The sequence below is a fragment of the Ambystoma mexicanum genome, chromosome 9 (genome assembly GCF_040938575.1).
Source record: "Ambystoma mexicanum isolate Mex_15411 chromosome 9, UKY_AmexF1_1, whole genome shotgun sequence".
NCBI classification, from domain to species: Eukaryota; Metazoa; Chordata; class Amphibia; order Caudata; family Ambystomatidae; genus Ambystoma; species Ambystoma mexicanum.
In genome coordinates, this window is record NC_090931.1 from 753,599,813 (window position 1) to 753,888,170 (window position 288,358).

The following is a 288,358-nucleotide window of genomic DNA, read 5'->3' on the forward strand; positions in this document are numbered from 1 at the left end:
TGGATGAAGCTACTGACGGAAGTCCGAGACATCATGGGAACCAGAGAGCTGATGGGACACCTGTCAGACAAGGGAGCAAGCTGATGCAAGAACAGAACAATACCGGCTCTCTGTCCTATCCAAGAAGAGAGCTCATATCCAAGCCCGCGTCTTTGCGGCATCAAACAACTCGGCTGAAATCTTTAAAATCTGCAAGGAACTGGCCAATCCTTCCGCAGTCTCTACCTTTCATCTCCCATCCAAGGCCCTCTGCACGGCACTGGCTTCTCACTTCATCTCTAAAACTCAAGACATCCTGTCCTCTCTCTCCTCTTATCCCCTCCCTCCCTCTACTCTCTGCTCTTTCTCTGGCTCTTCTGCAGCCACCTCTCTTCCCTCCTTCTCGGCCTTTCCCCTGTTCTCCGCAGACAATGTTTTTAGACAAGTCCGATCTATGAAAGTTTTGTCAAAACAGGTCCACCCTTGTTCCTCCAAAACCATCAATGACCACATCGACTCCCTATCTCCTGCCTTGGCTGATTTCTGCAATTACTCCTTTGCCACTGGAGTCTTCCCATCCAACCTGAAGCACTCCCTTGTGCACCCTCTTCTTAAGAAACCCTCCGGCAGCCCCTCCTGCCCAGCTAACTATCGCCCAATCTCCATCACTCCCCTCTTGGGCAAGCCTCTGGAGAAACTGGTCATCTCTGAGCTTAATCTCCACACTGAATCTGTTGGTTGTCTTCATGACCATTAATCTGGCTTCACAGCGGCCAGAAGCACAGAAACTGCTCTCTTGAACATCTGTGAAGACCTGTTCTCCAACCTTGACGCTAACACCCCTTATGTCCTCATCCTACTTGATCCCTCTTCCACCTTTGACACTGTCAACCATGCCATTCTGCTCAACCGCCTCTGTGATAACCTGGGTATCACTGGTCAGGCTCTGGCGTACCTGACATCTTTCCATTCTGACTGACCCTACCAGGTCCAACTTGGGTCCTTCCTCTCTGCTATCTTTTTCTCTACCTGTGGTGTGCCCCATGGGTCTAACCTCTCCCGCTCGCTGTTCAACCAATACCTGGCACTCCTTGCCCACAGCATTGTCACTCTCTGCCCCAACTTTCAGTGCTATGCGGACGACACCCAGCTCATTTTCAGGCTACCCTCAGCCTCCTCCTCTCCTTCCCTCATTTCTGACTGTTTGTCTGCTATCCAGGAGGAGTGGTGTGCCGCCAATGATCTCTGCCTTAATGCCAGTAAGACTGAGATTCTCCTCATCAGCACACACAGGTTCCTGCCTTTCCTGTAGCTCTCTGGATGGCCTCACTTGGCCCTCTTCCTACTCCCACCTGCAAGGATAAAAACCTCGGGGTCATCTTCGACTCCACACTCTCCTTTTCTCCTCACATCTCTGACGTCTCTAAGAAGTCACAGTACCAGCTGCACCTCCTCAGAGGTATTCTTCCTTTCCTCTCCTTCCCTCAGTAGCTTACTGATGCCAGAGCGCTGGTTCTCTCTAGGCTGGACTACTGCAACAGCCTCTTTCTAAATCTGCCTGCTCCTACTCTCCGCCCTCTGCAACTTATCCAGAACAGGACTGCAAGACTTGTCCTTGGCCTCAAGCCCAGGGATCGTATCCCTCCAGGACTTAAATCTCTGCTCTGGCTCCCAGTGGTTGCGAGGATCAAGTTCAAAACCCTCTGCATCGTCCATAAGGCCTTCTGGGGCCTTGGCCGCGATACCTTCAACTCTCTCTCCCTAAATATCTTCCTGCTCGAGCTCTCTGCTCATCTGCCTCCATCTCCCTCAGGGTAAGTCACTTCTCCAAGCAACAAGTTGGTGGTAGATCTCTTTCTTTGGCTGGTGCCTCCGTCTGGAACAGCCTCCCTCCCTCCCTTAAACTTGAGGAGAACCATCTCCACTTCCGGAAGCAGCTCAAAACCTTCCTCTTTGCTTCTGCCTTTTCTCCTCCTCTCCTCTGCTGACTCCCTGGCTGTAACTTGAACCTCCACTGGCTACCTGGATACGCTCGGATCTCGGGTCCAGGTCCCTCCCCCGCTAGCGTCGCACACCTGCACTGCCCACCTGGCAACCCTCGCACTTGGGACTTTTCTGTATCCCTACAGTACCCATACTAGCCTGACACCTGATATCTGGACTTACCCATGCACTGCTACTTGCTAGCCATTACTTATTGTTATATTCCCACGTACTGCACTGTCCCTGCCCCATTCCCACGCACTTGCGCGATCTGAATGACACCTGGCCTAGTAGGATCGCTGTCTGTCCTCCCTTTGTTCCCCTCCCTTGCCTCGTCGCACCTTGAAACACTTCTGTATAGGCGCGTTATAAATGCCATATCATATCATATATCATATCATATCATATCATAACTCCAGAAAGGATGCCAAAGCTGCTGAGTGAGCCCATAGAGGGAAGTTGGGGCACCGGGGCACTTTGTGGCGTGTATCGCGTACCTTCGAATTGTAGGAACCTGGTGAGCGCGAACAGTGGAGCTGGTTAAGACATTTATTAAGGTAAACGAGGGCACATGAGAACAGGTTGTGGACCCAATATATAAAAGAAGCAAATAGCATTTTCTCCCTATAATTCCTCCCATCTAGGGGATAGCAGTAATATTAGAGAAAAAGTCCAGGAAAGCCTAAACAAGGCCGGGATGAAAGACCCCAAAAGAAAAGAAAGAGACAAACAGAAATATCAAGTTCCCAAAGAAAGGGGAGAGATCAAAATCTAAGGACGGAGCACCAACCTTTCCATGGTGGTTTGTTTTTCCTGTGGTCAACGGGGACATGTAGCATGGCAATGACAATCCAACAGGAAAGAGAAACCCATGGAAATTGGGTGTATGACACGAGAAGAATGGAGGGAATTAAATTTGGCAGAGAATTATTTATGTATTTATTTATTTGGACATACACTTGTGTATGGCGCCTATACACAAGTGTTTCAAGGCGCCACAAGACAAAAAAAGGGGGGGCAGGGATGAAGCAACAATAAATGATCCTACTAGGCCTTGTGACATTCGAACCATGCAAGTGCAATGATAATAAGTGCAGGGGGAGGGGGAAGGACAGGGCTGAAGGGTTGGGATTAGGGGAAGGGGGCAGGAAAGAAGTGCAGGAGGGAAGGGCCCCCAGGTGCTGGACAAGTGCTAAGGGGAGCCCAGGAAGGCAAGTGCCAGGGGAACCAGGGTTGAGGGTCAGCTAGTTGGAGGACTTGGGACTAGATACAGGCTAGTCAGGGAAGGGAGCCTGAGGGCATGTGCTAGTTAGGGGTGCTGGGGAAGATTGGACAAGGAGGGCCTGACTCCTGTAAGGCACATAAGGGACCAGGTGCCAGTTGCAGTAGCAGGGGCACATTAGCAAGGGAAGGGGAGAGGGAAGGAGGAGGAGAAAGGAACATCTAGAGATGTTTCTGGACCTTAAGGAGATCTGGTTCAAGTCTGAGGGGGACAGAAAGGCCATTCCATAGGGAGGCTCCTGTCGAAGAAAGAGATCTACCCCCCACTCTCTGCTTGGAGAAATGTCTAATCTGCAGAGAGTTGGAGCTAGAGGAACAAAGGACTCTAGCTAGGAGGTATTTAGGGAGAGAAACATGGATGTAGCGGGGTCCCAGGCCCCAGAAAGCCTTGTGGATGATGCAGAGGGTCTTAAAGTTGATGCTTGCAGGCGCCGGGAGCCAGTGGAGAGATTTTATGGCTGGAGAGATGCAGTCCCTGTTCCTGAGGCGGGGGAGCATGGAGCAGGCATCCCAGTGAGAAGGATCTCGGTCTTACTGGCATTAAGGCAGAGATCATTAGCAGAACACCATGCCTGGATAACAGTCAAGCAGTCAAGTATGAGAAAGGGAGAAGAGGAGGGAAGCTTAAAGGAGAGCTGTGTGTCATCGGCATAACACTCAAAGTGAAAAGAGAAGGTGGAGATCAAGGCTGGCCAGAGGGGCAGCGATAGGATAGAACCCTGAAGGACGCTGCAGGTAGAGAGTGAGGTGGCAGAGAGGAAATGGCCCGATTGCATTCGGGAAGGTCGGTTAGAAAGGAAGGAGGTCAGCCAGGCCAGTGCCCGGTCCGTGATGCCTAAGGTGTCACAGAGACAATTTATGAGGGTGGCATGATTGACCAAGACACAGGAAAGATTGATAAGGAACAGAACGGAAGGAGAGTTGGAATCAAGATTTGAGAGCAGGTCTTCACAGGTGTTCGGAAGAGCAATTTCAATGCCTCTGAAGGCTTTGAAACCAAACTGGTGGTCGTGAAGATAGCCAGAAAATTTGGCGTGGTGGGTCAGTTGGTGGAAGATCAACTTATCCGGGAGTTTGCCCAAGAAAGGGGTGATGGAGATAGGGCGATAGTTAGCCGGGCAGGAAGGGTCAGCGGACTGCTTTTTTAAGAGAGTGTGCACACGGCAGTCCTTGAGGGGTTGTGGGAAAGAACCACTGACAAAGGAATTGTGACAAAAGTCAGCCAAGGCAAGGATGATAGAGGAGAGGTTGTCCTTCATAGTTCTGGAAGAGCAGGGGAGCACCTTTTTGGAGGAGACTTTCATAGAGCGGACTAACTAGAGACATCGTCCCGTACAATGGGAGAGAAGGAGGAGAGAATGGGGGGGGGTAAAACAGGGGGACCAAGGGTGGCAAGAGCAGAGAGGAGCAGAGAGGAGTAGAGAGGAGTGAGGACAGGATGTCCTTAGTTTTGGTGGAGAAGTGGGATGCCAGTGCAGTGCAGAGGGCCTCGGCGGGAAGGGGAGAAGAGGAGACTGCAGTAGGATTGGCAAGTTCCTTACAGATTTGGAAAAGTTCAGCCATGTAAATGGTAGTACCCAAAATGCAGACTTGGACATGAGCCCTCTTCTTGGAGTGGATGGAGAATCGATATAGCATTTGGAGCAAGTGGCAGGCCAGTTTGTTAGAGGATGCGCTTGAGACCTGCTACTTCCGCTCGGTAACTCTGCATTTGCGTTTTAGATTGTCAAGTCGGAGTCGTACCAAGTTGCACTTGGAGGCAGGCTTCATTCAGATCCTCATGACTGGGGCAAGGATGTCCAGGGTGTTGGAGATGGAGATATGGAGATTAGCAGGAGCTGAGTCAGAATGAAATGCACTGCACAATATGTATAGACCCACACGTATATATACCAACTCTCATGGCATTACGTAATTATTTGTGTACTAACAATCTCCTTACATAAAAACCCAAACTTAACTTTGTTATCACAAAACATTCTTTATTTTATATCATACATAGACAACCGATGAATAACAGTGTATACAAAATTACCTTCATTCGTTAAAAAGTACATGTCTACTGACAAATGATTACACTATTGAACAAAAACACACATCACAACCAACTATGACCCATTCTACACCTTATACAACCCACATCATTCTTTCACATTCACGATCCACTCATACTGTGCAAGAAATGTAAAATAAACAATTTGTACAAAAACTAAAGGGTCTTACAACTCGACCCCAAACGGCTAAGTGCTATTTTCACATTCAATTCACTAGCTCAGTACAATATAGGTAAATTGTCTAGGTTTGATATGAATATTCTCCTTAGCAGTCATGGTGACTGCCCAACTTTTATAGTCTGGTGGAACTTTAGGCAAAAAAGTGTCAACTCGAGTTTTGGTCTGGTACTGTTTGTGGTTTCTGTATCCAAGCCATCTTCAGGGCATGCAAAAACCCCATTTAGGTTCACATTGGTGTGTGTTGCCAGTTGCCAATTTTGGATGTCTGCCGTGTCTGAATCCTGAGATGCTGTGAACTTAGTGTTTTGGTTTCTTCCAATTTGATGTCCAAGGATCCCATCCAACATGGGCAGTATAAACTGTGTACTGTCATAGCTCAGTTGCATCATTCCGGGACCCATCACTGCATCTCAACTGCTAAATAGTGTCAGGACGTTTAAACGGCTGGAGTTAGCTGTTGTCATCTGAAAATAGCTTAAAAACGGGCACGTGGACCTCGAATAGCCGTTTCCGATTCGTGGACAAATCTAAGTCTCGCCACGCATCCACTAGCATCCAAAGACGTTGGAATGAGAGTCAATAGCAGGGGTGGAGGAGGAATGAAGGTGGTGGCAAATGCAGTGACTGACACACGCTTCATTCGTCAAATGACAGAGAAGGAGACGGAGAAGGAGACTGGCAGTGCAGACAGAGACATAACCGGGGGGCCAGGGAGCTGCAGATGGGTGGAGAGGAGAGGGTGGTCGGACCAGGAGAGAGGTGTAGTTAGAGGATTCGAGAGAGTGATGTCAGCTGAAATGAGCACCTCCAAGGTGTGAGCAGCAGAGTGGGTTGAGCTGGAGGGAAGAATTGTGGGGGAAAGAGAGTCACAGAGGTTGCAGAAAGGAACAGTGGCTGAACTAGGAGAGTCTAGATGAATAATAAAGTCCCCAAGGAAGAGAAGTTGGTGGGAGGAAGTCAGTAGAGAGGAGGAGAAGTTATCCCTTTCAGAGAGGAAAAGGGAGATAGATCCAGGGCACCTATGGACAGTGGGGAGATTGAGAGAGAGGGTAGCAGAGGCTAGGAGAGACACCCAGACTACAGATGAGGCATTCAAAGGAAGAGTAAGATTGAGTGCGAATGATAGCAGCATATATCCATTCAGGGAAGGCAAGGGCAACTCCACCTCCAGGTCAGTTAGTCCTGGGTTTGGAGAGGATCGTGTAGCCTTCAGGAAGTAGAGTGTCAAAAGCAGTGACAGAGCTGGCATTGAACCACATCTCGGCAAGAGCGAGAATGTCGAGGTCAAAGTCTTCAAGTGACAGATGTTAGAGGAGTGTTTAACACCAGAGTGAGAATTGCGGGTAGCTAATTGAAGCTGATTGCCACCTTTAGAGGTCTTCCGAGGTGGGGTAGAGGGACGTAGGGCACCAATTGCTGGGGGCAGAGAGACGAGAAGGGTGGCAGTCAGAGGAGTGGCAGGAGAGGGCAGGAAGGTAATGAGAAATGGAAGACCCTTATCCAGAAGGACGAGGTTGGGCTGAGAGCCCTGGGCCATGATAGTGCCATTTTGGTAGACATTAATGATGCAAATAGATGATGGGACATATGCCATGAGAACTTCACATCTGGTTCCACGCTTAATGGGCAAGGAGGAAAAATTAGATAGGATAGAGACCATATGGGGAGTCCATGTGTCAGGAGAAGGGACAGTGAAGAGGATGTCAGTGATAGTTTGTCTGGAGGAAGCATTGACGTAGGTAACGGCAATGCGGAGGCAGTGGTTGGAGGCCAGGAGTGTTTTCTTAAACTTGTCCTTCCAGACTTTGTGATAGAGCTAAAATAGGTGATAGAGTAACAGTTAGAGTAGATAATGGAGACAGAGAGCACCATGTGTCCAGGGGGGTGGGGGTAGGTGGGTGGGTACAGGCAGAGGGACTGGACAGTGCAGGAGGAATTCACCAGGTGGCCTAGTAGCCAATACAGAAGTACAGTAAGTCAGGAGTACAATGAATAAGGCTAATGTTACAGCAAGCAGTAGTATCACAACATGAATGAGATAGGGGGAATCCGGTGAAAGGGCCTAGATTAGAACACGGTCACAGGAATTCCAGAAAGCCCAAAATCAAGATTTTAAAGATGCAGCTGAGGGGCTTGGTATGAGTAGAGCAATAGGTATAACAAAGTGACCAAATTCAAATGTAGTTAAAAAGATAGAATTGCATCTAGATTTGATTTTCCAACAGCACACTAGAAATTTAACAGAATGCATTTAAAAGGTAGAAATAATTAGATCCAGATTAGATTTGTCAATAGCACACTAGAAATGCATTAGAAGGATGCCCAGGAAAGGGGGACAAAACCAAAGGTATTCACCAGGCGGCCTAGCAGCCAAGCAGGAGCAGATGAGGTAGAATCAGGCAAAGCAATGCAATGTAACTATAAAACACATCACAATTTGTGATTCAGGCAAAACACTCCAGGGCAGGATTAAAAAACACATCTAAATTCGAGAATCAGGCAGAGCACTAACATGCAGCTTTAAAAAAAAACACATCTAGATTCGAGATGATGCCTTCATCTCGAATCTTGATCTTTTTTTTTTACCTGCACTAAAAAGCAGCGAAAAACACAGTGCAGGTTTACAAGCACATGCAATGCAGAGTTTCAACTGGCAAAGTAAATGAAGCAGTTTATAGAGCTTCAAGAAAGCAACACGGTATCCAGAGTACAGGACATGGAGTTTTGGTATTCAGAACTATAGGAGGGAGAAATAGTTCATCGTGAGAATAGTAGGGGAAGGCGACACGCAAGTGGAAATAAATTTGAAGCAGGCACTTGAGTCCAAGGCCAATGGAAGGTGTAGCAATTTAGTAGTGATAGTCAGTTAATACGAGAAAGTTGGCGGTGCAGTGCACAGAGGACCATAAGCATGGAGAATGCCTCAAGGTAGTGCAAGATACAAGACAAGATAAGGCCCATATTGCAAAGAGTGGTGTGGGGGGCTGTAATGTGTGCCAGGAGGCAGGGAGTCTTGTGAGAGGAAAGGCCCTGGGATCAAGTCAATAGGGCGCGTGCCGAGAGGGCAACAGAGAGTTAGCAAATGGTGCCTCTTTCTTACTGTCATCTGCAGAGGATTGGGAGCGTTCCAGGAGACGAGCGACAACAGACCACTGTGGCCCCAGCAGCCTCAGCCGGACAGGCCAGACAGGGGCCTTTCAGTGAGCTTTGATATGGGGTCTGGCTATGCCTTCAGGCTGCCCCATTAGGCCAAATGAAGATGGTGGCTGCCAATCCGGTTGCAGTTAACCTCAGGGGGTCAGGGTGCAGCGAAAATGGCGAAAAGTCAGCGGCCATCTTTTTGTGAAAAATAAGAATTAAAAAGTAATGGGGGCCAAGTGGCCTTGCCTGCTGGTGTAGACTCTGGTGGGCTGGGGCCCCAATGATGTTGTATGCTGGATAATTTCCTAGAAACCAGGGGCCATTATTTTTGTGAAGTTACACCCTTTAATACTCATGAACCTGCCACTGTGAACAGGATACCAGTCAAGACATTAGTCAATTCAGGCAGCAAACAAATGGCTGAGACAGAAGAGTTAAAATCCAGGATACCTGTAAAAATCATATGTGTCCACAGTGACCAGAAGGTATACCATCGAACCACTGTAACTATATAAATCCAAGGTAAAAAAGCTCACATAGATTGCTCCGGTATTCCTGGGTTACAAGAAGAAACCATTATTGCCACTGATAATCCAAACTTTAGGAAAGTCATAGAGGATATTAACTACTCTCCCATCATTTATTTCCCTGTAGACTGGTGGGATTAAGGGATGTGTGCACCCAATGAACCTGTCTGGACTTGGAGTCACCATACTGAAAACCCAACTTTTTTCCCTGATGGGAGGACCACCTTTCTAAAGGGGAATGGTATGTGATGAATCTGGCGATGTCATCACTCCTTTAGAGGGAACGTCTCTTCCTATGTGGCCCGGGAAAGGCAGAAGCTACCTGATCCTGAACCTGGGGGTGGCTATCTGAGGGAGGACCACAGGAGGGGAGACGGCCCTCATGGGAGTGAAATGGACTTGCTAGGTGGAACATGGTATCGCTCTTTCCCATTGCAGCCTGACAACACCCCCATAATTCCATAATACTCCATGGCATAGTGTAATGTTAGACAAGAACATCCAGTCATGATTAATAGCAAAACTCTTAAATATCCTTATTTGAAAATGTCTGACAATACTGAGATGAGGAGGAGGACTAGGGTGTTGAAGATTGCTGAGGCTGAGTAACAAGAGACATGCTCCAGTTGTTGTGAGATTTCGAGAGGTGCCGGGACATTCAAACGCACCAAGCATGGGAAAATATTGAATCTCAATATTCCCGATGCAAGTCGGGAAATCCGATGGAAGCAAGCTGCAGCATGAAACAAGGAAACTCCTGCAGGCACTGTCAGAGGAACCTCTAAAGTGGGGAGTAGGCCGTGTGAATGCCGTGACCAGATAAAGCTACAGAGGAAAGTCCGAGGCATCACAGGAACTGGAGAGCCAATGAGACACCTCTCAGACAAGGGAGCAAGCCACTGGGAGAACCGAAGATAACAAAGGATGCTGACGCTGCTGAGTGAAAACGATGAGTCCATAGATGGAAGTTGGGATGCTGGGGCGCTTCGTGGCGTGCATTGCATATCCTTAGAACAGATTTGTAGGAACTTGGTGAGCACGAACAGGGGAGCTGAGATGCTGATACATTTGTTAAGAGAAACCAAGGCACATGAGAACGGGTCGAGGGCCCAATGTATAAAAGAAGCAAATAGCAAATCTTGGAACTGTTTAAACATTGAGAAAGAAGGAAAGTTCATTCATGTCAAGAAAGCCCTGGAATGGGAGTATACCAGGCTTAAGGATTGCGAGCCTGGGACCAGCATCAAAACACATATAAGCAAGGCTAGAAAGCCCTGGCAGGAGAGTATGCCAAGCAAAAGGATTGTGAGTCTGTGACCCACACCCAAATACATATAAGCAAGATTAAAAAACCCTGGCAGGAGAATATACCAGGCAGAAGGACTGCGAGTCTGGGACATGCACCCAATTCTGTTGATCCAAATCATTGAAAGCTTAATAGGAAAGTTGACCTGGCTGACAGAGGAATGACTGGGACTCACTCTGATGCCTGTTGAAGTTTGTGGAGTGTGTCAATCCAGAGGAAGGGAGTCAATCCCCCTGGAACTGGAATTGTGACATATTGTGACATGGGAATCATTTGCTGTGGTGCTGTGGTGAAGAGGCTAAGAACAGTGTAGCTGCTTCTTGATATATGATATGATATGATATGGCATTTATAACGCGCCTATACACAAGTGTTTCAAGGCGTGACAAGGCAAGGGAGGGGAACAGAGGGAAGACAGAGACAACGATCTTACTAGGCCAGGTGATATTGAGATTGCACAAGTGCAGGGGAGGACGGGAAGGGGAAAAGTGTGAGGGTGGAGCGGGAGGGGTAAGTGCTGTACATGGGGTAAACAGTAAATAAATAGAAACAATAAAAAGGAACAATAAATAAGAAGTGTGGCCACCTGGTGGCAGGTGCAAGGGTAAGTGCAGACATCAGGTGTGAAGTGCTGGTAGGGGGGCAGTAGGGATACAGAAACAGACCCAGACTGCAAGGGTTGCCAGGGGGGCAGTGCAGGTGTACAACTGGTGGGGAGGGGACCTGGGCCTGAGAACAGAGGGTAGCCTGATGACCAGTGCAGTTTCAGACAGGAGTTACGCAGGGGAGAGGAGGAGAGAAAGCAGAAGCAAACAGAAAGGTCTTGAGGTGCTTCCAGAACCGGGAATGGTACTCCTCAATTTTCAGAGCGAGGCCCCAGCTGAAGAAAGAGATCTACCACCAACTCGTTGCTTGGAGAAGCGACTGACCCTGAGGGAGTTGGAGGTGGATGCGCGAAGAGCTCGAGAAGGAAGACATTTAGGAAGAGAGAGTTGAAGGTATTAAGGCCCCAGGCCCCAGAAGGCCTTGTGGACAATGCAGCAGGCATTTAACTTAATCCTTGCAGCCACTGGGAGCTAGTGCAGAGATTTCAGTCCTGGAGAGATGCGATCCCTGGGCTTGAGGCCAAGGACAAGTCTTGCAGTACCATTCTGGATGAGTTGCAGAGGGCGGAGAGTAGAGTCTGGCAGATTTAGGAAGAGACTGTTGCAGTAGTCCAGCTTAGAGAGAACCAGAGCTCTGGAGACAGTGAGCTTCTAGGGGAAGGAGAGGAAAGGAACAATACCTCTGAGGACCTTGTGTAAATCTGGGACAGCTCAAGGGAAGAGGCATACCCCTTGAGGTTGTGAACTGTGAGAACACGAGAAAGCTCATGGAAAGACTCCTATCCCCTGAGAGTGTAAACTTTTACGAAATCTGAAGAAACTCAAGGGAAGGGAAGACCCCCCTTTGGGACTTGTGGAACTTCATTTGTTTTCAGCACCTTTCTTTGAAACTTCATGTTGGAACTTTGGAAAAGAGCTGAGAGACACTCTCCTTTGCACTTTAGATTGAATTTAGCGTGTAAGGGACAGGTTAGGATTTGGACATATAATGGAGAGCTTTACTTTGGATTTTCTGACATGCACACCATTTCGTTTTTGTTGAGGCAGGGATACCTGTCTTAGAATTTTTAAATGTTTCTTTATTCATACAAATTTTCTAGCGGCACACAAAGCCCGCAGGCATCTAGGCGCTATTTACAGAACAAGTACCAAAAATTCAGTGGAGGGGGTTGGAGGTTTAGGGTGAGATAGGATTTTCTCCAAACTCCCCTTTTATTTTGTGTAATAAAAGTGTATGCCCATTATCATGACAACCATGGGTCTGCATCTTACTCCTGATTCGTTACACCACCCACACTGCCTCCCTTGCACAATTCCCCCACATACATGGATTGCACTCACGCTGCCACCCACAAACACTTACTGGCCCACACTGCCCCCAGATACATGGCCAACAGACATGCACATTGGAAACTTGACACATACTTCCCCTCACACATGCATGCACACTACCACCACAGATACACCCCTGCACACACTACGGCAACACACACTGCACATATACACATAAAACACATGCACTAACACTGTCCCACATACATTGCCCTCACACACTACTGCTCATGCTGCCCCTCACACACATACAAACACTGCTTACACAGTGTCTGCCCACACACACTACTTTCCCTCACACACAATTCCACTTCCCCCACACACACTACCAATCTCCTACATACACTGTCCCTCCCTCGCACACTGACACTCGCTCACACACTGAAAATCCACTGCACACACACTTCCCCCACACATGCACTGCTATGCCACATACTACCCTCCACACACACACACCCTCCAACACACATAGACACACACACTGATCTCTATGCACTACCACCCACACACACATTCCACATACACCCCTTGCCCACACAAGCATCCAAGCCTGCCCAAACACACATCAAACTCTCTTGTCATACACACAAGCACATACACACTGTCCCCCAACTGCACATTTTCTCCTCTCCCCACACTTTCCATGCACACCCACTGCTGACACATCTCCCCACCATACTACCCCATCCCAACACACAACCCACCACACACAACCCCCACACTGTCCCACCACACACACATTTCCCCACAGACTTCCACTCACACACATTGGGGGTCATTCCGAGTAGGGCGCAAAGGGATACTGGGCACCGTTAAGGACATCGGTGCCGGTAAACCCTTTGCGCCCTACTACGAGATCCCTTTGCGGCCCCATCCTTAACGCCTGCTTTTACCAGGCGTTATGGACGGTATCGGCAAAGAGACTTCAGAGCTAATAACGGTACTGTAATTTACGGTACCGTTATTAGCACCCTCCCCATTCCCATTTGAGCCCTATGGGGGTTCAAATCGGAATGGGGATTGACATTTTCAATGGGGATTTACCAGTCCCGCAAAGGTCGGACTAGACCGGTAAGTTCCCATTGAACGAGTGCCGACATGGTACCGGTAATGGTGCTAGTCATGGCGCTAATAGCACCATGACTAGCACCAACCTCGGAATGAGGACCATTGACCGCAATCACACACAGATATACACACATGTATTGCTCTCACACACTTCAACTGACCCCCACACACTTACACTAACCACCCACACATACTCTGCCTAATGTACTGCCCCCTACACACACTGTCCTGGCAAATTAACACTTCCCACCACACACTGCTCATACTCACCCGCATACACTGTCCTATGCACACACTGCCCCCAATATGCACACTGCCCCCACAATCACACTGACCCCCACACACACGAACCCCACAGACACGCAGAGCCCCCAAACCCAGGCACACTGTATACACACACACTCTTCCCACAGACACCATTCCTTCACACACAATCACCCCATACACTTCCAGCATCCACTGCCTATACAAATCACTGACAACACACACTTACATTGCCACAAACAAACTACAACCACACACTGCCCATTTACACACACTGATTTCTGCACATACACACAATGCCGCCTCACTAACAAACTGTTCACTCCCCACCCACACGCATGCACACACACACACGCACACACACACCATGTGTTCTCACAGGCACCTCCCCATACAAAGACACTGCCCCCATACACACACACTGCACCTCCCAAACATATGAACACTGCCACACGCTGTCCTCCCACACACTGTCCCCTGCACACACAGACTGACCCACCCTGCACACACTGCCCACAGACAGTGCACACATACACACACAGCCAATACACACACACTGCCCCCACACCCACACTGTTCATACCAACAACCACTAACACTGTACACACCAACACAGTGTGCAAACACACCCATACCCAAAACCATTTTGTGTGTGCATGAGCACTTCAGGAAAATGAATGCACTGGTCAGTGTACCTGGACATTTGAAGTCAATGCCTGGTGATGATGCAAGTGCTTGGAAATATGTGGCCAACAGCTGTCAAAAGGTGAGAGTATTGTATTAAAACCTGACAAAGACTTATACAGGGCCCATTCAAAAGGCAAACATATTGGCTTTGCTTTTGCTTGTTCAAACTGGATGATTATTTTGCACTCTAATGGTGCTTATGAAATGCCTATTTTCCTGTTCCTCTGTCAGGTAAGTTATTCTGCCCTCCTTTCATCTTTCAGATAATGAATGATGTCTGACCCTGCTGGTGTGTATGAATAAACTATTGCTCTGTGCTCCCCTGTCTTAGAAACGTGTGGACAGAGGAATAGTTACAGACACCTAAAAAAGACTGAGCTGACATTGATGCACGATGTTCAACCGAATGTGACCTGTTGGGCTCACGGTAATGATGACTCAAATTGGCAGAGGACCTTGTCACAAATCAGGTATCTGTGATTTTTGGCTGGCATCACATCAGAAAATCAAGCATCAGCTCTTTGACTATTTTACTTTTAAGTCTCACTGATTCACAACATAGACAATAAAGGCAAACGCTATCCTTGCAAAACTGCATGCAGAATACAATTACAATTTAGATTCCACGATCTATGTGTGACAATGTAGTTTTAAATCCCAGGGCCCGATTCATGGAATTTTTTGCACGGTTCAAAGTGATTTTGCACTGCTGAAAAGTCACTTTGCACTGGCGACACAAATCCTGATTCATGAAACTGTGCAAAGTGTATTTTTGCAGTGCAAAGTCAGTGCAAAGTCTTTGTGGGGTTTAATACTCTGCAGGAGGTTAGACATTATTTCAGAAGTTCTTATGATAATGTATTCGGGCATTTGAGGTTGCACTCACCCTTTGATGACACCAACTCCAAGGTTATATTTTACATATGGTTACTTAGCAGGTATGCAATGGCATTATTCGGGCTGCATTGAGCATATGATAGCTGAACCTGCACATGTAATGGCAAACATTACATACGCTGATAGAACCAAGCATAAGATGCTGGCGTTGCCTTTCATATGTTTATGACCAAAGCTACTTGCTTTGCAAATTTGTGTTTATTTAAGGTATTCATATAGTACCCTTCTAGTAACAAACCAACTGACCGCTTGCAACAAACTCATGTAATGACAACTGACACACTAATACCGTTGCTAACAGGGAAAGAACCTACAGTTTTATAAATGCAGTTTGCCTACCCATGCCCAATGCCATGAAGAGGTCATGTTGAAGTAGGGGTTTGCCACCACTTCCAACTCTAATGCGTAATGTTTACTCCCAAACTTAATAAACCAGAAGCCGGGCAAAGCCTCGTTTGACCATTCCCTATTTGCCAGTTACATTGGCATGACGCCCGAGCCTGGTTTAGGCAAGAAACAGCAGATAGGCCGCTGTCCTGGTGAACATGTGTATGTGGTGGCAACCCCTGGCAGTCTTTCGCTTGTTCCCAGAAACTATTTATTTGACTTTTAACAAATGATATTACAGAGAAAGAAAACTTGGGAAGATGAACACTGTATAAGCAAGGATGCAGGCAGGAGAAATCTACACGGTTGCGCTGCTGTGCCTGTGCACATGTATCTAGGGCCAGAACACATAAGGTGCACCCCCTGCGTAAATTGCTCATTGCTGCATGTTACCTAGGAATGAGGGGGAGGGGATGCTGGCATTACACAAGGATCTTAATTACTGTAAATACAGAAAGTGCACCTGCTATTCCTTTATAGCTTTATAATGAGGGGTTTGCCTCATTTACATGGGGAAAGCCCATGCAATTCGGGGGCGGTTTCTATGTGCAAGCTTTGGATTAAGAAAACAAACTCAAGTGCAATCAGGAAACTGAGGTGCGCTCTGCAACTGGGCCACCTGGGAAGTGGCGCCGATCCCGATTGCAACAGAAGATGAATTATAGAACGGGAAAAGTAGGATCCACGGCATTCTCAGGAGTCCCACCACCAGCGGCATGCAGTTCCATACTGCACCCCCAACCCCACTGAGGGGCACTGATCACCTTCCAAGGGAGTGCTGGTGCATCCTGCGTGCAGCTTGGCGGGAGATGTGCTGTCAGTATTAGTCCAGGTGAAATACCTACAGTATACGGCATATAGCGCAAAAGTGTGGTTGTAAAATCTTCTTAGTGGGCCCCACCCCTTAGAACAGACCATTCGGCCTTGTTAATTTGCATATCAATTGAACAAGGCCGTTTACTGCATTGAACCAATGTTACGTTTAATCTCTATGCAACCGAAACTTCTGTAACAGTGACATGATGCCTTAGAGCCGCTGAGTGCTTAATAAATTCAAATAAATAAATAAATAAAAAATCAACTGTATTGGTAAGAGTAGTGCAAGACTCACCACACAGAAAGCCCAGAACATGCAGAAACAGATCACCACTGTCAAACAGGAAAGGTATAAAGGTGGGCCATGCAAATCCCCTAGAAAATAAACACTTGGTGTGGCTACGTAGACTTCAGAGAAGATGACTGCATTTCCAGAGATTTCTCGCGGTCATATAACTTGGGGAGAGAAACCTGCTGCCCAGTAATGTGGCAAGTTAACACGCTGTCTGTCCGTTCTCTTTTACCAGGATTCAGCCTCGATACTCGTGATTTGTTCCCCCATTCCAGCCATTTGCTGTGTGGCCACTCTGATGTGCGCAGAGGGTTGGAAAGCTGTCAGTTTGAGGAGGGAGTGAACCTGACAGATGCTACATGCCACTGAGAGCTGGATTCTTGTGTGTTGGGTCCTCCCCGGCCTATAGCATCCCATTTATCTGATACCTCTAAGCCTAGCTCCAATACATGTTGCACTTAGTGCTTAACCGCCTGCATGGATGCCCCTACAGTGACTCAATTGGAAGTTCCCTTGACTTGCTGCTGATTCCTCACAGGTGCAGTTTAGAGTGGGAAACAGTTTTTATTTTCAGCAGCTGCCAGGCAGTTTGCTTCTCTTATTTTCTCGCCCATCAGTGATACAACACACATTGGCAGACCTGTGAGCGACGTTTGAGGTTGAGGGTTTACAGGAAACTCCATAAATCATCAGAAATCAAAGCTCCCTCCATGGTGACTCCATGGTACTCAAACAATGTCGTCATCACAGTCTCTGACAAAACCACCTGAGCACGGGAATTCCCCGTCCACCAAGTGACATTCTAGTGCTCACCGAGGAAATACAGGTCTGTAGGTCAACACTCTCTCCAAAAGACATTGGACATGAAGATACATTCTCCCCTCTGTGGGAAAAATGGGACAATGTAGAAACACATTTGAACTAAATGATTGACACTGAGGTCCAAAACAATATCATAATCAAAAGACTAGAAAAGAAGGAACATGATCTTCAATACAAGATGGAGGACCTTGAAAACAGGGAATTCTCGTCCAATATCAGAAAATTGGGGTTCCAAAAGGCAGGCAAGAGAAACCTGCAGATGTTGTAATGAAGTTGTAAGAAATCCTCAACGCTATGTTCAAGCCAGAACGGGTTGCCAAAGTCCTCTTTAAAAGGGTGCACCAGTGAGTCACCAGAAACCAATCAACCAAATAATAATTGTGAAGCTCCACGACTAGGCTGATCACCAAAAGATCCTTAATAGCGTAAACAGTACAGAATCCTTCAACTTTCCGGGTCACGGAATGCATATGGTTTTGGATATTTTTTCTTCTACCTTGCCAGGTAGAAGTGACTGTACAACTCTCAGTGGGTGGCTTTAGGACAGAAAGGTTCAGTATTAATAGGAATTTCCCTTGAGTTCAAAGGAACAATGCCGACCAAGTTAAACTCGACAAGATTGAATTGACAACTGAATTTCTACTGAGCACTATAAGAGAAGTGCAAGTACCTTTGCCCACTCATCAAGGGGACCCCACACTCTGAAAACAATGGGATTATTGGTATAACACTTTCAGGCACAGGTTATATTCAGAACCCTCCATTCCTCTGCAACATCAAACCCTGACGCTGTGATGGACTCTCCGTTTAGTTCCAGGTTTCTTCTCCTTTCTTTGATATTTCTCCAACTCTCCAAAATCCAATTCTTATTGAATGTGTTTGCTCCCAGATTCAATGGAAGATATGTATCTCACTGGGGCCGGGTGGCACATTTATTGCAATATGTTTCCTGTTTTGTTATGAGAGCAGTTCAGTAGAGAAGGGATTGATCGTCTTGCTTCATGTCCCATATGTTGTTCGTGTATTGGCCTAACCAGAGGTGAGCTGATGAGGTGTGAGGTGCCAGGCAGGCCTCATCTATCTCTCCTCTGATCTACTGGGGTTATGACATTTTTGTTCTGGTTGAGGGCACACATCCACACTTTTGGGGCGTCTGGCATATACGCGCTCACCATCTGCAATTGTATCCCCATGGAACAATGCCCTTTTCTAGACACAATGGGGATGCTTACATATTCTAGCCCACTTTCCAACATGTCGTTTATATTGTGCTTTACAATGGTTTTGGAAGCTGGCGGGTGGAGGTGAGAATGGAGAAGGCAACCTTGCTTGGCTGCTTTGGTGAGATTTTGCCATTGAAAATTGTTTACCTTCTTTACACACAGAATGATTGCTTATTTTACTTGTTCTATTTTATCATGCATATGTATATGTAGTCCACTGATATTGCTTAATTGGAATTCACAGTTATCTGTTTTATTACTTCCTGCAATCTTTAAAAATGATGATGATAATGCAGTTGAGGTTGCCTTTAAATGATAAAAATAACAGGAAGACTGTGGGCTTCATAAAGAGTATTGCAGTGTGGTAAAAATGTTCAATAACACGGTGGTAATTCGCCAGTGCCCATTTTTCGCACTGTCGTACAACACGTTTGTCGGTGAGGTGGAGGATTTTCCTCCAGCCAAAAGCTGGAGCGAAATCTGCTACCTTATCACCAAAAATCAGTAAAATCGGTGGAATTACCTCTGGCGGAATTACCACTGGCAGTAAATCTCTAATGAGGCATGTCTTTTTATATAAAGGACAAACACTCTACATGCAAGTAAGCACTCATAGATAGACAGTTTTGTAGACAAACACACATTTATATTTCAACAAGAAACACACAATGTTAAATATATAGCATTTCCTGCAAAAGACAGAACTATTGTGAACCTGCTGATTTCACACTGGCTCTGCTCATTATGGGTGGCATCTGTAGCCAAGTTCTTAATCCAAGCCTTATCTTTCACCCAATTCTGCTGCTAGCTTTAGCCACCTTCAAGCTCCAGTCAAGCTGGTTAGAGAATTCAACTCAGATTAGGGTAATAGAAATTCCTTCAGAGAACCTTATTTCCAAGACTAGATGCAATTGAAAGGCAAGGACCTTTGCAGCACCAGCTCTTCAGACCACTCTGTGGTTTATGCTGACCATTCTAACTCTGGCTGAATAGAAGTTGACCAATGGTGGATTTGCAATGGCTTTTTATTACACGGTGTCCTGGTGGCCTAAAGCATCAGCGATGCCATGCAGGAACACTTTGATCTGAATGATTCCACTTCTGCGGGTTTGACCAGAGAATCCTACATCCCTCCCTAGCCCCAGGAGATTCTCCTCCCCATGTTAGGACTTGCAAGTATCTGAACCTGCTGCGATCATTGGTGACCTGGATATCCCAGTGGCAGTGGTTCCATGTCATTTCATCGTGGGATGTTTTTTCACGGGGTTTTTTCCCACAGATTTTTTTCATGAAAAAACTCATTGAATATTTAATTTTTTTATTTTTGGGGGGGGGTTACCCCACAAATCCCCAATCCCCTTAAATTATTTTTATATTCCTCTACACCCACCCCCAATTTATATATTTTTCTAACCCCCCAAAACAATTCTATGGCATTTTTCGGCAAAAAATGTGTGGTAAAAAAAACTTCAAAAAATCATCCAGCGATGAAAGGACATCGTACTGTGGTGGTATGCTTAGGACCTGCCATGGCGGCTATGCGGGTCTAGGCAGATCCCTGAGCTGGTCCTTTCCTTCCTGTTCTATCCAGCTTGTGCTGCTCGTGAGATAGGATGCCCTCCACCCCCTGCCAAATCGAGGTGAGTACATGGTTCTTTGAGTGAGTGGGTTTGATAGCCATGCACCTTCATTCTTTCTTGTGTATCGCAGGGGTGGTTTTATAGAGCCAGCTTGCAATCTGCCCACACACTACAGTATGCCAAAATTGTGAATCGTTTCTATCACACACATGGAGGGCAAAGATTCCAAATACGATCTATTGCATTAGATCAATTTCCCTATTGAACATTAACATTTTTGCCAGGGGGGCAGCCGATAGACTACATACAATTTTATATTATCTTGTACACTGAGGCAAAGCAAGACATATTTTACTTCAAACAATCCCCCCCAGAGAAGGGCACTCACAGCAAGCTTACTTATGTAAGTAAACAGAGGCAGGTGGCCCTGGGCTAAGTGGCGAGCCATAGAGTTTTGCAATATTCATGGCATAGAAGCAAACGGCACAAGTGAATTCTATGTGCTCCTCTTTTCCAGAGCGTTGTGGCTGCACTCCTGGGGCCAGATTAAAGAAACTTTGCACCGGTGCAAGTGCAAAGGTGCACGGTATTAGCACTAGGGCAAAGTTTGCCCTATTTTTTTTAAAACACTGGGACATATCAGAAAACGATTGCACCATGACAAGTGCAATTTGGCATGGTGTAGACATCAGGGCAAAAATGGCTCTTGGGCCAAAAAAATAGATTTTCACTGCATTATTGCAACAAGGCAAAGTTTGCCCGAGTGCTAATACGGAATGGTATTAGCACTAGGGCAAACTTTTCCCTCGTGAAAAAACGCATCCAAAATGTATCTTTTCTTGCACTAGGGCAATTTTTTCCCAGGTGCTTATACAATGCCAAGGTGCACTTGTCATGGTGCACAAGTTTTCTAATATGTCCTAGTGTTTTTAAAAATAGGGCAAACTTTGCCGAGTGCTAATACCGTGCAACTTTGCCCTTGCACCGGTGCAAAGTTTCTGTAATCCGGCCCCAGGAATGTTCACGTATTTCTTAATGCGGCTCATGGCACCACTGCACTTGGTTCACCCCAGGTCCACCTTTAATGAGATGTCTACCTGCAATGATTTGGCAGAAGGCAGAGGTATTGCTGGAGGGGGATAAGGGGGTTTATAGCACCGGGTCTTTTGGTTGTAGCCCCAGATAGGAGCTCAGAGGCTAAAAACAAAAATGGCAAGCTAGCCCCGAGTCCCGACAGTCGCTACATTAGTTTATCCCCCAGATCCTTTCCAGACCTAGCAACACTCCTGGCAGAAGGTCGAATTAAATGTGCAATCTGAGCCCATGTGTTCTCTGAAAGATGTATATGTGAGAAAAATATTTTCCCCAAAACCTGAAGACATGTTCTACAGAAACAGATTCTCAAACTCCAGGGTTTGCCGTCGCTGCGGTGGATCCGGTTGTTCGAGCGAATTGCCGCATAAAATGAGAACTCTGCACTGAAAGAAAGATTAAGGAGCCAGCCTCATATAAAAGCATCCCCATTTCCAATTTGCCTTTCTATATCTCTGGTATCTTAATAAGGCTATAAGCTGCTATGCAAATTTAAACGCATTATTTTAGCAGGGTAATGCAAACTAAAAGCACTCTGAGTTTAAAATGAAGGCTTCGCCTGTACGTTCTGTTAAACACAAATGCAAAATACAATATCACTTTATGTTGCAGAAAAATTAATTGCTCTGGAAATCCACTTAAGACACAACTATAAAAACAATTAAGGCACAGTGGCTTTCTCCACGATATCGCGGCATTTGAAGTCATAGCCGCGTAAAGCAGTAATACACCCTGTGAATTTAGATTTTACAGCATATGAAATGAAGTTCTGGAACATTCCTGCTAACAGAGTGTGGTCTAATATGATTGAATCCTATGCCTTTCCCTTCTTATGGCTCTAGGTACCGGTGATGATGGATTCTATAGTGGCTGCATAAAGATGATCGAGTGTTCAGAGGTAAAATCGAAAATACAAACCTTGCTAAAAGCATTTTCATAATGTTTGGAAGTTTCAGTACTTCGACTTCCCAAGCATAATAGCTGGTGATTGTTTAAAGAGGTGCTTATCCCTGAATAGCGCAGAGTGAGTGATCTTAAACCATTTAGGCTGGGATGGAAGCGGTGTTCAGTGAGGTTGTCCAAATGGCAAAGCTTTAAAATAGTGGGTTGAAATGGTTTGTTTACCAGTGTATATTTTGGACTAATTGGGTAAACAAAGCCATGTAATTTATAATAGTTTTTTTAGGGGAACACATGAAAAATCCCAATAGATGCCAGTTCACCGCAGTACACCAGAGCGTTTTAAAACAGGCTTTCATGGTGGCTCTTTACAAAGACAAAATATGAGTCCTATCTCAACAACGTTTGCCACCATTGCTCTGTGAGACAGACACAATGGGCCTCATTACAAATCTGGCGTTCCGGAAATAACGGTGGCGGTAAACTCGCCGCCACCGTTGTTTCCGGACCGCCTGATCCTGACTCCTGCAGGCGGGAGGTGATGTTCCCGCCAGGTCTGACCTGGTGGGTTTAACACCGCCCGCCTGCAGGCGGATGAGGAAACACCGGCAGCATTACGAGATGCTGCCGGTGTTTCCATGATCCCCATTCCCATTCAGTCCCATAGGACTCAATGGGAATGGGGATTAACACCATTCCGCCTCCGTGATTCCCGGGAAACCGGGGTTGCAATGCCCAAGTAATTCCGGGAATCACGGAGGCAGAATGGTAATACGAGTCCGGCGGTAACCAAGCGGTTTTACCGCCTCGGTTAACGCCGGGCTCATAATGAGGCCCATTATCATCCTAGCAGCGCACGACAATATAAGTAAGCATTGTGCTGTTAATCATATTTTTATGAATATTGTGGCCATTATTTGCTAGCATTGACCCAGTAAAACGTGTTCATGCTGGATGTGCCCGGTATGTGGCAACATGGTCTGCAACTTCAGTCAGGAATGAAGACATGACTGTTATGTTACTATGCGTTTGTAGAGCACCAAATCACCACCGTATTAGTTTCAAGATGCCAAATCCATGTCAGAGGCATATCTGTCTGCTGTCTGGAGAAATGAGACCTTCTTTTCTGGGGAAAATAGCATGAGCAAGGCTGAAGCAAGAGGGAGGGAAAGCAAGAAAGGTGTTTCAGACATAGGGTGGGACTTAGGCATGGCTAAATGCTTCTATTCGTGTGGAAATAAGCTGAAGCTTGAAGGTAGACCAAGGAAGGCCATTTTCACTTGGTGTCAAAGGCTAAGGCAGCCAAAACTGGTCATCAGTCCTTGAAGAACAGTGAATGTGAGACGTGGAGGCATCCCTTGTCAAGTTGCAAAGAGAGAACACCATGAGTGCCAAGTCTCTTTGTTCAAGACAATGAAATGCTATAAAATGGACCAATTCATGGTCTCCTGTCACGTGAGTCCAGGATGGAAATAGAAGTGGGCATGCAGAACGGAACCTTGATAAGAACCTGCTCACACTCCCTTATATTCCCAGAGAAGAAAAGCTACTACAAGGCCAAGTTCAAAGACAATCTGAATGGCAGAAGGCATGAGTGAGAAGATGGGCTAATTGGGTGGGGAGGTACTGTCAAGTCCACCCACCAGCACCTGGGGTACCAGCTTTCGCGCTTCTAGTGAATCAAATGTTCCTGAAGGGTACAAGCATGCCAAACAAGTGTAGGAGGCCATATAATGAAGGGCCTTATAGTTTGAGTGCCAATGATGTACCGTGTATCTAGTAACTAATGAAGATGACTTGCACTAGGGGAGGGTATAAGTTGTCCACCTGACTGTAGAGACCCAATCACAATCCGATCCCTTATAGAAAGTATACTTAGATATTACCCTTGAACCAACCACAACCCCACATTGGTTTTCTTAGTTTGCCACATAGTATGACGTCACGTATGACAAATTTATGTCATATAAGAATGTTTTTTTATGAAATGCATGGAGACTATGCTGTGCCACGGCCGTTGATGTCCTTTGTAACTCCCCATTTTAGATAACTGAGAATAAAACAGAGACATTTTGCCAACTTCCTGAGTCAGTCTTATTATTTGGTGTAAGAGTTATTCTGCATCCCATCCATCGTACGATGTGTTACCTCAATTGAAAGAACCATAACGGTTCAGATTTATTCAGCAATGACTTAATTATGTATTGAAGACATCATGTAGTATGAATCATTTGATGTTTTGGACCAGTATTGTGTTTAAGGAAAGTAGGAAGTCTTCTGGCCCGAATATAGGGGAACTCTTTATGCTGATGTCATTACACCTTATGTCAACCATAGAGAAGGTGACTGCATGGACACACAAAGGCAAAACCTAAGCATTATGGGGGCACCGGGTTTGGCAGGCAGGGGATGGCCAGGGGTAAGGGAGCCGGCAGATGCCTTTTTAGGCCGGCCCAACAGTGGGGTGGGAGGGCGGCAGGGCAGTTTCCACGGGCTCAGGCGGCAGAGGTGGGTGTGGTGGCACCAGTCCTGGGGCTTAAATAGAGCCCTGCAGAAGGAGGAGAGCATGTTGCTTCTGCCTGGTCCTGCTGACTGTCACCACCATGCCTGCACCCCGCCTGGAGACCTCAAAGCCACCTTGGAGTCTTTTCCTGTTGCCCGGACCCAGCTGCTCTCTTTGCCTAAGGTGCGCTGCCCCCAGACGAGAATGAAGCTGCCATGGGGAAGTATCCCCTATCTTCATGCCGGGGACAGCGTTTGGTGGCAGAGGTAAGGCGGATCAGGTGGGAGGGCAGCTGAAGGGAACCTAAAGGAGGTGGTTGTGTGTTGGGAGTAGGGCTGGGCAGCTCAGAGCCGGGACAGGAGAATTGTTAGGGCAGTGTGTGGGTGGGATTGCCTAGAGCGAGCTTGACTGGGGGACTGCATAGGGATTGTATATTACGTGAAATTGTGTGCACTATATTAGTAAAAGAACATTTCTTAACAGTTCAGCAGTTTTTGTGAAATTGGCAGCATGCCCATACAGTAGCAAGGGGTTCACTCAGGGACATCCGGCGCAGTCCTTTCAGACCAGTGGAGGAAACAGGGGAAGCGAGGAAAAAAAAGGTGCATGTTGGTCCTACAACAAATATTTCTACGCTATGCCAGTCTGAAAATGTAAGCTCGTCTTTGGGATGTCAGGGCACAGGGAGGTCAAATGCATCAAGCGTGGAAAAGAGCAGAGTAGGATAACGATGTGCAGCTTGCCACTGGCGGGTCTGCCCTCTCCAGTGCGCGTGGAGATTGTGAGGGCTTGGGCTAATGGGTATCCGCGAGTTCATGATGCAGGTTTGTTGGCTGAGGGGTTTTCACAGGGTTTCTGGATACCGGTAGAGGGATTGCACACCGCCTGGTGCCCGAGAACCAGAGATCGGCTGGAGCGCAAACAGCAATACTGAAGGAAAAAGTGGAAAAAGAAATCCAATTTGGCAGGGTTGGAGGGCCATTCCCGGTTCCACTGCTGGGGGGTTATTTTGCTCTCCCATGAGGAATGTTCCTAAAAAAAGAGCCTGGAGAAGTATAGGTTCGTTCATAACTTATAATTTCCAAAAGGGGCGTCCGTGAACGACGCCATCGATAGCAACATATGCAAGGTAAAATATGCATCTTTTGATTCTACAGTGGCAAAGCTGCAAAAGATGGGAAGAGGGGCATTGCTAGCTAAGGCTGACATTAAGGCCTCCTGTAGGTTGCTGCCAGTGCACCCTGAGGATTACCACCTGTTGAGGTTCCAAGTTAAGGGCAATTTATATTATGACAGGTGTTTCCCAAAGGGTTGCTCGTTTTCCTGTGCCTATTTTGAAACATTTAGCACATTCCTCGAGTGGGTGCTCAAGAAGGGGAACATCATGGCTTAGGTTTTGCATTACCTAGATGATTTTCTATTCATGGGAGTTTGCAAGGGCGCTGGGACTCTTTCAAGAGCCAGTAGTAAAAATGTGGTTCCTATTGACGGCAGAATAAATGGAAGGACCCACCACCTCGCTTTGTTTACTGGCCATCGAAATTGATTGTGAGACAGGGGAATGTCAGCTACCTCATGACAAAGTGTGAGATTTCAGGGGGGCGGTATCTGCATGTCTGGGGGCCAAAAAGGTGATGCTAGGGCAGCTGCATAGCTTGGTGGGGTAGTTGAATGTTGCCCTCGGACTCATTACCATGGGGAGGCCCTTCTCCCGTTCTGTTGCAGGGGCCATGTCGGGGCTTACAAAACCACACCACCAAACTAGGTTGTCCAAAGAGCAAAAACAGTACTTAATGATTTGGGACAGTGATTTCAATGGGGTTCAAATATGGCCAGAGAGTGTGGTCAGCAACGACCAAATCGGCCTGTTCACTGACGCCGCTGGAAGCATGGAGTTCAGGGCGATCTGGGGCAACAGATGGTGTGGGCAACAGTGGCCAGACAGTTGGCAGATGGATGGTTTGTGCAAGAATATTACATTTTTTGAACTTTTTCCCATTGTAGTGGCACTCGCTATTTGGGGAAGGAGCTGGAGGGCAAGGATGTTGTTTTCTGGTCAGACAGCATGTCTGTGGTCTGTTCAATCAACAGCCAGAGAGTGTACTATGGTATTGAGATGACTGAAGAAGTTGGTGTTGCTTTGTTTGAATGTCAATATTCGCTTCAGGGTGAAGCATGTTCGACGTGTTCTCAATAATGCGGCTGATGCTTTGTCCCGTTTAAAAATGCTGGAGTTCCAGCAATGGTTGCCAGGGGTGGACCGGGTGATGTCGACTTTCCCGGAGACACTTTGACCACTTGGTGGCTGGAGCTGTCATCCTTGATCCTTGATCAATGTATTGCTATCAGGGAAGACTGAGAGGGCATATGAAAGTGCCTTTGGTGACTTCAGGGAATTTTGCATGGGTCAGGGCTTGCTAGACATCTTCCATAAAAATGCTGCTAGAAGTTTCCTGTCTCACCTGCACTCAGGGGGAGTGTCCCAACGACAAAGATGGCAGCCATCGGTTTCTTTGCAGGGTTACATGGAAGGTCCCTGCCATCCTCCAATTTTGCTAAAGGGAAGGTATTGGCAGGTTAGAGGAGGGTGGTGGAGACAGAAAAGCTGGTACGACTTATGCAGGTTGTGAGGGGTTTTCGCAGGGTTCACTGGGAAAAAGGGTTGTTCAGGGCAGTCTTTGTGACAGCATTTTTTGGGGCCTTCAGGATTGGAGAAATGGTGGGAGCTTCCACAGTGGATTGGTCTCTGGGTCTGTCCAGGGATGATTTTTCTTTTGAGGGGAATGACCAGGAACAAATCTGGCTGAGAAAGTCAAAAACTGATCAAGAGGGAAGGGGTCCAGGATAACTCTAACTACACATGCCCAAACTGAGATGTGCCCTATTATGGTACTACGGGCATACCTGTTCTTCAGGGGGGTCAGTCAGGCCCCCTTTTTCTACACAAAGATGGGTTGCGTCTATTCGGGTATCAGTTTAGGAAAATCTTCAAGGGAGCCTTGAAAGAGGCTGGACTAGGGGGTTTGGGTTTTGTCCCGCATTCGTTCAGAATAGGGGTGGACACTACAGCTGCTGGATATGGGGCTGGTGTGGGGCAAATTAAGGCATTAGGGAGGTGGCGATTTCATGCATACAAAATATTCATCAGACCGCACCTCTTGTGCTGAATGAAGGGTAGGGAAATGATTAGTTATTAAGGGACTGTTTAAAAAAAATGTTGTTAATTAGAATGCTAATATACTCTTTTTGTCTGGTTACCAGTCATAGGGTCGAAAACAAAAGGATCGAATGCCTTTTGATCGACAGTCAAAGGACCGAAAAAAAGGGTTGATTTTTTAAAATTTTTTATTTTTTTATTTTTTAAATAAATAACCCCTAACCTCCTGTTTTCGTTATTAAAACATTTTTTTACCAACCCAAACTAAAAAAAAAATTATATAAATAAATAAAAAAAATTCGACCCTTTTTTTGCCGATCCTTTTGCATTCGAGCAAAAGGTCATTCGATCCTTTATATTCGATCCTTTGACTGGACACCTTTTTGTATTGATAATAAAGGAGATGGTTAAGTCTGGGTCATGGGGCACTCGTTCGTCCGGACGATGGAGTTGTGAATGCGAGAAAGACCGGGTCTGATAGATGAGGTGGCAGTGGCAGACATTCACTGGATTTATCTGGGTGGCCTGCTAGTGGGCCAAGTGACTTTATTGGGGAGGGGCAGTTGAGAAGGGGGTTGTCAAGCCCTGCGCGAGTGATTTTGAGGATGTCCTGGCAAGGTTGGGTAGAAAGGAACTCCCCGTATAATTGACATTGTTGTTCACTTGGTTTATTAGAATTTGCACTGGGGTCTTGATCGTTTGGTCTCAGATTATTTCCAGGCTTTTTTTGGAGCTGCCCTGTTGGTGGCACGCCGGTTTAACATATTGGCAAGCAAATTGAATAATGTCACATTTTTGTGAGTGCATTTATTGTTTGCTGTGAGGTAAAAAAATGTGGCCGGTTTGGCATCCAAAAAGATATACATGTCTCGTGTGTTCTCCTTTCACCTAGGTATGCCCCCTTTCTCAGCCCATGGATGAAACCCATCCTGAGATGTTGAAACATGCGTAGCCATTAAAGGAACTGAAATGGAGCTGGATAGATTGTCAACATCCTTTCTGTGTTTTGTTAAATTATATCGTGCATTTGAAAACAGTATTCTGTAAAGTTTTAAAGGTTTTCACTATGTTTGGTACATGAAGACAGACGTTTTTCTTAAATGAATATCTTACTGATATACATAACTGTTCTGTAAAGTTTTAAAGGTTTTCACTATGTTTGGTACATGAAGACAAACATTTTTCTTAAATGAATATCCTACTGATATGCATAGCTGCTCAATGTATTTACTTGATTTCTAGATCAATGTTCACCAGACTAAACACATGAGAAGTGTTTTATTGACCTTATACATTTTCAAAGTAAATAACAAACCAAAAATAAATATATGTTTAGATAGGGATATTCTGTTGATAGTAGACATCTGTAAAAACGTCATTCAGGTCCTATCTGATCTAGTAGGTAGACATAGGACAGTGCTGGAAAATATATGGCAGTATTTCCAATGTAAGAAAGCATTTTAACCTCTAAGCCACTCCTCTGAAATATTCAAATTAGGAAGGGGCCAGCTTATTATTTTATCTTCATTTGACCCTGATGATTCATTCCACTCCAAGGCCCAGCCCCTCTCTGTAGATAGGCCCATCAGAGTTATAAAGTTGAATTGATGGAAGGATTAACCCACCCACGTCTTCATGTACACTTTTAATTTTTTCACCTAAAAGTCAATAAATGGTAAATTCCTTATTTTTACACCTAAACCAAATAACATATTACACAGCCATGGTAGTGGCCGTGTAGTTATGGTTAAGTTGCTGTTTCCATAGGAAGAGCACTTTTTGGGCAGCTTATAACCTTGCTCCCCCTGGACGAATCCTCACCAAACTTTGCAAAAAAATTATATGGGCCACTCTGAATTTATTTGCAAAGATTGGTGATGTTTGGTGCAGGGTGGGAAAAGTTAAAGGGGGTTCCCAAAACGTCTTTTTTTCCCATAGACTGAATGGGGGAAAAACTTTGGCACGCCAACAGCCCAATACCGCTGGACGGATTTTCACCAAATCTACGGCAGGAGCTCGGTCCTGAAAGCATGCTTTTGTAAATTTGGTGCCAATCCGTCCAGTAGTTTTCTTTAAAACGACCACAAAGTATGTCTCAAAAAATGTGTGATATTTATGTCCGCTCCGCGGTCACACTTCCCTGTTCGCTCCGAGGACAAGATAACGATTGGCTAATGGGCTCGCGTCATGACCGCGGACACGCGAGGTGTCTGCCAATTGGCTGGAGTGAGGCGTGATGTGCTTCAGATTGTTCGGATGCGCCCGACATCTTGGATCCGCCGACAGCGCGGTGGTGAACAGAGGCGAAATGCAGTTTTGGGGAGTGTTTTGGTGTGTCAGAGTGCTTGGGGAGGTTTAGAGAGTAAGAGATGGGTGAAATACTGTATTTGTTTAAGCGGCAGGTGCTAATGATGTACTCACCATGGCCGCGCTGTCCGGGATGTTTGTAATTACTGAAAATGAGGGGTCTCATAAGGAAAGTATTTCCTTCCGTGCTATGCTCAGGCAAGTTGAAACTGTTCTAAGGACACGCGTGGTGTCAGCGGTCATTAAAATTGAGTACATGCCGCAGTTAAAATTTTTGATTCTATGGGTGTGGTACTGAGTTAGAAGCCGCCATGTGTGTGATATGCTGCGGTGGTTGTGGCCAGGGCCTAGAGTCTTGGGTGCAAATCACACCCATAGATCACATCCATAGATTTGAATATCTAGGGCCATACACCCAAGACTGTAGGCCCTGGCCACAACCACCACAGCATATCACAGCAATAGATACACTCGTAGTATCGAATATCTATTAGGTGGTTGTGGGGAGCGCCTGGAGTCTTGGTTGCATGGCCAAAGGCCATGCACCCAAGACCAAATTTATAAGTAGTGAAGTTATAAGCCACAATGGAAGTTATAAGCCTCAATGGGTGTGAAATGCTGCGGTGGTTGCACCCAAAACCAAAGTTATAAGTACTGAAGTTATAAGACACTATGGGTGTGATATGCTGCAGTGGTTGTGGCCAGGACCTAGAGTCTTGGGTGCATGCACCCAAGAACAAAGTTATAAGCACTGAAGTTATAAGCCACCATGGGTTTGATATGCTGCGGTGGTTGTGGCCAGGACCTACAGTCTTGGGTGCACGGCCGAAGGCCATGCACCCAAAACCAAAGTTATACGTACTGAAGTTACAAGCCACTATGGGTGTGATATGCTATAAGGAGTAAAATTATAATCCACCATGGGTTTCTTATACTGCGGTGGTTGTGGCCAGGACGTAGAGTTTTGGGTGCATGGCTGAAGGCCGTAGGCTATATACCCAAGACTCTAGGCCCTGGCCACAACCACCGCACCATATTGCAGCCATATATCACATGTATAGATTCGAATATGTATGAAATGTTTGAAAATATACTTACTGTTTCATTTGTTCAGATTTGATATTTTTTTTACATGACTTTAGTACTTGGAGGAAATATTCTTTTTCAATTTCTGTGATAAAAGAAAAGAGCATGTTAGTGTATGTATTTTATAAAGACTTATTACTTTGCATAATAGAAATGTTAGCTTTTTTTCGAACTTCATATTTAGTTTACAAACCAGTGTACTGTGCATTTTACTCAGTTTCTGTATTTGTTTTTCAAATCATTGGGTCTGGGGAAAAAAAAATCTTTGTCGGATTGAAAAAAAAACTTTTTTTGTTATGCTACATACTATTTGTTTGTTTCCTTTGAGTGTTCACTTGTTGTTTCTGGTTAATGTTCAATCTGTTGGCTTGTTGCACATTTTTGAAGCAGTTAGATACCTGTTGGCGTATTCTAACTGTCTATTTTTTGTTACAATTCCGTGCCATTCATTTATCTGTGTGGTTGTTATACAATCTTGGGCCAGTTAGATACCTGTTGGCATATTCTAACTGTTTATAGTGTTTTAATTGCATTTTTGTTAATATTGAAGTACAGATTGGTTATTAAATTTTGGCTTTAAGAAGATTAAATAAGCGTTTGTAAGATTTGCTGGTAATCTCTGCTTTAGAGTGATGCTACTATCATTACAACCGAACCATCCCCATTTCTTTTTAATATATGCAGTGTAGTGACCTGCATTGGTTGTGGCTCCTGCGTGGTAGATTATACCTATGGTTGTGAAGGTTTTCTTACCAAGTGACAGTTGACCGTGTGTGAATCCAGTCAGCTTGCAGGTGTTTTTGGTACCATCTGCATTGTAGCATAGAAGCATTAGTATTACGTAGTTACTATGTGTTTGTATCAGTAAGGTGGAGTGATTATCTGAATTGCAGATAGTACCTAATCTGCCATGGTTTGCATTTTGTACAAGTTGCTGAAATGGAATGGTTTCACAATTAGGTATGGATACATACACAAATCGCTCATTAGTGATTTGTTCCTGTGTCACATTGTTGCAGAGAGTGCATGTATGTTTCCACATGTATGAAATCTCGAAGATTACATTTATAGGTATGTTTTTGATTTCCAGTACTTGTAGTAAATACATTAGAAATTCTTGTGGATCTTCTTGTGAGTTTATAGTGAACCTCACCATTCCAGCACAGTAGTCCAATTCTTGTCTTATTCCTTGAACACTCTACATGTTGTCAGGATTGTTTGTTGTGTTTCTATGAAGGACTAACATTTGCAAACACAATTGGTCTGTACTGTGTAAGTAAATGTTGTTAACAATTGGTGGCAATTGAAATAGAATATTCATTGCTACATTTGCATAGCAACCTACACCAGTTATATTTGAAAATTTGAATGGACCAGATAGTTCTGTGTCCGAGTGATTTTTTCGGAGTTTGTGTTTCTTCTTTGAAGAAGTACCTGATTTACTTTCACTAATAGGTTCTTCTTTGGTTGTGGTAATTGATGAAGTATTAGCTTCTTTTACTCTCTTTGAAGGATTTGCAGTCAGATCCTGTTGTATTTCTGTATGAATTAGTTTTCTTTTACAACGTTTTCCTTTTTGTGGAACAGGATATGATTTTAGATGGGGGTGTACAGTGAACGTAGTCTATTGTATTCTAAAATGCAAGGAATATCAGCGTTCATTTTACTTGCATCAAAGTTGATTAGAAATAGACCGTCAAGTGTACGTAAGCATGATAGTGCTATGTAGCTCATGCCTTCTTTAAAGACTGTGTTCCCAATATTTATCAATGCTTTGTCTAGGGTAAGACCTTGGGATATATGAATGGTGACTGCATATGCAAGCAGTGGTCGAAGTGAGCAGGAGCGGTCGGGAGCGGTGCTCCTCTACTTTTTAAAATTACGTTTTACAGCTCCTATACTTTTATTTTAAAAAGAAACCGTTCCAGAATGGTTTAGTTTTAAATTAAAAGTGTAGGAAGAAGTTGAAACTTGCACTTTCAGTGCACTGCAATTGATGTTTCCTTAAACAGCAGGTGCATGTGTTTGGGGGTTTGTATTGTGTGTGGGAGGGGGCGTGGCGATGGGGTTTGTGGGGGGTGGGTGCAGGCCAGCAGGGAACATAGTTCCACTACTTCTTTTCATACAGCTCGACCACTGTATGCAAGAGTTAGAGAAAATTGTTCTCTACGTACATACATGTCTTTGAAGAGAAGGAATCGAGCTGTTGAGCGCCCTATCCTTTTTACTTCTGAAAGTTTGTCAAAGAGAATATTGACACACTGAATGTTGTTCTCACGTGGCTATGTTTGAAAGCCAACAACTGCACCCAGTGCCCCATTAACTAGTCCTTGCTCCACGTCAAGGTTATGTTTAAGCATTACTCTATAATTTAAGGATAATTTTAATATTCTTTCTAACCCAGCTGTGTTGGAGATTGAATTTTCTAAGCTATTTAGTCTTGTTGTGGCTTGCTGACACATGGGTAGTGTCATACCATGTACGTCCAGTTTGTCTGTGGAGCAAATTTCAATTATTGGTTGCATTTCTTTTTTTAACATTGTTTCATTGAATTTGGAACAGCTTGCAAGAGTTGGCATTAAGGCCATACAATTGACCTTTTTGTGCGCTAATTGTTCCATAACATCAGTAGCACATGCGTTATCGCCATAAAGTGCATGGATGTGCCGGGTTTTAAAAATTGCTTGTGCTTCTTGAGATAGTACACCAACTCTAATACTTTTAAAATGTTGGCGTAAGTGAGGTCTGCAGATTGACACATGTTTTCTGTTAATTCTCTGTATTGGAAATGTTGCCAAAGGTTGACATTTCATATGCTGCCAACAGTTTTACGGCAGAGTTTGTGTCCTAAGGTTTTAAAAATAGGTTCACCTTTCACTGGTGTCAATTGCAGAAGATCTCCAAAAACAATAATGTATTTTCCTGCAAAGAGTTCTTCGTAGTTTGTTTTAAGTACTTCTTGCAATCTGAGGTGAATCAAAGCCAACATTAGGTTGGAGACCATGCTCACTTCATCTATTAGTAGCATTTTAATTTGTTTCAATATTCTACGTAATTCCATTGCAGCTTCTGCAGAAAGTTTGTAGTAGTCTAATTTATTTTGATGCTCTACTGGAAGCAGTAGTAATCGGTGTAAAGTAACACCGCCTATGTAGTAGGCAGCTAAACCTGTGGGGGCAGTTACAACAGCTGACAGTTTGTTGTTTGTCAATTGTTAAAGGAACTTGCTGATGATTTTGATTAAGAATGTTTTGCCTGAACCAGCTTCACCACTGACGTATAGCAGTATAGGTTTGTAATTTTGGCAGGTACATTCTTTATTTTCGTGTTGTACACCATGTGCAATTTCTTTTGTTACTTCTTCAAAAATGATGCGCTGGTCTTTGTTAAGTTTTGATTGTAGTACAGTTAAGTCTTCTGTATCTTCTTCAGAGTGACACATGGTGTTTTCTACCTCAGTCATAGCTAATTCTGACTCATTTGCTATTAGTGGCTGTCCCAGTGGTTCTTGGCTTCCTGCTACAGAAGGTTGACTGCTGTCAGGAGTGTGCTTATCTAGTTGGGCCTGGAGTTCTTCTTCGTGTTGCTGTTCATTGTGTAACATTGTTTTGTGCTGCGTAATGTTCACATCAGTGATAGTGCTTTAATTTGCTTTGAAAGCATCTTCATAGCACTCATAGTTATCTAGTATCTCTTCTTCTTTTCTCCATGGTTTAAAAAGTTGTAGCAGGGACATGTAATATAGTTCTTTCTGTTGAGGAGTTTTTAATGACAATTTGACATGATTAATTAAGCTTTGTTTGGTAAGTTTCACTAAGCTGCCTTCACAATCTGTCACTCTCTATCTACCTTTCTTTTCATCAGGTTTTATATTATTTTTGTATGCAAAGTTTTAGGCTATGTGGTATAGACACATGGTTTCCAAAGTGGTACTCCTGTTTGGGTAGTATGTGTGTAGTAAATTGTTTTTCAAAATGTCTTGGCTGTTGGGATCATTTTTGGCTATTGTTTCTATGTCCTCATATGATTTGAGAACTCTTTTTCTAGATTTAGCAGGACCAAGACTTAGCCATACTATATTTTCAGATTTTCCATACAAAGCAGTACCGGTTAAACAATCTGCAGCTTCGTAGGTGCCACATTCTCTGTGAGAGAGCATTTTTATGCCTAGCCTGTACAATTTCTGAGATAGTGTTTTGGCTGATGATAGATAATTCCAGAGCAGAGGTCTTGAAGCTCTTTTTTTTCTGCTTTTGTTAAGTAGGTTGTAACATATCGTGCAACTGCAGTGGAATTGTCTGCAATGTACTGCACATCAATGTACTGCACATCTATGTTTGCATTCGATAAGAGGGCAATGATTGCATTGTAATCATTGATATATGTTGATTCTTCTGTTCTTTTTATGTAATATGTGTTCTTAGGTGATTTACCTTTAACACTATGTTGAACTGAAGACATGAAGTTGTTCACGTCACCTGTTTCTGTACCTGGTCTAGGGAAAACAAAGCGGCATTTGGTGAGTATTTTCCTTTGTTTTTGTATTTGCAACGACAATATTTGTCCATGAAGGTCACTATGTGTCGTTTGTGAAGGGATTTCACAAGTGACATATTTTTGGATGAACTGCAAAACAGTGGCTTCACTGTCCTGACCAAATTTAGGTGCACCTTTAATCCATAAAAGCATGTGGATATGTGGTGCTCCTCTGGCTTGGTATTCTTTTCTCCAAAAGAAGTGTTGCACTTCTCCGAGGGGAGGAACAGTTTTATTACAAATAAAGTGTAGCATAGCAATGAAACGATGGTGTAAATATCTTGCAACATTAACAGGATCTAGAGAGTTCTCCAGGTGTTAGGCAAAATGATTGTAAATGTGGGATCAGTCCCTGTTGGTGCGCTAGTGACCACTCTCGATTGGTTCCAAAACCAGCCTATAAAATGAATTCTGATTATCCTGGCAGCAAAACAAATACTACCCCCTCAAAGTTCCCACAAAGTTTGTATATAACATTGAAAATTAAGAATTAAGCTTCGGGGGAGTGTCTTGCGCTCTAGGTCAGTCCTTTCAATGCAAAACATATTTCAAACAGACGTGGCATATGTCCAAATCATGTGAGATTTTGAATGATCTTTATTTTCCAAAAGAACAACAGCCGACACGTGTTTCGATCCCTGGTCGTTGTCAAGGCCTGAAGTCAGATCCAATGTCATTAACGATTAGTAGTTGTAATTCTCCCATAAGACCACTTGGACATCAAACGTATTTCCAGAAGAAATGGTTATTGGTACTTCTTATTATGGAATGGCGGATTTACAAGCAAACTGAGTTTCAATGGGCCATTTCTGCCATGAGTATCTTTATGTGGCCTTCTATTTGTGGGGATACATCCCTGGTTCCAGTCTGTGGAGCAGTCCCTTTCCGTTCCTTCAGATCTCCAGGTGTTAGTATATCTATGTAGGTTTTGTTGTTGTCTGATATGCATAGGAAATCATGTAAATCTTCCCATGCATATTCTGCACAACTTAATGTAACAAATCAAGTGGGTGGTCCAAGGTTTCTGATCATACAACGTACATCTCAGTGACGTTGGAATCAGTATTCTTTCGTACCATGCATGTTTGCAAACAGATTAGTTATGCTTGATTGTAATACGTCATCTTTTTCTTGCACTTTTTGTATTAATTGCATAGCTGACATATTTTGAAAGTGGGTTCCAGATTTCAATATGTGTGCAACTCCGTAACATAGGGTTGCTAGTTCACTTTCAAAGAGTAGGTGGAATATGTATTCCACATTTTGTCTAAATCTGGGATCTTCAGAATACATTCGTAATGAGCGGTATTCTGATGCAGTTATCTGAGTGGGTCTATCATCGTATCTTCCTCCTTTGCCAATAGGAAATAGTAGTGGAAAAGCACGTGCTTCTATACTGTTTGCCCATATGCTCATTGGTGAACCTTTGGTTTGTCGCATTCGGTAAGTTTCTAGTGCATCATCTATGCTCTCATTAGAGTGCAATGGATGAGTTGTATAATGGTCCAAAAGAGTGGATACTGCAGTAGGATCCAGAAGTTCAAATTGCCCAGTTTCTGATGACTCTTGAATTTTTTCAGTTGTTTCCCTTAAACTTTCTTCAATATTTATTTTTTTGTAGTATTCATTATTGTCTTTCAGATATTGCAAGGCTTGTCTAACTTGATGTAAATCCATGAGTTGTTGCCAAATTTATTTGTCTTTTGTTGGTACACCATTTACTAAGACAATTAAAGAATGCTTTATTGGACGTTGCACTCCTAGAGTGTGCACATTTTCTGTCAGATCTAATGGCAAATAAACTACTTTGCCACAAATGCCTTTCACCAATTCAGAGGGAGGTAATTTTGCTGTTTTTGGTTGAAGGCGTATTATTGCTTGAAATGGGGGTTCTGTTTGAATTATGATGCTCTCATACAAATTGAGTAGTTGCAGGGGTTTTGGTAGTGGAAATAATTCCAAGTTATTTGTGATAGCACGTGAAGGAGTTTGGTTGTTGTCAAGTTTTGTAGTGCAGTAACTGCAACATATTAAGGGTTCACTTATTTCGTATTTGTTTTCTGCTAAAAGGTAGAGAGCTAATTCAAACCCTTTCGAATATTCATTGTCTTCTATTTTGTATGTTACGTCTATAGTTTTTGTGTTACTTTTGTAAAAAGTTCTGCAGCAACACACACACACATGGTTTGGTACTTCAGCGGATGTACTTTTATATTTTCGTATTTCTTTTTTGTATGTGTGTAATAGAAGGTTGCCATGTGCACAATTGTTGCTAGTCTGTTCTAAAGCTATTGCATTTTGTAAGTGGCTTTCACTTCCAAAATATTTTCACTGGATACGGTCGATTTCATCTTGTAGGTATTTTGTACCATGTAGAAGATTGTTATTTAAATTGGCTAGTTCCAAAGCAGGACTTTTAGCATAGTACAGTTTATACACTAGATTTCTTACATTTGAATGATGTGTTGATATCATTTTGATATCATGGAAGATGATTTTGCAAATAGGTACTGAAATGCAGGCTAATGAATGTCCTTGTAGTCCTGTGTATTTGCGCACTGGACAGGTATCCATATTTTGCAGCACTTTCATTTTGATTTTGTCTTTACCTTTCACATACTGATGAGGAACTGGCGTAAAGATTTGAAAGATTTGTTGGGAATGTTACACATTGACGTGCACGGCGATTTGTATACTGGACGTTCACGTTCAGTCGAATGCAGAGGTAATTCTGAGTTTTCTGGGCATACTTTTGTAAGCGGTTTTTCTTGTTCCATGATGGTATTATTGATTTTTTCATATCCTCGACCACTGCTATAGATGGCAATTGTGTTTGTTTGGTTTTGTTTGTATGCTTCTTCATTATAATATGGTTCTGTGGTTGTGGTGTGACTCCATTCACCTACACAGATATTTAAGAAGTTATTTTTGTTGACATTCCGTTTATTGATAAGTTTCTTTTGTAGTTTAGTACTTACTTTTGGTACTGGTTTCAAACTAAAATAAATAACTTCCTTTTGAGAAGGATTGCACTGTCTACGAGAGCTTCTAGGATTAATTTAGTATGGTTTCTAGCTACTATATGAGGATTTATAGGAGCAGTGTTAGCAGTAGTGGTAGCCGAATTCTTGTTAAGCGTGTTCTGTTTCGTTTCACATTTTGATTGAGGAGGCAAAGTTTCTGTAGTTGAAGCTTCTTTTGTTTGTTGTTTGAACATTTTGTACAAACTCTGGTAGAGATGGATGCTTATTTTGGACACTTTTATTTTCATTTGTCTATATCTGCGTTGCTTTCTACAGACTTGCTTTTTGGTAGGCATTCTTTGTTAAAGCAAAGAAGGTATGGGTTGTCTGTTTTACAATGTGTGTGTGCTGTGTGCCTGCGTGTATGAGTTTGATGGGGAAGTTGTTTGTGGTGGTGGTGAATGTGCATTGGGCAGTTACAATGAGTTGGGAAGGCTATTTTTCTGTTTGTATGTTACTACACTCTGGTTCAGATGAGAGTAGAAAGTGAGCTAGTGGTGAGGCGAAGCATTAATAGTAAACGTAATGGTATAACATGAAAACAATTATTTGTTTTGTAGTACTAACATTCTAAGGCTTGAGTATGTTATTTGTGTTCCAAAATATGGGGATTTGTGTGCCATTCTGCCTGTTAATCTCTGTTTAGTAAATGGGGATTTGTGGGCAGAATGGTTCAGAAATCGATGTTTTTTTTTGGTGCGCAAATTACATGAATGAACCACACAGTTTCTTTGAGGAACAGTAAGAATATGAAGGTAGTATTCTACTTACTTTTTTTGTGGAATGAGCAGGTTGCTTCGGATATGTTGTTTGTAGTTTAGATGCTGTTGATTTTCAGGAGAGTGGTCCTCACTGCAATTGTAAAAGGAAGAAGTTAGTAATTTTGTGTGTTTATAGCACTGATGTTAATGTACACAGTAACTTTTATGTTTTTGTGGTAGTATTCTCGTTTGATATCTGAACATAGTGTATGCACGCATTTTATTTGACTATGTGCAGCCTTTATATGTTATTTGCAGTATGTTAGTTCAACCAGCTTCGCAAATGAGTACAATTTTAAGGTCTTGAAATTCCCTTGTTGTTTAGCAGCTGTGCTGTAGATAGCAGAGAGGTTTGGAAGTGATAGTTCATTATAGTAAATGGGAAAAATTTGAATAATTTCATATTATAGCTAGACATCCGAACGATCGGGAGCACCTGAGAGGGAGATTTCACCATAGCAATCGGGAACGTTTATGTTTCTCATACGATCGCATTGGGATTAGTATTAATTTAGGCGGGAGACACTAAAAAATTGTGACATTTTTTAATGAAAAATCGAGTTTTGCACGTAAATCAGGAGGGTTGGCCTGTATGTATAGGTTATGGGGGAGATAGTAAAAAGTAGTGCGATTTTTCAATGAAAAATCGGGAGTCTCGCGCTTAAAGCGGGAGCGTTGGTATGTATGTATTGGCTATGCCGATTTAGTGGCATTACTTTGTTTATATGGATTTATAACTGTTGTGCATGTACTCTGAATAAAATATGCATACCTGTACTTTGTAATCATGCATGTGCATATGCATGGAGCTGTAAGTAGAAATCTTGGAGACTTGCACAGTAGTTTTTGTAGTAGGTGCTTTCCAATGATATGAGACTTGTATTCAGAGTGAGCAACAGTATATTTGAAGTGTGGAACTCTGATGATGGAGTTAGATGTAGAGGTCTTGGATGTGATTGGTGGATGTTTGTGTGACTGCTTAGCTGTGTCCAATGAGGGAATGGATTCGCGAGTGATGTGGAAAGGGTAGAAGGGCTGGCTAAGGGTTACGTGCCGCACAGACACCGCGCCTGTCCGCGGGTAGGGCGTGCCACATACACGGTTTTACAGCAAATTCAGCATGGAAAGGGGACTGTAGGGATCAGCCAATCAGATGTTGACATTGTTAATTTGTGTAGAAAGAGAGTGTGTGTAGTGAAGATGGCAGAGGTGGAGACAGTCAGGGTGTTGGTGTTCGGAGATATGTTTGTCCATGGTTTACAGCACTATTCTCAATACAGGCATGTGGCAAACAATTTCTATGTCAGAGGAGTGGAGGTGGTGTGGAGCGCTGCGACTGACTGCAATGTAGAGGCAATTCTCCAAGTTTGCAGAGATATGCGTAGGATGAACAGTCCGCAAGTGGTAGTTTTGCACTATGGTGTTTTCCATTTGGGCTACGTGAGTTCCCCTACTTTGTTGGGAGATTTGGAACAGTTGGTCCAAGCAGTAATCAACATCTTTCCAACTGCGAAAGTCATTTTTTCTGGATTACTTCCTAGAGAAAAATTGGAGAACAGTTCAGTTTTTTGTCCTGATCAAAGCATTGCTAGGTGTGCAATTAATCGAGGCATGCGTGCTTTCATGCTAAGAGCTGGTATGTTTTTCTGTAGCCACTAGAACATTGTTTCGAGTAATGCAGATTATTTCGAAGCAGATGGTGTTTCTTTATCTTTTTTAGGAAATGCCATGTTTTTTTTAGGAATGGAAGGATTGCTTTGGAACAGGTTATGTGAAGATTTTAGGAGTAAACTAAGAAGAAAAAACCCCCCAGAAAATACAAAATAACAGGTGTCTGTCAAGCATCTGCAAAAAAAACAAAAAAAACAGCTCTTTTCAGAGCCCACCTTAAAGGGGAAATGGGGAATACTATTTAAATGTACAGTCGCCACACTCAGATCTTCTATATGTCTGCGGACATGGCGGTAGTCTGCGGACAGCATGTATTACATACAGGGATTCTGGAGTGGAGAGGCATGCAAATGAGAATGAGCGGACCTAGGGATTGATCAGTAAAGTTTAGTGGGTGTGTTGTGTACGGAGAGATTTAGTGAGGACGTCTTTTTCCTGAGAGGAGAAAAGACAGCTATGGCTGTGTGTGTGTAACGCTTACCTGAACTCTGCGGGAACACCACTGAAAACTCTTCCCCAAAGAATTCTTCTTAGCTAGCGAAGTATCAGTTTCCTCAGAACTCTTTCGACAGCTGTGATGTTCCTATAGGTGCACAGAATTTCTAGGTAAGATGATTCAATCCCTTGTTTGGAGTTATTACCAGATTACCTAGTTGATTTGAATTCTATTGAACTCTTTCACTCTCTTTACCTCTAGTTCTGTTATGGTGGGCTCTCCATCCTGCCTCTGCGCAGGGGCGCTTGTCCTGAAGAATCTTGAATGGATGGAATTTAGCATTGGTGAGTACTGAAGATTATCTAGAACCTGTCCTATTGAAGTCTTAGGTAACTACACTTGAACCAAACCCATGAGAGGAGTTAGGTGCTAAGGAAAGGAGAGCCTAACTGGACACGGCACACTCTATAAGGTGAAGAAATAGAATGTAATATGCAAAAGATGGACCTCAGTGCCCTTTATTGTTTTTGATAGATGCTGCTACTGGATGTAGACATGAGCCTTGTGAAAGGAACCAATTCCCAGATTGCGCTACTATACAAAATGATAATGAGCCTCCTAAATACTAACACGCGAGGCATAAGTGCGTGTTAACTGTTACATGGATTTCCCACGCACCCCTTGAGACGCTAACTAATGAGGTGATGTGTTGACCTAATGATGTTCGGAAAAGAAATAATAACCCTCCTGAAAAAAGATTCAGTGAACGGAAAACCTGAAGGAAGGCACCCGGATGACTTTGAATAGTTTTCTAATGCGGAGCAGCGTGAGGAGCAATTGTCACTTAATGCAGGTCAGTGTGAGGAGCGCTGACCGAAATATGACCATGCTCCGTTTAACGAAACTCTGAACCAAGGAATATATTACTACAGCGCACTAGAAAGACTAATATGTATACTGAAAATGTCAAGATACTTGCGATTGTGCGGCTGACAGAAACGCTGTTCTGAGGTTGAACCGTCTGAGGAGAAGTATTACGGTTCTGTGACAGACGCGAAAATGTCTAATGTTGCTGTTACTGGGATTTATATACTGTGAAGGCCATATTACGAAGTAGCGAAAGAAGTTTATAACCTGAAGAGAAAACTCTGACCAAAACTACGGAGCCACGGTAAGCGTTAACTGTAGAGCAGAATGATGCGAAGTGCAGAGCTCCTGAGGGGAGGGGCTTAAGTAGAGCACGAGAAGGAAAACCTAGACCCACACTGCAACTAACAAGAACAATTAGGTGGCCATGTTGGATATACAGGAGGTGGCTACTTAATTACCTTCCTCAATGCTGTAATGTCTGTCCACTATCCACGAATGATAAGCAGAGGACCAGGTTTTCTTGGGGATTCTCCTGGGGGCCTTTTTCGTGATCATGGCAGTGTGCTCGAAAACGGATTATCTGGATTTTGGGATACTCATGGATACATTGGTTGAAGGTGCATGCAGAAAGTTGTGGTATATCTTGAGATCGTGGATTCCCTCATGTGGAAGTGCACTGGCATGAAGTGTGTGGAATGAAGTGGCTGGACTTGGTACCTCTCTGTTGTACTTTACAAACAGAGCGTCATCCTGACATAATTATAATTCATTGTGGAGGGAAAAGTTTAGGACATGTGTCCGGAATTTCTTTGCAATTTGCAAGGAAGGAAGGACTTGAGAAGGTCATGGACATGTTTCCAAATTGCCAAGTAATTTTTTCACGTAATGCCCAAAGATGAATGTGGCTGTGTTCTTCTTCATTTGGTCCACAAATGGAGAAAGCGAGGCGCAATGTGAATAAGGCTGTTTGTGCCTTTCTAAGAGATGTTGGCATGTCGTCTTTCCACAATGAAAATATTATGTTTCATAGAACATTCATTTTCCGCAGAGATGCTGTCCATCTTTCATATGCTGGCAATCAGATTTTTATTCGAAATGTTCAAAATGCATTGCAATCTTTTTTGGAAGTATAGTCATCTATTTTGCATTACATGTTGACTAATCCAAGTTTTTGAAGCACACAAACCACCACCAAAAGGCTCTTTTCAAAGCCACCACTTACTCCCAGAGAAAAGTGCATTGGTTTTGCTAGGGTTGCACCCCAAAATTTTATCTGTCCTAGGACTGTCCGCTGACTTTTAAAAAAATGCGCGGGAGCCTGCACCGTTTAGTTGATAGTTATATTTTTAAACTGAGAAAGGCAGCTCTGAAAAGAGCCTTTTTAAAAAACTTTTTGTTGTTTTATATATTTTTTGTGGCTTTTTTCACACCGACACACTAGGAATGGAGGGGAAAGGAGGGTACGGAAGGGACAGCAACCACGGGTATAAGAAAGGGCAGGTGGAGAGAGGAAGATGTAGGGTGGGCCTAATTTAGGTAGGTAGCAGCTCTTCTGGTGCTCCTTGACCGTAGTCTCGAAAGCACTTCGAAGACTCTTCCCCTGCAGAGTACTGCGTCACAGTACATACACAATATTGTGACCCTCGGAAGGTAAGGGTCAACAGCGTTGTGAATGGCCTGTGAAGCAGCTGGAGGGATGCTCTCTCCCACAGGAGTGTCTCTTGTGGTGAGAGGATCGGAAACGGAGGATGCTGCGGAGGAACTCAACCTACTACATTCTTTACATGGTACAACTTTGCGAATGTCCGCACCGTGGAACGAAGTTAGGTGTCGCTTCATGGATGTCGTGCCAAAGCTGTACGAACCACGTCTCCCATGACTCAGCACCAAATTGCACTGGTTACAGGTGAACTTGTTTGCACGTGCTTTCGGTACGTTACCATGAACGGTAAACATCCGCCACCCCCTCGACTCCCGGCGAGTGCTGGTAGTAGGGAGTTCCTCGACCTCATTCTCTTCATCCTCACGCGTATTCCCCTCTGCAGGCCATTGGGGAGGTGGTGGTGGTGGAGGGTTTGGGGGTGGTGCTGAGGTTGATGTAGGAACAGCAGTCATGGATGCCATTAGTGTTGGCGAGGTAATCTCTGCTAGAGCACAAAAGGCAGCAAAAGTCAATCTCCAATAGCCAGAAGTATAATGAAGATGAGCTCTGGGGTGTGGCCTTTTATAGGGGTGGAGGGGTGCACCTCGTGAACATATCAATCACTGAAAAGCAATCAAAAATGTACACAAAACATGTGGAAAGCTAGGGCCATTGTCTGGGACATGTGAAAGGGTGATGTTCTACTGTAAAATACTTTGGATTGTCTGCATAAGTTCTTTTAAAATGTTGGGGAAGCAGACAAAGTGCGCAAATTAGGACAAACACTCAGCGTGGGTGCGGCCACATGATGATGTCGTGAACATGCCCGCAAAGGGAATGGGTGTCCGCAGGACAACAAATGCACAGGAACGGTTGTGCGCATCGGCGCAGGTGTTCTACGGACAGTGTTCGGGTCCTGAAACTAATTAAAAGTGCGACAAAAGTGAGATGGACAGTTACGGACAGGCGCGATGTTCGCTGGACTTACGGGTATGGTGCGCATGTGCGTAGATGTTCTGCAGACTGTACGGACAGGTATAGTGTCATTAGTACACCTTCATTTTGTTTGACTATGGACATCGCAGCCACCGCATCTGTTCTACGGACATTTCCATCTTGGTTGTGAACGGTACGGACAGGTATAGTATCCATAGGACACCCCTATTTTGTTATTTTACGGATATCCCAGACACCTGGTGTGTTCTAAGAACAGTTTCATCTTGGTTGCGACCGCTACCGAGAGGTATAGTGTCCTTAGGATGCCCCCATTTTGTTGATTTACGGACATCCCGGACAGCTGGTGTGTTCTAAGAACAGTTTCATCTTGGTTGCGAATGGAACGAATAGGTGTAGTGTCTTTAAGACATCCATACTTTGTTAATTATGGACAGGCCGGACAGGCGTGCTGTCCGTGGCCATTTTAACAGTTTTTTTTTTAAACAACTAGACACAAACATTTTCATTACAACTAACATAACATTTATTTTATTATACACATATACAGCATTTAAGAAAGAGAGGGGGAAGCAGAAACGGAAACAAATATAGGGGAATTAGAGTTTTCCAGAGGATGCTTGTGAGGGGATGAAGGGATGGAAATTTCATCGAAACGTTTATGTTGTTCGTGAGGGTTTGGGATAGTTCACTGGGACATGGAGAGGCGGTACAGGTACAGGTAGTACAGTGGTATCTAATTTTTCATTTGACGTGCTCCTCCACAAATTGCCTTAAACCATTGAAATTATCTTTCAGAATGTCCACTTTCTGTTCAATGCGTTGCAAGGTGTCTTGCATTGTGTCTTTTGGTGGAATTTATTCAATCTTTGCATGGTCTGTGAAAAATAAATATATATATGTTAAGTAGACATAAAGTATTGACTATAACTTTGCTTATGCAGAGAAGTGTACCATTATTATCGCTATCTTCCAACATTTCGTCACGTGGAAAATTCTCCTAGAGCCAATCCAAAGTACTGCACATTTCTGTATGAAAACCACAAATACATTAATTGTTCTGTTTATAGATGTGAAGGCAGGCGCTCTGTTACCAGTCTTTAGCTTCTCCTCCTAACGCATGTTTTCATGACTTCATCAATCTTCAGGGAGGCTGAGTTACTTTGTTTTTTCAGGTGGGTCTGCATTTCTGTTTCAGGTGTGACAAGTTAATTAGCTCTGAGGATTCTGGTACTTAATTGTTCTGTACCTCATACAAAAAGTATACAACTATATAAGAAAAATGAAGTTTACTTACTAGTTTCTGGTAATTTGTATTCATTGTGTTGTGTTTATGTACTGTCACTCCTCGCTCTGCAGTTTCTGTGAGGAAATTATGTTGGAGGCATATCTTTTTAGTTATGGTATAATCTATTTAATTACATGTGGTATTTAAATGGATGGTTGATGTGTTAGACGTGTAAGTTGCACTGCTTATTTAATATTACTTACAATGGGCCTCATTACGACCCTGGCGGTATGGAGTGAACGGCGCCGTAAAAGGTGCCGGCGCTGTTCACTCCGTACCGCCGCATTACGAGTTCCCCTCGGGGGACACGGTAAGCACGCCTGGGAAAACCAGGCGTGCTTACCGGGTCCCGCGAGGGGAAGAGGGAGCAAACAACGGGCCATCTCGTAATGGCCCGTTGTTTGCTCCCTCTACCATTCCCATTCAGCCCTATGGGGGCTGAAATGGGAATGGGGAAGGACCGTGTCCGGGTCCTTGGAGGGAGGAATTACCAGGCCTTCAGAACTCGGAATGGCCCGGTAAGTCCACATTCCAAGGACCCAGACCCCGATGCGATTTCGGCGGCAGCCATGCCGCCAATAGCGGCATGGTTACCGCCAAACTCGGAATGAGGGCCAATGTGTTTACGTGCTGCTTTTTAAACTTGTGCAGTTTTTGTATGGTATGACAGAACAATTTCAGATACCCCCTGAGTGTTTGGGTAGTGTTGATGTCGTCCGCGCCCGTCCGCGGACATACGCACAGTCCGTGGCCTTCAAAAATCATTAGCGCGGGGGTTCAGTATGTTCTATGTTATATGTTTATAAAGTAAGGGAATTCTAGTAAACATCTCCCAAATTCACACGATGCAAGTGTATATTCAGTAAAAAAACTTTGTTAAAGGGATGTTATGGTTAAGTTGCACTACTAAAAACCTATGAAATTCAGTAAAAAAACTTGGTTAAAGGGACATTATGGTTCCAAGTAAAACCGAAAAACCCTTGAAATTCACCAGTTATGGTAAGCTAAGCAACCATAACTCGCACCTCCACTGTGCACTGCTATCACTAACACCCAGGACATCAAAGATGACATCACAAATGTCATTGATGACATCACTGATGGGGCAGCAAGGGGTTGACGGCTCCGGCACCATTAGCGGCGCTGTTAACCTCTTATTGCCCACCTCGTAATGAGGCCCTGTGTCACTTTCAATGTGCTTTTGCTGGCCAAAGACAGACCTCGTTGAACAGTGTAATCACTGACCTGTTTAACCTGCGTTTAGCTCTTTCATGGGGCTGGGGATATGCTGGGGAAATAATTAAGGCAATTTGAGGTGGTTCTCATGTTTGGTAGTATTTATGATAAACCCAGGGAAATCCCTCAGTGGAGTTTGCAGTAGGATAGGAACATCCCCATTATAATGTATGCACCACACAGCTGTCTCAGAAGGGGAGGGAGTTAGGGGACTCCCAAGCATAATTTTGAAAGAGGTCTTCACTGAACCCCATGCATCTTCTGGAGGCCCTGAAGACACCCATGAGAAAAGGGAGGAGGGCAAATAGAACCAATGTAAGCTACTTTGCATAACGTCAAAGGTCATTTTGGGCACATATGAATTGGCACACATATTTTAGTTGACCTATCAGTGACAGTGATTCAAGCCTGAAAACTTTCTGAGCACACTATGTACACTGGCCTGCCTGCTACTTTCACGTATGATAACAGTCTACCAGTAAAATGACTGCAAACCACCAGCTATATAAATGCATTTGGAATGCTTCACCATTAGGCCTTCCTACACCATTGCAGCAGTGTTAATTACTTGATCGGGATTAACCCAAGATAAGCTCTTAAAGTGCCCACAGTATTGTGCAGGCTCTTGGTCAGCCAGTGTGTGGGGCACTGAGGGAGCCCTGGAACCACCCTAGCTCAGAGGAACTCTTTGGAGACTGCCTGAGCTCGGCCCCGGCTAGCCAAGCCCACTTAAAGCCCTGGGTTAAACTATACACATGCAGTCAACGTTTGTTAAAAATACAACAGGGATATTTTGAGATGGACAGAGAAGGTAAGAATAGTTCCCCAAACACAAATAAAATGTGTTTAATCAATTGACAGGCCCACAAGAGATAGATGTAGCCAACACTGAGAACAAAGACAACATATTACATGTTTTTATCCTGGCAGATGGGTAAATCCTTAGGTAAAGCCAAAGAAAACTCTGTGTGTTGAAATGAAGGATCAGAAAAATAATAATTACAACTTAAATGAAAATCTACCTGAAACCCTTGTGATGATGCTTCAAAGACTAGTTAATGATCACATAAGCTTAAGTCAATTATTCATAACATGACGCCTGCCTCCACAATGCAGTCAATGGAAACCTAAATCAATGTTACCAGGCACCCAAAACATCAGCCCCTACTATTTGTTATTAGCTGCTATCCCATATGACAAAAAACCATCAAAGAGTGGGATCTCCAAAGCCCATGTTTCCTGCAACATGATCACCTGATACAATAAAAAGAAATTCAATATATCGGGATTTGCGAATTTCCCCTTTGCCCCTGCTATATTCCATGAAAGGAATCATGTGGAGGAAGGCTGGGCCAATTGCTGTGATACATCTTCCTCCTCTTCCAAATTCGGAACGTTCCCCCTGCTTTCTAAGGGCATGATCATGAGTTGGATGTTATGCCCTTAAATGCAGTGGTAACGGTCTTACCGCCGCATTTAAGGGCTGGCCCTATCATGAATATGGGTTGTTTACCCCCAGCTCAGAGCTCAAACTCAGCTTTTCTCTGTGCCAACATTTTTTTTATATGTTGCCCTCGCCACAATAATGTCCCTTCTAGAACATGTTGGATTCTTGAGTGTGGTTATTAACCTGGCTTTGGCATTACTACATTCCGAGTTGAACCACCACACATGGTTCCTTGTTCCTGCAGTATAGCAATTGATGGTAAATGCCTTTGAAACCTTAGATATCAGAGAAATAAATTGCTCCAAATTATCTTTCAGGTTTCCATTCCCATTGAACTGGGGGTTTCCCAGCCTTTCAAGGTGAGTAGCAATACCCTGGAGATGGATGGGGATGCAGATTGTATTCATACATCAATAATCAAAACGACTCTGGTAATTTGGCAAAAGGAAGACTGTTTTATTTTCAACGATCTAAAACAGGGAGTACAACAAACATCAACGCACTTGCTCGATCTTCTTACTCGATGCATCTTGAAAAAAACTGGGTTCTTATACCCAAAATTAGTCATCAATGACGTTAACCTGCGTACTAACAACGTCAACCTACGTGGCAAACTACAAAAACGTATGTGCAGTAATGATAGGCATATGTTCTATACTAGCATGAGTCAGTGAATGAAAGTGAAAGGGTACTTAACATCAGGTGGGGCAACTAAGCCCTCCCTTCAAAATTGCCACTATGAATGTCACTAAATCCCCACCTGGGATACCGACCAACTCGTGATCAGGCCGAAAACCTGTAATACTTGAGGGCTGGGGGCCCACCTGTCAATCGATTTCCTCAATGCTTGTAAAAGATTTGCATCGGTTTGAGACCTCAGCCACCTCTTGGGTGGCTACTTCCCTATCTGCCTTCTTGGCCAGATGATCGGCAAATGGTCTCATCTTTTGATTTAAAATTGGGCAATTAATTGTGTGGGTCATCCGCCTCCCAGAGGGCACCGTTATCTTGCAGTGCCTCCTATCATACACAGGTTGATCACAATTGGAATTGGTCCGGTCCTCCAGTGTTAGGGTAGAAGGAGGCCAACAACACCATTTTGCTGAATAATTTACTGCCATTTGGTTTTTGATCTCTGGACAAATTAGAATTGGTCAGATATTTAAATGTGATCGATCAGCAAATGAAACCACTATACTGTCACCATCGACAGATTTTTTAGTTGGGCCAAACCACCCTACCCTTCTAGCCATCGGGACAAAAATTAATACTAGGTCCCATTAAATTGGAATTAATCCAATGGCTAGTTTTATTCATCTGGGAGATAGTGGTTTCAGGTCTCCCTCTTGGAAGGCCTGGCACACCCATTTTTACCCCACAACCAATGGGACAGCATCTGTAGGCAAGTTTAGAGTCTCTCCTGACTCCCTGCTTAAAGGATTGCATAAACTCAAGGATAGATTTGAGTCTGTTGTTCCAAGCTTTGTTGCCACCACGGCTCATGCCGCTCTCAGGCATGCTGTTTTTCTGCCTATAGAGAAGCTGGCAAATATGGTTCAACTTCTCATCTAATAGTGCCTCCAGCCAAATCTTATCCATCTCTTCTGCTGAGACTATGCCATCATAAGGGGCTTGGGATTCCTCATGGGGTCTAGCAGGTTGTCCCTCCTCCACCTCCAATAATGCTTAATGCCAGAGATCGGTTTCTAAACGTGAGACCAGGATACACAACTTTGTTGCTATGCGTTGTCTTGCTTCCAAGACAAATGTGTTGCCCCTGAGCTATCCTCCCGGCCCCCAAAGTTGAAGTTTGTCTTGTTGTGTACTGAGAGTTGTTTTGTATCTGACCTGTGTGAATATGTTAGCCTTCTTTTAAATGTCTGGGCAGGATTTTTTAATGCAGTTTTCTATGCATGATGACATTTAATGAATCCTCAGCTAACTATACTTTTTTAACTGGCGCCCACTTTATGTAGTTGTACTATATTATATTTTATCTTGCATTTACTGTATTTTTCTTGTTGTAAATGGTGGAAGCCAAATAAAGTATTACTCACTGTCTCCCTATGGATCACACATCTCACCAGTGCTGCGGAAGCTGCAATGGCTCCCAGTCGAGAGGCGGGTTGCATTTGAGTCACTTTGTATTGTGCCCTGACCCTTTTATGGTCAAGGTACCGAATACCTGCAAGTTAAGTTTCAGTAATACATTCCGGGTCGACATTTCGGTTCTCAAGATAGATGTCTAATTCAGACTCTGCATTATACATTGTCTAGAATGGGTGGCTGAGCTTTGTCTGTTGCTGCTGTTAAGTTATGGAATTCTATTCCACAATCTCTTAGGGCCACCGAGAATCATTTAGCATTTAGATGTGCTTTAAATCCCTTTTTGTTTTAGACTGCTCTTTTGCTGTCATCTGTGCCTGTTGGACATCCAGCACCAAGATACCTCTGGTGGAAGTGCATGTTAAAAATTAATTAACATACCACAACATAGATTGCCCAGTCTACAACACATAAGAGTGACACAGGCGTACTGTGAATCCCCTAGAGTGTTTAACAGGGTGCTGAAAATAGACTTGGGTAGCTAACAAACTCCCAGTACCATTATACAATACGTAGATGACCTGTTAGTGCAAAGCTCCATGAAAGATGCGTGCAGGACAGATGCTGTGACATTGTTGAACCTGTTGGCTGAAAAGGGATACAAAGTTGACAAGGAGACAATGCAGTATTGTCACAAAGAAGTATTTTATTTGGGCTAGCAAATATCAAAAGAGGGGAGAAAGGTGACACCCAAAAGAGCAGAAGCAATACGCCCCAACCAGAGAGAGTGAAAGAATTGCAGTAATCTTTGGGGCTATGCAATTAGTGCTGCGTTTGGGTCTTTGACTATAGCACATATGTTCGGCCCTGCTAGAAGGACTAAAAGAAGCACAGAAAGAAAACAGTACCATAGTTTGGACATGTGAGAGGACAGCTGCATTTGACGAATTGAAAAAAGCAATACGTACAGCTCCCATTTTGGGAATACCAGATTACAAAGAAGAATGATGGCTGTCCTCCCACACAAGCCTTCAATGGGACACAAACCATTAGCATATTGCAGTGGGATTCAAGATCCAGTGATGAGAGTACATTACCTATGTGAATAAGCACTAGCTGCAGCAGCTTTTTCAATAGAAAAGAGCTCCACAGTAACAATGGGATGTTAGGTCACAATGTATGTGGAACATTTCCCTTTTGCCATTCTTGTGAAGCCGAAATCCACGATCACCACATATCGGGCATCTGATATGAGATTATATTGTCCAACCCATCGATTAAAATTGTTAGGCACCACACAGTGAACCCGGTGACATGTATTGCTGAACCATTGGAGGCAGGAGATTGGGTCCATGATTGCAATACGTATGTTGACATATATGATGATATCCCCATATTAGGGAGATTGCACTATAGGGGGTAGAGGTGATCTTCATTGACAGGTCATCGACGAAAGGTACAAGAATGGGATTGAGGCATTCAGGTGCATCAGTGGTAGAAAGGAATGGTGAGGATTTTGAGGTAGTGCAAAGCGCAAGGTTACCAGGACATTTTTCAGCACAGGCGGCAGAATTAGTGGCAATGATAAGTGCATTTGAGCAACATGAGGACCAGGTAGTGATGATATATTTGAATTCAGTTTACGTGATGTCCACAGTACATTCAGGACTGTCATGGTGGAAAAGAAGAGCTTTTCAGTATGCAGCATGCCACATTATTAGAAAGATTGATTAAAGTGCTGGTATACTCAACGGCTGCTGCCGTGGTGAAATGCGCAGCCCATACTAATGGCACAGATTTAATTTCTCATGGTAACGAAGCTGCAGATGCAGAAGCAAAATGGGCAGCATACTTTTCACAAATTCTAGAAATAATGTAAATCACGCCTAAAAAGGAGCGCAACATGATGATGAGATAGGGCTATAATGCATTAACATTGACACAACTGATTGAGATGTAGGGACGAGCACCACCAGTTGAACAAAATGTGTGGATAAAGAGAGGGTGCTCATTGTCTCCCACTAATCTGGTATGGTGTCAAGACAGTACAGGAAAGCCTGCAATGCCTCTCGAGTTACTTGCAGTAGTGTTAGAACAGTTACACTATCCAGCACACATCACAAGTTAATGTCTTGCAGCAACCATTTCTTAAGAATGGTTTGTTCTTAAACTGCATGAAAATGTTCTGAATTTTATTATTAATTGATCGGCAAGTCAAAAATATACCACTGGACATACAGTGAGATGAGCAATACCCTGCCCAACAGGCCTATTTCGGCACTTGCATATAGACTATGTCTATATGCTCCAAAGTTGTAATGGATATCGCTATATGATTGTGGTCGCATTCCCCTTTTAACACTGGATAGAAGAAGGACCATGTACCAATCCGGATAGCAAGTCGGCTGCTAAGTTCCTTGTACGTGACAACACTTTGTAAATTAATTATTTTCTGAAATAACATGCCTGCTTGACATTAAGCACAAGCTTTATTCTGCCAATTGCCCCCAAGCCAACGGAGTTGTAGAACACTTCAACTGCCTTTTGAAGCAATGCATTGCAAAATTGTAAGACACTATAAATAAAGGTTAGCTGCACTGCCTTCCTCTGGCTCTCTTTGTCTTATGAAATCACCCTGGCTCAGACCACCACCTCACACCCTATTAAATTGTGATGGGCAGAAAAATGCATGGGCCCATTGTTCCACCCACGTGGGCTCGATTGGACGCAGAAAGTTCTGTGACAGTTCTGGGAAATGAGATGCATGATTATCTAACTGCCATGACTATATGCCTTAAATGTATTTCTTGACAGATCCAGGTGCGGCAGGGGGACTAAGAAGCAAACAACAACAACAGAGAGGAAATTGTAGATAAAATTCAGCAATACCAACCCTCCACCTAGAAAAAAGGGTTTTGTTGTACCTACACCGTATCTGGAGACACTGGGCCTCATTACATGGAAGGCGGTAAGGGTTAACGCTCACCGGTAATGGTACCGGCGACTGTTAACCCTTACCGCCTTGCTACGAGGTCCCTTTGCGGGTTGGTACTTTAATGCCTGCTTTTTAGCAGGCGTTAAAAACCAACCCGCAAAGGGACCAGGGTGCTAATTACGGTACCGCAATTTGCGGTACCGTAATTAGCACCTTCCCCATTCCCATTATGCCCTATGGGCAAAAATGGGAATGGGGAAGGGCAATGGGGGAAGGGGGAATTACCGCCCTGCCAACCTTGGAATAGGGCGGTAATTCCCCTTTCCTCCAAGGCGGTGCCAGTATTTTACCGGCATGGACCAAGGTGCTATTAGCACCTTGGCCCACCGCCTACCGTGTAATGAGGCCCACTGTCTATGTAGTCAAAACTACTAATGCTTGTGTGTCAATTATATCTATTCCATACACATAGAAACAAATAATATTTGATGCATTAAACATTCTTTATTCATCTTCTTCTGTGACAGAGGAGAAGTGGTTGCTGCGAATGCATTTTGGACCTATGTGGTCCATCATCAGGGCAATGCTTTGCCACTTCTCAACCTCTACGGCGAACACCTTTCTGTCTGTGCCAGTGCACTTGGGGCTGTGGAACCTATGAGGGGTCAGAAATGTGACTCGGACAACTTTGTGACGGTTTTTCAAAAGATGCCATTTTATTAACTCAAAAGGTTGGATAAACGGCTCTCTATCTCTACTCTGACGAGGATTTCCCTGCCTGAAATAAACTAAAGGAAACACTGTTACAAAAGGTTTCTGTCGCTCACACTTGTACATATACCAACTAAATAAAGTAATATGTATGGCAGTTCAAAAGCAACAAATATAACAGTTAAGTTCACATCATTATAACTGTTTCTTCTTATAATCTGTGTGAATTCCCCTACTCCGGATTCAAGCAGGATTTTATTTAGCTGTTCCAAAAGGATAAGGAAATACTGTCTCATAACAAAAAGTTTCACTTCAGTTCATTTTTTGTTCCAACTTGATAACACAAAGTTCCAACTTGAATTTAACCAACTGTTCACAAGTGTTTAACAAAGTTTTCCTCTTTTCACTTGTAGCCAAGATTTTGAAACAACTTCTTTTCATCAGCAAATAATATTTTCTTACTTGATTAGTTTCAACACTAATGTCTTTGTCAGGATATTTCTGGACCAGTTCTCAAAACCACTTGTTTGACAATATTAAATAATTCTGCAGCAGTTCATACAGCACTTGCTTCAGTGATATTAATTTGTCAGAATGATTCTGTATTGATCCACAAAACACTTTAGTGATTCATCAACTGCTTCTTCAAGAATGTTAACCACACCACAGTACTTCAACTACTTCCATCTGGTTTACTAACTTGCTAGGGCTACTACTACAAAGTTCTCTGTTCTGGTGTACTCTCCTGCCAGAATAGAATCAATTGTTACAAACTCTTCTGACCTGGTGTACTCTGCTGCCAGGCCAGAACAGATTACTAACTATAAGTACTTCTTACTGGTAATGGTCAGCTTCCAACAATTTAGCAATGCCTCTTGCTTCACAACATCAAGTTTAAGAATTTCGTCAGGGCAAATAAGAACCACACTAGTGCTATTTGTTACACATTTGCGATTACCATATATAATATCTCCTCACTTCTGCTTCACAACTTAATATTCAAATATTACTTTTGCGAGAACAAGAAACAAATTGCTGCTGTTTGGTACACCCTTGTGATTGCCCCACACAATGCAGGTTAAGCACCACCCCTCCTGCATATCTTCTATCAGAATGGAAGCTTTCCTGCCACTCTTGTTTCTCCCCTTCCTCACTAACTAAATGCTAATAGTAATTCTATTCCACTTTCACACTTCACACTTCCACACTTCTTTGGCTTTGGCAATGTAGGTTTAAGCCATCGCCTCTTATGACTTCCTTTACATATGGGCAATAGTCTTTATAAACACTGTGATTCTCAATTATCTTCTTTTGGCTTGGGCAACACTGGTTGGTTATAAATTGCCTTGGTTTGATTCTCTTTTGGCTTTGGCAATAGCGGCTCTGTTTCCGTCTCGAGTTATTGCCCTTTCTTATTGTTGGCTTTTAATATAACCCACTATATTATAACCACACCCTTCTGGTTTGATTATTAAGTTCTTGTTCTGCCGTCTGCTCCCTTTTAAATCAGCTTGATCTTCCACAGAATAATTAGCCTGCTTTACACTAGTTTGATTATCAAAAAGGTTCATTTTCTTTAAAGTTACACAGTTTCTCTCATTTATAAGGTTCATATCCCTGAACTTTGCCAACGCGCGATTACAGACTGCTCCAGGGTCACAATGTCACAGTGAACTCACCGGGTCTGGCATGCGCATCCGTTCGCCTCGCTGCCTCCAGGTCTTCTGCTTCAGTTTTACTGTGCAGCCCGCTAACCACTCCTTTGTGGCTTCCCGCAGCCCGCATCAATATCAGAGCTATCCTTTCTCCCACAGCTATCTAATGTGCTTTCCAATGCCCTACCTCTGCAGTTACAATCTAGTTCATAAGAGACCCTCTCAGGACCGGAATTTGTTTGATACGGCACAATGGTCCCAGCGTCTCGACTTTTCATCAACTTCTGCTTCTGCTGCCACGTGGTGGTATCAGAACTGCTCCAACTTCTACTCTTCTTCTTCTTCTTCTTCTTCTTCTTCTTCTTCTTCTTCTTCTTCTTCTTCTTCTTCTTCTTCTTCTTCTTCTTCTTCTTCTTCTTCTTCTTCTTCTTCTTCTTCTTCTTCTTCTTCTCCTCCTCCTCCTCTTCCTCCTCCCCCTCCTCCACCTTCTCCTTCTCCTCCTCCTCCTCCTCTTCCTCCTCCATGGATTGCACCTGAGGGGGCATTTGATGCCTCTCAGTCTCCCTCAGGCATGGTCATTATTCCTAATAGGCTGCAGCCCTCTTCTTCATCCCAGTACTTTGGGAATTGTGGGACTTCAAGTCCACAACATAGAATTCAGCTTACTCAATGTATGTATCATCACTAAGTTCACTTTTCTCCTTATACATATTCCGCAATGGAGTAGCATAAGGATTCAATGAAGTATTTGGCTTTATAGAAGAATTGGGGTTCTCAGGGTCTAAATTGGTATAATTTAAAGACCCTTCATTATTTCCCTGGGTCTCATAGGAGCTTTTATTTCTCTGAATGTAAGTAACTTTAAAAGGGGTTTCTTACTCCTAATACATGACTGGTTATAATGGTCTTCACCCACATTTGGACATTTAGCTTGAGGGAATAAAAGCTCTCTTTCACAACAAGTCATTTCATATTCCGGTATCAATGACATTTCCTTCCGTGAGGAAGACAAATAATGCATCTCATCACAAAAAGTCATCATGTTCCCCTGGGGCACTTCACCTCTCAGCTGCTCCTCCTGGCTAATACCATCTCCAGGGTCAGGATCAGGAAGCATCTGCCTTTCCCTGGCCGCCTGGGAGGAGGCTTTGGGTAGGGTTTTTGTGGGGACTCTGCAGGATTCATCACAACCCTCTCAAGTGAAACAATGTGCCGTTCTCCTTTTCAAAAACCCAGTTCAACAATCATCCTTGTTGAACATAGCACAACGTTAGTGCTATTTTCAATAAGGTACCCATGGGACACTACGGTAATCTGTGAGATCTGATGGTCAGCTTTCACGGTTGTGTGCAGCACTTACTACCCCTCCAACTCTTCCGTGTGGATCTTGTTTGTGTGAAGAGCTTTGTCCGCAAGTGGCATATGCCACAGTTTGATGGCCCATATTCTGTCCAGTATACAACCCCCTCCTCAGTAAAAGTGGGAGGCAAAAAAGCTTGGGTTCACATAGGTGATGTGAAAGTCTTCAAAGTCACGACCCCCATGTTGGAGGAAAAGAGACCAGAAGAAAAAGAGGAAGAGGTGATCAAACCACAGACGAGGGCGAGAGAGAGAGCTGACCAGCATCGTGACATGTGATGTCATGTACCTGAACAATGTACTTTTCCTGGAAAACAGACACTGTTCTGCTAATGCCCCAACATGTGTCCAGAAAAGGCTTTTTGAGAAAATGGACTCCATCCGCATCATGATTGTTGCTCTTTTCTTTTCCCTTTGCTGCTTTTAGTTTGCGTACACAATAGCAATTACATTGTTTTGCATTGACACAACTGCTAACATGAGTGGATGAAAAAAGAGAGTTGGGAGAGGTGTGTCCGATGAAAAACACTTTTTGAAACATAATTTTGAAACTTATAATGATAAAAATGAATAACCTTTGGCATAAGCATATTACTAAGGTGGAGAGAGAGAAATCGGATGAGAAGTGAGAAAATGCAAGAAAGGAGTTAATGTGTGAAAACTGGAACATTTGGATGCACGTAGTAGAGTGGATAATCGGGTGAATGCATCAGCTTCCCAGCGTAGTTTGTTGATTTGATTTGAGTCATTTATACTGCACAAAGACCGAGCAGACTTAACTGCATCTACAGGCAGATGTTCATGTAAACTCCAACTTCCGATCATCCAGACCCCGAAGGTCAATATCTATGTTATTTAAAAATATATGTCTTAAGGGACTTGCAGAATTGGATGAGCTGTTTAATGTTCGTAAGCTCCCAAGGCAAGCTGTACCGGAGTCTAGGGCCAAACACTGCAAAACGTGTGTCTCCCCTGGAAATACAGCAGGAGGAAGGAACCACCAGCAGCAATTTGCCAGCAGAGCACAGTGACGTTTTGATTGATACTGCATCCATTTCTCAGTAGGGTGTGCAGGGGGCCATGTTTTCAAGTATTTAAAAACTAGACAGAGAATCTTAAAATCAATTCTGTCCCTCACTGGAACCCAGTGGAGAGAGCGACGAAGAGCTGAAATTGGGTTTAATCTTGAGAATTTAAAACTTAGTCTAACTGCTGCATTTAGGGTTTTCTGTAACCTATTCAAGTGCTTCATTGGGATGTCTGCTAACGTACTATTTCTGCAATCTAGTTGGGAATTAATTAGTGTCCCAACTACGATGGCATGATCTTCTTGTGGGACGAATGGAAGGGCAAGGCAGAGCAAAATACTGACTGCGATTTATCTCCCATCTGGCTCTCTCATCCAGGATTGGCTTGCCAGATGCAGCCCAGGTTTTTAACCTTAGGAGCAAAATTCAGTCTTGATCCCAAAAAAACACAGAGATGGGGGGGCACTTTAATTCGTCTGCCAGGAGATGTTTAGGCCTAAACAGGGCCACTTCCATCTTAACTGAGGCCAAATGTGAGACATCTAGATTCCTACTTCTTCCAAACACTGGCCTATTTTGTGGAAGGAATCCTCAAAATTGTCTAGTTTCAAAAAGATCTGAATATCATGGGCAAATGATCCAATGTCATGTTTCCTTAAGATATTAGTGGTTGCATGTACAGGTAAAACAACAGTGGAGAGAGTGATGAACCCTGAGGGGTGCCACATCTCTGGGGGAGGGAGTCTGAAAAGAACACCCCAACAGTCACCTGTTGGCACCGGTTGGTCAGAAAAGAGCTATATCAATTGATAGCTTTGTTGGTGTGTTAGCATGGATCAAATAGGGCAAAGGCACTTTCTTGGGATGAGAGGATAGCTGAGGGACAACGCCTTGGAAGCAAGACGACAAGTAGCAACTTAGGTTCGATCCCCAGGGCCATGCCTAGAATCCTTTGGGTATTAAGCACGTTATATAAATAACCAATTATTATATTTATAACCTAATGCTAAATACAAAGTCTGATTATGACTGTGTATCCAATGGGGTAATTTTAAAACAAAACTGTGCTGCACAAAAAAATTGATTTTGTATTAGATTTACTGAAAACTCCCTATTCATATGAGATTAGTCAGACATTCTCACGCCATTATAGTACTCACCCCACACTGCGAGATGTACAGAGCCGCCGGCGTGAGCCTAGGAAAGTCCCAGCAAACTTAGGGCCTCAGCAAGGGCTCAGGGACGTTTCTGGCCCTATAAGCCCTCCAACGTGGGGGTCATATCAATTCGCTATGTCGTAGCTATTCACAGCTGGGGGCTCGATCCGGGGTGAAAATAGATCTATTTTTTTTATCAGAAGATGGCTACACAATTTTTGCATGAGCCAATTGCCTGCAAAAAACACACACACAAGCTGGGTGCCATCATTGCAAATGGAAAAGAGAGTCAGTTCCTTTTCTATTTTTAAGGAAGAGACCCAAGGGTAGGTGCGGTGGAGATGAGAGGTCCAGCAGGTAAATGGGGTGGAGGATTGGCGAATTACTTGGCGGTAGGGGAGGCGGGGGGGGGGGGGGACTGGCAGGGGGGCGAGCGGCCAAGGTGCTGAGGTGCCCGAAGAAAAATGCCAGCCCCCGGGGAAGTGGTTTGGGTGGTTGGTGACACATGAGAGGGACTAGCAGTTCTCACCCACATTTCACGCCACCTGGTTGGATGTGCGCCCTTCCTCGGATGCGAATATCCTTTTAGTGCATGCCAATGAAGGCTACAGGGACATTTATACTGACCTTTGCACTGCTCTTGTTACTAGATGCAATACCTGAATTGGACCAGCAGTAGCTCATTTTTTAGATACGATAAGCTTTAAGTTTAATACTGTTCATGTGTGTTATTATTTGAAAGGAAGTGAACCTTTTAGTACCAATGGCTTACATGCATGTTTTAATTATCCCTAACAGCCTCATCTTTTCATGGTAGACTTGGTAAATAGCTCATAGCATGTTTGACACAATCCATGCATTCCTTAACGCCAACGAAAAGCAAGCGTGAGTGTATTTGTCAGATTAATGATTCGTGATAAAAGCATTCAGTTCTCCACATTTTAAAACTGTTTGAGTTGGACACAAACACACACAGAATATTTTGAAAGAATCCATCTTTAGTTTGCGGCCAACAAGGCACAGAAAACTTGACACACCATTTTAAAAAGACAGTCTCTGCCCCTCTCCAACATTCTTTGGAGTAAAGTTACACACACCTCAGAGAAAAACAAATCCCCTTTGGCAATTAGAAGTGTAAGACATTAATGTATTTGTTTGTGTGAGATTTGCTTTTTTCTCAGTCTCTGTGTGAATGAATTGTTACTGATTTTTGCATTGTTGATATTATTGACCCCACTTCATTAAACCAACAGTCGTTTTGGATGCGTGATTAGTACAACATGAAACAGTTAAGGTTCAGTTTTGCCCATTTTGGGTGGCACTTAAATCGATGTGCTTGATTGGATGTGGCGCATCGTGGTGCCGCAGCCACCAAAATATCGCCAACACCATTGCTCCAGAAAGGAGGGGTAGAGTAAAATGGCGCCAGAAAGACAACTTGTGGTTGGCATGACAACTGGAAATGCTGTGGCATAATCCGCCAACACACAGAATGTGATTTCTTGCTTCCTTATGCCAATGTAATGCAATAATGAGCTGTTTATTTTTTTTGTTTATTTCTCCCAATCATGTGTACTGTAACATGTCAAATGTGTGTGTTAATTTCAAAGCCGGCCAGTGTAGTGATCTTTCTTTTTGGAGTTAGAGGGAGTTGGGCTACATTTGGGCTACTTTCCTGGCCCCGTTAGGTTAGAGGTAGGTTTCCCTTTCTGGGTACTGTTACACTGCAAGCATTATTCTTTGTAGAGGTGCAGTACCACAGAAAACATACAGAGGTCCTCAGAAGAAATCTGAAAGGACGTCCGTATATATTGTCAGTGGTACTGCACCTCTCCAATAAATAACCCTCTAATGCTCAGATCCCAGGGTTTTCATATCTGACTTACACTTTCATTATCGGAAAAACGTTTGTTCTCTGGGTTTGTTGTTTACTTCAAGCATTTCTTTCGTGGTTTGGGTGATAGAAATTAAAAATAGCATCACAGGCTCATAAATGACTTGGCTATGCATTGTGTATTCCCCTGCTCCTGATCGAAACTTGAGTTATGTGCATTTCAAAGCACATCCTGTTTCTGAATTTGGGATGTACATTGAAATGGGCAGAAATGCCCTTTGTCCTACTGCTTTGTGCAATTGCATAAAACTTGGGAAAAAGGGTATCAGAATGTGTTTATCTATGACTTAGAAGAAATCAGATTTCTTTTGAGGACATCTGCACAAGTTCTGAATATGAGCCCCCATGGAGAGCAAAACTATAATATAGGACTACAACCAGGCTGACATTATGCATACATCCAACAGAAGTGTTCCCCACTTGTGCTGTTGCCCCTTTCCCCCTTATGATTCTGTCCTCCCCCTTTGAGCTGTCCATCCTCCCGCTTTGCACTTTCTCTCCTCCATCACTTGTGCTGTTCCTCCTGACCCCTTGTGCTGTCATGCTGTCCCTTTTGTGCTGTCGGACAGTCCCTTTTGTGCATTTGCTCCTTACCTATGCACTGGTGCACCTTCCTCTGTACGCTGTTGTCACTCCTTCTCCCGTGTTCTGTTGCTCCTTCCCCCTTGCTGTCACTCCTCCTTCGTTGCACAGTCGCTGCTTCCCCATGGCGCTCTCAGGTCTCCCCCTTGGGCTGTCTCTCCTTCCCCCTTGTGCTGTCGATCCTTCCTTCTTGTGCTGTCGCTCCTTCTCCATTGTGCTCTCGGGTCTCCCCCTTGTGCTGTCTCTCCTTCCCCCTTGCATTGTTGCTACTTCCCCCTTGTGCTGTCGGTCCTTCCCCCCTGGCTCTGTCACTCCTTACCCCCTTGTTGCTCCTTTCCCCTTGCTCTGTTGCTCCATCCCCTTTGTGCTGTCAATCCTTCCCTCTTGTGCTGTGACTCCTTCCCCTTGTGCTGTCACTCCTTCCCCCATTTGCTTTGTAACTCTTCCCCCCCATTTGGACTGCCACTCCTTGCTTCAAATGTTGTAGAATGCTCCTGTGTGCTGTTGCTGACCTAGCATTCATCCATTGGATTTTTCATTCTCCCTCATATTGCCATTTATTTTGTATTCCTCCCCCACAGTGCTTGCCTCCTCACTCCCAGCACTGTAATGCCTTACATTCCCTGCCATGCTGCCATTTCTTCTCCCCTGTGCTGTCATTCCTCATTCCTACCCTCCATGCTAAATGTAAAATGCAATAAACTATTAGAAACGCCAAAACTATTGGCATTGCCAATGCTTGCTTTTTATGATGTTGGTTACAAACATTCTTCTTCGTGATTACCTTTCATAATTAAAAAATCCAGTGAATTGCCGGGAGCATGGCATTTCCTCTAAAGTGGTCTGATGAAAAAGAAGGAAAACTCCCTGATTTCAGAATGGATTGCAAAATCTCCTCTCGAAAGTATGCTCCAACATATTTATGAAGGGCAGTGAAAGGGTCCAATTAGAGGGCTGGAAGAGGAGTGCTAGGAGGACCCCCTGCCCCCATAAAGTAACAGGAAGCAAACATGGACACATCTAAGAACAAACATTCCTAGTAACCAGGATTGGTTGAAACAGATCCATAGTGTGGCTTTGCTTGTAATCCCGAGGGTGCTCTTCCAGTCCATTTCCTTAGGTAGGCTAAGGTTACACTGCAATTCATAGTTTAGGCCTTAGACTAAATTTCTTCCCACATTGGGGTTGAAAAGAATAGCATCATGTGTCATTTCCAGTCTAGTCTACAGAGTTCTGACTGATGGTAACCCCACTGTGCTCTGTCTCCAGGAAACCTCACGCCGACTCCTAAGGGCACCTAACCCGCAATACCGCTAGAAGGGAATACCTCTACACTTACCTCCTTTTAGGCAAGAGTAGATGACCTGCGTGTGTGCATCTACAGAAAAAGAGAAGTGCAGCCTGCTCCCCAAGTGAGCTCCCCAGGCATACAATATTTCCTTTAATGTTCAGAAGATATACGCATCCCATGTTCTTCAGGTCCCTGGCCTGATAGAATAGACTGCCAATGAGCATATTGTAATGTGGACGCTCAATGTAGGGAATAGACTCCCCTCAGGGGATCTGGACTGGGACCACCCAAAGTCTCTGCAACAACTGCCATGGAGAACCAAGAACACTCCGCAAACAGTCACCAGCGTAAAAGACTCAACAACATTAAGGCTATCCCATGGAGCAATGGCGGATTACATAAAGTGAGATACAGAAAATCCTTCCCTTATTGCTGTGTTTGACTCACACTTGTGCTGTAGTCCATGTATCTACATTGAATATGCATTGAACAGCGTGACCCTTCTAAAATCTTTGAGCCAGTCCTGGGTTTTTATCGCATTGCATGCTGGGACTGTAAGCCCACCCTTGCAATGGGAAACAGAGACAAGGTCCAGCATGCAATTGGAAGCAAAAACAGGATTTGCTCGAGCTGTCACCCATGGAACTGGGAAACTTGGCAGGGAGGAGTTTGCTGTAGAGTTTCAGATTCCTGTTGTCTTCCCAAGTGACAATTTGACCTTGAAAGTGCGACACAAAGAAATGTTATGCTCTCATCTTGCTCGCAGCACACAAGACCAGCGCGCGTGGTGGAGGAGGCGGAGCTGGTTCTCATCTTGAGTTACATCCTGTTTCAGATCCGGGTTAGTTCCAGAGTGATTTACATTTGTAAATATGCAAAAAACCGTCAAACAATACTGATCTCAAGCAACAAAGAATTTGGGAGAAAAATAAAATGGCGAGACAGTTTTTGCTGAAATAAAAAAAACAACACGATTTTAAAAAAAAAGACACAGTCGCACATTGGCCTACTTTTAATGTGGTTTTATTTACATGGTAGAGTTAGTTAGCATATATAAAATGCTCAATTCACAGTAACAGTAGTATAAGATAGGTCTGCAGTAGTCGTTTGTATGCATTTCACGGTGAGATACACTCTAGTTTCAATCTTAACAGTGCTTTCCAGAGATCAGAGCTCTACATACAGTAGGCATGTTTCTCAGTGCCATTGGCAGCTTTACGGCACTGCTCCTGCACACAATGTTCTGTCGAACAGATTAAACCGGAGAACTTTTAATGTGTGAATATTTCATGACTATAAGCACACCTTGAAAAAGGCAATCATTATAGTTTTAGTTTTTAACACAATTATACATTAAACTGAGAGTCCATAACTAAAGGTGAATTTCATTGTATGACTGCATGCCTTTACGTGTGGGTATGTATATAGCAACGCCTTAATTATCTATAGGGGAATGCAAACCAGTTCAGATGGTCGGTTTCCCTTCTTCAATACGTCTCCCGCTATGGGCAGCAGCAACACGGGCATTTTATGGGTGTGTAGTTGCATATATATTGATTTGAGGGTGGGGCTACTGAGTAATGGGGCTGAATCACAGTTATCAAAGATCCAGTGTGAAGGCAGTAAAACAATAATTGCCCCGTTGTGACCTGCAGCTGAGACAGGGAGTGCATTGCCCCGTAGTGACCTGTGGCTGGGAGAGGTAGTGCATTGCCCCATAGTGACCTGTTGCTGGGAGAGGGACTGCATTGCCCCGTAGTGACCTCTGGCTGGCAAACGGAGCGCATTGGCCCGTAATGACCTGTGGCTGGGAGAGGGAGTGCATTGCCCCGTAGTGACCTGTGGCTGGCAGAGGGAGTGCATTGCCCCATAGTGAGCTGTGTCTGGAGAGGGAGTGCATTGCCCATAGTGACCTCTGGCTGGGAGAGGGAGTGCATTGCCCCATAGTGACCTGTGGCGGAGAGAGGGAGTGCATTGCCCCGTACTGACCTGTGGCTGGTAGAGGGAGTGCATTGCCCCGTAATGACCTGTGGCTGGGAGAGGGAGTGCATTGCCCCGTAGTGAACTGTGGCTGGGTGAGGGAGTGCATTGCCCCATAGTGACCTGTGGCTGGAAGAGGAAGTGCATTGCCCCATAGTGAGCTGTGTCTGGAGAGGGAGTGCATTGCCCATTGTGACCTGTGGCTGGGAGAGGGAGTGTATTGTCCCATAGTGACCTGTGGCTGGGAGAGGGACTGCATTGCCACATAGTGACCTCTGGCTGGGAGAGGGAGTCTATTGTCCCATAGTGACCTGTGGCTGGGAGAGGGAGTGCATTGCTCCATAGTGACCTGTGGCTGGGGGAGGGAGTGCATTGCCCCATAGTAACTGGGAGAGAGAGTGCATTGCCCCATAGTAACCTGTGACTGAGAGAGGGAGTGCATTGCCCCATAGTGACCTGTGGCTGGCAGAGGGAGTGCATTGCCCCGTAATGACCTGTGGCTGGCAGAGGGAGTGCATTGCCCCGTAATGACCTGTGGTTGGGAGAGGGAGTGCATTGCCCCGTAGTGAACTGTGGCTTGGTGAGGGAGTGCATTGCCCCATAGTGACCTCTGGCTGGAAGAGGGAGTGCATTGCCCCATAGTGAGCTGTGTCTGGAGAGGGAGTGCATTGCCCATTGTGACCTGTGGTTGGGAGAGGGAGTGTATTGTCCCATAGTGACCTGTGGCTGGGAGAGGGAGTGCATTGCCACATAGTGACCTCTGGCTGGGAGAGGGAGTCTATTGTCCCATAGTGACCTGTGGCTGGGAGAGGGAGTGCATTGCTCCATAGTGACCTGTGGCTGGGGGAGGGAGTGCATTGCCCCATAGTAACTGGGAGAGAGAGTGCATTGCCCCATAGTAACCTACGGCTGGGAGAGGGAGTGCATTGCCCCATAGTGACCTGTGGCTGGGAGAGGGAGTGCATTGCCCCATAGAGACCTGTGGCTGGGAGAGGGAGTGCATTGCCCCATAATGACCTGTGGCTGGGAGAGGGAGTGCATTGCCCCATAGTGACCTGTGGCTGGGAGAGGGAGTGCATTGCCCCATAGTGACCTGTGGCTGGGAGAGGGAGAGCATTGGCCCATAGTGACTTGTGGCTGAGAGAGGGAATGAATTGCCCCATAGTGACCTGTGGCTGGGAGAGGGAGTGCATTGCCCCAATGTGACCTTTTGCTGGGAGAGGGAGTGCATTGCCCCATAGTGACCTGTGGCTGGGAGAGGGAGTGTATTTATGACTCCATATAATGTTGCGTGAGAAAGCATGATTTCCCTGAATGTTATGTTGTTGACATGCAGTCATACCATGTATTTAATAACACTCTGAGATCAAGAGAAGCTGAAAAACAAGTGATGTGACCCCTATAATATTATTGCCTAAATATTTGTACGATTCATTTTTTACACTGTGTGAAAAGTTGTAATAACGGAAACACACTAATAATAAAAAAGAAAAAAAAGATGTTACCCCTATACACACACCCATTCCTGTGTTTTCAACTAGTGTGCTTTGACCAGGTCTCATTAAGAATGATAAGAAACTAGAGACAGTACAACGAATAGTTCTCGCCATGGTGCACAATGAAGTCACAATATTGCCAGATAAAGACTTACCAGCTCACGTAGACTGCGAGTCTCCTTGGCTGGTATCACAACATGTTTCTACTTTGTCTCTGATTCTGTCAGTGTTCCTTCGTATGCTATCATTCATTTTCTTAGCCTGACCAAGTCTTTATTTGAACTCTTCTACAGAGATGAAAGAAACGAAACCTTCCCGGATGACGACCATTTCCTTGAACTAAAACATGGTATCACTACTCCTGGGCTACACTGCCAGATATTGACTTTTGACCCCCTGCCCTAGAACTCGTCCACTGGCAAGCACAAATGCAGCTCCAGGTGCAACAACTAAAGTAGTACATACATTAGAGTCAGGTGGGGTCATTTGACCAATATCGCATGCAGAGCGAGAGTGGCCTCCCACGACAATTGCCGCCCAATGATACCGCAGGAAAAAATAGATACTGCGTCATGGCATGCTTGCTTAAAGAAACCTTTCTAAAACTTCAGTTTACAGCTTGCTAAAACCAATGAGTTATCAAAGATCAGCAGTCAAGTTAGCAAAACCCTGTGGCGCTGCGAAGCAGTCCCAGGTTTGCATGTAGCAACACATGTGCTTAAAATTGAAGAAACTAAGACATATGCTACATTACAGACTTACAAATAAGCCAGGGGCAATATCCTGGTAGAGTATTTAAGGAAATGTCAGCGAAGGCATGATTCTAGAAGAAACTCCCAGGTATGAGATGAAATGCTCAGAAATAAACCTTTTATTAAGAAAACCTGGCCACGCATCAATGATTGGTACTATTTTTCTTCTTTGTGTGTATAGCAATGCTAACTGTAGAAACTGTAAGTGAAAAGGGACAGAAAAACACGAGGGAGAGAAAAACACCAGACATGTACAGCATGAAACAATGGTTAGGAGTTGGAGACCAAATATATGCGTTACTAATGTGGGCAGGTTTTTGGGGAGACATGGGCCTAGATCCTGGTCAGCCATCATTCTCTAAGGCAATGTGACACGAAATTGGAGAGAAAAGCAATGATTCTGGTTAATGACCGCTGGATGAAACCAAAACCATGACACATAGGAAGGAAATCATGTTGATTTCTCAACATATTTCGGTTTGGCTGCTGATCCATAGACTCCACCCGACAATGAAAAACTATTGCTGGCTTGATTAAGAATTTAATGCTGCCCAAAACTACTCCCCTTTGATGAATCACAATTCACTCCCCTCCATCGATTCACTGCAGTGTACAACACAGTGGACTGGCAAACCCATGATATTCATCATCTGCAGGATACACTGTTGATTAACACTCCACCCCACCGTCCAATTGGAAACCAACTATTACCGCACAATTATATTGGACTGTATGAAGACAAGGATAAGGTTTCTAGCTCTGCATATACCTTTAAATATTCTAAATATGTATATCACGTGGGTGTAGATTATGTTTAGTGTTGAAAATTAAAAAAAAGTTCATGCCACTGCACTTTCCTGTTGTCATTCAGAGGTAGGATAACAATGGCGATAGCTGTTTTGTTTACTTAATGATCATGCTTTCTTGAGGTTCATCATTAAATGCTTTTATTTCTTGTTCTTTTCTTTGTTAGTTTGGTTTATTTTCTTACCTCCTGAGTAGAAGAAGTTCTATAGAACAGCAAGTTTGACCCATGTTCTTTCTCAGTCCTCATGTTCTTACATGTCAGCAGTCACCTGCCAGTTTGTGGTCAGTGGCATGTTATTCTTTGTTGCAACACCAGCCCAAAAATATAAGCATTAGTGGAACCAACTAATAAATGTGTGCTTGCTATACATGTACACCACTGTGACAGAGATACCTCACAACATATCCAAAGTTTCTGAAATATATCTTGCATGACAAAAATCTCTTTGAATATATTGGTAATCCTTATTTAAATTGACATCCACCATAGATAGGCACAGTGAGAGTTGAAATTATGAAGATCTTACAAAACATATGAGCTAATATAGTGCCCATGTACTAAAAGTAGCAAATACGTCACAGGAAATACAGCTTGAGTTAAATCTCATGCAGGAATAACACAAAGACCCATAATTACTCTAGCTAGAAACATACATTGTCAAATTAATCTAGCTTTATATTATATGTACACTTTGGAAAGTCAAGATAGAAATACATGACTGCAGCTCTTTGGCTTTCAGCAGGGTCATCAATTGGAAAGATAGTTCGTAAGACATTGGGCCTCATTCCGAGTCCTGCGGTAACCCTGCCGGTGCTACCGGCGGGTTGCTGCCGGACTCGGAATGATTAACCGGCACCTAGCTTACTGGTATTACCGGGACATTGCAAGTCCCAGCAGACAAGGGGCTAGGTGTTAGTAAACTGTAAATCCCCATTCCGGTAGAGTACCATAGGACTCCATAGGAATGGGAAACACAGAAGAATCGGGCACCATTGTTAACGGTGCCAGTGCTTTTGTGACGGTCTGCCTATTATGGCCGCTGTGCCCAGCAGGATCAGACCTGCCGGGAACAGTGGCTCCGATGGGCAGACCTGTAGTATGCCAGTCTGGAAACAACAGTGCCGGAAATCTTACCACAAGTGATGTGAACATGTGTTCTTTTAGGGGCGAAAAGGATTATAGACTTTCCAAAAGGCTGCATAATTCATCTAAAGGATTTGAAAATATTCAGAAATTAGAAATCTATAGAGAACATTTTGATTTATATTATAAGTAGCATATGGTCTGTTTCTCCCTACTACCAACCCTAAAGCAACCAAACCCAGTCCCTTCTTTTGCCGAACTAGAAGAACACATGCTCTTCATTCTTCACTAACTAGATAAACACACTTTCCTGCATTTAAGAACAAAAGCAAAGTATTCTCCAGATTTCAGTATATTTCTCGGACAGGCCAGTCACACTCTATATAGTTTGTGATGGCTTCGCACAAATATTAATCGACTTAAAATAGGGCCACCATGGCACTAGAAAATGATCTGAAAAGTTGGTTTGGAGAATGCTATCCTTGGACATTTTAAGTTTTTTAAGTTTTTGGACATTTAAATTCCACGACTTGTCTCAAATCATTTGCTTCTCCTATAAAACCTGTAAAGGCAGATCCTCCATGTGGCAACTGGCATAGAAACCTTTTTTTAAAGTTGATTTCAACATCAGGACAACATTCCCAATTCAGCAAAAATGTTCAATGCAATAAATTGCTAAATACAATATTTAGATAACCACTTTAAAGTGGACTGTCAAAAACCTTTAGCACAATTTGTAGAGTTAGTGTGAGATATGCCTTTATGTTTGTTGTGTTCTTCAAAGGGTTTGCAAGTCCAACAATCTGCTGGTTTTACTGCCACACTCAAAATCATCATACAGCGGTTTTGGTGTGAACATAGGGTGCTAACTTTGCTTCAGTATATTTGATCATGCTAAAAGGCAAGTGATCCATGGCTAGAGGTACATTTGTAATATTTTTAGCTTTTTTAACTTCTATGTCAATATGTCAGTTACTTTCATCATTACAATACTGTACACGTTAATGGGAACTAAGCAAGGGCATTCTATCAATACTGAAAATATCACATGCCTCACTGGGAAACTTCAACAAATAATCAATATGCATAACTGGCTAGTACTTAGTAATTACCTAATGGGTGCAAGTACATTAGTGTATGTTTAACTGAACAGGACATCATTGGAAAAACAAATAGCGAAAATTGCCAAAACATGGAATTGATATTTATGTTCATGAAAACACATTTTCCCACTTGTGTTGATATGACTCAAATCTTCTCCATTTTCAAAAACAACCCATGTCAAGCGATTTGGTCTATCTGGACAACAGCAGGTTGAGGGGTTGGGGTTGGCTCCTCACTCAATTCCTCTTCATCTTCAGAAACTGCTTTATGATCAGGCTCAGACTGTTGACTGTTGGATGTTTCCTGTGCTTCTTCAAAATCGTCATGGTCTTCGTTGACCAAGAGCTCAAGATTATTACGCACCTCGCCATTCATTGTGGCTTCATTTTCGAGTGAATCAACAATTGCTTTGATCTCCTCTGTTGAGGTGGATGCCATTTCTGAGAGCAACTCATTCACTGAGATTTTTTCATGCTCGCGCGAAGGCTGAACATCTGCTTTGGTCTCTTCGTGCGTTCCATTTTCACTGGGTGACTCTCCTTCCCTTACTTTCTTAACATTGAAAGTCAGTGGTGACACTTTGAAGGTCGAGCTTGTTCTGGATGTTTTTTGGTTAGTTTGCGTGAAGGACTTCTTGATCTTCTCCCTTCTCTCCGGTGATACAATTTTTGTACTGATTTTATTCATCTTCTTTTCAATATTTTCACGGGAGAAAGCCTTCTTGATGCTGTCCACCTTCTTGAGGCTGGATCTCTTGATTTTCTCAGCTCTGGATTCTTCAAGTTTCTCATCCATTTCATCCAGACCTTCGGCTTCTTGGCTGATCTCATCATCGGATGAGAGTTCCACAGTGTGCAGAGTCCCCTCTAAAGTTTTGTTTTCATTATTCGGCTCCTCCTGTCCTTCGGTGATACTCGGGGTTGATGCTGGCTCTTTCACAAACACATTGGCTGGAATTTCATTTTCTTCCTGAAAGTAAAGTATACATTTGGTTAGTTAGTAAATCTGTGAAAGAGTAAAGAAAGACGATTTTGACAGCTGATTTTCAGTTTTAAAATAAGACTGTTAAGTACTGGATGTGAGGAAGTATAAACTATGTTTTCGTTTACATACGCATTTGCAACACAACCATTTTGTATTCCAAAAATAAGCTCAAGACATGCAAAGGTTGCTCCAGGAGTTGACAAAGAAAATGCAATTATCGGTAAGCATGATTTGAAGTTTTATTTGGTGACAAATCCTGGAAGTTATGATTAAGACATAAATAGCCAAGGCAAAACAAAAGCAAACTGGCAGTGCAAGATCCTTGTAAGCATGAGACCTTGAAAAGAAACAATAATGTTGATAGAAAAGACAACTTTACCAAGGAAAGACATTTTGTAGAAATGACTCCATCACAGGCTAAGATCTACTGCATGCTTGGAGTGAGCATTATTTTTATTGATTCATGCTAATTTCTATAAAGTGCCCCTAACCCGGAGGCCTCAGAGTGCTATAAGACAGACAGGAATAGAAGAAAGGAAGACAATGTTACACTTAGCCTACTACTTTATCAAAAAGAAATGTTTTTAGATCTTTTTTGAATCTCAATGGGCAAGACAAGTCCAGCAAAACATTTGGTAGACTGTTTCAGGCTTTGGGTGCCCAGGCATCAAAATGTGTAGCCCCAGGTGTATTTAATTTGAAGCGGGCCTCATCAAAAAGAGTACTGAAATTTGATCGTAGAGTTCTATTAGAACATTTTCAGTGAAGACGTCCTTTCAAATAGTGAGGGGCCGTACCAATGACACATTTGTTTGGTAATGTGAGTACTTTATGTTTGATTCAGTGCTGTACAGGTAACCAATGGAGAAAGTGCCACTTAGAGGTTACATGATCTCTTTGGTTCACACCATAGACAGCCCTAACAGCACCGTTTTTGACAGTCTTTCATTTCTTTAGATTATCTACCGATGGGTCAGCCAGCGAACTGTTACAATAATCTCATCTTGAGTTCACTAGGGCAGTCGCTAGTACAGCTCTGTTTTCCAAAGTAAGGTAAGGTCGTATTTGTCTGAGCAGTCTATTAATGTACATGCATGGAGAACTGCCAGAGTTGACCTGTTTAGTAAATGTTAGCTGAGAGTCGAAGAAAACTGTGAATAGAGCGTGTGGAGTTTCTTAAGCCTCGAACCAGCGCCGACAATGGGAAGCTCTGTTTTTCCATCATTAAGAGCCATTGAATTGTGGGCCAATCAGGCTTGTATAAGGGCATATATCTTATTTGCACCCGGGTGGGGGAGCCAGCCAATTAGATGGCTAGGAATGTGGGTTTGAACCACTGGTCCCAAACACGCGCTCCAAGCCGCCTGGCGGCCAGCTTCCCCGCCGCCATTTTCTCCCACCCTCCACCCCCCCTTGTTTTCTTCTCCCTACCCCCTATTTACCTTATATCGGTGGCGGCAGCTACCGCTGCTGCATCCACTTCTTCAGCTCGCCTCCCGCAGGCCGCCATGGAAAGTGAAGAGGGGCTTCGTACAAAGCCCCTCTTTCCCATCCCCATTCCCATTTGAGCCCACCCTATGGGGGCTCAAATGGGAATGGGGATGGACTGGGTCCGGGTTCCCTGAATGGGGAAATACCGGAACCTCCAAGGTTGGAATGGCCCGGTATTTCCCCATTCAGGGAACCCGGACCCAGACCCAGGTTTGGGGGTAGCCATGCCCTTATTAAGGGCATGGCTACCTCCAAACTCGTAATGAGGCCCAGTGACTCTTTACCTATGAAATGATAAGGGTGGCTCTACTGTGTTGAACCCATGAATAGTAAGTAAAGTATATAATTTACAATTACAGAAGTGTTAAAATGACTCCATGTAGTACAGATTATACACATGCATACCAGCATTGGCTAACCCTCAACCATTGTCCTTTCAATGGTGAACATTCATCAGGAGCATAATTGTTGTGGTCACTGATAGTACTGGGTATCTGTAATTTAAAGATACTTCGATCAATTGAAACCATTTTCAGTATACTTGTTATGTCTAGACTCTTCTTTTCTCTCCTCACTATAGGCTGCCAAAATAAAACAGAAATAGACATTAGTGCTATAATAAATGTGGGGACATCTCTAGGATCACCCTCTTCAGTCCCTAAGGTGTGGGAATATCACAGTTTATTACCTTGGGTAAATAGCGGGGGTTGTTGACTCACTTTGGAAAGGCTCTGTAAATAAGCCTGTATCGTGATTCTTCTGGGAAAAATACAAAAATATTGTACGACTACCTAAAAACCTAGGTTTACCTCCTCCAATACTTTTATTCCACTCAAGGTGGAAGAATTGCAGACAAAGTTAATATTTTACCAACCTTGTTTTTATCTGTGATGCACACTTGTGTTGAGTGTGTCGAAAGAGACGAAAAGTCCCATTTTGTCTTTGTACTGTTCGACGACGGCTAGAAACATAAATCGGAATGAACATTAGATTCAGTGTGCTTGTGGTGACAATAGTAACCTATTGAGAATACGATGAGACACTTGGTCATAAGTCTCCAGTAGGTAAGACACTACTTCCCACTCTTTTCTCCAGTCGCTAGTTAAGTAAATTGAAGGAGGAAGAGCGGAGGTGGTCTAAATGGTGAATCTCCATAGATTGCTTCACTTCTGGTCTCTTGAAGGTTTGAGTCCTGCTGTCGTATTCATGACATTTGCTCTTGGTATTATTCACTATTTGGGGCAGTTTCACTATGCAGCATTGAGAAAATTGTGCTTCCAACATTCTATGCGCCTCCTCATCCCGGCAAGGAAGAAGAAAGGCTACATAGGCTTGATCCCAGAAGCGCTTTGAGCTTTTTACATTTCACAGATGGTGAAAATACGCCAGCATGAGCAGCTTGCCAGAATGAGCAGCTTTTCATTGGGTACACTGGACATAAACTGGGACTTCCGGTTACAAAACAAACTTTGTCCAGATGGATAGTTCTTGCTATTAAAGAATGCTACAGATTGACTGGAAAGGATCCCTCTGAAGGCCTGAGCTCATTCTCAAGGGACATGGTGCCATCTTCTGCTATGTAAAGAGGGGTGCCTATAAAAGACATTTGTGTGGTAGCCTCTTGGTCTACCATCCACACATTTACATAGCATTACTGCCTGGATTAATCCTCTAGCCAGGACGGAGGATTTGGAAAAGCTGTCCTATATTCAATTCATGACAAATCTTAAGTCTTGTAAGAGGATTCAATTCAGCACTACAGCCAAGTTAACGCCTAGTCTAGAATACTGAATGAAAACCCTTATTGATATATCTTTAGGTCCAGTTCATGCGTCCTGGATGACTACCCTTGTATAACACCCCTCTCTTGGAATCCCCCTGACCCCACTGAGCCAAGAAGTAGTTCTGTTTTGCAAGTTTAAAAGGTTTATTTGATAATTTAAACAATAGGTATATATCCCACTTTATAATAAATTAATAATTGAATAGCACACTTAATCTGATATGATAAAGATCAACAACGGAGAATCTGGCACTAGCACACTTCTTATAATCACTAATGAGTTGACATGAAATGGATAAGGTAGCACACTGGTAAATAGGAACAAAAGAAGAAGGTGGTACAAAATGCTTTATAGAGTTCAAATGGATGCAAGGTTGAATGAATGAAATGCAGTATAGAAATACTCAATATGATTTCAACAAAACAATGTAATCACTTTTCTCTGGCAATCCCCTTCCCCCCTTGATGCAAGGCAAGGAAATGGAAGGAAAACACAGTTCTCAGAAATGCAATCAACTGTAATTCAGTTCAATCCCAGCAAGCTTACAGAAAACAGATAGGAGTTTTGAAAACACAGGCAATGCTTGGATATGTGCTGGCAATGAATGAGAAATATGCTAAATTTGCTTTTAATTCCCTTATAGAGGTTCAGGGTGAGTGGTATCTAGTTAATATTAGTCCAGGCTCACACTAGCAATGATGCAGGGATAGTTAGCAGGTTAAACGAATTTCTGGCCAATGGAAAGCAAACAGCAGCAGTTTTTACATGTGAAGAAATTGCAAATCGCGGTAAAATTCGCGGATGCGCCGAGCGCTATTACAAAGGAACCGCAAGGACTATCTCTACCGTTTTGGGGTCCTAGAAAAGCCTGGGATCTCAGCTTCCAAATGAAAGTTATTGCAAGTCTCTAGCCCAAACGGTTGCGGAGATATGAGTAATTTAGTAAAGGTCGTTTTTGGTTTTGTAAATTTTAAACGCACACTTTTTCAAAATGACAAGTGACAAATTTTTGCAGCTAGAATGACAGGTGACAGCTAGGAGGCAGTTCTACTTAGGTTAAATAGATTGAATTAGATGAATTTAAACTAAGAGATGTGTTCTGAGTTTTGCTAAGTACTCACAAGAGATTTTGAACAGGAAAGCGACTTGGTCACGGACTTCAGTCTGGTCAGGTCTTTCCGGGTTCTGCTCACAGCGCCTGGCCTCTGGAACTGCTCACAGGGGTCTGGTCTCTGCTAGGCACCGGTTCTGCTTTCTCTCTAGTCTGGTCTCAGCTGGGCACAGCACTGCTTTCTCTCTGGTCTGGATAGATTGAAGTCTCTAGTTTGGCTTTCTGGAGTTTGATGGAGGTAAGTATGGATTTTTCCGGCAGAGCTTCCAGCGGCAGATGGATTTTGAAGGTCTCTATCTGTCCTGTCTGTCTGCTTTTATGTGTTTAGAATGTGGGTGTGTTCTAGCATCACTGACCCTACCTCTCTCTCAGCTTCTAATTGGTCAGCTTTCATTCGTCCCCTTGATTGGGGGAATGAAATGAAGTGTCATCATGATGAGGTCTGTTTATGATACAGAGAACCCACCCCTGTCAACTTTACACACAATCTATATCTGACCTAAAAACATATTTGCACAGGTACACATTTGTTTAAACTTACATATACATGGTGTGGCTGAATTTAGCCATGTCTATGTCCAAATCTGCTCATTCTCGGAGCTTGCATTCAAAGAGTGTACATAATTGACTTTTTAACTGCTTTTCCAATTTCCGACATGGACCCAACTTTACATACATGTGTGCAGGGGGTAGGGACATTAACTGATGAAGTTTCAGATTTTTAACATGCACACATTTAGAGTAATATCCACTTTTCCGCTAAAACCCCCCTGAACATACCACCGGTTCCTACCACGTCTTAAACTGTGGGCAGAAAAATCACAAGAATTATGGTATCATTTATAAAATTTTCACATGTCCGCTCTATGAATTATCCCCCTTTTTATAAAACCATATCCTTGCTGCAGGGGTGTGTCTTTTCAGGTCACATGGTACAGAAACCAGTCTTTCCAGTTTCTGCCAAGCCAGCTTGCTTCTCACAGGCAGTGCTCCTCCCAGCTTCTCCAGGAGGAAGCCACTTTTTACGACGTCTGTAATAAAAAACCTTTGCCTGAGTGGAGAGGGCTTTGTTCACTCTCTGGCAGAGCACAGGAAATTCAATTATCAGATAGATGGCATATCCTTAGCCTGGGCAGCAAAAGGAAGGTTGGCCTGGGAACACAGTGGTGACTCAAGTTTCACTGCTGATGGGTAGTTGCTAGGCAAAATCAAGTTCCTTAAGCCAGACCTTCAGCTAACTTTTTGTTGCTTTTAAAATAACTTGTAATTTTACACATGCAGCTAGAATGCTGATTCTAAGCGCAAAACTATGACATTTCAACAGTTACAAAGGCATGTGACACCAAACATAGGTCACTCATTTAATTTAACATTTTCGATTTTGGTGGTTTTAAATCCAGTTGTAGTTAGGCTTAAGCTGCTGACTCCATAGCATTTTTGTTATAAGCATTGTTTTTGGGCTCTTCATTTCCCAGATTTTGTAGGCACACAAAACTCCATTCTGCCAAATGTCTGCTGGTGTTCAGTGAATATTTTGCACATGTTGCAAGGTTTGAAATAGGCATTTTGCTTGCCTTCAGAAAAACACACAGAGTGGTTTTAAAACGCCGGCTTTTGGATAGTGGTGAGTACTGGTACTGCACCCATTTTTGGGATTTAAGAAATGAATTCCCCACAATTCTATGTTGCATTTGGCAATCAGCATTGCCATTCCCAATGGTTTCAGACTACTGTGCGGGTAGTCCAATGGTGGTTTTAAAGCGCTTTGAAGCTAACCGGCGCTACTGTTTTTCCTTTGGCAACCCATTTCCCTCATGGCAACCCGGCCTTTCATTCTCGCACTGGTGGGTGGCAAGTGAGGCAACCATTTTGGTGGGCGCACAAACTGCGCAGCTTTCCTGGATTTCGGCGCACATGTGGGTTTTCCGCCATCTTGAATTTCCTAAGCCCACAGCACCAAATGTTGTAGCAGGATAGCTTAAACGTGGGTCAGGACACCCTACAAGCCCCCCCACGTGACTGCACTTTGAGTTTGGGTCGATGGGGAGTCGCGTGCCCAAGGGTTTTGACCCACGCACCGGTCTGTCCGCATAATCTTCTTCCTCTTCTGTAGATGGCACAGTTCAGCGTTTTCTTCTCCATCCGGTACTGATCGATCGGTTCTCCTCGCCGGTCCTGATGGGAGTATTGGGCGGTCCACTGGGCCCATTGGATCTCCGTTCCCGGTCTCCGGATCGTCCTTCTTGGTCATCCTTCATGGTTTCATCTCTCCTAGGATGATAAAGCAAAAGCGGCAATATCTACTCATAGGCGATTTTTTCCACCACTGTTGAGATAGTGGGGCAGCATATGCATTTTATCATAACGAAACATTACATTCTTATTTTAATAAAAACAGTATGACTAAGAGACAGTTTCATACAATCACAGTATGTTAGAGACTAGATGTGGTATGTTTTATGATTGGAACTGAATTAGTCTGATACAGTACCCGCTAGGATTCCAGAGGATTCCTCCAGTTGTTGCAGAGTGTGCCTGGGATGGCAACACTTCAACTGGTTTATGTGTACCCACTTGTCTTCCCCCTCTGCCGAACCGCCTTTGGGGATGTGGATTTTGTAGGCCACAGGGGAGATCTTATCGACGATCTCAAAGGGTCCCTTCCATGTAGGCAAAAATTTGCGCTGCTTGGCCTGGTTCCTTTGGAAGTTGTATAGATAGACCCGGTCTCCCACCTGATATTCCTTCCTGGAAGTTTTCAGGTCATAATGGGTCTTCATGCTATCAGTCGATCTTTCTAGATTCCGCTGAGCATAAGCAAAAGCATGTTGGAGGTGTTTCCTTAAATTCTCTACATACTCATGAGTAGTGGAGGCATTTATCAGTGTCTGCTCTTGGGTCCTGTAGAGCAAATGCTGCGGAAGCACCATCTTGCGCCCAGTCATCAACTCAAATGGTGACATTTTGGTTGCAGATGAAGGGGTAGATCTGATGGCCATTAGGACCAGAGGTAATCGGATATCCCAACTTGGCCCAGAATCTGCCACAAACTTCTTTAATATGCTCACAATTGTCCGGTTATATCTCTCTACTGCCCCAGAAGAAGCTGGTCTATAAGCAATATGCAGCTTTCTCTTGACCCCCAGTATCTCCCACATCTTTGTCATTACTTCACTGGTGAAGTGGCTACCTCTGTCTGACTCAATCCTTTGAGGTAGACCAAAACGGGAAAAGATGTGGTTAATCATCAAGGCAGCTGCAGTTTCTGCCTTGCAATTTGGGGCTGGGAGACATTCCACCCACTTGGTAAACAAGCATGTCACGGTCAACATGTACTTATTCCCCCTAGCCGAGCGAATCACAGGACCTACAAAGTCGATTTGTAAATCTGACCATGGCAGTGTCATTCCCCTCTTTTGTAAAGGCGCCCGGTGTGTGAGGGATGTCGGCTGAAATTGTGCACACACAAGACAACCCTTCAAATATTGGTTGAGGTCCTGGCCCATGTGTGGCCAGTATGCAACCTCTCTTAAGATTTCCAATGTTGTGTGAAACCCCCTATGACCGGCGGTGGCCGCATCATGGGCGTGACTTAACATGAGGCTTCGGAATGAGGTAGGAACCACCCACTGATCGTGGCCAGCTTTGGATTTCCTTACCAGCAAACCGTCTTGGATTCTGAACATTTTTGGACATTTCATCAACACTCTTAGGTCCTCTTTCCCAGTGTAATCGGTATCCGTCAGGGGAAAGTTCTCAGGGTCCTCAAGGTGCTGGTAAAATTTACCAATTATTGGATCCCCCTTCTGAGCGGTAATCAAATCAGCATCAGGGGTCTCCTTACTCCATTGTGCAATTGAAAGGTCGTTGTGAGCATTTGTCTGGGACCTAGTGATAGCAGTGACCTGGATTTCCCCCAACAGGGACTCAATCTCAATTAGATCCCCTTGGATGGCTCCGGTTTTGGCCAGCTGATCAGCTAAGTCATTTCCAGTTTTGTCTGGTCCCTCTACTTTGGAATGACCCTTGATCTTTTTCCAATAGATGGTCATCCCATTCGATGTGACCAGATCATCAATGTTTTGGATCAACTTCCCATGTTTCAAGGGTTTGTTGTTAGCACATACCATGCCTCTGGTTTTCCAATTAACCAGGTGCTCCACGAACCCGTTCCGTACATAATCCGAATCTGTGATTATGACCAGTTCGTGGAGTTGATGCTGGACAGCGGTGAGGATGGCATGATGCACAGCCATCAATTCTGCCACCTGACTACTTCGGGGACCAATTTTGTATCCAGCGGAGGGTTCTGGGGACTCATTCACCCATGCATTCCCTACGCCGGCCACCAGTTCTTTCTCCCCGTTGTTGTCGACATGGTAAGAGCATCCATCCACATACACAGTGGGCATTCCCTCACACTTGTCTTCTTCAAAGACTTTGTGGGGGGAATTAAGGTATGCCTCCATGTTGTCCTTTATTTTTAGACTTTCGTCCTCGAGACAGTTTTCTCTGGCACAATCATGCAAGTCAGCCAGACCTTGCGCGAGGGGACTCTTCTTGTTTTGGCCATATCTGACCTCCACAGGAAAGCCTTGCATTGACAGAATCCAGGAAGTAATTCGGGAATTACTCACATTTCCGGCCCGGATTCTGTCACTTTGGAGATATTGCAGAGGCTGGTGTGGAGTCTCCACTATGATGTGTTCCCCCTGGATAAACGGGCGGTAATTCTTCAATGCCCACACCGTTGCCAGGAGTGCCTTCTCACAATCGTTGAATTTTTCCTCCACAGAGGATAAAGTTTTGCTCGCATAGGAGATTACTTTATTGACCTTGTCATGCTTTTGGTATAATACTGCCGTCAAGCACGTATTAGAGAACCCCGTCTCCAGGAAGAACTCCTTGTTTCTGACAGGGTAAGCTAGGCAAGGCGCTTGTGAGAGGCTTCTTTTGAGTTGTTTTACCGCCTCGGCTTGTTCTGGACCCCATTCCCACTTGACCCCCCCCTTCAGGAGATGAATCAGGGGTCTGGTGATCTCTGCGTAGCCCTCAATGAACTTTCTGCTGTAATTAGTCAGTCCAAGGAGGCTCCTTAGTTCCCGCAGAGTTGTGGGGTCTTTCAGTTTCTGAAGTGCTTCCACTTTCTTTTCCTGGGGACAGAGACCCTGAGGAGTAATCTCATGCCCCAAGAAATTAACACGGGTTCTACACCACTGTGCTTTCTGAAAGGAAAGTTTTGCTCCGGCGGCCCTCAACTGTGTCAGAACATAACGGATCTCTGCTATGTGTTCCTCTACAGATGAACTTTTGATGAGGACATCATCTACATAAGCCAGGTTACCCCTCGTACCCAGGTCGGGCATGGCCTTATGTAGGAAAATGTTGAATTCATTGCCGGAGTTGAGGTATCCGAAGGGAGTCCGGGTCCAGGTGTACTGCTGGCCCCCAAAGGTAAAAGCCAGCTTGTATTGGTCCTCCTTACTGACAGGCACAGTCCAGTATCCATTGGTCAGGTCTATTGCAGTGAATACCTGTGACCCCTGGATCTGGGCCAGCCCTTGGTCAATGTAGGGCAGAGGCCATCGGGAAGTATGGACCCGTTTGTTGAGCTCCCTGAGGTCGGCGCAGAGTCTCCACTGGCCGTTTGGCTTCAATATTCCCAGCACCGGATTATTGAAGGTGCTGTGGACTGGACGGATTATTCCCCGGGACTCAAGGTTCTTAATTATTTCAGTAAGGGACTCCATTGATGCGAGAGGCAAGCGATATTGCTTCACAAACACAGGAGTCATGCCAGGGTCCGTGGGGATTGTTGTGGTGTGGATGTCGGTGCGACCACAGTCATATGAGTCTACCGCGAAGAGATCTTGGAAATCCAAGAAAACTTGTTTCAACTTTTGCTTTTGTTCCAGAGTCACACAGGCATCAGCTAGGTTGACTCTCTCTTCCACCATCTGCCTGAAGCCTGGAAAGACTTCTGGTTTGGCTATCTCCGCGGCCTCCTCCAGCTGGGTGGAGAAGTCCCTGGTCAGAGTGCTGATTTGGACCGGAGGCTTCAGGTGGGAAAGGCAGCCCTCATGGACCTGGAAAATCACCTCATCCCTCCTGAAGTCACAGGTCACATCTTCCTTACCATAGGGGCAGGAAGTGTACACCAGGAAGTTCCCCCCATGCCGGGTAAAAATCCTGTCTGGTGTTGCGTTGTCATCACTGTCACTGTCAAAACAGTCCTTGGGGATGGGTCCTAACAGTTCATTTACAAGATCAATGGAGAAATGTCGGTCATCAACCGCCATTCCAATAATGGTGCCTGCGGCTAGAGTAATACTCTTTAAGTCGCTGTTATCCACCTCTATTAGAATGGGGTCATGTTCTATGTTGACTAATGGAGTCGGGTTTACCCCCAACCCTTGCTGTTGGAGAGAAGCATTTAGATGTATGTAAGCATCAGGGTTTTTCAACTCTTGTCCCCTTTTAACTTTCACTTCCAGGGAGAATTGTCGGGTCCTTTCTGGGATGGTGACTTCCTCTTTAACCTGAATTTCAACTGCATAAGGTAGCAATTGAGCTGACCTAAATGCTTTTTCTGGATCATCAAAGCCCATGGGATTATCCGCTAATCGGGACCAAGCTTTGAAGTTTATTAGGTCCAAACTAATGGCAAAGCGATTGAGAATGTCACTGCCTAAGTAAAAGGCGGCAGTGACGTCTCGCACGACCCAACAATTATGGACTATGCTCTTGTTGCCAATGGAGATTTTGAGCATACACCTGCTTGGCAGGAGATGTTTGGAATTAGGTACTTCCAGGTCCATTTCCCATTTGTCTATCAGTTTGAAGGTGGGAATGGCTGGTTCTTTTGGGAGTTGGCGAAACATGGCTTCGCTGATGAAGCTCTTACCGTTGTTCACACACACTCGAGCGAGAACAGAGTCCTTCCCATCATTTAACTGAACAGGGATGAACAACTGCTCTCCAATTTGCTGAATATCAGCCAGGCTCTGAGCTGATTTCACATCTTTCTGGACTATAGGAGTGGGAGTTTCAGATTGTGGATTGGTATAGAATTTCAGAGTGTTTCCTTCCAGCGTGGAATACCACTTTAGACTGGAAGGAAGGTTGATTTTCAGAAATAGAGAGGACCCCCCATCACCAGTCTGTTGTCCTACTGCTATTACTGTCACGTCTGGAATTTGGTTGTTCTGGAAGTGAAATTCTACTTGGTCAGATTTTTGTTCCACCATGTGGCATGTGCCGTTTAAACTAACATGGTTGACACTCTGTTTTAATTTTATGGGTCGGCTAGTCTGAGTCCAGAGGACCTTGTTTACGCAATCTATTAGGGGTGACAACCTTCTCAGGAGGTCATTCCCTAGTAAACAAGGGGTGCCCTCTGGGGTCACAACTATGACCGGGTGTTTCAACTTATGTCGCCCGATCTTAATGTCCAAGTCTGCCGTCCCCTCGACGGGAATTTCCTTCCCGTCAAAGTTCTGCAGTTGTCCAGGAAGAGAGGTGAGAGGAATTTGGTAATTCTCTCCCCTTCCTGCATTCAGTTCGTCAAAGGCCCTTCTGGACAGAAGGGTAGCTTGAGATCCAGTGTCCACCAGTGCTGAGATTGTACCCTGCCCCTGTACTTGTACCGGGGTATAATATCTTCCCTCCTTCTCCTCAAGGGGGCACAGATAATGTACATTTTTGGACAACTGGTGGGCTAATTTTCTGGTTTTGGACATCGCTAGCGAGGAGATTTGGGCAGAATTCTGTGGAGAGTCTTGGGAATCTGAAAGAAAAAATTTGCAACTGGAGATCAGAGCCATTGTGGGTTCCCCTGGCTCCGTTTCTGGGCCGCCCCCCCTTTTTTGGAGGCAGTCGCCAGGATGGGTTTGAACCAGGGGATTTTCTTGCTGTTGGTTCTGGGATGAGATGGTGGGCGGCGGTAGCTCAGTCTCCACATCTCCCCAGTCTGGATTTGCATCCCTAGGGACCCATTTTTCTTTGGGAGGAGTTCCCCCCTCTCTGAAGGAGAAGATCCTTTTCCCAGGATCCTCTGAGGATCCCTCTCCCTCAAATTGGAAGATCTGTACCTCCTCCTCAAACTGAGTCTGTTTGGGTCTTTTGTTTCTCCTACCCCCCCTCTGCTCCTTAGGAGGCAGACTTTCAGGGGCAAGAGATTTTGTTTCCGGTTCCTGGGTTTCCAGGGGCTGTTTACAAGTGAGGAAGGAAGCTTCCTCCAAGGCTTTACACCCCCCTTCCCTTTGTGCCTCCTCCCTGGGAACCGGTGATTTATCGGGGTGCTGCCCCCGTCATTGTTCTGGAGCACCAGGTCCAGAGTTGGGTGCGTTCTGCGCCGGCATGCTGATCTGAGGGTTCTGCTGTGCCCTCAGTATATGACCCATATCCCGCGCCATGTTTTGAACCTGGCGCTCTAACTGGGAAACCCGCTCAGGCTGATACGGGGCCCTGTTTTCTCCCCTGGGCTGATCCCGGGAAGGGTAGCTGTCCCTCCTCTGGTAGTACCCCTGGTTGGGAAGATTTTGGTACCCCTCCACCCTTGGCCTCCCCTCTCCCGGATTCAGTGGTCTGGGCTCAGGGAATTGAGGAAAGAAGGATGGATGATTTTGGGGTTGGAAGTCGGGTGGATATCTGGGGAAAAAGTTCTGCCCAGGGTTTGGTAAATTTCTGCCCTCCTGTGGGAAGTTTGGAGGGAAGTTCCCTGGGTTAGGTGCTTGTCTGGATCCCCCCCCTTGGGCTGGAGGAGTCCACACATAACCCAGGATGGGTCGATTACCTTTGTAGCGAGGACTTACATAGTCAGGAGAGCGAGGGACCCCATTTGTGGGGCTGCCTCCCTGGCTCCCTGTCTGCGACTGGCCCGAGGACCTTCTGGGCCTAGCATTATTAGGTGCAGGTAGGTTTTTAGGCCCCCCCATCTCCAAATCCAAAACGGGGGTGACCTTTACCTCTGCCACCTTGGCAGCAGCAGGGGTGCTGTTGGCTTTGGGGTTTTTCTGGGCATTGCTTTTATTTTCTATGGGCTTCTGCACCTCATAGATGCGGGTAGCCTGTTCAATGACCCAGTCTAAAGATCTTTTCTCGTGAAAATCCCTCACGAGCTGGGTCATGATATATTTGGGCAAGGCATGGAAAAACGTGTTTATAAATTCACGGCTATCCGTGCGCACCCTTCTTGTGGTCTGTGCAAAAGCCCGCTTTAACTCCTGCACAAATTCTTGTGGGGCCTGATCCTCCCCACATTGCAAATTGTAGGCTGCCTTGCGAGCCTCTTGAGGATTTCTGTGAACAGAAAAATGTTTCAAGATGGCCGCCTTATAGGTGGACCATCTTAAATGATTTTGGTCCTCCAGCCCTGCAAAGAAACTGGAGTATTCCGGGGAGAAGGTCCACTTTACATACTGAATACAGCTTTGGCTGTCCTTCAAATGGAAAGTCTCCATCATTTGTTCAAACAACTCTAAGTGCTCCCAAACAGAATACTTAGCGTTCTTATGGTAAGGCGTGATGACGCTCCTGATCGCCTTAATCTGCTTTAAGGGGTCCTTAAGCAAGGCCCTTTTTGCCTTATTGGCCTTTTTGGTTCGGGTAACCCTTGTCCATTCTTCCTCGGACTCAGAGGCACTGCTCCCAGAGGTTCCCGTCTGTTCTTCCAGGTTTTCCCGGATTCTGCGAGCCTGGGAATGGCTGGCAGAATGTGGGGACCTGGTCTCCTGTGTCCTGCGCAGTTCAGAGGAGTCTTCAGATTCCTCCTTGCTGTCAGGATTTGATGGGTACCCCCTCCACTGACCTAACTGGGCAGAGGTTTTCAGGATGCCCTTAATGGGCCTACTCTCCTGGGGTTCACCACTGAACTGTACTGTACTTGGATGCCCATACCCGGATGCCCACCCCTCCATTCCTGAGTGGTACTGGCCTATGAGCCCCATACTCTTAGCTGGATAGTAATCTGCCATCCCTGTGGCCCTGTGCTCATGTGCGCCAGGGGACACGGGGGTGGTAGAGTCCAGGGACTGGGGAAGATGAAGGCCCCTGGTGTTAGGGCTCCTGCGGTTATGGTCAGGAGTCTCTCTTTCCCAGCGGACCTCATCTCTATCCGCCCCTGCTCCCTGTTGCAATGCAAGAGCCTGCATTTGTGCTTTCAGTTCCTCTGTTAAGGCCTTACTCGACTCTATCAGTCTCTCCTGCATCGCTACCTGTTGCTGGAGCCTATCATTGTGTTGACAGAGGGCCTCATTCTCCCTCTGTGCTTCCTGGTTGGTCCTGGAGAACTGGGCCAGTCTTTGCTGCAGGAGGGTTACCTCCTGAGCTGTGTCCCTATTGGCCTGCTCCTTTCTTGCTAGAGCATCCTCCACCCTTCTGGTGTGCTCTACCAAGTTCTGGTTTTCTTTTTGGAGGTCACCCAGCCCCTGGTGGGCCAGGTGATTTTCTTCCATTTTCCTTTTTAAATGGCAGACTTCCTGGCCTAAGGCGTCTCTTTCCTGACTAAGAGCCTGCATTTGTGCCGCCAGGTCGTCCCTTTGCCGTTGAAGGGCACCAGCTTTTTGGCGCTCCTCATCAAACTCTGCCTGGGTATCCAGGTCTTTCAAGATCAGCTTGTTGCTCTCTACCTTCACTCTATCTAGATGACTTTGCAGGGTGGCTACCTGCTCCGTGCATGCCCTGTTAAAGTCTAATTGTTGCTCCAGCTTTTTCTGGCTCTGCAGTAAGGAGTCCAAACTGTCTTGGTGCTCCTTCTGTAGGGCCAGAAATCTGGTATCCTGTTCTGACTTTTCCTTTTGCAGCACATCCATATCCTCCTTTATTTTAGTGATGTACCGTCTGCTGTCATTTTCTGACTCCTGGCTCCTCTGCAGCCTCTGCTCAGAAGAGTCCAGATCAGATTGGGCCTTCTGTAATGCCATCTGTTGCCTATTTGCCAGATTTTGGCTTTCAGCACATCTATCCTGCATGTCTCCCATATATAGGTACAGGTATGCTGCTATCCTGGCGATCTTATTGTGTTCCTCTTTGGCTTTAGGAGCCATATATAGTTCACTCAGGGCCACATGTAAGGGACCCTGATCTCTATATATATCTGACCCTGTTTCAGTGACCTGTTGTGTGATGGCCTGCAACCACACATCCTGGCCCTGTTCGGTCCATTCACCTCTCACAAATAGCTTATGCAAGAGGTGCTCTCTGGCTATTTTCATGTCTACTAAGGTCGTCATTCTAGAGATTGGTCTCTGTCCTGACTTACAGAAGTTTGTATTTTATTTTTGCAGAACAGAACTTTTCTTGGAGTGTCCCTTTTGAGGAATGCTTCACAGCGTAATGCAGCGTGGTGATCCGACTGGATGTATGTATCCCGTCAGTTAGCACACTGTATTAATCTGCACAAATGGTAAATCTAACCCAACGTCTCGGCTCGAGCCCCCACTTGTAAGAGGATTCAATTCAGCACTACAGCCCAGTTAACGCCTAGTCTAGAATACTGAATGAAAACCCTTATTGATATATCTTTAGGTCCAGTTCATGCGTCCTGGATGACTACCCTTGTATAACACCCCTCTCTTGGAATCCCCCTGACCCCACTGAGCCAAGAAGTAGTTCTGTTTTGCAAGTTTAAAAGGTTTATTTGATAATTTAAACAATAGGTATATATCCCACTTTATAATAAATTAATAATTGAATAGCACACTTAATCTGATATGATAAAGATCAACAACGGAGAATCTGGCACTAGCACACTTCTTATAATCACTAATGAGTTGACATGAAATGGATAAGGTAGCACACTGGTAAATAGGAACAAAAGAAGAAGGTGGTACAAAATGCTTTATAGAGTTCAAATGGATGCAAGGTTGAATGAATGAAATGCAGTATAGAAATACTCAATATGATTTCAACAAAACAATGTAATCACTTTTCTCTGGCAATCCCCTTCCCCCCTTGATGCAAGGCAAGGAAATGGAAGGAAAACACAGTTCTCAGAAATGCAATCAACTGTAATTCAGTTCAATCCCAGCAAGCTTACAGAAAACAGATAGGAGTTTTGAAAACACAGGCAATGCTTGGATATGTGCTGGCAATGAATGAGAAATATGCTAAATTTGCTTTTAATTCCCTTATAGAGGTTCAGGGTGAGTGGTATCTAGTTAATATTAGTCCAGGCTCACACTAGCAATGATGCAGGGATAGTTAGCAGGTTAAACGAATTTCTGGCCAATGGAAAGCAAACAGCAGCAGTTTTTACATGTGAAGAAATTGCAAATCGCGGTAAAATTCGCGGATGCGCCGAGCGCTATTACAAAGGAACCGCAAGGACTATCTCTACCGTTTTGGGGTCCTAGAAAAGCCTGGGATCTCAGCTTCCAAATGAAAGTTATTGCAAGTCTCTAGCCCAAACGGTTGCGGAGATATGAGTAATTTAGTAAAGGTCGTTTTTGGTTTTGTAAATTTTAAACGCACACTTTTTCAAAATGACAAGTGACAAATTTTTGCAGCTAGAATGACAGGTGACAGCTAGGAGGCAGTTCTACTTAGGTTAAATAGATTGAATTAGATGAATTTAAACTAAGAGATGTGTTCTGAGTTTTGCTAAGTACTCACAAGAGATTTTGAACAGGAAAGCGACTTGGTCACGGACTTCAGTCTGGTCAGGTCTTTCCGGGTTCTGCTCACAGCGCCTGGCCTCTGGAACTGCTCACAGGGGTCTGGTCTCTGCTAGGCACCGGTTCTGCTTTCTCTCTAGTCTGGTCTCAGCTGGGCACAGCACTGCTTTCTCTCTGGTCTGGATAGATTGAAGTCTCTAGTTTGGCTTTCTGGAGTTTGATGGAGGTAAGTATGGATTTTTCCGGCAGAGCTTCCAGCGGCAGATGGATTTTGAAGGTCTCTATCTGTCCTGTCTGTCTGCTTTTATGTGTTTAGAATGTGGGTGTGTTCTAGCATCACTGACCCTACCTCTCTCTCAGCTTCTAATTGGTCAGCTTTCATTCGTCCCCTTGATTGGGGGAATGAAATGAAGTGTCATCATGATGAGGTCTGTTTATGATACAGAGAACCCACCCCTGTCAACTTTACACACAATCTATATCTGACCTAAAAACATATTTGCACAGGTACACATTTGTTTAAACTTACATATACATGGTGTGGCTGAATTTAGCCATGTCTATGTCCAAATCTGCTCATTCTCGGAGCTTGCATTCAAAGAGTGTACATAATTGACTTTTTAACTGCTTTTCCAATTTCCGACATGGACCCAACTTTACATACATGTGTGCAGGGGGTAGGGACATTAACTGATGAAGTTTCAGATTTTTAACATGCACACATTTAGAGTAATATCCACTTTTCCGCTAAAACCCCCCTGAACATACCACCGGTTCCTACCACGTCTTAAACTGTGGGCAGAAAAATCACAAGAATTATGGTATCATTTATAAAATTTTCACATGTCCGCTCTATGAATTATCCCCCTTTTTATAAAACCATATCCTTGCTGCAGGGGTGTGTCTTTTCAGGTCACATGGTACAGAAACCAGTCTTTCCAGTTTCTGCCAAGCCAGCTTGCTTCTCACAGGCAGTGCTCCTCCCAGCTTCTCCAGGAGGAAGCCACTTTTTACGACGTCTGTAATAAAAAACCTTTGCCTGAGTGGAGAGGGCTTTGTTCACTCTCTGGCAGAGCACAGGAAATTCAATTATCAGATAGATGGCATATCCTTAGCCTGGGCAGCAAAAGGAAGGTTGGCCTGGGAACACAGTGGTGACTCAAGTTTCACTGCTGATGGGTAGTTGCTAGGCAAAATCAAGTTCCTTAAGCCAGACCTTCAGCTAACTTTTTGTTGCTTTTAAAATAACTTGTAATTTTACACATGCAGCTAGAATGCTGATTCTAAGCGCAAAACTATGACATTTCAACAGTTACAAAGGCATGTGACACCAAACATAGGTCACTCATTTAATTTAACATTTTCGATTTTGGTGGTTTTAAATCCAGTTGTAGTTAGGCTTAAGCTGCTGACTCCATAGCATTTTTGTTATAAGCATTGTTTTTGGGCTCTTCATTTCCCAGATTTTGTAGGCACACAAAACTCCATTCTGCCAAATGTCTGCTGGTGTTCAGTGAATATTTTGCACATGTTGCAAGGTTTGAAATAGGCATTTTGCTTGCCTTCAGAAAAACACACAGAGTGGTTTTAAAACGCCGGCTTTTGGATAGTGGTGAGTACTGGTACTGCACCCATTTTTGGGATTTAAGAAATGAATTCCCCACAATTCTAGGTTGCATTTGGCAATCAGCATTGCCATTCCCAATGGTTTCAGACTACTGTGCGGGTAGTCCAATGGTGGTTTTAAAGCGCTTTGAAGCTAACCGGCGCTACTGTTTTTCCTTTGGCAACCCATTTCCCTCATGGCAACCCGGCCTTTCATTCTCGCACTGGTGGGTGGCAAGTGAGGCAACCATTTTGGTGGGCGCACAAACTGCGCAGCTTTCCTGGATTTCGGCGCACATGTGGGTTTTCCGCCATCTTGAATTTCCTAAGCCCACAGCACCAAATGTTGTAGCAGGATAGCTTAAACGTGGGTCAGGACACCCTACAAGCCCCCCCACGTGACTGCACTTTGAGTTTGGGTCGATGGGGAGTCGCGTGCCCAAGGGTTTTGACCCACGCACCGGTCTGTCCGCATAATCTTCTTCCTCTTCTGTAGATGGCACAGTTCAGCGTTTTCTTCTCCATCCGGTACTGATCGATCGGTTCTCCTCGCCGGTCCTGATGGGAGTATTGGGCGGTCCACTGGGCCCATTGGATCTCCGTTCCCGGTCTCCGGATCGTCCTTCTTGGTCATCCTTCATGGTTTCATCTCTCCTAGGATGATAAAGCAAAAGCGGCAATATCTACTCATAGGCGATTTTTTCCACCACTGTTGAGATAGTGGGGCAGCATATGCATTTTATCATAACGAAACATTACATTCTTATTTTAATAAAAACAGTATGACTAAGAGACAGTTTCATACAATCACAGTATGTTAGAGACTAGATGTGGTATGTTTTATGATTGGAACTGAATTAGTCTGATACAGTACCCGCTAGGATTCCAGAGGATTCCTCCAGTTGTTGCAGAGTGTGCCTGGGATGGCAACACTTCAACTGGTTTATGTGTACCCACTTGTCTTCCCCCTCTGCCGAACCGCCTTTGGGGATGTGGATTTTGTAGGCCACAGGGGAGATCTTATCGACGATCTCAAAGGGTCCCTTCCATGTAGGCAAAAATTTGCGCTGCTTGGCCTGGTTCCTTTGGAAGTTGTATAGATAGACCCGGTCTCCCACCTGATATTCCTTCCTGGAAGTTTTCAGGTCATAATGGGTCTTCATGCTATCAGTCGATCTTTCTAGATTCCGCTGAGCATAAGCAAAAGCATGTTGGAGGTGTTTCCTTAAATTCTCTACATACTCATGAGTAGTGGAGGCATTTATCAGTGTCTGCTCTTGGGTCCTGTAGAGCAAATGCTGCGGAAGCACCATCTTGCGCCCAGTCATCAACTCAAATGGTGACATTTTGGTTGCAGATGAAGGGGTAGATCTGATGGCCATTAGGACCAGAGGTAATCGGATATCCCAACTTGGCCCAGAATCTGCCACAAACTTCTTTAATATGCTCACAATTGTCCGGTTATATCTCTCTACTGCCCCAGAAGAAGCTGGTCTATAAGCAATATGCAGCTTTCTCTTGACCCCCAGTATCTCCCACATCTTTGTCATTACTTCACTGGTGAAGTGGCTACCTCTGTCTGACTCAATCCTTTGAGGTAGACCAAAACGGGAAAAGATGTGGTTAATCATCAAGGCAGCTGCAGTTTCTGCCTTGCAATTTGGGGCTGGGAGACATTCCACCCACTTGGTAAACAAGCATGTCACGGTCAACATGTACTTATTCCCCCTAGCCGAGCGAATCACAGGACCTACAAAGTCGATTTGTAAATCTGACCATGGCAGTGTCATTCCCCTCTTTTGTAAAGGCGCCCGGTGTGTGAGGGATGTCGGCTGAAATTGTGCACACACAAGACAACCCTTCAAATATTGGTTGAGGTCCTGGCCCATGTGTGGCCAGTATGCAACCTCTCTTAAGATTTCCAATGTTGTGTGAAACCCCCTATGACCGGCGGTGGCCGCATCATGGGCGTGACTTAACATGAGGCTTCGGAATGAGGTAGGAACCACCCACTGATCGTGGCCAGCTTTGGATTTCCTTACCAGCAAACCGTCTTGGATTCTGAACATTTTTGGACATTTCATCAACACTCTTAGGTCCTCTTTCCCAGTGTAATCGGTATCCGTCAGGGGAAAGTTCTCAGGGTCCTCAAGGTGCTGGTAAAATTTACCAATTATTGGATCCCCCTTCTGAGCGGTAATCAAATCAGCATCAGGGGTCTCCTTACTCCATTGTGCAATTGAAAGGTCGTTGTGAGCATTTGTCTGGGACCTAGTGATAGCAGTGACCTGGATTTCCCCCAACAGGGACTCAATCTCAATTAGATCCCCTTGGATGGCTCCGGTTTTGGCCAGCTGATCAGCTAAGTCATTTCCAGTTTTGTCTGGTCCCTCTACTTTGGAATGACCCTTGATCTTTTTCCAATAGATGGTCATCCCATTCGATGTGACCAGATCATCAATGTTTTGGATCAACTTCCCATGTTTCAAGGGTTTGTTGTTAGCACATACCATGCCTCTGGTTTTCCAATTAACCAGGTGCTCCACGAACCCGTTCCGTACATAATCCGAATCTGTGATTATGACCAGTTCGTGGAGTTGATGCTGGACAGCGGTGAGGATGGCATGATGCACAGCCATCAATTCTGCCACCTGACTACTTCGGGGACCAATTTTGTATCCAGCGGAGGGTTCTGGGGACTCATTCACCCATGCATTCCCTACGCCGGCCACCAGTTCTTTCTCCCCGTTGTTGTCGACATGGTAAGAGCATCCATCCACATACACAGTGGGCATTCCCTCACACTTGTCTTCTTCAAAGACTTTGTGGGGGGAATTAAGGTATGCCTCCATGTTGTCCTTTATTTTTAGACTTTCGTCCTCGAGACAGTTTTCTCTGGCACAATCATGCAAGTCAGCCAGACCTTGCGCGAGGGGACTCTTCTTGTTTTGGCCATATCTGACCTCCACAGGAAAGCCTTGCATTGACAGAATCCAGGAAGTAATTCGGGAATTACTCACATTTCCGGCCCGGATTCTGTCACTTTGGAGATATTGCAGAGGCTGGTGTGGAGTCTCCACTATGATGTGTTCCCCCTGGATAAACGGGCGGTAATTCTTCAATGCCCACACCGTTGCCAGGAGTGCCTTCTCACAATCGTTGAATTTTTCCTCCACAGAGGATAAAGTTTTGCTCGCATAGGAGATTACTTTATTGACCTTGTCATGCTTTTGGTATAATACTGCCGTCAAGCACGTATTAGAGAACCCCGTCTCCAGGAAGAACTCCTTGTTTCTGACAGGGTAAGCTAGGCAAGGCGCTTGTGAGAGGCTTCTTTTGAGTTGTTTTACCGCCTCGGCTTGTTCTGGACCCCATTCCCACTTGACCCCCCCCTTCAGGAGATGAATCAGGGGTCTGGTGATCTCTGCGTAGCCCTCAATGAACTTTCTGCTGTAATTAGTCAGTCCAAGGAGGCTCCTTAGTTCCCGCAGAGTTGTGGGGTCTTTCAGTTTCTGAAGTGCTTCCACTTTCTTTTCCTGGGGACAGAGACCCTGAGGAGTAATCTCATGCCCCAAGAAATTAACACGGGTTCTACACCACTGTGCTTTCTGAAAGGAAAGTTTTGCTCCGGCGGCCCTCAACTGTGTCAGAACATAACGGATCTCTGCTATGTGTTCCTCCACAGATGAACTTTTGATGAGGACATCATCTACATAAGCCAGGTTACCCCTCGTACCCAGGTCGGGCATGGCCTTATGTAGGAAAATGTTGAATTCATTGCCGGAGTTGAGGTATCCGAAGGGAGTCCGGGTCCAGGTGTACTGCTGGCCCCCAAAGGTAAAAGCCAGCTTGTATTGGTCCTCCTTACTGACAGGCACAGTCCAGTATCCATTGGTCAGGTCTATTGCAGTGAATACCTGTGACCCCTGGATCTGGGCCAGCCCTTGGTCAATGTAGGGCAGAGGCCATCGGGAAGTATGGACCCGTTTGTTGAGCTCCCTGAGGTCGGCGCAGAGTCTCCACTGGCCGTTTGGCTTCAATATTCCCAGCACCGGATTATTGAAGGTGCTGTGGACTGGACGGATTATTCCCCGGGACTCAAGGTTCTTAATTATTTCAGTAAGGGACTCCATTGATGCGAGAGGCAAGCGATATTGCTTCACAAACACAGGAGTCATGCCAGGGTCCGTGGGGATTGTTGTGGTGTGGATGTCGGTGCGACCACAGTCATATGAGTCTACCGCGAAGAGATCTTGGAAATCCAAGAAAACTTGTTTCAACTTTTGCTTTTGTTCCAGAGTCACACAGGCATCAGCTAGGTTGACTCTCTCTTCCACCATCTGCCTGAAGCCTGGAAAGACTTCTGGTTTGGCTATCTCCGCGGCCTCCTCCAGCTGGGTGGAGAAGTCCCTGGTCAGAGTGCTGATTTGGACCGGAGGCTTCAGGTGGGAAAGGCAGCCCTCATGGACCTGGAAAATCACCTCATCCCTCCTGAAGTCACAGGTCACATCTTCCTTACCATAGGGGCAGGAAGTGTACACCAGGAAGTTCCCCCCATGCCGGGTAAAAATCCTGTCTGGTGTTGCGTTGTCATCACTGTCACTGTCAAAACAGTCCTTGGGGATGGGTCCTAACAGTTCATTTACAAGATCAATGGAGAAATGTCGGTCATCAACCGCCATTCCAATAATGGTGCCTGCGGCTAGAGTAATACTCTTTAAGTCGCTGTTATCCACCTCTATTAGAATGGGGTCATGTTCTATGTTGACTAATGGAGTCGGGTTTACCCCCAACCCTTGCTGTTGGAGAGAAGCATTTAGATGTATGTAAGCATCAGGGTTTTTCAACTCTTGTCCCCTTTTAACTTTCACTTCCAGGGAGAATTGTCGGGTCCTTTCTGGGATGGTGACTTCCTCTTTAACCTGAATTTCAACTGCATAAGGTAGCAATTGAGCTGACCTAAATGCTTTTTCTGGATCATCAAAGCCCATGGGATTATCCGCTAATCGGGACCAAGCTTTGAAGTTTATTAGGTCCAAACTAATGGCAAAGCGATTGAGAATGTCACTGCCTAAGTAAAAGGCGGCAGTGACGTCTCGCACGACCCAACAATTATGGACTATGCTCTTGTTGCCAATGGAGATTTTGAGCATACACCTGCTTGGCAGGAGATGTTTGGAATTAGGTACTTCCAGGTCCATTTCCCATTTGTCTATCAGTTTGAAGGTGGGAATGGCTGGTTCTTTTGGGAGTTGGCGAAACATGGCTTCGCTGATGAAGCTCTTACCGTTGTTCACACACACTCGAGCGAGAACAGAGTCCTTCCCATCATTTAACTGAACAGGGATGAACAACTGCTCTCCAATTTGCTGAATATCAGCCAGGCTCTGAGCTGATTTCACATCTTTCTGGACTATAGGAGTGGGAGTTTCAGATTGTGGATTGGTATAGAATTTCAGAGTGTTTCCTTCCAGCGTGGAATACCACTTTAGACTGGAAGGAAGGTTGATTTTCAGAAATAGAGAGGACCCCCCATCACCAGTCTGTTGTCCTACTGCTATTACTGTCACGTCTGGAATTTGGTTGTTCTGGAAGTGAAATTCTACTTGGTCAGATTTTTGTTCCACCATGTGGCATGTGCCGTTTAAACTAACATGGTTGACACTCTGTTTTAATTTTATGGGTCGGCTAGTCTGAGTCCAGAGGACCTTGTTTACGCAATCTATTAGGGGTGACAACCTTCTCAGGAGGTCATTCCCTAGTAAACAAGGGGTGCCCTCTGGGGTCACAACTATGACCGGGTGTTTCAACTTATGTCGCCCGATCTTAATGTCCAAGTCTGCCGTCCCCTCGACGGGAATTTCCTTCCCGTCAAAGTTCTGCAGTTGTCCAGGAAGAGAGGTGAGAGGAATTTGGTAATTCTCTCCCCTTCCTGCATTCAGTTCGTCAAAGGCCCTTCTGGACAGAAGGGTAGCTTGAGATCCAGTGTCCACCAGTGCTGAGATTGTACCCTGCCCCTGTACTTGTACCGGGGTATAATATCTTCCCTCCTTCTCCTCAAGGGGGCACAGATAATGTACATTTTTGGACAACTGGTGGGCTAATTTTCTGGTTTTGGACATCGCTAGCGAGGAGATTTGGGCAGAATTCTGTGGAGAGTCTTGGGAATCTGAAAGAAAAAATTTGCAACTGGAGATCAGAGCCATTGTGGGTTCCCCTGGCTCCGTTTCTGGGCCGCCCCCCCTTTTTTGGAGGCAGTCGCCAGGATGGGTTTGAACCAGGGGATTTTCTTGCTGTTGGTTCTGGGATGAGATGGTGGGCGGCGGTAGCTCAGTCTCCACATCTCCCCAGTCTGGATTTGCATCCCTAGGGACCCATTTTTCTTTGGGAGGAGTTCCCCCCTCTCTGAAGGAGAAGATCCTTTTCCCAGGATCCTCTGAGGATCCCTCTCCCTCAAATTGGAAGATCTGTACCTCCTCCTCAAACTGAGTCTGTTTGGGTCTTTTGTTTCTCCTACCCCCCCTCTGCTCCTTAGGAGGCAGACTTTCAGGGGCAAGAGATTTTGTTTCCGGTTCCTGGGTTTCCAGGGGCTGTTTACAAGTGAGGAAGGAAGCTTCCTCCAAGGCTTTACACCCCCCTTCCCTTTGTGCCTCCTCCCTGGGAACCGGTGATTTATCGGGGTGCTGCCCCCGTCATTGTTCTGGAGCACCAGGTCCAGAGTTGGGTGCGTTCTGCGCCGGCATGCTGATCTGAGGGTTCTGCTGTGCCCTCAGTATATGACCCATATCCCGCGCCATGTTTTGAACCTGGCGCTCTAACTGGGAAACCCGCTCAGGCTGATACGGGGCCCTGTTTTCTCCCCTGGGCTGATCCCGGGAAGGGTAGCTGTCCCTCCTCTGGTAGTACCCCTGGTTGGGAAGATTTTGGTACCCCTCCACCCTTGGCCTCCCCTCTCCCGGATTCAGTGGTCTGGGCTCAGGGAATTGAGGAAAGAAGGATGGATGATTTTGGGGTTGGAAGTCGGGTGGATATCTGGGGAAAAAGTTCTGCCCAGGGTTTGGTAAATTTCTGCCCTCCTGTGGGAAGTTTGGAGGGAAGTTCCCTGGGTTAGGTGCTTGTCTGGATCCCCCCCCTTGGGCTGGAGGAGTCCACACATAACCCAGGATGGGTCGATTACCTTTGTAGCGAGGACTTACATAGTCAGGAGAGCGAGGGACCCCATTTGTGGGGCTGCCTCCCTGGCTCCCTGTCTGCGACTGGCCCGAGGACCTTCTGGGCCTAGCATTATTAGGTGCAGGTAGGTTTTTAGGCCCCCCCATCTCCAAATCCAAAACGGGGGTGACCTTTACCTCTGCCACCTTGGCAGCAGCAGGGGTGCTGTTGGCTTTGGGGTTTTTCTGGGCATTGCTTTTATTTTCTATGGGCTTCTGCACCTCATAGATGCGGGTAGCCTGTTCAATGACCCAGTCTAAAGATCTTTTCTCGTGAAAATCCCTCACGAGCTGGGTCATGATATATTTGGGCAAGGCATGGAAAAACGTGTTTATAAATTCACGGCTATCCGTGCGCACCCTTCTTGTGGTCTGTGCAAAAGCCCGCTTTAACTCCTGCACAAATTCTTGTGGGGCCTGATCCTCCCCACATTGCAAATTGTAGGCTGCCTTGCGAGCCTCTTGAGGATTTCTGTGAACAGAAAAATGTTTCAAGATGGCCGCCTTATAGGTGGACCATCTTAAATGATTTTGGTCCTCCAGCCCTGCAAAGAAACTGGAGTATTCCGGGGAGAAGGTCCACTTTACATACTGAATACAGCTTTGGCTGTCCTTCAAATGGAAAGTCTCCATCATTTGTTCAAACAACTCTAAGTGCTCCCAAACAGAATACTTAGCGTTCTTATGGTAAGGCGTGATGACGCTCCTGATCGCCTTAATCTGCTTTAAGGGGTCCTTAAGCAAGGCCCTTTTTGCCTTATTGGCCTTTTTGGTTCGGGTAACCCTTGTCCATTCTTCCTCGGACTCAGAGGCACTGCTCCCAGAGGTTCCCGTCTGTTCTTCCAGGTTTTCCCGGATTCTGCGAGCCTGGGAATGGCTGGCAGAATGTGGGGACCTGGTCTCCTGTGTCCTGCGCAGTTCAGAGGAGTCTTCAGATTCCTCCTTGCTGTCAGGATTTGATGGGTACCCCCTCCACTGACCTAACTGGGCATAGGTTTTCAGGATGCCCTTAATGGGCCTACTCTCCTGGGGTTCACCACTGAACTGTACTGTACTTGGATGCCCATACCCGGATGCCCACCCCTCCATTCCTGAGTGGTACTGGCCTATGAGCCCCATACTCTTAGCTGGATAGTAATCTGCCATCCCTGTGGCCCTGTGCTCATGTGCGCCAGGGGACACGGGGGTGGTAGAGTCCAGGGACTGGGGAAGATGAAGGCCCCTGGTGTTAGGGCTCCTGCGGTTATGGTCAGGAGTCTCTCTTTCCCAGCGGACCTCATCTCTATCCGCCCCTGCTCCCTGTTGCAATGCAAGAGCCTGCATTTGTGCTTTCAGTTCCTCTGTTAAGGCCTTACTCGACTCTATCAGTCTCTCCTGCATCGCTACCTGTTGCTGGAGCCTATCATTGTGTTGACAGAGGGCCTCATTCTCCCTCTGTGCTTCCTGGTTGGTCCTGGAGAACTGGGCCAGTCTTTGCTGCAGGAGGGTTACCTCCTGAGCTGTGTCCCTATTGGCCTGCTCCTTTCTTGCTAGAGCATCCTCCACCCTTCTGGTGTGCTCTACCAAGTTCTGGTTTTCTTTTTGGAGGTCACCCAGCCCCTGGTGGGCCAGGTGATTTTCTTCCATTTTCCTTTTTAAATGGCAGACTTCCTGGCCTAAGGCGTCTCTTTCCTGACTAAGAGCCTGCATTTGTGCCGCCAGGTCGTCCCTTTGCCGTTGAAGGGCACCAGCTTTTTGGCGCTCCTCATCAAACTCTGCCTGGGTATCCAGGTCTTTCAAGATCAGCTTGTTGCTCTCTACCTTCACTCTATCTAGATGACTTTGCAGGGTGGCTACCTGCTCCGTGCATGCCCTGTTAAAGTCTAATTGTTGCTCCAGCTTTTTCTGGCTCTGCAGTAAGGAGTCCAAACTGTCTTGGTGCTCCTTCTGTAGGGCCAGAAATCTGGTATCCTGTTCTGACTTTTCCTTTTGCAGCACATCCATATCCTCCTTTATTTTAGTGATGTACCGTCTGCTGTCATTTTCTGACTCCTGGCTCCTCTGCAGCCTCTGCTCAGAAGAGTCCAGATCAGATTGGGCCTTCTGTAAGGCCATCTGTTGCCTATTTGCCAGATTTTGGCTTTCAGCACATCTATCCTGCATGTCTCCCATATATAGGTACAGGTATGCTGCTATCCTGGCGATCTTATTGTGTTCCTCTTTGGCTTTAGGAGCCATATATAGTTCACTCAGGGCCACATGTAAGGGACCCTGATCTCTATATATATCTGACCCTGTTTCAGTGACCTGTTGTGTGATGGCCTGCAACCACACATCCTGGCCCTGTTCGGTCCATTCACCTCTCACAAATAGCTTATGCAAGAGGTGCTCTCTGGCTATTTTCATGTCTACTAAGGTCGTCATTCTAGAGATTGGTCTCTGTCCTGACTTACAGAAGTTTGTATTTTATTTTTGCAGAACAGAACTTTTCTTGGAGTGTCCCTTTTGAGGAATGCTTCACAGCGTAATGCAGCGTTGTGATCCGACTGGATGTATGTATCCCGTCAGTTAGCACACTGTATTAATCTGCACAAATGGTAAATCTAACCCAACGTCTCGGCTCGAGCCCCCACTTGTAAGAGGATTCAATTCAGCACTACAGCCCAGTTAACGCCTAGTCTAGAATACTGAATGAAAACCCTTATTGATATATCTTTAGGTCCAGTTCATGCGTCCTGGATGACTACCCTTGTATAACACCCCTCTCTTGGAATCCCCCTGACCCCACTGAGCCAAGAAGTAGTTCTGTTTTGCAAGTTTAAAAGGTTTATTTGATAAATTAAAATATATATATCACACTTTATAATAAATTAATAATTGAATATCACACTTAATCTGATATGGTAAATATTAACAACGGAGAATCTGGCACTAGCACACTTCTTTATAATGACTAATGAGTTGACCTGAAATGGATAAGGTAGCACACTGGTAAATAGGAACAAAAGTATAATGTGGTAGAGGATGCTTTATGTAGCTCAGGTGGATGCAATATTCAATGAATGCAGTACAGAAAATACGCAATATGATTCAACCAGACAATGTAATCACTTTTCTCGGGCTATTCCCTCCCCCCCTCTTTATGCAATGCAAGGAAATGGAAGGAAAACACACAGTCCTCAGAAATGCAATCAACGGTAATTCAGTTCAATCCCAGCAAGCTTACAGAAAACAGATAGGAGTTTTGAAAACACAGGCAATGCTTGGATATGTGCTGGCAATGAATGAGAAATATGCTAAATTTGCTTTTAATTCCCTTATAGAGGTTCAGGGTGAGTGGTATCTAGTTAATATTAGTCCAGGCTCACACTAGCAATGATGCAGGGATAGTTAGCAGGTTAAACGAATTTCTGGCCAATGGAAAGCAAACAGCAGCAGTTTTTACATGTGAAGAAATTGCAAATCGCGGTAAAATTCGCGGATGCGCCGAGCGCTATTACAAAGGAACCGCAAGGACTATCTCTACCGTTTTGGGGTCCTAGAAAAGCCTGGGATCTCAGCTTCCAAATGAAAGTTATTGCAAGTCTCTAGCCCAAACGGTTGCGGAGATATGAGTAATTTAGTAAAGGTCGTTTTTGGTTTTGTAAATTTTAAACGCACACTTTTTCAAAATGACAAGTGACAAATTTTTGCAGCTAGAATGACAGGTGACAGCTAGGAGGCAGTTCTACTTAGGTTAAATAGATTGAATTAGATGAATTTAAACTAAGAGATGTGTTCTGAGTTTTGCTAAGTACTCACAAGAGATTTTGAACAGGAAAGCGACTTGGTCACGGACTTCAGTCTGGTCAGGTCTTTCCGGGTTCTGCTCACAGCGCCTGGCCTCTGGAACTGCTCACAGGGGTCTGGTCTCTGCTAGGCACCGGTTCTTTGGGTCTCTCTGCTCTGGATAGATTGAAGTCTCTAGTTTGGCTTTCTGGAGTTTGATGGAGGTAAGGATTCATTTTTCATCTGCCGCTGAAAGCTCTGCCGGAAAAATCCATACTTACCTCCATCAAACTCCAGAAAGCCAAACTAGAGACTTCAATCTAATTTATTATAAAGTGTGATATATATATTTTAATTTATCAAATAAACCTTTTAAACTTGCAAAACAGAACTACTTCTTGGCTCAGTGGGGTCAGGGGGATTCCAAGAGAGGGGTGTTATACAAGGGTAGTCATCCAGGACGCATGAACTGGACCTAAAGATATATCAATAAGGGTTTTCATTCAGTATTCTAGACTAGGCGTTAACTGGGCTGTAGTGCTGAATTGAATCCTCTTACAGTCTGAAAATTCTTACTCCCTACTCCAAAACCTAATACTGCTTTGGCAGTCTATGTAAAGAGGAGGAATATGTGTGAGGACACAATTCATTTGAAGGACAACCTAATTACCCCTCGTAATGTACTTTCGAGTGGATGTTAGTTCCAAATATTCCTCATTGCCCCTCACAGTCTACCACACTGTAGAATTTCTAGGCATTACACTTTACACTCTTTCAAAGTCTGGTACTGTCTAGGACTCACTGATGCTGGTAATTCTGCAAAAGGAAGGCATAAAAATAGAACTGAAGCCAACAGGCACTGCGTGTGCTTTATATACAGACGATGACCCTGAGATGGAGGCCGTTTAGCCACCCTTATCCTTTAATAGGTTAAGAGTCACTGGGCCTCATTACAAGTTTGCCGGTCCGGGAACTATGGTACCAGTAAGCTTGCCGGTACCATAGTTCCCGGACCAGCAAACTATGAGTTGTGCTCGCGGGTGCCTTTCTGCCCGCCAGGTTGGACCTGGCGGGCAGAGTGGCACCTGCGAGCACAGAATGTTGGATGCACCGGCACCATTCTGAATGGAACCGGTGCATCCAACCTCCCCATTCCCTTTGAGCCCTATCGGACTCAAATGGGAATGGGGAGTAATCGATTCTGCCCCCTGGCAATGAGGACATACAGGGTCCGCCACTGTCTTGTATATTTTTTTACTGTAAACTGGATGTATTTCGTTTTGTCTTTGCCTATTGATAATTTGAAAGTTTTTTAATAAAAAAAAAATCAATGTTAATAATAACGTTTTTTTATTACTATATATTTGATCTCTTTGGTCTCTGAGAGCCACAGTATAGGCTTCCAATACTCTCTACCCCTTTGTTTCATGTATCACTCTTATGGGCTCACAGAGCTGACTGCTCCAGAAATGCCTTCAGGTGTGAAGTAAGGCCGAGCCTCCTGGCGAGTAGGCACAATGAAAGGAATCCAAAATAAATCAAACGTACAAAAATGTAATTTAAAGGGGTTGATATTAGTTTTAAAAAGACAGAAGTGTGTGTGTGTGGGTGTGTGCCTGCGCACATGTGCACACATCAATAATGGCTAGATTTTGAGCAGTGAAGAACGCTACAAATCAAGCATGATGATAAAAAACATGGAATATTTAAAAAAATATTCTTCGGTAATCTAGCTCGTTCTTTCTGAAAGCTCACTGTTAAGTATTGCATACCAACATTTAACAATCTGTACCAGTCATCTGGCGATAAAGCAGTTCTATGTTCAAGTCTATTGCCTGTTTGCTTGTAGGAATAAATGGAGTAAATGACACGAAAATAGGGAGTTGTTACATTTTGTGCACACTTATTTTTCTTATGGGGACAACAGACTCCTAGGCAAGGCTATTTTCATATTGTTTCTGGGCAAAAAGATAAACAAAAAACTCTGCAAGTACGCACAAGTGTAGTTAACCTTCATCCTGTTTGGGATTCGAATAACAAACAACTTGGCAGACAAAACACTCCATCCCACATTAAATAGTGGATTCTGAAAAGAAAACATGCTCTCAAAGTATTACCAGTTGTCTTAACATCCTTATTGACTGTGTGCTCTTCTCACCAGTTTTCCGATACCACGAGGAGTATTATAACACTGAGGAGTATTATCAGTGACAAAACAAACAATTCCTGGACATGTATGAAAGTGTAAGGGCTGACCTCAGATCCCTGTACTCTAAAATAGCCCACCTCTCAAGAAGTCAATGCACATTGTCATTAAATCAAGTTTATTTCACAAGGGCCGCTGGGAGAGAGTCAAGATAACTCCTTGGAGATTGAACTAACCAGAGTCTCCATGAACCACAGAACAGATGCAGTATATATATACATTTCCAGAACTGTTAACACACACCCACATTTCCCTCATGTACCTTATAAAGTCATCACCCAAAATACAAATGGTGTAGCCCTGTGCAAGGAAATCTAGTCCGCACAATCTCATTGGCTGCCTTCACTATGGCACCATCCCCTTACACATACAGATTCATGACATTGCAAATACAAGCCCAGCCCTCTCCTTGGGTTCCTTCTTGCAAGACACAGAATCCTAACATGGGCACACAATACGGTCTTAGTACGGTTTCCACTTGGGCACAGACCTGCAATGCTAAATCTGACATGCATGGTTTATGCAGGGACACTTTATGAGGCTATAGAGAGCTAACAAAAGGCTTCTTTGATCGGGTACTAACTGTTTGTTTCTCCAAACACTCTGACATCCTGGATACTTATTTGTTTCGTCATCTCACTCCCTTTCATTATGCGATCACAATTTTAATCCATCTGGTCTCCTCACCCTATTACTCTTTTCCTTACTAATCGATTTGACCTTCTCATAGCCCTGCGGTCATTTTCTCTTCCAGTCACTCTTTTACAATTTTAGCCACTAACCCCAGATTGACACTGCCAAGTAGCAGACGCTTTTTCAGCCACTCGAACAACAATTTCCAAGTTGAAAGCCCTAGGCCCAGTTTTCTGCATTCTATTTCAGCTCCAAATCACCGCTCCCATGAAGTTGCAGCTATCACTCTGCCAATTGATGCCTTTCCCCCTTAGCCAGCCAGTTTTCTGAACAAGTTAGAAATCTATTTCTCAAATCCATGCCTCAGCTTAAGTGTGTTCAAAACTACTGCACCCCCTCATAATGGGTTTCCCATTCAAGAGCCTTTTTCCACATTTTAAAAAGCTCATTGCTTTATATTTCATTGCGGTAAGTTGCACAATGTGCTCCCAAAATATGTTCACACAATCTTCTTTATGTTGCTAAATGTATGCAAATCTAAATATATCATACTAGACACAAAGTAACACTAAAAGTAACCTTTAACAAACCTTAATTAACTATTCTAGATGCATCCAAAACTGCAACATTGTAACAATATCAAATCCATTTGTGTTCCATCATAACATTAATATGGTGCATGCAATGCAAACCTCTCCTTCGCATTGAGATAGTGTAATTGGTTATTTATAACATGCTTAATACCCAGAGATTTCCAAGCGCGGACCCAGGGATCGAGTGTTGCTCTGCGTTGTCTTGCTTCCAAGGCGAGTGCGTTGCCCCTGAGCTATCCTCCCGAGATGATACAATCCATCTACCCAAAGAAAAGCCATCAAGAGTCAATACTAAACAAACTAATTTCCCTGGAAACATATTACCTCTGATCATACTGAATTGGGCCTAAACGTAGCTGTTGAACTTTGAACTGCTATCTAGAGAGAATCATCTGAATTCCAAAGCATGCAGATTCAGATACCCTGTCACAAATAAGAGTGTACCCATATCATTTGACAAAGGCCACACATTCAACTCTTACCGTTTGACTCCTGTATATGTCATAGACTAGGATGTGGGGCCACCAACAAATTATCGTCCCTTATAAGTGTATCTCATGGTGCAGCGCTCCATGGCTTCACAGCTATGTGTGTGATATATGAAAACCAGCAAATGCACATATGCAAAAGGGCCGTAGAGAGCACGTGCGCATCTTCTCAGTCTTTTGGATGACCTTCTTTTCATCTTTTGAAGTGTCAGGGCCGCTATCGTAAAACAATAATTAAATAATGATTTACCCTTTCCTGCTAGGTCTTCAACAGTTTTAATTTCCTTCTGCAGGCATAGACAGGTTCTGTCACTGCCCGTATGATTTTGTCTTTATATTTGGTTTACTCATGGATACTACAACTTCTGTGTAGTGCCATTGTACCTTTTTTCGGAGGAGAACTAGTGCTTTCTCTAACAATAATTCAAATCAAGCTGTGACTGCAGTGCTTAATTTGTGAGAAAATAAGTGCAAGGTCCCAAATATTTTCTAGCATGCTTGTGACATGGCAGACGAGCTGTTCCCTACCATTGCTGCCACCACCCACAGTTGCTCCCAATAGTGTTGAGACACTTGTGGTTGAACTACAGCTCGCACTTGCTCATTGGGGTTGATGGCTGCTCTGGCTATCGTTACTTCATAATTAATCTGAGTCTGAGACAATAAGCGCCGGGGCTCAGAAATAAGTGGCTGGGCTGAGCCCTGGCAAACACCCCCACAAGTTAAGCAGTGTGTGCCTGCTGAACACTCGATTGCAAGTGCCATGCATTAGGGAGACACATGATCCATTTCTGATCGGGCCTGAGGGTTGCGTGGCAAAGGAAGAGGATGCAAAAGTTGTGCTCTGTCTGAACATTGAGGATTTAGTTCCACCACTTATTTTAATTGAACATTTTATTGGATTTTAGGTCAGGATCAAATGTTCTTATGATCTTGGTATCTCCATTTTGCATTTGTAGAATGCCCGTAAAGGATTATTGGCCATTTTTACAACTTTGGAATGGATATAAGTGATGTCACAAACTGCATGACCTGCATGATTAAAGCCATCCACAAGAAATTAGTTGTCCTCTTTCAGATTCAAGAAACCATCACACAAACTATGCAGGTGTGTGAGAATAACATCTGGTGAGGGTGGGATAGGCTGAACTTTTTTGATTTTTAATTATAAAATGATGTGGGCAATTCTGTTTCTGAATGTGGAATATCTTAGTCTGACCCCACCTACATAATGCTGTATGCCAAAAACCATAATGCGACCATTTACTTTGGTGTGACAGTCTACTGACAACTCCAGTCTCTCCCATTCATGGAAACCGGCCAGAGTCAAATGTCAGATGTGCATTCATGAACAAGACTGCTGGAACCCGAATTTCTAAAAGACAAAAGGGGTCATTCCGAGTACGGAGGAAACCCCCCCATACCAGGTACCGGGTCCGGGTTCCTTGAATGAGGAATTACCGGGCCATTTCGACCCTGTAGGGCCCGGTAATTCCTCATTCAAGGAAGCCGGACCCGGTACATCGCCATTCCCATTTGAGCCTCCATCGGGCTCAATGGGAGTGGGGAGAATGCTAACAACGGGCCCATTAATAACGGGCCCGTTGTTAGCATCATGGTCTGCTCGCGGGACCTGCTAAGGACGCCTGATTTTACCAGGCGTCCTTAGCGGGTTCCCACGAGCAGACTCGTAATGGGGCGGTAAAGGTTAACCCCCTACCACCAAGGTCGTAATGACCTCCAAAGGATTTTTAATTGCGTGCACCTACAGTTAAAATATCATCATTGAGTACCCCAAACTTCTGGTGGCAACTGAGAAAAAACTAAGAAGCCATGTTTGGTTTTTACATGACACACTTATACAGTAACAGATAGCTGATATATTTCGATCAGTTTGGTGAACAGTGACTCATTCAAGACAGGGTCTGGTGTGTGTCAAACTGTTTGGTTTAGCTGAACCCACTGAACCCACAACAACCAGGTGTGTCTCACCCAGGAAGACTCCCCAAGAAGTGTAAGCACACCCTCCATGGAACAGGCATACTCTCTGGGGTTCCGGCTGGGAACTGGCACTTCAAAAGGCACCCCTGCTATTACAATGGCCACCCCTCAGAAGGGTGCTGATTACTAGAGTCCTTCTCATGTAGTCTGACAGAGGAAGGGGGTGGAGTTAGAAAAGCCTGCAGAGATATGCAGCACACAGAGGGGTCCTACCATCTTGGATTTTGCTATGGCTCCCAAATATATTGTCCCTGACCCCACTTTCTGCACACAAAACACTCTTTGTATGACACCAGAAGGCAAAAGACATTTGTTAGAGTAGCCTGGATTGGACCATTAACATTTTGCCTATATAAGGGGAGGTGGACCCTCCTCATAGTTGATTCATCTTTGCTCCGTAATAGGTGCAATCTATTCTAAAGTCCTATGCAGATAGGCGAAGACCAGGAGCTAACCATCCTAAAGGGCCTATGTTGGATGCAAATCTGGCCTGACAAGACCTACTGCAACTGAGAAATTTGTACTCAAGACCCACCTCACTGCAGGTGACAGAACCCTGCAAGCTCTCTCTACAAAGTGTCTTTGTTGGGAAGAGCAGAGGATCTGACCTACCTTGCCCCTTCGACCATGGACTGGATCTCCCAGCAACCAAAGAACCAAGAAAGTGACGCCTGGCTCTCCCTGCATCTCCAAACTGCTCTGATGCTGGTTGGGGCACCTTTGATGCTGTTCAGTCTGCTGCAAGGAACTTCCAAAGTAATCTTTGACCTTGATGCTCAACTGCCCCTGCATCTCTGAGTTGCACTCGATACTGACATTCACTGTCTCCACATCGGAGACATGCAAACTCTTCTAGTAGGCCCATCTTCACTTCCCCTGCCTGGTTTTCAGATTCTTTGAGGTCCAATCCATCACAGCTGCAGTACCATGGCAGTGCGATGAGCCACTCTGAAGGCAAGTCTCCACTTCTCTGCATTCCAGACGTACTCCGCATATTTGACTTGCAAGTCATTGCCACTAACAAACAGCACTGTATTCTATGGAACCCGTTGCCGCACATCCCTGAGTCGACCCCAGCTCAGCACAGAAAGTCCCCATGCTCCAAGTTTGATGCTAAATAGCATGGTCCAATGTTGTTCAGCCCTGAAACACAAGAACTAAAGGTATTTGAAGTGGCTCTGTCTCTCTGGTCTGCCTTAAAGGCCATAGTGAATTTTAAGCCCCCTTCTTTACCTTTTTCAAGACATATTCATTAAGAGTACCCCTTCATTTTAAAGTCTGCTTTATCTATGTTTTCCATTAGAAGGGTGAGCCAGTAGTTTAGGTGTGTCATTTTTGTTAGTTTAAAGATTCTATTTTATAGAACTTTGTTTGGACATTCTTTTGTTTTGGTACCACAGTAATAGTGTTGTTTGTATTGCTTCTGTAGACGCTCACACCCATACTGAAGAGTGTAGCCTGCCCTCATCCTGTGCCAGGTTTGGATTGGCCCCTAAGCATTTTCGGGCCGTGGTTGGGCCAATATCGTCCCTCCTGGGGAGTGGGCGCTGGTTTCTGGCCATGCCTGGCCCGGTTTGGACAAAAAAAAAATATTTTGAATAAATATATATATATATATATATTTGAGAAAAAAAATACCTGCAGCGGCATATTTCATCAAAGCAAGGTAACACGTTACCTTGCTTTGATGATTTATTTGCATGCATGATTTGTGCATCATACATGACAGAATTGGAAATGTTCTGGAACATTCGAGTGATTTTCATTTCTGTATATGCATTGAATGCATGTTGCTCATTTATAGATTATGCATTTGAAGTGCGTTGGGATGCTTCATTGTTTTTAGTGAATCAGCATAAAAGGCTTGCCCTGAACAAAATCTCAAATATGTCCACCTTTGACATGAATATATCGGAGCTCATGTTGCTCCTTAATGTAATTTGATGGCAGGAGGCGTTACGTTAACACTTTAATGTAGGCGGCTCCCAGTGCCACATTTTCCATCATTTGCGCTGCGGGCAGCAAATGTGCAGGGCAAGTGAAGCCTGTTGAGCATACACAGTCTTCATAATTGAAATTAAACGCTGCCCGACATGTGAACATGTCGGACACCATTTATGGCATGCATGGCAGTCAGCATTTACAATGTATCCGTATTGGGTCTGCCTGCTTTTTGCTGGTGCATAAAGGAGGGAGACCCCATAGGGAGCTCCAGCATTTGCTCCCGGCATGAAAATCCATGCTGTGCAAATGCTGGAGCTTTTGTAAGGCAGAGAAGAAGGAGGTTCGGAAACGCAAGTTGCATTCCGCCTCTCTTCTCCGCCATACAAATGGCTGAATATGGGGTGCGACATGAATTAAAGGCATTTCAGCCTTACTCAAGTCTTTCACGCCTTTCATTTACGTTAGGCCCCATTGGAAAATGAGCTCCATAGTGCTTTCTGCGTTCTCTAATGTCACTAAACCTGCAAGGGGGCATTGATTTTGAGACAATGCTCGATACTCCACTTCCTCATTCTCAGTCTAACCTAAGACTGAGATTTGGTCCCCATTTTCTCCCCTAGTTTGTTGATCCCTTGCTGCCAAATTGCCCGCCCTCCCCCTGCCACCTTGTTATCTGCCAGCCCCCTTGTAGCTCTACTTGTCTCATTGTCTGCGTCCCACTATGACTTGTAAAGTGCTCCATTGCTTTCCGAAGCTAGGTTCTCACTCAATAAAAACCCTGATAACAATAAGGATGTCCCCAAGTGAAAGGGACTCCTGCCAAAACATTTCTACAACCTTCTCTTCCATCATGCAGTAGCACGTCCACATTGACCATTCAATAGGCTCTTTTAAACTCCTTATATGTGACTTTTTTAAAGAGTATTGAATCTTTTGAATTCTGAAAGTGCATTTGGCCTCATTATGAGTTTGACGGTAGCCGTGCCGGTAAAACCGACACGGCTGCCCCCAAACTCGTGGAATTAATGGCATTTGGCAATAGGGACACACAGGGGCATTCTGACCCTGGCAGACCCGGTCCGTCCATATTGCCGGGTGCCGGTATTCATTACTTCCCATTCCCATTTCATCCCCATAGGGCTCAATTGGAATGGGGAGGTTGGATGCACCGGCACCATTAATGAATGGTGCTAGTGCATCCGACGAGTTGTGCTCGCGGGTGCTGCTATGCCCGCCAGGTCAAACCTGGCGGTCAGAAAGGCTCCCGCGAGCACAATGCATAGTTGGCCAGTCCGGTAGTAACGGCGCCGGTAGCTTATCGGCGCTGTTACTACTGGACCAGCAAACTTACAATGAGGCCTGTTGGAGCTGGTCACTAACACCAGCATGTGATACTCTTTAATGTAGAGTCCATAGTGAAAAGAATATAAAGATATATGCATGCCGGATGAAGTCAACCATTAAATGTGTTGAGAGCTAGTTTGAGGGGGTCCTAGTGGGATATTGCAAGCATACATCCCATCTCAGTTCATTCTGGTTAAGACACCTTGCAGTTCAGGCACCAGTTCCCCCTCCCTGATTCCTATGAAGGACGTATTTAAACATGTCTGCTGGATTAAACAAAACTAATTTCTGATGTTAAATAGTGGAACGGACTTCAGAGAACTCTCTGGGCCTCTTTTGTGTGGGTACCCTGGTTTTAGGCTCCTCTAACCCTTCTTTCCAAGTCACCCCTCCTTTCTTCAATCTCTCATCATCCCCCACATCCCTTAGAAGGTAGTCACCGGGTGCAAAGCTTCCAGTAAGTTATTCGTCACTCTTAACAGATGTTTCATGTCAGTTTCTTGCTATGTTTAACTACTTTCCAGCAGGGGTGTTGCTAGGTCTGGAAAAGATCAGGGGCTAAGCTAATGTTAGGACTGGCGGGATTCAGGGCTAGCTATAGCCTTTTGGTTGTAGTCCCTGTGCTGCTTTCCGGGCTACATCCGAAAGACCCGGGGCTATAGCCCCCTCAACCCCCCTAGCAACGACTCTGCTTTCCAGCATTTTATGGGCATAGAACACATCACGTCAACCTCTACCTGGAGGTGCTGGGCTTGCTCACACAGTGTACTATGGGCATTTTGAAAAACATTTCCGTGTCCACTTTGGTTCATAGTCCATCCCATGTGATATTCCTTCTAAAAAACGCGAACTCTATTCCAAATACATGACAGTAAATTACAGATTTGAACTGATAGAAAGGGGATAGTCTCCTCCTATAGTTAGGCCCCCTTTATATTCGTTAGTGTGGGTGTCAAGAACTGGTGATTTTTGTAAAGCCACCTGGACCCACAATCAATTAAAGAACTTCTCTGTGTCTTACATCTATGTGTCCAGTGGGGACATTGGACCAAATAAATCCTCTATACTGCAAGCAGCAGACACAGGTATGCTACTGGCCCCATTCAGGCAGTTTTTAAGCTCTGTTGACTGGTAGTTTCTCATACCCACGGATCTCTGTCATGCTACAACCAGAAGACAAAAAATGGTGTGGCCCATCTTTAGGAAGGACAAAATCTCCACTGTTATCACTGTCTCTGTAAATGTATCACTGTCCCAGTTGGTTGGTGTGATTGTCAAATAGTACACTGGGAGTAGGTGGGGGACCGTCGACCTGCCAGCCAATCAGGGAAGGCCAGGCAGCCTCCCAGCAAATCAGGGGACTCAGAATGTGGGTTTTACCTCACGATACAACCCTGTGTTACATGCCCACTGAGCAGTGGGAGGCCATCATGTTCCCCCCAGGGATGTGGATAAGTCCTCCCCAGTCACTTCCCTTACCCTCACCCCATTTTCCTCCTCCTCTGCCATCCCCCAACCCACGTACCTGAAGATGCGTGGTCCCTCATCGGCAACTGGAGCACTCTGTGTTCCGCTGCTTCCCCGCTGTGACAATGGCACGATGGAAAGGGAGAAGGGACTATGGGCCTCATCACGAGTTGGGTGGTATCCCAGTGGTAATAGCATTACCGCCACCCGGTCTGGTGCTATTAGCACCGGATCAAGGATTGGGCAGTAATGGGTATTCCCCATTTTTGGCACAATTAACACGCGCTAATAGCACAACGCTAATTGCACCCGTAAATGGGCATTAAGTTGGTGCATTTACCCCCAGTTTAGAGCGGGGAGTAAATGCTGCCAGACTAGTGATTGGGCAGACGCTTAAATGCAGTGGTAATAGAGTTCCTACCACATTTAAGGACTACCGTCCAACTCGTGATGAAGCTCTATGTATAGTTCCCTTCTCCCTTGACCATGGCGGCAATCTTGTTTGTAGTTTTTAAAGTTGAGAAAATGCAACTGTAATGTTTCTCAACTTGAAAATAACAACTATTAGCATTCCGGAAAATTTCTGGGATGCTAATAGCAATAAACCCCTCCAGGTGGTGGGCTTTACTGGGTCTGGTCATGCCTGGGAGTAATGTCAACTGGCCCAGCGCATTACCTGACCTGGTAAATCCCCCGCTTGTCTGCGTTAATTGCTTAAATAATGCCCCCTTTTTGGGGGTGGGAGGTATTTCAGCCCAAATATTTACATTTTAAAATAACAATATGCCCAGTGATGCTAACTCCTGATGGATCAAGTGATTGTGGATTTTCCAAGTCCTTGCATATGACCTGTCACTGTGTTGCATAATTAGTGGGCTATCACATAGTTCCTTCAACCTCTGATCAAGAAGGGTGCTAAAACAGGATTTGAGGGTTTACTTCCTTTATTAAAGGAATTAGTACAATGTTGAGCAACTCAAAATGAAAATTGGATCTTTCCAACAAAACAAAGATCAAAATAGGTTGGCTCTCAATTGGGTTGGGTCCCATCTTCCTCAGGAACCTCCCCTTACTCAATTACTCAATTACTTCTCATATTCAAATCTGCCAGTTAGAACGGGTGAACTGTGACTCCACCATTCACTTTGAAATAATATTACATTGTTGAAGTGTGATTGTGTTTCTTTAATTGAGCGTATGAAATTGACATAGTGATTGTTGATTGGAACTTACTTCTAGTGCATATCAGCATCGTGCATTTTTGTTCAGCCTGTGGGCCGGAAAAACTACAATTTGCAGCGGCCCCATCGTTCTATTAATACTGGTACCAGGCGCACGAGCGCACTAGGGACAACCCTTGACACCTTCTGCTTAACGAAGACATGGTTTGCCGAAGCCAATGGCCTGACCATAGCTATGGCAGTTCCAGAAGGGTATTCTCCCCAGTCCTCCCAGAGTGTCAAAATTGGCTTACAGGCGCGGGTCATGGGGTGGCTTTCATTGCAAAAGAAAGTTTCCAGTTCTTTGAGGCCATGAGCATGTGTAAAGACTGTGAGGTATTACATTTGAAATGTCCCTCTTCCCCTTGCCGCTGCCTCAACTCATCCTAGATTATCGACCACCTCAGGACATGGCCCACTTCAATGAGGTGCTACTACACCTGGTTAAAAATATCAATGGCCCAAATTGCGCCACAGTAGCAGTTGGTGATCTAAATCGATGGCTCCATAATCTCAAAGACAAACAAGCGACATTATTGGAAGAGTCAGGTTTAAAATAGAAAATGACGAACCCACGGCCAGATCGGGTAACATCTTAAACTGGGTGATCTCCCGAAATTGGGAGGTTAGAATGAAAAGTACCACTCCATGCATATGGTCAGACCATTGCATTGTTGAATTCTCATTTTATTTAAAAGAAATCCCAGAAACAGCTATGAACCCGGTATCAGTGGCTTGTAACCAGAATTTCAAGAAGGTCTCGCCATCTCATATCAAGAACTGTCTTCATGGAATTATTATTACTTAGCATTTATATAGCGCTATGAACTCTCAGGTATCTCAGCGTTACTCATTGTTACCCACAGTGAGTGGTGCTCATTTACCGAACTCAGATGGGTGAAAGGCTGAGTTTGGGCCTGCCGGGATTCAAACCTGTGTTAGCAGGCTCTGCACAGATGACAAAGCAAGTGTTCTACTTGCTGTGCTATAGGAACCATGTCCTCTACCAACAGCAACGAAAGCCCGGAGAATCTTGTAGAGATATACAATGAGGCTCTAACCAAGATGCTACATCAAGTAGAACCTATGGCAAGAAAAGTTCTGGGAGAGAATAGAAATCACAACAAATGGTTCACTGATGAAGCGTCGAACAGGCATGGGGAGAATATCCATCAGCTCCTGAAAAGGAAAGATAGAAAATCTTAGAGGCAGACTTTAAATCCAAGATTACCTTAACCAAAAATGATTTCTTCGAGAAGGAAATCGGTGGGATGAGAACAACATTGTTTGAGATCTTAAAATTGCTGGAGAAACCAAAAGCCCTATCCCAACCCGTTCATCCCACAGAGAAGGATTGTAATTATGTGTAAATGGCTTTTGCAAACAGAATCAACGTTGCTCGGGATAAAATAGAAAAAGACTTAGATAAGAGAGCATATAAACAGCCCCAAGCAGTAGACACCCTGGATAGGCCACGTGATCAATCACATTTTGTATCCTGGAAATGGAGTCCACCTTGTCAACAATGCATCCCACTTCATGCAGTGAAAATAGCATCACTAGAAATGTGCGCCCTTCCTCACAAGACTGGTCAACTTCTCCTTTGACTATGCCTCAGTTCCAGACAAAATAAAGATAGTTACCATCTTGCCATTAGTGAAGAAGGCAAGTTTGGACGCAATGGATGCGAAGAATTTAAGGCCTATCACCAATACAAATTTCCTGCTGAAGATTCTTGATAAAATGGGCACAGAACAATTCCAGGGATACCTGGAGATAACACAAATACTTCACAATAAACAATCAGGTTTTAGGGCCCACCATAGTAAGAGACCGCCCTCCTGGATCTGCAGACAAACATGTTAGAACTAGCTGATCAGGGAAAGAATGGAGTACTGATCATTCTCGACCTATCAGCAGTGTTTGATCTGTTAGACCATGATCACCTCATAGATACAATCATGAAGATACGGAAGTACGAGTCCCAGGCTACAAACTGGTTTATATCTTTTGTATTCAATAGGCTATCCACAATATCATGGGATGGTGTCTCATCGAAGTCTGACCCCATTTGGTGCAGAGGCTCACAGAGTGCTTGTGTCTAACCAACCCTGTTTAATCTCTACATCAGGCCTCTTTCTGACCTGCTTGAGTCATATGGGGTTATGTTTACCAATTACGATGATGATACCCAGCTGATTCTAGAGATTGACAGAGATCATGGGAAGGACACCAAGAACATGACCATCATCTTTGAAGCAATAGAGAGTTGGATGACAGAGAACTGGCTAAGTCTCAATGAATTAATGACTGAACTGCTATTATTCGGGAGCCCAGCGGCCAGAGCAAAATTAGGTCACGAATAACGACATTGGCGTATCAAAGACGACATCATGTGGCGGACAAAGTTAAGACACTAGGGGTATTCTTTAACGCAGACATCACAAAAGAGGCACAAACTACCTGCAACATAAAAAAATGTCAACTACAACCTAAAACTGATGAGGAATATTCTACCATTCGTCTCAGAAGTGAACAGTGCCTCGATTGGTAGAGCCATTATCTTATCACAAATTGACTACTGTAAATCCCTGCTAATTGGGGCGAAGATAACATGCATCCAATGGCTGCAAATGCTCCAAAACGATATAGTCAGGATCATTAAGGGCATCAAGGTGGGAACATACCCCAGCAGGGAGAGAGTCCCTTAATTGGTTGCCCATTGTGGTATTGTATCCACTTCAAAACAGCCAACATTGTCCACCAATGTCTTTATGGTCATGCCCCAAATTATCTGAAGACCTGTACATTTTCCTTAGATCCTGACCAGGCTCTAAGATTTGCTAACCTGGGTAAAATTTAAATGCTCAGATTCAGAAAGGCCAGAGAATTTGGCAGAGCCTTCCCTTCCAAACTTCGACTGGAGATAAATGTCAACAGCTTTTGCTCTCAATTGAAAACGTTACTGTTTAAAATGGGTTAATAAGCCCCACCTAGGAAAACTTTGAAATCTCTACTTTATATATCTGTCCCGTCTATTAAAAGTCCTTCTGTGTCTTTGTGCGCCCTGATGCCCGAGGGTTCCCGGCGATATATAAGTAAATAAATAAATAAACCGTTCCCAGCTTCAAAATAAATATCCCAACTCACATAGTACTTGCACCACTCACTTGCATTGTCATGCTAAGGGGGATTTTGACTTTTCCTCTTGGCCTGGGCTAGGTGCATGATTTCCAGGATCTCATACTTTGTGAATCACTCTATGGTAGGTTCTTGTGATAAAGTTGGTCACTGGACATAGCCAGCACGAAAGCTAAACATAGGTCTCTGGGGTCTGCCTTGGATTCCACTTGCTACCTATTGCACACTTTACTAATCTTACCATAATCTCCCTGAACAGACACATTCCTTCCCCATCATTTGGACCAGCCCAAGTCCCACTTGGTTGCCAAAACCTGCATGCTATGGCAAGCTATAGTTGCTCCAGCCTCTCCTCCTATTGTGGCACCTCATGTTCTTATCTCAGCTTTCCTCTCTCCGCTGAAGTTACCCATTCCGTTACCCCTTGTGCTGGTTATTTACCACTGCCACCTTCAACTTGTGGAGTTCTCTCATACACGCCTTTAATATCTCTCTTCCCTCCTGATATTACTTACACCATGTCACTATCATTATCTGATGTCAGCACTTCCTCCTACTTGCTTCTCACCGCCTCCTCCTGGACCACACTGCTACCGCCTCCTCTTTGCTTCTGCTCCCCTGTCTTGATGCACTCTTCTCCTTCTGCCACCGTCCATCTCTGAATGTCATCTCCTTCTCAATGACTCTCTCACTATCGCTTCCTCCTCTTTTTTTCTCCATCCCCCTGTTCACATCACCTCCTCTCTGGGCACCTCCTTCTACTGTTCCCTGTCACCCTCTGATAATAGCACCTCCACTTTCACCTTATTAACTCCCACCAACCTCTTTCATTTGCCCCCCCCCTTTGAAGTTACCACCTACTCCTTAACCCTCTTAACTCTCGCCACCTCTTCCAGCTCCTCTCTGCTGCCACCTCTCCACTCATCTATGTCTCTCTAGACTCAGCATTTTACCTGTCCTCAGCCTTCTCCAAACACAAGCCCTCTGCTCCTACAACCCTCACTGCCTATTTAGAGCTGTGTGCTTTTATAGTGTGTCCCCTCCTCCCTCTGCATGGATTTTCATAGTGAGGGTCTGCTCTTCTGGGTGGCAATATAGCAAGGGCTGTGATTGGCTATCCTGGCTGTGCAACTCCTCTGCTACTTTGGGTTTAAGGGGCTGAACCAAGTCTATAATTTGCCAAAGTGCCATTTTTGTTTTTAATCTTTTCCCCCAAACCTCCAGAATGCTGCCGGTTGTGTGCTGAGCTCTCAGATGCTTTCAGAGTGTGATTTATAGGCTGAGAAGACTCTTGGTAAGATTGTGTTGTTTTATGTTTCACTGAGCCTGCATAGAAAATGTAAGATTATGTCCCTGACATGATAATCTCTCTGGGGAAAATGTGGTTGCAACTTCCCACACTGAACTTTCAGCATTCAGGAAGCCAGTTTTGCAACTTTGACTTCACTGCAGGTCTTGCAAACACCCAGAGAAGATTCTGTTGATGTAATAAAGGACAGTTTAACAATATGTAAACACAAGCATTGACCAGTGTGAAGAAACATGTTTTCCTTAAAAGAAAACTCGCCTTTCCAATCTCAACGGTCTGGGTCGGTTCAGGGAGAGCTTCAGGGATGCTCCTTTAGGTAGTATCGTCTTGCAGGACCACCCCAGGGCTTTGAGGAGGGGTGATGCTGTAAGGAATGTGTGTTCCTAGTGGGGCAGGGGATCAGGAGAGGACTATACTCCCAAGACTGGCCTGAGGCGTGGCACTGTTAATGTCCCCTGCTATGATATGGTGACCGGTGTGGAATGAGCAGGGGATCCCCCTCATACCACAAACATGCCCCACATCTTCTAGCTTGTGATGTCACTCAGGCCCCTAAGTCACTGCCTTGCTGGTGCCCAAAAACAGGCATAGGAGCTTCATCACAGAGCCCATGTGCAATCACTTTTTATTTGGGTGCTCCCTGCTCAGCTCCTTGACCACGGGATATATGTCGCTGTTTGGTGTTCTTCAGCATTGAATGATATTATACTGAAGAGCCGCACAGTGCAAGAAAGTGACAGAACCTTAAAAAGATACGTCCCAGCTCTGCAGCTCCAAGAGCAACTTGTTTTCTCCCTTGCTGGTGCAACTGATTCTCCTCAAATCTGGCTTGCAGACGTCTCGCAACCTGGATCATTCCATTCTGTGAGGTCTCCAAGCGTGCTGCACATCTCCCTTCTTTACTTTATGGGAAACAGTGAGGGTCAAAAGGGAACTGCAGGAAGTATATGCCAACAAGGAAAGGTTGTTAGCATGATGAAGGTCTCCCCCTATATGTAATCCTGTAGGTAACAGGGTTTGGTGCACACCTTCTTACTGCTCTTGATTGCAGGCGCGCTTGTGCTGCCCCCTTGACCAGAGTTATCTCTGGACTTGGCAGTACCTTTATCACTCCCCCTCACACTCTGGGGATTCCCACATTAGAGAAGGACACATGCAACTCGTTGCCCAGCGAGCTGGAAGATGGAGCGTGGTGGCCAATTCAGGATGAATTGTACTTAGGTGTAGAACTACTGATGGGGGATAACAGGATACTGCCACTTAGGGGTATATGGGAATGCATGACCTCACTAGCCCATGAGTGACACCAAGGTGCCCCAAAAATAACGCGTGGTATGACCTCCAGACAGACGGTGGTAAGAGAATGTACGATATGTGAGAACAATTCAAATAGATGCAGCTCTCACACACCATCTTTGACACTCAATTCAATGCCATCATCCATGCCACCTGGCACTGAAGATTCACACTGTAAACGTAAGCACTTTATTCGGTTCCATGTGTTAATATCCCCGCAAAAATATCGCCATACAAAAATATCACCATATTTGCGGCGATATTAAGGCATGGAACCTGCGGGGACCGCAACCCCCATATTATTTTAAAAGGAGCGGGGGGATACCCCTGCAACCCTCGCTCCCAATAACCACAAAAATTATCCCCACTAAAAATATCACCTATGGCCGTTCCCGACGCCCGATATCGCGATATTTTTGGTGGGGATAATATTACCTGATACCCTTTATTCAGATAAGCTACAGCTCTGCGAACCCACCAATAACTGGCTTTTTCCCTTCCCAGTCCAACTGCCTCCCATCAAAACTTGCTTGGTGATGTCACACCATCTGTGTCCCTATATTCAGTGATGTCACCAAGCATGCACTGGGGGCTCACTGACAAATGCGCCTCTGCACTTCAATGGAAATATGGAAGTACTGAATGACCTCACGCGGGGCAGCGGAGAATATGAAAGCGATCCAATCTGGTGGGTCGGACTGGGACAAGAAATAGGCCTGGTCACCCAAAAAAAAGTGACCCACCCCTCGCCTCAGAAAAGTGCCCCACCCCTTGCCTTACGACCCTTGACCTCTGATGACATCACTGGATGTGATGTCATTTGACCCCAGGCCAAAGTGACATCCCAGGAAGCAATGAAACACGACCTTTCACCCCTTGACAAAATAGGAAGTGGCATCAAATAGCATTGTTCCTAAGTACACTAAGAAAAATATGGTTATGTTTTCACTAATGTGATATACATTTCATACAAGAATGGATCACCATATGAATCATTAATATCTGTGTGCATAGATCCATATTGTCAAATTACTTTGAATCCAAGCAGACGTCCAAGGCCAAATGATAATATGTTATTCTATAGCTCTTTTTTATAGAACAAATATGCATACAATATCACCCAACCTGTGTTGCTACTCATTTATCGACCTAAGAAGGATGCAAGGCTTTTGGGGGGGGGGGATAATGGGGAAAAAATATGTTTTCTTTTCAATTTTCTTTTTTTCCGAATCGGCCCAGGTGTGGCCCGGGAACGGGCCGAAAGACTGAGGGGCCAATCCGATACCTTTCAAGTATCAGCAATAATCAAGTTCTCTGGACGCATGTAGAACGCTACTAGAAGCATTTCGCAGACTTCAGGTAAAGAGGTAAGCTATATGTAACAGATTCTTTGCTAAACCAAGGATTTCATTCGTTTTTGCTTTTCCACCATTTATCGATTTTGATGTCTGTGATGACTTTCCTTTTTGTGTCTGCAATAACAATAAGTTAAAAAAAACTGCTCTCACTTTTAAATAAAAGGTAAAATGTGTTTTTATTTGAAGTTTATTAAATGACCTTTTCAAATCTGTTGCTAAGCGGATCTGCGAGTAACACCCTTCAATGTCCATACTCCAAAGACTGACCATTTAGGCCCTTCTTCACAGAGCGTTTTCCAATAGGGTTTTGTTATTGTGAAACGCTTTTGTGAATTAGGCCCTTAAAACAGCAATTGCAGAGCAAAGCAGGGCCTGTGGCTATCATCTTGAACAGTGTGAAGATACAGAGGCCCGCTGAATATAATTTACAGCTCTGGTTGTGTTTATTTTCACAGACAGGAACAGGATTTGCGTGTTCAAAAATACACATTTCCACAACCGAATCCAGTTGGAACATGAAACATGGCAACCTTTCAAAAACTGAGTTAAAAACCTTTGGAGTTGGAGGTTTAACAATACATTACTTTGTCTGGATGTTTATAACGGAAAATATTCGGGCCCGAGGGAAAAAGTTTAAATATTATTAAAACACAGCGTGATGGATCTCCCTGAGCTCACGGCCAAATCTTCCAAACGTTTGGGATATCAAAGCCCATCCCATGTGTGCAAAGGGAATCGTGTAGCACGACCTTTAATACACATATGTGTATCTGTCTCTGGAATGAACCATTGAGTTGGCATGTGCTGAACGCTTTCCTTTGTGTTTCTGTAAACTCCAATCTCTGCAGGAATGCCGGTGAAACCCAAGGTGCTCCCATAACCAAACCTGGTGCATCATTGCGATCAAATACTTCCCAATATTAGAAGGGGCTATTCCGCGTTGACTGAAGAGTGGAATTCGATATGCTCCCCATCTGCCAAACAATTCAAATCAGTTTAACAGGCTGACGGTCTCCATCGTGACTACTACATGGTCACGTGGGAATGACGACCCATGTGCCTATGGTCGCATGCAAGTGTAGAGAGACACCGGATATCAGGAAAGGAAACTAATATTAATGCCGGATCTGCATCGCCAACTTTTTCACTATTGCAGCATTTCATTCATTCATTAATTTTTGTCATTTGTATAGCGCCTTTCACCATAGTTATGGTTCCAAAGCGCTGTTTGGTTGAATGCCCTTGAAGGGACCCGAGTTCAAATTGAGGAGAATGGGGATTGCTAGTTTGTGTGTGTGCATTTGGGACATTACACTTATATGAGGGTGGCCAAGACCCTATTAGCCATCATCACTCTATACAAGTAGTGATTTCTCGGACCAGTTCAGTTCACATAATCCATAGAATGACGCATATTTCTGAATGGAACTGTGAATATCGTAATGCTAGGTTTATTTTTAATTGTGCCTTTAAATAGACCTTGATGAATTGAATCACAGAAAAGTGAACTTCAGTGTCAGGTTCAACCCTGAGTGGATGCTGGCAAATTTGGCAAAGTATAAGGTCTACACATTAAACTGGCAGGTACCCATGGTAGATGAGTACTACCCATTAGTCGCATAGTAACATTTAACCGGAACATAACATTGGCTTAGAAATCTTAAAAAATATATGATTAACTGTCAAATAAATGATTACATTTCACTAATGACATTTGGCAGCTTTGGGAAAGCGAATGCAGGATTAGTTTTAGCTGTAGGAGAAAAATACCATTGTGATTATTTTTTTCCAACTGGTGGTTGAGGAGTAGATTTGGCTATTAGGTGATGATCTAAGCGCTGCTTAAGAGCCAGAGCTATTGGCATGGGAAGTGAAGATACGAGACAGATGGGATGTGAGGTGGGGCCCAGCCTATAGGTGTGCACCACCCAGGGGTATTCTAGTCCCTATGGCCATGACCACCCACTCTTTGCCTCTCCCCACCCACAGCACTTCCCTCCCCCGCAGATATCTTCGACCTAGCTGAGGCTAGCTCTGTGCTTTAAAGGGAATGCCAGTGGCAGCCTGCGGGAAGGGCAGTGATGCATGGACGCCCTAAATCAGCTACCCGTGTAATAAAAAGGTCTGAGTCACGTGGCTGAAGGCACAGATGTTTGGTAGCAATCTGTGCCTCTGTGTATCTGTTTAGTGATAAGGAAGTGGGGGGGCTGACTGGATAGCTGACGGGCTTTGATATCAAATATATAACACACTGGCCCTCATTACAACACCAGCGGTAACCCATGGCGCTATTAGCACCATGGTTGCTGCCGGTATTGTAACGAGTCCACCATGGTGCAATGGGGAATTCTCAAAGGCATGGTAATCTGCAGTCATGCCAATGAATATGCATGCGTATATAAATGCATTGCAGCACTAACAGTACATTTCACTAAACTCCACAACAGTGAAACGAGACAAATGCACTTCTTTGGCATTGACCACAAGCCCAAAACAATAATGGGTGGGGATTGTGTATTTCAAACGGAAATAAATGAGTAAGACATACGGCCTCATTACAAGTGTGCCTGGCCGGTAGCAGCGATGCCGGTAAGCCTATCGGCACCATTGTTACCGGACCGGCACACTGTGAATCTGCCTGCCGGATTTGCTGTGCCCGACAGGTCTGACCCTGCCGGACACAGCCGCCACTGTAGGCAGACATACACGAAAGCACCGGCACCGTGCTTCCGTGTTCCCCAATCCCATAGAGTCCTATCAGACTCTATGGGAATGGGGAATTCCATTTTTCCGGTGCCTGACTTTCCGGAACGGCGGGGTAGAAATCCCCCGCTGTTACTGGCAAGCCAGGCGCTGGAAAAATTTGCAAGTCCGGCGGCAACCATTCGGTTTTACCGGCAAGGTTACTGCTGGGCTTGTAATGAGGCCCATAATGGCTGTGCATACACTGAACCCAACAGGTCACTAGTTGAGTCTGGAATGTATTTTTGGGATACATTTTTTGGGATTACTACATATATTCTTTGTTATTTTTGTGTTTGTTTGATCTGGGTTCATTGTGTACTACCTTGATACAAAGAATCCACTTGTACATTCAGATTAACTTATTAGTATCACACACTGGGCCTCATTACGACCCTGGCGTTAACCATGGTGCTATTAGCGCCATGGTTGACGCTGGTATTTTACCAACTCTGCCATGGTGAATGGCGGAATTACCGCCCCATTCCAAGGTTGGCTGGGCGTTGGTTTCCCATTCACCATTGGCCCTTCCCCATTCCCATAGGGCTCAATGGGAATGGGAAAGGTGGTAATTACGGTACCGCAAATTGCGGTTCGGTAATTACCTCGAAAGTCCCTTTGCGGGTTCCTTCCATAATGGTAAAACCAGCCGTTAAGGTCGGGACCCGCAAAGGGACCTCGTAATTAGGCGGTAAGGGTTTAACGGCGCCGACACCTTTTACGGCGCCGTTAACCCCTTACCGCATGGGTCGTAATGAGGCCCACTGAGTTGCTTTCTGTTCACGCCTCCATTTCCCTAAGATTTATTGCTACCTTGTGTAAAGACCGGTAGGGGGTGTCTGTACTTCCGCTCTCTATATGGTAGAGGAGAGGCACAGAGGACCCCAGCCAAGATTCTCTATTATTGGTACGTGGTCGAGCAATCAAGGCCTAGCTTCTCAGGAGGTGATGCGGACTGGTTCTTAAGTACACTGTAGTCCCCGAACCCCCACAAAGGAATGTCCACACACTGTATTACTGAAAACACAGTCTTTATATAATTAATATTCAAAGGTATGTACACAATCACAATAACGCACTTTGTACTTGGAAGTCAATAATGATAAATATATACATGTCTAGAGTGGTACCACTAATGTTATCAAATCTCATTAAAGTGCATCAACTGTATGGTTAAAATGTCACACAGATCAATAACGAGTAAACCAGCAATAGAGATAGGAAGGAACGCAAGATGGTTGAAACAATAGGCAGAACATTGGCCCCTACCTCTAGGCGCAGTTCTGTGTGGAGATCCCCCCACCTGGGCAACCTGTAAATAAAGATATATAGCACAAGCCCAGTCCATATATTTTTCGATAGTCTTACTTCTTCCTATTAAGGTTTTACCCCCCCCAATGTACCTGGTGGAGTAGAGTTCTCCGACGATGCACCGACCGATCCTTCTTGAGTGCCTCCCTTTCAGGCGGGAGCCACGGATCGTCGAGAGGAGTCGGGGAATCAACGGCCCTTCTTGAGTGCCCTCCCTTTAAGGCGGGAGTCACGGGTCGTCGAACGTCCGGTGGTGAACAGGGTGAACTACGTCAAGGAAGTGACAGCTTCGTTCCTAGCGTTGCTCGTCAACGACATAGTGTTGGCGTCCTGCAAGGAAGAGGCGTGCGGGGCACCTCGGTGACAATAGTTCTGGACAGCAAAGAGATGATGAAGAACTGTGGCCCAGCAAGGGCGTCGAGTCGTCGGCGTCTCTGCGGTCTTTAGGTGGTGGGAAACCCACCGGTGGATGCTCCTCAGCGCGTCGATTGTCGGGCCTTCTCCAGCGGGAGACAAGTGGATGACGATGCAGACGAGAGCGTCCGATGATCAATTGAAGTTCTTAGGCAAACGGGAGCACGGCGGCTCCGGTCGGCGACGGCGGTCGTCGACAGTGGCGGACAACAGTCCGAGTGCTTCTCCTTGGAGTTCCGCAGCAGTCCCTGTATCGGGTCGGCAGCCTGTCGAAGGTCTGTCTACCAGGGAGCGTTGGCAAAGATCAGCTATGCACGATGGTCCCTCGTAGCTCGGGAAGAGGGCGCCTTACCAGGTCCTCTCTGGGTCAGTCGTTGGAGGCACAGCAGCTTTCAGATTGTAAAGGAGAGCATCAGCAATTCTTCTCGTCCAGCAGGGCTTCAAGGTCAAGCGTCAGTTAACCCAGTTACTTGTCGTGGTGGACATCAGCTTCTGAACACAATTCCTAGCAGTGAGAGTTCCCCAGATATACTGTTGATCTCCCATTCATTCAGCTGGGTCACACTCAAGCATCCAATCACGACTACGGCCATTCATGCAGGCAGGCAGCCAATCAGGCACACGAGGTATTCAGGCCATTCACTTCTCTCCAGACACTCACAACAAGTTATGTGTATTGGGACAAGTACCGAGCCATTCAACACTCCAAGCTGCATTCATACCGGTTTCAGGCAGGGTTGTCTCAGTCATTGTGTGAACAACCAGATACTAGACACCCACAACACAGAATGCATATTCGTCACACACTCTATTCACCCAGGTCCCACCCACAGGAAGTACCCACAACATACATCACCGGGAAGGCTCCAGCTAGTCTGACTGGGCCTTCACAACAACAACATATATGGCACTTCCACCCAACAGCCAGTAAGGGGGAAGGGACAGAGTCAGGGCTTCCCAGGACTTTGGGAAAACAAGGTAATGGGTAATAGAAAGCAAGAGGCCACCGAGGCCATCTTGTTTTCCATCAGGAATCAACTGATCCCAGTGGCAGGGCCGGGGTATCCCAAAATGGAGGATACTCCGCGCATCTGTCAAATTCAGCATGGAGCTGCCACCAGCCCATACCCTGCTCTGTGGGCCACCCACAGGTGCCCAAAAACATACACTAGGGGCACAGGGTTCTACCCCCACCCATGGGTGCCATAAGAGTATCCCACGGGACCGTTCACCAAACCAAAAGAAAGAGAGCTGCACCGCCAGGAGTCCCACACGAACTCCTGCACGGAAAACACGACAGAACACACGATAAAAAGCAGTAAAGGACAAGGATACGCAGGCCCTGTCCCTCCAATGCATTTCCAGCATCACACCTTGTCTCTAAATGTAACTCCTCCGGAGGTTGGTATTCCCCAAGTAGTATGCACTGTCAACCACAGTAAATGGTACACCATCATGTCTTCAGGCATCCATGAAATGTACTTGCAAAGAGAGGTTTTATCTATTAGATTGGTTCATTTTACATGACTAGTGATATGTGTTCACTGAGAAGGACTACATTTAACAGCAGTTACGAAGATATAGCTCTTATCAATGAACTGCCAAGAACTCTTTGCTTTTCATTTCTTTTTTGCTTTTAGTTCCAGCTACACATTTAAAACATAAAACTGTTTTATGTTTGATGTGTGTTGTAAGTATTTCCTTTATGTTGATGTAAATCATTAACTGTCGACTGAAGTCCCATGAGAAGGCCTGCAACTGAACTTGTGTTTTTTAAAAATAAGTACTGTTTGCATTTAAAACCTAGATCTGCTTTGCAGAATATTCTTTCCCCTCTTCTGAACACCTTTGGAATTGGTCACTTTAAAAAAGACATGGGGCCTCATTACGAGTCGGCCGGAAAATCCGGCACAATTACCGGCATGGCGGGAAGTGCGTGTCTGTGCCCTCGAGAACCCGCTACCAGCGGCTGATCACGAGTGCGCGAGCATGCGCGTCCCCCCATGCCGGTAGTGGAAAAACCGCCATCCCGGTAACGTCCCACCAACCCCCCTATACCGGCATTGTGGCTTGCGTCCACTCCGTAACCGTCTTCAATGAACCCCTAAACACCGGCACGGTAACTCCGGCACGGAATAACCGTGTTCGCAAAACCGGACCCGAAAATTACGTCATCGCGCTGGAACGGGAAATGGGCCGGCGGCCATCTTTAAAAACACAATCCATTGCAATCCTCCACAACCAACACTCCTCCCGTGTCGTAGTGTGTCAGAGGAGCATCATCATGTCCAAGGCCAGCAGGAAATCCACACAGGGGGAGAGGAAGTAGCGTTTCTCAGACGCTGAGCTCACCATGCTCGCCAACACCCTGGAAGAGCATGCGGATGTAATACGCAGCACAGACCTAAAGCATGCGGCCCAAACCCGCAAAAAAGAGGTCTGGCTTGAGGTAGCTCAGAGGGTGACAGCAGTGGGGTGCGCCCCAAGGAGTGTGCGCAACTGCCGGAAGCGGTGGGACGACCTCTGCCTCCGTGTCCGGAGGATCATGTCTGAGAACCGGAGAGCCGCAATGGCGACAGGCAGTGGCCCACACTCACCAGTCCAATTGATGCCATGGGAGGAGACAGCAAGTGGCTTCATTGACCCCAAAACCATTGAGGTGATCGGAGATCAGGAGGTCGGCGCAGCAATCACCACAGAGGAAGGTGAGTGTACCATCACAACCACGTATCACGACTGGGGAAGTTAGTGTGGGCAAGGTGATGCATCAACATATCCATAGAATAATCATTGTCACTCCCTGCACCACATGGACGCTGAGTGATGACCCCAATCCCAACAGAGGTTCCACATGACCCAACCATGCCCATGCACCCACCACACAGAGACCAAACTAATGCTACCCCACCAGTCATGCATTGATTCCCCACATACCCCCTTAGTACACCTAAAGCAACAAACCAGAAATGAAATGATGGCTGAATGCATGAACATATCCCACCGCAATTCAATATAGCTGCCATTTGACAACATCACTGATGACCTGCATCTCTTCTATCCCCCAGGCACCGATGATGAAGGTGGACCACTGGACAGGGGTGCAAGCACGTCCAGTGCACACAAGGGGACCAGGGACACCCCAACACAACCGGCCAAGGAAAAGACGACTGCCAAAGCCAGTGTGCCACGCAAGGCACCAACCTTGCATGGGACACCTGCACCCACTGCCCAACAACAAAGAACCACAACAGTGGTAGCCCTGCCGCCAGCCAAGAGGGACGTTGTGTCCACAGAGATGGAAGAAGAATTAGACATGATGCCTGGCACACCCACCCCAAGCCACTTTGCCAGCCCCCAACCTCTAGTGGAGTCTGAGTGCCTCGATGATCCGTGTCTACATGATTCCGACCTCGGGGAATCAGACATTGCGCTGTTTGAGGACAGTGCCCCGGAGGATGGCTCCGCACAGGCCCCTTCCTCCACTCTGCCTTCCTCCACTCTGCCTTCCTCCACTCTGCCTTCCTCCACCCCTCCAAGAAACCTGCAGACCTGCGGACGACACCTCATTTGATGCCCGCCTGACAAGGGTTGAGGCCCGGAAGGAGTACATGCTCCAGATCATGCGCCAGCAGGTGGAAGCAGGCAATGAGGCCATGAGTGCCATGGGAAGGGCAATAGCAGCCAATACTGCAGCAGTGGAGGCATCCATGCGTGCCTTCCAGGAGTGCATGGGGACACTAACGGAGGCCATCCTTGCAGGTAACGCTCCGATGCAGCGGCCACACCTTCACACAGACAGTCGATTGACAATAGACTCCTCCGCAACTACTAGCCTGTGGATGTTTTTACCCATGCATCCAAGCCCTACCATAAAACTGTGCAGTACTGGCATGGAAAACATCATGATGCCAGAACTCCCCAGAGAGTGCACAGGGAAAACATGAAGAATAGGCTGCCACCCATTTTTGCCTATGTTGTGAGCACAGGAGGGCACTGCCTAAAACCACCATTGGGCTACACACACAGTAGCCTGAAACCATTGGGAATGGCAATGCTGATTGCCAAAAAAGCAACTCAGAACTGTGGGGAATTCATTTTCTTAATCCCAAAAATGGTTGCAATACCGGTACTCACCACTATCAGAAAGCCGGCGTTTTAAAACCACCAGACTTTTGTGTAAAACTGAACAAATGAAACAAAACCAGGCCAAGGAAAGACTTGCTAAGAGGTGGAAGAATGTAAAACTATATTCTGAAATGACTTGAAGGAAGTAATTATTTAATGTATAGGTTAAAATTGTCAGTTTGATTTGAATGTAGAAAACTGGGAACAAAAAGTGACATTTAGCTGAAACCTGGCTTAATGAAACTGGATTCTGCCTGACAACTACCCCCGACAGGAGAAACCTGCTCAGCCACTCTTCCCAGGCCTAGCTGCATCCTGCTGCCCCTTGCCAAAAGGAGTTGACACATCTCTGATTAGATTAGGGGTGGAGCACCTGGGAACTGGAAGGGACAGAACAATGCAACTTCCTTGACTCAGGCAAATGTTATATTGGGGGCGTCGTAAAATAGCTTCCTCTTGGGAGAAACTGGGAGGGGCAGTGCCTCTCCTAGCAAGCTGAGCTTGGGGGAAGTGGATACACCAGTTATTCCACCATGTGATGTGGGAAGCCACACCCCTTTTTGACCAGGGCATAATTTTAAAAAGAAAGATAACTCATAGTGCGGACTGGTCAAAATTATATAAATAATACCATTATTCTGTGCACATTTTAAGAGGTGTTAGGACCCTGTGGTATGTTCCTGGGGATAGTAGCGGAAAAAAGGCTGTTACTCCAAATGTATGCATGTTAAAAATCTGACACTTTATCATCTGTAACCCATATCCCTGGTGCACATTTGTGTAAAATCTGGAAAGGTTTAGAGGTCGTTATCTGGATGAAAAGGGGAGAATTCTGTCATCAGTGGACACAACATCGTACAAAGACAGGGATCGGATGGTTTGGTGCTACAGAAAATATGTTAACTGGAACTATAATATTAGAAAAATGGTACATAGATAAATATGTATTTGGGTCAGAAATAGATTTGTGTGCAAATTGACCAGGGGAGGATCCTCTGACCCATAAACAGACCTCATCATGATGACAATCCATTTCCTTCCCCCAATCATGGGAGAGGGGAGAATTGGGCCAATGACAAGTAGAGAGGGGCAGGCTTAGCTAGGCCCAGGCACACACCCATTTTCAAAACACATAAAAAGAGACTGCTGGGACAGCTAGAGACATTCAATTCCATTTGCTGTGGAGCATGCTGACCGACGACTTCACATCCAGAGATCCAGACTTCAAATCCATCAATCTCCAGAACCTGTAGCAGAAATTAACTCCAGAATTTCTAGCAGAGAGGCCTGCATCCACCACCTGAATCCTCTTCAGCAGGCCTCAAAACCAACCAAACTATTCAACAGCAAGGCGAGCTGTTTGAATTTTTGCCAATAATTTTTGTAAGAACCTGTAGCAGTATCCAGAAAGCAGTGCTGTATCTGGAACCCGAGAGAACCACAAACCAGACCGTTGTAAGCAGATCCGGTGCTTGACAGACCCAGAGAGCAGAGCTGACCCAGATAGCCGGGACTTCAGAACCACCCGCCGGAAGTCCCGTCCAACCTGACCAGACCGTGACGAGGCCTATTTCAAATTGATATTGTGAGTACCTAGCAGAACTGTGCGGAACCAATCTCTTAGTTAAAATAATCTAATCCAAACTATTTTAACCTAAGTAGAACTGCCTCCTAGAAATCGTGTCATCTGTCATTTTTAAAGCTGCACAACTGTCACCTGTCAATTCTGCAGCTGCAAGCTGTCACCTGTCACTTTCATCTGAAAGCTCAGAATCTGGGCTTTTCAATGATCCTAGAAGCTACTCCCTATACTTTTCCCGTAATCACGAGACACGCACTCGCGAAATTTACCGCTATTTGCGATTTGGCCCAATTTCTTCATCTGTAGAAATCAGCAGCTTGTTGCTTCTCTTTGTTAAAATCCGTTTGCTACCTGGTAATAACTCATAGGGCATTGCTAAAGTGAGCCTGAACTAATACCAACAAGCATCTCTCACTCACCCTGAACCTCTAGGGGGAATTAAAAGCAATTTTAGCACCTTTTCACTTCCTTGCAAACCACATTAAAGTAATTTGCCTGTGTTTAAAACTCATCCCTGTTTTCTCTAAGCTTGCTTGGGGAACTGGAACTGTGTATTGCATTATAAAGTGTGATTTGTGGGATTCTTGAAGACTGTGTGCTCTCCTTCCATTTCTTGTATTGCATAGGGGGGAGTGAATTGTCAAAAGAAAAAGTGATCATATTACCTTTTGCTAAAATCATAACAAGTTATTTCTGTACTGCATTTTATTCCACCTTGCATTTCCTTGAAACCATCAAGCATTTTCATCTACCTCATCCTCTACACTACTCCTAAGTAACCAAATCAATGTACCCCTGTAACATTATCCATTTTTGATCACGGTCGTATTCTGAAGTGTGATATCAGTTATCAATTTATTTATAAAGGGTGATAGATATATATTGTTGAATTGTCCAAATAAACCTTTTTAAATTTGCAAAACAAACCTACTTCTTGGCTCAGTGGGGTCAGGGGGATTCTAAGAGGGGGGTGTTATACAAGGGTTGTCATCCAGAGTACTGAACTGGATATAAAAATACATCAATAAGGGTTTTCCTTAGCATCCCAGACTAGGCATTGATTTAGCTGTAGTGTTGATTGAATATCGCTTACAAAAGTGGGGGCTCGGAGCCGGGATATTCTGGGTTAGATTTACCACTTGTGCAGATTAATACAGTGTGCCAACTGACCAGATACACATATCCGGTTAGGTCACCAAGCTGTTTTACACTGTGAAAGCATCCTTCAAAGGAACGCTCTAAGGAAACGGTCTGTTTTGCAAAATAAAATACAAACTTCTGTAAGTCAGGAAAGAACTCAAATTCCAGAATGACAACCTTGGTAGTTATGAAAATAGCCAGAGAGCACTTCTTACATAAGCTATTTGTGAGAGGTGAGTGGACTCATCAGGACCAAACGGTCTGGTTGCAGGCAATCGCGCAACAGGTCACTGAAACAGGGTCAGATATATGGAGAGATCAGGGTCCATTACATGTGGCCCTGAGTGAATTATACATGGCTCCTAAAGTTAAAGATGAACACGACAAGATGGTTAGGATAGCGGCATATTTGTATCTATATATGGGAGCCATGCAGGACAAATGTGCTGAAGGCCAAGATCTGGCAAATAGGCAACTGATGGCATTAGAAAAAGGCCCAGTCTGACCTGGTCCCTTCTGAGCAGAGGCTGCAGAGGAGCCAGGAGTCAGAAAATGATAGTAGGCAGTATATCATTAAAATAAAAGAGGACATGGATATACTGCAACAGGAAAAGACAGACCAGGATACCAGAATTCTGGCTTTGCAGAAGGAGCACCAAGACAGTTTGGACTCCTTACTGCAGAGCCAGAAAAAGCTGGAGCAACAGATCAATTTCAACAGGGCATGCACAGAGCAGGTAGCCACCCTGCAAATCCAACTAGACAGAGAGAAAAAGGAAAGCAATACATTGATTTTGAAAGACCTGGATACCCAGGCAGAGTTTGATGAAGAACGCCAGAAAGCTGGTGCCTTTCAAAGGCAGAGGGACGACCTGGCGTCACAAATGCAGGCTCTTGGTCAGGAAAGGGATACCTTAGGCCAGGAAGTCTGCCATTTAAAAAGAAAAATTGAAGAAAATCACTTGGCCCTCCAGGGGCTGGGTGACCTCCAAAAAGAGCATCAGGGCTTGCTAGATCACACCAGGAGGGTGGAGGAGGCTCTGGCAAGAAAGGAGCAGGTCGGTAGGGATGGGACTGAGGAGGTAACCCTCCTGCAGCAGAGACTGGCCCAGTACTCCAGGACCAATCAGGAGGCACAGAGAGAGAATGACGCTCTCTGCCAGCACAATGATAGGCTCCAGCAACAGGTAGCGATGCAGGAGAGACTGATAGAGTCTAGTAAGGCCTTAACAGAGGAACTGAAAGCGCAGGCTCTTGCATTGCAACAGGAAGCAGGGGCGGATAGAGATGAGGTTCGCTGGGAAAGAGAAACTCCCAAGCATAACCTCAGGAGCCCTGGTACCAGAGGCCTTCATCTCTCCCAGTCCCTGGACTCTGCCACCCCCATGTCCCCTCGCGCACATGAGCCCAGGGCCACAGGGATGGCAGATTACTATCCAGCTAGAAGTATGGGGCTCATAGGCCAGTACCTCCCAGGAATGGATGGGTGGGCATCCGGGTATGGGCAGCCAAGCACAGTGCAATTTAGTGGGGAACCCTAGGAGAGTAGGCCCGTTAAGGGCATCCTGAAAACCTCTGCCCAGTTAGGTCAGTGGGGGGGATACCCAGCAAATCCTGGTAGCAAGGAGGGATCTGAAGACTCCTCTGAGCGTCACAGGATACAGGAGACCAGGTCCCCACATTCTGTCAGCCATTCCCAGGCTCGCAGAATCCGGGAAAACCTGGAGGAACAGACGGGCACCTCTGGGAGCAGCGCTTCTGAGTCGGAGGATGAATGGACAAGGGTTACCCGAACCAAAAAGGCCAATAAGGCAAAAAGGGCCTTGCTTAAGGACCCATTGAAACAAATAAAGGCAATAAGGAGTGTCATCACGCCTTATCATAAGAACGCCAAGTATTCTGTTTGGGAACACTTGGAGCTCTATGAGCAAATGATGGAGACTTTCCATTTGAAGGATAGCCAAAGCTGTATTCAATATGTAAAGTGGAACTTCTCACCAGAATACTCCAGTTTCTTTGCCGGGCTGGAGGATCAAAACCATTCAAGGTGGTCCACATACCGGGCGGCCATCTTGAAACATTTTTCTGTGCACAGAAATCCTCAAGAGGCTCGCAAGGCAGCCTACAATTTGCAATGTGGGGAGGATCAGGCCCCACAAGAGTTTGTGCAAGAATTAAAGCGTGCTTTTGCGCAGACCACCAGAAGGGTGCGCACGGATAGCAGAGAATTTATCAATACGTTTTTCGATGCCTTACCCAAATACATAATGACCCAGCTTGTGAGAGATTTTCATGAGAAAAGATCTTTAGACTGGGTCATTGAACAGGCTACCCGGATCTATGAGGTGCAGAAGCCCATCGAAAATAAAAATAATACGCCGAAAAACCCCAAAACCAACAGCACCCCTGCTGCTGCCAAGGTGGCAGAGGTAAAGGTTGCCCCCGTTTTAGATTTGGAGATGGGGGGGCCTAAAAACCTGCCTGCACCAAATAATTCACAGCCCAGAAGGCCCTCGGGCCAGTCACAGACAGGGAGTCGAGGAGGTAGTCCCACAAATGCGGTCCCCCGCTCCCCTGACTATGTAAGACCCCGCTACAAGGGAAACCGACCAATCCTGGGTTATGTGTGGACTCCTCCAGCCCAAGGGGCGGGATCCAGCAAAGCACCTGACCCGGGGAACTTCCCTCCTAACTTCCCCCTGTGGGATGTATTTACCCAGGCATCCGAGCCCTACCTCAAAACTGTGCAGTACTGACATGGAAAACCTCATGATGGCCAGAGCTTCCCAGAAAATGCACAGGGAAATGCATGAAGAATAGGCTGCCACTCATTTTTGCCGATGTTATGGGCACAGAAGGACACTGCCTAAAACCACCATTGGACTACCCACACAGTAGTCTGAAACCATTGGGAATGGCAATGCTGATTGCCAAAAGCAAACCCATAACTGTTGGGAATTCATTTTCTTAAATCCCAAAAAGGGGTGCAGTACCAGTACTCACCACTATCCAAAAGCCGGCGTTTTAAAACCACCAGATTTTGTAGAAAACTGAATGAACCCAAAGCAGGCTAAAGAAAGACTTACTGAGAGGTGGATCCAATGTAAAGTTATATTCTGAAGTGACTTGAAGGTTTATAACAAGACTGGCTGCGCTGTGGATTTCAGCAGTTTAAGTAAATTTGGACTGAAAGACACTAAAAAAAAATCTAAATGTTTAAATTGACTGAGTGACCTACTTTTGAGTGTCACATAGGTTGCAATTGTTTAAATGTCATAGTTTTAAACTTAGAATCAGCCTTCTAGCTGCATATGTGAAAATGTTTAGTTTTATTTGAATGCAGAAACTGGGGAACAGAAATGACAGCTTAAAGAGATTCCAATTTGCCTGGCAACTACCCCCATCAGGAGTGAAACTTGAGTCACAGCTGTGTTCCCAGGCCTAGCTGCCCTTTTGAAGCTCACACTAAGGATATGCCATCTATCTGATAATTGAATTACCTGTGCTCTGCAGGAGAGTGAACAATGCAACTCCCTTCACCCAAGCAGAGGGTTTATTGAGAGGATCATAAATGGCTTCCTCTTGAACAATGAGCCTCTCCTGACTCAGGCAAAGGTTTTATTACAGCAGTCGTAAAATGTAGCTTTCTCTTGGCAGAAGCTGGGAGGAGCACTGCCTGTGAGAGCAAGCTGGCTTGGCAGAACTGGAAAAAACAGTATTTCTACCTTGTGCTGAGAGGAAACCACACCCCTTTGGAGCCAGAACATAACTTTAAAAGATGGATCATTCATAGAGCGGACATGTGAAAATTTTATAAATGATACCATAATTCTTGTGATTTTTCTGCCCACAGTTTAAGAGGTTTTTAGAACCGGTGGTATGTTCAGGGGGGTTTTAGCGGAAAAGTGGATATTACTCTAAATGTATGCATGTTAAAAATCTGAAACTTCATCAGTTAATGTCCATACTCCCTGCACACATGTATGTAAAGTTGGGTCAATGTCAGAAATTGAAAAATCAGTTAAAAAGTCAATTATGTGCCATTTCTGAATGCAAGCTCTTAGAAACAGCAGATTTGGACAGAGACATGGCTAAATTCAGCCACACCATGTATATGTAATTTCAAGCAACTGTGTAACTGTGAAATATGTCTTTTATTATCAAATATAGAATGTGTGCAATCTGACAGAGGAGTGTCCTATCTGCAAGCCATAAAATGACATCCCTCTGACTCACAGTTCATTCCCCAATCAAATAAGAAATGGAAGTTTGACCAATTAGAAGCTGAGAGAGAGGTAGGGTCAGTGATGCTAGAACACACCCACATTCTAAACACATAAAAGCAGACAGACAGGACAGATAGGGACCTTCAATTCCATCTGCAGCGGGACGCTCTGCCGGAAAAATCCATACTTTACCTCCATCAAACCTCCAGAGAGCCAAACTAGAGACTTCAATCTATCCAGAACTAGAGACCCAGACCAGAGAACCAGAGAGAGCTGACCCAGATCACTGTGAAGTGCAGAGACCAGAGGCGAGTTTAAAACCTGACCAGATCCATGGCGAGGCCCATTTCACTCAAGAATATAGTGTGAGTACCTAGAAAACTGTGCAGAACCAATCTCCTAGTTAAAATAATATAATTCAATCTATTTAATCTAAGTAGAACTGCCTCCTAACTGTCACCTGTCATTTGTAAAGCTGTCACTTGTCATTTCCTAGTTGCAAGCTGCACTTGTCTTTTTGAACTTTAAAATTTCAAATCTGAAAAACAACCTTCACAAAATCGCTCATATCTCCGCAACCGTTTGTGCTAGAGACTTGCAATAACTTTCATCTGAAAGGTTAGAATCGTGGCTTTCCTACGAACCTAGAACCGCATTCCTACCCCTTAATTTTACCGCGATTTGCAAATTTCTTCACATGTAAAAACTGCTGCTGCTTGCCTTCCATTTGCCAGAAATTCGTTTAACCTGCTAACTATCCCTGCCTCATTGCTAGTGTGAGCCTGGACTAATATTAACTAGATACCACTCACCCTGAACCTCTGAAAGGGAATTAAAAGCATTTCCAGCATATTTCTCATCCATTGCTAGCACATATCAAAGCATTTTGCCTGTGTTTTCAAAACTCCTATCTGTTTTCTGTAGTGTAAGCTTGCTGGGGTGAACTGATTTACATTGATTGCATTTCTGAGAACTGTGTGTTTTCCTTCCATTTCCTTGCCTTGCATCAAGGGGGGGAGGGGATTGCCAGAGAAAAGTGATTACATTGTTTGGTTGAAATCATATTGAGTATTTTCTGTACTGCATTCATTGAATATTGCATCCACCTGAGCTTACATAAAGCATCCTCTACCACATTATACTTTTGTTCCTATTTACCAGTGTGCTACCTTATCCATTTCATGTCAACTCATTAGTGATTATAAGAAGTGTGCTGGTGCCAGATTCTCCGTTGTTGATCTTTATCATATCGGATTAAGTGTGCTATTCAATTATTAATTTATTATAAAGGGTGATATATATCTATTGTTTAAATTATCAAATAAACCTTTTAAACTTGCAAAACAGAACTACTTCTTGGCTCAGTGGGGTCAGGAGGATTCCAAGAGAGGGGTGTTATATAGGGGTAGTCATCCAGAACGCATGAACTGGACATAAAGATATATCAATAAGGGTTTTCATTCAGTATTATAGACTAGGCGTTGACTTAGCTGTAGTGTTGAATTGAATCCTCTTACAAATTGGGGGCTCGGGCCGGACGTTTGGGTTAGATTTACCATTTGTGCAGATTAATACAGCGTGCCAGCTGACCAGATACACATATCCGGTCAGATCACCACGCTGTGTTACGCTGTAAAGCACTCCTCAAAAGGGACACTCCAAGAAAAGTTCTGTTCTGCAAAAATAAAATACAAACTTCTGTAAGTCAGGACAGAGACCAATCTCTAGAATGACGACCTTAGTAGACATGAAAATAGCCAGAGAGCACCTCTTGCATAAGCTATTTGTGAGAGGTGAATGGACCGAACAGGGCCAGGATGCGTGGTTGCAGGCCATCACACAACAGGTCACTGAAACAGGGTCAGATATATATAGAGATCAGGGTCCCTTACATGTGGCCCTGAGTGAACTATATATGGCTCCTAAAGCCAAAGAGGAACACAATAAGATTGCCAGGATAGCAGCATACCTGTATCTATACGTGGGAGACATGCAGGATAGATGTGCTGAAAGCCAAAATCTGGCAAATAGGCAACAGATGGCATTACAGAAGGCCCAATCTGATCTGGACTCTTCTGAGCAGAGGCTGCAGAGGAGCCAGGAGTCAGAAAATGACAGCAGACGGTACATCACTAAAATAAAGGAGGATATGGATATACTGCAACAGGAAAAGGCTGACCAGGATACCAGATTTCTGGCCCTGCAGAAGGAGCACCAAGACAGTTTGGACTCCTTACTGCAGAGCCAGAAAAAGCTGGAGCAACAATTAGACTTTAACAGGGCATGCACGGAGCAGGTAGCCACCCTGCAAAGTCATCTAGATAGAGTGAAGGTAGAGAGCAACAAGCTGATCTTGAAAGACCTGGATACCCAGGCAGAGTTTGATGAAGAACGCCAGAAAGCTGGTGCCTTTCAAAGGCAGAGGGACGACCTGGCGGCACAGATGCAGGCTCTTAGTCAGGAAAGGGATACCTTAGGCCAGGAAGTCTGCCATTTAAAAAGAAAAATGGAAGAAAATCACCTGGCCCACCAGGGACTGGGTGACCTCCAAAAAGAACACCAGAACTTGCTAGAGCACACCAGGAGGGTGGAGGATGCTCTAGCAAGAAAGGAGCAGGCCAATAGGGACACAGCTCAGGAGGTAACCCTCCTGCAGCAAAGACTGGCCCAGTTCTCCAGGACCAACCAGGAAGCACAGAGGGAAAATGAGGCTCTCTGCCAGCACAATGAGAGGCTCCAGCAACAGGTAGCGATGCAGGAGAAACTGATAGAGTCGAGTAAGGCCTTAACAGAGGAACTGAAAGCACAAATGCAGGCTCTTGCATTGCAACAGGGAGCAGGGGCGGATAGAGATGAGGTCCGCTGGGAAAGAGAGACTCCTGACCATAACCGCAGGAGCCCTAACACCAGGGGCCTTCATCTCCCCCAGTCCCTGGACTCTACCACCCCCATGTCCCCTGGCGCACATGAGCACAGGGCTGCAGGGATGGCAGATTACTATCCAGCTAAGAGTATGGGGCTCATAGGCCAGTACCACTCAGGAATGGAGGGGTGGGCATCCGGGTATGGGCACCCAAGTACAGTACAGTTCGATGGGGAACCCCAGGAGAGTAGGCCCATTAAGGGCATCCTGAAAACCTCTGCCCAGTTAGGTCAGTGGAGGGGGTACCCATCAAATCCTGGCAGCAAGGAGGAATCTGAAGACTCCTCTGAACTGCGCCGGACACAGGAGACCAGGTCCCCACATTCTGCCAGCCATTCCCAGGCTCGCAGAATCCGGGAAAACCTGGAAGAACAGACGGGAACCTCTGGGAGCAGTGCCTCTGAATCCGAGGATGAATGGACAAGGGTTACCCGAACCAAAAAGGCCAATAAGGCAAAAAGGGCCTTGCTTAAGGACCCCTTAAAGCAGATTAAGGCGATCAGGAGCGTCATCACGCCTTACCATAAGAACGCTAAGTATTCTGTTTGGGAGCACTTAGAGTTGTTTGAACAAATGATGGAGACTTTCCATTTGAAGGACAGCCAAAGCTGTATTCAATATGTAAAGTGGACCTTCTCCCCGGAATACTCCAGTTTCTTTGCGGGGCTGGAGGACCAAAATCATTTAAGATGGTCCACCTATAAGGCGGCCATCTTGAAACATTTTTCTGTTCACAGAAATCCTCAAGAGGCTCGCAAGGCAGCCTACAATTTGCAATGTGGGGAGGATCAGGCCCCACAAGAATTTGTGCAGGAGTTAAAGCGTGCTTTTGCACAGACCACAAGAAGGGTGCGCACGGATAGTAGAGAGTTTATTAATACGTTTTTCCATGCCTTGCCCAAATATATCATGACCCAGCTCGTGAGGGATTTTCACGAGAAAAGATCTTTAGACTGGGTCATTGAACAGGCTACCCGGATCTATGAGGTGCAGAAACCGGTAGATAGCAAAAGTAATGCCCAGAAAAACCCCAAAGCCAACAGCACCCCTGCTGCTGCCAAGGTGGCAGAGGTAAAGGTCACCCCCGTTTTGGATTTGGAGATGGGGGGGCCTAAAAACCTACCTGCACCTAATAATGCTAGGCCCAGAAGGTCCTCGGGCCAGTCACAGACAGGGAGCCAGGGAGGCAGCCCCACAAATGGGGTCCCTCGCTCTCCTGATTATGTAAGTCCCCGTTACAAGGGAAATCGACCCATCCTGGGTTATGTGTGGACTCCTCCAGCCCAAGGGGGGGGATCCAGCCAAGCACCTAACCCAGGGAACTTCCCTCCAAACTTCCCACAGGAGGGCAGAAATTTACCAAACCCTGGGCAGAACTTTTTCCCCAGATATCCACCCGACTTTCAGCCCCAAAACCATCCATCCTTCTTTCCCCAATTCCCTGAGCCCAGACCACTGAATCCGGGAGAGGGGAGGCCAAGGGTGGAGGGGTACCAAAATCTTCCCAACCCGGGGTATTACCAGAGGAGGGACAGCTACCCTTCCCGGGATCAGCCCAGGGGAGAAAACAGGGCCCCGTATCAGCCTGAGCGGGTTTCCCAGTTAGAGCGCCAGGTTCAAAACATGGCGCGGGATCTGGGTCACATTCTGAGGGCTCAGCAGAACCCTCAGATGGGCCTGCCGGCGCAGAACGCACCCAACTCTGGACCTGGTGCTCCAGAACAATGACGGGGGCAGCACCCCGATAACTCACCGGTTCCCAGGGAGGAGGCACAAAGGGAAGGGGGGTGTAAAGCCTTGGAGGAAGCTTCCTTCCTCACTTGTAAACAGCCCCTGGAAACCCAGGAACCGGAAACAAAATCTCTTGCCCCTGAAAGTCTGCCTCCTAAGGAGCAGAGGGGGGGTAGGAGAAACAAAAGACCCAAACAGACTCAGTTTGAGGAGGAGGTACAGATCTTCCAATTTGAGGGAGAGGGATCCTCAGAGGATCCTGGGAAAAGGATCTTCTCCTTCAGAGAGGGGGGAACTCCCCCCAAAGAAAAATGGGTCCCTAGGGATGCAAATCCAGACTGGGGAGATGTGGAGACTGAGCTACCGCCGCCCACCATCTCATCCCAGAACCAACAGCAAGAAAATCCCCTGGTTCAAACCCATCCTGGGGACTGCCTCCAAAAAGGGGGGGGCGGCCCAGAACCAGAACCAGGGGAACCCACAATGGCTCTGATCTCCAGTTGCCAACTGTTTCTTTCAGATTCCCAAGACTCTCCACAGAATTCTGCCCAAATCTCTTCGCTAGCAATGTCCAAAACCAGAAAGTTAGCCCACCAGTTGTCCAAAAATGTACATTACCTGTGCCCCCTTGAGGAGAAGGAGGGAAGATATTATGCCCCGGTACAAGTACAGGGGCAGGGTACAATCTCGGCACTGGTGGACACTGGATCTCAAGCTACCCTTCTGTCCAGAAGGGCCTTTGACGAACTGAATGCAGGAAGGGGAGAGAATTACCAAATTCCTCTCACCTCTCTTCCGGGACAACTACAGAACTTTGACGGGAAGGAAATTCCCGTTGAGGGGACTGCAGACTTGGACATTAAAATTGGGCGACATAAGTTGAAACACCCGGTCATAGTTGTGACCCCGGAGGGCACCCCTTGTTTACTAGGGAATGACCTCCTGAGAAGGTTGTCACCCCTAATTGATTGCGTAAACAAGGTCCTCTGGACCCAGACTAGCCGACCCATAAAATTAAAACAGAGTGTCAACCATGTTAGTTTAAACGGCACCTGCCACATGGTTGAACAAAAATCTGACCAAGTAGAATTTCACTTCCAGAACCACCAAATTCCAGACGTGACAGTCATAGCAGTAGGACAACAGACTGGTGATGGGGGGTCCTCTCTATTTCTGAAAATCAACCTTCCTTCCAGTCTAAAGTGGTATTCCACGCTGGAAGGAAACACTTTGAAATTCTATACCAATCCACAATCTGAAACTCCCACTCCTATAGTCCAGAAAGATGTGAAATCAGCTCAAAGCCTGGCTGATATTCAGCAAATTGGAGAGCAGTTGTTCATCCCTGTTCAGTTAAATGATGGGAAGGACTCTGTTCTCGCTCCAGTGTGTGTGAACAACGGTAAGAGCTTCATCAGCGAAGCCATGTTTCGCCAACTCCCAAAAGATCCAGCCATTCCCACCTTCAAACTGATAGACAAATGGGAAATGGACCTGGAAGCACCCAATTCAAAACATCTCCTGCCAAGCAGGTGTATGCTCAAAATCTCCATTGGCAACAAGAGCATAGTCCATAATTGTTGGGTCGTGCGAGACGTCACTGCCGCCTTTTACTTAGGCAGTGACATTCTCAATCGCTTTGCCATTAGTTTGGACCTAATAAACTTCAAAGCTTGGTCCCGATTAGCGGATAATCCCATGGGCTTTGATGATCCAGAAAAAGCATTTAGGTCAGCTCAATTGCTACCTTATGCAGTTGAAATTCAGGTTAAAGAGGAAGTCACCATCCCAGAAAGGACCCGACAATTCTCCCTGGAAGTGAAAGTTAAAAGGGGACAAGAGTTGAAAAACCCTGATGCTTACATACATCTAAATGCTTCTCTCCAACAGCAAGGGTTGGGGGTAAACCCAACACCATTAGTCAACATAGAACATGACACCATTCCAATAGAGGTGGATAACAGCGACTTAAAGAGTATTACTCTAGCCGCAGGCACCATTATTGGAATGGCGGTTGATGACCGACATTTCTCCATTGATCTTAGAAATGAACTGTTAGGACCAATCCCCAAGGACTGTTTTGACAGTGACAGTGATGACAACGCAACACCAGACAGGATTTTCACCCGGCATGGGGGGAACTTCCTGGTGTACACTTCCTGCCCGTATGGTAAGGAAGATGTGACGTGTGACTTCAGGAGGGATGAGGTGATTTTCCAGGTTCATGAAGGCTGCCTTTCCCACCTGAAGCCTCCGGTCCAAATCAGCACTCTGACCAGGGACTTCTCCACCCAGCTGGAGGAGGCCGCTGAAATAGCCAAACCAGAAGTCTTTCCAGGCTTCAGGCAGATGGTGGAAGAGAGAGTCAACCTAGCTGATGCCTGTGTGACTCTGGAACAAAAGCAAAAGTTGAAACAAGTTTTCTTGGATTTCCAAGATCTCTTTGCGGTAGACTCATATGACTGTGGTCGCACCAACATCCACACAACCACAATCCCCACGGACCCTGGCATGACTCCTGTGTTTGTGAAGCAATATCGCTTGCCTCTCGCATCAATGGAGTCCCTTACCGAAATAATTAAGAACCTTGAGTCCCGGGGAATAATCCGTCCCGTCCACAGCACCTTCAATAATCCGGTGCTGGGAATATTGAAGCCAAACGGCCAGTGGAGACTCTGCGCCGACCTTAGGGAGCTCAACAAACGGGTCCATACTTCCCGATGGCCTCTGCCCTACATTGACCAAGGGCTGGCCCAGATTCAGGGGTCACAGGTATTCACTGCAATAGACCTGACCAATGGATACTGGACCGTGCCTGTCAGCAGGGAGGACCAATACAAACTGGCTTTTACCTTTGGGGGCCAGCAGTACACATGGACCCGGACTCCCTTCGGATACCTCAACTCCGGCAATGAATTCAACATTTTCCTACATAAGGCCATGCCCGACCTGGGTGCAAGGGGTAACCTGGCTTATGTAGATGATGTCCTCATCAAAAGTTCATCTGTGGAGGAACACATAGCGGAGATCCGTTATGTTCTGACCCAGTTGAGAGCCGCCGGAGCAAAACTTTCCTTTCAGAAAGCACAGTGGTGTAGAACCCGTGTTAATTTCTTGGGGCATGAGATTACTCCTCAGGGCCTCTGTCCCCAGGAAAAGAAAGTGGAAGCACTTCAGAAACTGAAAGACCCCACAACTCTGCGGGAACTAAGGAGCCTCCTTGGACTGACTAATTACAGCAGAAAGTTCATTGAGGGCTACGCAGAGATCACCAGACCCCTGATTCATCTCCTGAAGGGGGGGGTCAAGTGGGAATGGGGTCCAGAACAATCCGAGGCAGTAAAACAACTCAAAAGAAGCCTCTCACAAGCGCCTTGCCTAGCTTACCCTGTCAGAAACAAGGAGTTCTTCCTGGAGACGGGGTTCTCTAATACGTGCTTGACGGCAGTATTATACCAAAAGCATGACAAGGTCAATAAAGTAATCTCCTATGCGAGCAAAACTTTATCCTCTGTGGAGGAAAAATTCAACGATTGTGAGAAGGCACTCCTGGCAACGGTGTGGGCATTGAAGAATTACCACCCGTTTATCCAGGGGGAACACATCATAGTGGAGACTCCACACCAGCCTCTGCAATATCTCCAAAGTGACAGAATCCGGGCCGGAAATGTGAGTAATTCCCGAATTACTTCCTGGATTCTGTCAATGCAAGGCTTTCCTGTGGAGGTCAGATATGGCCAAAACAAGAAGAGTCCCCTCGCGCAAGGTCTGGCTGACTTGCATGATTGTGCCAGAGAAAACTGTCTCGAGGACGAAAGTCTGAAAATCAAGGACAACATGGAGGCATACCTTAATTCCCCACACAAAGTCTTTGAAGAAGACAAGTGTGAGGGAATGCCCACTGTGTATGTGGATGGATGCTCTTACCATGTTGACAACAACGGGGAGAAAGAACTGGTGGCCGGCGTAGGGAATGCATGGGTGAATGAGTCCCCAGAACCCTCCGCTGGATACAAAATTGGTCCCCGAAGTAGTCAGGTGGCAGAATTGATGGCTGTGCATCAGGCCATCCTCACTGCTGTCCAGCATCAACTCCACGAACTGGTCATAATCACAGATTCGGATTATGTACGGAACGGGTTCGTGGAGCACCTGGTTAATTGGAAAACCAGAGGCATGTTATGTGCTAACAACAAACCCTTGAAACATGGGAAGTTGATCCAAAACATTGATGATCTGGTCACATCGAATGGGATGACCATCTATTGGAAAAAGATCAAGGGTCATTCCAAAGTAGAGGGACCAGACAAAACTGGAAATGACTTAGCTGATCAGCTGGCCAAAACCGGGGCCATCCAAGGGGATCTAATTGAGATTGAGTCCCTGTTGGGGGAAATCCAGGTCACTGCCATCACTAGGTCCCAGACAAATGCTCACAACGACCTTTCAATTGCACAATGGAGTAAGGAGACCCCTGATGCTGATTTGATTACAGCTCAGAAGGGGGATTCAATAATTGGTAAATTTTACCAGCACCTTGAGGACCCTGAGAACTTTCCCCTGACGGATACCGATTACATTGGGAAAGAGGACCTAAGAGTGTTGATGAAATGTCCAAAAATGTTCCGAATCCAAGACGGTTTGTTGGTAAGGAAATCCAAAGCTGGCCACGATCAGTGGGTGGTTCCTACCTCATTCCGAAGCCTGATGTTAAGTCACGCCCATGATGCGGCCACCGCCGGTCATAGGGGGTTTCACACAACATTGGAAATCTTAAGAGAGGTTGCATACTGGCCACACATGGGGCAGGACCTCGACCAATACTTGAAGGGGTGTCTTGTGTGTGCACAATTTCAGCCATCCTCCCTCACGCACCGTGCGCCTCTCCAAAAGCGGGGGATGACACTGCCATGGTCAGATTTACAAATCGACTTTGTAGGCCCTGTGATTCGCTCGGCTAGGGGGAATAAGTACATGTTGACTGTGACATGCTTGTTTACCAAGTGGGTGGAATGTCTCCCAGCCCCAAACTGCAAGGCAGAAACTGCAGCTGCCTTGATGATTAACCACATCTTTTCCCGTTTTGGTCTACCTCAAAGGATTGAGTCAGACAGAGGTAGCCACTTCACCAGTGAAGTAATGACAAAGATGTGGGAGATACTGGGGGTCAAGAGAAAGCTGCATATTGCTTATAGACCAGCTTCTTCTGGGGCAGTAGAGAGATATAACCGGACAATTGTGAGCATATTAAAGAAGTTTGTGGCAGATTCTGGGCCAAGTTGGGATATCCGATTACCTCTGGTCCTAATGGCTATCAGATCTACCCCTTCATCTGCAACCAAAATGTCACCATTTGAGTTGATGACTGGGCGCAAGATGGTGCTTCCCCAGCATTTGCTCTACAGGACCCAAGAGCAGACACTGATAAATGCCTCCACTACTCATGAGTATGTAGAGAATTTAAGGAAACACCTCCAACATGCTTTTGCTTATGCTCAGCGGAATCTAGAAAGATCGGCTGATAGCATGAAGACCCATTATGACCTGAAAACTTCCAGGAAGGAATATCAGGTGGGAGACCGGGTCTATCTATACAACTTCCAAAGGAACCAGGCCACGCAGCGCAAATTTTTGCCTACATGGAAAGGACCCTTTGAGATCATCGACAAGATCTCACCTGTGGCCTACAAAATCCACATCCCCAAAGGCGGTTCGGCAGAGGGGGAAGACAAGTGGGTCCACATAAACCAGTTGAAATGTTGCCATCCCAGGCACACTCTGCAACAACTGGAGGAATCCTCTGGAATCCTAGCGGGTACTGTCTCAGACTAATTCAGTTCCAACCATAAAACATACCACATCTAGTCTCTAAAATATTGTGATTTGCATGAAACTGTCTCTTAGTTATACTGTTTTTATTTTTTCAAAATAAGAATGTAATGTTTCGTGATGATGAAATGCATATGCTGCCCCACTACCTCAACAGTGGTGGAAAAAGTCTATGAGTAGGTATTGCCGCTCTTCCTTTGTCGTCCTAGGAGAAAGAAGACCTTGAGACTGGCCAAGGAGGACGATCCGGAGACCGGGAACGAAGATCCAATGGGCCCAGTGGACCGCCCAATACTCCCATCAGGACTGGCGAGGAGAACCGATCGATCCGACCGGATGGAGGAAAAGATGCTGAACTGTGCCATCTATTGGAAGAAGATGAGGAAACATCCCAGGTCTTGCGAGTCCCATTCGTGAAATAGAATGGCCATCGCAAGAGGGGGGCTTGTGGGATGTATTTACCCATGCATCCGAGCCCTACCTCAAAACTGTGCAGTACTGACATGGAAAACCTCATGATGGCCAGAGCTTCCCAGAAAATGCACAGGGAAATGCATGAAGAATAGGCTGCCACTCATTTTTGCCGATGTTATGGGCACAGAAGGACACTGCCTAAAACCACCATTGGACTACCCACACAGTAGTCTGAAACCATTGGGAATGGCAATGCTGATTGCCAAAAGCAAACCCATTACTGTTGGGAATTCATTTTCTTAAATCCCAAAAAGGGGTGCAGTACCAGTACTCACCACTATCCAAAAGCCGGCGTTTTAAAACCACCAGATTTTGTAGAAAACTGAATGAACCCAAAGCAGGCTAAAGAAAGACTTACTGAGAGGTGGATCCAATGTAAAGTTATATTCTGAAGTGACTTGAAGGTTTATAACAAGACTGGCTGCGCTGTGGATTTCAGCAGTTTAAGTAAATTTGGACTGAAAGACACTAAAAAAAAATCTAAATGTTTAAATTGACTGAGTGACCTACTTTTGAGTGTCACATAGGTTGCAATTGTTTAAATGTCATAGTTTTAAACTTAGAATCAGCCTTCTAGCTGCATATGTGAAAATGTTTAGTTTTATTTGAATGCAGAAACTGGGGAACAGAAATGACAGCTTAAAGAGATTCCAATTTGCCTGGCAACTACCCCCATCAGGAGTGAAACTTGAGTCACAGCTGTGTTCCCAGGCCTAGCTGCCCTTTTGCTGCTCACACTAAGGATATGCCATCTATCTGATAATTGAATTACCTGTGCTCTGCAGGAGAGTGAACAATGCAACTCCCTTCACCCAGGCAGAGGGTTTATTGAGAGGATCATAAATGGCTTCCTCTTGAACAATGAGCCTCTCCTGACTCAGGCAAAGGTTTTATTACAGCAGTCGTAAAATGTAGCTTTCTCTTGGCAGAAGCTGGGAGGAGCACTGCCTGTGAGAGCAAGCTGGCTTGGCAGAACTGGAAAAACCAGTATTTCTACCTTGTGCTGAGAGGAAACCACACCCCTTTGGAGCCAGAACATAACTTTAAAAGATGGATCATTCATAGAGCGGACATGTGAAAATTTTATAAATGATACCATAATTCTTGTGATTTTTCTGCCCACGGTTTAAGAGGTTTTTAGAACCGGTGGTATGTTCAGGGGGGTTTTAGCGGAAAAGTGGATATTACTCTAAATGTATGCATGTTAAAAATCTGAAACTTCATCAGTTAATGTCCATACTCCCTGCACACATGTATGTAAAGTTGGGTCAATGTCAGAAATTGAAAAATCAGTTAAAAAGTCAATTATGTGCCATTTCTGAATGCAAGCTCTTAGAAACAGCAGATTTGGACAGAGACATGGCTAAATTCAGCCACACCATGTATATGTAATTTCAAGCAACTGTGTAACTGTGAAATATGTCTTTTATTATCAAATATAGAATGTGTGCAATCTGACAGAGGAGTGTCCTATCTGCAAGCCATAAAATGACATCCCTCTGACTCACAGTTCATTCCCCAATCAAATAAGAAATGGAAGTTTGACCAATTAGAAGCTGAGAGAGAGGTAGGGTCAGTGATGCTAGAACACACCCACATTCTAAACACATAAAAGCAGACAGACAGGACAGATAGGGACCTTCAATTCCATCTGCAGCGGGACGCTCTGCCGGAAAAATCCATACTTTACCTCCATCAAACCTCCAGAGAGCCAAACTAGAGACTTCAATCTATCCAGAACTAGAGACCCAGACCAGAGAACCAGAGAGAGCTGACCCAGATCACTGTGAAGTGCAGAGACCAGAGGCGAGTTTAAAACCTGACCAGATCCATGGCGAGGCCCATTTCACTCAAGAATATAGTGTGAGTACCTAGAAAACTGTGCAGAACCAATCTCCTAGTTAAAATAATATAATTCAATCTATTTAATCTAAGTAGAACTGCCTCCTAACTGTCACCTGTCATTTGTAAAGCTGTCACTTGTCATTTCCTAGTTGCAAGCTGCACTTGTCTTTTTGAACTTTAAAATTTCAAATCTGAAAAACGACCTTCACAAAATCGCTCATATCTCCGCAACCGTTTGTGCTAGAGACTTGCAATAACTTTCATCTGAAAGGTTAGAATCGTGGCTTTCCTACGAACCTAGAACCGCATTCCTGCCCCTTATAGTTTTACCGCAATCGCGGAACACGCATTCGCGAATTTTACCGCGATTTGCAAATTTCTTCACATGTAAAAACTGCTGCTGCTTGCCTTCCATTTGCCAGAAATTCGTTTAACCTGCTAACTATCCCTGCCTCATTGCTAGTGTGAGCCTGGACTAATATTAACTAGATACCACTCACCCTGAACCTCTGAAAGGGAATTAAAAGCATTTCCAGCATATTTCTCATCCATTGCTAGCACATATCAAAGCATTTTGCCTGTGTTTTCAAAACTCCTATCTGTTTTCTGTAGTGTAAGCTTGCTGGGGTGAACTGATTTACATTGATTGCATTTCTGAGAACTGTGTGTTTTCCTTCCATTTCCTTGCCTTGCATCAAGGGGGGGAGGGGATTGCCAGAGAAAAGTGATTACATTGTTTGGTTGAAATCATATTGAGTATTTTCTGTACTGCATTCATTGAATATTGCATCCACCTGAGCTTACATAAAGCATCCTCTACCACATTATACTTTTGTTCCTATTTACCAGTGTGCTACCTTATCCATTTCATGTCAACTCATTAGTGATTATAAGAAGTGTGCTAGTGCCAGATTCTCCGTTGTTGATCTTTATCATATCAGATTAAGTGTGCTATTCAATTATTAATTTATTATAAAGGGTGATATATATCTATTGTTTAAATTATCAAATAAACCTTTTAAACTTGCAAAACAGAACTACTTCTTGGCTCAGTGGGGTCAGGAGGATTCCAAGAGAGGGGTGTTATATAGGGGTAGTCATCCAGAACGCATGAACTGGACATAAAGATATATCAATAAGGGTTTTCATTCAGTATTATAGACTAGGCGTTGACTTAGCTGTAGTGTTGAATTGAATCCTCTTACACCCCAGGAGGGCAGAAATTCTCCAAATCCTGGGCAGAACCTTTTCCCCAGGTATCCGCCCAATTTCAAGCCCCAAAATCATCCATCCTTCTTTCCCCAATTCCCTGAGCCCAGACAACCTAATCCGGGAGAGGGGAAGCCAAGGGTGGAGTGGTACAAAAATCTTCCCAACCAGGGGTACTACCAGAGAAGGGATAGCTACCCTTCCTGGGATCAGCCCAGGGGAGAAACTAGAGCCCTGTATCAGCCTAAGCGGGTTTCACAACTTGAGCGCCAGGTCCAAAATATGGCACGGGATCTGGGTCACATACTGAGGGCTCAACAGAACCCTCAGATGAGCATGCCACCACAGAATGCCCCAAACTCTGTACCTGGTGTTCCAGAACAATGACGGGGGCAGCACCCTGATAACCCACCGGTTCCCAGGGAGGAGGCACAAGGGGAAGGGGGGTGTAAAGCCTTGGAAGAAGCTTCCTTCCTGACTTGTAAACAGCCCCTGGGAAACCAGGAACCAGAAACAAAATCTCCTACCCCTGAAAGCCTGCCTCCCAAGGAGCCGAGGGGGGGTAGGAGAAACAAAGGACCCAAACAGACCCACTTTGTGGAGGAGGTACAGGTCTTCCAATTTGAGGGAGAGGGATCCTCAGAACATCCTGGGAAAAGGATCTTCTCCTTCAGAGATGGGGGAACTCCTCCCAAGGAAAAATGGGTCCCAAGGGATGTCGATTCAGACTGGGGAGATGTGGAGACTGAGCTACCGCCTCCCATCATCTCATCGCAGAACCGACAATACCAAAATCCCCTGGTTCAAACCCATCCTGGTGACTGCCTCCAAAAAGGGGGGGGGCGGCCCAGAACCGGAACCAGGGGAACCCACAATGGCTCTGATCTCCAGTTGCCAACTTTTTCTTTCAGATTCCCAAGGCTCTCCACAGAATTCTGCCCAAATCTCTTCGCTAGCAATGTCCAAAACCAGAAAGTTAGCCCACCAGTTGTCCAAAAATGTACATTATCTGTGCCCCCTTGAGGAGAAGGAGGGAAGATACTATGCCCCGGTACAAGTACAGGGGCAGGGTACAATTTCAGCGCTGGTGGACACTGGATCTCAAGCTACCCTTCTGTCCAAAAGGGCCTTTGAGGAACTAAATGCAGGAAGGGGGGAGAATTACCGTATTCCTCTCACCTCTCTTCCTGGACAACTGCAGAACTTTGACGGGAAGGAAATTCCTGTCGAGGGGACTGCAGATTTGGACATCAAAATTGGGCGACACAAGGTGAAACACCCGGTCATAGTAGTGACTCCAGAGGGCACCCCTTGTTTACTAGGGAATAACCTCCTGAGAAGGTTGTCACCCCTAATAGATTGCGTAAACAAGGTCCTCTGGACCCAGACTAGCCGACCAATAAAATTAAAACAGAGTGTCAACCATGTTAGTTTAAAAGGCACCTGCTACATGGTTGAACAAAAATCTGACCAAGTAGAATTTCACTTCCAGAACTACCAAATTCCACACGTGACAGTAATAGCAGTAGGACAACAGACTGGTGATGGGGGGTCCTCTCTATTTCTGAAAATCAACCTTCCTTCCGGTTTAAGGTGGTATTCCACACTGGAAGGAAACACCCTGAAATTCTTTTCTAATCCACAATCAGAAACTCCCACTCATATAGTCCAGAAAGATGTGAAATCAGCTCAGAGCCTGGCTGATATTCAGCAATTTGGAGAGCAGTTGTTCATCCCTGTTCAGTTAAATGATGGGAAGGACTCTGTTCTCGCTCGAGTGTGTGTGAACAACGGTAAGAGCTTCATCAGCGAAGCCATGTTCCGCCAACTTCCACAAGATCCAGCCATTCCCACATTCAAACTGATAGACAAATGGGAAATGGACCTGGAAGCACCTAATTCCAAACATCTCCTGCCAAGCAGGTGTATTCTCAAAATCTCCATTGGCAACAAGAACATAGTCCATAATTGTTGGGTCGTGCGAGACGTCACTGCCGCCTTTTACTTAGGCAGTGACATTCTCAATCGCTTCACCATTAGTTTGGACCTAATAAACTTCAAAGCTTGGTCCTGATTAGCGGATAATCCCATCGGCTTTGATGATTCAGAAAAAGCATTTAGTTCATCTCAATTGCTACCTTATGCAGTTGAAATTCAGATTAAAGAGGAAGTCACCATCCCAGAAAGGACCCGACAATTCTCCCTGGAAGTGAAATTTAAAAGAGGACAAAAATTGAAAAACCCTGATGCTTACATCCATCTAAATGCTTCTCTCCAACAGCAAGGGTTAGGGGTAAACCCAACACCATTAGTCAACATAGAACATGACACCATTCCAATAGAGGTGGATAACAGTGACTTAAAGAGTATTACTCTAGCCGCAGGCACCATTATTGGAATGGCGGTTGATGACTGACATTTCTCCATTGATTTAGGAAATGAACTGTTAGGACAAATCCCCAAGGACTGTTTTGACAGTGACAGTGAGGACAATACAACACCAGACAGGATTTTCACCAGGCATGGGGGAACTTCCTGGTGTACACGTCTTGCCCTTATGGTAAGGAAGATGTGACTTGTGACTTCGGGAGGGATGAGGTGATTTTCCAGGTCCATGAGGGCTGCCTTTCCCACCTGATGCCTCCAGTCCAAATCAGCACTCTGACCAGGGACTTCTCCACCCAGCTGGAGGAGGCCGCTGAGATAGCCAAACCAGAAGTCTTTCCAGGCTTCAGGCAGATGGTGGAAGAGAGAGTCAACCTAGCTGATGCATGTGTGACTCTGGAACAAAAGCAAAAGTTGAAACAAGTTTTCTTGGATTTCCAAGATCTCTTAGCGGTAGACTCATATGACTGTGGTCGCACCGACATCCACACGACAATAATTCCCACGGACCCTGGCATGACTCCAGTGTTTGTGAAACAATATCGCTTGCCTCTCGCATCCATGGAGTCCCTTACTGAAATAAATAAGAACCTTGCGTCCCGGGGAATAATCCGTCCAGTACACAGCACCTTCAATAATCCGGTGCTGGGAATATTGAAGCCAAACGGCCAGTGGAGACTCTGCGCCGACCTTAGGGAGCTCAACAAACGGGTCCATACTTCCCGATGGCCTCTGCCCTACATTGACCAAGGGCTGGCCCAGATCCAGGGGTCACAGGTATTCACAGCAATAGACCTGACCAATGGATACTGGACCGTGCCTGTCAGTAGGGAGGACCAATACAAACTGGCTTTTACCTTTGGGGGCCAGCAGTACACGTGGACCCGGATTTCCTTCGGATACCTCAACTCTGGCAATGAATTCAACATTTTCCTACATAAGGCCATGCCCGACCTGGGTGGAGGGGTAACCTGGCTTATGTAGATGATGTCCTCATCAAAAGTTCATCTGTGGAGGAACACATAGTGGAGATCCGTTATGTTCTGACGCAGTTAAGGGCCGCCGGAGCAAAACTTTCCTTTCAGAAAGCACAGTGGTGTAGAACCCGTGTTAATTTCTTGGGGCATGAGATTACTCCTCAGGGTCTCTGTCCCCAGGAGAAGAAAGTGGAAGCACTCCAGAAACTGAAGGATCCCACAACTCTGCGGGAACTAAGGAGCCTCCTTGGACTGACTAATTACAGCAGAAAGTTCATTGAGGGCTACACAGATCACCAGACCCCTGATTCATCTCTTGAAGGGGGGGGATCAAGTGGGAATGGGGTCCAGAACAATCCGAGGCAGTAAGACAACTCAAAAGAAGCCTCTCACAAGTGCCTTGCCTAGCTTACCCTGTCAGAAACAAGGAGTTCTTCCTGGAGACAGGGTTCTCTAATAGGTGCTTGACGGCATTATTATACCAAAAGCATGACAAGGTCAATAAAGTAATCTCCTATGCGAGCAAAACTTTATCCTCTGTGGAGGAAAAATTCAACGATTGTGAGAAGGCACTCCTGGCAACGGTGTGGGCATTGAAGAATTACCGCCCGTTTCTCCAGGGGGAACACATCATAGTGGAGAGATACAACCGAACCATTGTGAGCATATTAAAAAAGTTTGTGGCAGATTCTGCAATATCTCCAAAGTGACAGAATCCGGGCCGGAAATGTGAGTAATTCCCGAATCACTTCCTGGATTCTGTCAATGCAAGGTTTTCCTGCAGAGGTCAGATATGGCCAAAACAAGAAGAGTCCCCTCGCGCAAGGTCTGGCTGACTTGCATGATTGTGCCAGAGAAAACTGTCTCGAGGACGAAAGTCTAAAAATCAAGGACAACATGGAGGCATACCTTAATTCCCCACACAAAGTCTTTGAAGAAGACAAGTGTGAGGGAATGCCCACTGTCTATGTGGATGGATGCTCTTACCATGTTGACAACAACGGGGAGAAAGAACTGGTGTCCGGCGTAGGGAATGCATGGGTGAATGAGTCCCCAGAACCCTCCGCTGGATACAAAATTGGTCCCCGAAGTAGTCAGGTGGCAGAATTGATGGCTGTGCATCAGGCCATCCTCACTGCTGTCCAACATCAACTCCACGAACTGGTCATAATCACAGATTCGGATTATGTACGGAACGGGTTCGTGGAGCACCTGGTTAATTGGAGAACCAGAGGCATGTTATGTGCTAATAACAAACCCTTGAAACATGGGAAGTTAATCCAAAATATTGATGATCTGGTCACATCGAATGGGATGACCATCTACTGGAAAAAGATCAATGGTCATTCCAAAGTAGAGGGACCAGACAAAACTGGAAATGACTTAGCTGATCAGCTGGCCAAAACCGGGGCCATCCACGGGGATCTAATAGAAATAGAGTCCCTGCTGGGGGAAATCCAGGTCACTGCTATCACTAGGTCCCAGACAAATGCTCACAATGATCTTTCAACTGCCCAATGGAGTAAGGAGACCCCTGATGCTGATTTGATTACGGCTCAAAAGGGGGATCCCACAATTGGTAAGTTTTACCAACACATTGAGGACCCTGAGAACTTTCCCCTGACGGATACCGATTACATTGGGAAGGAGGACCTTAGAGTGTTGATGGAATGTCCAAAGATGTTCCGAATCCAAGATGATTTGTTGGTAAGGAAATCCCAAGCTGGCCATGATCAGTGGGTGGTTCCTACCTCATTCCGAAGCCTGACGTTAAGTCACGCCCATGATGCGGCCACCGCCGGTCATAGAGGGTTTCACACAGCACTGGAAATCTTAACAGAGGTTGCATACTGGCCACACATGGGGCAAGACCTCGACCAATACTTGAAGGGGTGTCTTGTGCGTGCACAATTTCAGCCATCATCCCTCACACACCGTGCGCCTCTCCAAAAGAGGGGGATGACACTGCCATGGCCAGATTTGCAAATCGACTTTGTAGGCCCTGTAATTCGCTCGTCTAGAGGAAACAAGTACATGTTGACCGTTACATGCTTGTTTACCAAGTGGGTGGAATGTCTCCCAGCCCCAAATTGCAAGGCAGAAACAGCAGCTGCCCTGATGATTAACCACATCTTTTCCCGTTTTGGTCTACCTCAAAGGATTAAGTCAGACAGAGGTAGCCACCAGTGAAATAATGACAAAGATGTGGGAGATACTGGGGGTTAAAAGGAAGCTGCACATTGCTTACAGGCCAGCTTCTTCTGGAGCAGTGGAGAGATACAACCGAACCATTGTGAGCATATTAAAAAAGTTTGTGGCAGATTCTGGGCCAAGTTGTTGGGAGTGAATTGTCAAAAGAAAAAGTGATCATATTACCTTTTGCTAAAATCATAACAAGTTATTTCTGTACTGCATTTTATTCCACCTTGCATTTCCTTGAAACCATCAAGCATTTTCAGCTACCTCATCCTCTACACTACTCCTAAGTAACCAAATCAGTGTACCCCTGTAACATTATCCATTGTTGATCACGGTCGTATTCTGAAGTGTGATATCAGTTATCAATTTATTTATAAAGGGTGATAGATATATATTGTTGAATTGTCCAAATAAACCTTTTTAAATTTGCAAAACAAACCTACTTCTTGGCTCAGTGGGGTCGGGGGGATTCTAAGAGGGGGGTGTTATACAAGGGTTGTCATCCAGAGTACTGAACTGGATATAAAAATACATCAATAAGAGTTTTCCTCAGCATCCCAGACTAGGCATTGACTTAGCTGTAGTGTTGATTGAATAACGCTTACAAGCCCTACCACCTCAGCGTAATCCAGTCCGGTGCGTCACATAAGGAGGAGCGCACGACAGTCGGCCTGGCACCACCGACACTAAAGTCCGAAAGAAGTGAATGCACGGACAATGACATTGTGGCAAAACACATTGTGGAAGGGAGCACTGTCCGTTGCACACATGGGGACACTTTGCATCTGTGGGGTGGGAGAGGGAGTTAACAGGGGTGTTTTGAGGGTTTGTGGGGTGGGAGAGGGAGTTAACAGGGGTGTTTTGAGGGTTTGTGGGGTGAGAGAGGGAATTAACAGGGGAGTTTTGAGGGTTTGTGGGGTGGGAGAGGGAGTTTGTTGGGGGATTGTGGGAGGAGTGAGTGGGCACAGTTTTGCACTTTTATATAATACACAAGTTTTATGGAGAACAATCCATGGCTGGACATTGTTATTTTTGGTGTGCATCCATTTAATGTGTTACGGTGTTCAATGTCCAAATTACAACATTCCCTTTGTGCATGTTCACATTGGCCCAGTGTCTGACTGACAAAAGTCATTCATGGTCCCTGTACCTTAAAAGTATTCGTCAATTAGTGCTTGGCGTACAGCATGGCCGTCCCATGCATCACGTACTGGCAGGGGGGCTCCTTCACCTCCGTCTCCATCCCCTTCAACCTCACCCGGGCCATGCATGTCAATGTCAGGTGGCAGTGGTACATTCCTTCGGACGCACATGTTGTGCAGCATGACACAAGCCATGGTGATCTTTGCCACCTTCCCAGGCCTATATAGGAGTGTTCCACCAGACCTGCTTAGGCAGCAGAACCGCGCCTTCAACAGGCCAAAGGCCTGCTCAATCACAACACGGGTACGAGTGTGCACACGATTGTACTCCTCTTCATGGCTGTTCTGCGGGATCCGCACAGGGATAAGTAGCCATGGCCTCAAGGGATATTCTCCATCACCTGCAAGCAGATACAAATAGGTGTGTGTCACTCTGAACTGACACCTTCAGGGAGCACGGTCATGGCAGCAGCTATTAGGTGTGAGCATGCACATGTCCCTGTACGTGTACCAAATAGTCACCAATATGGAATGTATACTGTAAAGAGGTGTGGAACACTGGATGGGGTTGAATAGATGATGCAGCGTGTAATCATGCATGCTGAGGCAGATGTGCCGTGGCAGTGCGACAATGTTTAGCCTCCAATTCATGCTGTATACTCTCGACTATGCATGGTCACACAGGCCGCATTGGCACAGTTGCCATCCTATTCAGTCATGTATTGCTTGCCATCACCATGGTGCCCCGGTTGTGCCTCTTACTTGTTGTCTCCCGTTTGCATTATTTGTGATATGTGGCCCAGTGATGTGTCATTTTCTGTTTGGCTGTGTCAGGTGAGGAGTGTTTAGCTCTGCATTCATTCTCCAAACACTGGCTATTGCCACCCAGGTAAACTATCCCCCCCCTCTGCATCCTCACACATGAGTACCCCACAGCATGGCCATGGGCCTGTTGTGCAACTTACCAAGCAGCCAGGCACGTGGTCCAGCATGTCGCTCCATGTGACGGGGTAGCGTGGAGTTGCGCAGTACCATGGCATCATGTGTGGATCCAGGAAATCGGGCGCAGCAATGGGTGATGATCTTGCTGGAGTCACATACCATTTGCACATTGATGGAGTGGTATTGCTTGCGATTGCTGTACACCGCCTCTATGGCATGGGGGACTACCAATTCCACATGGGTGCAGTCGATGGCACTGACACAATTGGGCATGCCTGCCACTGCATGGAAGCCTACTTTGGTTTCGGCTATCTCCTGGGTAGTCCGTGGTAGGGATATGTGGGTGCTTGCGTGCTTCAGGAGGGCATCCAGCACTTGGTTCAGCATGCGTGAGAATAGTGGTTGTGAAATGCCATGCAGCTGGCCCACTGTGTGTTGGTAGGTGCCTGTGGCCAGGAAGTGTAGCACAGACACCACCTTCAGTAGTGGGGGGATGGCAGTGCGTATTTGTATGTGGCTGGCAATGTCGTTGTGTGTCATGTCCACTATGGTGGTGATGGTGTCACGGTCCAACCGGTACAGGGTGTGGATCTGCTCAGGGGTTAGGTTGAATGGGCTGGGTCTGTTGCGAGGGATTGGTGGCTGCCTACGAGGCGCTGGTGGCTGGGCTGGTAGTAATTGCTGGGCTTGTCTCACCCTCCTTCTCCTCCTGCATCTCCTCTGTGCTGCCTGTTCTTGCAGCTGTAGTTGTTGTTGTTGTTGCTGTTGTTGCTGTAGTTGTAGCAGTATAGGCATGTCCTCCAGCGCCATGATTGCAAATTCTAGTGGTAGCATTTTGGTGTAGGAAGGGGTGTGGTGTGTGGTTGTGCTCCTTTTGTACTGGGCCGCTCTGCATTGTCTACACCTGTGGGGGGTGTGTGGTGTGTGGGTGTGCTCCTTTTGTACTGGCACAGCCTCCTTTTACTCCACCTGTGGGGATTGTGTGCACCTGTGGCAGCTGCCTTGTATCTTGGCTGCTGTTTGTGGGTAGTCCGCGATGCCTGTTTTTCTGGCATCATGCAGCCCGTTATTTCCGTGTTTGCGATGCCGGTATTTGCATGTTTGCGTGGGTTGTGATTGCCCCCTATTACCGGCATGCCAGCATTTACTACCCGAAGAGGCGCGTGTACGTGCCTATGCCGCTATTAACTGCACCGTAGATAACGGTGCCGTTAATGCCGGGTATGCGGGTCAGAATGCTACAGGACGTTAAATGATGCCGGTATGTAAATACCGGCATCATTTTCCCCTTACCGGCATGACTCGTAATGAGGGCCATGGTGTAATATACGTTTGTGTTTATATAATAAAACATAACACGAATAACAAACATATTGAATACAGTAAAAATAATAAAAGTAATTTATTAAAATGTATAATTTTAATCATTTATTAGATATCATTAATACATGCATATAATATATATGCGTAATATATCCATGTATAATTGTGAATTTAGTTATTGAGAAGATTGTCGAAGTTTTTATTTGAATATTTATTGTCCATGTGAAATATCTTTAGGTAGTAGTATGCTGTATAGGTGTTTACTCTGTCATATTGCCCAACTAATACTTTTGACACACCACTACACATACTATGAGGTGATAGTCATTTGTTACAATTTGATATCCATCAGCAATACATGTTTTAACAGTGGAATGTGATGCAGTTTTTCTTGTTTAGAGCCACAGGTAAAGATAGAAATATAATCACTAAGCAATGCCTGTGATTTGTTACGCCCTGTCAGGATGATGCTCAGTGTCGAGTTTAGTCAGTTACAATTAATTGTAAGAGAGATGACATGCTTCTACCTGTAAGTAAAGTTTGAGATAATGTTTGTTTATATAATGGATTATATCACGTATTCTGATGATCAACAAAGTCAAAACATAAGGCTTATAATGACAGTTCATATATCTGTTCACGCTTTCATATGTGCATCAAATGCAGTTGAATTTCAACATGACTTTACAGTATGGTAGGGCTTTGTAGTCGCATTTATGATTGCTTCTTTGCGAATTGTCAATCACCTAAATTTAGTCAGCAAAGAGCCGTTGGTTGAATGATGATTAAGCTTAAGTCAGCAGAAACGTTGGATTGGCTCTGCACTACACATTGCTTACGCCTCAGTTAATACCATCTATTCACCAAATAATAAACCCTGTCACAATAAAATCATTTCAGTTATTAACACTATACATAGCAGCATAGTTGCCATAAAATGCAGCCTGGGCTAACTTTTTTCAGGATAGTTTAGGCAATCGTCAGAGACATCATTAAAATTGAACATAGATCATCATGTTATTTATGAGTGACAGGCTCATATGTGTACTCCTTCCACTTATGTTCCTACCAAAACATGCAACTCCCCATATTAACGGTGCGCAAATGGAGCCTCGGGATTGAGGTGATGAAGACATGTGACACCCATACCCTGAGAATCTCTCTGTCTCTTTCCTCTCACATTCTTAAAAATGACAGATCACAATCAATTGCTCAAAGTGCCTCACTATAGGGTAACTGAAGTCTTTATTTCTGATTACACTTGTGGTAAAGGATTCTGGGTTTCAATACACACTTTCTGCTTCCACTCTACCATAGGTCCAATGTGCATTTTAGCAGATTCATACATGATTCTATGACTGGTTTTATATTTTTTCTTTGTTTGCGTGTCTATGTAATCCTTCAGACCAATGTCATACTAACAAGCTTTACGATTGGTACACTGCTGAGTGGCCTTATGCACACCCTTCAGCTAATTATGATTGTTTCTGCTAATACTGGCTGGGCACCTTTTAGATATCTTCCTATAATATGAGTGGTTGGAATCTTCAGAATTGAATTTCTTTCAGATCTGAGTCAGCCATCAATATGTTCCAATGTTTTTCTGCTCTGTTAAATTTATTGCAACATGTATTAAAGGTTGTACTCAACCTAATAATCTCATCTCTACATTTCTCTTTCACAAGTCAAGTAGTAAGTAGTTATGGTCTCTTCAAATTAAATGTTTTATCAAATGTCTTCTCAATAACAGACACTCTCATTTTATGAAATCTCTTTGCTGCTAGTTTGCTTTCATGTAAGAAATCTTTATTGCATAAACACATTCATTTATTAACAATGAAATCCCAATATGGAATACTCAATTTAAGCTGTTAAGGACAGCAACTGCTAATATAAAGATTAAATTTGGTGCTGGTCGGTTTCCAATAAAAAGTACAATACAGTGAGATGTTATTGATGACAAGCCTTGCACCTGGGAACATGTTTCTGTTTCTCCATTGCGATATGTGGCTTCATGCAATCAACGTTAGGATATGCAATGAATTCTTTGAGATCTTTTTCACTTCTATTATAAATAATAAATCATGAATGTAATGAAGCATTAGATAATATCTATAAACCTAATGTTCTCTGGTCTCCAAACACATTCTTCCTTCGATCACGTTAGTGATAAGCTGGCATTTGCGGTACCAAATTCACTGCCAGCGCCCTGTTGCAAATACAAATCATTGTCAAAAAATACATTATTGTTCAAACAGGCATCATGGCAGATTGACCTACGAGATTAAGTGGTCAAATCTTTATTAAAAATAGTATATGGTTGAGGGACAGTCTCAGCAGACGCAGTGGCTCATGAAGGACAGAGTTGCAAAGTGATGCGCGAGCAGTGATCACGTCCTCACAAGTGTTAATCTGCATGGTGAAACGGGATGTCATGCTGATGCAGTCCCTCTTGTCGTGTGTCATGATTACTTATGAGCAAAAATCCAAGTGAAACCTTTGAAGATGGGTATTATAATTGTACATTTTATTTTTGTACATTTTTCATGTTAATATTTTTGTTTGATTGATCATGAATCGGTTTGCACAGAATTATTTAACATTGCTTGGCACCCTCAGCTGTCAACATCTTATCTGTGTTTGACATAACATGTGCTTTTCTTGATCCCAACTTGATTTTATGATCGCAGGGTGTATGCTCAATGGAGGGAAAGACTTTTAATACAAGTTAGGACTACATCTGGTAAATGTTCTGTGTTTGACACCCATGATAATTCAGAGTTCCTCACACAAAAAAGAAAACAATAAATTAACACAAGGCAAAGCCTTAAACCTTTGACAAAGTGAAAAATGACAAATATCTTTAAAGAGTAATCTAACATCTGCAAACATGGTGAATATGTCTTAGTCTTACAATACGGGCAATATGTCCTAGAAAGAAAAACACATTAATCCAAATTGTATATGAAAAGCAAGGAAGCAGCAGTCTTGAGAACTTACTGCAATACATGCTAAAAGAAAAAGCAAAAATTCTAATCAGGCCGATTTGGATATGTCATCTTTGAGAATGTGCTGGAGTCTGGAGGGTGAGGGGAAGGAACCGTCACATTTTTATCAATAGCCACCTTCACATGATTCGTAAGAAAAGCGATCTTCTTCAGGAGAGGCATAGGGCATTAATGTGTGGGCTCTCCTAATATTCTTTTCCCTGATTGTGGCTCTCCCTCAGTATATGAGTGTAATTGCGAAAATGTGGGTCACACGGATTTTGTTTTTGGGTCATTTAGCTCCTATATCATTTTCGTTATATGCTGATCTTGTTCTAAACATTTTGGTAAATGCTGTTATCAATTAGGAGAAGAAGTGACAAAACCTGTGTTTTCCCTGAATACTATATGATCAATCTGCAAGGGGATGGACGTGCAAAAAACAACCATGGTTTTAATGCGCTGCATTATACTGATCATGCCTGGATAAATTGTACTTCTCAGTGAACGTTAATCTAACGCTGAGCATGCTCCGCTGTCTTTGTTTTAGCCTTCAAATATTTGGTTGAGGTTTGTCCTAAGGACACAGAATTGAGCATGGAATTGCCTAATAATCAGGGTTTTAAGAGAAGCCAAGAAAAGATGAAAAAAGCAAACACCATATCTCCCCCAAAAGGATAAAAGGGCCATCTATCTGCCAAATCAAGTTTCATTGTTAGGAAAGATGGGATTTATGATACTGAATCTCAAACAAACCAGCAAATGGAAAGTGTAGGAAAAAGGAATTACTGAAGAGGCAACACATCTAACGTTCAATCACTGGATTTAAGGAAAATGTGGCACCTTACTGGCACCATTAAAAAGGCGGGACGAAGAAGACTAGTATTAGAACCCTAGAAAAGGGCACTGGGAAATCAAGATGCTTGGAATGCGGGCTGGATCTTCCGAGGAGCCTGAGTGCTGCTGGCCAGCGCCCCTTTGCCTGCTTTTTTCCCCTGCTTCTCCTCCCCTTCCCTGCTCCCCCTAACCTCTTAGCGCCTGTGTAGTTTTGTACGTGGGTGCTAAGATAGTTTAATTTTACAAGAAAAAGAAACATACATTTTGGTGCTGCGCTGCATTGTAGTTTCCCAACTCTGTTTTCTCTGTGTCGTGATGGTCATCAACATAGACAATGGACTTTGAAATGATGACAACACGCAGTACCGGAAGGTACGCTTCTTTTTTAATTCATAAATATAACGCCATTAACACCTGCGTAGCAAACTACATGGGTGCGAATGGCCATAATGACATGGAACCCAGATGTTAACGTCCTGGGGCCCTCTTCAAAGGCCTTCACTTTGCTTGGGCCAATTAACTGAGGCCCTGGGCAGTTACCACCTAGTACAACCCAGGTTCCTCATCATTATGTCCATAATATAGTATGCTTCTTCTGTTACAGTAGATGTGAAAAAAGAGTCACATATCAAAGGAAATACCATCACTAGAGAAATGCAGTGAATTTTGATCACCCAGAAGCTTTCCTCTCTTTAGACAATATATTCATGATGCCCCGACCTTACCCTGCTTGGTTGGGGCTGCCTAGCGGGATTGACTGGATTATCCCAACTAGAATATGATTAGTGTTGAATCAGAAATTTAGGGGGGTGGGACAAAATATCAATCAAGTTCTTGGGGCGCAGCAGAAATCTGGGGATCTTGGAGCCATCTCAGTCATTGATAATGGGAGGACATTTTTACTGATTTCAGCTCACCCCCCATTAAACAGACGTGCATTTGTGGGTGTCTTGCAGCATCTCTTCTACCTCTCAGAATATTGATTTTGTAGTATTCATTGATCTAACTCCCTATTGCAGATGTACTTCTTTGTGTGCATGAGTTGTGATCTTGTTTGTTTGTTTGTTTATTTATTTATAGTGCGCACCGCACCCAACGGTATCGGGGAGCATTACATGGATATGCAGTTTCTTGGTTAGATAAAGTACATATATAGAAGGCATTGCAGAGATACAGTGGCTGTCTGAAAATACAATTATTCACAATATTACAATATTTACTTTCTGGGCAAAAATAGTTTGCAACAAATGCACATTAGGCAGTGTGTAGTTACATAGGTAATACAAAATATAGATTAGATTATTACATATGGTATGAGTTACTATGGGATTGTGAACCTAGTAGGAATCAGCACCTGCAACTGTTATAAAAAGGTAGAGTAAGAATAGGGGCAGGAACATCCCAAAGATGGAGATGAAGGCTAAGCCTACTACCTCTGAATGGATTAGTGCTGCTCAACAGGTTATTTTCTTACAAGAACAGAACAGTCAAACAACTGGATCTGGATAACAGTACCCATGATGTGAAAGATTAAGACTGCTATTGGCTGGCATCCAGTCATTTTGCAGCATCCCTAGACTTACATCTAGAAAATAAAATCTGGTCTCTTTTGAATACTGGAGGCTTTCAGGCATGTGTGAGTCAAAGTCCAGTATTAAATATTATAGCTAAACATGATCTGGTATTACTACAGGAGGTGTGGCTGTGTAAGCAGCCGGTTAATGATGATCTGGCAGTTCTCATAAAGCCTGCCATGAAACCTCTACACTGATCCCCTAAGGTAGGGGCTGTTGATTGGTACTACAACATGTGTATTATTCGCTAAACATGAGATTCCTGACGCTCCCCTTATTTTCCGGTAGGCAGCCAAGAAATAAAAAACAGGGAACAATATGCGTACAATTGTGCAGATAAATTTGTACAACCCCTCTGATGAATCAATGTGTCATTGAGTGATGATCAGTTTTATCAGTTGACTCGAGAATTGGAATAGAAACAGTCATTTAGGCTTAGTTATTTTAGCTGGAAATGTGAACAATAAATGTTTTCCCAATAACTATACTTCAAGAGAGGCTCAGTTTTTAAAGGCCAATTTGATACCTTTACACAAACTCAAGCAGCAGCTCTATAATATACTTCTTAAGGAAATGACTGAGACCCAGGCTTATTGGGTCTGGTGATGGCCAGTGGGTGAGCTTCTGGGAACACATGAGGCCAATGTATGAGACTGCCTACACTAGACTGTGTTTATTTCCAGAGAAAGTTGCAGCTCTGTAAGGGCTTAACTATTAAACCTAACGAGACTAGCAACCATTCCATCCTCGCCTTGTCTTTATAGGTTTTTGTGAGAAACTTGGGACAGGGGATGATAGGGGAAGCTACAATTAACACCCACTAAAACAGACAAAATTGGTGTACAAACAATTCATGCAGAGGAGCAATGCTGTCCGTAATTGTAATGAAATTGTCTTTAAAAACTTTTGAGTGCAAATTTAAGGTGGTTAATGCCTCAACCTGGATTTGGGATCTAACGCGGAACATGTCCCGTGTACCTGCCAACTAGGTGGGCTTCACCCTGAGGCCGGGAACGGTGAGAAGAAGAGCTATCATGTCACATCCCAACCTAAGAAACCACGCTGATGCTCAATTGGAGTTATGCTGGAAGCAGGCTGTTCCTTGTGCTGTTCCAACCATTGTTTTAGAAGCACTTTGGCACTCTGCTCAACTCTCTCTCCTCTCAGAAATGCTGATGGACTTGGTAACATTTTTGCTTTGATTGATGAAACGGGGGCAGAAACTTCATGATAGAGGATTGCAGTCGTCTCTCTTTTCAGGCGACTTTACCCTCCATCTGATACTTTCCGTTATTCTGCTATTTTACTACTCTGGGTTACAAGCCATGAAGATAAAGGTGAAGCAATCATTCTGACTGTACCTTCATGGTCAATGATTCTGACATTCAACTGTTGGCTGATCTATATATAAATAAGATAGAGACAGATGTAGAGACATACAGTACAATCTTACACTTGAACTATTACCGGTTTTATGGAGTTCATTGGAAGTGGCTGACGGTTGGCAACCCACATTTTAAAGATCAGCTCTTTGTAAATTGACACTCATATTGACAGCAATATCCCTTTTTCTCTATATATATTTGCTTCTTTGAAACATGCTCTACTTACCTTGAGCAGAGGAAGCAATATAACAAAAATCAAAAGTCTAAATATATGAGCGAGTGCCTGCAATTTCTTTATTAAGTTATAGTTTTATTTTTACATTGCATTGTACTATATTATATTACACTTTGCTGCATCATATATAATATTGGTTACATACATTTTCATCTCAATTAGTATAAGTGATGGGGAAGAGGCAACAAATCAGATGGATCCCCTTGTAGGGAAACGATTAAGAAAGACTACTAGTGTAAATAAACAAAGTATGCAGATCCCAGAGGGTACTTTGAATGCTTTTCTAAGAGAAATGTGGGGGTAATTTGGAGAAAAATAGTTTGAGAGCTGAAAAGGCACTATTGAATTTTATTGGTGCAGATAGTTTGTTTAGTGAAACCGGTAACCACAATGAAGATCTCTCGATTGTAGGGCTGTTCAGTTTAATGACTTAACTTCCCAGACCCACCGTAGCGATCGGGACTGAGGAAATTGCTAAAACAGCCCAAAAACAAAATATAGTTATGTTGACCCAGAGGCCCAGCATGACAAGTCCAACTAATGTGGTCACTGATGCTAATAGAAATCCACCCTCAGTAAACGTATCCCCTCCAAACGAAAATCGCAAAGTGGCAGCCAAACAACAAACATGCATGCCAATGGGAGCATTATGTTAGACAAGCTAATTCACTATGATACAAACAAAGTAGATAAACTAAGTGACTGCTGCTCATACTGCCAAGCAGCTTGGCATAAAGGAGTGTGAGTAATTCAACCATCCACACAGTGGTTGTGCATTCACCTGGCTTTTTTTAAAATTTTAAATGAAATTGAATGATGGTAGAACAATCTCTGTTAAATGTGTGGGGCTAATTTGCACACATTTTCCTATGCTCACTGCATGTTATACACATAGGCCTGTGTAATCTGGGTGGACACAGCCTACAGGCTCAGTCCCCCCCTGTCATATTTAGTTGGGATATGACAGCCAGGAGTACACCATGCCATCTCAGAAGGGGGAGGGCCAAACCTTCCCCCTGCCATGGCCAGCATAGTTAACTAACAAAGGCTCCATGGATCTGCCCTGTCATTTTGTTGAGCTCTGTAGCTGGTGGCAGAATTCACATACTAGTCAGAGCTCAATTCAAACAGGCCCACATGGGGCCTGGCTGCAGAGGCTACAAAGCAGACAGGAAACCCCAGCACCCTTTCACATGCACTTTGTTAACCGGTTGCCAGCTCCTGTCCTCAGTATCTATTGCCAGTGAAATGTCATGTCTGGGACTTCGTGTTTACAGTAGTCATCCCCGCATTGAGACCCCATTCAGAAGGTACGAGTATGTGGATTGACGGATCCAGAAAGTCTGGTCTTTGCACAGATTCAAGGGAGACCTGACTCTGTAATCAGGAACCACAGAGAGCTCCATTAACCAGAGAGACCCTTTGATCCACAACAGACAGGAAGATGGGTGGGACTTACTAGTACATGTTTGCACCCCTTTACCTTTTCTGTTGCAAATCACTCTAGTTATGACCTCATGCATACAGGAGATTGTTGGGGAGACCCAGGATTGGTTCATTAAGGTAGGCTTAGCCAACACCAATCCCTGTGGTCCATTTGGCTGAGCCCCCCTTTGCTCTTTTGGCAGATCATCTGAAGGATTCACCAGAAGCAGAAAAAGCACTTCTCATTGGACCCTGGATGAAGGTACAGTCTGCCTTACATCTTCCGCCAGTGAACCGGTAACCAGCCAGCACACAGCAGGCTCTGCAGCAATCTTCATAGGTGTGAAGTGCCAGAGAGTCTCTGAACCAAACCAAGGAGAAGGCAGCTGCCTGCAACACTCTCCTCAGCATCGGGCCAAACACCTTAAAGGATGACAGAAGAAGAAGCTAGGAGGAGTGCATCAAATAAGCATCTACTGACGTCCGCCTTAGAGGACATTTTGGAGCCAATCGAGCCAATCGAGTCGCAACCGACTGCATCACTGACCGCTGCAGTTGCTGAAGCCGTCTGAGACCCATCGACCAGTGCTTCAGAACGGCCCACCGGAACTGAGACAATGATTCATGACCGTGAGCTGCTGTGTGGGCTAGCCTGCAGCCGTCCATCCAGCTTTGTTCGCCAAACTGCCTGCCGCCTGATACCCGCAGCTGTCTCCCATCTTGAACTCTGTTGCAGAAGCTGCAAAGCACCCTGAAACTGACTCGACCATGCCAAGCACCAAGAACTCCTACAGCACAAGGTACATTGTGTTCTGTCGCCCTGGTTCTTCTCTGGAGACCCGTAGTGACATTTTATGACCCATTGCTCCCTTTGTATTGAAACTAATTATCATATACTATCCTTTATTATACTGACTACCCTCCTGTCAGTATCCAGAGTGCATCCCTTTTCCTTCTTTGAAACTCTCTGTCCTCTGCATTCCTACATGGTTGGTTGTATTTCATAGTGTGGTAGAACTGTCTGTTGTGATAATAATAAAGTATATATTTGTATACAATCTTGACTGGACAGTCCCTTTTATCATTGGGTAATAATTGTATTTTGCTGTGTTGCAACTAACCAACAATCCACAAACTTTCAGAGATAAGCCTGAAGTTCCGTCCACGTTACCAACATTGGACAAGGAGGTTTATAATTTGCTTGTGTTTCCAATCTGTTTGGGTCCCTTCTGGTGTACTAGAGGTGTGGGGCTGATTGATGGTTTAGAAACCGATCTTCATCCCTGGACCACCGGTGCCACAGAAGTTGATTCGTCACAAGGAGTAAAATCTGAACGTATCAATTAACAATCTAATGTTACAATAATCTTTGATGGCTTTAAACATTTTAGGAAAACAGCTTTAGGCTCTTTAAATATCATTGATGAATGTCCCAAATAATCTTCTCTTCCCACTCTCCCAAACAGACTAAGGTCTCGATCAGTATCTCTGAAACTACTACGGTGGTGATTTGGCAAAGTATGAAGATATTCAAGGAGACTGCTTAATAGTTATTTTTGCTGAACCGGAAACAGCTATAAGAATACTAAACGTTGCTGTGCATTCTGTAGCATGGAAGACCAGAATATTCCCAAGGTCATATTTATATCAAGCTATGTTTGGAGATGTGCATCTTGTTTGGCCTATAGTGCAGAACATGGAGCCTAGTTTACCCACCAGAAATATCTCAGATAATCAGCTGACCACCAAGATAGGCAGTAGAGGCTATGAGGTGGCAATTAATGTTAATGACATTCGTAACCAGAAATGTACAAATTTGCAGGTAGGAAACTGCAGGGTGGCTTCTAGTAGTGAAAACTGGTTTGAGTTTTTGGCCACTTTGAAGAAAGTAGATTGACATTCTTTTGGCCATATAACTAAAAACATTCCTAATTTGGAAATAGTAAATTAATGTACCTAGTACATAGAAATGCTCATTAAATCCCCTCGCAATTCTAACATGGAATATCGTCGGACCCAACCATAAGCTTGATAACTTAGAAATACTTCCAGCATTAAAACATTGGATGGCATTATGCTCCAAGAAACAAGGGCCTGTTCTGAAACATACATGATGGTTATGCCCATTACTAACGTTTGCCATCAAAAAAGAAAAGAGGAAGACCTATTGGTGGGATGCCCATTTTAATTAAGGTATCTTTAGGGTTAACCATTATTGTTGTCCCTGCTGACTGGACATATCAGCAATTTGTAACAATAACAGATAAGGGAGGGCCTTTGAGCTACCTTGGTAATTTGTATAAAAACATAAATAGAGACCTTTCAGACCCTCTTTTATTTGGCATTTAAGATAATAATGGAAAGACTCCTGGAAACTAAGGAAAGCCGATGTCCCTGGTAAATTACTGGTAGTGACTTTAGCCTTATGTTACGTTTATAGTCAAGCCCAAAACATTTTAGATGCTACAGAAGATATGATTAATGATATCCAAGCAAAGAACATGCTTGATCCAAAGACCTGCACATATGGTTTAAAATGATTCTTGTGGTTACCAGAGTGAGGCCTTCACTCAATAAATTGTAGACACCAAATGATATACCCGGAAAATATACATGTATTGGTCATCACGGTAAATCAACTATAGATTATTTTTGCACTTCAGTTGAAAGATGGAAATCCATCCTTGATTTTAGGGTGGTTTCGCATCTGATTAGTGCCCATGATTCTACAACTTTAAGTAAAAAGAGACCATAAAGGAGATGCCACAGAGAAGACCCAGACCACCCAGAATTCTGCAGTAACCTCTTCAAAGAGAATATTGAGATGAGACTCTGTGCTCAATGAAGATATGAACAGCAGAATAATTAGTCTAAATAATTAATTGTTCCATACAATTCTTGATACCAATATAAGTAGCAAGATGGCACTAAAGGCATATTTGGAACTTATCACTCCAAATTGACACAACACACACCTACTTTTTGTGTAGTTAAGGGAAAACCCTGATTGGGGATTTCAAAGGGAATCTCAGATAATAATCGCAGATAGTTTTGTAACTTTGTAACTAGTTATTTAATGTGTTACAGGTACGGGGGAGAAAAAATATAACATTGGCATATAGGTTGGTAACAAAACAGTGAAAAAAGAGAAAGTTCCCTATGAGGGAACTCACGTCCCCTGCACACTATCATATAACCTAAGAAAGACAAGTAATTGAGAGTGAGTGGCAAGTGGTTCCCATATATAAAACCTGTCTTGCTACATATTCATTCAAGTAAAAACAGTTATCGGAAGGATTTGACCCAATTTTTAGGAATACGGTTATTATGCAATCTTCAAGTAAACCATTCAGTAGTCCACAAGTTCAAAATGAATTTTTTAATTGCACAAATTGCCCAACGCGTTTCGATTATAACTCTTCATCAGGGGCTTCTAATCATAAGATCACTACAAAGAAATATGAACAGGGATAATATAAGTTTTTTTGAAAGGATCTCAAAATACAGAGTTTATTGGCCCCAATCCTAGCCTGCCATCTTATTACACCCACTACTCTGAATGGCCATCCCCAGAAGAGCCATGTTGCGCTATCAGAAGGCGTATGTCTAACATATAATTGTGAAAGTGGAAACCAGAATTGCATTTATTTATTTTATTTATTGATAATTTGTAAGGCCCTTATACAACAGGATTGTGCTAACTATGCTGGGTGGTATGTACAAGTTCAAGAGTAGTTTGAAGCGCGCATCACCACAGGAAACTGTTGACCTCTATGGGGTTCATGCCAGGCACATGGGAGAGAACTGCTGAAAGGAACAGCAACCTCAACAAGAGCTTAATATGTTTGTATCCAAGCAGAGGCAATTAGCCCTCATCTCAGGTTGCAGTCCCTTTACACCCACTACTGTAGCTTTCCATCCCCAGAAGAACCATGTTACTCTATCAGAAGGGGTATGTCTAACATATCATTGTAAAAGTGGAAACTAGAATATTCATCTAACTAGGCTGGGTGGTATGGACAGGTTCTATAGCAGAGTGAAGCGCACATTAGCGCAGGAAACCGTCAACCTCTATGATCAATGTTTGCCAGGAAGCGCCTCAAGGACTTTTTCAGTTAGGAATTACTGTAGCTAAGATGCAACAAGCACAGTGATTTCGCATTTGGTCAGCTGCCAAGAGTCTGGTTACTGATTGACTGTAACAATGACACCAGAGTGTTTGAGCAGAATCAATGCTTTCATATTAACCCTCATTGGCCATCTTCAGCATTTCCTCCCTCCTATCTAAAATAGTGGCCCCTGTTCCCTCTCCGGGTGTACACATGATTGCAAACCCTCCAGTACATCTTGGCCCTTCAGATCATACTAGATCTGCTAAGTAGCAATTGCTTGTGAAGTCTTTCTGCACTACTGAGTTATTCGATTGGGTTTTATTTGGTCACATCACACCATGTTCAAATTCAAATAAGAGTCAGATGTCAATGAGGTGTTGCCAAAGAATGTAAGTTCAAATGGAATGCAGGATAAACTTAAATATTTTACGAGTTTTCAAACATAGCAAACGGGCTTGCTTCTTTCATGAAGATGGATGGGGGAGTAGTAAATAGTTTACTTGAGAAGAAATAGTCTTCTTCAAAAATACTGGGAGGGGCCCAAACATCAGAAAGGGGTTGTATTGGGCAATTCTAAAACCAAGTACAAACGAAACTACCTTCCCTGTTGCACATCTTCCTTATATCACTCATCTCTTTATTATCAATTCCCACAAGTGAGCATTGGATTTTGGTGTAGTCTTAATATCTTATGTACTTGGCCAACCACTTGCTTTGTCAATCCCCATCCAAACTCCAAATGATTAAAAACCACAACAGCACATGTTTGGAAACAATAGTGTATGATACATTCACATTTAAGATAGCCAGATACATTACACATGGTGCCAACACAGCAAAAGTGTTATCATTATGGTTCTCTCTGGACAAACAGGAGCCCCCACAAGTTTTAGGTCCCTTCTGCTTGGAACCTACTTCAAGGGGATTACATTGTCAAAAGGGCGTACACACTGTGGTGCCCTAAAACCAAAAAGGATTTACAGTACTCTTTAGGAAGAAATGTTTTTCAATGTGACTGTTTTTAATCCAGTAAAATACCTGCATTCGTTTAGTCGCAGATAAACGAATGATGTCGTTTTGGTGGGTGTCTGCTTACCCTTTTTTCTCAACTTTCCCTGTAAATAATAGAGTACACCTTTAGGCCTTTTTTCCTATGGATTTCAAAATGAACATTTACTGCTAAAATATACTGAAGTCTTCTATGGAAAGAATTGCTTCTTTCCTTTGAATACTATTAGAAATGGGGGTTCTTCTTCCTTTGTTTAATAGCGCCACCTGTGAACTAACCTGTTTAATTCAATGACATGAAAGAGCAAGTGGAGATGGGAAGACAGGGTGGAGAGTGGGAGCCGGAGGAAAAGGCAAGAATCGTGTTTTGTCTGTTGCTAGGATTCAAGCAAGGTATTGTGGTGCAGTATAAGGGCCTTTATTCTAAGACTTCTAGTAGCAAGGTGTGGAGCCTACCTTCTAATCTCAAGGTTCACCTGCAGAATATACTGTGTGTATTACTTCTATAGTTCTAAATAGCTTGAAGGCTAAAATAAAGACTACATCGTAATTGAAAGGCTCCTGTTGTAAATAATGAATGGGCATCTTGTCATAAATATTCATTCAAATCCCACCTGGAAGACCTAATTAAATGTCACCTTGAGGATAAGCCAGGCTCGCGAAGCAACGCCTTACTGTCATGCATGCAAGGACTTGGAACACTGGTTTTTGGGCATCCATTTACAAGGAAACTCTTTGCAAGGCCTACCTTTCTATTTGTATTTTAACCAGTCCATATGAAGCGGGTGCGTTGCAATGACCGGAACTTGTGCCCCAATTAATATTTTGACTAGAATATAAATACCTTCTTCGATATCAGAGGCATTTTCTCCTTACTATTCGAAATCTCGCAAGGACTGGCACGAGGCCGGTGTTTATTACTTTGTCTCCGCTCAACCCTAAGGAGGCCGTCTTAAACAATAATGAGAAATGTATCTCCGAGTCCTTCGTTTATGTTTTGTCTATAAAGAAAGAAATCTGGCAGCCATGGTGGAAGTTTGACCCTACCTCTCATCTAAACAACTTGCTATGTTATGGGATTCCTGCAATATTAGTTAGACAGTTAAACCAAAATAATATAAATAATAATGTTCTATTGGAATTCATTGCATTTGTAGACTTTTGGTTACAAGTCACATGTTCATACATTCAGTCAGAAGAATGAATGATCATAATGATACAGATCATACAAATATAACTTTACTCGTCCCCAGTATTACCTTTCTATTCACGCATCTAAACAATCTAACTTAGTCTGTCTTTTATACACATGCTCCATGCATCAGATGCCCCGAAGTCTCCATCAGTATTTCGTGTAGTCTGAGGTGCTGGAATCCGTATGGTTCTTCTACACATTTTTTGCCCTTGCAGACACCAGGCAGAATCTATAAGGATTCATGTACACGCCTGTCACCATGCATGTACATTGTGGCCACATTAATGATTGGTTCTCAAAAGGGGTCTTCTTTAGGCATCAAAACCTACAAGTACCAGGATTTTCCCAGCCTAAAGTGTACAACATCACACAAATAATCAAATTGCAGAAAGAGGACTTCAAACCCTCAAGTGTTGACATAAGCAATCCCATCCATGTAATTAGCGGAATGTGCAATTTTGGGCGTTCTATTATATGGATGAATGTTTGATATAATACCTCAAGTGTTCACCACTTGACATGTAACTGCTGTAGCCAGATCCAAACATTTGTGCCACATTTTGCAATGTTCCGTCACTGTTTCCATGCCTAAAATCCTTGCTGCAAAAACAAGCATTGGCAATGCCGATAGTTTGGGTTTTTATGTAGGCATGGGAAAGGCACACTGAAATTATGAGAGTACCTGGGCATCTAATAGCAGTGCTTGGCAAAAGCTTAGTACAGATACACAAGCCAAAACGGTTGGCTTTGCCAATACTTGTTTTTAACAGGACCTCAGTGAAGAACATGCATAGTGCTTATAAATCGGGTGGCTGAAGGCAGACCTGGTTAAGAAATGCTATTACACCAGTGGTGTGTTTACACATCCCTTTAAGCCATTAACCCTCAGGTGACTGCTTTGAAAAAACACTGGGAGGCTGTTTGAGTGCAAAGTTTGATGATAAGGCTTGAGTAAAGCCAGTTCAAAGAGTTCCCATGATGAGGTGTTTTGGGCTGGGAAGGGCATGATCTGGGTGGAAATGGCCATAGGGATTAGCATGGCCTTGGGCAGTCAATGGGTGTGCTTATAACCAAACAACACCTGCAAAGTTTTTCCCCATGTCCCCCTCATATGCCATTTCTGCCTAGCTGTACTCGAATGCAATAGTTTTGGCGTTTTAGGTGGCGCAAGCGACACCTAATAATCGTACTAAAAATGTTTACATTACATTGCAAAGTCCATAGAGGCTTTAAAGCCATGCTGTTAATCCCCAAATCTCAGTAACGGTCAATTTTACAGTTGTTTGGCACACACTTAGGCCATATCCAGGCGTTGTGCACGGTGAAAGAATTTCAAAATTCTGATCAGCATAAATTGAGCTAATCACTTTTGTAGTAAAAAAAAGATGTATTGAAATTTCCTTTCATAAGCAGTAGGTGCGAAGGAAAACAAACTGAATGCAAAATACACGGCAAAATGCCTGCAGCCCACACCACTAACCCATTCAGCCATGCACATGAGGCCTGAGTGGCAACATGAAATAAAAATACACCACACAATGAAAACACACAAGTTGACCCACTACACCCAATGCTGAGTAAAGTCAGAGATAAAAAACAAAATGAAAAAATAAAATCATGAAATAAAAAATATTCTGCGAAACGCGCTGGATGCTCTTCCCCATTCAAAAAAATGAAAAATACACCGTGAAATAAAATAAATACTGTGAAAAGCACAAGTGGATCCAACAAAACATACATATCTCAACATAACTTACATATCACTCATGCAATACTCTTATAAAAAGCAACCGAATTAATGGTGAAAACAAGTTTTAAAAGGTTAAGATGACTACCTATACAAGGTTATTCTTCACACGTTAGGTTTTGGCCTATTATTAAACACTAAATATCAAATGAAACGTCATTATTGGAACCCTAACTCGCCGTCACAAATAAATAAGCGAAAGTAAGATCAGCGCTTTTGCATATCTTTAAAACATACACCAACAAACACCCCGAGATACATAGCGAGCATTCCAAAAACACACATTGCCATTTAATGAATAGCTTTACTATACACTTTAAAACAAACATACAGCACCAGCCCATACACAAAGAATGATGTCAAAACGCCACTCAGTACAGTCTCGATTTCACACCAACACATAACTAACACATACAACAGCAAAATACCAACAAAACAATATTGACACATTGAAAACCATGCACAACGAAAGAGTGAATTAAGGTCCCAATAACGTTGGTTTTTTATTTTATATTTAGTGCTTAAGTCAATCTTAAAGTTGGTATCCCCACGATTGAATCGGTAGTCATCTTAACGTTTGTTTTTAAATGTATTTTTCACACTGATTGTATAATATAATTGTATAGAATGTATCATGTACATTGTGTAATATAACATTTACTGTAAGAGATAAACAATTAAGCTATTTTCATGCATTCAAAGTGATGATGACACACAGCGTTTACACACCTCCATTGAGGATTTCTAGACACTGTGGGGCGGGCTGGACACACATTCCTTGTTCAGGCCTTACTTATTTCTTCATACTCACTGTAGCGTCGCCTGTGGCGCACCAAGAGTGGTCACAATACCAGGGATAATGTGAGCACGCGAAGCTCGTGAATAAATAGGTTTTCTGTCCTCCACATTACTGAGTGGTTGAGTCTTTATTCACCGGCGTGCGTAGGCTGGTGTGCCCTCACACCCCATGTCGGGGATATGATATTAGCAACAATGCAGTAAACCCACTGCCGCCACCCGTCTACCTCGCCGGTGTCACCCATGCACCTGCTGTGCACGAAGGCAGCCTCCTCCCACTCCGGCCCAGCAGCACAACGGGACCCGGTAGAGGCGTGCCTCAGCCGGATCGTTGCCCGCCTGCACCGCTGCATACAAGGGTGTGAACGCAGCATTCCTCAGGCAACAGTCCTGGTCCACCTGGCGGCCAGTCTGCCCGCTTTCAAACGTCACACACAAGAGTGCAAACTCACCGTTTCCCAGGCAGTTGGACCTGGCCGAGCTGGCAGTGATCCTACACCACATAAGCAGGAACGGCAAGACCAGGCAGCAGGATACACACACCCAATTGCAGGCCCCAGCCACCAGTTTCGCACAGAGGATCCAGCAGGCCCCAGCCAACAGGATCACCCAAAGGATCCAGGTGAAGATTGAAGTTCCTTGAGGGTGCTGCCTTCAGCCCACTATGACCCTGAGGATGTGCCCAGCAAGGACAGACGTGGGCCCACGTCGCTCCGAGCGAACAGCAAAGGGTAGACCACCGCAACCTGCCACCAGCAGCATGTCTAACCCCGCACAAGACCAGGACCCTGCTGTGTCGGTGCCTCAAGGGATGGCTGCATTCCCATTGCCATCCCTGCTTCCCTTTAATACCACAGATACCACCAGCCTAGGGCCAAGATCGACTAGTTGGATGAAGGAATTTGACGTCTATCTTGATGTCATTGGCCCGCAGGAAGACAAGCACGTCATAGGGCTACTCACCCTCATGGCTAGCCCCCAAGTGCAGGACATTATTTTTGAGTTGCCAAGACCTCAAGCACATACTGAATGAACACCTTGCATTACATAGGAACGTGGATTATGAGAGACACGTCTTCCATACCATGATGCAACTCCCCGGCAAGAGCATGGACAAGTTTGTAACATGCCTGATATCCAAGGTCAAACAATGTGAGTTCCATCTATACACCAATGAAGAAGCCATCACGTCACAAGTAATGGTGGGGTGTGAATCGATACCCCTAAAAAAGAAACTGCTGCAAGTGCCACACAAGCTAGCTGAAATCCTTGTTCTAGCAAGGACAACCTTGGCAATGGACCTTCAAATATCCACCCTGAGCAAAACTCACATCTCTTTGGCACCTCCAATCAAAGAAGAAGCCATAAACAAACTCATGGTACAGGGGGGTGTGGCTAACTAGCCATGGATTAGGACGTGTCTCTTTGCGCCGCTCCAGCCGATCCGACAACGATGCTAGAACTAACGCACTGCAACCCCTTTCCTGGCGAGCGCATTGAGCACGGCATTCGAGAGAAAATTGAAAGGGAAGCGGGCGGCCGTGTGGAAACATTGTCGCCAAGATGGCGGACAACAAAGGGATTGTGCCCGCAGCCTTGGATGAGACCGAGGGAAGCTGAGCTGCAGGGCAGAGCAGGAGCAGTGAGCCGCTGCAGAACACGCAACGCCTCGCCTTTGTGACTTGCTACGGATGCTTTTATGTGGCTATAATGAGGCGGCCCTCCGGAGCCTGAGCGGGGGAGCAGATCGATATAAAGGCAACAGTTGCCGTGGAATGAAGACAGGCGGCGGGTGATTACGGGGCTCCTTACGGCTCGTGAAGCGTACTGTTGTGGGCACAGAATAGAGGTGGCGGCGAGGTCTGTGGGGGTGATGCCGGCTGCGAGCGGCTTTTGAACAATTGCAGCGTAGCGCCAGCTGACTGTGTAATGGAATAGATGATCACAAAGTACCTGCGGCCGTGAGGCGAATGGGTGCTGCAAGTGAGCTAGCATAAACAAAGGATGCTGGTGAACCGCACGGGATACATAACAATAAACATCCTTGGTGCACAGTGAAGTACAAAACATTAACTTATTTGCAGCCCTATTGCAACATTAGTTGGGTGCTGTGTCCCTATGGGAAGCTGAGACACTCTATCACCTGGAGTGCGCCGGACGCCTGCTCTTCGTTGTAGGGGGGCCAGTGACTATATCACCACAGTGAGCAGGGAGAGCACCCAGAACCTGCACGAAAAAGACGGGTAGTGCACCCAAGCACTGCCAGAACAAACGGCTGTTCGGGTGTGCTGCCATTTCTGTAACAAGAGCAGCCCATGTGCTGGCGCCTCCTGGATATTTGCCGGATACTATAATAGTTATAAAACAGGTGGCAGGCATTGAAGCGCACAGGCAGCATTGAACATATCCACTGGTAGCGCAGAAGGGGGAGCGGCCAGCGATCCCAGGAAATAAGCAGGGGGCCAACCACAGCAGCCAGAGAAGATACATGGGAGGACACAACTCACTCGAGGGTTTGGACACGTAGCCAAGCCTGTATGACACAGGAGGGACTGCAACGGAAATAAGCAGTGGCGTGAAGAGCATAATGAGCCCAAGGGATGGGTGGTCATGCTGGTGGTAGGAAATAGTCTCCAGGAAGTAGTAAGATAATTAGAAACGTGGGAGGATGCAGCCCACCCGAAGACAAGCTTCACAAACACAAACTTACATAAGAGCTCCTCAAGGACAACTGTCCTGGGCTTGGGGTGACACACTGGTGTCACATTATGCCAGAGAAGCAGGATTGTTACGCCACAGATCAAGTAACCTCAGATACATAACTGAGACTGCAGGATGGCGGGCGAGGAACCGTTAGTAAGAGAAAAAACAAACAACCCACGATGGAAGCATTAGCCAAGACGCAGCAGTCTCCTGCGGCGACAACGCACAGTGGTGAGACAGCACCGGCGGAGAGCACCTTAGCGGCTGAAAACCACCAGATACTAGCGGCTTTAACGGAGCTAAGAGACTCATGGGGACAGCGATGGTGGACCTGCAAACTTCCTTGGAGGCTAAAATAGATGCAGTAGGCATAGAAGTCACCCTGCTGCGACAAGATGTTAGGACGCTGGCAGAGAGAACGAGCAGCCTGGAAAGTGCAGTGAAAACCAACAAAGACACTAGCACCAGCAATACAAAGGAGGTTGATATACTGAAGCAACAGGTGGCCAACCTGGAGAACCGTGCCGAGGAACCTGAAGGGAGGGCAAGAAGGAACAATATCTGCGTGGTCGGACTGCCAGAGGGGGAGGAAGGCCAAGACCCTACAGACTATGTGGTGAACTTGATCCTACAAGAAATTGGAGCTGATAAACTCTCGCAGGGCTTCACAGTGGGGCGAGCACATAGAGCCCTCATGAGGAAACCGAAGCCTGGGGCCCCTCCTCGTGCGATAATTGCCAAGAGACTGAACTATAAAGATCGCAAGAAGATTTTGGAGTACTTTCGTAAAGGGGGAACGATCGAAAGGGCCTCAAGCACCATCACGGCGTACCTGACTACACAATGTTGGTCCAGAGGCAACAGTACAGCTATGTGGCAATCAAGAGGAGGTTACGCTTGGCCGGAATTAAATACATGCTTCTGTACCCAGCGAAACTGAAAGTGCTACACAAAAGCAGAATGTTCTTTTTTGACACCCCAGAGGAAGCAGCGGCATGGCTGGATCTACATGGTTGCCCGGAACGAGAGGCGGAGAAGGCCCATGAGGAGCACGATAAGTGATTGGGATATTATATGCATACTGAAATGACGCAGAGCGGGTACTCCAGTAGAGACTATGATAGTGATAAGATAAAGGGGTGTGAACGAGTAATGCAGATATTTGGTAGGATGTTTGTGACTTTGTTGAACTCAAAGGACTGGAATATAGAAAATTGGATACATAAGTAAATTGAGTAGCAATGTGTGGTTGAATTAAAGCGAGCAGGAGTGGCAGGACGAAGGCACCCTACCCCCCGAGTAGTAGTAGTAGTAGTCGTAGGATAGCCATTAGGGCGACCTCACCCTGCTGAGCTGCAAGTACAGGCTATTGCCAGAAAGAACTAGATGCGGGGTTGCCTGAGATCCAGGGATGGAGCTGGGCAACAGTTGGGGGGGGTGATGTTGGGGATGGAAATGGAGGTGGGAGGGGGGATTGGGGAGTTTGGTGTGTTTTCAGTTAAGGGGAGATTAAATTGGGGAACGAGCCTATATAGAATGGGATGGAACTTAGATTGGGACTGCATCGGTTGGGGGCGGACTGGAACTCTAAGAGGCCATGGGGGACCTTAAAATAATTACCTGGAATTTTAGGGGGCTCGATAGTTATTTAAAGAGGAACAAGGTAATGCTGTACCTGCGCAGGCAAAAGATAGACATTGCACTGCTGCAGGAGACTCACCTGACACGGGAAAAGATGGATATGATTGCTAAGAAATGGAAGGGAGTTGTGGTGGGCTCATCATATTCTGCTTATGCTAGGGGAGTGCTCATCTGGGTGGCGACGCATGTCCCATTTCAGCGGCTGCAGGAGATAGCTGAGGCGGATGGGAGGACGGTCATATTAAGAGGATTGGTGGAAAATAGGGTGATAAGCATTGTAAATACATACGCCCCGAACCAGAACACAACAGCGTACATCAGAACATTGTGTACCAATTTGAGCATGTGCATGCGGGGCGCAGTGATTTGGGGAGGGGATTTTAACTGTGTATTTAACCCAAGGGTAGTAGATAGATCGGATGGGAAGATGGACAGACCCGCCCCAGCTGTTAAAGCGCTGCAGACATTGCTAGGTGACTTTGGTCTAGAAGATGCATGGAGGACGAGGCACCCCCCAGGAAAGGCAATATTCACTATTTTCTGCCCCGCAGCAGTTACACACGAGGCTAGACTATGTCTTTACTACACCGGAGGTAATAACAGAGATTACACAAATTGAGTATAAAGCAAGGGTCCTTTCGGACCACTCGCCCCTTATCCTCTGGTGGCAATACTGCCCCCTGAGAGCAAAGATTCCAACATGGCACCTACGAGCGGAGGCACTGAGAGACCCCTTTTTTAGGGAAGATATGAGGGAGGAGATTATAAACTATTTTGAGACAAATACTGGTAGTGTGGACTCGGCAGGAACGCTGTGGGAAAGCCTTTAAGGTTGTGATGAGAGGGGTAGCCATAGCAAAGGTCTGCAGGGTGGGATTCTAGCTGACCTATGGGAGACGGAAGAGAAACTAGAAAAGGCATTGAGAGGTGGAAGGGGCACTAAGGAGGATATGGAACTGATACTCAGGCTACAGCAGAAAGGTGTGGAGTACTGGGATAGATTGTGTAACCTCAACTATAAAATAGATTGTGTAACCTCAACTATAAAAAATATGTAGAGAGACAGCATGCGGGAGGGGATAAACCAGGAAGGCTCTTGGCGTGGCTATATAAAAGCGAAACCCCTAGATCCACTATTAAAACAATAACGAGGGAAGACGGCAGTGTAGCCGACACCCAAGAGGGGGTCAATCAGGAGTTTGCAGACTATCATATGTTGCTATATGGAGACGATGGTAAGAGTAGTCGCGCGACGATAATGGAAACATTGGAGGATACACGTTTTCCAAATATAAGTGCGGAGGAGAGAGAGGAGCTAGACGCACCGATTACCTTCGAGGAGCTGGGGGAGGTGGTGAGACAGTTGCCTGCTAGTAAGACCCCTGGGGCGGATGGATTCCCAAGTGAATTTTATAAAGTATATAAAGAAGAGGTGCTCCCCCCTCTGTTAGAAATGTTAAATGAAGCGTTTGAGTTGGGAAGATTGCCAGAGTCACTTAGAGAAGCGATTATAATACCGCTTCCCAAACCTAACAAGCCTGGGCATAGCTGCGGCTCCTATAGACCCTTGTCGATGTTGAATCAAGACAACAAGATATTGACGGCTGTTTTGGCAAACAGACTGAAGAGGGTTATTGGTAAACTGATAAACCCTAATCAAATAGGTTATGTCCCAAACAGGAAAATATCTAACAATCACAGACGACTCCACAGAGTTATTGAGTTTAGGTGCGAAAATGAAGGTGAAATGGCAATTGTGTCCGTGGACACGATAAAGGCCTTCGATTCGGTCAAGTGGCCATGGCTGCTGGCGGCCCAGGAGTGCTATGGGTTGGCGCCTGGATACATACGGTGGGGGCGAAAATGCTATATAGTGAGCCGCTGGCTAGAGTCAAAACGGGAACAGTGATATCGGAAAAATTGCAGCTTCGCAAGGGTACCAGACAAGGATGTCCGTGGTCTCCAATGCACTATATACTGGCCCTGGAACCCCTAGCAATATACCTGAGACAACAATATGATAGTACTAGCGGAGAAGGGAATCAAGATTGTAGTGGATACAGTGTGGGCCTGTTTGTTGGGGGGGTTCCCAAGATCACAGAAACTCAAGCATGTGAATACATTGAGGAATCTGGCATATGTGGTTGCAAAGAGAAGAATTTCTATGGGGTGGAAGACATGCAATAGACCGAGAGTGGATGTGTGGTGGAAGGATTTGCAGAAATGGGCGGAGGCAGAAACCGTGGTATGGCAAGAAGTGAGCAGTGCTGGGAGGGAGGAGGAGACAGAGACCCTGATGGCCTAGAAATTATTGATGGTGGAGTTATTTGGGTCAATACAAGACCCAACAGAACCCATGGAAAGGGAGACCCTACCACAAGATGCAGGAACAGAATGTGTCAAATAATGGGCTTGGAATGAGGGGGGTGGGATAAGGGAAGCAGTGTTTAGAAGTAAGCAATGTACAATGGAATTGTTGATATATGCACTGCCTGTTTGGTTTGTATTGTTTGTTTGAAATTAATAAAATTGAAAAAGAAAAAAAAAATCATGGTACACCAACACTCCACACAAGACCTCCGACTGGAGAAACGTCAATGTTTTCGATGCAGCTACGACATCCCGGACGACAAATCTTGCCCAGCCATCGGCCAAATATGCTCAGCTGGCAGGGAGACGATCATCCGAGTGATGTGCCGAAACCCCAAGGCCTCCAGACCTAGCCCAACGGATCAAAAACCACATCCACACAAGTCTCCACCCCACCAACACTGGGAGGAAAGAACCAGGTTCTTTGAGAGACGACACCACAAAGAGAGACGCCACGATTGGACAAAGAACTCCCCATCACCGGACGCCCGTGGAAGGGAAGGAGGCAGATTCACCACATGCACACAAAAATGCCATCCACGAGTTAATCCAAATCCCAGTCCAGCACAGAACGAACCTATATGCCCTGGCCAATCCAACAGCCTCGGAACATAGCCCCACGCTACCACTGACAATCCAAGGCAAAGACTTCGACTTCCTCGTTGACTCAGGGGCCACGATTAACGTAATGCCATAATGTGAATACAGAAAACTCGCACAATGCCCCAAACTGAAGAAAGCACACACAGCCATATACACATATGGGGTGAAAGAACCACTCTCATGCTTAGATGCTTTCACAATCCCCTGTCGACACAAGGACAAGGAGGACTGCATATTCATCCACATCCTTGCAACAGAGGTCACCAGTGGGTATGTACTGCGTTTTAAATTGGCCGTTCAGATGGGACTCATCCACATACTATATAAAGTAACGGCAGACAAATACATCACTCCCGCTGCCAAGACAGTGGCAAACTTTCCCAAACTCTTCAAGGGGGTCAGAAAACTAAAGAGGTGGAAAGTCCAGCTGCACATAGACAAATCAGTGAAACCGATAATCCACCATTTCCACAGCATCCCTTTCAACATTCAACACCTGGTGGAAGAAGAACCCTTGTTCGTTGAAGGTGACATAATATAACCAGCCTCAGGCACGACTCCATGGGTTTAACCAGTGATACCCATGCTAAAAAAGAGACCAGATGGACAAATAAGACTGTGCGTAGACATGTGTGCGCCAAACCAAGCTATACTCAGAGAACACCACCGATCCCCACGCATCACTGAAATGATGCATCTACTCAACTGGGCCAAAGTCTTCTCCCGTTTAGATCTAAACAGAGGATATCACCAAATAGAAATCTGTACATCACATCCTTGATCACCCTCTGGGATTATTCCATTACAAATGCTTGAATTTTGGAATATCTTCAGACACTGAGATATTCCAAGAGGAGATCTGCATAATCATCTGCCACATGCCACACTGTATTAACTACAGTGATGATATCCTGGTATTCGGCCAATCCCAGGAGACCCACAACGAAACACTGATGAAAGCCTGCTCAGCCCTCAACGACGCAAACCTGACACTTAATAATGACAAGTGCACATTCAACAAGGTTACACTCAAATTCTTTGGACACATTTATTCAGAAAAAGCCATCCAGCCAGACCCTGACAAGATCCGGCCATTAACAGAAGCCCCTTGCCCGACCAACGTTGCACAAGTGAGATCCTTCCTGGGGCTGGCAAGCAACTGTACCCGTTATCTGCCAGTCTTTGCCTCCACAAGCACCGTTCTTTGCTCTCTAATGACACAAGAACACCTTTCCGAGTGGGAGTCAACACAACAGAAGGCCTTCGATAAAAGCCGTCTGCATGTCTTACTTCGCCCCTAACATGCACACCGAAGTGATGTGGAACACAACCCCTGTGGGTCTCGGTGCCATTCTCGCCCAGCATTCAGGCAGTGACCATGCACAGAGGCAGATAGTATTGTATGCCAGCATGAGCCTCAATGAGCCAGAACAGCAATACTCGGAGGCCGAGAAAGAAGCCCTAGCGGGTGTCTGGGCGTGCAAGCATTTCCACTTGTTTCTGTACAGAAAACCCTTCACTATCATCACAGGCCACCAGGCCCTCATCACCATTTATGGAAAACTGACAGCTCAAATGACACCCAGGATAGCGAGATGGGAACTCCACCTGCAGGAGTATGAGTATGTCATCATTCACAAGCCTTGCAAGGATAAAAACCCTGCAGGCTTCCTCTCCTGTCACCCGCTTGCCAGACCCCAGGTATCGAGTAACCGTGCAGATGGATACATCAAATACATAATTCAACACGCGTTGCCTCAAGGCATCATGATGGCAGATCTTACAAGGTGCACAGCGGAAGACGCAACACTAGCCCTCGCAACCTCTTGCATCCTGAATGGATGATGGAATTCAGCTGATGAATCGGTACAGAACAACCAGATACTTGATGGACCTTTGTTCAAGTCCCTCGCAAGGTCTAAAGAGGAACTGTCTCTGTCTCCTTCATCACTGATACTCAAAGGAGACCGGATCGTGCTGCCAGCATATCTTCACCAGTGAGCGGTAGACATTGCGCATGAAAATCACAGAGGCATAGTATTAATGAAGCGCATGCTCGGGAGGAAAGTGTGGTTCCCTGGCATGGACAAAATGATTGAACCAACGGTGAAGTCATGCCATATATGCCTCAGCCTGCAGCCCCCAGCGTTCCCTGAACCCTTGCATATGACACCCCGACTGAAGGAAGTGTGGGAAGTAGTTGCGATTTACTTTTATCGCCCACTGAGATCTGGTGAATATGTACTAGAATGTACTGGACAAAGACTCAAGATATCCCGAAACTGGGATATTGCCATCCACAGCCACCACAACTGTAATTCCTGCTTTAGACTGGATATTCTCCACAAATGGGGTTCCCAAAGTGGTTAAGTCAGATAACAGACCATCGTTCACCAGTATGGACTTCCATAACTTTGCCAACTACATGGGATTCCACCACAGGAAAATTACAGCACTGTGGCCCAAGGCTAACGGGGCAGTCGAAAGAATCATGGCCAGTTTAAAGAGGGATATCAGGATAGCCAATATCACCCATATGCCCATCGAACAATCACTGTACCAGCTCCTACAAGGCTATCAGAGCACACTTCACGACTCCATGGGAGCATGCCCGGCAGAGCTGATGTTTGGCTGCCCTGCACACTCAAGGTTACCCCATGAAGCCCAGCCTAATGAGGGGAACCCATGAGAACAGGAGACGAGAAGCAGTGACGACAAAGACAAAATTAAAGAATACGCAGCATGCAGGAGCGGGGCTTGGGAAGCCAATTTATGGGTTGGTGATGATCTTTTGGTGCGGCAGACTCAGTCCCACAAGGACACACCGCCGTTTGACCCCCTACTCCTGATCCTCACCAGCATGAAGGGATCCATGGTCACCGCCGTGAGAACCGGTTGTACAGTGACAAGGAATAACATATTCTTCAGGAAGACATGTAACGGCTTGCCCCAGACTGATCAAACATGGAGTGAGGACGAAACCTGTGCAAGGAAAAAATCTGGGTACTCAGGAGATGAGGACGAATCGGATGAAGAAGAGCAAGTCCATCTTGAAGGAGAACAGGCCGAAGAAGGAGCACAACCCCGAGCAGAGAAGAGGCCCTGCCACACCATCTGGAAGCCAAGACGATGGATCGAGGAAATGGGGTAGGACAATGTTATTTTGTGGGGAGATGTAGCGTTGCCCGTGGTCACCTGACTAGGTGACAAGCAGTGGTGCACCAAGTCCGGTCACATGACTAGAGATAATGTGAGCATGCAAAGCGTGCAAATAAAGGGGTTTTCTGTGCACCACATTCCTGAGTGGTCGTGTCTTTATTGACTGGCGCATGTAGGCCTGCACGCCCTCATACCCCATGTCGGGGCTACGATACTCACTAACAGGTGAGTTAAATTAGGAAGGCGAAGAAGGGGTAGTGAGGTATCCTGGGGCTGGCAAGCAACTGTACCCGTTATCTGCCAGTCTTTGCCTCCACAAGCACCCTTCTATCCTGTGAAGTAGTTTGCGCTTTAGGATGGGGCCAATTTGTTAGTTCAGTTCTATGCTGCCAGCTTCAGGGAAAGCCAAGCGAGGCCATGAAAGGTAGTGCAAGCTGGCACAGTGCAGCCCTGCAAAGCTCTGACTCAGGGCTCCCATTCATTGTGGAATTAAAACTATGCACAGCTGCAATGTCGCGCCAGCATGTAAAAAACAACAGTGGATGTGGCTTTGCTTTGTCTCAGTCAGGCAATCGGTTGTTGTCAGACGATTTCAAAAACACAACAAAAAAACACTCACTTGCATCATATCTTGACAGAAATGAAAGGAGAAAACTGGAAGCTTCTAGTTGTGGGATTTGGGTTGTGGGCGTGAGTTGAGGGCCTGCAGGATCAAGGGTCATAAAAAGGTTGACTTAAAAGTAGTCTAGCATTCCCTTGGGAATCAGGCGAGCATTCATTTGGGAATTGTTTTCGAAGAGATGGTGCAATATGATCTCAACAGAAATACTAACGTTTCTGTGGTTTAATTAGAGTTGTACGTGCTGGATTCGGCACTTGGTTCTTTTTAAACCTACAGGACTTCTTCCATCGCCTACGAGCAACGTTGCACATCCCCTTGAATCAAATCAAATGCAGTGGTCTGTGAGTTGCAATTGATAATTTTTATATACTATATCCCCCTTTAAGCTTTTCAAGCAGGGAATGTTTTAAATGTGATTGTGGCATGGGCTGTAGGGCTGTGGTCTCCCTTCACACAGAGCAATGGAGTAAAGAGAGCTGCAGCAGGGGAAGCTGAGGAAGGAAAAAGGCCCTCCAGCTTTTTCCTTTTTGGAGACCCAGGGACTCAAATATCTCGTGTTTAATGGAACCTGGAATGCAAGGGTATCCTGTTGCGTGGCCTGACACAATAACACTTCTGTTCTGCTGTGAACACAGCCAGTGGGTACAGAAAGCCACGTATCATTTGAACAGTTGTATTAGCATAAGCGGTTTGAGGCCTCCAGCCCTGTAACAGCAGGGCTGCTCCCCTTTGTTTACCATGCAGCTTGCCTCTTACCCACGCCACCAAAGCAGTGTGCACAGGGTAGATTCAAGGCGTGGCACCCAGTGGTGTAGAACACAATGTGTGCCCCACCCTGAGAGCCATGCTAAGGGCACCCCACACCCAAGCTTCTTAACAAAGCACAGGGCACGCCACACCCTGGGCCAGCCCAGACCACCATAGGTGGGCAATGTCCATGATGATTATGCCACTGCAGGGGCATGCATGTACTACTACAAGGGAAAGAAGTAAATATGTTTTCTAATCAAAGCTTACATGTTTCACCGAGCGCAGAAAGAAGGGGACAATGCTCGGTCCCCAAATATACCAGCAACCACTGGTGGCTGATGAGTTGTTTTATTGGATGGTGTAAATATTTGCCACAAGTATGCGATTGCGACCGAGCGTAGCAGAGGACCCGACCTAACAAAAACAGGTTTGGGAGGGCGCGGGGGGATTCTTCCCCCTCCCCATAGAAATGTTTTTGAATAATGGGTTCAAATGGTGCAATTGGTTTTGTAGGGTGTAGGGTAACTAATAAGAAAAGTACAATAGATGCAAGTCACCGAAAGGGAACAAGCGCATTTCCCAATGTATTGTCTTGCTGGTCCCTGCAATATATGCCAGTATAGAAAACATTTTCATGATGACTGTGCCGATACATTTTTCATGCTGGCTCCACCAACATATGGTAGGATTCCCATATAAGAACATGCTCATGTTCTCTTTAAGATGTTTTGTATAGAATCATTACTGGCAGTAGGCACAAAGCTGGCTCTGCCAATATTTGCCAGTACTCCTTTGTTAGAAAATACTCCTGTTGGTGCTATTAAAAGTGCCATGTCACACTAAGAAAACATGTCCAAACGGGTTCCAATGTAAGCCAGTCTAGGCCCATAAGAGCACTTATCATCCTTGCTTCATTATAGATGCTCAGTTCATAAAATGTCATGCTACAGTAAGAAATATACAGGCCGCTACACCAAAACGTCAGTCTAGCGAGGTAATACTACTCATCATACTTACTTTATCAAAGATGCCGAATAATAAATGGCATACCACAGTAAGCAATAGCTGCAATGGCTGTACCAAAATGCCAGTCTAGCCAGAGAATGACACATATGAACTTTTCTTTTCCCGAAAATACCAGTAAAACATGCAAAGTCAAGAAATGATGTGTCAAAAATACCCAGTCCCCCAGTGCCTTACACACATACACGCACGGGCATCCCCTTTCAGCCACCTGTCAATCACCCATACAACTCCTCTCACATTAATTCACACTGCATTCACCATACAGGGATGCACCCACCCATCCAGAAGATTCAAATGCACCATCACATTCATACCTATTCACCCACCAGTACCTCATCAGCCTACTCACCACCTTCTCTCACATACACTCAAACTGGCACCCACCACCCACCCACCCACAACATTCTTACACACACACACACTCACATTCCTACTCACTCACCCACCATTCACTTAACCATAAACCCCTCACGTCCACTTGCAATGCATTCTTCACACAGGAACGCACCTGCCCACCCAGAACATTCAAACACACACTATCACATTCCTACTCATTCCCTCACTAGTAACTCACTCATACACCTTTGCTTATATCCATTCTAACCGCATTCTCTACACAGGCACACAACCATCACATTTCTTCTCTTTCACCCACCACTAATGTACCCATAGCACATACATACATCTGACACACACTTCACACATGCAAAATACACATCACAATAAACCACATTTTTAAAAAGCCTTCTTACCTATTTTTCCAGCTTCAGTCCATCACTCCAGGCCACCCTCGGCTTCTCCATGCTGCTCACAAACAGGAACCAGGAAACTGGGGGAGCTTCGTAGTTTCTGTATATGAGCCACGAGGAAGACGAAGGAGAAGGAGTTGGAGCTGAACGCGGTATTTGTCATGTGCCACATACCACAGTCAGCTCCAAACCCTACTGAGCGTCTCCTTCTTGCACTTCAAGCGCCGGCCCATCCTGCACCCTGATAGGTGAGGACTGGGCTGGTCCCCCAGACCTGGGGTGGCAGGGCCCTTTGTTTTGCAAGGAATGCGAGGGACCCCGCTACTTCAGTGATGGCACCATTCCTGTTGTGAAGCTGATGGGTACTGTTAGGCAAGATTGTATGCAGTACCCTGTGGGAGACTGCACTGGGCTTGTCCTCTAGGCAATAGTTAACCCAACCTTTGGTAGAAGCCTGTACTACACAGTTTGGTAGAGTGACTGAGCAGCCAGGCTTATCTCAAGAGGGGTCAATGCGAGCTGTAGGGTTATTACACAGAGATTCACAGTGACAATTATCCAAATAAACACTTACTCTCAAGGTTTCTTAATTAAACAATTATTTATTAATTTAACAGTCAGTTGAATGAGCCTTCTCTAGAAGGGAGAAAATATATGTAACACAATAATATACTTTAAAAATACACACTCTCAATTTCAATAAATCAGTATATACCCATTTGGGATGACACACAGACACTTTCTTACACCCTAACTTTAATAACTAGGACATTGTGGACATTGATATATCACTGGCACATTTAGGGCAATACTGAGGTTAGTGTCAAGGAAATGATGAGGGGAAAAAACAATGGTTAACAAATATTTTTTAGGAGGTAAGTACTTTTTGAACCCTCCAATGCAAAGTAAATTAACTCTTTCCCAGCTACACAAGTTATTTTATGTGTGACCTTTGTTGAGGGATAGTTAGAGCACAAAGTCAGAGGTAAGAAGAGTCTATCAGGGAGCCAGGCCAGCCAATGTTAATTGAGCAAAAGTCTAGGTGAGCTGAAGGTAGGTAAAAAGTCTTGCACAAAGTTTCAGAAGTCTTTGTAGAAAATGAAATCACTGTAGGGCCACAGGCTGGGAGGCTTGTGAGGGGAAAAGATGCAAGCAACCCTGCCAAGGCAACCAAGACTTAGTTTTACAGTACGTTTGGTTTGAAGAAAGTGGTTCCAGCTGGCTTCTGTTCCTGTGACGGTTTGCAGATCCTGTTGTTCCTGGGCCTCAGTCGTGGGACAAGAGGGAGGATATCTGGGGATTCCTGCACTACGAATTGAAGGTCGGCGGCAGCAATGGACAAACTTCAGATCAGCGCACTTTGCAGTTTCAGCTTCTCTCGGCTCTCGCAAATAGCACCTTTGCAGTTCTCAGGTACCTTTATGGACTTTCCTCGCATCTGGGGCCCAGCACTCTGTTGAAGTGGCTCAGGCTTGGTGAGTCCTGCTTCATGGGAGTCCATAGGATCTTCCTGGAGCTCGAGTCCGACTTAAAAATGATGCACTCGATCCCGTTGTTCCTCTCCATGGCAATTGGTTCCTGCAGCAGCAATGGAAATACAGCCAGCTCCGAGAGGATGGCTAGACAAGTTCGTTTTGGGGTTGATTGGTCCCACCAACCCAAGGGGAGAAGTCGTCCCTTGCAGGGCTTCTCTAGTGGAATCGAATTCTGAGCTTCAGCAATGCAGCAGGGCTTCACCAGGCAAACCAACGGTCCAGGAGTTGCAGCAAGCATCTCTTCCAAGTTCTTCTTCGGATTCCTTCATCCAGTGGTCGACTCTGTCCTCCAAGCCAAAAGACCTCACCTTTTATGCAGGTTTCTCCCATTCATTCGCAGCCTAGCTGTCATTCACATAACAGGGTGGCTGTCCTTCAAGGACAGCCAGCCAGCCAATCACCTTTGGGTGCATTCTTGTAACCAAGGGGATTAAGCATGGGGAATTTTGGGCACCTCCTTCATTTCCTGCCTTGCCAGACACGCTGGAGCCAGAGATGGGATTCACCAGTGAACCCTGCCAAAGACAAAATGAACAAAGGCACCAGACCTGGTTTGGCACACAGAGTAAATCTCAAGAAGGACCGTTGCAACAAGAATTGGCGAATAAAGAAGTCCGAATAAAATGGGCACCCATGGGTGCTTTACTGTAGCTGCAATTGCAGCCCGCAGTAGAAACGCACAATGGTAGGAAAAAGTAAACCACTGCCACCAGCCATTAATTGTAGAAAGGGTAACATAAAAATGTTACATGAGAAACTAGACAAAGGGTATGCTAATTAACCCCTCCAGCACCCTATTGTAAGATAGTGTGTGCTGGGTCTGGAAAGTTACAAAATGTAAGTAAAATCAATTTCACTTCACTGCTCTTGGAAACAGTAATTTAACCAGGAGAAGGTATTTAAAACTTTGGGAAGCCTGAGAGACTTCCCTTTGCCACTGCACTGAAGGTGCTGTGTGACAAAATGTAAAAAGATGATGCCTATGGAGTTTGGCAGACTCCAAAGTCAAAAGAAACACAAGGCCTGATTTGTGGAACATTTTCCTATGGGATTGCGCCATTATAAAACACTTCCATAAATCAGGCCCACAGTTTCCAAATCAATTAAAAGAATCCATGAGAGAGTGGGAAAAGGGTATCACTCTCTCCAGGTTAGAAATTAAAAATCCTAAAGTCCAGCAAAAGTTCTGGGGTCTCTAAGGTAGAAGGGAATTAGCACATTTCTGAGAATTCTCCCTAACAGGTACCTTTCCTGGACCTTGCTTGCCAACTGCCTGGCACATATGCCTAATTCCATTTCCCTAGTTCTCTTTTGTCTGGGTAGGGTTCTGGTCTACTAGCTAACCCAACTTTGCAATGATTTTAGTCCTGGTTTTTAACTGCTGGGCTGTTAATAGAACAAAAATACTCTCCCCTAGCGCTTAAACAGTTCATCCTATTTGCCCACCAGGCCAAAAGTGCTAAATTTTCCACATACACATAATACATGGTCCTATCAATATTGGGAGCTCACCAAGAAGCAAGCCACCCAGAAGAGAGCAGCAAGTGTGATTCTCATCTTGCAGAGAAGAAACGGTGCAATAATGATAATCTGCATGCCAGATTACACCAATACCTTTGGTGCTGCTTGTATCACGGTAGGCCCACCTCCAGTTTCCCTGCAGGGCCCGTCTTGCATCCGAGCAGATGGGGTTGCTGCTTTCCTCTTCCACACATTGTCCCTGCAGCCTCCCTGTGCTGGGTTGTGCCATTTAGCAGACTGCCTCTCGTAGCCCCCTTTTGATGTGGGTGAGACCCTTGCTGCCAACTCCTCTTCCATGTCCTCTTTCCCCCTAACATGATTCCCTGCCCTGCTCCATGCAGCGGAAATCACTGTAACCTCCCCCGCACCCACCTCAACCCCTATTGCTTTTCTGCCCCTTACCTTCTGCCCATCGGCAGCTCCTACTCATTGCATATCCTAAACCACGAGTTCTTCCCACATACTCTTTGCAGCGTGGGCGGAAGCTTGGTCGTGTACGTGCCTGTTGCATCACTGTTGTCATACATGCAAAGTGTTACTCAAAGTGTTATGCAGGGGAAGAAATCAGCATGAAAACGGTGTCCTGAAAAAGTGCAAGCACATCTCTAGAGCACTGCAGAAACTCCACTGTGTGTCTACTCAATACTATGTCAAATTCATGGTCATATGCATCACTGATAAAGACTTCTGGAGCATAGGCCCCTGCTACCTCTCTAACCTGAACCAAAAATACACCCCTCTTAGAAGTATAGAACTTGGAAGAAAAAGACTGGCAATCAGGGGACCACAAATTATGGAACTCCTGCTCCCTGAACCAAGATTGGAACCTAACCACCACGCATCACTGGTAAAGCCTTCTGGAGGAAAGACCCCTGGTACTCCTCCAACCTCTGCCAAAAATACCCCCCTATTAGAAGTCTAGAACTTGGAAAAAAAAGACTGGCAATCAGGGGACCATACATTATGGAACTTTCGCTCCCTGAAACAAGACTGGAACCCAACCACCATGAATCACTGGTAAAGCCTTCTGGAGCAAAGGCACCTGGTACTTCTCCAACCTCTGCCAAAAATACATCCATCTTAGACGTCTAGAACTTAGAAAAAGCCAGGCAATCAGGGGACCATGAATTATGGAACTCCCCTCCTCCCTGAACTAAGCCTGGAAACCAACCACCATCCATCGCTGGTACAACCTTCTGGAGCATGGACTACTACTACTACTCTAACCTATACCAGAAACACACCCCCTCTTAGAAGTGTAGAATTTGGAAAAAAAAAGACTGGCAATCAGGGGACCAAGACTGGAACCCAATCATCATGCATCACTGGAAAAGCCTTCTGGAGCATAGGCCCCCTAATACTTCTCCAACCTGACCCAAAAATAAACTCCTTTTAGATGTCTAGAACTTTGAAGACAAAGACTGGCGATCACGGGACCATGAATTGTGAGACTCCCACTTCCCTGAACCAAAACTAGACCCAACCACTGACCCGACCAGACCTAACCTTTGCACGTAGACTTTACGCCAGCCTGCTCCCCCACTACTGGCCCGATTTATTACAGAATATATTTTTGGGGCAATAGGGCTGGAATGTTTTGCTGAAACAGTGCTTGCAAGGCGTTTGCCCTTTGTTGGACCTGAACCTTTGGATCCCTTTGGTTCTCCTCCTACCACCCTCACCCCACTTCCCACAACACTGTTTCCCCCTTTGCCCGCTGAAGCATCCTGTACGCATGTGGTGCATTACACCTGTATGCATGTGGTGCATTACAAATCACCAAATTAATACATGTTCCAATTAGGCTGCGGCAAAAAGTCCACCTGAGCATCAACACAAAAATGGCTGGCAAGCTAATGCCTTACTTCTCATGGCACATATATTTTGCTAAATAATAGAGTATTGCAAAGCATTTGAGGTTAGCAAGCAGTGGTCAAAACTATAAGGTGCACTGGGTGCTTATTCTGCAAACTGGCCCTGATTGGCTGCTGAGAGAGGCCTACACCCGGCCAGCTATTGGGGCATTCCGCTATCGGCCAGTCCAATCCTGGCTCTTGGGCCTCAATTGTCATGGCGGCCAACATTTGGAGTCCTACGCCGCCCTCTTTGCACTTTTCACTGTGAAACCGTTAATGGCCATTAATTCATCTGCTCGTTATAAGTCGCCTCGCTCTGGATGGCTTTTCTTAGCAGATTTTACTTGCCGTTAACAGTATTTTCTGTTAGTTCACTCGCATAACACAATCATGGAAATTACCTTTAAAAAAAAAACATTACAAGGGAATGTGATGCTAAATTCCCATTGTATTCTGCTCAGCATTATGAAAAGTTAATTGAATCGGGATAGAGGACACAGATAATAGATGGGTGAGATAAGAGTTTAGTTTGAGCCTGGTCGCATTTCACAGTTTTGCTGCATCTGTTAGAGAGCCAATGATAGACAGTGTTTGCAGATCTTGATTACGTCTTGCACTTCATAGAGCGACCAATGAAACATAAAGATATATTTTAGAAAGATTTGAAACTTTCTGCAATTTAATTAAAACGATATAATTACGTTTCAGGGAGAGTGAGCTGTCGACACTCGTTTCGGGAAGGCTTTGGGCGCGATTCTAATATGCAGCTTTCTGTGTCTGCTCCTGATCGTGGCACACTGATAAGTTACCTGTTAAATCGCGTCATGGAAACATGGCACGAGTGCCCGTTCTTGAAAGAGTTAATGGAGTCAGGCAGTATTCTACGGTGCCCACACGGTGCCTGTGCTGACAGAAAAGCTGCAAACTACGGAAGTGGATCCATGTGGCTCAGCACAAGCCTGTGGGTGGGGCCGGTGTGTCTATTGGGGGTTGGGGCATTCGCCCTGCCAGAGCATTCACAGGAACAGTGATCTGCGGCTACTGATAATGTCTGCAACGTGCATGCTTCTATGGTGTACAATCATGTTCAACTACAGGTTAATTCTTACATAGCGCTTCATAATAGATTTCTCCTCTCTCTAAGCACTGAAATAATAGGTGTTAATAATGTTAATTGTACTCAATGTATCAACCTCAGAAGGTTGAAGGACTGGATCGAAAAGGCCTCGGGATTTCATTTTGTGAAGTATTTATCTGAAGAACAGGGATGTCAATTTCAATCAGAAATGACACATCAACAGATTGCAGAGGGTTTCCCAAAAAGGGTGCCTGTACAATAGCACAAAGATGCGGACGACGGAGGGATGAGCTGGTTTAGGGGTGTGAATGAAGTGGGGGCATGGACAAGGCACAAAACAAAAAAAACAAGAACAACAAATAACTGGTGATGTACAAAAGAAACAACCTACTATAAGGGAAAAGGGTATCAGATAATATTATCCCCACCAATAATATCGCCGTATATATGGTCGTGGGGTAAGGCTTTGGGCGATATTATTAGTGGGGATAACGTATGGGGTAATTGGGATCGGGGGTTTTGCGGGTGTCCCCTGCTCCATTAAAAAAATGATGGGGTTGCGGGGTTGTCCCCCGCAGGTTCCATGGCTTAATATCGCCACAAAAATATGGCAATATTTTTGTATGGCAATATTTTTGTGGGGATATTAGCACATGGAACCAGGATAAGTGCTGAAAACTAAACAAGAGCAGTGCAAACGTGTAAAAATATACACAATTACAAACCCCCTTATATACGAGTCGCATTTAGCTCAACAAATCTTAGCAGTTTTCAAAAGAAATATATGTGTATTATTAGAAGAAAAAACAAACAATATGTGACAAGCAGTTGTGTCGAACCTAATACAAAATACAACACGCAAAATACAACCAGAACATTATCAGTCTTGACAACAGCTAAAAATGATACTGGACAGACAGAAAAAGCAGCATACACTATCCTATAAACAGGTATGATAGTATTTCAGACAGATCTTTTTAAAAACAGAAAACTAAATTAATTTGCACATTTAAATTCACACAGTTAATTATGACTGGCCACACCAATGTGGCCGAGTCTTCACCTTAGCCTTCATCAGGACAAAAAACGAGTTAACATGCTTATGTTCTGTGTAGTTGCCTTGTTGTTCGCCAATTTATCCAGTGTGGTCAGCATGACTTTGCTCAATTTTGGCCTTGATTCTCATTTTGTCAGCTCCTTTATTTGAAACTAAGGGACCTGGAATTTTTGTGGGGAGTTGTGAAGGGTGCAACTTAGGGGTTTATCGTGCAAGTGAATAGGTCTTTGAGGAGGAGTGTGAAAGCTCTGAAGTGTGCACTCTGGCAATTCTACAGCTGATGCTGCCAACCCTCTGCTACTCTCTTCCGTTGTCTCTAAGCAGGGGCCGTGGTGCGAAGGATCGACCAGCTGAGGAGACACACCCGAGGGGTGCACAGGTTGAGCAGAGGTAACAAGATGGCGAGTAGACAGATATATAGTCCACCAGGTACTGAGGCACATTGAAAGCTTTGTAGACTAGGAATAACTTGAAAAGTCTTCAGTTTGGCATGGAGAGCCAGCCAGTATTGCATCGGTAGGCAGAGGTGGGGAACGATCTGAGTAGATTGTAGAGTGTGTGGGTAGGGAAGGTGAGGACCTTTGAAGGAGCAGAGAGCAAAGGCTAAGGAGTAGGCATGAGCAGTAGTGGAGTTTGCTGAGCAAGATGTTGGAGATTAGAGTTTTGTAGAATGGTGAGTAGTCAATGAACACATTTTCCAAATGTTGAAAGTTAGTGCGAGCAGCAGAGGCAGTGGTTGTGCATGGATTTAGTCAGAGGTCGCTATAAAAGAGGACCCCCACAGTTGTGCACTTTGGGTGAGGGACCAAGAAAGTAAGGCGGGGAGGCGATAGGAGAGGGGCACTGTAGGATGGCATTGGCAGCTGGGAGAAAGGTGACTTCTGGTTTCAAAGCATGAAGCAGGAGAGAGTCATCCAGTGACAGGTTGCAGTGAGAGAGTTACTAATCTGTTCCGAGGCTCCAGGGATGAAGGAGGGAAAGAGGGGATGGTGAAAGCCAAAGGACAAGATAAGTCCACTTATAGCATAGGTCCAAGGAATGATTCTTTGGGGGATGCCAACAGGGAGAGGGGTGGAGTCAGGTTGGGCCCTTCAATGTTTACCTCATCTGATCTTTTTGCTAAAAGCAAATGGATGCATTTTTTTGGCTCTGGTGAAGTATATATTGGATCATAATTGTGCATTTCTGTGTTTTCGCACTGTGCACAAGTTAAACAAATGAAGGATGCTGCTGATCATTTTGTTCAGAAACAGTAATGTGCATTGTGCATGGACCACCTATCTAATTAATTCTATTTAAGCAATAAGCCCTAAGTCAGGAGGGGGTCATTACCCCATCAGGTAATTCCCCGGGCTCATAGTTACAAGCGCGAATGTAGCGAGGACCTTATTGAAGGCCACAGGGCATTATCTGATGCTGTAATGCCCCCTGGCAAAGGGCTTATTGGTATTAGTACCACGCCCCGTTAGACCAAGGTACTAATTGTGACTTTTAAAAGTTGTGTGACTACTTCAGCATTGTACAACGGAAAAAAAAAACTACGGAACGGGGAGAAGGGACTATACGTAGCCCCTTCTCCCTTTCCATAGCTTCAATTGAAAAAAGAAGAAAAAGTAAACAAAAAAGATGGCCTTTCCATGGTACCTATTGAAAAAAAGCAGAAAAAAGTCAACAAAAAAGATGTCCACAAGAGAATGGGGAGAAGGGACTACAAATAGTCCCTTCTCCTTTTCCATGGCAGCCGGGATGTGGCTGCGAGCAGTGCGGCGACAAAGGCTTTGTCATGCTGGGAACAATCCGGCAAGGGCCAATGAGCTTGCTTGTTACAAGCTCATTGTTCCTCACCTGGTACTAATACAGTTAAACATTCTCTTTTCATAGAGACCAAAAACAGACTATGGAAATGCTATCAGCTGTTCTCCGAAAAACCCAGTAACATAACATAAACCAGCTGGCCTAATGCTTCCATAGAGACAGAGTCTCAGCACATGGGGAAGGATCATGGCTTCTCTGAAAATGCAAGGAACCAGAGTTTACAGAAGTCACATTTCTGTCTCTCAAATGGTTTGGATAGATGTTAACTCGGGAGGGGGCGTTAGAGAGACTTTGTGCTCTTGTCCCACGTTAAGCAGGGCAAAATATGCATCCTGCTTACATTTTTTTATTTTCAGTATATTTACTTGATGTTTAAAGAAACTTTGAAAGCGGGACATGCTGGGTGGGAAGGGAGAGGGTACCGCCCTTTGGGGACATGCATTAGGAGGGTGGGTGTTTTACTGAGAAAGCAGAGATAGTGCCAGCATCTACTCTGGGTCTTAGAAGAGGGGCCCTTGTCTCCTCTGGGTGGCAGTGCCCCTCACCAGCATTTCCCCTGCCTGCTTCCTTTTAGGTAGTGCCTGTTCTAGTCCACATGTCCTCGGTTGGAGACTAGTGATCCACAGGTTAGGGCTTTCCTGTTTAAAATTCATGTATTTTATTTTCATGTCATGTTTTCTCGGTGTCGAAATGGGATTGCAGATACATATTGTATTGGGGAAATGTTAGCCGTTAACACAGCTGCACGGAATCCATGCCTTTCACACCCAAGGAAGTGGTGCTGAATACATAAACTAAATATGGTAATTATTTATGTCTTGTATCCACTTTACTGCTCTCAAAAATTCCTTCTGCCAGTTGCTTCCACTCGCAGTTGGAACATGGACCATATTTGGGCCTAAAATGTCCTGGAGCAAACTTCCAATGCTGCTGGATTTTAAACTTTCCTGGGTGGCCAGCTGGGCACACGCAGTCCAAGCACCCATCATTTCTTGGAGGGTGCCATATGAATACTAGAATATGTATGGGGATCCTCGGTGCAGTAACTTCTCTCTGGAGATCCTCCCACCATTAGGTTACGAGAGGGCATTTGTTGGAATATACCATTATCTGGGGACTTGTGGAAAGATGAACTGGGTGACGAGCCACTCAATAATGTCCTTCTCCGCCTGGGGGCCCTTACTCAGCATGTGATTGGCTCAGGTGATACTGAAAACTTAACAGTGACTTTATGCAAATCAAATGAGCAGACGACATGGGTTTGTTAGGAAATGAACTAACCTCAATTAAAAGCACTTTGCATCCCTTCCTCGCAAAGATGGAGTTTGCTTAGTTTATCGCGACATGAGGAAGTGGTCCGTGCTATCCTGTTACACGTGCAGCAATTAGCTGCTTCTCTGGGGTAGTTCATTTGGCAGGAAATGTATGGATGTATGTTTGATTGGGGACACAGCACAGCCCAAACACGAGCCACTCTAAGTTGTCCGAATAGGTAGCGGATGAGGTGGGGAGGGGATGTAACAGACAAAGGGCTTAGTAAGGGCCTGAAAGATGAAGACCCTCAGGTTGTTCATTCTGGGCGGAGCATGCGCTTCATAGAGAAACAGGGTAAGAAAGTGCCTTGGAATATGAGCTTCTTGAAGTAGTTTCCGGTAGCGGGTGGGGGAGGGTGCATATATTAAGGACAGGGGTAAAGCACTGAGCTGAAAGATTAGTACCAACCTGTGAAGTTGGGCCTGGACATTAAGAACCAGGGGCAAAGTGGTCAGGAGCTAAAAAAAGGGAGTGAGATGACCATAAAATGGTTCATAATTCTGGCAGTAAAAGTAGCCAGGATACATGGGTTGAGGACCATAGATTACCAGGAGTGTGCAACCTGCGGCTGAAGAGATGCTTTGGACTACGACTCCCATGGGCACCACTATTGACTTTGCTGGTTCGGCTGATGGGAGTTGCAGTCCAAAAGATTTGGAAAGCCAAAGGTTGCAGACCCTTGCGCATTAAGCACTGACTTGGAAGAGGAAGAAGAGATGAGGTAAGCATCCTGGAGATGTTTCTCCTTGGCTACATATAATAAGGACCAGCTACTACACATAGACCTAGAAGACAACCCTTTTAAGCTAATCCACCTGTAAGAGGGGGTGTATATATGAGGGACAAGGGGCTGTGAACTGACCTGGAAAATAAGGACTTTGAAGTTGTTCCTTCTAAGCAGCAGGCTGTGGTTGCTCTCCAGTTTCTTCACTTGCCCACACTGCCGGTCCATGCGGTCGCGCACATCACGCATGTGGGCGCTCACCTTGCGCGACTTGTCCAGCAGCTTGCTGACAGCATTACTGGTGGAGGTGTGGCTCTTGGCTAGCTTGGTAAGGTCGCCCTGGATGCCCTTCACGGAGCCCTCCAGCTCGATCTGGCGCTTCTCCATTTTGAGCTGGTTCTCCTGCACCGAGTCCAGCATGTTGACCAGCTTGTCGAGTAGGGTGAGTACTGTGATGGGGTTGACCTGCGAGGCCTCCCGGTGGGCCTCTGTGGCCCCAGGGCTCGGGCTGGACCGGGGAGATTCAGCCGGGCTGGGCACCTGCAGCTCCTGAATTTCGGGCTCTGAGCTGTGCTGGTGCAGGACTTCAGCACTCACCTTTTCCGCTTGCATGCCCCCTTCTCCCATACCAACTGCTGCCTACACTCTGATACGCCTAACTGCAACCTCTGATCCTCCTGCTGTGCCGCTACTTGCACTCTTTCTGATCTCTCACTGCAGGCTGTGTATCCTCGGCTTCCGCTGAGTGCCTGCTGCCTCTCAGTGCACCACCAGACGACTCTCTCCACTCCGAGTTCAATGCCTTTCGCCTCCACGCAGTGCTTCCGTTCCCACTTCTCTGCTGGTATTCCCGCGTCCAACTGCCACACTAGTTCTGTGGTAACGGTCCACTTAACTGGTGCGTAGTTAGTCCGCGCTTCTCAAACGTGCCCTTCGGATAATCCTTCGAGTGCAAAATTCGTTCCCTGACAGCCCTGGGTTTAGGCTCGCTCTAAAACGCTTGAAAGCGTGCAGCAGAATAAAACACCCTGTCCTTTTGTCTTCGCGATCCCACCTCCTCTTTGCTGCGTCCAGCTGCTCCAGCCGAGTCCTAAAAAGGCTCTAGCACCGCCGCTTTCAGGCTGAACAGAAGAAACCCGTGGCGCCGACTGCAGCTCCGCTCTGAAGTGACTCTCAAACTTCGCACACGGGGAAAACTCGCTGCACACACGCCTTCTCTCCGGCAGCGGAGTGTGCAGTGCTGCGGCCCCGCCCCTCCCCTCGGTGTCCCGTCCTCTGGGGGGTTACGGCTCTTGGCATGACACGCTTCCATCATGACTTCATCTGGGCTGGGGTGGGAGCGAAGCGCCATCACTTTGGGCAGGCGCCAGGCGTGGCTTTTGACAGCACGGGGTGAACTTTTGCCTTAACTGCTGCGCTCCAATGGGAAAAACCGCACCTGCCATTTTCCTTGAGATTTCCTTTCCACAATAAGCTACTATCTTTAAGCCGCTTGGGGGCTGCACTCTCGCCTTCTGGTCCACTCTATTGCAAATGTTTAAACATAACAATGATACTTTACGTAGTGCTTTATGGTGGATTCCTCTTGCTTCTAAGCCCTATAAAACTGTTGTTCTTAATTGTTTAGGAGAACAGTAGTTTAAAATTGCCCCACCTGCGTATCCTCGGGATATGTAGCACAAACGATGTTCGAGCTGCATTTATGTAAAGCATCTTATCACAGCAATGCCATGTTTGAAACACATGCCAAAGTTATCACACTTTCCACGTGTCACAGGGCCTCATGCTGCAGGGAGGAACATCCCACTCTTCCCATACCGAGTCAGAGTGTTGTCACTGAGTGCAGTCTTTGCATAGAGCACAGTGCTCACCTATAAGGACCACGCCATACATTATATGACCAAATCCTCATGATGAGACTCATGATGTAATAATGCTCTTTCAAGGCAGCACACGGGTTCAAATGAGATGCACACGCCATTCCCTCTTTCCCCCTGGCACTTCCCCCTTCCCGTCCCCCCTAGCACTTCTCCCCTTCCCTCTGCCCCGCACTTGCATGATCTGATTGACACAAGGCCTAGTAAGATCGTTATTTTGTCCTCCCTTTGTTTCTCCCTCCTTGTCTTGTCGCGCCTAGAAACACTTGTGTACAGGCTCGTTATACATGCCATATCATATCATTCCTGTAACTGTAGAGGCAGGGGCATAGTGAGCACCCCCGTAGATCCTGGAGAATATAGGAGGGTCTTGCTGTAATGGTCCGGCTTCTATATGTCTCAAATCTGTCTGCAATCTTTTCGTGGCATTTTCCACGGGGGCGGGCAGGCAGTCGTTTTTTTTGGTGCGGTTTTGGCTGAAAGTGGCAAATCAGCCTGTGGCCAAAACATTGCTGTAGCTGGAGCTTTAATATGTCTCACAGCGGCAATCTTAGTGGCCCCCTCACAACATTTTTGAGAATGGGCATTGTGTTGAGTTTTGGGAGAAAGGTGGCCAAAGTATTCCAAAGTTAAAGCAAGCAGTTTTCCGTTAACTTCCAGGTCAAAGGTACCAGATCCAATGCTGATTGGATGAATGGAAAGTACACAGAGTGGACGGTGAAGGTTAGAGATGCTGTGAGCTTCTATTTCTGAAGCAGCAGAAGAGGGGTACTTTGTCCTCCCCAAACTGAGATCACCCAGGTTCCCTCCTCCCTAACTCTCCCCTATGTACATGTTGAAAAAAAAAGCTCTCTGCCACTAGTTCTTCCCGAAGCCCCTTCAAAAGAAAATTGAACCGTGTGCTGGCTGCTCTGATCAGCAGGTCTAACCCCTTTCTCCTCGATGTAAGGGAAGGCCCCCTATGGCCGATTTTCCGTCACTCACGACAGCAGATAGCCCAGAAACTGACACACCCCTTCTGCCATAGCCACACCTCTCCTGTCCAGTTTCTAATGGCTGCGCTGGTACTTAGCATTGCCCTGCTCCTCTGGTCAAGCTCCTCCAGCAGCAGCCACGTACCTTCTGTCAGATCCACATTCCTTTATTTATTTATTTTTATTATTGTTATAGCTGAATAATCAACTTTACAATTTACTTGGTCAAATAGTTAAAATATTCATAACATGATCATATATCATATACATAAAAACCGATGAAAAATAAAAAAAAAGATTAACTGAAATGATTAAACTTGGCAAGCAAAAGGAGTTTTGCAAATTTCAACATGTCTATACATACCGCCATTATTAAGAAACTTAACTTCATTAAGTATAAAATAGTAACTCCACAATCAATTAATACTTCAGGCATAAACAATTTCAAACACTTTTTTGGGAATGTCAAGGCCTCCATCTACAGTGACAATTGATGTATTATCAAAGCAAGGATATGCAATGTACTCAACAGATTGACGTACGATATACATTTGCGGCCCATGTCAGTTCTTGTCTTAAAAAGACAGATATGACGCCACATTCCTTTGAAAAGTGACCACTGTGACATCTGGTTTGAAGTGCAGTGAGAACATATTGGGTGCACCTAAGGGCTAGCATGTCACTTACCTGCTAGGTCAGAGGTGCCAACTTTTAAATGCATGGGGGGCAGGGTGGGCTGCTGAAGACTAATGGTGCAACCTTTGATAGCGATCCTGGGCCTCATTACGACCCGGGTGGTAAGGGATTATCGGTACCGGTAAGGGCACTAGTGCCGGTAATCCCTTACCGCCCAATTCCGAGGTCCCTTTGTGGGTCTTCCCTTAACGGCTGGTTTTACCAGCCGTGAAGGACGGTACCCGCAAAGGGACGTTGGAGGTAATTACGGTACCGTAATTTGCGGTACGATAATTACCGCCTTCCCCATTTCCATTGAGCCCTATGGGGGCAAACATGGGAATGGGGAAGGGCCAATGGTGAATGGGGAATTACCGCCCCGCCAACCTTGGAATGGGGCGGTAATTCCGCCATTCACCATGGCGGAATCGGTAAGGTAACAGCGTCAACCATGGCGCTAATAGCTGGTTGACGCCTGGGTCGTAATGAGGCCCCCTGTCATGGAAACTGGCATCACAGGCAGTGCCATAACAGGAAGTGGCACCACAGGCATGTCTCTGCAGGCAACACATAGACTGCACCACATTTATTTAAAGACACCACACTTGCCAGCAAACTAAAAAGAAGCATTGGTAATATCAACAGTTTGAGTTTTTGTGTAGGCCCAGGAAAGGGACTTGCCAGGCACTGCCATGGTGGTATTAACTGCCAATTGATGGTAGCAGTTGTAAAATGGTGCAAGTACCTTAGCATTTAATCGCTGTGCGTGGCATCGCTGAGATCCTTCTTCTCCGGCTAACTATCGCCCGATCTCCATCACTCCTTTCCCGGGAAAACTCTTGGAAAAGCTGGCCATCTCCCAGCTTAATCCACATACTGAAATGGTTGGTTGCCTCCATGATCACCAGTCTGGCTTCAGAGCTGGCAGAAGCACGCCATCTGCTCTCCTGAACACGTGTGAAGACTTTCTCTCCCATCTTGACTCTAATCTCCCTATCTATCCTCTGCTTTCAACATGGTCAACCATGCCAACCTGCTCGATCGCCTCCGTGACAACCTTGGTATTACTGATCAGGCCCTGGCCTGGTTGACCTCCTTTCTCACCGAACGACCCTCTCAGGTCCAACTGGGGTCTTTCCTCTCTTCTATCTCTCTCTCTACTTGTGGTGTTCCCCAGGGGTCTAACCTCTCTTGCTGGCTCTTCAACCACTACCTGGCACCTCTTGCCCACTGCATCGCTACTTTCTGCTCCAGTATTCAATGTTATGCAGATGACACTCAGCTCTCTTTCAGGCTCCCCTCTGCCACCTCTGCTTCTTCTCTCATACCAGACTGTGTAGTTGCAATTCTGGAATGGTGTGCCACCAAAGACCTCTGCCTTAATTCCAGTAAGACTGAGATCCTCGGCATTGGGACACCCGCTCCCTCCTTACCTCTCTCTCTGGCCACACACTTTGGGCCCTCTTCCTGCTCTTTCCTGTGAGGCTAAGAATCTAGGTGTCATCTTCGACTCCACCCTCTCCTTCTGTCTTCACAACTCTAATGTCTCTGAGAAGTCAAACTATCAGTAGCACATCCTCAGAGGTATTCTTTCTTTTCTCACTTTCGCCCAGAAGCCTATTGTCTCCAGAGCTCTGGTCCTCTCTAGGCTGGACTATTGCAACAGCCTCTTTCTTAATCTTCCTGCCTCTACTCTTTGACCTTTACAACTTATCCATAACAGGACTGTGAGACTTGTCTTTGGCTTCAAGCCCAGGGACCATATCTCTCCAGCTCTGATATCTATTGACTGGCTTTCTGTGGCTTCAAGGATCAAGTTCAAGACCCTCTGCATCGTCCACAAGGCGTTCTGTGGCCTGGAACCGCTCTATCTTCAACGTGCTCTTCCAAAACATCTTCCTTCTCAAGCTCTCTGCTTATCCACCTCCAACTGTCTGAGGGTCAGACGCTTCTCCAAGCAGAGAGTTGGGAGCAGATCTATCTCCTTGGCTGTGGCCTCCCTCTGGAACAGCCTCCCTGCCGCTCTCAAACCTGAGCAGAACCACCTCTGGCTCCGGAAGCAACTCAAGACCTTCCTTTTCGCTTCTGCTTTCTCTCTTCCTCTCTCCTGCTGATGCACATGACTGCTCTGCGCACTGGTCACCCTCTGATCTCGGGTCCAGGCTCCTGCATGTCCAGTTGCCGTTGCACTGCCTCCGGGCTCCCCAGCACTTAAGGGTCTGTATCTGCAACCCCACAGTCCTTTCTCTGAACTTATGAGTCATCCACTGGCTGCACTTGTGAGTTAACTGCACTTCCCCCTGGCACTTCTCCTCTTCCCTCTTCCTTGCACTTGTGCGATCTGAATGACACAAGGCCTAGTAAGATAAGTTATTTTGTCCTCCCTTTGTTTCCCCCTCCTTGTCTTGTCGCGCCTAGAAACACTTGTGTACATGCGCGTTTTATATGCCACATCATATCATATCTCTATACTTGTGCACAAGCCAGCACCGTTGGCTTTGCTAATGCTTGTTGTTTATCAGGACTTCAGTGAAGTACACAAATAGTGCTTATAAATCGAGTGGCTGAAAACAGACCTGGTAATGACATGTTCATTATGCCAGTAGTTCATTTACCGCCCCAAACGAGTTGTTAACTCACCGAAGACTGCTTTTGGAAAAACACTGGCAGGCATTTCAAGTGAAAAGTCTGATGGAAGTCTTGATTACAGCGAGCACAAAGAGTTCCCATTAGGAGGTGTTTTGGGCGGGGAGGGGCAGGAACTGCATGGGAATGGCCATAGGGATTAGCATGGACATAGCAGTCAATGGCTGGGCACACAACGAAACATCACCTACAAGCTTGTGTCCCTCCTCATATTCATTTTTCCCTACCTGTACTCTAACGCAATAGTTTCAGCTTCTAGGTGGCGCAAGTGCCATCAAATAGTCAAACTAATTAGATTAGTGAATATCTCATGGAAGCATAGACACAGCTTGAGATATGACCTTTGGTGGGGCATGTTTGAAGTTTAGTATGAATCACAGCAGGCATACTTAAATCAACACAAACAACACTGATTTAAGACTATGACATAATTCTGATACTTTGTATGGAATTATTGATGCTAACATTTAGACATTTCTCCTTACATATGCATATCACAACTTTTGGTAATCCTATGACTGTGGGATTGTATTTGTTATTAATATAACAACTATTATTTCACTTTTTGTTACAGTGCTTAGAAGCATGTCAAATATGTCATGGCACGCTTCTTAAATGTGATAATATTATTTTTTGTGTTGAAAAAGGACTGGAGGGAAAAGGGACTAGGATAGGGTGCAGGGCACATATGATAACTGTTTCTTTGTATCGGCACTAAGTGTATATAGCTCAGTGAGTAAACATGTGCTGTGATATGTGCCTGCCTGTACTTTCCAAGTACAAATAATGGCAGTGTCTAATGAGCCCTCATCCTTCTGGGATTGAAACACTGAGTACCACTACATTTGGTACTAATTCCAACATTGTTACTGCTCTTAGAAATGGGAGGGTTCAAGCATGAAGCGCTATACATAAACATGTGATATAACATATTCTCGAGGCATTACGGAAACTCTAGACTACAGGAGCATCACAATGGAGTATTTTGGCATGCCCAAGATGATAGGCCATAGAAAGATAAAACAGTCAAGTTGATTCTTTATAAGAAGACATTGAAGTGGAGCATCCAGTCTGCCCACCCTAAATAAACAAACCCTACCCTCTACCTGTATTCCTGGGAAAAAAGCACATTAGCCAATTAAAGAAAGCCAAAACCTAAGTGAAAGGAGGAAGGTTCCTGGCAGCGGGAATTGTGGTGCAAATTTAAAACTGCAGCCTGCATTAAATGCAGTCTGCACACATTTCACCTGATGAGAATCTGTAGCAAACACTGTTTCTGTGTGCTGCACGTCCCCAGCGACAGGCCTCTGGTTGCTCAGAGCAAGGAGGGGGTGCGGGAAGGCTTTATGGAAAGGGCAACCCAGCCCTTCCTAGAGACTCCACTGCACCAGCAACAACCACTACTGTACTCCAAAAACTAGAAATGCTTGCAGAAACCAGTTATGCTTAGTCGCCAGGTGAGGCTACTTACATGGTGATAATGGGGCATGACTATGACCCAGAGGAAGCCTAGGGATTCTGGGTCCGTGCATCATGAATTGCCAGACTCTGGAAATCTGAGTCTGAAGATTATAAAATGGTATAATAAGGCGATTCAGAATCAGGCCTGGCATCAGGGCCTTTCAAACTATTCAGTTAGAATGGCACGCTAATCTTTGTGTGGCCCCCTTTTGAATTTGACAAGAAAGCTTAATCGTTTTTCTTAAGCAGTCGTTTGGGGGTCACAGCTTCCCTGTGGGCTGCCTTTCTTTATTTTGCTATGCAGGGGCTAGTAAAACTGTCCTGTGATAATCCTTAGTTTTAACATCCTCTCTATTGTTACACGTAGGGTTCGCCGTAGGAGGAGGTCACAGGGTGAAATGGAAGGTATGCACATTTGCCCTAAAGAAACATTAGTCCTCACAAATTGAAGGTTGGTGCACTTTAATTGTGCACTCCGTGTCAAAGACAGACCTGTTCCAAAAACTGTTCAATAATCACATACATTTTATAGCTTTCTTTTAGCTCTTTGGAGCAGGGTATATTATATGCTGGGAAATAAATTCATAAAGTTCAACAGTGGAACTCAGGAAGCTATCCAACCTTAACTCTAAAACCAGGTAAATCACTCATTAGTTTTTCAATTTGCATGAGGAAACATATTCTCCTATTATAATCTATGCACCCCACAGCTGCCTCTCCTAACAGAAGTCCTTCACCTAGGTTGCACTGAATTCACTCTTCGCATCCCTTGTGATGCATGGATTTTGTGATCAGCTATGTACTCCTGTGATTTAAAAAAAACATCTCACTAACTGAAACTGCTTGTGCCCCAAAAACATGTTCACAATTTTTCAACTGTTGTTATGCATTTATTTGAAATCCTAAAACTACACCAGATCAATGCATTTTTATTACAAACATATACAGGCAGCTTTTCACAGCTGTAGGTAGAAGGCCCCCCAGTCATCGTTTGGGGATGCCCCACTCCTCCCCCCTGCACAACGTGTAAGAATAGCCTGAAGAACAGTGGTGGGGACGATGGAGGCTGAGCTTCCCTGTGGAACTTCCATTCCATACAGCCGATACTTGTCCAGCCCTGGTTAGTTTTTTTTTTTTAACAGGACTTCAGTGGCTGAAGGCAGGTCTGGTTTTTTTATTACACCAGAAGATTGTTTACAACTCCAATTAAGTCATTAACTCTCAGAAGACTGCTTTGAAAAAAACCCTGTCAGGCAATTCGAGTGCAAAGTCTGATGGTAAGGCTTGATTAAAGTGAGCTCAAAGAGTTCCCATGGGGAAGCGTTTTTTGGGCAGGGAGAGGCAGGAATGGGTGGGATTGGCCATACCGAATAGCATGGCCATGGACAGTCAATAGATGGGCTCATAACCAAGCAACACCTATAGACTGTGTGCCCCTCGTCATATGTCATTCCTCTGTGTCCCTCCTCATATGCCACTCCTCCCAATCTGTACTGTGATGTAACAGTTTATGCTTAAAGGTGTCACAAGCGACACCTAATAGCCCAAGCTAATCATGAAGATGATCACATTATCCAGTGGCTTTGTATTTTACCACATCTTTGCCATTACTAACTGTGACCTGCCATTTACACACCAGTCTGTCCTGCCACCAATTAGAGCAGTCTAGCCTAAATTGCTAGGCCACACCCCTTCTGCATGCCAACACACCAACCCCAGACATGTTTTAGCCTTAATGGACCTAATCAGCGAGGTCCGGCTTGATTCCATGGGTGTAGCAAGTAAAACACCCATATCAGAGCATGAACTTACTTACTAAGGAGACAAACTAAAACCAAAAAGGGATGGATGAATCGATCATAACACATGGCATTTCTCTGGGCTCCGTACAATTCCATCATATATAATCAGTCTTGGCACTGCCAGACTGTGAGCAGCCAGCACCAAATTCTTAGACCAACAGGTTGAAACATTGCTAAGGTTGATTGTGTTCTTGCGAAGTGGTTTGAGGGTAAAGTGAATAATGTGCCCGTGTGCCACTCTAAAATCAATCGGATCTGTGAATTCCACGAGTTACTTAGGTATCCAGGCTGCAGTGACCGAACTTGGACTGTTATTCACTTTGCCAGTCAGGATATGAGGATAGTACAGAGTAGTTAGGTGGCGTGCTGCGCCAATGGTAATAGAAACTGAAAACAAGATAGGTAATATACAATAATCGATGTATTATTACCATTCTAGAGTCCTTAGGTACTCGAGCACAGTCCTAAGTCGTTTAAGGCCTTATTAGAAACCAGTCTTAAGCCAACATTAACCTAATGGTGGCACGTGCGAATGTTTCTCCCTTTAGCAGGCTTGGTCAAGGCGTTACATAATCTAATCAGAGTTATAAACAGGGTCGCCTGTTCTGTATGTCACAATTGATTCGTCAGCAATCTGTTTCTTACACATTGTTCATTCACAATTTACAATGAAAGTTACCTTTGGGTGGTCTGGTTTTGTCCCAATTACTGTGTTAGTACATCCATTCTTCAATTCATTGTCAAGTTTATTACAAATTAGTACATTTATAAAAAAATATTGTGCAATTACTTTACAGTTCAGCAGTTGCCCGAAATGCAAGCGCATCTCGGTATTCCATGCAATTAGGTTCTTAACATGACCATTGTTGAGTAGCAGAATCCTTCTTTCAGGTAGCATCCAAAGTATCTTTAAATACCAAACTTGTCTTTCCTTGGGGCTAGGTGTCTCCTTAAGAGTTCTAATCATATATAGAATCCGTTTTAGGATGTAGCATTCTTCTTAGGAGATGGCCGCGTGTTTAATGCTCTTGAGAAGGGGGGTTGTAGTGTGGAGGTTCAGAGTGGACTGCACCTTTTGATGCCAGGACCGACACTCCATTAGAAAAAGGCCTGTCCCCTTCTGTCATGGTAAAGATAGGTTAGAAACTATAGTATGAAGGTTTTCTCAGCGCACTAATAATTCATTCTGAGTCTTGGCATCCATCACAGTTTGATTTGACTCCACGTTCCCTCCAGAACTAGATTTCTCATCTGCTAACATTCTGTATAACGCCCAGCCTGAAATAGGTGCAACCATAGATTGAATAGGTGAATTGCATGTAATCTGTGAGTTACCTCAGCTGGTTGATGCACCTGATGTAGAGATCCGTGTGCAAGCTCTAGGGCACATGTTTGTGTCTTGGATAAGCGAGCAAAGCATTTCATGCTTCTGAGGCTGATAAAATGAGTGACATTGAGTTGGTTAATGACGTCCTGTCCGGTGGGTGGGAGGACCAGTGTTGCTGGAGAGTTGAAACTGTGGGGAATGTATTCCCAGTCCCGAAGGCAAATGTGGGATCAGCAAATGACATTGTGATGACGAGAGAGAGCAGAGAAATACTAATCATTCCATGTTCTGGTGGCAAGCCACAGGTCTAGGCAGGCAGCACCATGCTGTGGATGTTAACTAGTATATAAGGAGCAGACACTGGGCCTCATTACGACTCAGGCGGTAAGGGGTTTACGGCGGCGTAAACAGCGCCGACCCTTACCGCCTGATTCCGAGGTCCCTTAGCGCCATGGCGGATTTAACACCTGCTTTTAGCAGGTGTTAAAATCCATGGCGCTAAGGGACCATGTTGTTAATTACGCCACCGTAATTTACGGTGGCGTAATTAACGCCTTCCCCACTCCCATTATGCCCTATGGGGCAAAAATGGGAATGGGGAAGGGTAAATGGGGATTGGGGACTTACCGCCCCGCCGACCTCGGAATGGGGCGGTAAGTCCGCCAACCACCATGGCGTAAACATAGTTTACGCCATGGTGGTAAAGGTACGACCCAGGCGGTAACTTACCGCCTGGGTCGTAATGAGGCCCACTGTCGTCTTTTTTTTTAAATCCACGTATTAGTAGGTGTTTTGTGTTGCGCCCACTTAAAAAAGCGCCTACAGGTCATCCCATTCTTGCAGCCAAATAAAATAGGAAAGAGTTATGTAAAGGTATTTGCCCAGGATGACATAGTGTTCAAGTGTGGAAGCATGGCGCTGAGCCCAGGTTTTCTGTTTCTACAATTTGCAGTTTTATAAGCTTCAGGCTGCACATTCACTACAGCTTTGCACCAACATTCAGTATTGGCTCCATAGTTCCACCCTCTGACAGTAGTTTACTAGTATGACATGCATGCCAGTTAGCGTCTAGGTTTTCTGTGTTGAGTGGAGTGAAGTAACTATGCAGGCCGGGCTGATCTTCCCCAAACAAATAAGGGTTGGAGTAAAAAAGTGGTGTGGGGTGAGACAGGGTTGACATCTGCATGCATTTAAAATTCTTCCTTTTCACACTTGACCTAAAATGTTCTCCTGTCACCCATCCTTTTCCGTCCCAAATATCCCAAAAGTCTGAAGGAATGGAGACTAAGCACTTATCCACTAAAAGTGCTGAATACTTACACCAATGTTCTCAAAAAGGTAAAGAAAAGATCTCTCACGTGCCCTGTTTTCTGTAAATGCTGACTTTTCAGCTAACAATGTTCTTTGTTGTTGTACAGTTTTATTTTTTCACATTTAACGCAGCGCTACAATGACCAGAACGCAATGTGATGGGATCCTAAAAAGTAGGACTGGCTGAGCATATCACACTTGGGTCGGCTTGAGATGTCTCATCTTTTATGCACGGCTGTAGACGTGATTTCACCAGTTCACAGTCATTCCATGCTGTATGAATGGTGTGCGTACAAGTTACACTCCCCATTAAAACACAACATTCAGTAAGTTCAAAGAATCAACTGGTGGGTTTCATTTTAAGGAAAAAGTGTCCCTTTGTAGCTGAGTTTGTTAGGTGTGGATTGCTAGCAAGGCAAGCGATGCAGCTTGTTGTTTTTTATTTATTTTATATAGAACAATCATAGTAGATTACGAAGATACTTGAAAGCAGCCTGCTTCAGCAAACCATGATCTAATGTCGTTGAGAACATCACTTTGCGGTGTATATTGGACCTAGTCCCATCGCTAACAGCCATAGTGTCGCCTGCTTTTTTCTGCTTGCTGAAATAGCGAACAGTTTGCAGTAGAGCTGCTGTCATGTCATTCATGGCTCTGAAGCTGTCATCGCTGTTTATTTTGGCTGTGGGGTGAAATCCCCCAAGCCCCATGTAGTTGGCCCCACCATGCTGGGGTGCTGTGAGGCAGAGATCCTGGCATGGGTTTGCAGGAGGCTGTTCACTTTGAAGTCTTTGTCTGAGGTAATCCGAACATGGGCTGTCACAGGTTTACGTGGGGCCCAAGGACAGCACATGTGGTAATGCCCCCTTACTCTTTTTGTCTCTTGCCACCAACAGGAGATGCACACACTTTCCTTTGAGCTTATGGATGGAGGATCCCACATTTGGTTAATTATGACTTCAAGTTAAAGAAAACAAAGCCATTGAGTAAGCTGACAGGCTGCATAGGAATGTTTATCAATGTAAACCATCAGACAGCATGAAACACCAATGGCCATTTCCTAGGTGGAATTTCAATCAACTCTGCGTCTCCATGTCAGTGCAGAAGATGACCAAAAACCCAGATTCCACCAACTGAATCCAGTAGAAATGCATTGCCCATTTATAACTGGCTGGCTGAAGTTTCCACCACGGTAAAATGAGGGCCAGTCTCTTAAAATGAGGTTCACTTCAGATCAATGAGTATGTTATGATCAGCTGTCAATCATATCAGTGGCACCCGAACTGCCGTGCACCCTGCCATATGTACAAAGCATCCTTTAGAAATGATGGACCCTCTGCGGTGAAATGACTATGGTTCTGCAGAGGCACATGGATGAGTAGTGGCTAAAGAGCCTACAAAGCCCCACACTACTACTTAACCTGCAGTGATCCCAATGATATAGGTGAAACCGGCACAGCCGGACAAGTATACCTTCTTCTCCTCTTTTTGTCATCTGTGCAGAGGCAGGCTATTCTCTTTAGGAGGAGTTTGAGCTGGCACAAATGCCACACAAACAACATTAGAAAGGGGGCACCAAAAGAAAAGAATCTCCAACCAAGGTTTCATAAAAAAATAAGATCTTTGATTGAACTAAAAAATATGCACACAACTAATAAAATACACTACTGGCCCACACCTGTCGGGGAACACAAGAGAGATCAGACTTTACATGAAGGGGCACTCTGGGTTTTTTAAACAGGAATGTTCAGGCAAATATTTCAGCAGCAAAATGACAAAGGTTTATAAAGATGTCTTTCAAAAGGTAGAAAATGGAGTCTTAAAAGTTACTAAGGTCCTTTAAGGCAGACCATGGGGAGAGGGCTATTTTTTTAAAGCATTTAGTTTCTTGTCTTTGGGAATAAACCCTGTCAAGCCAGACTTTTTGGCATCAAACCAGAAGTCTGGATGATTTTGGCACCTGGCTGTGGTCGAGTCTGAGAGTGGTGGCAATGGGTCCCAACGATGTAGCGCTGTACAGCAGTGGCGTCGACTTGCGGGTTGAAAGTGCTGGGGATTCGCAGTGTTTCAGGTCGGTGGTGCTGGAAGACTTGGTGGCCTGGCTTGTATGGAAGTGGATACTGTCTGGCAGTAAGCTGTTTTGGCTGGCTCAAGACGGCATTAGGGTACTGCAGCAGTGATGGCTTGGAGCTAGATGAAGATGGTTACCAGGCATGCAGTGTTGAATTGCGGATGCAAGAAGAAATGGTGTGTCTCAGATACAGAGACGGCAGAGCTTTTTCATCACACAAAATCAGTAATGTGGAGCTGGTCCGGTAGCAGCTTGGATGGCGATGAAGGTGACCAAACCAGAGTTGAGGTAATTCGGAGATGTAGGGAGAGCTTGGGGTCACTTCCTTGGTTCTGTGCTTGCTAGGAGACGCATTCAACTGTCTCGGGGGCAAGATGAGTCCTTTCTTTGGCCCTTCCATCCACGTGTTCAGAGAGCAGTGGATTTGGCGTATTAGATTTGTTGAGCACATATCCCAAAGGAACCGGGCCGTGTGAGCTGCATTTAGGCACAGATTACACTCAAGTGAAAAGAGGAAAGAATACAGAAAGTAAATCTATTGATAGAGGAAGACTTTCAGTTTTTTTTAAAGAAACATAAAGAAACAATCTGTCGAAGCTCCAGTGGAAGAAGGTTCTGAAGTCTGGGATCCACATCAGAGAACTTTCTGCCACTTCTTGTTATACAGCGTTAACACAGTATTATAAGTAGGACTCTATTCACAGAATGTACAGCTCTAATAGGGCACTATGGCTGCATCTGAGAGATAAACTATACAAGGTTAAGGTCGTGGAGACACTTAATATTAGACCTAACATTTTCAAAACAATATGTTGCTGAACTGGGAGCTAGTGTAGAATAAGTCGGCAGGAGGAAATAAAAGATTGCTTGGGTAGTTTTAAAAAAAAGTTGAATTGCAGCATTTTGGACTGCCTGTAGACAATCTAAGAAGCTATCGGAGATGCCATCATATAATGAGTGTAATTCAGAATGGAGTTCATAAGAGGACCCATAATTGCAGCATGTGTGTCTCTGGGTACGAAATGATGGGTTTGATTAAGCAGGCAAAGAAAGAAGAAAGATGATCTCACTACTTCATTCATTTGAAGTGTAAGAAATTCACCTGCAGAGGCAGAGTTCTGTCACCTCCAGTGAGAAGGGTCCTGGGTACCAATCTCTCAGCTGCAAGCAGGCCTTTTCACGCCACCTAATAATCCCTATGGAGCTCCCTTGCCTTCCCTTCTGTGGCAGAGGACTTTGGAAAAGGCTGTAGCCCCAACATAACTCCAGGGGGCTGAATCCGCCTTTTCTTTAAGTCCAAAGCTTAATCAACTAAGGAGAGGTTCCCCTCAGTTTTATTGGCAAAACGCTACAACAGATTGGCCCATGGCAATCATGGCTGGTGTTAACACATGTGCTTCACCTGCCGATGTCATGCTTAGAATGTTTTGTCTGTAGGAAGTTTGGGGTGCCTTAACCAATCAAGGATGGGGAAACACCCTCCTCTGTGGCATGAACCACTCCTCTGGGCTTCTCTAAGTCCATCCCTTCCCCTGTCTGCCTGTTTCAGGTGGACTAAGGTAATCCGCACCCTGGTGTAAGATGACCACTATGATGGCAGAACCTCCTTGGTAGGGTTTCTGTTCTTGGAGAAAGGGGTTGGCTCTCCTCAGAGGAGGGATGCAAGAGAAGCTTCCTGAGTTGTACAGGACATGGTTGTTGTGGGTACACCAATGCCAGACTGCTTATACACACACAGCCCTGTTATGCACGAGGCACTGCTCACCAAGCTCACAATAAATGAAACAAAATGGATGTGGCTCTATATTTTCGTAATTACAGTAGTCACCATGTCAAAACCGGTCATGGACTATATTTAGCTCTTAATAACTACCACCAGGCTGGTAGAGTACACAATTATAATATTTTGTAAACAGAGATATGGATGGGAAAAGGTTGCCCCTTCTTGTTGGAACTTTGAGTTTCAGCAGCTGTGGTTGGGAATGCACATGCTACCTTTGACCCAGCTGTTGATGCCTGGAGATGATCACAGCAAGGAACACATGGGCATTATGCTTTTTGGCATGTAGCATTATAAAAGTGGGGTCTGATTAGCAGGTGGCACTTTTGGGAACAGAATACCTGTATAATTGTACTGCTAAAAATGAAAAATTCTCTGGCTATTTCCCCCTTGCAGATGGGATTCTATCCCACCCTCTTTTAACACAAAGGCAGCCTTTTCCAAGACATCCTCCTTCACCTTGTGCATCTCAGTTACCTTCACCTCCCCAAATGCTTGTCTTAGAAAAGACATATGACACATTGGGAAACAAATACCTTCAAAGGATACTACAAAAAATACTTTGGACTCTTAGAGCCCTGATGCGGCTGTCTTTTGGGGAAAGGTTTTGGGACTATATAACACTGCGATTTTATATGATTAAAAGATACTGGCCATGTACAAGACGCCTTTTCAGCATATATAAGGATTAGTTGCCCAATGTTATTGGCCGATTCCTGCCATTGGCTGGCATCCTTGTTGCTGCCAGAGTAGCAGCTTTTTGACATGATTGGAATCCTCGAATGTGGCATGGAGGGTTGCATTTCCAAATCAAAATAATGATGTCATCCAAAACACGAGCCATAGAAAAGCCTTTATGTATTGTGTGTGTTTGCCAAGGATAAGACCAGGGGGAAAAGGCATGGGCAACCTGCTGTGTGAGTAAATCTCCTTGGCATGCCCCCCACGCAGAGGTTTAGGGAAGAAGCGTGGTTAATGGAACGACAGTGGTCTAAGCACAGGTGCAAATAGAAGAAGATATTCTGCTTATTCCTGGAAAGTGCATGCCTAACATATAACAGCAGGTTGACTACAGATTGCTCTCACAATTCGGGAGAGTGTCCATGACTCGCACAAGCTATGGTCCTAGTATGCAAAACAAAGGGGGGTCTGGGAATCTCTCTACCAGCACAAACACAGCCCAATGACCTGTTCTTGGGTGAATAACCCCTGGGAGAGACTCTACCAAGTCTTTAGCTTACTGTCCCTTTCACAGAGAAGAAATGTCCCCACATATCAGCCTTTGTCCTGCCCAGGGGCAGTCCAGCGCCGGAATGCTAGGCAATTCTCCTCTGAACAAGAGTACCATCAGTAACCCCATACACGTGTTTCAGCCTTGTTGGGCATCATCAGTGAGGTGAAACTGTTGCCTCTCTAAGAACAGTGAGCAAGGGGTCCACGTCTGGATCGCCCTGTTAACTTAGGGTGAAACCCAAAGTTAATTAATGCAAAACAAAGGGGGGTCTGGGAATCTCTCTACCAGCACGAACACAGCCCAATGACCTGTTCTTGGGTGAATAACCCCTGGGAGAGACTCTACCAAGTCTTTAGCTCACTGTCCCTTTCACAGAGAAGAAATGTCCCTGCATATCAGCCTTTGTCCTGTCCAGGGGCAGTCCATCGCCGAAATGCTAGGCAATTCTCCTCTGAACAAGAGTACTATACACGTGTTTCAGCCTTGTTGGGCATCATCAGTGAGGTGAAACTGTTGCCTCTCTAAGAACAGTGAGCAAGGGGTCCACATCTGGATCGCCCTGTTAACTTAGGGTGAAACCCAAAGTTAATTAATGCAAAACAAAGGGGGGGTCTGGGAATCTCTCTACCAGCATGAACACAGCCCAATGACCTGTTCTTGGGTGAATAATCCCTGGTCCTAGTATAGTAGCCACGCTTCCCTCAAATGCAGTCAAATGGCCCTAGTCACTCTGAGGGGGTCCCATAATGACAAGCCCCTGAATTTAATACAACCTTGGTAAGCATTTCAGTGGTGTGTTGCAAATGGTTTCTACTGGATCCTGCTACAGCATATTGGGTTCTGGCATTGGGCCAACACAAAAACAAGAGAGATTCTACTTATTTGATAATACAAAGTTAAACTCTGTAGACATCTATCGGTGTGCAACGCTTTATCGCATCTTGACAAACTGTGCCTCCCTAGTCTGAATATCATACAAAAATTCCTGCAAGACTCAAATTAAAGACTGCAAGCAGGAAACATTTGTTCAAGCATGAATAAAACTGCAAAGAAGTACATCCGGGTAAAATATGCCATTCATAAAATGCACTGAAGGTTCATTAAAATTCAAAGAACGCTTATGTCTGCTGAGATTAGGAACAGCACAATATTTTATCGTGGGAGGGCATTTAAGGATATGAGCACATGGGCTCTACCTAAGTGTGAATGTGATTTATAGCAAAACACCATCTTTGTGATCACGCATAACATGGTGCAATTTATTGTCTGCCATTTTTATAGGTTACAGTATTGCCAAATAATGTATACTTCAGCAACTCGATCCTTTAGAAGCCAAATAACCCGTCCCAGCACAGCTGTAAAGCAACTCTGCCGCCTGATGCCTTTCATGTACAAGAGGGATGCCCTGGTGTTATTCACAGTTAACTATTTCCAAATGTTCTCTACTGGACCCCGTTGTTCACAGATGGGTATCTGTCCATCTATTGAATTGCTATCAAGAACGGTCGGGTGGGTGCACTTGATCAGGTGAATCCCTTTGTTAAAACATATATGCTTCAACTGGATTCAGTAGAACACATTTCTTAGATGTCATTTCGAAATTTACTAGCATGAGCTGTTCACAGCTAACATGAAGCCACGTATGACCCCTCTCCTCCCTGCTGTAACCAGCCTCTGCTGTCACAGATTTCGGACATGAAGACAGAGTGTTCTGTTTGAACTCCCTTTACTATTTTCCAATAGCTTCTACTGGGTCTATCACCTTTTGTATATCTTCTGAACGCTTTTCAGGAAGTTTTAGTGGGGATGTGTGTCCATCCCTGCTCACTCGCCACCCTTCCTCTCCCTGACCACACATCTGTGGAACATGCCACATACGCTGCACTCTTTCCTCACTACCTTTCTTTCCCTGACTCCTTCAGCATTCTTCCCCCTTCCCTCCAGCCCCTTTCTGCACATCTTAGTCACACTCTTCCTAGACCACCATTGCTATTCATATACTGTATCTACAACTAGTGGCTTTGCCAAAGCTTCTTTAGTTTTCCTATAGTGCTTCTTAAAATGGTCACTGGTTCATGGATTCCCAATTTGGACACTTGAAAGGACCAACTCACAGAGAGAGAAGGTGATTTTCCCAGGATCACACACTTTGGCAATGTGTGGAATCCAGATTTCCTGTTTCCAAATTATTTCTTTGTGTCTACAACAGTTTGACATAACATGCATTGTCTTACTAGCAAACATATCACGTATCCCACCCAAATATGTATAGTGCATTGGAAAGACATGACTGGCAGGCCTTTGATATTTGAACCGGGGACACGATACAATATATCTTTCAGAGACCCATCCCCCGGGGAGTATCAGCATCCACCAAACATTGTAGCCTGTCATATCTTTCACTTTTCTGAACTTGACAATATATAAGAGGCTATAGAAATAGGTTTGTCAAAACAAGCATGGCTCACTTTTAGAAGACAAGTTAGCATCGCGACACAGCACATCTTCCAAGGGCAATGCAGTAAAATAGGTGGAGGTAATGTAGTAAATATGTGCTGGCAATTTAGTATAATAGGTGGAGGTAACGTAGTAAATATGCGGAGGCAATGTAGTAAAATAGGTGGAGGTAACGTAGTAAATATGTGCAGGCAATGTAGTAAAATAGGTGGAGGTAATGTAGTAAATATGTGCTGGCAATTTAGTATAATAGGTGGAGGTAACGTAGTAAATATGTGGAGGCAATGTAGTAAAATAGGTGGAGGTAATGTAGTAAATATGTGCAGGCAATGTAGTAAAATAGGTGGATGTAATGTAGTAAAATAGGTGGAGGTAATGTAGTAAATATGTGCAGGCAATGTAGTAAAATAGGTGGATGTAATGTAGTAAATATGTGCAGGCAATGTAGTAAAATAGGTGGATGTAATGTAGTAAACATGTGGAGACAATGCAGTAAAACAGGCAGATTGAACCATTAGAAATGCATTGGTTATTGTAAAAATGAAATGCCCAATAATAGGAAGGAAACAGGCTGTGAATTAAGGTTTGAGAAGATGACACACAATGAAACAAAACACTTCCGCATAGCAATAGAGGTGATGAAGCAATGCTTTTGCAAAATATTGAGGCCACAGGTTATATGTCTGCAGACATCAACCTACACTTGCAGATTTACAGGCTGATTCATGGAATTATGTGCGCCGAAAAACTTACTTTGTGCCATTCTGCCTGCAAATCCCTGTTTAACAAATGGGGATTTGCGGGCAGAATGGCGCACGAATCCTCGTTTTTCGGCGCAAATAATTCCATGAATCAGCCCCTCTATGTCCAGATCAGAGGCTTCTTATTAGGCATCATAATAAATGAATAAATATGTTTATTTCGGATTTGTGAAAAATAATTCATAAAACCGTTTCAATGTAAAATACATACATACAATGACAATCAAATATACATCCATGCCACTAAAAGAACGTTCGTAAAACCCAGTGTCAAAATATAACAATGGTAAAACATACAGTACATGTCATAAAAACAATGGGTTGTTAGCTCATAAGGTGAGCGATACAGCTCTTCTTTTCCAAACATATTGGATATAGCGCGCGAGTTTAAAAGCCCTGGTGATGTCAGGTGGATTCCGGTTATTAGTTAGACAGATCCTTTAAGTAAGGTTAAGATATATAGGGCCTCATTGCGACCCAGGCGGAGGACCATGGTGCTATTAGCACCATGGTCCATGCCGGTGTCCGCCATGGCGGAATGGGGAATTACCACCCCATTCCGAGGTTGGCGGGCGGTAATTCCCCATGCCGCCATGGCCCTTCCCCATTCCCATTTTTGCCCCATAGGGCTCAAGGGGAATGGGGAAGGTGCTAATTACGGTACTGCTATTAGCAGTACCGTAATTATCGCCAAGTTTCCCTTTGTGGCACCCTACTTTAACGGCTGGTAAAACCAGCCGTTAAGGTCGGGTCCCGCCAGTGCCTTAAGTGGCACTAGAAATCGAGCCGGGGCCCATCGAGGGGGCGTGGCCTAACAACGGGGTCTTGATGGGCCGTTAGGCCACGCCCCCTTGACGAGCCCCGGCTCAATGGGCTACTGGCACCCCTGCCAGGCAGCCTTTTGTAGAGATTAGCACCCTCTCCCCCCTATGGGGGAGAGGGTGCTGATCTCTGCATTTATTTTGTATAGGCTTGCCTGGCAGGGGACAGCGCCTCGCCGATTCAGCCTTAATGGTGGTGCTGCCCCTCGCCAGCTGGGGAGGTGCAGCATCACCATTAAGGCTGAAAGGGTGAGGCCACTGGAAGCAGAGGCCTTTTTCCTAAAGACTGAAACTCCCGCAAATCCGCGGGAGCTTCAGTATTTAGAAAGAAAGCCCTCTGCTTCCAGCGGCCTCACGTTTCTCCATAATGGTGGCGCCGGCCCACGTGCATCCCTTGATTAAAGGGATGCCTCGCAGGTGCGGCGCCACCATTATAGCTGAAAGGCATTTTTTTCTGAAGCCTGAAGCTCTCGCACATGAGCGAGAGCTTCAGGCTGTAGAAAAAAAATGCTTTTTCGTGTAGTGGCCGGGGTTTCCCGGGGAGATTAGTGGGCCCCGGCAGGGCCCCGCCTCAAAACGAAATTTCGGAGCCTGCCGGGGCCCAGCCCCGGCAGGCCCCGGCCCACTTAAAGCCCTGGGTCCCGCAAAGGGACCTCATAATTAGACGCTAAATAGGTTAACGGCGCTGTAGCCTTTTACGGCGCCGTTAACCCATTAGCGCCTGGGTCGTAATGAGGCCCATTGCCTCTGCAGTTCATTAAACAGGGGATGAAACAAGATCAAATGTGCTTTAATTTCTACTTTCCTACACATACAGGAATTGCCATTTTTATATTTTGCACCAGATCAATTAGAAGTGACTGCCTTCACTTGCAAGAGGTTTAGTCTGGCTCGAGACAAAAGTGAATTGTGATAGAAATTGGTTATTAAGTCCAAATACAAGGCCATGACAGTGGACGCAAAGAGAGAGAGATACAGTTTAACAGACGACTTCAAAAGGTTTATGTATTTCCTTTTGCTATTCTAGAGGGTATGAAATCTGCTTTTTAATTCTCTCCCACTGGCAGTACGTAGTAAGGCTAGAAGAATTAACAAAGCCGTCGTCTAGGCCCACAGTATGGGGAGATTTCTTAATATAAGAAAGCCATTCAATTGTATGGTAGTTGGCAAGATTCAGAAGATGGTTATTCAGGAATTTTGTTAAATTTTCCTCTTCATTCGACCACAGGGATAGCCAGAATAAAATGGGTTTAAGCTTCAAATTGTCAGAGATGTATGGAAGACTTGTTTCCAGGTGTATGATGTAAGATGTATGCAGTGGTTGGTGGCACTCCGAGAACACGGGAGAGAAAACAGTTCTCCTCGACTTGAACTTCGTCTAGCTTAGCTTGCTTCTGCCCCGTAGTTCCCCTCCATAAACACCCATTGCCACACTCTCATCCCTATGACTCGGGAGGATAACTCAGGGGCAAAGCGCTCGCCTTGGAAGCAAAGATGATGCGGAGCAGCACAGGTTCAATCTCCAGGTCCGCGCTTAGAAACCTCTGGATATTAAGCACATTATAAATAACCAATTACCATATATGGTTAACATATGTCTAGGGGAGAACAATCTCATGATTTAATGAATTAAAAAATACAACCTGAGGCCTGTTTCGTTTACCGTCTTCTGACTGTTCAATTCTCCTTCCAGTTTATACAGCAGTCAAAGGTTATGTTAAGGACTTCAAAATGTTTGCAAACCTTCACATTTTAGCAATTTAAAAGGATCTGTGGGTCATGTGGCTGTACAGTAGTGAAGCACATTACATACAATTTGTTGGCATTTACCTTTAATCCCCCCTGGTTGATGAATTTAACATACACTCCCACAAGATGTCGAGAGAGTTGGCATTTCTGGCTAACAGTATCGCATCATCAGCGTAACTTAGGACAAACAACCTCCTGCCCTAACAATCTGGTACATCTGCGTTCACACTTGCCAAAAACAAGGTACATTATTAATATACAAATTAAAAAGCAGGGGTGCGAGAATGCACCCCTGCCAAACCCCCTGTTGCACTAGAACACTGCCACTCAGTTCTCCCTCTTTTCCACATTGAACCTGGTCCGCCGAGTCGTGGTGGAGAAACTCTAACGCTTGGAGAAGTGGAATTGGGACCCGCAGGCCATACTGGGTGCTCCACAAGAAACCCCTGTCTACATAGTGAAAGACTGAACTGACAGTAATATCTATAGAGTGATGCAGTGGTTTGTGGTACCCATCCCGGGCCTGAAGGTTAACTGGGTGTTGTCAAAGATGTTGTTTAGCAGAACCCAATCTTAGAGCCTCTTCATCAAGACACCAGAGAACATTTGGGATGTTCCGTTCAGCAGTGTGATTGGTCGGAATGAGGGTGGTAATGATTGTAAGCCCTTCTTGTATATGGGTATGATAGTGACAACTGTCCAGCTGGCAGGATTTATTTTTATTGAGCTGAATGGCATTAAAAACCTATGTAAGAAACGAGGCCCACAACTCCACACATGACCTAAGGGCATGGAGGCAAGTATTATGTAACATAATCTTTTCTTTTCTGATAGAAAGACATGTATCTCTTCTCAAACAAAAACTCTTTAAAGATACTACAGGTCCCATACATCTGTGCTTCCAAGGGAAGTGTAATCCTTCTTCCCTGCCTTTATTTCATAAGCGTATTTAAGCCTAATTGCACTTTTGTCTTTCTTGTCACAACATCCAAACAGCTTAAAGGTTGCATCTCAGATGCCCTAAAAAAACGAGACCACTGCCGGCCCAAGGCCGAAAAACAATGAAACATAAACTGATGGGTGACGGGAACAAACCAAATCATCCAATCCCTAGGGCTGGATAACACCTCAGTGCCCTTAATACAATCCTACATTTTCCATTGGATACTAGCAAAAGGGCACGAGGCTTCATATTATGCAAGTTCAAAGTGTTGCAAGTGCAGCAGAAACACACATGTTTAACTGGTATGTATAACAAAGCACTACATACAGATTCATTTGGCCCATGGGCTGCTTTAGTCCTACCACCTGCTTAGAAAGATTGAACGGTCATGTCCCCTCTGGTACAATGCGCTCCTTATGAGCAGGCGTCCACTCCTGCATGTGACATAACCCATCGGATCTGTCTAGCTAAAGTGGTAGCCGAACTAGGTTTATTGAGTTTTCTATAGGAAGTAAACAATTGAGAGCTTGAACTTGTCACATCCTTTGTTCTCTGTGCATAATGTTGGAGAAAACGTACAATATACAGATTAGGATGGCCATGAAACATGAGCAGGTTACTGACCTGCAACCCGTCTTAATCCTATAAAATATGTGTAAAAGGACATCCAGTCGAATCCAAAGCAGTGACATCTGAGGCTGTCCTGAATTAAATTAAACATAGAAGCATGACCAGTTCGGTCAACAATGCTTGAAATCAAAGGTCCTCATTGGGGATCTAGTCTCCCAAGAGGGATAATACAAAGCTAACATGCCACAACACTGAATAGTTAGACTGAGGGTGCTTACAGACTCAAATTCCCTGCACAAAACAGACTAGAGTGTGATGTCCATTGGCTTTATTCCCCCAAGAGAGATGCTGGTCCACATATGCCGATCTGTATACATGTACTGTTTTGTAAGAGTGACTGGGCCAGTTCCCCATGAAAGTTCACCACCCCGACTTCAGATGCTGAAAATCCAGGGTACCCACTTGGCTTGCATCCACTGCATCCCACCTGAAAAAACATTTGCAATACGCAAATACATGCATTGTATCAACATAAAGATACTGGACGTCCATGACAATTCCTGCATGGAACAAGGATATAGGCAGGGACCACCCAGTGTTGAAGGATGACAGAGCAAAAGAGGGAAACAGGACACAGAGTGACAATTGTCTAGCAGTGGAGAAGAGAACGAGAGTGAGAGCGACGTGAAAAGTGTTACAAGGAAGAGGCCGGTCAGAGAGCCTGTCACATAGATCGAAAAGTACCACATGTAGTGGGCCATGAAGGACAACAGTGGGTGGTGGAGAAGGGCAGAGTGGAAAAGAATGGGCACCTGTGAAAGGTAAATCAGCTGCTCTACATCAGACAAACTACAGGCAACACCCACCATGGCATGCAAAGCAGAAAAAGACCCATGAACGCAACATTCCTGCAAAGAAGGGGCCCAACCACATATCCATACACTACACAAACAAACAATCCCTCCTGTTGCACACCACTGTAAATGGACCTCAGGACAACATGTAGCTGTTCACTCACCCTCCAACAACCCATACACGGTGTGTGGGACCATCCCAGAAAGTGTGCATGGATCCCAGGGTGCACTGGCATTTCACACAGGAACAACAGATGTAGACAAGCTGTGGGGAGTGGGCGATGTAAGACATGCATGGGCCCACAATGTGCATGCACACTGTGTAGTCACGCACAGTGCTGGATGCGATTAACAAGTAATGCAAACATCCTTGTGTATATAACATACAGAAACAAACAATGTATAACATCTGATTGGTTAACACAGGAACAGTCTGTTAGATGTACACATGCGCATATCTGTACAACCCTACATGCAGGAAGCGTGACAAACTTGTCCTGTGGATTCAATGTACACATATGCCCAGAATAGTGTCATCAGACACCACGTCACGAAGTGGTGCAGCTGAGGATGAGTACACCTGACAATGGACCTGTGCGGTACATGTGGAATAATGGCAGGGCAGGTCATGTAAGTGTATAAGGGAGTGGGGTGGGCAGTGGCACAGGTCAAAGGGTAGTGTGGACAGGGAGTACACCTGCAGGACCCCGTAGCAAACATGGGGCCAGGGTGAGTAGAAGGGTGGCAGTAAGGAGACATCATCCCAGTCAGTGAGTCAAGTATCAGTGAACCAAAATTCACAGAGTGCAGATGTATAAAGAATGCATGCCGTCAATTAGTATGAACATCCAGAATGTTGAAAAGACTGATGATGGCTAAAGTGTGGCAAGTGCTGCCCTATCACTTCCATTCAGGGCATCAATTGTGAAAGTGCATCCAACAAAACAATGCACCTGCATAGAAGTGTAACTGCACATACACACACGTATGTGGACAAGCAAACCTCTGCACAACATTTACTGTGACTCAAGGATTACATCCCCTGCTAGCAGAAAGTTTGCATACATGCAAGACCCTGGTGACCAATGTCACAGATTCAAAGACGCAGCACACTTCAGACCAGGACTCTTTCCACTGCCCCGGGATGTGGCACACCATAAGAACACTTTCAAGTTTATTAATTTCAGATTCTGCTTTGAGAAGCCAAGCCATCTCACACCCCCCTTGACTAACACCCTGTGTCGCAATGGACCATGAACCAGGCCAGTGTGTAATAATGAAATGTTTATTTATTTTTAAATTCAAATGAAAATCAAACAGATTCAATATAGCGCAGCAATCACCATTCAATATAGCGCAGCAAAAAAAACAGTTAAAATCGGAACTCGGTTTTACTGATGAGGTACAAAGGCACATAACAGGTGTGAGACTGAAGTAAAAGGATGACTCTTGATGGGTGACACTATGGGATTCCCTGTGGGAAATGAATTAATTTATTCAAAATAGTACTAAGGACTTACACAAAAGACTGAAATGATTTGGAAAGAATTACGCTACACCTGGAGACTAACACAGGTTTTCCTAAGGACAAGATACACAGAGGATTCTGACAATTTAAGAGTTACTAGGGTATTTACAGGATTTTTATAGGTTGGGCAGCAGTGCACGGTAACAGAACAGTGTATGCAGCATTTTGGCTTCTGGGCAGGGTGATACTTAGAAAATGCACTTGCATTGGGCAGTTTGGACGGCTAACTGGTCTCAGGACAGCGGGACAAGGACCTGGTCACTGCGCGGCGGCTGGGCTCTCCTTTAAGGGAACAGTGGGGAAACCGGGTCTGGTTACAGTGGACAGCGGGGTGCATCAGCTGGGCAAAGACAGATCTGGTCACTGGATTCTCCCAAAGGGGTCCACAGCCATTCCTCCTTTCTTCCCAAATATTGGGATTTTTGTAGGGTTTAGTTCTGGATAGTGGTTCTGCCTGGATACGAGGTTCTGCCTGGATCTGGTTCAGCTACCTCTGGCCTGGCTCTGGAGTCTGGGATCTTGCAGGGTGCAGTATGAATGTTGAATGTCTGGATCTGGATTTTGAATGTCTGAATCTTGAATCTTGGATTTTTGAATGTCCTGACTCTCTCTATGCTTCCTCCTTTAATAAGCAGGATGATATCAGAGGATTTTTACTATGTTTGCAGAAGTAACCTGGACCTACCTCTAAGACAGGATATGTCAGGCTGTGGATGTCGCCTCCTCCCTGCAAGGGGATTGGATCCAGGGAAGTGACATCAGTTCTAGTGTGGGTGTTTTATGATGCGCTTTGTTTCACCACAGTTACTTTAACCAAAATCAATTATGAAACAAAACGGTTATATTTGGAATTGTTATCCTCATGGAAATCAGATAAGCAGATCCCATATTTTGCATGGAATATGCCATTTCAAACCCCAAGTCTGTGGGATGTTGCTTTGCCCTTCTGGCACTCTTTTCCAATTTCTATGAAAATCATTTCACCTCAAATTCTACAAATGGCTACACATAAGCCTAACAGTGTTGGGCATATTTCCATCAAATTTTACGTCTGTTTCATGTACGCACCCCCCCCCCCAGAAATTCCCCTTTATTGCCGTTCGCGTCCCCCACATGCTAGGAAGATCCACATCATCTCATCTTGCTGATACAAAAATTACATTAAACACCATCATAATTTCACATTACTGCTTATTCAGATTACTGAAATTAATGTCTTAATGTTAAAAGTATTTTAATTCAAATGTTCAAATGGGTTGGCTTTGTTTCCAAATTTGGACAGTCTTTCCAACCCCCCAGCCAAATGTCTCTCAGCTTGAATACAGGGGATTTCACACTTCTGTGGGAAACACATGTGTTGGAATCCCCCTTTGTTCTTGGGAGCATCTCTGCCATGCAGTCTGAGGCTCCCTGTAATTATCACACTTGTCAGCACAAAAAACAGGGTCCCTGCCCTGGCAGTATCAAATCACAGGGAGGTGCGACATTTGGCCTTTAAGCCAAACTGGTCTGACAGGAATACCTGAGCTTCAGCCAGGCTGTTGAAGTTCTTTTTGTGAGGAAAAATAAAATATACAGAGTTAAATATACCAATATTTATGCAGTGTTTCTCCCCAAAATGTACAATTGTGTTTCTGGGCATTTTACACTATTATTTCTTATTGAGCTTTCACAATGTTACTTTCACTGCTTTGCAAAGCAGAATAACACAGCTTCATTTTGTTTTTCATGTTAATTTAACAAATGCATTTTTCCTTGCTTTCATAGCTCTGGTCAATTTCTATACACAGGGATATGCTTGAGAAATGGGTTCTTTGAAACTGAAACCAGGCAAAGGAGAGAAAGAGCTTCTTAGAAGTGCCTTGAAGTGCTTTGCGTTTGTTAATTTGTTTCCAACGTGAATGTTTAGCCGTGCAAACTGAAATGAACTGCCTGCTTTTCACAGACTTTATTTGACACAATAATGCCATTCAGGGAGGGATGGCCTTCATTTGATGGTATTCAACCTGAATATAGATGGACATGGCTGTGTTTTACTAAAACCAAGCTGGGTGATGTTTAAAGATGAAAATAGCACCAGTACAAGAACATTTTCTGGTGCAGCTTTAAGTTTTTGCAAATCACAGCACAGTAGTGCTGAGCCACTCTGCCTTGGAATTCTTCTCTTTGGACGCTCATGAAGAAAATAAATGCACCCATTCTCGGGGTGCCTGTGTTCCATCTCGCCCCATATGTGCTCAGCAGACACCGCACAGCCAATATTTTTGTAAATGCTAAAGCACAGTTTTGTAATGCAGGGAATTTCTGCTGGGCTGGTAAATGTATCCCACACCAATAACACAGACATAACATGAGGGACATGCACATGCTTACCTGCGGACAAGCTGGCATGATATGATTCCCTCATCACCTCCACCGGAAACTGTATCTCCAAATTTGTGAAAGGAGGGCTAGTGCCTGGTAGAAGGCATGGGGACTAGGGACGTGAAAGCCTGCAGGGTGGACTTCCCACAGAGTGTAGTCGCTGGATGAATCAGGATCACTGCAACAACATGCGACTTTACATTTCACCATCCATAGTTGAAAATCATGCATAGAGCACATATGTGTCAAGATTCCCTGAACCCATTGTTACCTGCAGATGCCATCCTGTCGACCTCAAGGCAACCATGGCAGTTGACACCACTGTGCAAAGCTGCATGTCCACAACTGCACTCGTTGGGCCCCATTATGTGTGGTGTCCCTCAGGGAGCATGCCTGTCGCCCCTGCTCTTTAACATTTATATAGTCCACTTTGTAGTGAACTGGAGAAGTTGGGCTTCTTCTTTATTAATTATGCCGATGATTTACAGCTGTCAATGGAACTATCAGGAGACCATCAGGAAGATCAACTCAAATTAAATGAAGTCTATAGAGTGATAAAAGATTGGATGACTACAAATTGGCTATGCCTAAATGCAGGGAAAACAGAACTTATAATCTACGGGTCCAAAAAGTCTAGAGAGGCCTTAGTCCCTGCCTTCTCTAGCTTCTTGGTTGAGGATAGCTTCATTAAAGTGGTCGACAAGGTGAAGACTCTAGGTGCATACCTGGAGGCCTCCTTGGACGCAGGTGCACAGGTAGATGTTATTGAAAAAAACACCCAATACCATCTGCGAGTACTGAGACAGGTCGCTCCTCTAATCTAAAAAAATAACCAAGACAAACTAGTTAGAGCATTATTTTACCATGCCTGGATTACTGCAATGCCCTATTGGGGGGGGGGGGGGACTAGTAGAGAAGATGTTCTCAAACTGCAGAAAATCCAGAACACATCCGTGCGTATAATTTACGGCATGAAAAGGTATGAACCTACCTCTACTGCTAGGAAAGAGCTACACTGGCTACCTATATCAGCCAGGATCTTCTTCAAAATGCTGACCCTGTGTCATAAATGCGTCTAAGGGTCAGCCCCAAACTACCTAAAGGACAAAATCTCTACAAAAAAGCCTACAAAAAACCTTTGCTCCACATCCACCCTACTTTTGCAAGTGGCAAGGACGAAGAGAGCCTGTGGAAATGGACGCTCCTTCCCAGTGCTTGTGTCTAAGGCATGGAATAATCTACCTCTGGTGCTCAGAGAAGAAAGTAATCATCTGGCTTTTCAGAAGCTCTTGAAGGCGGAACTCTTTGTCTAACTACCTAACTTTTCGGTTCATCCTCACTGACCCTTTCTGCTTGTGAAGGAGCGCTTGGATGCCTGAGGGCTTTAGCGCTATAGAAATGCTATAACATAACATAACATTATGAGGTTGGCAGTAACCGGGGCCGTGCTGCCGGCGGCATGCATCCAACCGGTAACACTGATTCTGCCACCTGATATTCCGGTGCCACCAGGATATCAAAAGCGATGGTGGAACGGTAAATCCCCATTAAGTACTCCATGGGAATGGGGACACAGAAGCACTGGCACTGTTGCTAATGCTGCTGGTGCTTCAGTGAGAGACATGCCGGTAGAGGCCTGATTTCCTGGCAGGTCAGGCCTCCAGGGGGATCTGTGCCCCTTTCGGCATTCTAGTATTAAGGCGGTCCGGAAAGGATTCCAGTATGTGGCTGCGGGCACCCTTATTTCCAGACCACCATACTTTGAACAAGGCCCATCATGTGTTTGAGAGGGCAAAAGGGAAAAAAGAAATACAAGAAAAAGAATTCACATCAGAATGGGCTAAAAAAAAAAAACACAAGCCATCATCATGGACAGGGGGCATGTCGGATAGTGGCATGCAACATGTGCTGCTCCCAAACTGTCTCTCCAGTCTTGACACGTCCCCCATGTGTGTAGGGGCTATGGGGGCCTGGTGCAAGGGACCCGTCCCGTTGCTGTGGTGCCTGTGTCCTTGGCTGCAGGTATGAAACACTCCCTTGGACGTCAGCCCCAGAACCTGACTCCAATTCATGGGAGGGTGGCCCTGCAGCCGTAACCACCACCGACGGGGGGCCACCATTGACTGGCCTTGTGAAGCCAGCTGTGCTGCGAAGACTCATGGCCCCCATCTGATCTTCCCATTGGGGCACTCACCTTTGCCCTATTTGAGGCATACACATGTGGTTCAGCATCAAAGTTAGCTGAGTCCAAAGATTCTGAAGAGGCCACGGCACGACTGAGGATAGCCTGGAGAACATGTGGGTTCTCATGGAGTACAACACCATGTCCTCCACTGGTGGTCTGATGTACCACAAACTCTTCTTCTTCCTCCTCCTCTCCATCTGGTGCATCTTCACCCACCTGCACATGGACAGAGAAAGTCATTTTGAGTCATGTGCCTCAAGTCACAAATGCACATGTGCATGAAAGTGCACTCACACACTAAATAGCAGGGCACACAAGCATCAGACCAGATATTATTCCTTCCCAGACTATGAGCTGTAAGCCACAGATGTATGGCATCTGCTGCCTCGTCCCCCCTCCCGTTCATGTCCATGCCATCAGTGGACACATTGACATACAAAAGTCGCGTATACATTCACTGACGGGCCATGCAACTGTCATGTCAACACACATACCAGGGAAAGGTACAGCACCTGTGAGATTGGAATGAATAAGGACATCACATGACATCAGTCAGCCACCCATATCCACAGACACTACCTCAGTCAACACATGACACACTATTCATTATTGGGCAGGGAACTGTATACATTGAGGTCCTGGGGGAAGGTGAGGAAAGTGGAAATGCCTGTGAGGAGGTGAAGCTGAAAGTAGGCCTTCTAGGCAAGTTCTGTGATGTGAAGAGAGGAGAGTGGATTCAAAGATGACAACAAGGTCCATTGACCTACAAGAGGGTGAGGGGAGTGGGCACATGGAGTGTGGCCAGATTGTGCTAGGGAAAGAGGGAGCGGGGGTCCCAATGTGTAAGCTCTCTGTGTCACTGGCTTTGAGGCAGAGATTGGTAGCAGTGCACAATGTCTGTATAGCAGACGGGCAGTCATGAATGAGAGAGGATGAGGGGGAGGCAGATAAGTGAGGTTTGGTTGAGAGCTGTGTTTCATCCACATTACAGTGGCATGGTCCTGCCTTGTTGCTCCCGCTCAAACCATGCTGGTGGGGAGGCTGTGTATGTGCAAATGTGGAGCCCATAAAACATATCCTGAGACACAGTTGTTGGACATTGTGATGAAGGTCAAACAAGGTCCATGAGTGGCGTTTATGTGCAACAATCAATCCCTACAGCAATGCCTCTGGTATAGGTGTTCTCGTTTGCAAAGCAGTCCCTGTCTATGAACATCATCCCACTATGATGTGTCAAAGGTTCATGGTCGTGCATGCTCAGACTGTGAACCAGCACTGCCTCTAATACCTATCATATTACACATGGAGCAACAGAGACATCATGCCACATCTTAGTGCGCGATGTGGCTGGCATGTATGACCTTATCAGACAGATGACACGAGTATGGGGAAGTGTGCATGTATCCAGTTCCCAGACAGGCCAATGTCTGTGCAGCACAATGATGGTAGTGACAAGGCATGTGCCTGTCAAGTATCAACTGACGGACACATACAGGCCTTTGATGTCAGACAGGTGCTTCCAGTTTGAAGTTGGTTGTGTTTGTACAACTACCATGCACATACATAGAATGGAATGCAGCCATGCACACTCATTGCCATTCATGATGCCCATGACGTCCCCCATGGACCGTCTACAGCCATGTTACTTTCCAATTGCAAGGATGGCAACCTCTTAATGACAACCCACCATCAGCTATTTTTTAACATGTAGTGAGTGGCGTAACCCCTTACTACATATCAGTGTTATAGCAGGAACTGTCAAGATCCCTAGCCTGGCTCCTGATAGAACACCAACACAAAGTGTAGGCAGACCCTGGACACTGAGGGTTGCTGGGTGGCACAGGTTGCACTAGACAAACACTGGAAACTGCCACCACCAAAATGGGCCCCAGCTTAGGTTACCACATGGGAACCAAGATGGCCCCTGGCAGAACGTATCCTTGGTGGTCTAGTGCAGCTGGGTGCAGCCCAGGGCTGTATAAGCCCTGCCCAAGGGCACACCCAACGCTTAGCCTTTTCTCCGGCTGTCAGAGCAAGCAGAGTAACATTTGCCACTCTGTTCCACGTGGTACCGCCACTTCAGCCCTGCATGCGGTCTGTCAGCTGCAACCCGTGTTGAAGCCTGCAAGCTACGATCATTCGGAGCAGGCTGTTGTTCTTCATACTTACCAGATGGTGACCGCTGCAGTTTCTGGATTCACTCTCCGGCACCTAGGAACAAGGAAATACAGTAAGCAGACCAGCAAGATAGAAAGGATATATTAATCTAAGAAAGAACTGTGCATTCTGCACAGCAAGAACTCACACATTTGGAGTTTGTCACTCACACTGCAAAGGACAATTAAAGAGTGAAAAGGACAGCATACAAGAGACAATCCTAGAGAGAAAAGAGCAGCAAAGGACATCAACAGGATGCACAAATACCACTCATTGAGTGAAAGGAACACTGAAAGGACATACAAGGTGAAAGCAGGAAACTCACCTTCTACACAGCCTCACGTGCGTCGCAGCTGGTCTGGGTCATAACACCAGTGAAGAAACTGGAACCTGATGTTTGTCGGAAGGCCTGAGTACGATTTTCAATAATAAGGTTAGACATCCCACAGAACTGCCAATCTGCACATTTAGGGGAAAAGAAAGCACGGGAGGTGGGGGGAAAGCTCAGTAATAGGGACTTATGGTCCCTTGTTAATTATAGGTCCATTTGTCACACTGAAGAGGTGTATCATCACAACCAGATCTCTCTCAACCTTATTACCCACTGGGCTTATATCCCAACAGCAGAATATAGGGGAGAAGGTGGTTTGGGTTAGCATCTTATCACCTGAGGCTACGCTTCCTATGCTTCCCACAGTCTGGACCTGCCAGAGGTAAGCGTTACACCAACATCATGCCTGCAAATTAGCTCTGTGGCGATGGACACCTTTGCACCTTCACTCTGGGCACACCACAAGGCATGGTGACAGACAGCTCAGATTTGCATCATGACAAGGCATCCCATAGGGGCAGGTGACACATGGAACATGCAATTCAGCATTAGATTATGTGATTGTTCAACATCTATTGCATGTACCTGTCTAGCAGTGCAGAGTGACATGCGACAAGAATGTAGCAGACAACAGTACATGAAGCTGTCTCATTTCCTGCCCATGCAACCAGGGAGTACCCTGTGGATGATGTGAACTGTCACATGGACATGTGCTACACATCTCCTCTGCACAGGATACTCCCAGAATGAGTCCAAACATCAGCGAACATGCATTACCCAGGGATGTCATACAACTGCAGCCATAAGGGCCACTACAAAAATATAGAGGGTCATGATAGGCAAAATATACAACAGACAGTGACAGCCACTCACCAGATGTGTCCTCATACATCTCCAGGCCTCCCACGCCTAGCACTTGCTCAAGGCGTATGAATTGGCATGCGGCCTCTTCTTTCTGTGTCAGCTGCTCCACCTCTGGTGGCCACCCTCCAGTTGCCAGTGCAGAGGCCTGGTTGACACTGAGCTTGTGCTTGGTCCGATATATGAGATAATTCCACCACTTCTGAACCTGTTCAGCATTGTGCATCATCACACCTAAAGCGTTAATCTGGTACGGGACCCGCTGCTAATGCACCATCAGTTGTGCGGGTTTATGGGTGCTCCCCGCATATTGGCACATCTCACGATAGTTATCGGTCAGGTAGCCAATGAGGATCTGGAGCGCCTCATCAGTAAAGAGCTTCTTCCTCTGCGAGCCAGTGTCCTGTGTCGTGTCTTGGGATGGAGCTTCTTCCTGCTGTGCAGGGGGTCCCTTCTTGGACCGAGTGGCACTAGATGTTCGTGCTGCTCCTGTCTGGCTGGGACCATTTTGGAGTCCAGGTTCCAGGGCACCTGTGGACTGAGGCCTGTCATGTTCTCCTCGGGCTGGGGCAGATGTCTCCACACCACGTCCCCGACCCACTGGGGCTAGGGCAGATGTCTTCACACCACGTCCCCAACCCCCTGCGGCTGGGGCAGATGTGTCCCCACCACATAACCCACCCTTACCGCGTCTGCTCCCTCATATCAGAGGTGTAAGGGTTGAATGGAATGCACACCAAGTTATTGTCCTGGGCCATATTAGGAAGTGACCAGTCTACTTGATGTGCGACGTAGATGTGTGGTCCTGCAAGGCTCCAATATACAACAAAAGCAAAAAATTACAGTATGCTATACGCAGAGGCACTCAGAGACTCAAAAATTGCATACTCGATACAGAGAAAGCTTCAGAAAAGTGAAAAAAAAGTGGTACGCGATACGCAGAGGCACTCAAAGACTCAAATATTGTGTATGCGATACCCATAAAGCTTCAGAAAAGTTAAAAAAGTGCTGTGCGATACGCAGAGGCACCCAAAGACTCAAAAATTGCATACGCAATACGGAAAGCTTCTGAAAAGTGAAAAAAGTGGTATGCAATAGACAGAGGCACACAGAGAATTAAAAAAATGCATTAATTGCATACCGTAGGCCTCAAAATGTAAAATAAAACATGCGCGTATGTGCAGACGCAAACCCCCAAAAACAAAAATGCGTTCCGCATTACCTGAAGGAAACTGATTGCGTAGCACTCCCAAATACATCTGTGAAACTCATCTGGATCGTAACTTTCACACTCACAACCAGTGATGTGCGTCACATGCCTTACATCACCCTGTCATTGCCATGAGCCGCATAGGCGTCCCGCCTAGGTCCGCTGCATCATTGCACGCACAACTTAACTTACGCGTTAAGGGCCTTTACTCTGCTATCAGCTGCTGTGGATACAAGACGCACATCACTGTTCCTCCTACCTACATACTACTGTTTTGCCTCCTCCAGCCCTGCTTTGCCTCACTCACTCCTATACTGCTGCTGCCTGCTTGAGATTGAGTATCTGCAAACAACCACCACTGTCTTGGTGTGCCAGCTGTCCCACGTTTGCCTGGATGCCTGTGTTGGGCTTGCAACCACCTATTCTGTACTTTCTGGTTCTTTCACCTCTGCCAACACCACCAAAGCTCCACAGCACCTAGCCAGGACCCAGGGAAGCCATACATGCCTGCGAGTTGCCATGTGTGCCCTGTCTACATCTGGAGTGCAGCACCCCCATGTCGAGGCAGGCAGCTGCCAACTTCACCTCCACCGAAGTTAGTACCCTGGTGGATTGGGCCCTGGGTGCCTATGAGGCTCCCTTTAACCCAGCTACACAGATGAGTAATGACGCAAGGCTGAGAATCTGGGATGAGATCGCAGCTGCCCTCAAAGTGGAGTGGGCGGCAGTCCGCAACAAGAACACAGTCCGGAAATGTTGGGATGACCTCAAGACCCATAGCCATGCCATGGTGGTGGCAGCCCTCAACAGGGAACCCACCATGGAGGTGCACTGTGCTGGCTGCCACTGGTTCACCCAGGTAGAGATACAGGTACTTGAAAGGGTATATCCGGATCTCCACTCCCAGTTTTTGGCCTGTTGAAGTCGTCTGGAAGCTGCTGGTGAGTACCCATGTGGGCCAATGCTCTGTGGAGTATGTGTGGCATGCATGTTTGCAGATGCCACATCCTGTTTGCAGCTTGCGTGTGGTGTGAGATGCAGCAGATTGCTGCCTCATGCCAATGCGTGAGTATTGGCAGATTGCGCTTCAATGACTTGTTGTACTTGGGCACGTGCAGTGTGTGTTCATGGAGCAAGTGCTGGAACATGACAGAGGCGGACATGCTATGTTGTGGGCATGTGAGTGACGTGTATGGTGTACAAGTCCATGTATGACACACCTGACAGTGCATCCATGCAGATACATCTGCTGAGAGTGACACACGTACATTGATGCCTGTGTATTTGAAGTTGATGCATTGTTGTCTCCGGGTCAGGGATGTGACCTCTCATCCCACTGCATTTGTAACATAAGTGTATGTGTGGTGCTGTTCCCATGCGCTTGGCTGCATGCCATTCCTGTGTTGGTTGGTCATTGGGATGGTGGCATTGCCTGTTTTCGGTGATGTGTTGTTGGCCACTGTACAATGGGTTTGTTGAAATGGGCATGTGTCATGACTGTGATTGTGCCTTCACACTTCATAGTGTATGTGCATTGTGTGTCTGTCAGTACATGGTGGAAACATGCTGCATGATTTGTCACGTTTATTTTGTACATGCCACACATCCATTGGTGACGATTACTGATGTCATTGGTTTTTGTCCCAATTTTCCACAGTTGCAGCAGCTCATGAAGAGGGTGGAGGCATTGTTGTGGAGCAGAATGGCAGGGACAGAGCCACCAGACATAAGCACACAGCCCGGTTAGCCAGACTAGAGTCCACATCATCTGAGTTGACTGGGGGAGCACAAGGTCCATCAGGCAGAGCTGCTGGGGTTATGTCCCAGAAGGTTGTTGAGGTTGGGAACTCCTCAGTGGCTGTGGACCAGGGTGCAGATAAGGAGGGGCCATCGAGGGGGACAGGGAGACGGAGGAGGTGGTGGAGGAGGAGGAGGAGGCAGATGGTGTGCATCTGGATGGACCTTAGGATGCAACTGATTGCGGAGAGGCAGCGGGCAAGGATGGCACAGGTTGCTAGGGAAAGGGCAGAGGTGGTTGAGGAATGAACACTGAGGTAGGATTCCATACTGGAGGAGGCTTGCAGAGATACAGAGGAGGAGGCGAGGAGGATGAGGGAGAGCCTGCAAGCCATCCAAGACCTAACGGCGGCCCGCCTCCAAGTGGAGGACGAAGAATGTGACTCTGCCCTGGATGTCATGAGAGACTACTGAGTCTGATGACTATACATATAGTTAACTGTGCTGTTTTTATTTTTGGGTCTTTTGTAGATTTTTACCTAAGAACATTTCCCCCTTCCACGTAGCATTTTTCTATAGTGTAAATATGGCTAATACAGATTTTGCTTTATTCATCACACAGTTGTTGTCTATTTGTTCCTGTGCTGCATTAGGTTTACTTTTATTTCATTATGCATTTGTCCTGTGACTGTCACGTGGGGTGGGGTCCTTACTGTGGATGTATGGCATACGCTCATCAATTGTGCAGTTGTGGGGGGGTGCCTCAAAATGCATGGCCACCCACCTACACACATCAGCTACCAGCCAGTGGGTGCTCTCATGTCATGCTCAACATCCGCCACTGGAACGCATCATCACATGTGAGCTTGTTTATATGTGGCTGTGCACATCATCCATCTGCTACGCTCACACACACTCAGACTTCCTTCGCATCACCCCAACACATGCCTGTCCAACTTGTGTTAGTTGCAGGGCCTTGGAATGCAGCGCTTTCCTACATGAGTCCATTCATTCATTGATTGTTGCTTGCTATTATACACTCACATCACATGTGACTCTGTCCTGTCAGTGATGTCTTGACCTGTGTCCTCATCGGTCATTCATCTACGGCACTTTGGGCCATTGCAATGGCACATGGGCATAATGATACATCACATTGGATTCCATTGCTTTACTGTGTCATATGTTCATGGTACTTTGACTGTGTAGCTGCTGCTACATTCTACTGCCCTGTTGCTGTGCCACTGGTTGTGATGTAACAGGGTGTCCTTTGATGAGCTACAGACATGTATTCTACATCAGTGCCCCAATTTTTAAGTCTATGGGTGGGTATGTGGCCAGTGTGCTTCATGTTGGCAGGCAAGTGGAGGTGAAGTAAGTTGTTGGTCAGCAATGGATTGGTAAGGGGGTTATGTGGCAGGGCCAGGCTGAGGTGTCATCAGAGGTGAGAGGTGGTGGTGTGAGGACCTCTGGGGCTGCCTGGGGGTGTTGTCGGTGATGATGGGGGCTGGTTGGTGGTCTGAAGACTTGTGGGTCTCCCTGGGGGTGGTGTCGGTGGTGAGGGGGCTTGTGCGAGGACCTGTGAGGCTACCTGGGGGAGTTGTCAGTGTGAGCGGTGTTGGTGGGTGGTATGTGGACATGTGGGGCTGTCTGTAGGTGGTGTCGGTGGTTAGGGGATCTGGTGGGTGGGGTGAGGACATGTTGGGCTGCCTGGTGGTGTCATCGGATGTGAGGGGGCTGGTGGGTGGTGTGAGGACCTGTGGGACTGCCTGGGGTGTCATCAGAGATGAGGAGTGCTAATGGGTGGTGTGCGTGGACCTGTGGGGCTGCATGGGGGTGGTGTTGGTGATGAGGGGGGCTGTTGGATGGTATGAGGACCCATGGGGCTGCCTGAAGGTGGTGTCAGTTGTGAAGGGGGCTTGTGGGTGGTGTGAGGACCTGTGGGGCTGCGTGGGGGTGGTGTTGGTGATGAGGGGGGCTGTTGGGTGTTGTGAGGACCCGTGGGGCTGCCTGAAGGTGGTGTCAGTTGTGAAGGGGGCTTGTGGGTGGTGTGAGGAACTGTGGGGCTGTCTGGGAGTGTCATCAGAGGTAAGGGGGGCTGATGGGTGGTGTGAGTACCCCTGGGGCTGCCTGGGGGTGTCATTGGAGGTGAGTGGGGATGGTGGGTGGTGTGGGGACCTGTGGGGCTGCCTGTGGGTGTCATCAGAGGTGAGGGGGGCTGGTGGGTGGTGTGAGGACTGTGGGGCTGCCTGGGGGTGGTGTCGGAGGTGAGGGGGGCTGTGGGTGTTTGTTTGTTTGTTTATTTATTTGATAAAGCGCACCAAACCCTCAGGTAGCTGGCCGCTAAATGACAAGTAGACTTGAAGCTTAGTTACAGAGTAAGTAGGGTAAATAGATACAGGAAATATGCAGAATTACTGTCACGTTAGGTTACATAGCAACTAGTGGACACATATAGGTATAACATGAATAGAGTCAAGTGATGCAGAGGTAACAGATACATTGAGAATGGTAAGGCCTGTCCAGCATTCGGTGACAGGGGTAATCATAGTGCAAGTTAGGACACTTAGGAGTCGTTTGTTCGTATCCAGGTGAGGATTTTCCGTCTAAATCTAGAGTAGGGTTGATCCATTCTCAGATCTATGAGGAGTGCATTCCAGGATTACGCAGCTATGACCGGGAAGCTAGAGCTGCCAGCTGTGGTGCGTTTAAATCTAGGAATCTCTAGGGTGTGGGCATTGGCAGATCTCACGGGAGGTAAGTCTCCTGTTTATTCTTTCTACAAGGTATGGTGGAGCTATATTGTTCAGGCATTTAGACATGAGTGAGAGTGTTTTAAGGAGGATCCTATCGTTAATCTTAAGCCAGTGGACAACTCTTCTAAATGAGGAAATGTGTTCTCTAATGGGGATATTTAAAGCTGCTCTAAGGGCATTATTTTAAAGTCTTTGCAGTTTGTCAGAAATTTACTAATTAGCTCCCACGTACAATGCATTACAATAGTCCAGTTTGTATATTATAAGTGCATTGGCCAGGGTGATGCAACTAGTTTCCGAGAGAAAAGGTCTACAGGCCCTGATCAGTTTGCAGGTGTAGGCTGTTGGGATGCAAATGAGTTGACTTGCTTCTTAAGGTTAAGTGCAGAGTCAAGGTAGAATCACAGAGTTTTAACAACGGACATCACCTTGATGACGTTATTGTCAATATTAAATGAGGCATAACTGGGGTTGAGTTTTTTTAAGGGCCATCTCCGAACCTAGGATCAGTAACTCTGTTTTGTTTTCGTTCAGGCAGAGGCTGTGGGATGCCATCCATGCCTGAATGAGGAGGTATATCCTGTTTACTAAAGCTGAGTCATCCAGGAAGTTGCCCGAAAGGGTAATGAGGATCTGGGTGTCATCTGCGTAATTAGTGTAGATGACACCCAGTCTAACCGACCTGTCAAACAAGGGCTTAGTAAAGATATTATACATGGTAAGTGAGACACATGATCCCTGAGGTACGCCACAGGAGATTTGTATGGGATCAGCCGAAGCTGAAGGGGAGAAGACTCTCATTGTATGGTTAGCTAGGAAGGACCGAACCCAGGTTATGGCATCACTTGAGAAATGGGCAGCTGACCTAAGGTGGTTGCATAACACTGCGTGATCCACCAGGTCAAAGGCTGCAGATAGATCAAGGAGGAGTAGCATAGCCGATTTCCCGTTGTCCTTCAACTCGTCAATTTGGGTCTTGAGGTCTATTAAGGCTGCTTCCGTGCCATGGAGAGGGCAGATTGGCGTGATCCTAATAGGTGGTTAACTTCCAGGTAGTCCTGTATTTGAAGGTAAGCTACTCTATTGATAATATTTTAAGTAAAAAGGGGACTGTGGTGATAGGTCTATAGTTGGTCGGGATGGAGGGATCTAATGTTTGTTTTTTGAGCAGTGGCAGCACCCATGATTCTTTGAGATTATTAGGCCCTGAATTGGTCTTGAAGGAGGCATTAATGAGCTTCGAGATGAAAGGGGCTAAGTCTCTAGCTGCATCCTTTATAATTTGGGCCGGACAATTGTCTCCTTTGCAGTTTGAAGGTTTTAGAGAGAGTATGACTTTTTCTGTCTCAGAGATAGAAATGTTCTTAAAACTGAAAGGTAGGGTGGTACTGTCCGGGTTGATTGGTGGGGGTTGCTGCTCAGGTAGGAGCAAGGAGGCTTTCTTGTTGGCTATTTTGAGTTGGAGGCAGGACATTTTATTCGACAGGGCATTTTGTATGTGTCTGGGCTTGAGGGTGCTGCTATACAGTCGAGGTATTTAGCTGCAGTTTTGGTGTTGGGAGTAGGGTTAGCAGGATCGCAGGGGTGCAGCCATTACCAACATGGGGCCTCGCACAGATTGGCTGGGGTTCAGCCGTTACTTACGTGGGGCCTCGCGCAGATTGGCTGGAGTGCAGCTGTTCCTTACGGGGGTGCTTGTGCAGGTTTGCAGGGGTGCAGCCGTTACTCACGTGGGGCCTTGCGCAGATTGGATGGGGTGCAGCCGTTACTTACGGGGAGCTCACGCAGGTTCATAGGGGTGCAGCAGTTACTTACATGGGACCTTGCACAGATTGTCTGGGGTGCAGCAGTTCCTTACGCGGAGCTTGCGCAGGTTCCTAGGGGTGCAGCCATTACTTACATCGGGCCTCACGTAGATCGGCTGGGGTGCAGCTGTTACTACAGGGGACCTCGTGCAGGTTCGCAGTGATGCTGAGTGTTGGGTGAATGGTGGATGCAGAGGTTTGCAGAATGGGCTGTCTATGGCTATGTGTTTGGATTGCGTGGGGGCGTGTCATGGGCGTTTCAATCCATGAATACGCAAAGGGCGCATTGGAGACTTTGTGTGTAGGGCCACACAGAGTCGTTCCCTGTGCGCGAGCTTTGGGGGGTCAATGCACACTTTTCCATGAATCGGCCCCTTAGTGTTTATGAGTGCTTTCCAAAAAAGGGCTCTGCTTGCAGAAACCACTGCAGCAAGTCCATTGATGAGCCACAGATTACACAGTGCTTTCCCCAGATGCTGGCACTGCTTCTTCCCATTTGTCACACCTATATGACCGGCCGATAACTCACCCATGTGTTGTTCTGTATAGTTTATGTTCCTGTCATTAGGCCATCTAGTAGCTACCAATATTTCCATCCTTTTCTTTCGCTAGGTAACTATTTTATTCAAAACTCGCTGGCCTGATTCAAAAAGCGTTTTTCAATGGGATTGTCCCATTGAAAAAAACGTTGTGGATCAGGCCCATAGCGTTTTGTGTTCTCATGTGTCTGTTTTTGTCAATTAGGGATTATTCCTGGTGCACGATTTGATTTTAAAACAAAGGGAGGGCATCGTTTCCACTTGGTCCCGAATAGAAAGTGAACGTCCAGTGACATTTTTCCACAGATTTGTTTTGCTTTTCCTGTCAGAAAATGTAAGAGCGTGAGAAAACCAGGCTTCCGGGAGAGGCAAGTTCAAGTAACAGTCAGCAACTGCTAATAGAGATATAACAATGGCAGCGACACCGGGTGTGAGGCGATTCGGGTGGATGGAATGGACAGTGTGTGCTCCTAACCGGAGACTTCGCAGGAACACAAACAATTAGTGGCGTAGGAACAAATGTGCCACGTCTTTTGTAAAGCAACTCCATCCACCTAGCGCACGCACACACACACACATTCCAGGGATTTTTTTTTAAAAAAACGGAATTTGTCTTCTTGTCTTTGAAAGCAAATCCTCTGTAGAAAGCACGAGCCGCTCATGTTTCTCTCACCATAGCCTGTGTGCGAAGTTTTTGGGCGCTACAAGATCCACATACTACTATTCGCTAGGGCGGGGCTGAGGGGGCTATTGCCCCGGGTCTTTTGGTTGTAGCCCCGGATAGAAGCTCAGGGGCTACAACCAAAAGGCTATAGCTAGCCCCGAGTCCAGCCAGTCCCAACATTAGCTTAGCCCCAGATCTTTTCCAGACCTAGCAACACCCCTGGACTGGAGGCAGCAAAGTGTAACAGTGTACAAAGAACAGGAGATCTGGGAAATTCCACTCTCCAGAGACCAGTGTGTTGTTCCCTCCCCCACTCCCGCCTGGGACTCACTCAAGGAGGATCTATGTTGCATTGCAACTCTGCCAGCAGTCACTACTGTTGTGCACTATGATGATTTTGGCATTATGGTGCCGTGTGAAAACGTAATCATCTCACATTAGGTTGACTGATAGAGGCTGCGAGGGCCTGGTGACATTCCGGTGTGCGACTTAAGGCTGGGAGGTAGGCCATGGGTCTGGCTTCTTGGTGCCAAGGACATTGGTACATCATGTATCACATGACGCAAGTAGTGTGTTAAGGTATGTTTTAAGAAGTTTCCTTGAAAGGAAATGGTCTCTTACGTGTAAGGAGCCTCACAGCTTGTTACCGAAAACTAGTAGTGTGACAACGTCCCATATTGTAGGCTGGGTAATATGACCGGGGGGAATTGTGGGGGCCTGTTGGAAACACCCCCGCTCCCCAATATGATGCAGGCCCCAAAGGCAGTATAAGAAGTATACCCCATGTTTCCCAGTCGATTACCAGCTTTAGCTCCATGACGCCTTCCCAAGCTGTGGTACACACTTGGCCGTGGAAGGATGATCAGCCCAAAAAGCTGATAATACGGTAGAAGTGTTCCCTGAAAAGAACCGTGTCTAATGCCCAAGAGATAGACTTTAAAGAGACTAGTCTATAAACCGGGTGAGAAAGTCCTCAGGCAGTGTCAAGAGAAGATTACCTAAACACAAGTTAAGAACAACCAGCATCCTTTGAAAGAATAACCATAGGGTACAAATCCTTATCCAGATGGGTGGAAACCAAGGTCCATACGCCCCTCCCCATAGGATCCAATAAAGCTGTACCTATAGCTTAGAAACTCTATACCCAGGGAATTTTTGCATATGCCATAATAACCAAGGGGAACGTGATAAGAGAAAACCAAGGTTTTAAGGCCAAGAAACACCTGAGAAACCTGCCAGCATTCCCACGAGGATCTGGGTACCAATTTCTGTGGAGCACACGACATTCAAGTGGGCAACTGGTTTCAGTGGCAGCATTCTGCCATAGTAAGCCATTGAACTTGATCATTCAAGCTTGCGGGGGCCAGGGCTCACAACAACACATGCACGCAAAGGAAACCCTCCAAGGGCAAATTCAAGCGTTGTTTGGAGGTAGGAGATTACATTCAGTGGTTGTAATTGTGTGTGCAACTCACCAGCTCTCTTGTTGTGACTATGGGGGGAGGGCATTTTGGTGCAATCCTTCAGCTCAGATGAGTCTCGCAAGCACTCATGAGTCTGCCCAATCCTGAACATTGGCTTCTGTTCATCTCATGAATTCAGTGAGGAGGAATTTCACCCAGCTTTTCTTCTGACCCTCAACTGCTCATTCAGGAGTGCCTCCTTAAATAGGTCATGTTCAACAAAAGAGATCCACTTTTTCTGTCATTCAATATCTTTATTTCTGCGAAAGCCATACATCACATACAAATTAATAAAACAAGATATTAAAATAAAAAGAAGAAAACTTCAAATGCAGAAAAGAAAATAAATAATTAATGCCACTACTTAAAACACTGCATCCACACCCATGATTAAACAATCCTTTACCTCGTGCATGCCCAGTTCAACAGATCTGCCAGGGAAAGGGCACAGTCCAACACAGGGCTTTGTGGAAAGCAGAGGAAAGTGAGTGCACAGGCAATGCCATGATCTTGCCTTTGGAACACAAGGTAAAGAGCAAAGACCCCCCCCCCCCCTGATATGCTGGTGCTCAGAGCAGCAGCTGAAGCCACAGTGTCCCTGCTGCCGCGCACCTGCATAGAATAGGGTACATGACTCTTCTGATTCCAAAGGGACATCGTCCCAGAGACAGGCACCTGGTCCTTCCCTTCCATACGCATGCACACATACTCAATGAGCCAACAGTCAAGCCTTAGTTCAGTAGGATCAAAGGACTCCCTACTGCAGGCAAAGCTAGCCAGATATGGCTCCAAACTCATTGACACACTATGATATAATGAAATCCATGAGGCAAAAAGCAGCTTCCACGGGCAGACGCTGGCACGGATAATCAGCAGAGCACACTGGAAGGGAGCGGCAGGAAAACCTGTGCAGATGGTAACCATGCCCCAGCACTAGTCGGGCCCTGCTGCAGTCTGTGTTTCTGTGGGTGTTCCTAGCAGGATGTTGTAAGGATACTGGGACCCCTCCAATTGATGGAGCAGGATGTCACTGCCCTGTCTGTTTGAGGGTGGGGTCCCCTTCAGAGCATCTGGGACCTTCTTTGTCACCCCACAAAGCTTGGATATTCAGAGGATCCATGTTAGCAAATAGAATGATCGGGAGCGCATGGAAATATAGATGCCTGGATCCACGAGATGCGGACCTTGTCATTTACCAGAAGCGGGGTGACTCGGATGCAATTCAAGAGATTCGGGGTCCATTCTTACGTATGTATGGTTGAACCAACTTCACACTTCACATGATCTGCACACTCATCATGGACTCTGCATATTTCTTCCATACTATTACTTTCCTCATAGCCATTTATAAACCCCATTTTATACTGGCCTTCTAGGATACGCATACTGATGCTTGCTTTTGGACTCCAATTCCATGCTGACAATTTCTTAGTCTCTTTATGTCATACGTCAATGACATTATCATTTAATAACTGACCGCACATGATGTATTCTATGATACAATAAAAACCTTGACCTCACATTGTGGGATACTTATATTCAGGTCTTGCCCCAGGGCCTGTTTTTTAAGCAAACATCCACACACGGGATGCACCCATGTGCATGACGGAATGCGCTTTAGATCATGCACTCAAGCATACAGCAGGAGCACACTTATCAAAGGAGTTGAGACCCCTTCTGTACTACTAAAGTGCGACCCCTACAGGGCACTTTAGATAGTACAGCACGAGAAGCCCTCATCACAATCTAAGCCTCCAAATGGAGCACGAGTTCTGGGGCCTAGAAAGGCTGGAACACGTATTTTGTTTCAGCTGAGTGTGATCTAAAGCCTTTTTTGGGCACAGGCTGAAGCTGCAGAACCTCCCCCATTCCCAGGTTCAATGATGTTTGCAGATGGAATGAAAGTTGACATCAGTTTTCCATTTTTGGTTTATTTCAGGTCACATGTTTATTATATGTTTAAAATAAGAGCCTCCCATATGCGCTTTACACAATGCCAGGCTCCTTCAAGATGGGGATGTGATGGGACCACAAAGCATTTACTCGTGTCTGATGAACATACCCACGCTGTGAGCAGCAGAGGCACCGACCCTGCACCTTACAATCTCTGGAGAATAAAGCATTTCACACGCAGAATTACTCGAGCATATGTGTACAGAAGATGCTAAAATCCTTTAGCAAATCCCCATGTCTCTCTTGCTCCGTCCAATCTCACGCTGGCCTTAGCACGCACTTAGTTTTGCGGCACAGATCTGAAAGCAAAAGATGGAGCAACCAAAGCAGCTTGTTAGTACATAGCATTACAGGGAACAAGCATTGGCAATGCCAACAGTTTGAGTTTATGTGTAGGCATGACAAAGGCACTTTCCAGGCACAGCCGTAGTGGTATTAACTACCCATTGTTGGTAGCAGGTGCAAAGCGGTGCCAGTAACTGGGCATCTAATATTACTGCCAGGCAAAAGCTCAAAACCTATGCACAAGCCAAAAATGTTGGCTTTACCAATGCTTGTTTTAAACAGGACTTCAGCCGCTTTGCCAATGCTTGTTTTTAACAGGACTTTAGTGAAGAACATGCAGAATGCTTATACATCGAGTGGCTGAAGACAGGCCTGGTAAGACAGTTTGATTACACCAGTAGTGTGTTTACAGCTCCAATTAAGCCATTAACTCTCACAAGAGTGCTTTGAACAAACACCGGCAGGCACCTTGAGTGCAGAGTTTGATGGTAAGGGAGAATAAAGAGTTCCCATGAGGAGGTGCTTTGTGCAGGGAGCGGCAGGAAGTTGGTGGGATTGGCCACAGGGATCAGCATGGCCATGTGCAGTCAATAGGTGGGCAAATAATCAATAATACCCACAAGCTTTGCGTTCCTTCTCATATGCCATTTCTCCCTATCTGTACTCCAATGCAATAGTTTCAGCTTTTAGGTGTCACAGGCGACACCTAATAGCCCAAAGTATAAATGGTGTAATGTCTTCTTGCATGTAGTTTTTGATGAACATGTATTAAAGTGCCGTAGTGGAATACTGTATCAGGCACTGTGTCAGTGATGTTGCACAAATATATATTTCTCTACTGTGCATCATTGGTTTCTTTTGTGCACACAATTTTATGATAGAGCCATATACAATTTGCTGCATCCACATGTGTACCACATTTGAGTGGCCCAGCATCTCAAGTATTTGATTACATATTGTATCCCCCTCCAGAACCGACTGCAAATCTTCAGGCTTTTAATTTCATTTCTCAACGAAACTGAGCTATAAAATGGACCAATTCATGAATTTTTTTTTAAAACCACATCATGGTTGGAAACCCTCCCAAATCCTCTTGTTGGATTCCGGGATCAATGCTTTGCTTGCTCGCTCACAGGATTCAGGGAAAATATTTCTGCTTCCCACCTTTCAAAGGTGAGTAGCTACCAGTGAACACCGTCACCAGCCCGTTGTTCTCAGGGCTGCAGAAATGTTTTCACCCCTGAACACCAGCCTTAGAACAAACAGAGCCATTCAAATTAATCTGAATCAGATACAAATAACGTAAGTAATGAATTGAAGTGCAGCATGCCATCAAAACCATAGGGGAAAGCTAAAACATTCCAGTTAAACACAGCCAAGGCTTAATGTGGTCTCGTAAATAGGACTTGAATTGTCTTTCTGAATTATTTGTTTGATTTCATATGGTGCTTAGTATTAGGCATCACCTTGTTTCCAAAATACATTTTTACCAAATAAATGAACTGAATGCACTCACTAAGAGAAAGTGATTGTCCAGGATCACATACGTTTAGGCAAGGGGAGAAGCCAGGACAAGAACTCATGTTGCTTGGTTGCAAAGTCCAGAACATGCCTGCTAGCCATGGGTTGTAAGGCATTGCGACACAAGGTGTACACCTTGAGCTTTAAGAGGCCAATGGCTCTACTAGGACCACATTCTCAATTTTTCCAATCGATACTGAAATGTATTGGGGGTCTAAAGTAGAGTACATGTATGTGTGAATATACTGAATGGGGTAAATGACTGGCATTTATCCCATGCACTATTTTCTATATACCCCTTGATGTAAATATCCCATGTTTTCCAACCTGTAAATATGTCATATTTTAAAAATAGTGAGTATTATAAGTACAGTACCCTGTTCATTCATCCCCCGTTTTGTTTTCACTGCACTTTTTGCCAAAAACGTTTTGCTGAAAAAAAACATTGAAAAATATGGGTGGGAAGGCATGTAACGGGTAGGGTGGGGTGGTGTATAGGGAATAAATAATAGGGGAGCAGGGATTGGGGGGACCCCTCAAATAAAAAAAAAAATCTGATGATTTTTTTCCAGCAAAACATTTTTGGCAAAAAGGGCTGTGAACAAAAAACGGGCGAAGAATGAACATTGAACCAAAAATACACTTTGTTTTTATCATTACCACCAAGTCTATAATGAAGCCCAAAATACCTTAAATTAAATTGGCCATGCGCTAGATTATTTATTAAATTTGAGGAATCCACCCCCCGCGTACCCCACCATTGTATTTGAGAAGGCAATTGCAAGTTGTTGAGGACTTTCCTTGGAAGGTCAGGTAAGTCTGAGGTGACTTTCCTTATCTTTCCTTATTGCTGAGTACTTTATTTCTACCACAATATGCAGAGCAGTCCCCAATTCCCACACCCCTACTTTAATACTTGACATCATTTGACCCTCAGCTGCAATAGACGTCCTTGAGTAGTTATATAGAAATATGCAACCCGTAATTTCGGGCCAACTAATATTTTGTGCAGTTTAACATGAATCAGTTTCACCACCAGCTGACCACCTATTTTAAAATGTATGTCTATCTGGAGGTGATTATTGGGGTAAAAGTTCAGCAGGTCACTAAATGCACAAGGTGGGATATACATGTTTTCTTATCAGTTAATGAGTGACTTCAGGGTCTGGGCTCGAACTGAAAGTGATCACTATGCTCTAGCACTTAAAATACGAGGTGGATGGTTGGGCCCAGGAAAGATCAAGGTCCCATTTATTGCCCAGCAGCTCTGTATCATGGGACATTCCCATAAAACAATTAAATGGGCCAATTTGATGGTATAGGAGATACCTGTTCTCTATAGTGCCATTTTGAATAATCTGGCAACTATTTGCAGATTAGGATCTTCACATCTAGAGTTTCTGCATGAGTTTGAGAAACTCAAGGATAATCTGACACCATACATAACATTGCCAGTGGTGGTAGTTAAGCGAAAGACACTGATCAAGAAAGGCTGGCATGACCACTCATGCAGGGAGGCAAAGAAAACAATCATGATTTTTCTCAATACAGGCTCTGGGATGGATAGAGTAAAACGTGGTTGCTTGAGATCTGAATACAAAAGTTTAACTAGATCTAAGAAAAGAGAATTATCCCAGGACCAATGGAGTGCTCTGTACAATGCACTTGAGAGCGGTGATAACATCCAATTTTGGAGGTTGGTTACTGACACAGAGTTGAAGGCCGAGTGTATATTTCGCTGCAGTATTTCCGCAGAAGAATGGCAAGCCCACTTTACGAACCTGTACAAAACGGACAATGAGATCCCAATACCACCCCAAAGATCAATGAGGTTTTAGCTCTAATCATTACTATACAAGAAGTGGAGGTAGTGCTGAGAGCTCAAAAAAACGGAAAGGCTCCTGGTCCTGATTACATCCCTTCAGATCTGTTTTGAGACGAGGTAGGAGTATGGGCTCTGATTATATGTAAAGTTTTTATCACAATTATTGCGGTTGAACAAGGGGCCCCGCCCCGCTCCTGGCAAAGATCAATAATTATCCCAGTATATAAAAAGGGTGGAAGAGAAAGTCCTGCTAATTATCGCCCAATATTGTTATTGGAAGGTACAGGGAAAACAATTGCAAAGATAATTTTAGGTCATTTACAGAACTCGGCAGATTCAAACAATGTGATTACTAATCTCCAGGTGGGTTCTTGAAAAAATCCTGGGACGATTGACCCGTGCTTTATGTTGCACCTGCTGATTCAAAAGCATGTAGTACTTCAAAACAGGAAATTATACGCTGTGTTTTTAGATCTACGCACGGCTGTCGACTCTGTCTCTAGAGAAGTCCTGTGCACCATTTTATTAAGAAGGAAAGTACCCCCTCCTTTGGTCTCAATAGTCAGGACGCGCTATACAAACTCTTCGATATGGCTAGGGGGTGTGGAGACAGACCTGCTTAAGGTTAATGAAGGAGTCAGACAGGGATGTGTCCTGGCTCTGCTTCTTTTTAATGTATAGATGCAGGAAATCATAGATGGCCTGATCAAGGAATGCCACGACTGCCCTAAAATGTCTGACAAGAAATACCCTGCACTTTTTTATGCAGATTATGCGATTATACTCTCTAATATACCACAGGGGCTGAAATAAACATTGAATATCTTCTTGATGAAGAGTAAAGAGCTGCTCTAGAACTTAACACTGAGAAAACTAAAGTAATGGTTCTCAAACCAAAGTTTGCAAAAAGTAGTTTCCCGACTATCAAGGCGAATGGTGTTGCGCTGCAGCAGGTTGGGTTCTACGATTACGGTCGGCGAGACTGGTGGCTGGATTCCTGAGGTGGAAAATTCATCAATAACGTTGGGGAACAATAGCAGGGCAATACGAGCTTTCCACACACGACAAGCGAGCTGATCAGTTTCCCCAGCACTTAAACAGTAAACAAATACGGCTCCCCCTGCAGCCCTTTATTGCTCAGATATATAGGGACATGTTGCTTTAGGGAAAATAGATATCTGAAAATGCACGTTTTTGAAAAACTGCTCATAATTCCAGAAAGTGCGCCATAAGCGATGGCATATTTAGAACTGGATGTTATACCAGTATCGACCCACCTGTCCCTCAAACCTGTGTTGTACTGGTTGAAACAATTGCAAAATGAGAGCTTTTGGGAAGCACTGATGTACTTAATGGCGTTGGAGGGAGGAAAAAAGCTGGGCTGGATGCTTAATGTTAAAAAATAATCTGTGTGCACTTGATGTGGGTGAGTTATGGGAAAATCATACAGCTTGGTCTAATCGGACTGCTAGGGATCTTAGCATATCTATGAAAGTCAGATCAATGGCCCAATTGGTGGCACCAAGCCCATCCCTTAAGACTGGAGAGAATACATTGATTTGGGCATGGAACAGGGGTTTTGGGGTTATTTACATCTAATCAACCCTGCATTTGAAAGATCCCTGAACCTAAGGATAAGGCTGGTAATATTTCAGGTAGCATCATTTACAAAAACCTGGAAGAATGTAGGGGGGGATGTCCAATGTGTGGGGCATTATATGAAACCATGATACATTTTGTATTGCTCTGCCCTAGTACAATATCTCTAAGAAAATTATACCTGAGACCATTCTTGAGGGCTGTGGGAGCCCGCTCCATAGTGGAAACAGTACTATTCTTTAGACAACCAACGACAATCTGTGTTTCCTTTGCAACAACTTGCTACTTACACAGGCCTGGCTTTGGTGAAACAAGGCTCTGAAATAGATTTTGAAGGTGATTGCCCTTATCTTATGTTTCTAGGCATTGTAGCGCATGTATCAATGATGTTGTAAGATCCAATGTACGAATGTGGGCTGAGGCTGCGAGCGATGCTCTCCTTAACCCAAAATCTATCATGCTGTTTTAATGTTAACGCCATGTGTCTTACCCTGTATACCGAGGCATTGTAACTAACCTGTCATGGAGTGTCCATTCCATATGCTCGACGTCTGATAGTAAGAATGTGTCCTGAGCCTGTGTGTAATGTTCACCCCTGTCCCGGGTTTTTATCACTTTTTGTTATTTTAATCTTAACATCAAGTGTTTTTATTTTTATTTCAGGCGCCCAAGAATGAAATTGCTAATTTTATTGAGAAATGTATGTTTAAATGCATATTTGTAACTTGAAGTTTTTTACAAACGTATACAAGTTTTTTTGATGATTAGTTATTGACTGTGAACTTCAGGGAGAAAATGTGGATGAAAATAAGCTGTAAAAGGAAGATTAATATTTTATTCACTATTAAGTGTCAGTTGCTGCTCATTGTGGCAGCTTAAAATGTGATGTCAGAACTCCTCTCCTCGCAGGTCCCTTCACCTTATACCAAGAGAACTGTAAACCTCCTAGCTAGCGGGTGTGCCAGTCTCCTTCCAGGTTTGACAAGAATTGCAACATTCCACATTATGCTGCGAAGAAAATCACTTTTATTGCCCAAGTCCACAAAAACAAGCTTAGGCAAAGTCAACAGTTTTAGTTTTGAGTAGGCATGGTTTAGGCATCTGCCAGGCACTGCCATAATGGTAATACATAGCCATACAGTGGTACCAGCTGTAGAATTACATGGGTATCAGGGCATATTACCTAATACCTATGCACAAGCCAAACATTATGCTTTTTTCCAATGCCTGTTTTTAACAGGACTTCGGTGCAAGGAACAGATGCAAGGATACACATTCTTTTATAAATCAAGTGGCTGAAGGCTCTCTTGATTACAACATGTGTATTACAGCAGTAGTATATTTACATCTCCAATTAAGCCATGTGTTCTAAGAAGACTGCTTTGAAACAACACTGTCAGGCTATTTACAGCACAGCGTTTGATGTTACTGCATGATAGAGCTAGGTCAAAGATGGGTTTTTAGTAGGGAATGGCAAGTTGGGGTGGGGATGGCTATGGGGACTAGCATGACCATGGCTAATCAATGGGTGAGTAAATAAACATCATCCACAAGCTGTGTGCCCCTCCTCATATCCCATCTTGCTCCTCTCAAATTCCAATGCCATAATTTCAGTTTATAGGTGGTGCGTAAGCACCACCTAAAAGCATAAACTAATAAGTGGGGAGGCAAATTAGCATCAGGACTTTACAATACCTCCAGAGATGACATGGGAGAACATGAACATACAGCAATATATACCAGTCTCTTTTTGGACATAGGTGTGTACTCAGCCGAAGCGATGAATTCAATTGATTGGCAGTAGAACAGTAGAACATGTTTCTATTGTGCTACAGAGTAATAATCTGTGGAGGATAGCTCAACAGCAATGTGGATGACATGGAGCAACACAGGTTTGATTCCTGGGTCTGTGCTTAGAAACCTGTGGGTATTAAGCGCGTTATAAATAACATATCATATCATGATCTACCTGTAGTGTTAGTTTCCTTTCATAGGAGTATACATACTAGAAAATAAAGTGTTTTAAACTTCATAAACAAAGCTAGTTGAACACCCTATGCCTCAAAAGGAGCAACTTGGGATCTGTGCAAACTGGCTACTACCTAAAAGATTTAAATACACTCCAAAGAAGCCTGGAGGGAAGCCCCTGTTTTAATCATTCTTATTCCTGAGGAGGCACCTGATGAGACTAAGGGCCTAATTTACAAAAAAAGTTTAACATGGGAAAGTCCCACTGAAAACATGTTTGTAAATAAGGCCCTAAATCTGCATTTCAACAGCAGTCAAACAAAAAGTCATCATACTAATGACATATACTTATTTGAACCTCTTTGAACCATTCACTTATTTTCGTTCCGTTCCTTCCTATCTGCGCTCTAATGCAATAGGTTTGGCTTATAGGTGTCGCAAGCGCCCCTTAATAGCCCAAACTGAAAATGATCCATTACATTCAGAACTTTACAAGTGCAATAGTGGCACGTTTTTTTTTTTGCACATTTATAGGGCAATGTCTTCTGCTTATGGTTATAGATTTATCACAAAAGATCTGCTCATTTTCTAACAGTCTCACACACATTCTCCGAAAATGCGCTCTGTACAATAATCTGCCAACACACTTCACACACCCAATGAATCCGACAACACGTTTTTTCGCTAGGTGGAAGATCCCTATTGAAGGGGTATTACCAAAGTTGATTGCACTCCTCCCCAGGGTTACAAGAAAACAGGCAGAGCAGATTGTTTGAGCACCCAGACATTTCTGGCCTGCAGTCACAGTACCACTGTGGGGAAAATGCCTCTCTCTGGAAATGTGGGGTAATATGGTGCCTCTTGCCTCTAGGAAAGCAGTTTTTGTGGCCTCCCTCATGTGCTTAAGAGGAGAGCCACATAACTCCACATGTAGCATCTCTTAATCTACCCACGTTTAGACCAGCTACAGGCTAAATATTGCTCTAAATCTGGGTAGATTATGGGCAGTTTCTGGCAGGGCAACAATGCAAAATCAGAAAAGGAGCTGGTGGAGCAGGGGTGTCCCCTATTAGCATGGTTAATATCGGGGTGCCATCTGACCCTCTGCTGCAGATGTAAAGTGGCACTTCCAGCTGGAGGGATATTTCGAGGTAGAGGAGCAAATTACTGCTGATATGTAATGGGTGCTAGAGATCTACGAACCAGACATCCCGCTGGGCCATCCTTATTGGCTAACTGTGTCTGAAATCTCTAGCCTATACCATAATATCCGCCAGAAGCATTGCTAGGAGGGGGGTTGGGGGGTATATCCCCGGGTCTTTTGGTGGTAGCCCCGGATAGAAGCTCTGGGACTACAACCAAAAGGCTATAGCTAGCCCTGAATCCCGCCAGTCCAACATTAGCTTAACCCCTGATCTTTTCCAGACCTAGCAACATCCCTGATATCTGCATGGAAAGACACATGGCCACGCCTACTATCAAGCAGACCGTGCTCACGATAACTGCTGAACCCATATGTATGCATTGGTGTTGGCCGGCCCCCAAACCCTCATCCATAATAATTGGCTCACAAATTGCGTCAAGTGTTGGCAATGAAAGGCCGTAGGATTTTATTGTACAGATATGATTATGGCAATGCACAATATCACATATCATAATAGTATCATACTTTTGGGAACCGGGTACTGAGGTTACCCCCTCTGACCCGTGCCCACCTTCTTGTGTCCCACGACTTGTTGTGGGCACCGTACAGTGCCCTGTACTTCTTTTTGTTCTTCTCCCTTCTTTTGTAGGGTGGGAGGGTTCTATGGTAAAGAAGCAAAAAGGTTGGAAGACACTGAGTAAACAGTGAACCTCCTGTTTGTTTGGGTCCCCGTTCAGGGTCCACAAACAGATTGTGTTTACTCAGAGCATGCTGCTCTTATTTATAAGACCCAGGGAGGCCCTGGGTCTTTGTTATGCAGGTAGTGGGCGCTGCTGTTGTTGCAGACCCCGGCCGTATAGCCGACTGTCTGGCCCCCTGATGGGGGCAGGTCTTTGAACCTGGGCCCTGCCTGACTGTTGGTTTCCTTATGGTGCTTAGCACCTTGCTGTTTGGAGAAGGATGAGGTGATTGTACACACTTCACCCTTCCTTGGCTTTGTGCTGCCGAGACTGCGTGTCTCTGGAGCTGGGGGGAGGAGAGGAGCAGGCTGAGATAAGGTTGGGGCTGCCCATCTCCCAGGCTGCTGATGGTAACAGCAGTTACACTGCCTCGCTTTTGGGATGCCCTGCAGCATTGCCCAGACCTTGTGCCTGTCCACGCGTGCAAGTTTGAAATAAAGGGTGACAACCAAACGTTTGAAAAAACAAACTACTAGTAAACATAATGGATAGGAAAGGGGGGTCATGTGTTGGCTTTGGGGGACATGCGGATGGCCCTCAACTTTAGCTGACTGACTGTATTAAGTAAATGTCAAATGGCTTTAGGTAAATGGGGAAAAGGAGCCTGCGTGGCAAAGAGAGGCATCGGTCAGTGTTCCCCTGTAATGAAGTTAGGAAAAATAGGGTATATGAGTTAGACGATGGGCGATAGAGTGGGATATGCGAATGTCAGGCGGGCAGAAGAAGGAAGTACCCTAACTACATAAGATTTCAAAATGAAAGTCGTCAAGAAAGGTTCTTCGCACACTTCCATTTTCAAACAGAAAAGCCAAGTATACAAAAACGTGCTTTTTCACAACTTTCATTTCAGAGATTTAATTGTCACAGTTTGATGTTTCGAACTTTGGGGTTTTAAATGAAAGACTCCACATTGTTCAGGCGCCAGTTTTCAAGCACTGGTTTAGGCTTCCATCGCCACTCCAATCCTAACATATTTAGGAGCAATGTTTGGTGGTGGGTTCTGTCCATTACTTTTCATGACACTATTGTGGTTTGAAGATATTATGTGCACGTGGTGATGGCTGCTGGGGGATTTTGTTACAGGATTATATATTAGGGAGACTTTTGCCTGGACATTGCAAATGGATGCCACCTGTACATGCGCAGTAACCCACTGAGCGTCTGCCTATAGTAATGACTGCAGAGTTCGTTGGCAGCTTGGGAGCAGTAAGCAGTCATAACAGCACACCCCATTTCTATTTGCATGTTGTGCTGCACGGGGAGGAGCGGTATGGCATTAGACCTCGGGAGTATTGTCTAGTCTGCATATTTGATTTGAATTTCCAGGTGCTAATTAATGTGAAGAAACAGTCCAGAGAGTAATGATCAAATCCCCTAGACCTTCTGGGGAAAGCAGATACTGGACCATGGAGATGATGAATTGGCATATGGTCAAAAGGTGAAATTGGTACCTTAAGACTTGTATTCTAATCTCTGTTCCGGCAAATCGGCGCAAGCGAAACATAGTGTGATCTTGGCCAACTCCCATACCATTTCCCTTAAAGCCTAAAACCCTGATTTACAAAGACTTTTCCTGTTCCCAAAGATATGTTTCCAAGAGTGCTACACTAATACCTCATGTCTGAAATGGTTCTTTCTTAATAAAGGTTAGTTACAAAGATGCCCATGCACTGCCCCTTGCAGCTAGGTTCACACTATATGATATAACTAAATATATAAAAAAGAAAAGACATAAAAAGAAAAATGGGATATATCTGATTAAAGGCTATGAGACAAGGACATGTGCGGTTGCAATGGCAGCTGTGGTGTTCTAAGCACAGGGCAAACGAAGGCTATAACAATGAATTCGTTATCAAATCCATATTGGTACACACTGGCTCATGACTCATGGATAATTATATACATGTTAATATGTGTATCTTAAACTGTTGAACAGAATGTAACGTGCCCAAATAAGTAGGTCGGATTGTATATATTAGTAGTGTGTGGGCAATTAACTGCATTTGCAACTACCCTTTGAATGCACATTTATTTTCTGTTCCCGAAAATACATTAGGTAATATTACCGAGTCTGTAGCAAACACAAACTTACTTCTGCAAGGAATGTATAATGGTAATTACATAATTTAAAACGTCTGGTCACCTGCGATCTTTGGGATTACAACTAGCCCTTGCGAATGCTGGAGTGGCAAACGCTGTTAACACAAGGCATGGCGTAGATTCCAGAGCGGATGTGACGCATTATCGCACACTAGTATTCATGAACTGCCACCTGTGCAGTTCGCTTCCGTTTCATGAGCATACGAGTTTCCAAAGTGAGGAATGGAGCAGTGCTACAGCTGAGGGGAGAGCTCTCGCACTGAAAACAGAGAAGGGACGTCTCCTGAGAGGATCCAACGGACCAATCTACACACAGAGCGGGAAGTGCCCCCAATGCACCGCAGACTACTACCCACCCCATCAAGCTATCTGGGTTCTATAACTCCTACCAACCATATTGAGTTCTATAACAAACTGGTGGAGGCATTACAACTAGTCGTTACACACTCTGTGACACTTCCCCAATCTAGAAAGACCGAAGTAAAGAAAAATACCCTTTGGCGCTGAATTTAGAGCAGTACAACAAATTAAGGCAAAGCATCAGGGCCAGATTTGATCCCAGTTGACTTTTTCTTTTTAAGTAGAAACGGTGATATGGGTTCCTTTCTTTCTCACACATTTTTTAAACATGCTTTTATTTGTTATTTCATTTGACTGACATGGCTCATATTAAGTATTCTTTATTCCAATCACATTCAGACATTTCTGGTTAAATGATTGGTATTTCGAGGGGGCAATATTTAGATCTATATATGTGTTACTTTCTGCCTGGATTTTCGTATGGTAGTTTCTCGGTCATCCTCTGCCCTGGTGGAGATGCCGGGTCCTATATCTTTGTACCTGCCTAATAATGGTGCAGGAGTTGTGGGCGGGGTAGCAGACCTGAGCGGTAGTCAATTATATCCAGTAATGCCTCCAATACGCTAAACAATGTGTCATTCTCCCCATATCCACATTCGTGTAATCTTGTTTTGCTTCACCCCATTTCCGGTGGTCTCATCTCCAACTTTACAGTTTAGGGAGAGCTACTTGTTTCCAACACATTGCTATCCATCGTTTGTTTGTATCAGCCACAACATTATGAACTTAGTAACTTGTTCTTCCATTGAGATGAAATCAGACCCAGCAAGCACATCTCAGGTAGTCTCTCCAGGTGTACCTCAGACGCTTCCCTTAGACCACCCGCCACTCTATGCCCAAAACTGTTCATTACTGGGCAGCTTCACCACATGTGAAGAAAGTGACCGGAACATATTAGCAGTGTTGGTCTCAGGGCCGGTGCTACCACTAGGCAAGTTTAGGCGCTTGCCTATAGTGTAAAAATGTCAGAGCGGCAAATGCATGATTTTCTGGTTATATTTATTATAATTTATTCTCTCTCTTTCGTGAAGCGGGCGCCACTCTCATCTGCACTGTCTGCAGCAGCTGGCAGCACATCAGGGCCTGCTGAGCAGGTACCATGAGGTTCGAGTCGGACTTGGGTGTGGGCGTGGCATGCTGTGCCATGTGCAGAGTCTCAGGCAGCACCTGCTCATTAGCACTGCATGTGTCCACTGCACTGTTGACTGAGGCTCGCTCGTGCAAATGTTCTTTGTTCTCCGACTTCTGAATGAGTGGACGGTCTTTTGATGACTTCCGTCCGTGGTGGCCCGCCCAGCTGCACACTAGCTGGAGCCTTGTGTATAATGACAGGAGGATTTAAGGGTATGTGATACTCTGAAATGTATGCTGTTCATAGAGTACTGCTGAATGCCTTTAAGATTGGAAAAGGTTGCAGTGCTGGGATTGGGAATGTTGTGAGATTTCCATGAGATGGGATGGGTTACGGGCCTTCGATATCATGGGTTGTCTACGATGCCCAGGGAATTTGAACGACACATATTTGTATAAGTTATATCGGATGCCCTGTGGGTTTTGGTAGTATGAGGAGGATTGCATGGGTAGGTTCAATATCACGTCCCGAAGGCGCCCTTTACCACTAATGATTGACAAATACAAAGTCCTCGATTAGCATGGCTATGCAGTACTAAGTATATGACAATTCTGTTAAGGAAGGTTGTATTAGTCAGGTTTGTAAAGTGCCACCTTCACCTGGCAGGCGGCTTCTTGGCGCTGCATCCATGGCAGCAGGTCAAATTAAGGGCCAGGTCATGATAAACTGCGACATGATAAATGGATGTCAATGTTTGTGCTGTTCAGAGGGCGTGTGTCCCAGTAGGGGCCAGGGCTAGAAGACATGTAGCATGCGCTTCTCTGTGTATTCTATGATGGCGGAGGGATTGAAAGGGACGTTGTTGGGGGGAGGAAGGCTTTTTGAAGGGATAGCGCTCACTTACCAACTTCCTGTGTAAACAACTCAACCAGCGGAGGTGGTCGGACTCATCAAGCACGCTGTGTTTATTTAACCCTGACTTGAAGCCAAGTCAGCCTCACATGGACCTACACAGAGCCGGACCAACTCCTGCGGAAGGGGCAGTCTGTACGGTGGCACAAGTCCTCGCTGTCAAGGGGCTGGGGTGGAGCCGCAGACATCAGTGCTTGCCCCTACTATACCAAGTCACAGCATTATTTCAAAGCAGGTTTGTGCTGCTTCCTTGGACCGATTCATGTTTTTCTGTTTGTCCGAGTGAGGCTATGGTGTCACCTCCCAAGCCCCTGGGATGCTCCTAAAACAATTATACCGCCTCCCAGCGGCCCATCAAAAGCGGCAGGACCCATAATTACGGCTTATCACTTTCTTTCATCTAGAAGAGCTTTGAAAGTATGAGCGATTTACTAATGATGGGCCATTTAAGAGACCATTGTTTTGGACAAGATGTTTTTGATGTTTACGTGTTAGAAATGCAAAGGGTTCATTTGTAACACACCAAAAGCATTTATTTTTTGCCGAATGTAATATTTTTATCACACCATATATAAAGCCTTTATTTGTCAAACATTGAAACACAAACAGGTAACCTTTTCACACATTACCTTCTGTTATGAATCGAAGTCTCGAAAGTACATTTACAAAACTCAAATGCCATGTTTTGCCTTCTGCAAAATTGCATTCAGGTATTTGTGGTCTCCCATTCAAGATGTGGGAGAATAATGACACAATTGCACACTTTATGCCTAACATGTTTCTATAATAATTTATATATTATTATCAATACCTTACAATGGTTTGTGTAAATGTTAAGTCATCTTTATAAAATAGAGTACTGTTCCAAGCCAAACATGGCGTAAAGGGAAACGATGAGAGGGCAAGCAATTCATTTATATATGCCCAGGATCTGGTAAGAGGTTGCAATACTTGATTGGTTGTTTCCACTCATTGTGGCTATGTGTTCCTTTTCAGGCAAAGGCAGAGGATACATTTGGGTGGGCACACATTTTTCAGAGGGCAGACGCTACCTCACTTGGGTATTTTTGAGGACGGCAACCTTGCTAAGGTTTTTATTTGCTCCTGAATATTTCACTATAGATTGTTGGGATTAAAATATGGACACTGTTTATACTTTGCCAGTGTACTTATTGTAAAATCCCCCCCTTCAGGTCATTTTTGTTGATTTTTAAAAAAAATGTCTATGCTCTTTTGTTTTGTGCACTTTCTTCTTAAGAAAAAAGGTCAATTGAGCCAAACTTGTATATTTCACATCAAGATAAGTCCACTTACTGGGCATATATTTATAGGGTCCAGTTTTTGATTTTCACTATGGGGTTAGAAGTTCCCACACTGAGGAAAGTGTGGGTGCTGTACCCATCCCCAGGTCAAAATACGGCATTTTACAGCACATTTTGCAGCAGCAATGGGGTAAAAAAGCCATATAATTTACAGGAAAGTAGAAACATATCTCAGCAATACTTACCTAACCTGATCAGCTGTCGTTGCAATGTTCTGCTTTAGGATCCCCTAAATTCCCCTTCATTTCTAGTGCCCTGCCAAACAGCATTGGCCTGCTTGGCCTCCTCACCCCCTCCAATCACGGCTCAGGTGGTACATGGATGAGAACTCCTTCTCATTTTGAAGTGAGTAGCACTTGCAGAAGAGTTAGGAATTCCTGCATGCTTTGAACCTGATCATTCTGTCCATGTCCGAAGGAAGAGGAAGCAGGTCAAATATAAGGCAGATAATGAGCCTGTTGAAAGCCCCAAGGAAAAAGTCAAAATTAACTTTTTATTTGCCATCATTGACAGCCTTTGAATATGTAGAAGAGAAATGTACTAAATTGCATCAAATACGTTCTGTGTTTAGCTTCCTCTATAACATAAACAGTTTGAATACTAAGGCAGCACATCAAATCTTTTACCACTGCTTGAGGCTAGAGGACAATTTACAAAATCTGGACTTGAAGGACATTAATGCGTCAGAGTCATTGCAAGAACAGTTCCAAATTGTTCATCCCCACAAGATGTACTGCCTTTTGTATACAATAATAATTTGGCAGAGATTATCGCCAGCCAGTGTAATGCTCTCCGAATTCTCTTGACCCTGCCTGTTTTAGTGGCAAGTGCCGAAAGAAGCTTTTCAATGCTAAAGTTGATCAAAAGTTATGTTCGATCTTCGATGATGCAAGAAAGACTTGTTGGGCTAGCAACCCTGACAATAGTGCATGACATTGCACAAAACATTGATATCAAGAAACACGTGTCTACATTTGTGAAAATTAAAGCTCAGAAAGTTAATTTCTAATGTATGTGAATTTTCACTTGTTTTAACACATCTGGTACGAGGTAACATGCAGGCCAGGATATGTGTGTTTTATATGTCTGGTTTACCAAAGGCATCATGTACGATACATGATGGGTTTGGTGACCCAGACACATATGTTTCATGGTTTATGTCAACAGGTGGCCCACCAATTCTTCTCCAGTTATTAATAAGAGACATATTGCAAATTATTGTTACATTTATACATATCATACTTAGCAAGTAGTGGGACCCAACCGTTTTAGTATTGTGTATCAGGTAGTGATCCTTATGTGCTCAAAGTTGTCTTGTATGTATCACCAAAATATTTTTCCTAGTCTGTATTGTATTGTCTATATATAATTTACCGAAAGGATTAGATCCACATGCCACAATATTACATTTGTTGTTGCTATAGTATCATTGACTGGTTTAATAAACCTACATTTATGGAGCACAGGGGATGCAGCAATCGGTAACAAAATGAGGAGGGTTGGATGAGAAGGGGTAGGACCCAGAGTGGGGGGGGAGGCGCCAATCTGACACCTGCCTAGGGTGGCAAAATTCCTTGCACCGGCCCTGGGTGGTCTGCCATATATGGTGCATTCAAATCCCACATTGCTGCCTCCTTTATCAGAGAATGAGCGGTGTGGTAGGAATGGGAACATAGGGCTGATTCATATTAGTACTCCTCTTGCCGATGATGTGAACGAGGAGTAATATAATTGTCCCTTCCCGTTCCTCGCTAGTTCATCATGCTCGGGAGCGATCAGATGGGTTTCTTGTAAGATACAGACGTCTCTCTGGATAATTAGAACCGGAACCTTTGTCTCTTGACCACCTCAGTAATACATCTAACATTCCAGGATACAAAGTATGAGTTTTTGGCCACCACTGTTAACAGTCAATGGTGGCCTAAATTGCCTCTCAGCTATAAACATGTTACAAGAATTGTAATCTTTGACCATGTTGTCTGCAATCATTTAATCAATAACCAACCGGTCCAACCGGCCTTTCAGCGTCTTCTCTCCTGTGCAGTGCTGTGTCCCACAACCTTGCGTGCAACCCCTCCTGAGGACAGCACCTGCTTTTGGGCTGTTATCCCGCATCCTACCCACCATCCCTAATGTCAAAAGGAAACAATAGCCAAAACCACTAATTTTTAAAAACCACTTAACATCTTGAGTGGGTCGATGCGTTGACTACACCCGCACTTTGACTGCCACCAGGCTAGCGCTAGCTAGTTCTCACTTCCCGCATCGCGGCCCAGTGCCGCTCATCCAACTCTTGTAATTTGGAGGTAAATCAGAGTTACAAGTATGGAGAGAATTGCACCCTGTTCTTTTCAGCTTTTCAGTTTTTTGCACCTTACATCCACTACCGCCATGCCTTGCTCTATATGTGTCACTTCTTCTTATGTGATTTGCTGTGAGTAGCTTCTTGTCATCATCATAGGTTTTCCTGTGTTTTTGCGTTTCCACTTCAAAATCTGGGTAAAAGGAGATTCTGCATTCTTTAAAAGTGGTCAAACCTTGCTTCCTTGCTGCTGGCAGAATTTTGGCATCTAGGTAATCTCATCTTCATGATATGATATGATAAGTAATTTATACCACCAAGAGTTTCAAGGTGCGGTTTCATCATTCTGGGCAGTGACCCAGGTGCCAGTTGTAGCTTAAGAGTTTTGTTCACTCTGTCAATGTGGATGCCATGAAGAGCTGCTGCATCTTGGAATAATTGTGGCATAAAGTTCTTAATGAATGTCTAAATATTTCCTTGTTTGGTCCCCTATGGGAGGCCAAGTACAGGTACGTTGTTGCACATAAATTGGTCTTCTAGGTCTCTCATTTGGGCCACATGATGTTTGATGGCTGTTTGTAGTGTTACTATGACTGATGCATTCTGTTCGGTGGTGTCTTTAAGAGCTGAGGTGCACCGTTCCACTTCAGTCTTGAGCTCCCTCAATTTTTCCTTACCATTTCTCATCTGAGCCTCAAATCTTGCCCTCAATTCTGCTGTTGCCACCCATTATTGACTTCTTGAGTTCTGCAATTGCGGATGTTTCAGCACCTGCATTGCCTGCTTCCCATGAGTTTGTTTGATTTGAGGCTCCATACAGTGCTTTATTTGTTCCCCTAGTGAAACTTTCTGTTATCAAGCCTTTCTGAACTTCAGGAGCCCCGCCACCGGCTTTCTTCTTGCTGGCCATTTTGGTACTGTTTTCCATTCGCTGCTGTTGCTTTTCTTTTACATATCTTACATACTCTCTGACTTGTGTAACCTCAATTGCAAATGATTTCCTACTGAGGAATGTAGAGTAGCTGTCAATGATGTAGTGGTAAGGAACTCCAAGAAGGCCACCAATCTGTTCCAGTATTTTATTGAATTGCGCATATCTGCTTGTTGTACTGCACTATCCACTTCGTTGGCTCTGGGCCTCCGCAGCAGAGCTCACTACACCAGCAGCTTTTGCAAGCGCATGCAAGTGAACCGAGCTAGGTGTACAGTGTTCCCACCACAATTGTCAAGTGAGAGTGTGACTGACACCCAACATGCCCCTCCATTCTCTGCTGGTTCATCAGTAGACCCTGATCCATTCACCGGAGATGGCGCATCTCAAGGGCAATCCCGTCCCAGCCATTTTAGCACCACTCCAAATACCTGCAGAGAATACAGCGCACTCTGCCAGCTCACCCAGGCTCCTGGTACCCTCTGCCATGGTAATCAGGTTCAGTTGCTGCTGTGGATGTATGTGGGTAGCAGATTTACTGCATGGATCAGTAGAGCTGTAACCTGCTGATAAATGTCCACCATCTTGGCTCTGCCCCTCCTCACAAAAAATTGTAATTAACTTATTTTAAATGGGAGCTATACTGGTTCCAATCCACAAAAAGGTGCATGCAATCTTCCCCAGGATTATAGCACAATCTCCCTGTTGGACGTCACCGGATCATTTTTCCAGAAGGGTCCTAAAGAATAGATTGGAGGACTGGTGCTCCAGGAACAAGGTTCTATTTTCCTTGTAATTGGGATTCAGACAAGCAATATCAACTATAGACCGGTTGTTCCGACTCTCATTCATTTTGTCCACATTTTTACTACTGAGAGCGTAAGACAACTATCTTGCGTTTATAGCTCTCCAAACTGCCTCTCACCTGGTTCCCGCTCCAAATAATGGCTATTAATGGAACAGCCTGTCCTCCCATATGATATTATGAAGGCGATCACGTTGGTATACACTGGGAACTGTACTTATACTGCTATACCTGTGAAAACATCTTCCTTCCTAATTTGAAGTTACAGATCACTCTATCATAAGGTAGTAGAAACGTATCAAACCATATAACTTTGTATTACTAATGGAACGTTTAAAAAAAAAGCCTATTCAGCAGTTCATGAATTCTTACACTTATGAGGGTACAAATGCGAGAAAAAAAACAATGTTTTTCAATAATTCATATCAGACTTCCTTATAACCCCAAAACATCCTGGTGTGCTACATGTATCTAAAAACTATTGCTAATGCTCAATCAACATTTAATACAAATATTCATATATATCTTCTCAACTTTCTTAAAACTGTATTTTATGCTTTATGCTGTATGTGATTCCCACATTTCTTGACACACAGTGTTCTATGCTGTGTGTAATTCCAAATATGCGTATGTTTCAGTCTGTAGTGCGCTCATATGCTAGACCTTCCTCAGGGGGTAGAAGGCGCTATGCTAGCCATGGGATTTGTTTTTATTTTGTTGGTACTTTGCTGATATCCTAACATCTGCAATGGAATATATGGATATGTCAATTAGCGATCCACACTTCTCATATCGGAAGGAATGTTATACTTTTTCTATGTACATACTAGAGGGGTAGTTATACCTCCTACCTAAAGTAGATAAGTTCCTTTTCATCCGTTGACCCAATTTGTTTACCTCAGATGTTGTGTTGCTATCAATTTCTAGTATCTATTGAATGGCAGAAGAGAGAGGAGATTCTTCACTGACTATATTTGTTGCTATTACGAAGCTATTCTCTTCTCCGATAATCAAAGCTTAATATCTATGATTAGGTACTCACCCCTTAGTTGCAAACTCAGCAGCGCCGTCTAACAACTACACATCAATTACAATGTGTTAAATGTACCTTTAAATGACTGTTATTTCTGCAAGCAAAGTCAAAATGCGCCCTGTAAGAAAACTATAATGTGGCATGAGGCCTGACTAAATAAAATAATGTAGTTTTTGCTTACCTGCCTATGTCCCCTTTATCACACAGTGTTTTAGCCGCTGCCTGTATTTCTTACTTATATAAACATCCTGTAACAATATTACGTAAAGCGGCGTGTAAGGTGAGAGGCCGCTCTGTTTAAACAAACTGGAGTCACTGACTCCTTTGCTATGACAGCTGCTGTATGTTGCTTCTTACCTGCTGTCTGTCGAGCACAATGTTCAGTTTCCGGACAAAGGGAAAACCGAGCCCAACACAACATTCTCCTTACAAGGAGCTTATAGATCACATGTTAGTATCATTGGGTTTGTGGGAATAGTCGTTTAAAAAAAACACATAATATGCTATGTTTAATAGATCTTTTGCGTTCATTTCTTTAATAGGCTGCATCTCGTTGCCAGAATCTGCACGGATGTATGCAAATTCATCCCAACAAAAAGCTGGGCTAATTTTTCATTTGAAACTCAGTAGATAAAGACATCTTGATAGTACAGGTCGGAAACAGACTTGATAAGGAAAGTAACATAGCTAAAACTAGCCAGGAGCTGAAGTATCACAAGTAGGTCGATCCAATCCTACCAATCTATTTGTTCATTCATCCCTTCTGAATCACTTCTTATACAAAATATCACAATTTCTTCCCATTTAGTTATTATTATTTTATTTTTGATAATGCACTATGTATGCTCAATCCTCCGTGTAACCTGTCTTTCCATTTTGCCAACATATTGAAGACTGCACGGACAAATAAACTGATAAATCACCATTTTCGAGTAACAATTGGTGTAGTTTCTTAATTTCCGTTAGGTTTTCAAACCAATATTCATTTCCTTCGTTTTTATCATTTAGCTACACATAATACATTTACCTCATGGGGAGTGTCCTGTCATGACATCCATGCTCCATATCTTGGTAATGGAGAAAGGTGCCTGGGACTGGGTTTTGGGTGGAATTTTATGTTGGATGATCCGATAGCTCAGGGGCAACGCATTTGTCGTGGAAACAAGTGTAGAAGAGGTCCCAAATAAAACCTGCACTCCAGTCGCCCATTTTGAAGTACCAGGAACGTTCACACCAAAATATGTGACGTATGTCAAGCAGATAATCCAGCAGAGAGCCGCAGTAGGACTCTGCCCAGTACCTATCAGAAGAGCAGCACCTATTGAAGTACCAATACCAAGAAAACCATGGACAGTAAGGTATCCATTAAGAAAACTCTACCAACAAATAAAAACGAAATGAAGATTGCCTGAGCACAGTCCAGGAAGAAACCAAAAAGGTCTTGATGGAAGACGAATGGTGACATCACGAGGACCCGGACAGACTCACAGATAGAAGAAATGATGACCCGAGGAATGACACAGAGAGACGAAATGACATGAGAAAAGAGATCTTGAACTTAAAGTGAAAGAATGATATCAAAACGTAAGCAAAATGTAGATAGTCGACCAGTTTACACCTGTAAATATGCTTGGAACTGCAAGAAAGCTAAGAAAACAGTGCAGCTTGCTATGCTTAGTAGAAGAATAGTGCGGCAAGCACCATCATACATAATCTACCTCGAAGCACAGTATTATAAGTGTAGTTCTGCTTTGCACAAGAAGCAGAATCAACCCAGGTTACTAGAGGCCAAATGAGAAAAGATTCAATATCTAGCAAAACGAGAAGAGACGGCTGAATCGAAACTCGGCAGAGGCAACTCGTGCCAAGAAGGCCAAGGTCATACCAATAGAAGAGGCGAACAGTAGCTACATTTAATTGCAACTAAAAACAGAACATCCTGCCTCTGAAAGGTTGAGATAAGAAGACGTAGGCAGGTGGTGGGCTAAATAAGAATCAAATACACAAATTGAGAGAAATGAGACAAAATTCACAGTGTAGGAAGCACGTGACCAGCTGAGCAAGAAGAAGCGAGGGTTCACACCTACACTTGGCACCTGACCAGGCAGAGATATCAGAACTGTTCCAGACAGAAGATGCTGTCTCGAGGCCAACCACATTGAACTAATTGACACATGGCTACTAAATTGATGATTGATTGTAACCATAATCGGAGGAAGGCCGGGTAACTAAGGGGCACCCCACACCTGGCCGACCATTCTGCGTGCTGCTAAGCGAAGTGGAAAAGTATGCATGAGGTTGGTGCCAACCCAATCACAATGGACCAAATAATCTAGGGTCCTATAGTTAGTAGAACCAATGAGACTTCGTACTTTTAGTGACGTCTACATTAGTCATTTTTGAAGTAAGGGCTTAGATTCCCACCTGACAGTGTTTACCCAATCCCCTCACTCTGTTACCATATACAGATATAGTACCTATAGTAAAGTTACATTTTCCTAACCAATAGAATTACATGTTAACTTTTGAGTGTTACATGTCAATGATCACAAGTTTTGAGTATAAATGTTACAACTTGTATGAAGTTCGTTGGAGTTGAAGCGAGAAGGACAATTGCATGAATGCTGATATCCATAACTCCCCATTGTTTTTACTTTTCCTTAAACAGACTCCCTTTGCCATTGAGTTGTCCTTATTGATTGGTGTTGGAGTAATGAATCTGCACCCCCATTTATCTCAAGGGTGCAGCTATCTCGTCTTAAAGTACGTCTGAGCAAGCCTTGGCTCTATGGGCTGGCCGGGGGTCTCGGAGTACACTTTGTAGCAGAGATTGATCATTATCGATTATCGATTAGTATAAGACACCCATTGACTGTCGACATAAAGTAACTCTAGGTCTTCGGCAATATCACGAGTCCTTTGCCATTCAGCTGAGTAGACCGTGAAGCCCCCCGTAGACAGTGGTAGTGTAAGAAAACAAAACCTGCAGGACAAGATCTGAAGAGACCTGTGTTTCCCCACGTAAACCCTTCCCATTCCTACGGTCAGCTGAGCAGGAGAAAAAGTCGAAGAAGGCGGTGACAAAGGCGGTGATCCCGAGGGTCCAGAGAGGAAACATGCGAACAGTGAGTGAAAAAGACTGAGTGTTTTGGCAAAAGTGCATGCTTTAGAACAAATAAAGGGAAAAGGTAACGGAGGTTGGCGGGAAAAACAAAATATAGCTAGAAGTTGAGAAAAATGTATATATATAAGGGGAAGGGAATGACTTGAGAATAATTAAGTAAATAGAGGAAAGATACCGGGGAGGACACCCGAGAAGAGAGAAGTTACCGGGGAGAACACCCAAGAAGTGAGAGGATTTGCCTTATTTCTACGATAATATAGCGGCTAGAAGAAACGTGCATCCAGAGTCCCAAATAAATGGGAACAAATAGACTACCACAGCGATTAAAGACGCCGTGAAAGGGATACATTTAAACTCCATGTTGGGGTAATTTTTAGAGGCAGAGATACATGCGACCAGCTGGTGTTCGTCTAGTCTGTTAAACGTCTGTCTTACATGTTGTTTGTTGTGAAGTCATACATTGAAACATTTTCCTTAAAAAACTGATTTTAATTTTACGCGATTGAATAGCTGAGATAATATCGTATACAAATTGATGTTTTTGGGTAAAATAGAAGATATAAAATGTTGTGAAAAATTGGGATTGGAGCTTGCAGTGTTTGGTGCTCGCTTATATTGTTGGAACTGTTTAAAGTCACGTGAAGCTTTGACAAATGTTATATATGGAGAAAGGGAACAGATTTAAGCATGGAAGACATAACTCCATTGGCACACCTATGCAAGCAATTGCCGAAACATGAACCTAAACTGAAGAAATATAGTACAGAGTGGGTTAAAGGAACCGCCCACTAAATGTTTGTGCCGTGGCCAGAGGGGGCGGGTCCTTATCTAAAGCTGTTTTACAACACATGACGACATATTTGCACGCCACACACACGGACAAAAAGTTAGCTATTATAGAGCTTTGGAAGATGTATGAGCAAGAGAAGGGAGAGGAGCCACCAATAGATTGGATACTTAATGTATGCATTGATGGGGTGAGACGCCTACCGCGCCACCCCCCTATCCGAAACGAAGGTGGACGAAAACAAAGACGAGGGACTATACACGCTGAGAGAACTTAAAGCAGCCACAGGGTATAGCAACCCGGCATATGAGTCACCTACGCAAAGTAGTGATGAAAATCAAGGTAAAAAAAAAGATAAGCATATCACCTCCACAGTCCCAAGGGACAAGGAGAGACGCGAGGACGAAAGAAGGGACCAGACACAGACAAGTGCATCTCTCAACAAGGAGAGAGAAGGCAAAAGATGGAAAGGAAGTGAAGATAGGACTGATGAGATAGCATTCGCAAAAGACGAATGGATGGGAGGGCAAATTCTATTGAAACTCAATGGCAAAGGCATTGATGATGCAAAACAAAAGGAGAGGCTAGATGATGTACAGAGAAAGGAAAAAGGGAAAGAAGTAAGAGACGAAAAAAATATAGACAAAGGCGAGAACAGATATACCGCGAAGAGCAAGAAAGACAGCTTGATTGCAAACAGAGAGCAGGAAATGATCAAGATGGACAGAGGCAGCAAAGGTCAGAGGAAGAGCAAAGAATACGAGAGAAGAGAATAAAGAAACGAAGGGATGAATAAATCCGAAGGGAAGATGAATGTAGAAATGAAAAGAAAAAGGAAGAAGATACAGTCAGAAAAGAGGCGGGGAAGTGCAGAGAATTCGATGACAATGTAGAACGCAAGCAAAGACAGAGAGTACGCGATCTTGAATATTTGGAGAGCGATGTTAAAAAACACGCTCCAGTAGTAGACTGGGAAGACATAGAAGAATTCTTCCCTGCGTACGATTCAATACCAGGCACGTCTAGGGTGAATATCGAGGATGACTTCGACACCAGAAGCATTGGAGAAATGATCGATAGAATATTTGATGAAATGGGGCTAGAACAAACACCCCGAGGGGAGGGGGAAGACAAGTACCTGGAGAGCACTCAGCTTTACGACACTGAGGATGTCTCCTGAAGTAGTGGGAATAGAGAACTATCCCTGGATAGACTAGAAATAAGTAGGAGTAAATGAAGACACAAGAAGTGGCACGAGTTGGGCACAGACAATGTCTGACTCAGAAAGGGGGAACACGTTAGCTATAGGGGATATCAAGGGGCTCCTAATCGCCATACTTTGTGAGAGAGCAGACGATATGTGGACACGGGCAGGCTACCCAGGTGTGACCACAATTAACACTGCACATGATGGAGCTCCATTTCACAATTGCAGAGCCGTGGTATGGCTGAGTGCTTTACCCAGACACTTCCGATATGGGAGCCATAATGACACAAAAAATGAAGGAGTCTGAGGATCCGTTGCTTTATATACAGAATTTCAAAGCCACTTGGGTGCTCGAGACTCATGAATCTTGGAGGAAATCTATACCTGTGTTTACCATATATCGTGCAAAGGGCTGCCAGAGCTGGTACAGAAACAGCTCAAGAAATTGGTAGGTAGTTAAGCCAAGCCATGGTCAGAAATACAGATGACCATTGCACACTATTGCAGGCTACTGCAAGAGAAGAATCGCAAAAAGGAAGCTGCACGAAAGGGTGAGGAAGCGAAATAGGTGCAGAAGAAATTGTCACAATATGCTCTTGAGGGAGCCATGATAACAAGCACAGCTGAATTGAGCATGCAACAGGTGACTAACCCACAGCAGAGTAATCAGGGAAATACTGAGATTTACCACAGGGGAAGAGGATTTAGAGGAAGAGAATGGCAGAGTAATCAGGGAGGTTTCCAGAATAATCAGGGAGGTTTCCAAAACATGCAAAGTGGCAATCAAGATATGTCAAATGGGCAAATGATCCGACCACCGCCAGTATGTTGGTTGTGTGGGATGACAGGGAATTTAGCACGCACATGCAGAAACCAAGGCATGGTGCAGAACGGCCAAGGGACAGGAGCAGGCACGGTGACTCCACCTGCATTTTTACAGAAGGGTGTTGCACAAAATCACATGGTGCAACAACAAGCGCCAGGAGCGCAACAAGGCTTGCAACCTCAGAATATATTGAGTTTTCCACAAGGACAATCCCAACAGACAGTGAGCACAGGACAGACCATGAACCCTGGAATGGGAGGTACCATTGGGAATGGGGGAAATCCACCAGCACACAGTGGGCCAAAATTGTATATGGACTAGGAAAGCTCACTGGGAACACTGATGTGTTCTATCCTATCAGTGACACCAGACCCTCACCAGGAACCTAGGGTGGATGTCGTTATAGGGGATAAAGAATATTTCTTCTTAGTTGACACGGGTACAACATGCTCGTGTAAACGTGAAGGCAGGTTTTCCTTGTCTGGCGAGGCCATTGATACTCAGAGTTTCACAGGAGCTACAAGTTGTGTTCCCTTTAGAACCACACTTCCATTCTCTATAGGAGAATGTGACATAAATGTGCCTTTATTATATTCATGACAGACCCCAGTAAACATTTTGGGTCGCGATTTAATGACAAAGTTAATATCACGGAGGAGGGCATAGTATGATCAACTCCAGGAATGAACTACTCAAACGTATGCAAAATGATTAGAGCATACGCAGGACACACAGCCATGAGGGCTGTACCATTAGACACAGAAATATTCACGTATGGTATGTGTATACTAATGGCGGGAATGCTAGGCCTTGCAGACAGAAGCATGAGTACCCAATGAGTTTCTATTTAGACCAAGAATACCGATGCACGAGGTGAAGGGACAAGTATGTCCCTTAATAATACACACAGCTGCAGTACGAGGGAGAATGGCCTTAATTGATGGTTATGACATCGAAGGCTGACAATGGTACACAGTAATCACCATTGAAGAAGGCTATCGATTGACTGACGTCACCGATAACGATCTGTTTGAAGAGCAAGAAGATATGGGAGAGACAATGGTGGAAGTGAGTCTCACCTTTTGGGTGGGAATGATCAAAAGAGAAGTGCCTCAGAGAATGATGTTGGCATGAAACCGTCCTGAATATTTTGACAATGACATGGTCCAGGTGCCTGTCTCAATGTGGACCACAGGACCCTATGACATAGGCCTTTTGAAAGGGGTTGGAGAAGTGAAAATTAAACTAAAACCAGGAGTGATTCTGCCAAAAGCCTGACAATATCCCATGTCCAGAGAAGCAGATGAAGGGATTTTTAAGACAAATTCAGCTATGATGGAGCAAGGCATATTAGTGACATCAGAATCGTCATGCAGTACTGCGGTTTATCCGATCAAAAAACCAAAGGGAGGGTCTTGGCGTTTAATCCAAGATCTGAGGCCGATAAATGATATTGTTGAGGCCGAATTCCCTTTAGTTCCTAAACCGGCTACAATTCTATGTAATATACCTGTTGAGGCAAACTATTACACAGTGATTGATTTGAAAAATGCATTTTTCTCAATCCCGTTGCCCCGTGACTCACAAGATCTGATGTCATTCACGTTCAGACAAATGCGTCTGAAAGGCATGAGGCTACCCCAAGGGTACTGTGAGTCTCCTTTTATTTTTAACAGAGTCCTGCAGATGGACCTAAGCAATATTGCATTGGAAAGTTTTGTCCTGCAATATGTGGATGACATCTTAATTTGCAGCACGACAGAAGAGCAATGCAGGCACAATTCTGTTCAGCTATTGACTACACTTGCTGAGAAAGGATATATGGTTGACAAGGAAAAGCTAAAATATTGTCAACAAGAAGTGCTGTACATAGGCCAGCTGATCTCACATGAGGGCAAAAGAGTGACCCCAGCAAGGGCTGAGACCATACTGAATACGGCTAAGCCACACACGATAAAACAGATGCAGGGCTTTTTAGGCCTGTGCAACTATGTCAGGGCATGGGTCTTTGACTATAGCTCTTCCACTAAGCCTTTATTTCAGGCCCTAAAAAAGGCCCAAGTGACAAAAGAAAAGATTGAATGGTCTGAGACCATGGAGGAAGGATTTGCTGAACTCAAAAAAGCTATTTGCACAGCACCAGTTCTAGGGATTCCCAATTACGCAGAGGAATTTTACCTGTTTTCACACTCAAATGGTAGGGTTATGACGGCAGTGCTCACACAGCGAACCACATTGGGGTGCAAGCCCCTGGCATACTATAGTGGAAATTCGGACCCAGTAATGAGAGGCCATTTCATGTGCAAACAAAGTTTAGCTGCCGCAGCGTTCACCATAGAGAAGGCCACAACCATTGTGATGGGTTGCTCAATGACATTGTACGTCAAGCACTCACCATTTGCTATTCTAGAGAAAACAAAGGGCACATTGACATCTCAGAGAGCTTCTGCTTATGAAGTGATCATATACAATCCATCGATTAAAGTAGTCTGATGTAAAATAGTGAACCCAGCTCTGTTTATAGCAGAGCCAGTCACTGAAGGAGAGCCAATACATGACTGTGCAAACTATGAAGAATTCTATGATGAGATCCCCAGAGTGAAAGAGAATGCTTTGGCAGAAGGAGAAGGTGTCTTTATTGATGGTTCTTCGAGAATCAATCAAAATGATAGGTAAAGATTACAGTTGTCGCTGTGATGAAACACACAGCAAATGGAGAATTTCGAGTACTTATTAGTGTGCGAATACCATCTCATTATTCAGCACAGGCTGCAGAATTATTGGCGTTGATACTCGCTATTGAGAATCACGCAGACCAGGAAGTAATGGTGTATAGTGACTCCGCCTATGTGACATCGACAGTGCAGGCAGGCTTAGCACGCTTGAAGAGGAGGGGCTACCTCTGAGCAGACGGTACGCCAGTGCAGCACGCAGCCTCATTGGACAGGCTGATTAAGGCACTACAACTCCAAGTGGGCATAGCGGTAGTGAAATGCGCCACCCACACGAAAGGGACAGATTTTATCTCACATGGAAATCAAGCAGCAGACACAGAGGCCAAACGCATGGCATCCAAGAGCGAGACGATCATGGAAGTGGAAATCACCCATACCAATGAGAGAATGATGGTTGCACGAACTACACCTGAAAGCTATAACAATCTCGGGCAAACTCAGTTGATGGAGCTCCAGGGGGAGGCACCACAGAAAGAGAAAAATCTGTGGAAACGACAAGGGTGTTATTTAAACCCCTCTGACAGTTTGGGGTGACAAGACAGCACTGGTAAACTAGTAATGCCTATAGCACTGTTAAAATGAGCGCTGGAGCAGTTACATTATCCAGCACACATGACCAAAGAGAATCTAGCGGAAACGCTTGCAGAAGACTGGTTCATACCGAACTTAACCGAGCACGTTGCATTCTTTATAGTGAACTGTATAATCTGCCAACAATTCACAGCTGGGCACACATTCAAAGTAATGAGAGGAGTCATCCCAAGGCCAAATGGGCCTTTTCATCACTTGCATGTCGATTATGTTGACATGATTCAAGTATGTAACGGGTACAGATACTTAATTGTTGTGGTGTGTCCATTCTCTACATGGATAGAAGCAGGTTTATGTACACACCCAGACTCTACCTGTGCGGCCATATTTTTTGTGAGAGAAGTGTTCCCCAGGTGGGGGTGTTTGAAGACATGAGATCAGATAATGGAGCTCTATTTGTAAATGAGACATTTGAACTGATTAGCTAGTTGCTTGGTATAAAGGACAAGTTTTCGTTGGCCTATCATCCACAAGGTAACAGGTTCTGTGAGAAGCTCAATGGCTTATTAAAGGAAAGGATAGCCAAGTTGAAGCTTACTCTAAGAAAGGGATGGTTGCACTGCCTTCCTTTGGCATTGTATGCACTCCAGAACCAACCCAGTTCGGACCATCATCTTACGCCACACGAGATAGCCACAGGAAGAAGAATTCATACTCCCCTGACACCACGAGATAGAGCTAGATGTGATGCCCAGTCAACAGGAGAAATTTAGGGTCTGAAATGGAAAATTACCTAAATTGCTTGACATCTTGCCTTACTGTAATTTCAGACAGGCTGCAGCGATGACGAAAAGGGTGCAGCACAGCACGGAACACAGAAGGAGATACTACTACAGACACAGCTCAAGGACTTTGTGTACCATCCATTTTCCCTGGAGATACCGTCCTTGTAAGGAACCATACTAGGGAAAGGTGGGACGAGCCAAGATTTAAGAGTCCCTTTACAGTGGAGGACTGCACTCCTTCTGCGGTGAAGCTACAAGGCAGGAGAGCGTGGATTTTTCTGGGCGATATCAAACCCTACATCGGAGAAGTCCCCTGCCTGCACCCCAACGCGAGGAGACTACGAGCGATGGGGAAGGACCACAGCACGTGCAGACGACATCCATGACAAGGAAGAAGGACGCATGACCAGCCAGACAAAGACAAAGAACTTCTTGCAAATTGTGGCTTAAAATTGGACACTTCCTCTGAGCAAAAAAGGGGATAAGGACATAAACGAGAAGAAAATTGCACATATAAGCCACAACATAGTCTGTTGACTTTGAACTTTGGACTGAGGCACACTGATGCCTTGATAAGAAAAGGATATGCCAAATCTTTGATTGAGGATACATACATTGGAAGAAGATACAGTATCGAGACTCATTCCACACCGAGACCTTATCTGGAATCACTTATGGTGTCCCACAGTAGTGACATCACCAAAGATGTGGTAACATATTTTAATCTAGTGCTAAGATCGTACCCGTCATTGGTGGGGAGACTCACCAGTGTCACTGACTTTCTTCAAAATCCTGAAAACGAAAAGACAATAAGAAGATTGCTTACTGTAATTGCCGAACAATTTCTCCTACTTCCTGAGTACAGTGAGGAGAAACCAAATGTCCCAAGCAGAGAAGGAAGTAAATTAGCTTGTCAATACATTGTTCTTTCGAATAATTGAAAACTGTCCAAATCTTGTCAGAAGAACGACAGACACACTCACGTTTCTTCGAGACCCAGCAAATACAGAACATCTAAGCCAACTCCTAAATAAAATTTGATCCTAATTGCACTCCACACGAACGGACAGTGCAGATATTGTTTACATTGAAGAGAAAGCATGCAGTCCTGAACATCGGCAAAAAAGGACAAATGTCCCGGTCACCAGAGGACAGCAGATTGGCCCACAATGTTTTCTTTCGTTTAGTCACTGATTTTCCAGAGCTAGTGGGGAGACCCATCGATGTTGATGTCCTCACATTCATCAGAGATCCAGCTAATATTGCACAAATGGGCATGCTTTTACATGGAATAGTACTGCAAGTGGAACTCTCCAACTATCAACAGAACTATTTGAGCAGATTCTAGACTTTCCGCCGAGGGACAGATCTAGAGAGCATTTTCAGAGATTTCCTTTCTTCCTTTCCATTAACAAAGACAACATGTCTTCGGGACGGAAGCAGATCAGGGGCACAGACTGGGAGTTGACATATTTTGAACATGCACAGTAAAGAGACTTGCTGAAGTGTTACTTGATGTTGATTTTTCCCATAGTTTAGTAAAGGAACTGTATCCTGAGATAGGAGAAAATTCACCGCTCGCAAGAGGGGGGAACAATTGTGTAACAACTGAAAACACACAACAAAGAATCCGAAAGACAATATTGTTTAAAGGAGTATAGTACAAGTTAAACATTTGGCGAATGAACGAGATGGGGATCCAGAGCAGCAACCTTGTCCTCCCGCAGGAGGAAAGAAGTCCACGTTTCTCTGGATGTAAATGCTGCCGCCTGACCTAGAGGGGCATAATGTATTTGTGTATTACATTCATCATTGTTTTACTGTCATTAATGATCAGAACTGCATTTTTTATTGGTGCACAAAGCGTTCCAATTCCAGTGCACCCACCTAATGATGCACGCGTGAAGCCTACAAAGGCACCCAGACCTTACATAGGGCCTCATTACACGGTAGGCGGTAAGGTTTTACCGGTACCGGTATTTTACCGGTACCGGTAAATCCCTAACGCCTTACTACGAGGTCCCTTTGCGGGTCGGGGAATTTAACGCCTGCTTTTTGCAGGCGTTAAAAACCAACCCGCAAAGGGACCAGTGGAGCTAATTACGGTACCGCAATTTGCGGTGCCGTAATTAGCGCCTTCCCCATTCACATTATGCCCTAATGGGCAAAAATGGGAATGGGGAAGGGCAATGGAGGAAGGAGGAATTACAACCCCGCCAACCTTGGAATAGGGCGGTAATTCCCCTTTCCTCCAAGGTGGTACCGGTAAATTACCAGCATGAACCATGGCGCTAGTAGCGCCATGGTTTACCGCCTACCGTGTAATGAGGCCCATAGTCATTCCTGTCCCTAGAAGATCTGATGGTGGAATGAATGAACTTGAAATGGATGTGATTAGCAATGACACACACACACTTGTGGTAACAAACATAAAGGAAAGCCGGAGACAGGGTCGGCAAAGCATGAATGTGACAAGATTACAGACAACCACACGCATGCAAACACGGAATGTACACGCAAAAGGCTTAGTGTCAATGACTGCAGAACCACAATCCAAAACATCAGAGAAGAAAAGACTGCATACTATGAGAAACTCCACAACAGACATTGAGGAAAGACAAGAGGAATTGGAAAAGAAACCAACAGAAATGATAATAATGAACACCCCTGAAACGACACTGATGGAGACAAAGACAAAATCAAAGAAGGTCTCACGAGCACAGCTGATAGCAGAATCCATCTGGCCGTCATTAGCCAGAGCCAGGAAAAGACTAGAGGAGCTGAAGAATAAACCCACAGAGACAGCATTGACCAACGTATATGTTCCAGCGAAAGGGACTAGTACAAGTTCCACAGTACAGCCATATACAAGGCAGATGCCAGTATGGATACGAACATTTCTAGCCAGAAAGAAAGAGATGTATGAGGACCAAGAAAGAGCTGCCAGACTCTTGTCCACTCAAATGGCGCAGAAGAGGAGGCCTGCACCATGGACCGGGAAACCTGAGAATCCTCCAGCAAGAAATAGCCATACAGATGCATTCAGGGATGTAGTTATAGCAAACTACATGAAAACCTTAAGAACCAAGAGAAGTATGCATGAAGACAACAACAAACTAAACGATTCAAGACATTAGACAAGAAACAGAACTCATACTAGAAACCATGTAATCTGGTACACGAAGCCTGGAGTTAAAGGAGCAGAAATCAGATGGGAAGTGAACCCGAAGCTAAATGTCCAAGGAAAAACTCCAGAAGAGGCTCAAAGTTGGAAGAACAGAGGACAAATGCAGATTTGGGGAACAGTGCTTTCCCCAGACGGAAGGGAGAAAGGATCCTGGATCGTCATTGGTCGTTGATAAGGCACCATCAACATCGTACAGAATGGATGCAAGCCATTGTGGCCAAAACTTGCAAAACTGCTGACATGGGTCAGATGCTTTCAAGTTCCTGGGAGCCCTGCTAGTGATGATATTGCTAGGGTTTTGTGTTATCAAGATAAGAATCTCTCAGTGCCAGAAAACTGCGAAAAAAGCCATAGGGATGAAGATCATGATTGATGTCATGCCAGGATGGAAGCCCAAAGACCTGACTGATGAAGAAATTAGAGACTTTTTGAAGGCCAGCATTCATGCACCAGAAAGAACAAAGATTCTCTATCCCAGGAAACACAGAAATGATGTGGGAAGATGGGTTTACTGCAGGTCAAATGGACAATGTCAACTAATGACATGGAATGAAGATGGACATGTAAGGACCGCAGGAAGCCTGAAAGGAGTAATAAAGATATTGACACCAAAGAGACACTTCTTCAAACCATCCTGTGTAGATCCAGAAAAGGAAGACGGAATTAACCCATGCGATGAAGTGAAAATGAATATAGAAGAACCAAGTAAGATGAATCCAAAGATGGAAGTGAAAGTGGTCGATGAATCGCCCAGAGGGGGGAGTGCAGAGGAGGTCCCAACGAAAACCTGCGCTCCAGTCACCCATTTTGAAGTACCAGGAACATTCACACCAAAATATGTGATGTATGACGAGCAGATAAACCAGAAGAGAGCCGCAGTAGGGCTCTGCCCAGCACCTATCGGAAGAGCAGCACCTATTGAAGTACCAATACCAAGAAAACCATGGACAGTAAGGTATCTATTAAGAAAACCCTACCGAAGAACGAAACGAAATGAAGATTGCCTGAGTACAGTCCCGGAAGAAACCAAAAAGGTCTTGATGGAAGACAAATAGTGACATCACGAGGTCCCGGACAGACTCACAGATAGAAGAAATGATGACCCGGGAAATGACACACAAAGACGAAATGACATGGGAAAAGAGATCATGATCTTAAAGTGAAAGAATGATATCAAAATGTAAGAGAATTAAGCTGTAAAGAAAATGAAGATAATCAATGAGTTTACACCTGTAAATATGCTTGGAACCACCAGAAAGCTGAAAGCTAAGAAAACAGTGCGGCTTGCTATGTTTAGTAGAAGAATAGTGCGGCAAGCGCCATTATGCATAATCTACCTCAAAACGAAGCACAGTATTATAAGTGTAGTTCTGCTTTGCACAAGAAGCAGAATCAACCCAGGTTACTAAAGGCCAAATGAGGAAAGATTCATATTCTAGCAAAATGAGAAGAGACGGCTGAATCGAAATTTGGCAGAGGCAACTCGTGCCAGGAAGGCGAAGGTAATACCAATAGAAGAGCTGATATCCATAACTCCCTGTTTTTTGTACTTGTCATTAAACAGACTCCCTTTCCCAAACCATTGAGTTGTCCTTATTGGTTGGTGTTGGAGTAATGCATCTGCACCCCCATCCATCTCAAGGGTGCAGCTATCTTGTCTTAAAGTACTTCTGAACAAACGTCGGCTCTATGGGCCGGCCGGGGGTCTTGGAGTACTCTAGACAACGCATAGAAAAACAGGTTTGAATCCTGAGCTTGAGCTTAGAAACTGGTCCCCAGTATTAACTGCATTATAAAAGAACAATTATAAATATAAATAAATGTCTCTAATGCTGGTGCTTTTCATAAACACAAAAATTCATTTTTCAAATTAAGATTTACCCATTTTCAAGATATGTCAATTTTTCTTTCTGTATCGCTGTATTTTATATGACAGGGAAGTTATGTCATCACCGAGGCTATCTCGTTCTCCTTTGCTACCTGTGAAAGTAATACTGGATGCCTTCTTTTGTATAGATACACACTGGGAACTATGCAATTATTATAGGTGGCCAATACACAAGGAACACATCCCACTTTAGTACTGAAGTGGGAGTTTGAGTTGTGTGCAGGCATACCTTCTATTTTCTCTGTATATTAATGATTTGATCACCAAGATGACAGAATTAGATGCTGAAGCCCCGAAGATGGGTGGCCAAACATTCCTTTTCTGTCAATACTATATTAGTATCCAAAACCACAATGGATCTTCAGCAACAAATAACATTCAATAATCTAACACACAAAAAGGGCCTAAAAATGAACATAGCAAAAATGTAGACAATGATCTGCCAATCTCAAGGTCAGAAGAGGGTTGTATGATCCAAGAATGTCACAGAAGACACTCCCATAGGAAATGTGGAGGTGTTTGATTATTTGTGTGTTATAATTGATAGTAAACTGAAAACCCAGATTGAAAAAAGTTCCAATATCCTCAGTCAGAGAGAGGATGGTATGCTAGAATTTTCTAGGCAATTCGATGACAGGATACCATATAATACCGTAGAGTTGTAGCGTGCACAAGTAGCAGCAGCGACTGCCTGTCGCTCAAACTTTGGGAACTCAATAATAGGAAAATGGGACCAGAGAAAACAGGATCCTAAAGAGACTACTGTGGCTTATAAATAGTGCCCCATCTAGAACACCTAAAATGGAGTTGTGCCTTAGGGGAACAGAGGATACGTTAAGACTAAGGCCACTTAGGTAGTGGATCAGGGACTGGAATTATGAGAATTGGAAACCACTATTGCAAATCTCTTGTAGAATTTTTAGGAGCAGATTGAGTGGGAGCTTTACCGCAGTTAAAATGTTAGATCTGTGCTAACCAACCTGCATCTCCCGGAATTATGAACAATCCATGTTGCTATGGTCTATAAGCCAACTGAAAGGCGGTAAGTTATACATTTAGGTTCTTTATTGCGGGCCTGCAGAGACACGGTAGACAGCCGACCTCTTTGAAAACCATCCGTCCTTCAATGGATCTTCCAAGCCTTCCACGTTCCAAGCATGGCCAAAGCGAGGGAGATAGAATGCAACACATCTCCCCCTTTCACAATGCAAGCAAAACTAAATAAACTTTTAACATCAAATGCATCAATGCACCCTTTTCGTCATCGCTGCAGCTGGTCTGAAATTACAGTAAGGCAAGATGTCAAGCAATTCATAAAAGGAACAGAACTTTGAAGACATGAGCAAAGAAAACAATTTAAAAACATTTCAATGAACCAAAGATTGCAAAACATTGTATATCAAGATTTCCAAGAGTTAAAAGATGATGGCAACCCAAAAATTGATTGACATATATCAAAGTAGCACCGACTCACACACAAAACCAACCAGATCAGCCCTCTCCTCACACTCTTGGCTGGCAATCTTCCATCACTCTCACTTGTTCCCACTCACACACCTTCACTCTCTCTCTCCGTTGATGACGCATTACCTTGAACTTCCTAACAAGGTACCAACCTACCCATCGACCATACCTCACCTCCATCCACGATTACCCCACCATTCCTTACTGCAGAAATGTTCTTTGGGCCAATAAATGTACTCTCCAAACACTTTTAAGTGGACCTGGTATTATGTATCAGCACCCAGTCTCCCACCTTCCACACTTGATCCTTCACTCTTTTTCACACATCAAACATCTCCTTGGCATGTTTCTGACTCTTCCTTATCAAGTCCATCACAGCATTTCTATCTATAGCAACAGAACTGGATAAACCTAACCATCCCGAACAAAGCAGTGTACCTGTCTCTCTCCCTTTCAACGAAACAAATGGTGATACTTTGGTCACAAAGTGTGGTGTGGTGAGATAATCCTACATCATATGATTAAGGACATCCTTCCATGGCAATCCTGGGCTTAGAGACAACTGGAAACTACCCTTGATAAATCCATATACCCTTTCCACCATGCCATTTGTTCTGGGGGATACAATGCAGTGTGGGTATGTTTGATGGCATAACATTTTTTAAATCCTTTCATGAACTTGGATAAAAATTGTACTCCATTGTCTGTAACAATCTCAACGTTAAAACTTTCCCTCAAGAAAACCTCCTCCAAGAACACAACTAAATCTATTGCAGTCACTTCTCTAACTGCACTCCACCTATTTTGTGTGAAAGTCAACCCTTACAAACAAAAACCTCAAACCGTTTCCCAATCCATGTATCGGCCCCATAATATCAACAGCAACCGCCAAGGTTCATCAGGAACAACATTTGGAATAAGTGAAGTCTCACATACTGCTTTGGTCTTATCACTCCAACAACAGGGCATAAATTCCCTAACAAATCCTTCTGCCAAATTATCCATTCCAGGCCACCAAAAACGCTGTCTTAATCTCCTCTTCGTGCTTCTCACTCCTAAATGTCCTTGGTGAGCTATCTCAACCGACTTAGTCCTGAGTACTTCTGGGGGCACAACGCACTACCCCTTTCTGAGTCTGCCATCAGTGATGCACAATTCATCTTTAATTTCCCACCAAACCTCCAACCTCTTTTCCAGCATCCCCTTACTTGGCCAGCCCAAAACTGTCCACTCCTTATTAATTTTCTAATCCTCATCAACTCAACACAATTTTTCCATTCCATTTGCTCAACACTACCTAAATCAATGCTGGCGACAAAGACCTCCTCATTCCAATCACCACAATCCTCTTCACTTGCAGCAATTGGCATCCGTGATAAACAACCAGCAACCACACTTTGTCTTCCTGGCAGATAAACTTTAAAATCGTAACCTTGGAGACCCAAACACCACCTGCATTTCCTCTGTGACCATGCACACCAGTTTCCACATGCAAACATTTGAGCCAATGGTTTAACATCTGACCTAACAATAAATTCTCTGCCCCATAAAAAGTATTTAAAATTGAGTACAGCCCAGAACACAGCTAATGCTTCTCTTTCAATAACAGAATAGTTCTTTGCAGCTCCCTTGGATGTTCTCGATGCAAAAGAAATTACACTTTCCTCCTTGTTTCCATCACTTTGTGTAAGTGTTGCTCCTAATCCTAGAACACTCGCATCTACTGTTAGAACACATTTTTCTCTGGTGCAGAACTTTCCCAGCGAGAGTGCCTTCACAATGTCTTCTTTAATCTTTTGAACTGCCTTCTCACATTTCTCTGATCAAACAAATCTAACACTCTTTTTAAGTAGTGTTCTTAATGGTGTGGATATAAAAGCAAAGTCCTTTATAAACTTATGGTAATATTCTGCCAAACCCAGAAAAGATTTGAGTTGGTCCTTATCAGTCGAATTAGGAGCTTTATGAATTGCTTCCACAATGCTTAATTGGGGGCTGATTCCACTTCCTGATACACAATGTCCTAATAGTCGACACTTTCCAAAGCTATACAACATTTCTTCTGTTGGACAGTCAAGCATGCACCCATCAACCTACTCAATGCCATTCTCAGAAGTTCATCATGTTCCCTTGGCAAAGCTGCATGAACTAAAATATCGTCTTGGAACACTATCATGTTGTGGATGCCGTCCAACACCTTCTCCATTACTCTCTGGAAAACTACCACTGCTGAAACTAGTACAAAAGGCATGCAACAGTATTTAAAAGTTCCTTGTTTCATGATAAAGGTTGTGAGATGCTGACACTCACGTGTGAGTGGGACCTGATGATAGGCCGCCGACAAATCAATCACAGAGAACAGCTTGGAATTACTCAGCGTCGATCGAGCCTCTGAAATGACAGGCAATGGGTGGAGATATACCCAAATGCTTCTGTTTAAGTCCCACAGGTCTACACAGGCCCTGATGTTGCCATTTGGTTTTGCAACGATCACAACTAGAGACTGCCATTCTGAACTCTTGATTCTTCCAATGTTTCCTCTCTCAAGTTCTTCTTTTAGCTTCACCTTTACTTGATGTGTGACTGATCTCACTCTCTGCGCTTTAGGTGTTGATTCTTTCTTGAGTTCGGTACAATGTTCAAAGTCTTTGAGCTCACCTAAGGTCCCTGAAAACACCTCTGGGAATTTTCTCTCCTACTTATCCCACCTCTGCTATTGTTACTGGTGTGGACACATTGGGCCTTATTACAACCCTGGCGTTAAGGGGTTAACGGCGCCGTAAAAGGCTGCGGCGCCGTTAAACCCTTAACGCCCGATTCACACTTTAACGCCTGCTTTTTGCAGGCGTTAAAGTCCAACCCGCTAAGGGACCTTGGTGCTAATTACGGCACCGTAATTTACGGTGCCGTAATTAGCGCCTTCCCCATTCCCATTGAGCCCTATGGGCCAAAAATGGGAATGGAGAAGGGGCCATGGTGAATGGGGATTTACTGCCCCGCCAACCTTGGAATGGGGCGGTAAATCCGCCATCCACCATGGCGGAATCCGGCATGGACCATGGTGCTAATAGCACCATGGTCCAACGCTAGGGTTGTAATGAGGCCCATTGGCTTGGATGTAAATTTCCAAATTATATTGTATATTGTTCATCCCAACCTAAGAGTGACAATCCTTTGTTTGTGATATACACCTCTGCCATGCAACTTCGACCCTTGCATTTACTCATTGCTGGGACCTTTCCCATTAGTGCAATTTTCACATCACCATAAGCATCTGGCTCTATGTCATGTTTGAGTAGGTTTTCCACCTTCCCTTCTACACCTTCTTTATATGTTTCTAGTGATATGATTGTCCACGGAGAACAACTGTCTACCTTCATGGTCACTACCTTTCCATTTATCACAAAAACATCAGTTGGGCTTTTTCTTTTTCCAGATACAGCACTGATTTCCAGAACATGTTTGTTTTGTGTCATCGCTTGCCCACAATTAACCAAAGTTTCTTCTTGTTCGGGTGCCGTCCTCCTGACTCTATAGGCTCTATTAATGATCCCTGGCACACTCGGGCAAAGTGTCCCTTCCTCTTGCATTTCATACAGTTTACGTTCCTTTCTGCAATAAACAGACTGGATGCGAGGTGCCTATTGCTGCCACACTTATGGCACTTGAAATCTCTGCCATCATTTATTTTCCTGGGTTGTCTTATGGTTGATACTTCTTATACTTGTTTTTTTTTCGGATCTCATGCTTCTCATGTTATGAGTTGTCTTTTCCATGCCCCTGGCAACTTCCATTGCTTAGTCCTAAGGTAAGTCTTTTGAGAGTAGTTTTTCTTGTACCTTACTACTGTACGTGCATCGTACTAGTTGATCCGTTATAAGAGAATTGATCAATGTTCCGAAATCACACATGTGGCTTAAGGTTCTCAATGGT

The 288,358-nt window shown here is 44.9% G+C and overlaps 1 protein-coding gene across 1 annotated transcript; it reads right to left on the reverse strand.

Annotated features, from left to right (window-relative positions):
* Positions 1–64,997: 64,997 nt before the first annotated feature.
* On the reverse strand, positions 64,998–202,393 carry CAVIN2 (caveolae associated protein 2). The gene is made up of 2 exons (XM_069615688.1): positions 201,245–202,393; positions 64,998–72,183 (listed from the first exon to the last, which is right to left on the reverse strand). Exons 1-2 carry the CDS (start codon positions 201,731–201,733, stop codon positions 71,392–71,394), a joined length of 1,281 nt encoding a protein of 426 aa, XP_069471789.1. The 5' UTR covers positions 201,734–202,393; the 3' UTR covers positions 64,998–71,391.
* Positions 202,394–288,358: the final 85,965 nt, after the last annotated feature.

What these genes read in the sequence shown, in the direction of transcription:
- CAVIN2 (XM_069615688.1), bottom strand. Translation starts at nt 201,733, where the DNA reads ATGGGAGAAGGGGGCATGCAAGCGGAAAAGGTGAGTGCTGAAGTCCTG. An exon ending in TCAAAGTCCTTATTTTCCAG is followed by an intron (nt 72,184 to 201,244) that starts GTCAGTTCACAG and finishes CTTTACTTTCAG; the next exon opens with GAAGAAAATGAAATTCCAGC.